The following is a 288358-nucleotide window of genomic DNA, read 5'->3' on the forward strand; positions in this document are numbered from 1 at the left end:
TTTTCCTTCGCTCTCTCCCTCCTCCAATCACAGGCTCTCTCTCCCTGTCGCCTCAATGTCTCTCATCCAATCCCCGAGTCCTTCTCATCAGACAGACTGGCCAAAAAGGCTGGTTGCTGGGCAGATTATACCTAACCCTGTTACTAGGCAGATTAACCTATAGTTAACCATTTCAAGCCCTGGGTAAATGTTTGAACTACCCTAATATAGCGATAGCTCTGTGTAGGACCCTTCTGGGTCACTTCTCATCCATCTGCATGAGCCAATGGCCACATTTCTTGTGATCATTTATCGTTGCCTCCATTGTATTGTTTTTTTAATGTTGCGATGATATTATTTTGTGATCTTTTATTCTGAACATTGCATGTGACGGCTTTAATCAGCCTGTTTACTGTTCTTCCAGGTTTTATTTCCGTTATGTAATAAATAATCTAATGTTCTTTTGACCCTGGGCTTTCCCCCCAGCGGGGCTTCGTTACCACACATGGAGCCTTGCAGAGCTTGTACTGGCCACAAGCTGTGAACAAATGCATCAAAGCGATCCTGCGGACCAGCCGCTCTTGTTGAGGAGGAAATATCCTCGTGACATTGTGTGCCTAGGAAAAGCACAAAACTCGCTTCCGAAGTTATGCTTTTGGCACAGCAGCAGCAAAGTTTTATTGTGTAATGAGAATAATAGACTAAACCAGCGCCGAATCAGTCGTGGCGCTAAGATTAAGGCAGACATCAGTGTATATTAAAGTGCAACTTCCATTACATGAGGTTTTCCATGAAAGCAGCACCATAAACTATTTGGAATATAAACACTTGATAACCCTGTGGCGTTCTTTATTACAGATGTAAAAGTATTCACTGCACTTGCTGATACACATCAGCCCCCAAGTGGTGGCCACGGTCACTGCAGCACCACAAACTCTTCAACCATACACGTTTCTGCCACTGTAGTGGGGCACTATCCCTGCTGAAAGTTGCGGCACCGTTGTTATCTACACTGACCCCTAGATGGTGCTGCTGCACACGAGCGTAATTCACTGTGTGCTGCCCACATATGACAGTCATGCGGCATACAGCAATGACATTGCGTACTTGCTGCGGGCTGCCAATCGCCATGCACTATTTTGGCATGCATCCACACATATTTGCCAAGATAGAATATCCTGCAATCTTTATTGCGTGCCTATGTAGCGCAATATGTGGCAGATTGGTACAGAGTATTCCGTGCACAGAATAAGCTCTAGTAATACGTTAGTGTGAAGGAGCCCTAAGAGACTTTTCTGTAAAAAGACCAGCAGAGTAAAGAACAGGGGATGCCAGCCCCCTTAGATGACAAGCAGTGATATGGCTAGCTCCTCACTCACCCTTGGGGGCAGTAGCAGAAAAGAAGCCAACATATAAGCTGCGAATGGCGCAAGTGTCGGTGAAAGGAGCACGTGCCCATGTGAAAGGCAGCTTAGCCCTGCTGGTAGTTCCCTGGCAGAGCCCTGCTGCATAAGGGACCCCGAACAAAGTAAATTTTGTGACCAGCTCAGGGTCTGTTGAATCCACCCCTGAACAGTATATGGGATAGTGCACTTTGTTTTTTGGAAAGCGATTTTGGAAATGTTCCTAAAGATCGTAAAAGTGTTTCCTGCGCGTGCAATAGTGCGTGTATAAAGCTACAGATGTGGATTGTTTGGATGTTCTTTCCCTTTGTGTATTCCCAATTGCAATCAGTGGGGTAATCTACCATATACATATGCTGGAGCAGCAGTGGAAAGCATCTGAAAGAGAATGACTGTTGTTGGACCATGTCACTTGGCAGTTTGGTGCCCCTTTTCATGCACTTTTTTCTGCGTTTGAAATTGGATTTGCTGTGGATTTTGTGACAGATTTTGCCGCCATTCACAGAGCACAGGCAGCCGTTCCTAGATGAGCCGGGCAGATGCCGCTCCAGAGCAACGATCATTTTATGGTCTCCATGAAAGATCCGATCAGCAGTTTATCACTGCTCACTCTTTCATGCACAATAATTGTGTATACCGCTTGATGAAACCAGTGGTTTGCATGATAATCGTGCTGTATAAAAGGGATCTTAGTTTTATGGCTCCGCTTATCTTGATGATGCATCACTTCATGCACAGAGTCCGGATGTAATATGTCAATTATTGTGTGCTTCTCTCCGCTGATCATTTGCTACCTGCCTGATGATGGGGCCTCTGAGCGCTGAAAGTTTACAAATAACATTTTTCTGGTTAGCCGCACTATTTTTTTCTGTACAATAGAAATGTAAGAAATGGTGACATCTAGTGGTGAAATGTATCACAGCAGTATTCTGACCATCCCATACTACTCTATACTGCCCTACTGATATTCACCGAGACAGTGTATTTCTTTGATTGTATTAGAACTATTCACCAAAAAAAAATTAATTAAAGCGACTAACTTTATTGAATATCATTAAAAACCTAATTACTGGACAGACTGAAACATATATTTAAAGTGAGGAGGGGAATCGGTTAACAGATGGAAGCCAAATATTCTCACACCCCAAAACCCGTTTTCCGTGATCGTACTATCATCATGAGTACCACATATCAATCCAATCAATATAGGTATTGGTACAACACGTGGAGCAGCCCCTGACTGTAATTTTCAGTAGGATCACTAGATTGGGAAGGTAAATCCTTTTAGGTTTGTCTGAAAAATCCCACACCTATATTATACTCACGTTTGTGTGAATGTACAAGTGCTGGTTTTGTGGGGGTTTATACCATGACTTGTGCCACAAAAACTGCCACATTAGACCCAAAACATAATCCAGTATTTTGGGGTGCAAAAATTGGTAACCCCAAGTTGATGGGTTGTGCACAATATGGTCATACCACCAAATACTCTCTAATGGTGCATTCAGACGACCGCATATCGGCTGGGTTTTCACGCCCAGCCGATATACGGCATCTCTCTCTGTAGGGGGAGGAGGCTGGAAGAGCCGGGAGCAGTGTACTGAGCTCCCGCCCCCTCTCCACCCCCCTGCACTATTTTCAATGAAGAGAGGCAGAACAGGGGCGGAGCTAATTCCCCCCACTTAGCCTTGCCCCCACTCCGCCTCCTCTCATTACAAATAGTGCAGAGGGGCGGAGAGGGGGTGAAGAGGAGGCAGAGAGGGGCGGGAGCTCAGAGCACTGCTCCCGGCTCTTCCAGCCTCCTCCCCCCGGCGTAAATACCCGGCCGATAAACGGTCGTCTGAAGCCGCCCTAAAAAATAGAAAATGTAGCGATTTACAAAAGAAAGGATATATGAGGTATATATTGCCAGTCGTGATACACTGGAAACACTCTAAAGGATGAAATGGGCCCAACCCAGTCCTGGATACATGCAGATAAAATAAATATTAATCTACAGCCATAATATTACACCCACTGAAAAGTGTGGTAATGCAAAACACAGATAGCCTGCAGGGGGGCGAAGAACAGGCAGACTGACTGCAAATTACCTGGGACAGCTGTATGGGTGTGATTGGAGGCAGGGGCTTAACTATAGGGGATCTCTCCTCTCCATATAGCAGGCTTAGTTGGAGGCCCTGTTACAGTTTTTCGCACTGGGGCCCAGAAGTTTGAAGCTACGCTTCTGACTTAGGGCTGACACCCACTGGCGATACTTTCTTTCTTGCGCTGCGAAAGCATGTGAAAGCTCTCGCAGCGCAAGAAAGACGCCGAAATAAGACCGGCATATCGCCAGTGTTTTCAATGGAGAATGCCCTGGACTTCTGCCACAGCTGTCACAGCTGTGGCAGGAGTTTCCTTCATCCTCGTGGGGACCGTGGGGATGAAGGAAACCTCTGCCACAGCTGTGACAGCTGTGGCAGAAGTGCAACATGCTATCCCATTGCTTTCAATGGGATCGGCGCTGCTGCCGGTCTCATTGAAAGCAGTGGTTTGTAGCAACCCCTGCAGTATGATTTTCGCGGAAGGGCTCATGAATGAATAGCTAAGCACTATCTGTAATTGGCTGAGCGCTCAGCCAATAGCTAAGCACTAACTGCTCTTGGCTGAGCGCTCAGCCAATCAGCACAGCCCTTTCAGGAGGCAGGGTTTTTTAAATCCCTGCTGCTGAAAGTGCTGGACAGCAGTGTCGGGGAGCCAGCCGGAGGACGCGTCTGAGTGGCGGAGAGGTGAGTAAAGATTTTTTTTCTAAACAGTTAATGATGATTTTCAGGGAAGGGCTTATATTTCAAGCCCTTCCCAGATAATCATACTGCGGGGCTTGCCAGAAAGCACTGCTTTCAATGGGATCTTGAAAGCAATGGGATATTATTCTGCACTTCTGCCACAGCTGCTGCAGCTGGCCCCGTTGAAAACACTGGCGATGTTCCAGCGATTTACCAGCGTTTTTCTCGAACTGCGCTGCGAGACTTTTCACTTGCTCTCGCAGCGCAGTGGAGAAAAAAACACCAGTGGATGTCCACCCTTAAGGAGTTAAAACCTCCAGCCACACTGCTGTGGGGAGCTACTCCCTGAAAGTACAGAGAAGGAGGTGAGAGGGCTGCAACCCCGAGTTCAGTGCAGACCAAACAGTGAGAATATCATGAGTCTGACAGTGGAGGACGCCCCCTAGATTGACACCCTGGTTGGGTACGGTGTTTGGCCATTGCTATGTCATGTTGATATAGGTCTAAAAGCCTATGTGAGGCTAGCAGCCAAATGACGTGGATTCTGTTATGCAGTGCAAGTTTGTACTGGTGACTAACACAATAGTGCGAAGATTGTTACCTTTGTTATCTATTATTGCTGCCAAAATAAATGGACTACCTGAGTTTTACCACCAAATCTGGCATAGACCTGAGTTTCTGAGGTGTGGCCACCCATCTAGGTGGAGGAAAGATGGCGATCCTGAGTAGTGATTAATCCCCTATTGTCACACAAGTAAAGGAAATAACATTGATCATGGAAATGGCACCTGTTAAGCCGGCTGCACACGGCCTTGACGGGCTCCACCGCGGAATTCCGCGGCGGAGCCCGTCACGGCGCCCCCCAGAGACCCCCAAACTTACCTGCGGATCCGGTGTCCTCGCTTCCGCGTGACGCGCCGCAGCGACATGTGACACACTGGCCACGTCACATGACGCTCCGGCCGTAGGCGGGGAAGCGGTTTCACGCTATCTTCTGCTGTGCTACAGCGGAAGATAGCATGACGGACGGCTTCCATTGACTGCAATGGAAGCCGCCCGCGCGTACACCCGCAGCAAATAGAGCATGCCGCAGCTGAGGTCGGGTGATTTCACGGTGTGGCATTCCGCACCGTGAGCACTGAGCTATTAGGTTCAATAGAACCTAAAAGCTGTGGGCAACGCAGCGGATTTCCGCCGTGAATTATGCGGCGGAAATCCGTGCGTGGGAAGGAGCCCTTAGGGGGTGGGATATAGTAAGGACCAAGTACCTACAAGTTCCTGAAGTTGATGTGTTGGAAGCAGGAAAAATGGGTAAGGCTACATTCACATGGGTGGGTCCGATATAACACTTACCAACATACATCGTTCAAGGCAATGTGAACCATTTTTGATTCAAAAACGCCTTGCATCACACTTCTGTGAAATCATGATCCTCGGGAAAATAGGTAGTTTTGCCTATCTCGCCTTGCAAAAAATGGATAGAAAGTGATCAAAATGTTGCATGGATCAACAAATGATACTATTAAAAAGTGCAACTCCTCCTGCAAAAAAAAACCAACCCTTCACAGCACTGTTGACAAGAAAAGAAAAATGTTAGGGGTCTTGGAATGCAGCAATTAACAAAAAATACATTTTAAAAAAAAGTGTAACCCTCCCCTCCATTAATTTGGTATTTACATAATCATACTGATCTGCCTCTTTATACTGCATGGTGAATGCCATTAAAGATAAAAAAAAACACACAAGAATTGTAGTTTTCGTTCATCTTGCCTTTAGAAAACAACAGAATAAAAAGCAATCAAAATGTTGTGTTCTCCCAAAAAGTGGGTAAATGAAGACTAGAGCTTCTTCTGCAATAAAACAAGCCCTCATAGGAGCTCCGTGGATGGACAAATAAAAACGTTATGGCTCTTGGAATGCGGTCAAAGAGAAGCAACTCTTCAAAACAAATATTATATAGAGATGAGCGAACGTACTCGGTAAGGGCGATTTCGCAATCGAGCACCGCGATTTTCGAGTAGTTTACTACTCGGGTGAAAAGTACTCGGGTGCGCTGTGGGTGAGCGGGGGGTTGCAGAGGGGAGTGTGGGGGGGGGAGAGAGAGAGAGAGGGCTCCCCCCTGTTCCTCGCTGCTACCCCCCACTCCCCTCTGCAACCCCCCGCCCCACAGCGCATCCAAGTACTTTTCACCCGAGTAGTGAAGTACTCGAAAATCGCGGTGCTCGATTGCGAAATCGCCCTTACCGAGTACGTTCGCTCATCTCTAATATATGCACATATATATATATATATATATATATACACACACACACACACAAAAATAGTAAACTATAATAACCTGTGTAAGGCTGCATTCCCACGAACGTATGTCGGCTCGGTTTTCACACCGAGCCGATATACGTCGTCCTCATGAGAGGAGCTCCCGCCCCCTCTCTGCCTCCTCTCCGCCCCTCTGCACTATTTGCAATGAGGAGAGGCGGGACAGGGGCCGGGGCTAATTTGCAGCACTTAGCCCCACCCCCGCCCCGCCTCCTTTCATTGCAAATAGTGCAGAGGGGCGGAGAGGAGGCAGAGAGGGGGCGGGAGCTCAGTTCCTGCTCCTGGCTCTTCCATCCTCCCCCCCTCCAGAGAGATACAACGTATATCGGCTCGGCGTGAAAACCGAGCCAATATACGGTCGTCTGAATGCAGCCTAAACTTGATGTCGCTGGAATCGTGTAGAGAATAATATTATTTATTTTGCACACTATATGCTATAAAAATGAAATCCAAAAAACAAATGGCAGAGTTTTTCCACACCCCTGCCCCCCACTCTACCCCAAATCCCTCTTTAAAAAAAAATTATAAAAAAAATAAGTTATACATTATATGTACCCAAAAATAATGTCAATAAAAAAATACAACTTTTCCCGCAAAAAAAAAACCAAGCCCTCATACATCCGGCGGCCAAAAAATTAAAGTTACGGCTTCTGAAATAAGCCAATTAAATAAATTTAAAAATTAGTTGGTCATTAAGGCGCAAACACGCTTTGCTACTAAAGGGTTAAAATGACCTTCCCTGTATGTAAGATATAAATTGAGCAGCACAGCCAGCTTTCAAAAAAATTCCAGCTTTATTAATCCATAAAACAGCAGCCACGTTTCAGCCCCTTACGGAGTCTTTGTCAATTTCTATCTTACTTGCATGAACTTTATAGTCCTAGGAGTCAGGACTTTTCTGAGCTTTGCACATACCAGCCCCACCCCTCACCCCTATTGGTGGATTCCAGAGGAGGGCTGCTGCCTCTACCATTTGTTATTGGACCTTCCCTGCATTACCAGCCGCACACAGCTGTCCATCACTGCTAGGACCGCCCATTGTACTGTTCAGCCGTGGACTGCACAATTCCCACAACTGCTACTATTATGAGGACGGCGCCTCCTACAGACCTGTCTGATACATGTCTCTACAAACTACTGTCAGTACTGCCATATCTTAGGCTGCAGGGGAGGAATGTGACTTCCAGCCTTTCTGATAACGGCAGGCAGTTGCTACAGGGGTAACTTCGTAACACTACATGGTGGAAGCTCATGCACTCTGCAGGAGGAGGGCGCAGACTATTATAAGCGTTGGACCGCAGGCTGAGCTCAAACCGGAAGTGAAATGTCAGCTTCCGGCGCTCCACCGCGCACAAAACTACAGTTCCCGGCAGACATAGCGGCGCGGATTTCCACTTCCGGGGGGAAAGATGGCTGTGTTCTCAAGTAAGTGAGTCAAGGAGACTGATGTGATTGGTCGGTAATGGTCGTTGTAGTGCAGAGAGCAGGTACCGGCCGGGACTACTGTCTGTAGTAGGTCCCTCTGTCATGGTGCTGACACTAGGTGACATATATAGCATGTTCTGCACATGTATGGGTGTTTTTATGACTGTTGCAAGCTTAAAGGGGTATTCTAGGCATTTAACCCTTTGCAGCACTGATGACCTATGCTCGAGAGTCATCAGTACTCCAAGGGGTTAAGTGCCTATGATACTCCTTTAACCCTTAAAAGAGGGTCCAAGAAAATGTGAATTCTGCAGACCCCATATAGAAGAATAATATAAGTAAGGGTGCGTCATCGGCATCTAAACCACGTGCAGCTGAAACCGAACCTCCCTGCGGCCGATGGCTGGAGGATGGCCGGGAATATTGCCCTTTTACTAGCAAAATCCTCCAGCCAGTGAGTGGGGGTTATGGCTGCACACGGGTCATAGAGGGGGGTCCGTACCCGAGCGGTGGCCGAATAATTGTAACGTGATGATGTCCCAGCTTAGCACCCTAAGGCGGCTTGACGCGGGCGTAAACGTATTTGCGCATGCCCAAGTGCGTTTTTTTTGCACCCGCATCAGCATATTTTGCTGTACTTTTTGCCCCGCAAAACATATTCATTTGCGCAATAACATTTCTGCTAATATCGGCACCCATTTCTGCGTATTTTTTCTAATGGTAAATGCCCTCAGACTCTTTTCCATGTTTGTTGGCGACGTGCTGATATTCCACTAATATGCTGCCATCTTTGGCTCGGTGTCACTCCCAGAAGTCCCTGGAGGGAATTGTGTGCAAGCATAGCCACCGGGCCATTGATTTCTGTGGGGCAGGCATAGCTTGTGGATAGAAACATCCCTTAAGTTGTCCTTCGATATTTAAAGGGGTTTTCCTACATATTCGGTGGCAGTGGGGGATGCAGTGTATATATATAAGTAAACCCAGTACTCGCCCCGCAATGGTCCTGTGCCGCTGCTCGTGGTGCTGCGGTCTTCTGTTTACAAACCCTTCACGTCCTGTAAGCCTGCCGGGGTTTCTACATCGGAACCCCACGGGACATGCCGGAGTCTTCTCACCTGGTGATGCAGATGCCAGGCATTGGGTATATTTATTGTCTTTTTGGCGCAGGGGGAGGTCCTTGTTTTTCATGGCAGCAAATATGGGGAGTGTTTGCCGGTTTGTTGGTGAATCCCGTATAAGCCGGCGGCCTCATTGACAATTGCTGTAACGACTACTAATATTGCCGCAAATAGTCTTAATTGCCTCATCGTCTTATTTTCATCCTTTCTTGTTTACTACAGGAGTTGGTGCGTTCCTGAAAAATGCCTGGCAAAAAGAACCCGTCATAACGGCGTCTGCCGGCATTGGCATTCTGGGTAAGATTTCATGGTAACATAGCTGTGCTTTCTAGACCCTGCAGACGCTGACACCATCCAATCCCTACTGATCGTGTCAGACTGTCCAGGTGTCAATTTTTTTTCATACATTTCCAGGAGGAATAACAGAGGATTGGCACAATGTAGAATTAATGGGATATACAAGTATTTACTAAAGCAGACAAAGGGCCACTCCATAGAAAACATGTTTTTCCATCTCTGCCCGCCTCACCCGATTGCCTGTCATACTCTAAATGCCTCCTACTTATATTGCTGTCACTTCTGTGCAGCGCAGCCTCCTATCCCATGCTTATCTGACACCATTTTGATGTTTAGATTTCTTCCTATTTTCTCTTCCTCTGTGCTGTGCTTGATGCATCAGTACATCATTTCATGCAAGGTACAGCCTGTACCATCTCTGCCTGCTGGAAGGACGGTGGTGGTGTTCTTATTATTTTTATTATTACCATCTATATTCTCCTAAGTCCATAAGTATACAGTCAGGGAAGATGGTTATATAGCTGCAGGTATAGTAGCTGTACATGACTGATGGTAGCACAGCACGGGTAAGGTTATATAGGTAAAGTCCCCTAGTCAAGCACTGTGTCATGACTCACTCCTAGGGTGAGTGTTTTTGCAGGGTGGTTTGTCATTTTTTTTTACACATACCCCCCCCCCCCCCCAGCAAGCATACTCATGTTACTGATCTCGGAAGGCTGAGCCGGCTACATGAACCATGTGGGGATTGAACCTTCAGGTCATGAGCGAGAGCTTAGTACTGCTGCCTTAACCCTCTGCACCACACGAGGCCCACCATAGACACTTTGTTAGAATTGTCGCTCACTAAATGCTATTAGACAAATGTTTAATCTAAACTGTGTATCTTTGTTCTTTTTCTAGCGTTTTTAGTTCCTATTTTCAGCCCTTATACAAAATACACCTCCATGTACAATGAAGTTATTCCATACAACTACCCAGGTGAGCATGTTTGTACCGGCGCCAGTTCTGGGAACTGATGGGCAGTGTTAAAGGGACACTAAGGGCTCCTGTCCACAGGCAAATTTTCACTGCGTTGCTATGGAAGCGCAGCCCCCCGTCCACAGGTGGAGAATCATTGCGACTCTCCGCTCGCGGACGGCAATTCGCAGCATGCTGCGATCTGCCACGATTCTCCGCGGTGAGCCTATCTGTCAGATAGGCTCACCACGGAGATCCGTCTGCTGGCCGCTGTTCCCGGACGGTGGTTCTCGTGGCGGAGATTCACCACGGGACTTTGCAACGCCCGTGGACAGGCAGCCGAAGCCTACAATGAAAGTCTCGTACAAACCTGCCTGAAGCTCTGTAAATGTGTCGGCTGTATGCTGGAATCACTTATCTTAAGCTGCCACTAGGCTGTATTTACACAGGCCAGTGCGATATCTGCCCCAGAAACTCAGACTGATATCACACTTGTAGATCAAATTTTATTTTTTTTCCTCTTTTTCCTGCGATTGTGATAAGTTTTACTACACGTGCGATTTTATTTATTTTTTCTCGTGCATTAAAATCACATGTTGTTTTAATAGTAAAAATAGAAAAATCACATCTCACTCACATGAACTATGCGAGCGTGATTTTATTTTTATTTTTTTGCTCCCATGTGACTAATGGGCGATTCCTGAACGGAATTGCCCAAAAATAGGACATGCTGTGATTTTTCTATCTCTGGCTATCGGTCTGAGGGTGGACACCCAACTAGCGATATTTTATTCCTGCGATGCGACAGCGATGATTATAAAACCAATGATTTTTAATGGTTTCATACTCCTTTGCGATTTTTCAGTACAGCTTTGCATCGCAGAGAAGAAATCTGCTCAGTGTTTTCAATGGGGCCGGCAGCAGCAGCGCTAGCCCCTTTGAAAACACAGGGAGTATATCACAGACTTATGCCACAGCCAATGAATGGCTAAGTGCTGCCTGTAATTGGCTGAGCACTCAGCCAGTCAGCACAGCCCTTTCAGGAGGCAGGGATTTTTAAATCCCCGCCTGCTGAAAGAGCCTGACAGCAGTGCAGGGGAGCCAGCCAGAGGCAAAAGCTGTGGCAGAAGTCTGTGATATACTCCCTATGCTTTCAATGGGACTAGCGCTGCTGCTGCTGCCGGCCCCATTGAAAGCATTTCGCGATACCGCAGCATTTTTTCTGTGGGGCGAGTGTTTTCACTCGCCCTTGCAGCGCAAGAAAAAAAAACGCTAGTAGGTGTCCACCCTGAGAGAGAGATGGCTTATGTAACTACTCCTACTGAAATTAATGTGGTGTTTTCAGTTCCGGCCATATCACTATCGCACAGAACTCTCTCGTGAAATTCGCCCGTGTAAATACAGCTTCAAGGCAACATTCACATGTAACCATGAAATTCGCAACAGATTTCATGGTGAGGTTTGCTGCAGCTCTGTGTCAAAATCCATGCAATGATACAGATTTTGGTGTGTGTGTTTTAATCTCTATGGATTTTTCACTGTGGAAAATCCGCACCAATTCCACGACATGTGACTATATTATAAAGCAGCATTTTTATTTAAAAGAACTGCTGGGAAGTGCAAAAACTACATTTCCCACAATGCCCCATTGGCACTTACTGATGAGTGCACGTTCATGACTACAAACTGTGTCATCATTACAGAATTTTGCGGCACTGAACATGCCTGACCAGTAAAGCAATGGAGCATACAGGTCATAGCTACTAGAAACCAATGCAGAACTAATTAAAGGCGGAGAGGGAGGGGGGGGGGGGGCACAGGTGAAGGAACATTTCTGCAGCTTTGTAAAACAAATGATAACATGTCGTTTTTCAATATAATGTTTTCTTCTTATGAAGAATAAAACTTTAATTTTGAATCGCCGGAATACCCCTTAACGCTGCAGGGCATACATGTATGTCCTGCAGCTTTGGAGTATGTATGAAGGAAGATCGTAGGTGTTTCTTAAAGCTGGCACCTGCCTGCTGCAGCCCCGACAAGCCACACTGCTCAGCAGAGCTGTTAACCCTTTAAATGGCGCAGTCAATCCTAACAGTGGCATTTAAATGGTCCAACCTATGTTTGGGGGTCCCACTGCACCCCGCGATAAGATTGCAGGTTGCTGTGCGGTTGCCATGGCAGCCGGAATGCTTATGAAAGCCATGCCTGTCAGAAGCTATGGCATTGCATCATAGTGCCGGAGCAATCAAAGCATCCATCGCATGTTCTTGTTTCCTCTGGGGACTAAAAAAAAAAAAGTTAAAATAAGTTTTAAAAAGTTTTACTAATTATTAAAATAAGTTTTTTAAAAAACAAACCTTTTGCCATATTTATAATTTAAGAATCTAAATAATAAAACAAGAAACAAGACGCACCAAAAGATGGTGGAATTTCATTCCCCCCCCCCTCCCCTCCCCCCCCTTTCAGACCACTTAACATTTTTAAAAAGTTGTTTAGTACATTATATGGCACATTAAACGGTATTATTGAGAAATACAAAAAACAAGCTCCCAGGCATGTACGTCAATGGATAAATAAGAGTTACGATTTTTTAAAAGAGGGGGAAGTAAAAACTGAAAATGTGGGGTAGGGGTCGCCTCCCTAAGGGGTTAAAAGAAAACTCACTGCAAGAAAGCAGGATCCAGCAGTGGGGGGGTTTATGACATAGGTTCCATGGTGTTCCATAACAAGATTTTTAGACTAGAGGCATCGAGGATAAAGAGTCAAACACGCCACTTTCAGACACGTATATGTTTTGAGCTGTTTAATTGACAAATCTAAATGAATGTTTTTTTGCTATCAGTTCCAGTTCGAGATGATGGAAACATGCCGGATATCCCCAGCCATCCCGGTGATAAAGTTGGGCCAAACTTGGATTGGCTGAAGAAATTGTAACTAAAGCCCCACTGTCAGTTTGTGTCCTATCCTGTATGGACTGGTCAGGTGTTGTACTGCAGATGTAGGACTACATTATTCTTCTGGCAAGGTGATGGGAGAAGGATGGCTGTGATATAAGGTTCTTTCAGAACGACCTTGTGGTATCATCTTGTTGACAATAAAGTGTACTTTCCCTACACAATGGGCTCTTCATTTCTCTCCATTATGCGCTAGTTCTTGCAGTGTCACTTTCCTAAGTGCACGGATCGGCAGTTATGGGGGGAAGTAGCAGCCGCTGCAGGGAGAATGTAGCCTAATGCGCTGGTTATTTAAATAAATGGCCATCCATGTAATGCATGGATGTATCAAATCTGCCAGTAAGTGTGACCAACCCCTCAGACTTGGAAGAATGGCTGCTGAATATATTTGTACAAGATCACTGTTCGCGGTAAAAAGAGCCCGCCATGAGGAGACCATCTCCACCATGTCCTATCCTCATCATACGCCTTCATTTTAAAAACCGAGGCATCATATTACACATAGCATGTGAGATGAAAGATATCCTGGTAATTATTGGTAATAAATCTGGTGACTGGTCAGCCACCGAAGTGTGACAATGTTGTGGTGGCATTCCTGTGATATCCTTGTGTATGCAGCCAAACATTATCCTGATGGAAAATGCCATGAGGAACACATGTGGCTGCAGGATGTCCTGAACATATCGCTGAGCTGTCATTGTCCCCCGTACCACTAATAGGGGTGACCGACTGGTGTATGTGATAGCCCCCCAGACCATCACACCAACAGTAGGGGCAGTGTGCCATCCCACAGCAAAGGCAGGATTGAGGTGCTCACCCATAAGTCTGCAGGTATAAACACGGCTGTCATCCGTGTTCAAACAGAATCTGGATTCATCGCTGAAGACAGCCTGGTTCCACTCCGTAGTAGTCCGGTTAAATTGTTCACACCACTGCACACAGGCGGTGGCGGTGGTGCGTGGGTGTCAAAGACAGTACATGTAATGGATGCCATAAGACTAAATGTCCTTCAGCCAAGTGCCTGGAAATGGTTCAGACAGACACAATGGTGGCACCTGTCTCTGGATGATTAACAACAAAACAGTTGTTGCGGCTCGTGCTTGTTAGACTATCAGACGATCCTCTCTACTGGTGATCTGTCGAAGGTGTCCTGAGCCCGGCCAGCTTGTGTTTGTGCCCTCCTACAACCACTGGTCCGTCCCAACAGCTCCTAAAGGCCCTTTTAGACACGATTTTCGCTCAAAGCCATCTTTTAAGCGATAATCGTTGTGTCTAACTGCACTGACATCGTGCAGTTTTCGTTAAGCCGTTGCTGATCTTTCAGAATGTTGAAAGATCAGTTATCAGGAATCCACAGTGGAATACTATTGTTCCAGCTGTATGCTCCTCCCTGAAGACAGGCGGGTTATGAAGAACACAGCTGTGTTCTTCATCCCCTGCCCTGAGCGCTTGGTTGTATAAAAGCCAGGTGCTCCAAGCAGGGAACAGCTGGATGCAAAACACAAGTGGTCTTGCTTGTCTTCTGCATCCCCCCGCTCAGAGCGCAAGGTGATCGCTCAACGTTTGAGCGATCGCCTTGCGCAAAAAAGCACACAAAGATTATTGCTCAAAAATCGCTCAAGCGATAATAGTTTTTTCTAAACCAGCCTTAAAGGGGTTGTCCCGCGGCAGCAAGTGGGTCTATACACTTCTGTATGGCCATATTAATGCACTTTGTAATGTACATTGTGCATTAATTATGAGCCATACAGAAGTTATCAAAAGTTTTATACTTACCTGCTCCGTTGCTGGCGTCCTCGTCTCCATGGTGCCGACTTATTTTCGGCCTCCGATGGCCAAATTAGCCGCGCTTGCGCAGTCCGGGTCTTCTGCTGTCTTCTATGGGGCCGCTCGTGCAGAATGCCGGCTCCGTGTAGCTCCGCCCCGTCACGTGCTGATTCCAGCCAATCAGGAGGCTGGAATCAGCAATGGACCGCACAGAAGAGCTGCGGTCCACGGAGGGAGCGGACCCCGGCGGCCATCTTCAGCAGGTGAGTATGAAGACGCCGGACCGCCGGGATTCAGGTAAGCGCTGTGCGGTTTGTTTTTTTAACCCCTGCATCGGGGTTGTCTCGCGCCGAACGGGGGTGGGGGGGTTAAAAAAAAAAAAAAAACCCGTTTCGGCGCGGGACAACCCCTTTAACAGAGTCTGGTCAGAACAGCCCAGGTCGTAGGTAATTTGTCAATGCGACCTTAGAATGCTTCCCAATGGGTAAACGTCACACGCTGTGCAATACTGTGCCAGCCCCATTAAAAACAAAGGCCAATGTGAGGCAGTCCCAGCGAACGGCCAAAGATAGGACGTGCTGTAAGTTTTACCTGCGACACAGGCCAAAAAACCCAAAACATTCCTGTATATGTTATGTAGAAGAGACTTCTAGCATCTACCACTGCAATGGAAACTTTCTACAACAAATCTGTAGTAGTTTTGACTATCGCTGTGGATTCTTAATCCGGGGCATGCCTATTGATGCTGTAGCTTTCAACCCTTGAAATACAGAAGTTAAAATCTGCAGCAGGTCCACAACAAAAACCACGTCATGTTGGTGTGGATAGTCCCCCTCCGGAAAGCCTGAAGTGGATACAGTCCACATGAAGCCACCCTTAAGAAGACCTCTATGGGTGCAGACAACATTGTAAGAAAATCCTCAGCTATGCTCCCCTCGTAGATTCATGGGACTCCTTCAAACTTCAATGACAAAATAATAAGTAATATAACTTTGAAATGCTCTTCAAACAGAAACACCTATAGAACACACAGCAGCATTGCACAGTTACACAACAGTAAACCTTTTCAATATATTTTAAGCAAAACACCACGAGTATAAAATACGGACTTGTACTTCACTGGTATAACATAGAAATGAGGCCTGGACAGATAAAGGCTCCAAATAATAGGTAACCTCCCTGTATGAGGAGGGTGAAATGGTTTAGACTTGACAAGACCCTAAGTTATTGGGAATCACCAAAAACGCCTTATGTAAGGTAAGACTGATGTTACAATAGTGCTTCCTCTTATAGATATCTGGGCTGATGCATCGCCACGAGTTTCACGGAAGCCATTGATGTTTCTAGAAAGGAGTGTTATTTCATACACCACCATTATATTAGTCTATAAATTGGGAATGTCGATGGGCATAGCTGCAGTAATCGCATGTGCTTCATGTATCAATCAAAGTCAGGGCATGGTCCAGGGCTGGAGAACTTCGTGTACTGCAGAATCTTGTCGCGGGGGCTCAGAGGACGCCAACTAAGATTAAGTTCCTCATCTCCGTCACATAAATAATCCTCTTCGATCTTAACCTGCAATAAAGCAATATGTATATGAGCAATGTAGAAAGGATGTACAGACTCAAGGGGTTAGGCTAACTTCACACAGGTGAGTGCGATATAGAGCCGTGAATCCCCGCCATGTGAAGTCCCCAAGAATGCAAGGTAGTTTCATGTCAAAAAACAGCCACACACCACTTTGGGGATGAAGGGAATCCCCCTGCCAGAGCGGAGGATTGTGGTGTTTCTCCCATTGTTTTCAATGGGAGACCTCACATCGCATGCACCGATCACGTGGTGCGCTGCTGCTGCCAGCCCCACTGCTAAAAATGGGTGCTGCGATGCTAGATCACACAGCTAGATAGCATTGCGGTGCCATGCAGTAAAACATCGTCATGTATATGACCCTATTCAAAAGAATGGGGCTCATATTTGTGTGTCTCGCACAATTTTAATGCTCATGTGAAGGCAGCCTTAGACATGTTATATGTCAGATTAGCAGGTTGATACTAGAAGCTGCGGCTTCAGGATCCCAATAGGTGTATCACTATGTAATCAAGAGTTTGTCTAAAGAAGAGGTCAAACCAACCTTGAAATATGTGTCTCTTATCTACATTCCATAATCGGACATGACATTTACCTACGTCTATACCACATTCATCAATTTACTAGGTATTGGCAGTGCGCTTGAATACCCTGGCATGGTTTTTGCCTTCTACTTCACCGTAGCAGTGGATGCTCATGCAAAATGTCTTCATTGAGATAAATGGAAGCCATATCTCATCCCATGCAACCACATTGAAATGGAGATGGGACATAATGGTTTTGAGCCTGGGTGAAGGTTGCAGCTGCCAGAACTCTACCAATACATGTCAATTGACATAGGTTTTAAAAGGGGTTTTCCAGACTTTGACATTACATGGTGCATGATAAGGACAGGCCATAAATATCAAATTGGTGGGCTAGGGCACCTGGCACCTCCACTGATCAAATGAGGAGAACATGGCATCCCAGGAAGCATCAGATCCCCTTTAATTTGTGACAGGCACAGCTCTGAAAATTTTGCAGTGACTGTCTGGTACTGAAGCTCAGGCCCATTCACTTGAATAGAACCAAGCTGCAATCACAACATAATGTAGACAGCTGTGACTGCTAAACAATAAAGGGGAAGCAACACTCCTCGGAGCATCACTGCCCCTTCAGTCAGTGGAACTTTTGGATAGGCTATCAATATCAGATTGGAGAGCGTCAGACCCTTGGTACCCCAACTGATCTGATAAAGATAGACCATTAATATCAAAGTTCCAGAGAGACCCTTTAATTATTACAAAAGCTCTGTTTAGCTTATGGTGGCTGCATTGCCTTACCTGTGCTAGAAGTGGTTCTGATGGAAGAAGAGATGGGCTTATCTTTTTTCCATGGTCTTTCTCCTCTTTGAACTTTTTTCTCTTTTTGGCTGGTGGCCCTTCTACAAGAGATTGGCTTTCTGGACTAGAAGGGTCTAAGCCGAGGGCAGTTCCTGTTAGACACCTTGATATGTCCTCATTTTCTGGGGGTTCATTTTCAGAGTTTGCTGGGGTCGGTGTATTACATGCTTGGGTGCCTTCATCCTGTAAAAAATAAAATACAGTCAAACCTCTAGTTTCGTTGTCTTTTACTTTCCTCGGTTTCCAGTTTTGCCGACTTGACAAGTGCCCAGCAGCCTGCACGGAGGTCCGGGGAGCGGCCCCCGGGACACAGACTGCACCTGTAAGGTGAGTATTGATTTTATTTTTTATCTTAGATAGTGTAGCTAGGACATTTAGCATTGCCAAAAATGCAGTACTAAGTTGTGCTGCGTTTTCAGCAGCGCTGAAACTGCTGCCCATTCATTTCAGTGGGCAACACAGGGTTGAAAACAGCCAAAGATAGAACATGCATCGCTGTCGAAGCACAGCGTTGGAAATGCTGCGCTTTGATGCGTGTGTGAGCAGCCCCATTGAAATGAATGGGAGCGTTCTACAGCGTTTATCGTAGCGGTGAAAAAGCAGCGCTAAACGCTGTACAAAAATGGAAATAATTGCCTCGGGTTTCATTGGTTTCAAGTTTGGCCGATTGCTTTCGGATGGATTACCAACAAAACTAGAGGTTTGACTGTAATCTAATTTTAAAGAATGATATACATAAACGTTTTTGATTTTAATTAAATACAAATGGACACCTAATTATTCAAGTATTATTGAGAGGTCATATTAAACTTCATCCCTACATTCCACAAACTAAGCTGTCATAGGATAGGGAGCTAAGTAAAAGGTACCTCTGCATGCGACAAGTGCCCAACAGCCTTCCCAACGACTATTGGTCCTGTGCTTTCATGCAAATTATAGTCATTCAGTGAATGGAAGTGGTCTCTTCCAACCACCCACTTCCATTCATATGGAACAGGCAGTCAGTCAAAGACTGAAGGACCTCTGTTTACACTGAGCAGGAAGTCATTTCAACGAGCTGGCTTTGTGTACACAGTATGACTATTACTAAAAAACAAAAACACGCGGTTTCCAGCAATTATTTGAGCGATAATCGCCCCAAGTAAAAGGTCCCTAATGAGAAGATTGCTTAAAGGGGTTGTCCCGCGCCGAAACGGGGGGTTTTTTTTTTCAATAGCCCCCCCTGTTCGGCGCGAGACAAACCCGATGCAGGGGTTAAAAAAGAAAACCGGACAGTGCTTACCTGAATCCCCGCGCTCCGGTGACTTCTTACTTACCTGGTGAAGATGGCCGCTGGGATCTTCACCCTCGGTGGACCGCAGGGCTTCTGTGCGGTCCATTGCCGATTCCAGCCTCCTGATTGGCTGGAATCGGCACGTGACGGGGCGGAGCTACGAGGAGCCGCTCTCCGGCACGAGCGGCCCCATTCAGAAAAGAAGAAGACCGGACTGCGCAAGCGCGTCTAATCGGGCGATTAGACGCTGAAAATTAGACGGCACCATGGAGACGAGGATGCTAGCAACGGAACAGGTAAGTGAATAACTTCTGATAACTTCTGTATGGCTCATAATTAATGCACAATGTACATTACAAAGTGCATTAATATGGCCATACAGAAGTGCTTACCCCCACTTTGTTTCGCGGGACAACCCCTTTAAGGCCTGCTCCTGGAAAGCATCCGCTCCATCCATCTTTATCTTGTACAGGGCATCTATTGACATCAAGATCCCTCGCAAATTACAGCCAATCACTAGAGATCCTAGCGACCGACTTCCATCTGACCAGGGTATCATCAGGGGACTCCTTACAAAAAATAATTTGTCCAACAACCATAGGCCTCCTTCACACGACCCTATGCGTTTTTACATTGGCCTGTACGCACTGTATAAAGCGCATGAATGAAAATTTGACGCGATCGAGTCCCGATCTTCATTCACGTATTTCATGCTCCTCACACGGGGCGCTGCGTGAAAAAATAATATGCAAGCAACAAAGAAAATGCTCGGAATGACCAATAATGCTTCAATAGAGCTGGCGGTCTTCTTTTCCCAGCGTTGTACGCAGGGTAATTCCCTGCCCCTCCCTTTTTTTCTGCTGCCATAGCAGTCTATGGGAACTTGCTGCATATCATGTCAAAAGATAGGGCAAGACCTCTCTTTTCACACGTCATAAAACTGGCGACCGAAAACGATTGCGTAGGTGCTATTTTTTATTTTTCCCAGGGAGATTATTTCATGCGGTAAAAAAAAAAAAATTGTTCGCCTGAATGAACCCATTGGAATCCAATGCTTCGTATGGTCATGTTTTTGAGTGATTTTTTTATGTAGCGAAATCCCTGCATAAATATGGTCATCTGAATAAGCCATAAGGGGTCCCAAAAATCGAGTCTTTAATTCTTTTCTTTTTTTTTTAGACTAGATTTTACCTCCAGTAAGAAGGTTAGGTGGCTCTTTCTGTATTCATCTCCGTAAGAGTCCAAGATTTTCATCAGGCATCTAAAAGAAATAGTAGGCATTAGATAATCAGATGTGTGCAATCTGGTACTTCACCTACATGACCAAACGATCACATACTTGGTGTGTAATCACCACCACTTAAATGGGCAAAATGATCATGCCACTCTACAGTAGAAATACAGTAATTCAGCACCCTTGGGAAAAGTCTTATAGACCAATGGATGCCATGGAAAGACTAACCCAGGCCAACTGTGTGCCGGAAGTAAATCTCCATTGATTGCCATGTTACCCAACACTTTCCCAGTGCTCCTATGTTGGATCCGTCAGCCAATTTACATGCTAGTACGACTGTATTCTCGCCCATTACTGAATTATAGGGAATTTCAGACAGGACGACTGTTGGGCAAACGATGCCAGACACTCATCCCGCACATACTAGCTTCTGTGCTGCTGCACAGGAGCTAGTATCGTGCAGCACAGGAGCTAGTATCGTTAGCTCACAGTGGGGCAGCTGGAGGAGATTTCTCTCCTCTCGCTTCCCTGCCCCTCTCCATTGACTTAACATAGCGGCTGTTTAGTACTGAACGGCTGCAATTTACACGGAACGATCAGCTCATCGTCCATCGTTTACGCAGCATAAGCGATGGACAATGAGCTGATCGCTCATCATTCAGTGTAAATAGCGGCCGTTCAGTTCTGAACGGCCGCTATGTTAAGTCAATGGAGAGGGGCGGGAGAGCGCGAGGAGTGAAATCTCCTCTAGCCTTCCCGCCCCCCTGCTGGCCGCTCTGTGAGTGAGCCAGCACTACTAGCTCCCGTGCAGGAGCATGGGAGAGAGGACACACAGGGACGAGTGTCGAGGATAATTTGCCTGACATTTGTCCCACCTTAAAGGGCATCACATTAGAGGTATCTTACATTGTGCTCGGACAATTCATCACAGAGGAGGTAAGTTACCAACCTTCTTTCTTGTTTTAGCCTTCGAGTTATCTTTTGAACTTGGTGAAGTCTGTTTAGTATTCTCTCATTGACCTGAAAAGGAAAAAAAAAAAAAAAAAAAACTTGCATCTTACTATTGTTGGAGTACTTCTTTAAATTTAAAATCGGTAATAAGGCTACCAGGATCGGAGTTCTCTTCTGTCCAAATTAATTAATAATGATCACTGGAGAAAGAACAAGAGACATTAACTGTGTAAAGTGACCACTGTGCTCTTTCTAAGGAGCCTAGCCCATTGAGCTTTATTTATTATGTAAAGCAGAAGAAAGTACAGTGTCCATTCACAGTGGGCCAACACCCTAAGTTACATCTTATTGCTGTAAAGTAACAAATCCTACAAAAGTCTAAGGCCTCCTTCCCACGGACGGATTTCCGCTGCGTTGCCCGCAGCTATTAGGTTCTATTGAACCTAATAGCTCAATGCTTACGGTGCGGAATTCCACAGCGGAATTCCGCACCGTAAAATCTCCCGTCCTCACCCGCGGCATGCTCTATTTGCCGCGGGTGTACGCGCGGACGGCTTCCATTGAAGTCAATGGAAGCCGTCCGTTCACGCCATCTTCCGCTGTAGCACAGCGGAAGATAGCGTGAAATCGCCTCTCTGCCTACCGCCGGCGCGTCATATGACACGGCTGGCCACGTCATGCGACGCGGTGGGCGTGTCATGTGACGTGGCCGGCGTGTCACATGACGCTGCTGCGCGTCACGCCGAAGTGTCATGCAGGAGCGAGAATGCCGGATCCGCAGGTAAGTTTAGGGTCTCTGGGGGGGGCGCCATGACGGGCTCCGCCGCGGAATTCACGCGGCGGAGCCCGTCACGGCCGTGTGCAGCCGGCCTAACATTGCATTTTTTGCAGCGTTACCGCTGCATTTTCAGCACAGCGCTAAATGCTGTCAAACGCTACCACTCATTTTCAAGCGCTGTCTGTTCTATTTTTATGCGTTTTAAAACGCAATGCTTTGCGAAATGAAATGAATATGGCGCGTTTTCAGCGCTGCTGAATGTGGTTACCATGTTTTTTCAGTTCTGGCATTATCAGCTTGCTTGGCTGCGCTTATATCTGTGCTGAAGACGCTGAAGTTGTGTTAACCCATGGATGACAAGTGTAACAATCACCTTAATACTTTCACACTATCTAAACGGATGACTGTTTGGTCAATAGATACGAGAAGCTTTATCTACGAAATTCTAATACACTTATATAGTTCTACCCATGAGCTAGTGCCATGATTGCAACCATTGTGAATATACTAAAAGGGTTTTAATATTGATGGCCTATCCTTAGCAAAGGCCATCAATATAAGACTGGTGAGCAGCCAACAACCGGCACCCCCACCAATCAGCAGATGCAAGGAGCCAAGGCATCCAGCTGACCGCATTGCTTATCAGGCACAGCCACTACAAAATCTATGGATGGCATCTTCAATCAGCTAATCAACTGGGATGTCAGGAGACAGATGCCCACCAATCGCATGTTGCTGATGTACTCTATTCTATTCCTCAGAAGACCTCTGCATGCTATCAGTGAATGGAAATATTTCTTGCTGGCAGAAAACCAATCCTGAAAATCTAACGCTTACGCAGGTTTGGGAGCCAGATTGGATCAGAACTGTTTTTCAGATACCAGACTAAGGCAGTTTTCACACAGACGAGAAAATAGTGTGAGATTTGTGCGCTGCGAGTCATATGCATGAGCAATTTTTTTCCCCCACATTGCGATGTGGAAAACAAATTGCGGCATGTCCCATCATTGGGCACTCGCCTCATTGGGACACACAGATGATGGCAGCCATAGTCTCGCCATGTACAGACCTGTTCAATTTCTTTGCAGCGGCGATTCAAGGTTAGAAACTTTTTCTTGTTGAGTTCTCTCGTGCGCTGTTGAGCCTCCTCTTCCTCCTCATCTTGGATGTTATCGCCACTTAGGCCGCCGTCTACAAACTCAACCTCTGTTTCCAATTCACTTTCTAAAATGTTACCACCGAACAGAGGTGGAAGAGCGAGTTCAGATCCAGGCGGGACAGAGAACTCTTCAAAGTTTACAGCAGCCATGGGGGAACCTCTAGGACATAAAAAAGACATCTAAAAGTTATACAATATGAAGTCTCTTATGACCTACAAGCCAGCAGGGGGGTTACGTGGCTTTTAATAAAAACTGCCATCACCTAGATTTTTTTTACTAATTAAAACCAGATAGCGACACACATTCCATTTTTCTAATCTGTTTATATTTCCCGATTGTAGAATTTTTAAATTCTATTGCTTGTATATGACTATGGAGGCAGTTAACAGCATTTAGAATTTTGATTTACAGCAGTCTCATGGGTTGTACAAAGAGAGGGAGGAGATAAGCCGCGATTACCACCAGAGATGAGCGAGCACGCTCGGATAAGTCAGTTACTCAATCGAGCATCGCTCTTCTCGAGGAACTGCATTCTTGACCGAGCAGGCTCGAGGGGGGCGGCACAGGGAGAGAGAGACAGAGAGATAGAGAGAGATCGGACAAGAATGCAGTTACTCGAGAAGAGCGATGCTCGCTCGAGTAACTGACTTATCCGAGCGTGCTCGCTCATCTCTAATTACACCTATTGTGGATCCTGCGATAGAGATTATATTTTTTTTTTTTAAGTGTGAAAACTGCAGGATTTCAGAATTTTTTTAATCACCCCAAAAAAAAAAAAATCTTTAAAAATATATTTAACATCAAAACTTGATTTATGCAATAGGTCATTTTCTGATCACTCATTCCCTTAAGAGTAGACAAAGTTTAAAACAAATAGGATTCTGCGCGGATATACCTATATTATCAGAATAGCTTCCTTTATAAGCAGGACGACACGGGGGCCCCTAGCCTGTCATGGCTGTCACATATCAGGTGTCCGTTGCTGCAAGCTCCAGGGAATACAACTTCATCTCAGTCACTTTTCTTGGTTACTTTGTAGTGTTGGCCAAAACATGATTGTAGCGTGGGCAATACAGGGAATAATCACGTGGTCTCCAGCAGCTTCTATTATGGTGCCGGCATAGATAATCACAGTACAGCACTGGTGTAGGTCACTGTATGGCAGTATGTGGCTACTGTATGGAGTTGCTGTATTGCTTTTGGTTTGCGTTTAACCGCCATTTCGAGCGATGTTTTTGAACACATTGTACAGCAGTTTTTAACGCACCCCATAATTGTGATGGGTGATGAAGTCCATTAAAAAAACAAAAGCTCACAAAAGCTCTAAAATAGAGCAGATGGCCACATTCGAGCGCTAGTCTGTGAAGCCCCATTAAAATCAATGGAGGCGTTATGCCGCAATTAGTGAGGCGTTTGAAACGCCGCGGTAAGAAGCGGCCTGTGTGAGAGCGGCCTAAGGGTATGGTCAACGGTGGAAAATTGGCTGTATATTTGCTCTGGATTGTGCATCAAATCTGTGGCAAATCCACGAAGACTCCAGATAAAAAGCGGAAGTGATTTCCGGCCACGGATCCTGCATGCGGATTTGCTCAATGAAAAGGGGTACATCCAGATCTGGTGTAGGAAATGCGCAGCCCCAGTAGAAAGCCACTGTTCTTAGAGGAGGAATCTACATGGAAAAAACCAACGTGGACTCCGCCTGTCCAACATGGACTGTCTCAGGGCTCCTTCACATATCAGGATTTTGTAAGTCAAAACCAGGAGGGGAGCGTACAGAGCGAAGTATAACAGGAAGATCTGCTTTTCTTCTGTATTTTGGACCCGCTGCTGGTTTTGGCGTAGTGAATATGTAGCTACAGCTCGGAGTGGATTGCCAGAATACGATTTTAATTACTGGTTTCTATAGCACCTCCATGCTCTCAGCACTCTACAGAGGGACCACTGACTATTTGGGGTTCACAATCTAAATTGCAAACTCAAGTGCCCCTCTCTTTCCCGATACAACATTTGCCCCGGGCAGTAGAGTAATATTACCGACTGCCCTTCTTGTTCTTCTGCCACTTCTTTTGGCCGCTCTTCTGTCCTCCAAGATGGCTGCAGCGGCTCTCTGACCACCTGATGAACGCTGCGCACTGTAGTCGGAGACGCTTCCCGCTGCTTCTGGATTGGCCAGCGCTGGTCGATCAGAGAGCAGCATGTAGTGTCTGAAGGCCCATTTACATGTGACGATTGTCACTCAAACAAATGAAGCTGCATGGTAATTGTTACTTTTCGGTTGTCACTCAGTTTCAGCCTGCATAATTATCACCGCCGGCGCGCTCACTTCTCGTTACGTGTAAACGCTCCCCGCTCAGTGTGTAACGTAGAAGGTGAAGCACTGAATGAGAAGTGAGTGATTCTCAGGCCTCATGCACACGGGCGGATATTTGCTGTAGAATCCGGAGTGGGCGTTTCGCTCTGGATTTCGCAGCTATCAGCCTCCATAGCATGCCATGGTAAAACGATCCTTCATGTCCACGAGCGGAAACCAACTGCGGTTTCCATTCGCAGATATGAAATCGCAGCATGCTCAGTTTTGTTGCGGTTCCCGCACTTCAATGGCAGTCTTTTGGTCCGCGGCCCGTCCGCAAATTCCATGGGAAAGCAGGAGTTTGAAAGAAAAAAAAAAAAAAAGGTACTGCGCATGTGTGTCGGCCAGCACTTCCACAGTACAGAAAAACGAAGACCCGGACAGGTAAGTAGGGTCCTCGGAACCTGACCTGCCAGTAAACATGAAGCCGTAGTGATGACTGTCTGCCTAAACATTCCGCACAAACAGCTAGCGGTGCAGTCACCCGTTCGTGCGCTCGTTTAGACAAGAATCGTCCCATGTAAAGGGGGCATTGGACTACGGATGCACTACCAACGCATAGTGACCGTAGTCAGAGAAGCCCTGCCGCCATCTTGGGAGACTGAGAAGGGCTCTGGGAACTGTTTAGAGAACAAGGCAGGCAGCAGTCTTGGGGCAAGTTTCGTCCAGTCGCTTTAACCCTTTATGTTTTTAATTAAAGTGGTGTTCCAGGCATTTACTATGGACAACACACCCTAAGGATAGATCATCAATAGTTGATTGGTGAGGGTTGGTCGCTCGGGACCCCTGCTGATCGACGGATGGTCCGGCCGGGATCGGAGCCGGATGTCTGCAGTGGTGGTTAGGACAGAAGTGTAACAGTCACCCTCGCTCCCACTGATGCTTTGTCCTCTTCTGTTACATTATAACCCTAAGTGAAGCTGGAAGAGACCAGTATGGTCTCCATTACCACTAGATCTCCTGCATGGACACTTGCAGGCAGAGCTGCCAGTCAGGGGGCTGGGAAAGCTGGGTGATAACAGATCCCCTTGTCATTCTTTATAAGTCCCATTCATAGCTACAATACAGACCCGCCACATATCACACCCTGCATGATAGGGCAGCACATTCCTCCACACTAGCACAGACACTGCAAGCACATGCCGCCGTTGTCTCCGCACATACCTGATCACATTTCTCTCCCTGCATTCCCTGTACAACAGGATATAAACTCCACGGCGGCAGCCATATAAAGTTTTGTTATTCAAAAGAGAGAGGAGAAGAAAAAAAAAAGCACTGTACTATATTGGCCAATTAAAACCGTAAACGCCAGTGACGCACGTAGCTGCGGACCAATAGTAACGGTAGAAACTATTCCGGATATAGCGGCGGGACTTCCGGTGTTGACGTCATATCTCTGCGCCTCACGTTCAGTTTTGTATTAACTTGGCGGTGCGGTTAACTGGCAGACTTTTTCTTATTGGTGGGTTCCTATGAGGGGATGGGGTACAGTGTATGGCGGGGGACACGGAGCTGGTTGGTGGTCTTGTGTGTCTCTATGCAGGAGCCCTACGTATCTTATCATCTCCAGTTCTATTATGTCCCATGAATGTCTAGTGCAGCGTTTACATGAATGAGATCAGTGCCTTTAGGGAAAAGTTTATTTTCTGTGTTTACATCGGATAATGTAAGTTTTCTAATATTTTCCACAGAAATAAAGCATGTCTCTGGCGGATGAATTGCTGGCTGACCTGGAGGAGGCGGCGGAGGAAGAAGAGGACAACTTAATAGATGAGGATGACTTGGAGACCATAGAAGAAGTGCAGGAGGAGATGCAGGTGGACGTCAATGCGGAGTCCGTGAAAAGTATAGCGAAGCTATGGGACAGTAAGCAGGTGCGGACGGTAGAAGTATATAATACATGAGGCTCTGCTATTGACTATATGTAGCCCTGATCTCCTTCCTTCCATGAGGATCATGCCAGTGCAATGTGCTATTTCTCCCCTCTCCCAGTTGATTTCCGCTCATGGGCATGGAACAGCGTTTTGCATAGCATGTCTAGGGGCAGTATATGCTGTGGGATCCGGAGTGGAATGTCAGCTCCAGATCCCACAGTGCAAATACGCCCCTGTGCATTGGGCCTAAATGTATTTGCAGATGCTCTGTGGATCCTAAGCTCCCATAGAGATGAATGGAGCCACATCCACGATAAAATGGAGCATGCTGGGATTTATTATCCGCGCGTGGCATTCGCAAATCATTTATAATCAAATCTGCAGGTGTTAAATGAAGTGCAGATGCCCCATGCTTCTCTATGGGCGGTTTGAACTGCGGATCACCTGCATGGATTTTGCAAATCAAATCAGCCCGTGGACATTGGACCTAAAGCAGCACACTGAAAACTGTAATATCAGATATAAAAGCGAGTAGCAAATCTGTATATAAAAACCTCAGCACACCAATATCAATATAGACAAAGGATGATTAAGGTGGTTTCAAACCTGTGTTTGGAGTTCTGCTTTTCTGTTCCATTCAGGAAGGGGGAATCCCCATGGCTGAACGGTGGCGCTCTAAGATAAAACCAAACAGCGCCAAGTTCAACCCATTGACTATAATGCTTTCCGCACAGCTTTTAGCCCCACATGCATGCAGCGCTTTTTCTTCCGATATCTTGTGCTAGATCTGCGGCGGGACCTCTGGGCAGAGGTTCCAACGCAGATGTGAAACCGGTCTTACTAGAGCAAACTTTATTAAACATCTATGAATATATAAACACACATTGAGAAACGAGTTCAAACAACACTGGTCACAGCTCAGCACAATCACTATAATAAGCGATCTGTGCATCTCTATCACACCCCTAAAAAATGAAATAGAAATGGCAAAAATTACATAGGACAACATGCATATAATAAATGTGGTTAGGTAATAAGTCAACTGTGGAAAAACCCCTTTGAGGCTCATCACTTCCAGTTTAGTCACATTGTCTAGTAGGCTTTCAGATTTTTTTTCTTTACTATCTAACATTATTGCTTCTAGTGTGTAATAATTTTGAATGCTGATTTACAAACTGAATAATCCATTTTTTTTTTCTTTTAGTTTTCAGAAATTTTGGACAAGATTGATGAATATGTCAAAAAACAACCCAAATCATCTGAAGGTATTGTTGGTTTAGCCTGGGGGGTTGGGGGAATAAATGTGTTCTAGTATGTTAGCCCTAGGTTTTATTGCTATGCAGTAGAGAATGGAAGCTTATATGACCACTCTCTAAAATGTTGAGTATCATGTTTGATCACAAAAGTCAATCAAGATGTTCTAACCAGGCATTAAGACTGGGTTTCTACACCGCACTAACTGCATGTGTTCAAAATGCAGTGCCTTACAGTAATTATTTGTATCTCAGTATTAGATTCTAATATTGTAGTCATCCTTAAACTTATTTCTTTTCTGAATTGCAGTTATGGGACCCGTAGAAGCAGCTCCAGAGTATAAAGTTATAGTTGATGCAAACAACTTGACTGTGGAAATCGAAAATGAATTGAGTAAGTTTGTTAGGCTGAATGTAGATTGAAACTGTAAATTAAATCCTTTTTATTTAACTTTATGTATTGTGCCTAAGAAATGGTACTGTAAAGTCTCAGACGTGATGATACAGTGTGATGACAGGATGTAGGGTAATCTTTCTGATTAATGTACATCCTAAATTCATACCTTTAAAATATAATAAAGTAATTATTGGGGAGAGGGCACTCTGATTTCTTAATACATATTTATAGCAGTTGGAGCTCAATCTTTCTGCTACAGAGCTCCAAATCCCTTGTATAGACATGGGTTTAAAACCTAAGTCTGTGTGCTTAGGAGTTTACAGTGTATAGTTTATACATTGAACTCAATAATCAAACAGTGTGTAGTAGTAACCACTCAAAGTGTCCTTCTGGTTTCCAGATAAAATTCTGTCCCAGAACTGAAGGAAGTTATATTGCCTGCAGTTGTGTTGGTTTTTTTTTTTTTGGTTTTTTTTCTGCTGTCCCTCCCATTTGCCTGTTCCAGGTTCTGGTTTCAGCTTTTCAAGATGGCCATCACAATCTTCAGACTAATGAATTTCTACAGTGCATTGCTACTGTTAGACTACCAGTACAATCTACCTCTACTCTGATTGGCTGCTCATGTGATGTGTGCTGGCCAATCAGAGCAGTGCATTGTATTCATTAGGTAGTTAGAAAATTGCTGCAGCCATCTTTGACAGCCAGAAAATAGGAGCTGGCGGATCAGAGGGGTGGCAAAGAACAGCAACTGCAGGTAATATAACCAGGTAATAGGTACCTCCTGTACAGAACAGAATTTTGACCCAAAATTTTAGGGTTACTTTAAGATCCTTCTATTGGCAGCTGTAAGCATGTTGTTTATTGAAGACCTATTATGGAATTAATATGCACAGAACTTTAACCTGTGTGTTTTCTGTTTTATCATATTCAAGAGTTGACCTTTTACTTTAAAGGGAACTTATCACATTAAAATACAGCCCGATCTGTGAACAGCATGCTACAGAGCTGGAGGAGCGAAGCAGATTGGTTTTCTACAAATGTATACATCATTCAGTAGCACTTTAATTTTTTTTTCACTTTAACTGTTGCTCATTCTGAGCTTAGGAATCCAGTAGGTGATCTTGTCAGTGAGTAACAGCTACCTCTAGATGCACACTTGTCCCATGATGGGACCGCCCAGAAAGAGCAGGGACTGAAATGAAAAAAATGCTCAAGATATATAGGTTTGTGGAAAAAGATTCTATATATCAGTTTACATAGCTTCTCCAGCTCTTTAATATATTCAATGTTGCAGGCTCCCTTTACGGAGGAAAAGGAAAAACTGAGAATCTGTGAAGCTTTTTTTTTTTTTGTTTTTTTTTTTTGGGGGGGGGGGGATTATAGTCCAATAATATGCAAACATTACATGAGATTGCACAGATGAGAAGGTTGGCAAAACTCTGCATTTATAAATTGTAATCTGTTCTGATTTTCGTTTTTTTTAGATATAATTCACAAGTTTATTAGAGACAAGTATTCAAAGAGGTTCCCTGAGTTGGAGTCTCTGGTCCCAAATGCCTTGGACTACATAAGAACAGTGAAGGTAAGTAGGGAAGGGGGTATGAACTGTGTGAACTGAAGGAGCAAAATGTTACAAGTGTTACGGTTCATTCTTTCAGGTTTGATCCTCTACAATTTTAACCACTTAAGGACTGCCTGGATGTTTATAGCCTATTGAAAGTCCTGATCTATCCCTGCAAGGGCGTTTTTAAAACATCCTTGCAGAGAATCTCTCTAGAGTCCATCTGCTGTGTAGGAGCTCAGTGTCTGATGACAGCTGAGGTCGCAGTGCTTTGCCTAGGGACCACTTGGCATGGTCTCCAGTCATGTGGTGGCTGTGAAAAAATGTAAAAAAAATTGCTACAATATTTGTAAGCCATGTAATGTCCGGAAAAAATTGAAAAGGAAAGTTAAATGATGCCAACATAACGTAGACATATGGTAAATTACTAACTATTGTGTGGCACGACTATCTATATTGCAAGCAGAAATTGTCCAAATTTGTGAAATGCTAATTAGTCCAAATGTTCTCTAAATGTGGAATTTTTTTCAAATAAATGTGAAATATATCAACCAAAATTTGCCATGGATATAATGTAAAATGTGTCATGAAAAACAGTCTTGGAATCACTTAAATAAGTAATAGCATTCCAAAGTTATTACCGGATGAAATGAAACATGTCAGATTTGAAAAATTGGGCTTGATCACATGGGCCAAAACTGGCTTGAGGGGCAAGTGGTTAAATAATAAGAAAGCTCCATGTGTCCTGAAAATAAAGGAACAAATATTTTTGGGGTAGAGTAAAACTGGAAAAAAAATCTGCTTTTTAAAATAGAGCATTCAAAAAGATAAAATTTAGCTCTGGGCACGGAAGCGCAAAACACCTGGTCATGAAGCAGTGAGCACTTTCCAATCCACTGTCTGACATCTAAAGATATTATGATTTAAGGCTGTACAGTTCCGATGTTGGAAGACGTCCGCCGGGGTTCTCTTACTGTATATTGCGAGCCTCTCTGCTGTCGGGGCCTATCCAACGTGTAACCTCATGCAGTACTGGCTTTAGCCAGCAGATAGCACCGTTGTATAACGGGAGGAAAAGAGTAAGCCCCCTGGTAAAACCAGGATACAAATTGGATTGGAAAGGGTTAAACTTACAGTAATGCTGTAAGGCTGCCTGCACCCAAACAGATTTGCATTGCGGATTCTGCAGTCGGCATCCGCAGCAAATACTGTTTGTTACATGCAATGGAAAAGGACTTCTTTCTGCGCACTCGCGGAACAGAGTTCTGATTTCTGCGAGTGGAGGAAAAATCGCAGCATGTTTCATTTTAGTGTGTATTCTGCACAGACGGCTTTCATTGAAGTCAATCGAAGCCATCCAACCCAAGACTCCCGCATGTGGAATCCGACCCGTTCATGTGCCGGGGGCCTAATATAATTTATAGCTTCCTTAATGAAATAATAGTTCTTGCTACTTTTGTCAGTGGGATACAGGCAGCCTTTTGTACTGCCTATGGCACAGCAGGTGTAGGCTCTAGTAAAATAGTTTGCTGAAAACCTGCCAGCATGCCCTTGGGAATTTGCATTCATTTATTATCAATTGTCATATTTTATTTTCTGAAATTTCTGCTTATACTAACAAAGGTTGACTTGCACTTAAAAATAAATAAAGTATCATAAAGATGGTCTTCATAGAAGCAAGGTGAGATGAAGGCGGGGGTTACACGTGTTACATGGGAATTTTTTGTTTGTCAGAAGGGTGAAGGAAGGAAAGAATCCAATTTCCAGTTACTACTGTTTAAAATAATAGATGCTTGTTACTGAATGGAATCAATTTATATTTAACCTTTATTGTCAATATTCAAGGCAATGTATGGAAGCTGATAGTCTGAACAGGTGATTGTCATGTGACAAACTTATTAAAATATGACTTTGCAGGAGTTGGGAAACAATCTGGATAAATGTAAGAATAATGAGAATCTCCAGCAAATTCTGACCAATGCCACCATCATGGTTGTCAGTGTAACGGCTTCTACTACACAGGGGTAAGCCATACTAGTACAGTGCTATTCATATAATTTAGCCTTATGCAATGCTTTCTTTATCTTTCCTAATCAATGCTCTATTTGTGGTTTACATACAGACAGCAGTTGACTAGTGAGGAATTGGAACGCATTGAGGAAGCATGTGACATGGCGTTGGAATTGAACCAGTCCAAACACAGAATCTATGAGTATGTGGAGTCTCGCATGTCATTCATTGCTCCCAATCTCTCTATTATTGTCGGAGCTTCAACTGCAGCCAAAATAATGGGTAATGTGTGCTTGTGATTCATGTTTCTGTGCTATAAAATGATCATCCTTGTACAGATATTTGGTACTGGTGCATCGTGTCTCCACCGAAAGTAAGGGTGGAGACGTGGGTTAGCCGGGTATAGTAGTAGGGAAGGGCCAGGCTGAAAGCTGTACATGCCCCTCTGGCATGTACGCTCCCCGCCGGATTGCAATCTGTGATCCTAGCGCCTGTTTCACAGCTCCCGTCTGCGGCATTCCATCTCTGCTCCTGCCGACCCTGTCATTCTCTCCCGCTGGGGTGCCATCTCCGCTTACCACCTCCGTCACATTTTCTGGTGGTCTGCCAATGTTCCTTTGCCACCTGCAACTCTCCCCGGAGGTCTCCCTTCTCCCCTGTTGTGTCCGGTGCTGTTACTCTCCCTGGCGACCTCCCATCTGTAACACCGTCCTCTGTACCTGCTGAAGCCGTCCCCCCTCTCACATGGCTGGATGGATGGAGGCGCCCACACACCCCTCTCCCCAGTATGTTTGCATTAGTAAAGGAGGGTGCTATGGGCCATCCAGTAGAAGTTGTGGATGTGCAGTTTGTCTCCACCTATTCTACTGGTGGAGACAAGATGCACCAGTACCCAGATATTTGAGAGCTGTATGCTAACTGGTCCACATAGACTTAGTATGCAGCACTTTATTGTCATAGGTTGCATATAGTCACTAACTTTGTTTTCTTCAGGTATTGCTGGTGGTCTTACCAACCTCTCAAAGATGCCTGCCTGCAATGTCATGCTCCTTGGAGCTCAGAGGAAAACCTTATCTGGCTTCTCTAGCACTTCTGTCCTTCCTCATACAGGATACATCTATCATAGTGACATTGTCCAGTTACTACCTTCGGTAAGCTATGAAACTGTCTGTCTGTTATAGCTGTTACTGCCGATGTTTTACCTATCTGACTTTATACCATCTTAGGATTTGCATCGAAAGGCAGCACGATTGGTGGCTGCAAAATGCACCTTGGCGGCACGAGTAGATGGCTTTCATGAGAATCCTGAGGGAAAGGTCAGTGAAAGAGTCTTATTTGAAATGGTATAAAACTGTGAATTATTAATTTTTAATTTAGCTGTTGTGGGTTTTTTGTTGTCTGTCCTTGAATACATCCATGCGAACATAGGTTGAAAGATTGGCTGTTCACCTTTTTTTGTGCAGCATCTATTTATTTTTCTCCTATTACTACATGCTTGTGTTTTGTTTTGTTGTTTTTTTTGTGCAATTTGACCACTTAGATTTTTCACCTTCCAGGTTGGCTATGACCTGAAAGAAGAGATTGAAAGGAAGTTTGATAAATGGCAAGAACCTCCTCCAGTTAAGCAGGTGAAACCTCTGCCAGCACCTCTTGATGGACAGAGAAAGAAACGTGGTGGCCGCAGGTGAGGTTATCTTTTACTTTGGTACTAAAAAGGGTTTTGGTTTTTTTTTTTTCAAACTTGAGATTTAATTTTGATTTCTCTTTTCCCTAGATACCGCAAAATGAAAGAACGGCTTGGACTGACAGAAATCCGCAGACATGCTAATAGGATGAGTTTTGGAGAGGTATGAACTTCCTCCAAACCCTTTTTCTTTTTGCCTCTTCTATTTTGGTGCCTATATACATAAGGAAGGCTGGGTTCTTATCACATTTTCTGAGTGCTAGGGAAAGCTTTTGATGTACATGCTAAATGTGTAAGGTTATATTGGCCCAACGGGAACTCAAAAAGTGTCCTGTTAGCCTGTATCTGGCAGATATGTCCATATACCACAAAAAAGGGGAGGAACATGAGGTAATACCACTGTCCTTGTAAGAGAAGTGGGAGGTGGATCTAGGACTTGTAGTAGGAGGACAATGGCAAGAATATATGAAATATAAATGGATACAGGCCACACAAGGGAGAGTCCCACAGGCCAATTCTGTATAGAAATAATGGCAGTCTCTATACTCTTTGAAGCATAATATCTATTATAATATGGTTCATGGAGTGCCTTTATTTCTATACAGGATTGGCCTGTGGGATGCTCACTTGTGTGGCAAGTGCAAGACTCAAACTGTGTGTGAGTGTTTATATATATATATAATGGAGCTATCCACAGTTTGAGTGATTCTGGATAGATGTAGACTGAAATATATTCTGTTTTCTAGTATGCTAACGCCCTACGTATGTATCTTGGGACATGTAACTAACCTACCTGTTGCACGACCCATCAAACTAGAAATTGCATGTATGTTATCTTTGTATTATGAGCTTGCTAGCCATATATAGAGGAATCCGTGTAGACACAACAAGATTTGCTTGACCAAGTTAACTGGTGCATATTAATGGGAAAATATATATTTGAAATGTTGTACCATTCATAAATTTGGTCTCTTTGGTTGGATGTTTCGGGTCTTGCTCTGTTTGCTTTAATTAGAGAACAGGATCTCATGTTTGAGTGGTAAGGGGTCCTCATGTATCTCTTGATGTCTGACGCATGAGTGTATGCAGGTCTGGAGGACATTGTAGCACACACATCTTGGTACTCTGATATACTGTAAATTAATGTGAGCACTTTCCTATTTTACATATGTTAAATTTTTTTATTGTATATGTATTTTTTTTTTTTTTTCTTTACATTGGAGCCCTATAGGCAATGGATGACACTATATGCCATCTTTTTAATGTATGTTTCCTGGCATAGATGTCCAACAGAGGCCATGAGTGTTAATGTTATCAGAGCCACAATGTGTCTCCCAAACGGCATTTAAGTTGATGGTAGGAGAGTAGTCTGCTTCCTTAGGCACCCATTTGACAATGGAAGGCACTTGGCGTTCCAAGAGTACATAGGCAAACTAGTGGGATTTAGTGAATAAATTAGAAATATAGCCAATACATGCACACAGTGGATGTGGTTGTCAGTCTCTCCTGCCTGAGATAAGTATAAGAAAATACAATCTTAGTACCCGAGTCACGTGCATGCATACATACCTGCACCCCGTCCTGGCTGCGTCAAATACAGTATCATGCAAGTTAGTCTGTTAGTTACAAGACACTAGTAAGATCACTGTCTGAGAACAATATGGCTGATGTGGTCAAGTCTGATTCTTTACAACTGGTATTCCCATGGCAGCCATCTTTGACTGTGATGGGAATATCCCCTTTGAGATCAGTTTTCATAAATAACTCGTTGCATTGTTATAACCATGATATAGTTTTGCCTTGCGTTGGGGGGGGATGAGAAAATGGCAAAACATAATTTTATTTCTTTTTTTTTTAGATTGAAGAAGATGCATATCAGGAAGACTTGGGCTTCAGCTTGGGCCACCTTGGGAAGTCTGGAAGTGGAAGAGTACGGCAAGCACAAGTAAATGAAGCTACTAAGGCCAGGATCTCCAAAACATTGCAGGTAAACTAAAATGCCAGAATTATGGTTTAATTATGTATTAGCTAATCATCCATATGGGTCATCCAGCTTCATAGACTTGAGTATTTTAGATATGAGACTTTAACCCCTCAAATATAAGGTCAGTTTTAAAATAAAATATGGCAATCTTCGCAAACCATTTTATTTTTAATTGTTGCATTACATCTAAAATTACAAATTATGTAATTTTGCAATTGGTCTTAATTAAAAATGTTATTATTTTGAGGCTACAGCTCCATGCATCTCCATTGTAAGACAACAATCCAACCCTGTATAGTCTGATCCTGCAGTCATACTTTTTCCTATGACTGGGTTCACACGGGGCGGAATTGCTGTGAAATTTCCATGCAGACGTTCCGCAAGCATTTTTAAACCTGAGACTAAGCAGCAGAGTGAATGAGATTTGCAAAAAGTTCGTTTACATGCTGCCGACAGTCCGCTGTGGACACGCCGCGCGGAATTAAAATCTGCAACATCAATTGGATCACAGTTTCCACTGCAGGCTCTCTTCTCTCTATGGGGGAGAGATTTCCACAGCAGAATACAGGCAGAAAAGCCGCTTTAAACCTGCTCTGGTTTTGAAGCGGCTCTTCCGCTGACGAAATCTTGCTGAATTTTCGTGTGGTTTCGCTAGGAACATTCCATGAGATTTCCATCCCATGGGACCCCAGCATATATGTTCCTAACTTTTTGTTAACTTACATTCAGCACACTAGATATCCAAAAAGTGGGGGACTGTTGGAAGCAAATATTCCTGTAGGATCAGAGTATACAGGATTTGTTTGTTGCCATGGAGATGCATCCATTTTTCTCTATTTTACAGGCTTTGAATTAATAAATTTTATTGCAACGGTGTACATAGCCTTTAAGTTAAATAGCTTCTAGACCTAATATGAAACTGTCATTTGGTGATAATCATTACATAATACTACCTATATGCATGTTGGGATGTGGTGGTTTATACCTGCCCTCTTGCATCAGTATATCAGTAAGTATATGGCTGCTTTTTGTTTTTTTTCAGTCTGTTTATATTTTCCTCTTTCTGTGATTTAATTACATGGACCCAAATGATGCTCACCTGCAGGTCAGCTGTAATAGAAGTTCCTTTTGCTGCATTTATCAAACCGTTCTAGTACTTTCACATGTCTGCATTTTATGGCTTGGAACAGTATGCTTTATTCATTTCTGTATTACTGGAAATGAACTGGCATTTACCAGTGGATTTTGCTTATGAAATTGCACTCTTGCTTGTTGTCTTTAACAGCGTACCCTACAGAAGCAGAGTATGGTTTATGGAGGAAAGTCAACAATAAGAGATAGATCTTCGGGTACTGCATCCAGTGTTGCCTTTACTCCCCTTCAGGTAAGTGCCGTTGCATAGAACATTTAACATTAACTGCATCATGGCTGGCTTTATACCATACAATTCTAGAGTTGGAAGGGACCTCCAGGGTCATCGAGTCCAACCCCCTGCTCAGTGCAGGATTCGCTAAATCATCCCAGACAGATGTCTGTCCAGCCCTTGTTTAAAGATTTCCATTGAAGGAGAACTCGCCACCTCCCGTGGTAACCTGTTCCACCCTCGCTGTCAGTTTTTGTTTTTTTTCTAATATATCTGTGTCTCCTCGCTTTTCAGTTTCATCCCATTGCTTCTAGTCTTTCCTTGTGCAAATAAAAATAGGGCTGATCCCTCTGCACTGTGACAGCCCTTCAGATATTTGTAGACCGTTTTTTTTAGTCTCCTCTCAGCAGAGGCGTAACTTAAAGCTACTGGGCCCTAATGTGAAACTTGTAACAGGGCTCCCACCTATAATGCTTTATTCATAGTGCTAAGCTCTCTATATGGAGAAGAGAGGCTTTATGGGCCCCCTAAGGCACCTGGGCCTGGGAGCAACCGCATCCTCTGCATCCCCTATAGTTACGCCCCTGCCTTTCAGCCTTTTTTCCAAGCGAAGTACTCCCTGATCCTTTAACCGTTCCTCATAGGGCATGGTTTGCAGACCGCTCACCATTCTGTTAGCTCTTCTCTACTCCTTTTAAAAAGGACAGACAAATTGGAATGAGTTCCGAGAAGTAATTACTTCAGGTGTTCTAGACTCTATGCTTCTCTTAATACATCCCAGAATTGTGTTTTGCATTTTGCTGCTGCATCACATTGTTGACTCCTGTTCAGTCTATGATCTATTAGTATGCCCAAGTCTTTTTCACATGTGCTGCTACTTAGCCCAATTCCTCCCATTCTGTATGTGCTTTTTTTTCATCGATCACTCAACCAGTTGTGAATTTACCTAACGGTTGCCTCGGCGATTTTCATATGTGCTAATTTTTTTTTTTATAAGTATGGTATGAGATACTTTGTCAAATGCTTTACTGAAGTCAAGATATACTATATCTACCACGTTTGCCTCATCAACCCAGTTGGTGATTGTATCGTAGAAGGAAATTGGATTAGTCTGGCATGACTTGGTTTACTATAAACCCATGCCGGCTGTGGTTAATTACTTCATTCTTGCCCAAATACTTACATGCATGCTGTTTTCATGCTTTTTTTTTTTTTCTCAAGGATCTTTCTCAGTATAGAAGTCAGGCTCATTTTATATTTTGTATTGCTACTAATTTATGTACAATAAGGGTGGATGCAAGCCTGTAGGGATCAGAAAAGTGTAAAACTATATATCCACCCCTTGCTTTGGCTGAGGGGGGAAAAAAACTTCTGTGCAACCTCATGTAACATCCTGCGCTGTTATACCTAACATGCTAATAGATGGATATATCTGGTGTTTTTGGCTGGTCAAATATTCAGGAATTTCTTTTATTTTTTTTTTAACATTGTACATTATATTCCTGCAGGGTTTGGAGATTGTTAACCCACAAGCTGCAGAGAAGAAGGTGGCCGAGGCAAATCAGAAATATTTTTCCAGCATGGCAGAATTTCTAAAAGTAAAGCATGAAAAAAATGGTACAATGACACAGTGATGTCGGCTTCATGTGTTATATATTCATTGGGAACTTGAATCATGCACTCATCTCTGGGCTATACCCTATACCAGCACAGGGTACTGCAGGTCATTCATTACACTCTTCACACTTCTGAAGTCACAGGCAACTAAACCATTATCGTCTGAGGATGTGCCCCTCGTTATAGCACTACTTTTCATCTTCATCCGGATGGCAGAGCTGGTTCTAGAGATGTTTGAGCATGTCATTCAGCGTGACCAGAATCTCATTTTTATATTTTAAGTTAAAGACTTTTTTCCTTTTGATCAGTTGGATGTTGTGTCTATGGGAACTTGCATATCTGTAATATAAAATAAATGCTATTGTTTCACTTTTATTATACATGGTACCCATCTAATACTGTCCTACAGGCTGCCACACAACATGGTGGGATCTCAGACTGGTTTCTTAAAGGGAATATGTCATCAGAAAAATGACTATTTGTGTAAATCAAGTTTTTATGCTAAACTTAAAATTTTCTTCTGATGCCACTAGATATTTTTTTAAATCCTAATATTCTGAAGTTTGCACACTGACCACTAAGCCCAATTATTGGCTAACACACCCTGTTCTAAAGAAAATCTTTCAGCGAACATTTTACCCCGGGTCAATTACAATAAAGGGTAAAGTGTCTTTTGAGCGATTAATCATTGTGTCTAAATGCACGGCCATTATGCAATTTTTGTTAATGCTATGCTCCTCTTAGTATTTCAGGTAGCTGAAGACAACGATGAGTCTTATCAGGACCGCGCTCAGTTCTCAGCGGGATACCGCTGATACTATTGTTTCAGCTGGTATCCCACTTGGAGAACACAGCAGGAATATGCAGAAGACAAGCGGTCCAGCTGTGTTCTGCATACCCCGCTCGGAGCACTCAGCTAGCGCGTTGTCTTCTGTATACAGCTGCTGTGTTCTTGGAGCGCTCAGCTATCTCCTGTATACAACGGGAGCCTTCATGTACACACTAATAAGCTCTTCTGCAAAGTGAACGCTCAAAACTGTCACTCAAACTACCGTTTCAGCGATCATCTTGCCGTGTAAATGCACACAACGATTATCGCTCAAGATTGCCTTTTGAGCGATTTTTAGGCCAATGTAGACAACGATTTAACGCCTATAATATTCTTTGTGATGGTTATAGCTCACCTCCTACTCTCTCCTCCCTGCACAATTACCTCTGCACAGGTCACAGAGCATGCCTAGAACAGTCTCTCATAAATGTCAGTGGGTCCCCCTCCTGTCCAATGTTCCTGTGCCTCATTAGGTTGTTGCATTGGATTTTAATGCATCAGATCACACAGGCATATTCCAGTGGTGTAAAAAAGCGCCCAGTCGGCCAATACAGGGCAGGAAAGATAGTCCTGGAACTATCTTTCTGCCCAGAGTACATCGGCCACTGCATGGGCTTCTATAGGAGCCATTGACAGCGGCTGGTGAAGAGAGGTAGGAGGGTGTTTAGCAGCGTGACTGCTAAACTCTCCTCACCTCCGGCGGTTTGCAATAGGGAGGAAAGGGGGATGACTGCTTAACAGAGCTAAACTGTCTCCACACTCCAAACACCTTTTGCCAATTAAATCAATAACACAGAGGTTCACTTAGTTTTTCTCCTTTACAGTACAACTGTTTGTGTGTTGCATACAGGAAGTGCAGAACTGATACAACGTACACTAGAACAAGTCCTCTTCAAAATGCTATTAGAGGTGCAAAAGTCTTCATTAATCTTCTGAGCTGGAAAGCTCAGACTCCATGTTCCCAGTATCGAAGATAAACCTTCCTTCAAATAAAAAGCAATACATTGCATCAGGCAGATGAGTCTTTCAAGTCATAAGAGAAGGTGATGCCCTTGAGTGTCTGCACATCCATCTTAATAGTCTCTTCAGTTCAAAAGAAACCTATCTTCATATTCTGCAACTCCAGGAAGAATTCCATATAAAAAGGTGCATTAGAACCATTTTCATCTTGTCTCAAAAGCCGCCGTTTACTCCTGTGTGTTCCCATTTCCCAAACCAGGGGCACTATAAGCTTCATTTTGCACCTGCAAAAGTGTTTACAAAGAGAAAATTCAAGATGGATACCTGGAGATCTGGCACATGCGGTCCTCTAAAAGGGATCTTAATGGTGTTTCTCATCAACATATATCTGCATATATCCATAAATCCATCCTACAAAAAGTATCCAGAAGTCACTAAATTTTTTTTTTTTAGCAAGGTGGTATACATCATCTATGAATTTTGAGCCCTTCCCTTAGGCTTGTTTTCAGTCCAATGGGCCTCTGAAGAGGTAGCTGCTCTGAAGAATTCATGTGGTACCGCACTTGGCTGGTGATGGCCCCACCAGTAGAAATTCTCCTGCTTTTCTAACTCTTTACCATCAGAAAACATCAAATGACATTTAAAAATTGCAGGCCCAAGTGACTGTTGACTGTCTTAAATACCTTGAAATTTTGCCTTAAAGGATGTTACCTGGGCTCATATTCACTTCCGAGATCTCCAGCCTAGTATGTTAGGCTGCAAAAAGACAGTTCAGATGATTTTCCAATGTTAAATTAGAAGAATGCAAAAAAAAAAATAACAATGGGGTAGAAGCCAATTTTATCCATTTAAGGGAAAAATTCTTTCCCAATTACAATCTGGTAATCGGAATAATCCCTGGATCAACAACCCTTCTGAAGTAATTTGTGACTATAACCTGTATTACAACACTACAGGCCCGTCCTGAACTCTTTTACTGAGTTTGCCATCACCACGTCCTCATGCAGAGGAATTCCATAGTCTCACTGCTCTTACAGTAGAGAACCTTCTATGTTGGTGTACAAACCTTCTTTCCTCTAGATCCAGAGAGCACCCCCTTGTCATAGTCCTGGGTATCAATAGATGATGGGAGAGATCTCTGTATTGATCCCCTGATATATTTATACATAGTTATTAGTTCACCCCTCAGACATCTTTTTTTTCTAAACTAAATAACCCCAATTTTGATAACCTCTCTGGGTATTGTAGTCCACTCATTCCATTTATTAGTTTAGTTGCCCACCTCTGTACCCGCTCAAGCTCTGATATGTCCTTTTTAAGTACGGGTGCCCAAAACTATATACAATGTTCCATGTGTGGTCTTACCAGTAACTTATAACGAGGAACAACAATGTGCTCATGTGCCCTATGACATCATGCGCATAGATCCTTTGTTCTCCACAGGGAAACTATGCTATCTGCACTCCCCGCGGAGAACTACTGATAAAAGTGAATGACGATTTTTAGGTTAGCTTGATTTTTAACGATCAGCTAACAGTGCCCGAAAAGCGGACGATGGGCGCACATTTACAAGCACTGATTATCACTAAACCGATCGCCGATTAGCTTTTTTTTACACGATCATCTTTTTGTCAGATGATCAACAGTGGCTTCCTTACTATCCGCTTAATGAAGTAGCTCATAAATTGGATTAAATCGATAAGGAAGCTGGACAGATGTCTATACCCTTTCCGCTTGACATTATTATTTGGTAACTGCCTCAGGTAAAGAAGGGAAATCTCAGATATCCTGTATGGAGCAGGGCAAATGGGAGCGGAGAGATACTAAGGCATTGGAGGCTCAGGGATTTAAATGTCCTGAGCCTTAGTATTTCTCAGATCCCATTAGCCCTGCTCCATACAGGATATCTGGGATTCCCCTTGACATTAGGGACTCTGTCATGCTTAAGTCTTTAATTGTCTGTATATTATAATCAGCCGAACTGGTGAAGGGGTGTGATTCTCCAAATTCCTCTCAGATTAGGTTTTCAAATAAAGCAATTTAGAAAATTCAAAGGATCAAAAAGGGGCAAGCTTATCATATGAGGTGACTTTAACGTCATCCCAGATAAACACTTAAAGCCCATTTTCACAAAACGATCACTCAAAAAAAAATCGCTCAAAAGATTGCTTGCGTCTAAACACACATTCGTCGCGCACTTTTCGTGCACTGCTAGTTGATCGTTAAATTTAAGCCAGCCTTAAAAATACTAGGAATTTGTTAAATAACTTCCACTGTTTCTCTCAATGCGTTGGAATTCAGGAAAATTCATATAAATTGCTCACCCGATGGTATAAAACACCAGTCTCATTGTGTAAAATTAACCCTTCACAGACAGACACATGCTGGAGATGTGAATCAGCTAGGGTTAGCCTGCTACACATATGGTGGATCTGCCCTAGCATCAATACCGATTGGCAATATATAACGGAACAAATAAACATGATTTGTGGTTCCTTTTTTTCATTCTCCCCTGAGGAGGTGTTACTATAGAAGTCCTCCAAAAAATGCCTTCCTACTATCCTAATAGCGGCAGCAAAACTTCTTATCCCTCAATTGTGACATTGTCGGTTTTAGTTTATCCCTCCAAAAAACTGGGATAAGGTATCACAAATATATAGATTTGAGGAAATGGCTGCATGGGAGTCTAACTCGAGATCCTCTTTCCTTAAAATCTGGTCACCATGGACGACATATATACAGGAACAAACCATATAATTGAACCCATAACACCCTCATCACAGAAATGTTTCAATTGATTCACTGATAAATACCCCCCCCTTCCCCTTCCAGATGACCACTTTGTTGACCCAGTTCTAATTGTTTTCAATCAAGTTCTTCATAAGTTTAGATCTCCCAGCTAAAAGTTTTGGTGGGATGTTATATCAATACCTGACAACTTTTGACACCTGAAAAGTGAAGACCAAAAGAGTCACAACAAGCTTTACACAACTTGGAAACCAGTCACTGACCCCTTCACACCTCATCAACCTAGCAGGGTACTCAGCTCAGTAAAATAGAAACATTCTTCATAGAAAGCCCAGATGGGTTGAGACACTGCCCCAGCTAGAAGCTTGGAGAAGTTTAAATGTATTGCCCAACCCTATTTCCCAAGGGAATAATTATTTAAATTATTAGCATGTTTAAGAAAGGCCCACTCCTCACGCACTGGCGCAGTGCCCACTTCCTTTCAAGAGAAGTTGAAGTATTAGCCTGTACTGCCTCGGGCGCTTGAGGGCTGGGATCCGGGAGCCCAAATTACCAGGCCAGTGGCGACCAAAGTATCAACTTGGCAAGGAGCATCATGCTTTATGCTACACTCAACATACTAAATAAAATAGATGGTTCAAGAAAAGCGCTCTTATGAAGAGATCTAGAATCACAATCAAATTGCAGGATGTAAGATTATTCATTTTATCTGTTTCAAACTCCTGAGATCGCAGTTATGTTAGCTAACGAGGCTACTACAGAAGGACCCTGCGAGGTCTGATATGTTCACTAGCTAATTATCTGTATCCACACCCTAGGCCTCACCAATGCATAGAACTTGCACTTCACTCAAATTATGCATGTGTTTTTTTTCTCATAATCATTTCATCTCATAAATACAATATTAAGCAGCGGACAACAATTGTTCAAAATGTTGATGCTAGACATTGTCAGGTGTCGATTTGTTTTGTTTTTTCTGTACATATAACCTCTGTACACTGTATTCTAACTTGTTGTCAATCGAATAAAAAGAGATTGTTCAAAAAATTAAGCCAGCCTAAAAAAAAAAAAATTGGCCTGTGGACTTATCAGGACTGAACGCTGAGTTCTCCACGGGTAGTGCTGATAGCATTGTTACCCGTCGGAGAACAAAGGAGCTGAATGCAGATAAGAGCCCACCAGCTATTAACCGCATTCAGCTAAAGGCTTCATTTGTAGCTGAGTAGCTACTTAATAGTTTATGCAAATTGATCGCTCAAAACTGTCACTAAAACTGTCGTTTGAGCAATTATCGCTCCGTGTAAATGGACCTTTAGACTTTACAGCTCACACTCAGAACCTACCCTACTCTCACGCCCTGGATTCATAAAGTAGCACTTTATATTCTTTAGAAGATAAGTTTTAAAAACTTATCATAAATATTACTTCGTATCATAGATCCTTCTCCAGTATTGACTTATTTTTGTTTTTTTCAGCTATTAGATATTCCCAGATAGGGACCTGATCAGACCACATGGCACTACCTATCCTATTGACCTGCTCTTTGAATTCTTCTACGAACCACATCTTGGAGAAATATTATGTTCCTGATGAAATTTCCTCATTATAGAAACATTATTTCAATCTCTGGAGGAATATTTCTCTTTTAATACAACCCCTGAAGCAAATATATTCTCCACATGGAATAAGATGTTTATTAGTAGTGTTCTTATTAAATTAAGCTCACATATGTATAGAAGAAGAAACTTATCTAGCATTAACGAGCTTCTCTCACAAATTACTAATATGGAATTATTACTTCCTTCTTCCCCCTCAGACTACCTCCATAAAGAACTATTTGAACTAAAACAGTAGTTAAAGCTTACATTTCTAGAGGACTATGAAAAAGGTCTAAAGTTTTCTCATATGACGTTTTACTACTCATTTAACAAACCTACAAGATTAATGGCCAATTTAGTTAAAAAATGTCAACCTAAAGCAAAACTTCCATCCATAATATATCTGATGGCCCAAATATCAAAATTGTTCACCCTAAAAATATAGCTGACAAATTTAGCTCCTTTTATTCTTGTGTATACAACTTAAAAGAGGACATGTCGACTCCTCCACCCACTCTTTCAGGGATTTGATAAATTTCCTTCAGGGAATTAATCTCCCGTTATCTCAGTCACAACTCAATGCGTTTAGAGGGGTTTTGTCATTAGAAAAAAAAAATTCAATGCTTACCTATTCCTCCCCAGACAGCCTTGTTACCGCATCTTCCCACCCATCTTCTCCTCCAGTCCCTCAGGTCACGCCACTTCCAGGTGGCCGGATCCTCTTCTTGTTGTGATGTAGCGTCCATTCTCTACAGTTCACTTCCTCCAGGGCAGTGAACGCTATGTCGCTATAAGTTTATTGCCTAGCAGGGAATTCTGAATCCTCAGCAGCCGGCTTTAGCACACAGATGCGGTGTCTTGCCGCTAGTGTTAATATAGTATCTGAACACTTGCGTTGAGACATCAGCATGCACAATCGCGACAATAGCCTGCGCTCTAAAGCAGGCTGCCGAGCATTGTGAACACCGAGAATGTGTGATACATCACACCAAATAGTAGAAGAATTGGCCGACTGGAGGTGACATGACCCAGGGGACAGGAGGAGCCAGAAGATCAGGTAGAAGGTGCAGTAAGAAGACTGTCTAGGGAGGAATAGGTAAGTATACAATTTTTTTCTAATGACAGAACCCCTTTAACACTCCTGTTTCCCCATCTGAGGTTATTCAAGTAATTAATTCTCTTAAACCTCAAAAACTCTGGGCCCAGATGGATTTAATAGTGAATATAATTTTTTTGCTTCCATTCTTTCTCTCCACTTAACTAGGACATTTAACAAAGCAATTTCAAATTTTAATCTACTCTAAGATGCTTCAGGCCACAATTGTTACCATACCTAAACTAGGAAAGGCCCCCAGTACACTAACTAATTTTAGACTAATTTCTCTACTCAATTGCAACACTAAAATATACTCAAAACTCCTTGCCCAGAGACTTCTCACAGTTCTCCCCAATATTATTCATAATGACCAAGTTGGGTTTACGAAGGGAAGGCCAGCCCTTAATGGTACCGGGATATTGAATCTAATTGCAGGGGCTGGGCTCTCTCAGATACCTTCTTTGCTTGCTCTGGATGCATTTGACAGATTGAACTGGGATTATACATTTGCTACTCTTCAGAAGTTTGGATTCCAGGGCAATATCTTTAATGCGATACAGGCTTTATACAGCTGTCCCTCAGCCAAGGTTCTTGTTGATGGGGTGTTCTCTGAACCGTTTTCAATTACGAGTGGAATGCGTTATAGTTACCCTCTATCTCTGCCGCTTTTTACTTTAGTGATTGAACCTCTTACAGAACTTATCAGGACACACCCTAATAGCAAGGGTATTTCAGCGGGCTGCATCAGCGCAAAAATTGGACTTTTTGCTTAGGACATTAGTCTAAGGTCTCCTTCACACAGGCGAAAAAGTTGTGCGATTTTCACGCGTTGCGAAAATGCTACAAATCGCATGTATGTGAAGCTCATGCTTTTCTATGGGTTCCTTCACATTTGCGGGGTTTTGTAGCATGCAACATTGTGAGTCAAAAACGGTTTCGCGATATGTATGCGACTTGCGAGGTTTTGTATCCCATGTTTTCCTATGGAGCCTTCCTCTCTGTTGCATCGCATGAAAATGCGATTTTCGTGCGGTGCAATTTTGACAGTAGGAAATCCTACTGTTAAAGCCCTAAACTAAACCATAGCTGCAGAAAAACAAAAAAAAAATCAAATAAATCACCTAAGAGGCCCTACTATCTCTGGCACAGTTCTCGCATGAAGCTTTCCAACACTTGTTTGAAGTCTTCTGCCAACCCTTCCTGGATTGAAGGATGAAAACCCGCGCCTCCAGGAAGGGCTGGCTGTGATTGATTGATGAGCTCCATGGCTCAGCCAATCAGAGCCAGTGCTCGTTGAACCAATTACAGCCATTTAATGAATAAATGGCTGTGATTGGTTCATCGAGTGTAGGCAATGATTGGCTTAGCCAGGGCGCTCATGAAGCAATCACAGCCAGCCCTTCCTGGAGGTGGGGATTTTGATCATCCAATCCAGAAAGGGCTGGCAGAAGACTAAAGACAAGTGCGGAGGTGAAGGAGAGACTCGCGCCGGAGATGACAGCACTTCTTAGGCGATGTATTTTTTACTGTAGCTAAGGCTTATGTTCGGGTTAGGGCTTATATTTCAACCCCCTCCCCGCCACCTTAACCCAACCGAAAATCCTCGCAGGTGGTGCTATAAAGTTGCGAGACTTTGTAGCGCTATAAAATCATGGTATTGCTGTGAGAAAATGCAGCAATATCGCACGGGCCACTGATGCAATATTGCTGTAATTTTCTCGTGGTGAGATCATGTTACTCGTGTGAAGGAGGCCTAAAGATGCTTTTAAACAAAAAAAAGTGTTTAAATGAGCAAAAGGGAATATTAATAGTTCGGTCTAAATGTCAATGACTGAATGATGACAGAGTATCGTCCGCTTTTTATTAGTTCATTTTATGGAGGCATAAAAACAATCATTGGCTCATTTGCTTATCGCTCGGTTTAAACAGCAATCATTTAGTCCCTCTCATTCGCTTTTACAGGGATAGAACGATTCTAATTTGAACGAGCTATCGATGTATTTGCCGGCCTAAACAAGCTGCACGAGAGCAAATGAGTTAGTGGTGATGTCCCTTACTCGTTCAAATGAGAATCGGCTGGTCTAGAAGGACCTTGACAGTATCAGATCCAGTCCAGTCCTTAGGAGCAGATTATGATGTTTTAATTACGTTTGGCCAAGTGTTGTATTACAAACTGAATGTACGTAAATCACAAATCCTTGGGATTATTCTAAAAAAGAATACGCAAATACCACACAATGGGAAACTCACCAAATAAACTATCACATCCTCAGATGCTTCTTTATTATGTCCAAACAAGTGACGTTTCGGCCCACTGCAGGCCTTTCCGTGGACCGAAACATTGCTTCTTTGGACATCATAAAGATGCATCTGAGGATGTGATAGTTTATTTAGTGAGTTTCCCGTGTGCTGCTTGCATATTCTTCTAGTATGTACTTCTTGGAACCCTTTTTGAAGTCAGGACCCAGAGGCAAGCTGGCACTTCTGAAGCTTCCCCGCATTATTGGATGAAACGGTGGTGCTGCTGGATCAATCTTCTTCTCTTGGGATTAATGTTAATGTCCATCTGAGGGACTCCCTTCAAAAGGAGTTTCCTTTGCAGTGGCAACACAGCAGTATTCCCCATCTCGGAATAAAGCTTTTTTTTCCACTTTCGGACCTTGTATCCAAAAATTTCCTACATTTGCTTTCTGACCTTCAGTCGGTGTTAGACAATTTTTCTAAATAAGACCTTTCATGGGCTGGTCGCATTGATCTGTATAAAATACTGGTGTTGCCAAAAACTTTGTTTCTTCATGCCTTGTCTGTCCCTATTTAACTATTGCTACATTTCAAAGACTATGGTCAGATTTTGTTTGGGACTATAAAAAAAAACAAACTAGAGTTGCCTCTTATTTTATTTCTTCATCTTAAGCAAGTAGGTTTAGGGGGTGCCAAATCTATGGTCTTTCTGACATTCTATTATTCTCAATCAAACATGAACTTGGATTACTTGCTCCTCAAACTTTAGCTGGCTGGCTATAAAATTCCAACTTAATGAGTCCAGGTCCTTAGGCCTTGTTCACACGGCCTACAAAATCACCACTATGTTTTGTAGCCTGAAAGAACCCATTGGAAACCATGGGCTTTAGAGGCTGCATCCACACGGGCTACAAAATCTTGCTACAAAACATTGCTCGTGTGAAAGAACCTATTGGAAACCATGGGCTTCACATTGTAGCTCTGATTTTGTAGGCTGTGGGGATGCAGCCTCACATTTATGCGTTTTGTAGCAAGATTTTGTAGCCCGTGTGAACGAGGCCTTAAGATTGCTTTTAATTGCCTCTGTTTTAGCCTCTCTTCACATTAATTCCCAGGCTGTATCTCCTCCAATGAATACTTCGCTTCTATCTTGGTTCTACTCCCAATCTATGAAAACATCGATTTAAAAAAAATTACTTGCTAAACTTCCTTTAGAGACTCTTTAATTCTTCATTCCAGATATACATCTAAAAGCATGGATTAAAAAAAGGCATTATTCATATCACAGATCTCATGATCAGAGGTTAATTTAAGACATTCTTTACTTTAGTAGAATAATTTGGAATCTTGAACACGCAGGTCTTCAAATATACTCTATTGTGTTTCTATATTAAGGCTTCTCATATTCATGAGGTCCCGATCACCTAGTATTGTTTGATGTTCAACCCTTCTCTAAATTCAACGGTTCGCATGTTTTATAATGCACTTTCAGAAGATCTGGGAGATTCCAAAAAAGCTCATGTTTTTAATTGGGTTAGTGACTAATGCTGGTTTTACACCAAATGAAAACCTCACGATTCTAGTTTGCCCAAGCGACAAATGACATCACCAGCTTGTTCTCGCTTGCTCGTGCAGTCTGTTTAGACAGGCAAATCATTGTTGGGAATCATCAACTTCTCGTTTGTTTCACATAGGAATATGAAACACTGAACGATCACCGTTAAATGCAACGAGAAGCCAAACGAGCCAATAATGATTTTTAGGTTGGCCGAAACTGAATGACGAACGAGAAGTGCACGATTCTCGTTGGTCGTTCAATCGTTGGTTTGTGTTTAAACTGAATTATCACTTTCGTTCATTTGAATTATTTTTGGAATAATTTCATCTAAATGCACCTTTAGGCTGCCTGCAGATGGTCGAGTCGCATCCCCCCACGGGATGCGGACCCATGCCCCTGCACAGTCCTGCAGCTCACCCGCTCCCAGCGTCTTCTCTCTGCACTATGTGCCGCTGCCCACACAGAAATAGAAATGCCGCGATTTGTTTTCCACGCGGATAATTTGCGTCCATCTGCATAGGATTGCATAATCTAATGCAATCCTATGGCAACGGGCACGGGTGGAAATTCTGTGGGAAATCCCACCGTGGAATTTCCGCCCGTGTTCAGGGGGCCATAGGCAACAGATTTTTCCTTGACCAATGTCTGCGACTTGAAATGGGTTAACCAATCCACGCTCTCTGCCACCCTATTTAAAGTTCACTATAAACTGTCAGTGGACCTGTGTTCATTTCAGGGACTCTGATTTCATTTCAGATCGGTACCTGTATTTCCTGCAGATGTGAAAAATTACTGTTACAATTAGGTATGTACTTGCCTATTAAGTATAAAAAAAAATTAAAAGGACAATTAAAAAGTGATACCAAAATGAAGTAGGCCTATGGTAAATGTTAATTACTAACCATTTTGTAGGGTATGACCATTTGTTTAATGTCCTATTTAGGTGGGAAGAAAGTCATCTGACTGCACGAGCACTGACTGCTCACACTGTGGTAAACCACTGCTTTATACATGTAGCGTTTTACCACACACTCGTGTGAGCCCGACCTTACAAGCAGAAAATTCAAAGTTTGCAAATTGTGAATTTTTCCAAATTTTCCATAAAGTTTTTTTGTTTTTTTTAATTAAGACAAAATACACCCATGCACACTATACCTTCACTGTGATAACCTGTGTATCATTCTGTGCTGTGATATCAGTGTGCATTATCCCACTACTGTGTCATCAGTTTGCATGATTTATGGGCTGTCGCAATATTACGCATGTGTCCATTCTACTTATACTGTGGCATCACCACAAGCATTATATCCATCAATCTTGTAAATATAATGGTTTAAATTGCAACCAAAACTATAGATCCTCAGCGGAGCAAGTGCTGACACCAAAGCCTGAGTCAAAAACTTCACCAGACCTGGGTTGTTACTTGTTGCAGTTTTATTGCTATACTATTAAAGGGCCACTCCCTGCATCCCTCACCTGATGGTTTGTCACACTTGGGATTCTTCTATGTATACTGCAGTCACTTCTATGCAGGGCAGCCTCCCATCTTGATGCTGAGATTTCGCCCTGCTTTCTCTTTCACTATTCTGTGCTATCACATACTGGATCAGCACATCAGATGAGCAGGTAAAGCCAGTACCATCTCTGTCTGCTGCGAGGACAATGCAATTATCACTACTCCATATATTATCCTAAATAAGCGACAGGCCATAATTATACAGACAGGAGGCTGAACTATCATCATTTTTAAGGGTGTAACAGAAGCCTCTAATCATCAGCAGTAACTGTGATAGGAGATTCTGTGCCCCCTCCAAAGAGATTACCTGGTAGGGTCCATCACACAGGAATTTTGCGGACTGAAAAACTGACTTTTAGAGAGCACATAAAGCCAAGCAAATCTCAGCTAATCAGAATGAGATCACATGACCCACCTGATAAGAAGGACTCCAGGAAGTTTCAGAAACAAATAAATAATTAAACAATGCTGCGGAATAAGTTGGCACTATACAAATAAAGATTATTATATATGCTGACATATACACTGGGGGGCTAGTTACATAATGAATGGAAAAAATATATATATTTCACCGGAGTGGCTCTTTTACTTTTGTTTGTATGATAAGCCATTTTTCTATACATTAAAAAGTGTGTCAGTATGTCAGTCTGAGGTTTTATTCGTGACTTAGGATTTTCTGGCCTATGAGTACAGGTTTAACTTTTGAAATACCTGCGCACCACCTGTTTTGGTTAGCAGATCCAACTATTGTAAGAGGTATGAGCGGTGCCCTGCTTCCACTCTGACAAGCAACCCAACTTCTGTGCTAAGTGCCGCCCCTCAATCCAGTGATGGGGCAGAGAAGAGGCAATGTGAGTGCCGGGTAGAGGCCCCCGCCCTTCTGCCAGTACAGCAGCATGGACAGTGGGAGAAACGCTTGCCAGCACTGGGTTTAGGAGGCTCCGACCCCCAGGTCATGTCAGTGGTGACAGCTGTGAAGACTGCCCCCACAGCAGGGAATAGTTCCCAGATGCAGATGACATTGCCACGAACCTGAAGGACATAGCTGCCAGACATGCGAGAGACAATGGCTGATCCCTGGAGACAGATGTGGACTAGGAAGGGAAAGGGGGGGGGGAGAGTAGCTCCCAAAGGGACTGTAGTAGAACAGGGATGGTAATGATCACATTTAATCAGGTAGCAGAGAGCGGAGGTATTAGTAAATGATGTTATGTGTAGGTATTGTATCGGGGTGACAAGGCACTCCATAGTAGTGGTGTTATGCGAGATGGAAGTGAGGAACTATATTACCGTGTTTCCCCAAAAATAAGACAGATTCTTATATTCATTTATGCTCCGAAATATTTAATTTTTACATGTATAGCTACCTGGGCACTATTTAAAAATCATGCTAGGGCTTATTTTTAGGGTAGATCTTATTTCAGAGAAACTGGGTATGTGCGGTCCTTTAGTTGCCCCTTTGAACCTACAGTGTGTGGAGTTGAAGGTTAGCAGCACAAATACTAACATCGCGGAGAGTATAGTAAGCAGAGTATGAAGTACGAAAGTGAAGTTTGAAGTGCCATGCTGTCCTGAAAGATGTATATTTATATATACTGTGAGTGTAAATGATTTGCTCTGAAACATTTAAGTTGCGCCCTCCTATGGATTGAAGTAAAGCCATGTTAGTAAAGTTTATTTGGTTTGAGAAACATTTTGCCTCAGTCTGCCAGCTGGTGCGCCATCACACTACCCGCGACCCATTTCACTGGAAAGGGTGCCTGAAGAACTACAAGCTTTCACATGACTTTCGGCTGAATAGTGGTCCTGTGGAACCACAAGCCCCAGAAACCTCTGTGTGGCTGAAGGTGGTGGGAAGATCGCTCCATCTCCACCCACCAAAATATACTATCCAGTGAAGAATCCCACTAGCGTTTTGCAGACAAAACATTGTATTCATTCCATGAACATGTCAGTCGTGCATACAGAATAGGCGATGTCCTGACCATGAAGCGGCCTTTATCAAGCCACTACTGTGATATCACCATCTGCATGATTCATGAGCTATAAAGAATTATCTTTGCACTGGGGACATTAAAACGTGGAGCACGTATGAAGAACAGACTAACTATAGAGCAGAAACATATTCTGAACTCACTTATTGCTGAAGGTGCTCATAGTAGAATCAGATGCCATTCCAAATTTTGCCATTAGACCCTATGATTAAATTTTTTCACTCCTGGTAACTAGTCATGGTCGCCATCACTGGTGGCCCTTGGGCAACTTAAAAAAGAAATACAAAAACAAATAAGGGAATGTAAAAATGTGTTTACAGAACTCGGTCCTGTAAGCTGTTAACTAGAAACTGTTGCAGTCCTAACTTCCCACTTTTAATGCAACCATAAGCAGAGGCCTGCTTGGGTGTAGGCAATCCTCAAACCTTTAGGCCGCCTGCAGACGAGCGGGTCGGATCCGGCAGCGAGAATTCTCGCCGCGCGATCCGACCCGAGCGCCTGCAGAGAGCAGCGTGTACTCACCCGCGCCTGGCGGCCCCGGCTCTTTCATGTGCCAGCTGCCGCGCAGCCGGCGCATGCGCAGACCGGAGCCGGCGGCCGGGTGAGTGCGTGCCCCGCAGAAAATTAGGACATGCCGCGGTTTGTTTGCCGCACGAGGTTTCGCGCGGCCAAACCGCGGCCGTCTGCATAGGAGTGCGTATTTTAATGCACTCCTATGCAAACTTTCAGCGGCGGAAATCCCGCGGCTCGTGTGCAGGAGGCCTTACTTATAGAAAAAGGAAAAGGGGGGTGGGGGGAGGATGGAACGATGGAGTGAAGCAACCCCTGTGTGGAAAAGTCTGAAGTGAGGAATCAGGGATGTGTAGCAGAGATAGAATGGAGACAACTTTTTTCTAAGGAAGGTGCAGCCCATTTACAAAATGTTCTGCCCATAAGGTGAACGTGTGGAATCGCAAACTAAGAATCAAAAACAAAAAAAAGGTTTAATTTTTTTGGAGGGGTGACTATGGCGCATCCTTCATTTGAAGATGACCATCATATGTATTTGCCAAAATAAGTAGAAGTTTATGAACTCTTTGCAATCCAATTTTGGATTCGGGGCTTCCTAGGGGGCTTTCTCTTTCTGCCAGTATACAATGGCACCATCTGCTGGCCAGAGCCAGTATTGCGGTATGGGACATTCTGAAGAGGCCCCCGACAACAGAGCGGCCAGTAATCTACAGTAAGAATACCCTGCCGGACGTCTTCCGACATCGGAGCTGTACAGCCTTCAATCAGAATGTCTTCAGACGTCAGACAGTGGATTGGAAAGGGTTAATAAGACCAGCTTGTAAATGCGTTTGAAGGTATGTGAACCTCTTCCTCAGTACGTGCTGGGGATACACGTCCCTGACAGTATATATTAGATAAGATTCTTTCAACCCCTTCACTTGGGATGTCTTATATCCAATGGAATAGTAGAAGGACTTGGAAACAGAGTATCTATACAGGACCTACTAAACCCTACTAACTAAAAGTGGCCATTAGAGATGAGCGAGCACCCAAATGCTCGGGTCCGCGTCATTCGAGTTGAGCTTTTCGTAAAATTTGAGAGCTCTACTCGAGTGATGAAACCTATTGACTACAATGGGAGACTTGAGCATTTTTGTATGTGGGACACCGGGTCCCGAGCTTTTTTTTTTTTCCTTGGTTCGTTCTCTCTCTCTGCCTTCCAGCCAAAAAATTTGCCATTGACGCGCGGGCTGCGGCAGGGAAGGGCCAAAACTGACACATCACAGCAGGGAGGAGCCAAAAACTGGGGCGGGGTCGAACACGGCGTGATGCTCGTTCGAGTAATGAGCACCATCGAGTACGCTAATACTCAAACGAGCATCAAGCTTGGCAGAGTACATTTGCTCAACTCTAGTGGCCATGCACCTTCAACAACTGTCGAATGAACAAATCATTTATCCAACAACTGGGCATTTAACAACCTTTATTGGCAGGTTTAGCTGACTTATGTCTTATGTGTCGGGCCTTAATTCAAACCATTAACTGGTCTGCCTAGAAAGTGGCAATATTGCCTTGAAAATCATTCCAAAGACAAAAACGTTTTCTCCTTATTGGTTCATCATGCTACTGAAGTTAGAGCTAATAACCAGTAAATCCTGTTGATAATCAAGGTATAGCCTTACTGCACTCGGTAAAGGGGTTAAGTCTCATTCGCATCACTGTATTTTGTGCATTATTTTACAGCAGTATTTGCAGGTCAAAGCTACACATTTGATAGAATTTTATCGCCCGACCCCATCATATATGGGTAGCCTTATTACTCTAGTAGTGACCTACATGGATTAGGTTTTTTTTTTACCTGATCTCCTCTGAATTCCCTGTGTTATCTGACAGACCCAGATAGTAAATTATTTATTGAGCCTGGTTTTCTATACATGATCCTTTCTATTTAGATAGCTTGTCTTTTTATGCTCTATCCTTCACAAGTTCACTTCCTTGGGCTCCCCTTACACATACCCAGCAGCTGTCTCACCAGAGCATCATGTGTTCTATCTACAGAAGGGAGAAAGTCACTACAAAAGCAGCTTCTCTCCCCAAGAGCAAAAAGATAGAGTAGTTGAAATCCAACAGCTGGATTATCTCCCCCAACGTCTGCTGTTGGGTGAGTATCTGCGGGCCATCATACGCATTAGAGGATTGTCAAGACCCACTGAAATCAGAAGGTTTAGACTATTGTGTATGGGCAGCCTTATTCCTCTAGCAGTGAGCTACAGGGTGGTGCAGAAGTAGTTCTATCTCTTTAATGCAATGCAAATACAAAACCTGTTCAATAACAAATGGAAATTAAAAATTCAAGAAGCTGGATGATGGATAGTTACTTGGATCTTCTTTACTACACGGTTTATCCGATCATCCAGGATTGACATATTTTCAACAACATGGGGTGGCAGCAGAACAAGGCCCCAGCTCATGATTCACTCTGTATTCACGACTGGCTAGACAAGACAGTTCCAGAGTGTTGGGTAGGTAAACATGGACCAGTGGACTGGCCGTCTCGCTTCCCAGATCTTACCCCACCTGACTTTTTCCCTTAGGGGCATCCCATTTCAGCAGTTGACAAATTGAAGGTTGCATCACTAAGGATTTCAATAACATTCCAGTTCAAATGTGTAGGCATTAGAGATGAGCGAGCCTCGCTCTTCCTAAGTAACTGCATTCTCATCCGAGCGTGCTCGGGGGGTAGAAGAGCGAGGCTCACTCGAGTAACTGACTTATCCGAGCGTGCTCGCTCATCTCTAGTAGGCATGCATGCGAACACGACTTATCGTTTTCAAGCGTGCATCAACATTGAGGGTGCAATGGTTGATCATTATGTCGAAAACAGACAGATGTACTTTCTGAATGTTTAATTTTCATTTCCATTTGTTACAATTTATTTAGTTGAACCGCATTGTTTTGTACCTGCATTGCAGTAAAAATGATATAACTACTTCTGCCCCACCCTGTACATTGTTTAATTATCAGTTCCATTGATATGCGCGGCTATTTCCTTTGTCATTTGGTTTCCTCCCTCTTCATCTCATAATCAATGTATATGTTCTATAGCATCACAGAAACATCCCCCCATTGGTTTTGGTGAGTGATCAAATCGTTCTGGCACTTGCATTAGACGGAGGTGAAGTAGGCCATCTATCCTCTGTCTGTCCTGCTTGGGTCAGAGAGGTGCAAGAAACAAGTGAGATCATGCTAGGTTGATATCCTGCAACCATTACATAGCGAATTCATTTATTGCGCATTCCTTGATCATCGATACGACATGCTCATTATTCTTGTATCCACCTATGGTATCGGGATGAACCTTTAGCGGTAAACCTATTGAGATGTGAAGATTAGGGTTTTATAAGGAGTGTAGTGTTTAGGATCTCCCTAGTTTTCATGCAGCTAGGATGACAGGACTGTATAACATGTATGTATAAAGCCAAATATACAAGGCCGGGTCGGATTCCAACTGCAAAATCTTGCAGCAGAATCAGACCCTGTGCCCCGGATTGACCCTGCGTACCAGTCATCTTGTCTCCTTTCCGCTCTGTGGATGTGACAGCTGACGCGCCGCATGTGCACAGTGCAGGGAGTCGCGCTGGCGATGACGCAGATCCGCTGTGACTTGCCGAGGGACGGTGGCTTCCATTGACTGCAGTGGAAGCGGTCGGTGCAAGGCTCGCACTTGAATAGGACATGCTGCGATTTTTCCCTGCGAGTTGCAAAAAGCTGCATTTCTAAGTCCAGGCTTATGTGCACCGTGGTTTAACTAGAACATTAAGGCTTATCACTTGTACTTTACAGTATTCCTGCAGGCAGCCTCTCATACCTGACCTCACCTGTCTCCAAAAGCAGCGAGGACTCATGCTAGGAGAAATCCTGTGGCAGAAGTGCTGGTGGAGCATTAAGGAGGTGTTCCCTCATTTTAGTGACCGAGAAAACCTGGCGCCCTGTCCCGTCCACCTGTCAGAAAGAGCCGAGTGCCATTACGCAGCTCTCATTGAAGTGAATGGGAGCTTCAGATATATTGTAATGCACTTTACAACACCGTTTCTGTAGCTCCCATTCACTTCAATGAGAGCTACAAGAAACCCTCAGCTCCTTCCGTTAGCTCTGGCCGGGTGGCTGGGAACTATTGCACTGGTTTCCCCATCTATGAAAAACCAAGATGGGAAGACCCTTTTAATCATGCGTGTCTACAAGATCTTCTGCAGTGACTTAGGACGATGGCCGCCATAGGGACATAGACTCACCGGTCACCTTCTGATAGATAACAGCCAAAATGTATGCGGCTTGCCTGGCCAGACCGGTGGCTTCAATCCCTCCAACAAATAGTTTCCACAGATGGTCCAAATATACATCAATAGTGATGTTTACACTAAGGCAGCGTTCACACCAGCATTACCTAGGAGGGCGTTCAACAACAGAAATACCAGAAGTGCCGAATCCAGCATATGCCGGACTGTGCATGATGGACCCTACCGACTAGAATGGGGTTTGTCCGGCCTCCGTCACATTACCTGAAATCTCTCTGCACGATATAGCACAGCATGCTGCACCGCATCGTCTGGGATGTTATACCAAATGTAACCTCCGGCGTGGATGTGTCAAGAGATTTATTATGGCTCCTGTAATAATGGACATCATGGGCCTCTGTTGGCAGTGCTGTCAGAAGCATTAAGTATACGGCTCTATTCATACAGTCAAGACAAGGGAAACCATGATGAACCCAATGTCCCAATGCAACGCAGTCGTGCTCATCCACGTCACGATGTTCTGTCCTCAACAGGAACATGTTTAACCCCTTAAGAACATCCCCCCAATTTTCGTTTTTTCCTCCCCCTTTAAAAAAAAAAAAAAAAATCATAACTCCTTTATTTATGCATCAACGTCGCTGTATGAGGGCTTGTTTTTTGCGGGACAAGTTGTATGTTTCAAGGGTGCTATTTACTGTACCATATAATGTACTGAAAACTTTTACAAAATTCTAAGTGGAGTAAAATGAAAAAAAAAACCAAAACACGAAATTCCACTTTCTTTTGGTGCGTCTTCGTTCTACAGTGCATAAACTGCAACGAAAATGACATAACTTTTTCTATGGGTCAGTACGATTGCTATGATACTAAACTTATATTGGTTTTTTTTTGCTGTGCTACTTTTATTTTTTTCAAAGATATTTAATTTTTTTAAATTATTTTCTGCCGCCATCTTCTGTGCGCAGTAGCTTTTTTATTTTTCAATCGATGTAGCTGTATGAGGGCTCATTTATTGTGGAACGTCCTGTAGTTTGTGTTGGTACTATTTTGGAATACATATGACTTTTGACCTCTTTTTATTGCATCTTTTCTTGGAGACAGAATGACCAAAAAAAAAAAAAAAAAAGCGCATTTCAGGAAGTCTTTTTTTTTTCTCAACATGCGGGGTACATAATGCATTACCTTGATAGATCAGACTTTTAAGGATGCAGCGATACCAAAATATGCATTTTTGTTTTATTTAATGTTTTTTTTTGTTTTTTTTTTAAATATGGCAAAAGGGAGGGAGGATTAAATTTTTATTTTTTTAACTAGCGATGCTTTGATCGCTCCAGCAGTATGATGTAATGCCATAGCATTACATCATACTGCTATCGGGCAGGCAGTCTATCAAGCCACCCCACGGGCATGACTTGATAGGCATTATGCCAAGACAGCCCTGGGGTCTTTCAGAAGGCTCCCACGGCTGCCATGACACCCGCAAGGCTCCCTGCGATCTCATTGCGTGCGCAGGGGTGGGGGAAGGGGCGGCGTACAGGACCACTGCACATTGAACGGGGGATTTAAAGGGTTAACAGCTCTAATGAACTGTGCGACTTATCAGAGCTGTTGCCGTCGGGTCTCAGCTGTAAGAAACAGCTGGTGCCCGTGTTGTATGGAGGGAGATCACTCCTCGATCTCCCTTCACAAATACCCGGATACTGCAGGACATCAATTACGTCCTATAGCGATAAGGGGTTACATTAGCGGATTCCTCGTTGAAATGATGTCAGGGTTCAATCTTGCAGCCTGTTTATACAGGCAGATACATCATTCGCTCTTCTACTTGCTAAATCGCTCACATTCGCTGTATAAGTGAATGAGAAGGTCTGATCGATCGGTATTTAAACTGAATGATTAGTGAATGAGCCAACGATGATTTTTAGTTCTACATAAAATAAATAGAAAATGAAGGATTTACAGTTTGTCGCTGGCTGCGTTTACACTAAATGATTATCTTCGCTTTCGCTCATTTGAACCATAATCGTTCCGTGCTCAAAGCCATAATAAACGTCACCGCAGTGCAGATGACAGCAGAGCCGGAGGCCGCTCATCTTGGGCACCTTCCAGTACATGTGCGCCTGCTGATGGCTCCCCCACCGCAGAGGATTTGTTTCAGGCCCGATGTGCGCATTTACGAGACACAGCTGTCGCCAACCCCCTCTCATGTGTACGGGTGGCTTTAGAAGGGTCACCAATGACGACCCGTCTCATAAGGACTACACAGCTACACTGCGGGGTGATCAGGGGTAACTGTTGCGCCGCCTGCACATGGTCAGATTTGAATTGCGTAATGTGCAATTGGCATCCCCGCAGACGATCTACTGTTTCAGTCGCCCATGCGAATGAATGAGCGCCCACATCTCCGGATTTAAAACGCGGATTCCGCAAGCAGAAAATAAATCGCAGCATGCTCCATTTTAGCGCGGGCAGGCTCTATTTATTTCTATAGAAACGTTTGATCCGCAAATACATTGTAGATTTGTAGGCGGATACTTCTCATTTTGCTTGGAGACCAGCAGGGAGGTGCGGGAAGCCACCATTGGGCTTGTGATTTTTTTTTTCTGTGCTGACGATCTGCTATGCATCCGCACAGAAAAACGATTGAATCCGCAATCGTCCGCAAGCATTTTAAATTCATTTCCGTGATGAGTCGCAGGTCTTCTGCGGTGGAAATCTGCCTAGTCTGTAGGTCAAAAAAGGTCTAAAAATGTTGCATTGTACTTCCAGAAATAAACTTGCCAAATTTAGTCATGCAGCAGCGACGTCACATGAAGCTGCACTCAGGTACAACTTGGCCGCCATCCAGCGTGGCAACTACATCAAGCAAGAGCATCTTGAAGGGCATTACTGCTGCCGACGCATCTGTCCAGCTCCACCACGGTCATAGCATTCTACACCAGACATCCTCTTAAAAAACTACAACTCCCAGAATGCCATGCCAGCTGCAAGGCATGCTGGGAGTCGCGGCTTATAAACCCGGGTGCAGACCACTAGCCTGCATATCACTGCAGTTTACTGTTTCATTCCCCTTATCAAGGAAGAACAAAACACCTAAAGCTTTGATTTGTCCAATGCGATCGCACTGCGTCGCGTCCCGCCGATCCGATCGATCGGCATTCCCGCCTTTGGTTTCATACTATACGGTTGTAGTCTCTCCGGTTTGCCCGGTCTGCCAAGTGCAGCTCCGTCCAATCAGACTCCTCTTCCTTTTCTCGCTGCCTACGATTGACATACGTGTCGTCGAACCACCGACGCTTCCTGTCCGTCCCCGCATAGACTGACATCCCCTCCTCCCAATGCCCAATCAATCTGTCCCTCCAAGACCCCGCCCACCGGCCAGCTCTTTAAGAGCGTCAGCGTGATGGACAGCTGAACGTCCAATAGAATCCTAATGACCGCCTCCTTCGCTCGCCGTCTCTTCCAATAAAAGCCAAGAACAGGGCGGGCGGCCTTGAGCGACAATAAAGTCCTCCAATAAAAACGCCCCATTCCATTGACTGACAGTCGACTTGTCCAATAGCGTCTCAAAACACGTGTGGAGGGGGCGTGCCTTGGTTCCACCGCTGAGGAGAGTGAAAGACAGGGAAAGAGAGCAAACGAGCGAGAGAAGGGGGGAGGCCGAGCCCGTCGCCGCCATTTTGGGTCCCACCGAGCTGTGGACGGAGAGCGAAAGAGGCAATAAATAAGCTTCCGAAGCCTATGCGACGAAAATAAGCCGAGTTCTCTTCCCGCCTTCGGGAGACGGGCTCCTCGTTCGTTGAATAGAATTGGTACAAAACCAGTAACGTTGGAAAAATAGACCCAAAACAACCCTCAAACCGGAAGCGGCTTCCCCCACCTTTCTGCATCCTCCTGGGGGCGGTGAGAGCTTCTCTTGTACACTTTGTGTTGTCTCCTCAGGTGTCCTGTCAGAGTGCTGGCGGCGCCCTCCATAGGCCCGGCCTGTAAGCTGCAGTGTGCTCCAGCTGTGCCAGGAGTGCCAGGTAACTGCACCAGTGTGCCCATCACTCCCCAGGCTGTGGGCAGCAGACAAAGGGAAAGCAGCGTTTCCTAGGGCTTCCCCTAGAACATGTCTCACCTGGGTGACTGCAGATGTGCTCTACACAATACTGCCACCTGCTGGAGTGGTTTCTAGGAAAAAACACCTGTGTGAGCGCGATCTAGTGCTGGGGCCGGGGGGCGCTGCTGTGTGATGGGCAGGTAAAGGGGGGCTGTTGTCTGGTCATGTGATCTGTACTTTATCTGCTGCTAAGTAATGTGTGGCGGGGGAGGGGGGGCAGTATGCCAGTGATGGTGCATGGCAGGGAGGTTGGCACAGGGGATCGGACGTACAGAGATGTAATAGTTGGCATCACCCAGTGTTATAACGAGATTACAGCTGTATGGTACCCATGTGCCCACGCTCATCTCCTCGGCCATGTGGGCCGCCCGAGGTTGTAGATGAAGCATCTTGCTGGCATCACCCAACAAGGCCGTCACAGTAGAGGCTATGGCGGCTTGTGGGCAGGGGTGCAGACGTCTGAGGAAAGATCAGACTGATGGGAAGCCTGAGGATGGGCAGAGGCCCAACCAGGTGAGGGGTATAGGGCCTACATGGGGGCAGTGTGTGTATGTATGTATATATATATATCACGCACCCGGCTGGAGTAGTGAGCAGTTTGTCATCATCTTATTGTTACGGCTTTGTTAAGTTGATGCAACAAATGGAAAGTGTTCTCCCCCGAGGACCGAGTCTTTATTGTCAGCCAATTAATAGTCTACCAAGGGCTGCACCGCTCGGTGTTAACTAGACGGACTCTGGCTGACAGTGCCATCTCGTCCGGTCCTCGCCCCAGCAGGTCGGCTCTTCAGGACATCCTGGGGCAGGTTAGGAGACTGACATCACCTGAGATAGGCTGGGGATCCTGGAAGCAGGAGCTGCTGGGAAACGCTGCTCTAGACACGTCATACAGGGCAGTTACATCGCGGTCGGACCAGGGACTACTAGGCCGGAATCAGGACCGGTTTCAACCAAAAACAGCGAGCCGTATCGGGGGCGTCTCCTAGTGGGAGTTTATTTATTCTTTTACATGATTGGAGGTTTTAGGCGGGAGACTATGATGGAAGTGCCGGATGTGACTTAGTGGTGTCTGTCATATATAGTCCGCTTTAACATTTTAGATAGTTATGTCATGTTATATAATCACGGTCAGTTTCTGTTTTCTTCTTGCGCTGGACGCCCCTGCACAGAACGGCGCGGACCCCCACACTACCCCATGCAGGTGTTATGAACCAAGCCACCTGAACAGAGACTAGATTGGCTCCACAAGGTGGGTCTAGGAAGCCACTTGCATCGTGCGCCCAGAGCCCTCCTGGCACAGTCTGTAAACCTCCACCACTGACAGTGTGACGGAAGCCTTAGGCCTCATGTCCACTAGAAAAATACAATCCGTGCAGAATCTGCAGCAGATTCCGCGCAGATTTGCTTTAAATGGTTTTTTTTTTTTCATGCGGATATCCGCACCCATTGCTAGCAATGTGGCCGATCCGCGCGGAATCCGCAGTAAAATGGAGCATGCCGCGTTTTTTCTCCCACACAGAAAAAACGCAAATCTATTAAAATGCCATCCACGGGTGCAAAATTCAATTTAATTGACCGTGGATGGCCAATGATTCCCTAGGGGGAAAATTGAATGCAGATTCCGCAGCGGAATCCGCAATTAAATTGTGCTAGAGGACATGAAGCCTTAGACATGGAGGATGGGCTTTCTGCTGATCTAGACGTTGCTAGGGTTTCAGGTTGTGCAGTTCTGACTCCCATGCAGTGCGGCTTTACCTCTTCCGGAGCCCAAAAAACATCTGGGGGTCCTCGGGTGTTCCAGGGGGTTTCTCTTCTTGACCAGAATAATAGTCTTGTATGTGTTCTTGGCATTGGCCGCCGTAGCCACGTACTGACGATGGAAAGCCATGGGGCTACTGACAGAAACCATTTTATCCCTGTCTAACCCCGCCCACAAGGCAGGCTGGTAGCAGATTAACTCCTTCCAAGCCAATATCATTGACTATGTAATTGGTTTGAGAAAACTTTTTCCCTCGGCAGCAGATACCATTCGGGCTGTTGTACCCCATGGTGGTGTTATTGGTTAGACTGTATGTCTGGGGACTTGTAGGAATTGTTAAGACATGCTATACCGTGACATCACTGGTTTACAACAGTATTTGATGTTTTCTTTAAGGGACCCTCCAATCCCGGAGAAACAAAAATGGCCGCACCGCTTCTCTGACTACCTGATGGGCACTGTGTATTAGCAGACATCATTAGTATAAGACACTACATCTGCTCTGATTGGACAGTGCTGTCCATGTGACTAGTGCTGGCCAATCAGTGCAGCATGTAGAGTCTTAGACTACTAATGTACACTAATGCACAGCGTACATCAGGTTGTCGGAGAAGCGGTGCAGCCATCTTTGTTTCTCCAGGACCGCAGGGTCACTTTAATATACAATGTGACCGGAATTACTGATTCTCCCAGTTTTGTAACCCACCAAAACCCTCCATCAATGACTTTCAGTGTGAAGTGCGAAGTGACAGACTAGACTGATGAAGGTGGTTTGGTGACTTACTAATATATGTCTGACTAAAGGTGATGGTTTTATTTGCAGTATTACACTTCATCAGAATATTGTTGGTCCTTCCTTTCCATAAATTCCAATGCAAGAGCGTCGCCGGCCGTGAGATGCAAATTAGGCAAATACCTTAGTCCTAAACGGCGGTAATGTCCCATCCATGTAAGCAGTAGCACAACGTCTGCACTTTATATAAGCAAACCTGTAGTTAGAACTACCGGTCTGCATTACTGATTGTGGAATCGATGGAGGTCGGTGTAGTACTTGGATAAAAGCTCCAAGTCCACTGAAACTTGTACCTGAAGGTGGGGTTGGAGTCGCCCCTCTTCTCCCTGTCACATTAAGGTGGGCATAGATAGTACAATTCATCTGTGATCAGATTTTTTTTTTCCACTATTGAGGCATTGGTCATTAAAGGGGTATTCTGGTAGCTCATTGTTTGTTTTTTTTTTTGTTTTTTTCAACCTTTCACCCAACCACTGGATAGGTGAAAAATGATAGATTCGTTGGGGTTTGACCACTGAGACCCCAACAGCTCATCAGAATTGGGGCCTCAGACTTCCTCGAATGAATGGAGAGGGGTATCATTGCATTGGGACTGCCAGTTATAGCAGAGTTCAAGCCTTCAGCTATCTCCGTCAGCCTTATTGAAATGCACAATGCAGTGATGTGCATGTGTGAGCCCCCTCCATTTATTTGGGGAATTTCGGGACCCCCATTCTTGCATTTGGTGAGGGCCTCAGCAGTCGAACACCACCAATCTATTGTTCACCTATCCAGCGGCATGTACTCTTGCAGTTATGTGTTACTATACAGGCATTTTCCAATATGATGGCTAATATTGTGAGCTATGATCAACTCAAGTCTTAGAAGAGAAGTGGGAGTTGTCTATTGGTGGGGTCCTCACAGCTGTCTGTGATCAGGAGCAAGAAAGGTCCATTACTGATAGTTTAATGCTACAAAGTTAATTATTATTTTCTTAAGGCCGCCTGCAGATGGGCGGAAATTCCACGGCGGGATTTTCCGCGGAATTTCCGCCCCTGGAAGCTGCCATAGGATTGCGTTAACAAACGCAATCCCAGGCAGATGGCCGCACGAAATCTCGCGCGGCAAACAAACCATGGCATGCTCTATTTCTGTGCGGGGCTCGCAGAGCCCCGCACAGAAACGTCACTCACCGGCCGCCGGCTCCGCTCTGCGCATGCGTCGGCTGACTAGCAGCCGATACATCAAAGAGCCGGAGCTGCGGGAGCAGGTGAGTGATGCGCTGCTCTCTGCAGACACTCGGGTCAGGTCCCGCTGCAAGAAGTCTCGCAGCCGAATCCGACCCGGACGTCTACAGGCTGCCTAAATCACACAGCATTTGGCCCGGCTCCCACCAGCCTGCTGGTACAGCGTATTCCAAGCATGGAATGCGACGTACCAATCTGCCGTAGGCGGCCTTGTTGCCACTCACAGGACTTGCGTGAAATACATGCACAAGAAAAATTGCAGCATGTTCTATCTTGGCGCATATTGCGTATGTATTCGCACCAAAATAGTACATGGCGATGAGTGGCATGTAGCCAGTACACAATGACAGTGTGCCGCGCATATATGTCACAGCCCACATGCTGCCAGATACGCTCATGTGAGCCCGGCCTTATTGTTAGAAATTTACAGATGACCATTAATGTTCCTCCATGTCACATGCAGACACTGGGACAGCTGGATAATCCAACCAAACAACCCATTTCTCATCTTTCTTGACCCCTGGCGAGGATTAAGGTGTTGGCATTAACAGAAGTTGGAGATTAATTTGGATTTTTACTATCAGTCTGGTTTATTAACCCTACATGTGGTGTTAGCATTGAGTTGTTTGAAGGGGTAATTCAGTGAAAAACATGTTTATTTAAATAACACACTCGATTCTAGACATTTTCAGCTTCCTTCCTATGGACAGTATAGATAGAAAGCTGCCTATTGCAAGGCAGTAGGAATGACTTTCCTCTCTGCTTGAGGCTACCTACACACGGATGAGCGCGATCTCTGGCCAAGAAATTTCGCCTATATCGCGCTCACTAACGTGTGGTTTTTTTTTTTTTTTAACAGTCGTGAGGCATTTTATGGCAACAACACTTCCCATCGCTTCAGTAAAGTAGCGATCCTCCGGCCCGGCTTCCACTGGGAAACCTCGTATTCACGCCGTGCGATGTGTTTAACTGTCCCATTGAAAACAATAGGTGATGAGAACTGCAAACAGATAGGACATGCTACACTGCAGGGAAACATCGCTCATGTATATGACTCCATTGAAAAGAATGGGGTTCATATTTGTGCGCCTCGCAACATACAAAACTTGTACGAGTTTGTTGGCCATGTGAAACCGGCCTGAGAGTGAAGGAGCAGAGCCTCTAAGTAACTTACAGCGCAGGAGATTCCTGCAAGGGAAGAAAGAGGATATGAAGTCCAATAAGGCCGCTCTTACCTGTATGGATGTTAAAAACCCATCATTGTAATGATGGTGGAGGTGGAAGTCTACTGAGCATCTGCTACAATAACCCTTATGGGCTACCACCCTAGAACGAGGGGCAGACAGCCCTAGGAATATCCTAATGCTAGATTACAGATGCAACAATCCACTTCATCAGTCAGTATGCAAAATGGGGAGAATGTTAACAAAATCTGCTACAGTAACCAGAGAAAAGTATGCCTGTAGCGATGCAAAGATCTCCTTGCCAGTTACTTGAAAGCATTTATTAACAATCTCTCAGACTTTTGGTTTAGCAATGACAAGCCGTGTGATGCTGAGCCATTTACCAGGTTGTCCCGCTAATACAATCCTAGCTAATTCCTTAGCTTCCTCGAATCTCTAACAGTCTCTTATTTCTATATATTTTTGAAAATGCCTAATTTCTAATATTCTTCACCTAGCAGTGCTCCAGCAGCCAGGAGTCTCTAGATGTTCACATGTGTGCAGATGTTACTGTCTCTCCCTGCGGAACAGATCTTTCATGCTTTGGGCACCACACTTTCCCAGCACTCATAAGTAGAAGCAGTGTGTGCATCCGCTGGCTGTTCCACGCTGCGGCACGGAGGGCTGCATTACTGCACTGCCCGTCCATGTTTTTAGAAGAAAGCCTTGAAGTAGAATCATAGAATGGTAGAGTTGGAAGGTACCCCCAGGGTCATCAGGTCCAACCCCCTGCTCAGGGCAGGATTCACTAAATCATCCCAGACAGGTATTTGTCCAGCCTGTTTGAACACTTCCATTGAAGGAGAACTCACCACCTCCTGTGATAACCTGTTCCACTCATTGATTACCCTCACTGTCAGAAAGTTTTTCTAATATCTAATTTGTCTTTCCTCCCTTTCAGTTTCATGCCATTGCTTCTAGTCTTTCTTTGTGCAGATGAGAATAGGGCTGATCCCTCTGCACTGTGACAGCCCTTCAGATATTTGTAGACAGCTATTAAGTCTCCTCTCAGCCTTCTTTTTATAAGCTAAACATTCCCAGATCCTTTAACTGTTCCTCATAGGACATGATTTGCAGACCGCTCACCATCTTGGTAACTCTTCTCTGAACTCGCTCCAGTTTGTCTATCTCTTTTTTTAAAGTGGGGTGCCCAGAACAGTATTCCAGATGATGTCTGACTAAGGAATAGTAGAGGGGGATAATGACCTCACGTGATCTAGACTATTTGCTTCTCTTAATACATCCCAGAATTGTGTTTGCCTTTTTGGCTGCTGCATCACATTGTTGACTCGTGTTCAGTCTATGATCTATTAGTATACCCAGGCTGTTGTTTTTTTCTTATAGGAAACTCTAATACAAATTGCCTGAAATAATAGGTCATACGTAGAGAATTCTGCAATGGCACTTCCTGAAAAAATGCACAAAAAATGAGAAAACTGCACTGTTTGTAGTGTTTCAAATCTCCCAATCGCCTCAGGGCTCATGTCCACGGGCGTTTTTACTGCGTATTACACATGCAATGCAAAGCCACGTAGTATGTGGTGAATGGAGTCAATGAAAGTAAATGCACTTTAATTGATCCACGCACATGAGCGTCTGTAGATACAGTGCGTAGGTATGCGTGAGAAACAATCGCAGCATGTTCTATTTTTCTGCGTGCTATAAGTTACACTGAGCATGAGATACGTGGACATGCACAGCGCACTGGCTGCCCATACATGGTCTCTGCTGGCAGAGTCGGCATCACAAACACCAGTAGGACACTGCAGGGACACCCACTGCAGGGGCACGGCGCTGCTGTTGGGGCCGGATTCTGTTGCGGGATACCGCATGTGGAATCTGACCCGCCCGTGTGCAGGCGGCCCAAGAAAACAATGTGGGAAGGTTCCTTAAAGGAAGTCTAGACCGTTTATTTTCTACCAGCAAATTAATTTTGGAAAGGGGCAGGGGGTGCAGGATTAAAGGGTATCATTTTCAACCGCTTAGGCCTCATACCTATGGCTGGGTCAGATTCCACCTGCGAGATCTGGCAGTGAAATCAGATCCGGCACCCTCCAGAAAACCCTATACTCTCCTATCCGGATCCGCCGCGAGTGTCTCGCCCGGTGAGCCGCAGCGCATGACGTGCCTGTGCTGGGCTGTGACGCAGATTCTCATGGTACTTCTGCAGTGCTCACTGCGAAACTATCGCAGTTTGGACGACTTCCATTGACTGCAATGGATGATTTCCCACGCAGAATAGAACATGCTGCGATTCTCCCCTGCGAGTGGAAAATCACAGTTGATTTGGGCAAGGAGAATCGTTTTCCACAGCATGTCTATGGACGGACATTGCTGTGGAATTCATGGCGGGTGTCTGACCGCGAATTCCGCAGCGATAATCCGTCCGTGGGCATTCGGCCTTATTTGGTGGCCACACACAATAAATATACAGTCTATGAAAGGATCCAGCTGAAAATGATAGAAGTGGAGTGGAGAGAGGCGATACGATGTGCTGATTCGGGCAGGCATGTACTTGTGTCTTCCCGTTCTCCCCCTTCTTCGGCCGCTCTCACACACAGCCCACTTTTTACACCGCATAGTGCAGCTTTTAAAATGCCGCGCTAAACGCTGTAAATGCCTCTTTGATTTCAATTGGGTCTCACAGACTAGTGTTCTAACATCGCAATTTGCGAGCGAGGTCTATGCTATTTTCGGCGTTTAAGCGTTTTCAAATGCGATGCGTCACCCATTGAATTCAACGCTGTCAAAAATGAGGTAGAACGCGGTGTACATTCTTTTACTTTTGAACGCAGCTTTCTGTGTCACCTGGAGGGAAAGTAAAATTGGTGACGTCATCCTCCTTCTTTGCCAGCATTGTAAGGCCGCTCTCACACATGGCTTTGGTTTACCGTGATTCTGATCAGCATTTTCGAATGCGTGTTACTGCGCTTGACAGCAGATTCTAATGTCCTCATTGTGATGGGTGATGAGGTGTGTTAAAAAGCACAAAAATAGAGCGGACGGCACTCGAAAATCGCGTGTTTGAATGCTAGTCTGCGAGACAAATACTCAGTGAACACTGCACGAAGCCGCTCTGCCCGGGTACTAGCGCCGAGTGGCACCATACATGGCTAGGACACGTCTCACAGGTGGTTTATCTTCATGTACAGTTGGTTCAGTATCCCACTTTCCCACAAATGCCTGTCTCTAGTCTGATGAGATGGCTATGGGCGAGCTGGATGAGGTAAAGAAATAACCTGATGTTACTCACTCCCACTACCCAGGTGATGGGTAGATAAACATCTTGGGGTGGAGTTGTCCTTAAACCACACACACATTATCACACGGCAATACTAAATTACTGATGTTAGTACCAGGAACATGGCAGCAACATGTCATTAACACTTGAAAAAGAGCATTTATCACTATATAAATGATAAGGATCGCTCCCTATGGTGCTCTGAACACCTCCATTTGTCATATGTCTGCCTGTGTGAGTGGCTGCAGCTAGTACAGGGCAGCAGGGAGCTGTCAGAGTGGGTACAGCACCTCCCTGCTTACCTGTACATGCTGCAGTTTGACACTTGAACCCCATTAAAATATGCTGGAACAACACTGCTATTGTGATGGAGGGAAGAAATAAAATAATGCAGGATCAGTGATAAGTCTGATCAGTGGGGGGCTCATCAGAGACCCCAGAGATTCAGAGAATGGAAGACTCGTGTCCCCCTCTTATCACCGCAGTGTCGTGGAGATTGAATGGCGTGCTGGTCGCGTATGCACAGTGTCGCTCCATTTATTTTTATCGGGCTGACAGAAGTGGCCAAGTGCAAGCGCTCGGCTACTATGAGTGGAGCGACACACACGTGTGACCGCCACTCCATGTAACCTCCTGCAGTGAGGTGAAGAGGGGGACACGGGTCTCCCATTCGGTGACATCCCCACCGATTAGATTTCCAGCAGCTATCTTATGGCTAGGTGAGAAGTCTTATTTTGGTACGACCCCTGTGTGTGATGTTTGGATTTTCCTCGCTTTTCTAACTTCTTTTCTATGTTCCTGTAGTGGACTTGAACATGCAATCCCATACAACCCGTGTATTATCTGTCTTTGACAGTACTAGCTATGGCAGGCTTGAAGGCCACTGTTAGGCTTCCAGTTGCCACGGCAACCGCTGCCCAACTGCATTGCAGGACAGTCTGGCTGCCTGCAAACACCTATTTTAAATCCCATGTGACCGTAGACGCCACCACCAGAATTGGCTGAATGTCGGAAGAACAATGTGCAGGAATCTTAAAGGGCCACTCCCGTGATTTTTGTTTGTTTGTTTGTTTTTTATTTATTTATTTATTCATTCATTATGCAGCTCTCCTATCAGTGTATGTATAGGGGAGCTAGTGCTTCCTTGGTTAGTTATTTCTTTTTGTCTGAATCTCCCAGGCTTTCTCCTCAGATGGTCATGTGATCGCAGATCTACTTGGGAGTTATGGATTCATTTTCTCAGTGATGCTGTTGTGGATCTACCACTGAATTTGCCTATAGGGGGATACAGGCACTCCTAGCACAGTTACTGATGATGATCACACAGCTCCGGTCACACAGTTATAATAGAGGAGATCACAACTCCTCCTCCTGATAATGGGCTGTAGCATAATTAAGTGAATATACGGTAAAAGATAATGCTATTTAAACTGTCCCCCTGCAGGTAAAAATGGTATAGCCTTAACTAATGCTGGTGTGATGCATCATACAATTGATTGAAAGGGAAAGTTAAAGGAAAAAAAAATTCTCATCATCAAGATGATGTCTGCTAAGCATCAGACAGAGGGCTGCACTGCAGGAAAGTGACTGCATTACACAGAGGAGACCCCCAGAGTGTGACAGGCAATCAGGTGGGGGTGGGGGGTCGGCATAGAGAACAATGTGTTTTTGCCGGAGTGGCCCTTTAAAGCTGTATGTAGATGATAGAATGACAGTATTTGGAGTGATACCATTATTTTGTGTAGCAACAAAACTGTCACCTTTCAATAAACCTTCTCTGTTCCATTGGGTCAGTAGGTCAACTATGTAGGTAATTTCTTTCACTGCGTAAATTTAATTTTATGGTGGAAGGAAAACCTGAATCTCTTCTTACTGATGTAGCGATGCCCTGTAATGAGCCTGGCACGGTGCAGTGGTTTGCCCTCAGACGCCTGTGCCATGTACTAGTTTTCTAGCTTGCCTTGCTGTAGGACACTTGTATTATGGTGTGACAGCTGGATGTCATCTGACCCCTCGGCCGTTCATCCAGCTGTGGCTTCTATAGTTGTGGGATTGCTTCGTATGGAGGCCTGGCTTGCTGAAATTTGTCATGCATGATGATTGACATTGACAGATTGCGTTAATATCTTCGTAGACTTTGTGTATCGTACATGGCCGTACATATAGCCAGCATTTCACTTCATTTGCCCTCCTTTTATACTACGGATAGGTCACCTGCAGGAACTGATGGGGGAGCTACATCAGAGAGGGGGGTGTCCGTGCGGGACAACCCTATAAGCATCATTTATTACGTAGCTTTACCTGAACAGTCCAGCTTTATTTACTACCATACAGTGTGCAGTACTATATATTATACAGAATTGCAGTAAAAACTAAGTTTTCTATGGGTATTCGCACCGTGGGAATCCTATTTCAGTGTGTTCTAAATCCCAGGACAGTGCATTCCCCCATAAGATGGTTATTTCCAAAATGCTTCATTCTCCAGATATGGATTCCTTTGCTCTCTGGTTGCTTACTGCATGGTGTCACCAGGGACCCGACCACCTCTTCTGTGGAGTTTGAGGCCAGCGCTTGCACACTTCTTACTCCTTTCTGTAATTTTAAATCTGAGGGCTCGGGAGCGCCTACGTGTGGCCTGGCCACCAGCGGTGCTGGATCTCCATAGAAGGGATGGTTGATTTCCTTGTCAGAGAGCAGTAACAAAGTAGTTTGGAAATAAACATCTCCTGATCCAGGACAGGTATAAGCACTGCGGTGCTTCAAAATAAACAAACTTTGAAGTTTGACTCAGAATGGCTCTCCGGCCTCTCCCCACCCTAATGATCTCTTCCTATACACAAGCCAGGAGAGGAGCTGTTTCTATAGATGATTGGGGCAGGGAAAGGCCGGCGCGGCACTGCCCTCGTGGCTTAGGGTGGTATTTCGAGTCTTGCCAAGGTGCTTCACAAACACAGGAGCAGTGTACATACATGTCCTGCCTCCATGTTGTCTGTGGTTATAAATATGCATTTGGCTGTGTTGCATTTAAAGGGTGAAATAATCAGAATACGTATTTCCCACATCAAAGTGTATACTATAGACTATAATCTCTTCTGGACAGCGACCTCTTCACATAATTTGTCTTAACTTAATACACTGTGCGGAGCTGCTAAAGGTGTTGGCAAGTTGTAAACGATTGATTGCCTATTCTCCTGGGTTGGTCATCAATGGCAAATCAGCAGTCTGCCGTCTGGAATCCCCACCAATCATCTATTCACTAAGCCTGGGCACTGATCTGATTTTCGTAGGAAGCACACAGCTCTGTCCCCACTGTAATGGCCAGGCTTCATATTATAGGCAAAGTTCCAAATGAAGAGAATGAGAAATTTATTTGCAATACCAAGCCTGGCCACTGTAATGGGAACGGAACTGTGTGCTTCCTGCAGAAATCAGTTCAACACGTGACCACACTGGCCCAGCAAACACATGGCAGCTGGGATCTTGTTCAACAGACCACTGCCAATCTAATGTTGATGGTCTATCTTGAGACTAGGCCATCAGTAGTTTGCAACCGCTTTAGCTTCGTGTAATATTTCCTTCAAGGGTGCCAAGAGGTCCCCTGGGTTGTGTGCCGTAAAGGGTATCTCAGCACTGTACACTGACTCGGAGGGTCACACGACGGCACCTCGCCTTCTGTCCGCTCACTCCTGCTTTTTGGAAGCAAGTTCCCATGCAGTGGAATTTTTCCGCTGTAAAATCCATATGCGTGACATACGCTCAAACATTCCCCTTCTAGAGGTGATGGACGTCCTTTTAAGGCTGCTGAGAGGAAAAATAACGTTTTTATAGAAATCTTTTTTTCCTTTCAGTCATTTTCTAGTTTTTGAAATGCAACCAACAACATAAAAACTGTATGTTTTCATTGTAGTTGTGGTGTCTGTATCCAGGGATCTAGATCTGACTATTAGAGCGGGTTCTCTTAGCTTCTTTATTATAGTCCTTGTAAATCAATTTCTTGCTTTGTTAAGCTTCAATAATATTCCGTAGTCTGTAATGTACTTGGTGTATTCGTACGTGTGTACTGTGAATAGGATATATACATTTTTCGCATGGATCGGTGGTCTGTGTGGGGGGAAATAAAAATGGCTGCATGTAGTTTTCCCGTCCATTTTAACGGACAGGATTCGGACTTGTAATGTGCATTGTCTGTGCAGACCGGGCACGCGGATGGATGTCCGATGTGCATTGTCTGTGCAGACCGGACACGCGGATGGACGTCCGATGTGCATTGTCTGTGCAGACCGGACATGGGGATGGACGTCCGATGTGCATTGTCTGTGCAGACCGGACATGCGGATGGACGTCCGATGTGCATTGTCTGTGCAGACCGGACATGCGGATGGACGTCCGATGTGCATTGTCTGTGCAGACCGGGCACGCGGATGGACGTCCGATGTGCATTGTCTGTGCAGACCGGACATGCGGATGGACGTCCGATGTGCATTGTCTGTGCAGACCGGACATGCGGATGGACGTCCGATGTGCATTGTCTGTGCAGACCGGACATGCGGATGGACGTCCGATGTGCATTGTCTGTGCAGACCGGACACGCGGATGGACGTCCGATGTGCATTGTCTGTGCAGACCGGACACGCGGATGGACGCCCGATGGGCATTGTCTGTGCAGACCGGGCACGCGGATGGACGTCCGATGGGCATTGTCTGTGCAGACCGGGCACGCGGATGGACGTCCGATGGGCATTGTCTGTGCAGACCGGGCACGCGGATGGACGTCCGATGTGCATTGTCTGTGCAGACCGGACACGCGGATGGACGTCCGATGTGCATTGTCTGTGCAGACCGGACACGCGGATGGACGTCCGATGTGCATTGTCTGTGCAGACCGGACACGCGGGTGGACGTCCGATGTGCATTGTCTGTGCAGACCGGGCACGAGGGTGGACGTCCGATGTGCATTGTCTGTGCAGACCGGGCACGCGGGTGGATGTCCGATGTGCATTGTCTGTGCAGACGGGGCACGCGGGTGGATGTCCGATGTGCATTGTCTGTGCAGACCGGGCACGCGGATGGATGTCCGATGTGCATTGTCTGTGCAGACCGGGCACGCGGATGGATGTCCGATGTGCATTGTCTGTGCAGACCGGACATGCGGATGGACGTCCGATGTGCATTGTCTGTGCAGACCGGGCACGCGGATGGACGTCCGATGGGCATTGTCTGTGCAGACGGGGCACGCGGATGGACGTCCGATGGGCATTGTCTGTGCAGACGGGGCACGCGGATGGACGTCCGATGGGCATTGTCTGTGCAGACGGGGCACGCGGATGGACGTCCGATGGGCATTGTCTGTGCAGACGGGGCACGCGGATGGATGTCCGACGGGCATTGTCTGTGCAGACGGGGCACGCGGATGGATGTCCGACGGGCATTGTCTGTGCAGACGGGGCACGCGGATGGATGTCCGACGGGCATTGTCTGTGCAGACGGGGCACGCGGATGGATGTCCGATGGGCATTGTCTGTGCAGACCGGGCACGCGGATGGATGTCCGATGGGCATTATCTGTGCAGACCGGACATGCGGATGGATGTCCGATGGGCATTGTCTGTGCAGACCGGGCACGCGGATGGATGTCCGATGGGCATTGTCTGTGCAGACGGGGCACGCGGATGGATCTCCGGGCTGCCTGATGACTGGAGAAGCCCTTATGTATATTGCAGGTTACAATTGGAAAATGAAGCACACAATAGAATGAGAGTTTGTCATTACAATGTTACTACTTCTTTACGATTCCTAGCGCGTTCCTTGGATTAGACCCCTTGTGTACAGCACTGTTATATGATGCTTCATAAATAAAGTATAATGAGCATGCCATTTCTTTCTCCAGGCAGGTGGTGTACCAATGCACTTGGGCGAACTGTTGTCCGTGAGCCTACAGTCACAACAAAAGGTGGGTTCGTGGTAACAATATCTTAATCTGTTTAGTTTGGAAAAATGATAACTGTGATTTTGTTTTAATAAGCGGAAGGACATTAAAACTACTGAGAATGTAGGAACCATGTAAGTTGCTATAAACAGCGCATCTTGTGGAAAATTGAGATTTGCACGGCTCCAATTTACTACTCCGGCTTTGAATCATAGTGGTTTTAAAAGTTGTAGGCTACCAGTTAAAGTACAATTCTACACTTTTTGATGAAGTTTCGCCTTGTGTCCCTCTGCTTTCCACATTCTAGGTATTATCCTTTCCATGTAACCCCACCATTCATAATCTGTAGCAGGATAGTGACAGTGGTTTTTCTACATATTTTGGGCATATTGACTAATGCTACCGTGGCTGTTAATCACATCGGTTGATGTTTAAATGGGTTAGCCTACAATCAACATTTATCACCTATCCACAGAGTAGGTATGATAGCTGTCAGTCTTACTGCTGGGACACATACTGATAATGAAAATTGGGAACTCAGACTACCGCTTCATTCACACGAGATACTCTAGATCCCTTTTCCCATGACTGGTGGGGTCCCAGTGGTCAGATCCGCACCAATCATACATGTAACACCTATCTACTGGATAAATGAGGAATGTTGTTTGTGGATCAGCCTTTTTAACAAAATGATTGAGCATGTGCAGCACCTCTCCACTATGATCGGGGCACCACAAATCAATCACTGGGTCTTCTAGTGTCTCTCAGATATAAAGTAGTGGCAGACAGTACAGTTCTGAGAGGAAGATTTGTTCTTATCAAATTTTGTAGCCTTTCCTTACTATTATACCCACAATCCTATTAATTTAAAGCTCATGGACACCTGTGCACTGAGATTTTTTTTTGTTTGTTTGCTTCTAAATACAAAATTGAGGGATTTTCTCTGACTGAAATATATTGATGACCTATCTTCAGGATGGGTAATCAACATCGGATTGGTGGGGGTCCTCTGATCAGCTGTCGAAGAGGTCTTGGGACTTTAGTGAACACTACGGCCTCTACTTGGGCCAGGGACATCCCTTTCATTCATCACATGGCAAGTGAATGGGATTGAGCTGCTATACCTGACACTGCTTCCTCTTTAAACAGCTGATCGGCAGGGGTCCTGAGTGGCACATCTCCACCAATATGTTATTGATCTGCTAAGGCCGCCTGTCCACGGAATATCGCAAATGATTTTTCGCCGCAGGGGGAACACTAAAGGCCACCGCGATGAACCTATTAATGATAGGTTTCTAGCGGAGAATCGCGGAATGCCACGATTTTTAGAAGCGAGTGAAAAATCGCTATGGATTTCCCATTCGTGTACATCGGGCTGTGCTTTCCATTGTTATCCTATGAAAAGCATTTCAAGCGTCACCCACATGCGATTTATCGCCGCAGATCACGCTATGAATTATCGCCCATGGACAGCCAGCCTAAGTCTCAGAAAACTCCTTTAAGCAATTTTTCTTAATACACTTCATTAAAAATTTAGCTAGCATTTTGTTACAGTCTGTAACTTCGTCATCTAGCTGGGCTGCCCTGTTATTTTGCTCCTGGCTGTGTATGCATTCTCTGCTCTTCACCTTCTCTCTTAGGCCTCCAGCACAATGGCATTTTTTTTTTGTCCATGTGTAGTCCATTTTAAAGTATGTTATGATATTTAAAATCTGTTGTGTATTTGTAGTCGAATCCAAAGTAGAAAACAGAGTCTGAGCCTTGAATTTCTGCACTACTGATAATCCATGGCCTTTTTTTTTTTCACAGCATGGATTTCAAATCCATGCCATATGAACTATAGTGTTGATCTCGGTGCAAAAAGCACGAGATTCCCGCCGGGAGAACCGCCACGGTTTAAGCCGCGGTGGCTTTGAAGCGACCCGGCCGCTCGCTTTTCCGTTGCAGCCGGCGCTCCATAGAGGCGCGACGAAAATAAACAAAAAAGAAAAGTAAACAGACATGCTGCATCTTCTGACACCGCGGCAGCCGCGGTTTCAGCCGGACTTACCGCAGCGGATTGGCCGTCCCGTGTGGACGAGATTTCTCAGAAATCTCGTCCACATGGCTGGCTAATCCCGAGATTAGCGGCCCTGTGTGAACTCAGCCTTATACTATTAAGACCATTTCTCCACACTGCGTATAGCAGCATTCCTGGTGGTGGGGCTACAGTTCTGCTGCCAGGTTTCTGTTGGTAGCTTATATATAAATATGAAAGCTGTCTAGATGCAGAGTGTTCTGGTTTGTGGAGCTAAGGTGGCCTTTATGTCAGAAAGCAGCTTGTCAGTAGTATGACATTTTTATTGAGCTTTAAGGAAAAAAACGCCTGAAAAAATGTCAGTTTGCCACAAAAAATGCTTATACAACAAAACACGATTTAGACAACTCTACTAAAAACAACGCAGAAGAATCGCTGCAGGCAGTTTAAAACTAGGTTGTATTCACATGCTACAGATTTCTTCCAGAAATTGCTGCAACTGTCCCCTTCATCTTCATGGAGTTTGCTGAATCCATGCCTATACATACTATACTCACAAAACCATTTGCTACATTTTCATTGACTGTTTTGTATTTTTTTTCTGTAACAAAATGTCACTTTAAAGTTTATAGCAAATTGTTGACAAGTACACGGCGTTTAGTTTGTTTTTTCTTTTGTTCTTTTTTTAAACGTAGCATGAACTGAATGTTGCAGGTTATTTTTTACTTGCGCTTTCCCCATAGGATTTGAAAAACTGCAGAAAAAATGCATTTTTAGGGTGCATTTAGACAACCGTATATAGGCCGGGTTTTCACGCCCAGCCGATATACGGCGTCTCTCTCTGCACGGGGAGGAGGCTGGAAGAGCCGGGGGCAGTGCTCTGAGCTCCCGCCCCCTCTCTGCCTCCTCTCCACCCCCCCCCCCCCCCCGCACTATTTTCAATAAGGAGAGGCGGGATGGGGGTGGAGCTAACTCCCGAAACTTAGCCCTGCCCCATTTCACCTCCTCTCATTGCAAATAGTGCAGAGGGGCGGGGAGGGGGTGGAGAGGAGGCAGAGAGGGGGCGGGAGCTCAGAGCACTGCCCCCGGCTCTTCCAGCCTCCTCCCCCTGCAGAGAGAGACGCCGTATATCGGCTGGGCGTGAAAACCCAGCCGATATATGGTCGTCTGAATGCAACCTAAGTGTAACAAAATGAAGAAAAACTCTATAATGCTTATTTAAATGTCTGAAACGCATGACATTTTTGCACAATTTTTTTAATGGGGTTTTGACTGCATGGTCAAAATTATTTGGGTAAATGCACCTTTAGGGTATGTTCGCACATGGCAGAAATGGTGCGGATTTTGACAGGGATCCACAGCAAACTTCACCCCTTCAATTGAAACAATGACATATGCTGTAGATCAACAAGAAAAATCATGTGAAAACCGGCATCCAGTTTTGATCTGGATTTCGCGCCGTGGAAAATCCACCCCATTTCTGATTTGTGTGAATATACCCTTTCGTCTGGCTTCACAAGGGCACATTTCTCTGCGCAGTATGTAGTAAATAGAACTCATTGATTTTCAATGAGTTCGTTCACATAAACGTATTTTTCCTGCACATTTTGGTTGTGCAAAAAAAAGTGCAACATTCCCCGTCTTCCTGCTCATTTGCAACAAAAGGCGCCATAGTAGTCAATAGGGATGTGCAAATGCACACACAATACGCTAGGATATGCATGAAACACTGCACAATTGCGCAGGGAAAAAACATCTTAAACGCATTAGACTAATTAGACATTTCAATGCCTAGGAGCACCAGCGTTCAATCAGCAACTACGCGGTGCTCATGCATGTGCAAAACCGGCCTTAAGCTGGAATCACACCTGTAGTTCTTTTAGACTAAATACAGGAGTTTGTGCAGAAGAGAAATGTTCCTGTTTTTTCTCTTTGGATCCATTCCTTGCTTTGGCTCTAAATCTGCCTCACAAACTGCTTTTGAAATCTACATGTGTGATTTTTAGCCCATTTCTTCTCTCTTTGGGATCCTGTTTGCTTGCATGCTGCAACTGTGTTGTGAGGGGTTTCTCAAGTAGTATTTTTTTCCCCCAAAAAGAATACTCCCGGCAACCCGCAAAAGCAATAAAACAGCATTTGCTCACCAGTTGCAGTCCTCCACAACTCCAGTGTAGCATCTCCTGTTCTCCCCAATGCTCCTGTTTACATCCTGTGAATGGTGATGTTTTGTATGCAGCTTGACTGCTGCAGCCAATCACTGTGCATCACTGAGGCCTGTGATTGGCTGCAGTGGTCAGCCTGTAGATGGATGTAAAGAGAGCCACTGGGAGATGCAGCGCTAGAGCGTCGGGCCTGGTGCTGGTGACTAGACGCTCTTATTGTTTTTCAGGCTTGTCACCTGATTAAAAAAAACTTAAGAAAACTCCGCTTTAAGTGAAAAAATAGCATACAGCATAATCTAATAAGAGTGAATTATAGGTTTTGCCTTCACCCTCTGCTTTTTTTCCCAAGTCCTACACTAAAAGCTGCATCAAAACTGCACTGTATAAACAAGACCATAAGCTAGTCTGTCGTTCTCAGGCTATGTTCACGCGGATAAGTGTGATATCGCGCTTGTTAACATGCGTTTTACCTGCAGTGAGTTCAATGCGAAACCTCACATCACACCGCATGCAATGTTCGGCTGCCCCATTCAAAACAGTGGGCGATGCATTCCGAGGGGTTGCGAAAAAGAACATGCAAAGATTTATTTTTTTTACCTTGTAGCATCGCAGTGAGGGAAAATATTGCTCATGTGTATGACTCCATTCAACTGAATGGAGTTCCTATTCGTGTGAGTTTCGCATTCCTGTGAATGTAGCCTCAGACTAAAATTCTTCTAGTATGTTCCTCATTTTACTCGAGTCTTATGTTAATATTTGAAGTGGTTTTTTTTAGTTTTAATTTTTCGTCTGCTGAACATTTAACTAGTTGACCTAATAGGTTTACGTACATCTCTTCTATAGCAATAGCATCATTACCAGTTAACCAGTACTTTGCCAGAACCTAGTAACCAGAAATGTCCTCAGCTGATAGCTATTTTCTCTTGCTTGCAGCTTCAAGTTTAGGATCCTGCCTGCTAAGTAGGTAGGTATATCTCAGCAGGTGCTCCTACTCCCCAGTTCATGCCCAGTGAAGAGTATCCAGTTATGAAAGGAAAGCTAAGTAGGATCCTTGTCTCTCTCTTTTTGTTAGGCTGTCATCGGGTATCTCTCAGGTCTGTGTGATCAAGTCACTCGGCTTCTGCTGAGCAAGTGGAAAGGTAAAAGCAGAGAGGCCAAGAATGAGCCATTGTTCAGAGCTGGACACTTGGCACTTGTCATTTGCAAAATGAATAATTTTTCAAGCGGAGAATTACAGCCATGCTGTGAACATCAGAATGAATGTCAGCATTTCAATTAGTGGCCCATAAGTGCTCTATATATAAAAAGCATAGAAATTGGTGCTGAACACCTAGTGTAAGTGTATTCATGACCTGCGTATTTGCAGTAATGTGTTGTAACGATGTTATCTTCTATTCCACAGCATCCTGCCTTTATAAAGTATGAAGAAAACCCATCTCTAGTGAAGGAAATATGGCGGATAAGAGAAAACTACAGGGTAAGTCACTCGGTTTTATACATTAATTTCTTCTGTCGTTCTTTAGCCTGGACAAGATTTATCTTGTACACTGTTATGCACTGCTACTGTATATCACACCGTGCTGTATTCTAGCTGAGATAGTTGTAGAAGGCCAGAGGGTATTCAACTGAGTATATATGATTATCATAAAGACTCCCAACACTGTTGATTTTTGTGCAGACACGTGTCATTACTAGAGATGAGCGTACGTGCTCGTTAAGAGCAATTACTCGATCGAGCATCGCTTTTTTTCAAGTAACTGCCTAATCAGGCGAAAAGATTCAGGGGGTGCGGTGGGGAGTGGGGGGGGGGGGGGGGAGAGAGAGAGCTCCTCCCGCTCCACCCCGGCGCCCCCCGAATCTTTTCGCCCGAGTAGGCAGTTACTCGAAAAAAGCGATGCTCGATCGAGTAATTGTCCTAAATGAGCACGTTCGCTCATCTCTAGTCATTACATGTACACAAGGGATCCATAGGAATCTATTACATGCAGTGTCACAGCAGTTAAACACTTGAAGGGGTTTTTTAAATTATTTTTTTAATTCGCTGGCTAATTCCATGTCAGATCAGGAGTGCAGGGGAAAAAAGTAAGGCATTGAATCCTCAAATCAATCCCAAGAGCTGCTCTGAGAGACCCGGCTTTTTTTTTTTTACATTAAACAGATGGCCACTTAACTGATTGGCTACTGGATAATGCTATATTTCTGCTGCAGGGAAAATATAAATATGGCTGCAAGTGGCTTCTTCTATGATAACAGCTGATCAAGAGAGGTTCGAGAAGATAGTGCTTCTTGGGACATTTTTGGGCTGTAAGCAATCCAGTGTTCAGAATGTTTGCCATTGATGGCATTACATTTCTACGCTTTGGGCTAACATCCAAGTTCTTGTGTTACATAGAAGCAATATATAATTGAGCGGTATTCTCATCTTAAAAACTAATGGTGTATTGCTAGGATATACCATCACTTTATGATTGTGGAGGTCTGACATCTAGGACCCTTGCAGATCCTGAGAATTAAGGCCTCCCTCACACTGGCATATTTGTACAGCGTTTAGCTCTGCCTTTTCAGTGTTGCGCTAAACCCTGTACAACGCTCCCATTCATTTTAATGGGGCTGCTCACACAAGCGTCAAAATGAGCATCTTTAACGCTGCGCTTTGACAGCGATGCATCTTTGGCCGTTTTCAGCTGTGCGTCGCCTATTGAAATGAATGGGCAGCGGTTTCAGCACTGCTGAAAATGTGGCACAACTTTGTACCACATTTTTGACAGTGCTAAATGCAAGCACTAGCTACACTACCTAAAAAAAAATAAAATCAATATTCACCTAGCTGGCGCCATTAAGGGCCCCTGCCGCTGCGCTCCGGAGCTCCAGACAGGCTTCCGGGCACTTGTCATCGCCGACAGAGCATCTTTTGCTAGTGATGGAGTTTGAAGACCCTGCCTCCAGCAAGAGATTGCTCTGATTGGCTGAGCCCGCGACCAAGGAACCAATGACAGCTATTCAATGAATGGCTGTGATTGGTTCATCCAGCACTGGCTGTGATTGGCTGAGCCCACGAGCTCAGCCAATCAGAGCAATCTGTCGGTGGAGGTGGGGTCTTTAAAACCCATCACTAGCAAAAGATGCTCTGTCGGCAGTGACAGGTGCCCGAAAGCCTGTCTGGAGCTCTGGGGAGCAGCGGCAGGTACCCAGATGGTGCCTGCTAGGTGAGTAATAATGTTGCATTTCTGCAAATACCTGTGTGAGGGAGGCCTAAGCCCTGCAGCCCCTTGCAGCTTGTTCCTGCTCCCTGGCCACCCACAGTGCAAGGATAAATCAGAAGGGGATGCAGAGCTGTGTGGCACTTTCATTCTTAGGATTGGTAGGGGTGATAGATCAACACTTAACACTGAATAGCCTCTTTATTAGAGACACCTGTCCTTTTTACTTAATGGAAATCAGACACGTGGCCTCGGAGTGCAAAATAAAATCAAGTTTTTCGTGGATCACTTTCAGCGTGAATCCACATTAGAATGGGGAAAACAAGCTATTTGAGCGACTTCCAATTTGGCCTGGTCATCATCAAAAAGCCAACCTTGTGGGGTTTTCCTGTGTAACAGTGTCTATAGTATACTGCCAATGGTCTGATCAAGGTAAAACATCCAGCAAAAGGCAATCTTGTGGACAAAAACTACTCCAATAGGAGGGTCAGAGGAGAATATCAAGAATTGTTGTGCAGTCAAGCAAATTGCAGCCAAATATAACTGCTGCTCCAGCTGACATGTCTGAACATATAGCCAAAGTATCCGGTGGGCAAAAATTGGATCACAGAGTAGTGGAAAAACATTGATTGGTCAAATGAATCCAGATTTCTGTTGCTGATGGAAGGTCAGAATTCGGTGCATGCAATCTGCATCAGTGATCTCTTCCGATCAGCTGTCCAGAGCATGTCAGTACCTCGATCTAATTTGCAGCATCTGCCAGATGCTTTCTGCCCACATGGGCCAGCATTCATGCAGAATGACTTCCCACACCTAATGAAATCTACACCATGACTATTTGCTGTGGTTCTCCAGACCAAATGAGCTTCAACACTCTACTATATGGGTGTCTCTAATAAAGTGGCATTTCAGTGTATAAGATTGTAATATCCCCTTTATGGATATTTTAGTAACATTTAATTGTTCAATTCCAGTGTTCTTGCCAAAAACTTTCTCATATTGCACTACTTTCAGGCGAGATTGATCGGTGTTTGAAAAAGGTGTCTGAAGGGGTGGAGCAGTTTGAAGATATTTGGCAAAAGGTAAAATACTGTGGATGTTTTATTATTTTATATGTAACTTGGCACATGAACAGTTAACTGTATTTTGTGTTGCCGTTTTTTCCCACAGGTGTCAGTATTATATAGATTGTTTGCATTACAAAGCTGTAAAAGATGTATAGTCTGACTGTTCCTATCGACCTTCTAGAGCGCAGCAGTTCATTAAAGGGGTCTTCTGAGTGATTGGTGACAGTGGAGGGATGTACATAAAAAAGAAGTAAAATGTGATGTAGCGCTTCTAGCTGCGCTACAGTCTTTTATTTACCCATGTGACCACAGCAGCCAACGGGGACATTACCTAGTCTTCTTGCTAGGTGATGTCGCCGTTGTTGCGGCTTTGGAGCACTGAAGTGGCGGTCCGGTGACTAGGTGGGCATATTTGTTTTATAAAGTTTTGGGCATGGGGGGCGTAAAACTAGATAAACTAACCCTATAAAAGTATGTGCACAAAATCTGCTGCGGATCCACAGAATACGTATGTGTTATATGCGGCTTTAGCTGCAGATTTCACCCCTCTACATTGAAATGGATGAAATCTGTGGTGAAAGTCACAGCAACATAAACCAGCTGTCCGGAACAATAAACTACAATATATGGATGAGGTTTGTTCAGATCTCATCCACATGGATGGTACAGTACCTCGCTGCGGATTTTCCATGTGCAAAGTCACATGGAATATCTTTACGATTTCCTCCTCGTCTGCACCTGCCTTTCGGAAGATGTGTTGGGGTTTTATCAATCTATGCAGCCAGTGCTGCGGCAGTACAGTAGGGGATTAGGCAGCAATAAGAGCATTCAGCTTGTCACCGGCAGGCTCTGCTGCTTGTTGCTAGGCAACAGCATAACTATATTTCTAACAAAAGGAGCACTTGCAAAAATATTTAATTAAGAGAGTCTAATAATTAAAATAGGAAGTAGTTTTTTTTTTACTGCAATTTCATATTAACCCATTTTCACATTTACGCATATTGATCTATGCACACTTACGAGGCAATAGCACATGATACAGGCACATTGTCACAAAGTCTGCTGTCCTCCCATATTGTAGATATTCCATATATCAGGCTGTCAATACACACGAAGAAAGAGTAGCATATTATCAAAAATCTGGTAAATAAAGTTCATTAGAATCCGTTAAAAAACAAATGTATTTACACTTAAAGGTGTCAAGGACAGTTAGTTACACAATTTGAACAATTCTGTATACTTCCCAACCAACATTCTCTTCGGTATTTTAACCTTTAGGGACTGCCCATTTGTTTTTCATTTTTATTTTTGTTTTTTCCTCCCCACTTTCAAAAAATCGTAACTCTTGTTTTATCCATCAGCGTAGCTGTCTGAAGGCTTGTATTTTGCGGTACAAGTTGTATCTTGCAATGGTACTATGTAATGTACCGTAGCATTTAAAAATTTTTTTATTACATTGTAAATGGAGTGAAATGGGGAAAAAAGTGCAATTTCGCCATCTTTTGGGGGTCTTGTTTCTATGGTGTACACACTACAGCAAAAATGACGTGATAACTTTATTCTATGGGTTAGTACGATTACTGTGATACCAAATTGATATAGCTGCCCCCCCCAAAGATATTTTATTTTCTGGCCTCCATCCTCTACAGCCGCAGCTTTTTAAAAAAATTTTCATCAAAATAGTTATGTGAGGGGCCGTGTTTTTTTTTTTTTTGTTTGTTTTTTTAAAGGATATTCTGTAATTTTCTATTAGTACCATTTTGGAGTATATTTGAATTTTTGATCGCTTTTTATTACATTTTTTTTTTTTTTTTTTTAGATTTTGTGACCAAAAACTCAATTCTGACAAGTACTCTTTTTCTTTCTGATAAAGTTCACTGTGTGGGGTTAATAGTGCATTACTTTGATAGATCTGACTTTTATGGTCATAGATACCAAATATGTTTTTTCTCTTTTATTTAGATTTTTCTAATTCTAAATATGGTAAGGGGGGGGGGGGGGGGAACTTTTATTACCTTTCATTTTTTTTAATAAAACTTTTTAAAACTAATTTCAATTTTTTTTTTTAAGTCCCCATATCTATCAAGCCACTGCACAGGCATGGCTTGATGGGCAATCTGCAATGGCAGCCCTGGTAGTCTTCAGAAGGTCCCTGGCTGCCGTGGCATTCAAAAAGCATCCCGTAATCTCATCATGGGGGGCCATTTGGGAACCCTAACCTTCGATAAAGGCATTTAAACGAGTGCTGATTGCAGCTGTTGCCGTTGGGTGTCAGCTGTAAGAAACACCCGCACCCACATTGTATGGAGTGGGATTGGCCCCCGATCACCATCCATGCACACCCTAAACCTGCGGGATGTAACTGTATGTCCTGTGTCGTTATGGGGTTAAACCTATATGGGGACTGAGATATAAAAATTATAGCAGTTTGGACTGTAATGGGGTAAGAATAAAGAAAACAATTTATTCAGCCCTTTTTCTTTTTCCATTTTTGTTTTTTCCTCTCCCCTTCAAAAAAATCGTAACTCCTTTACTATCGGTGTCGCTGTATGAGGGCTTGTTTTTTGCGGGACGAGTTGTATTTTTCACTAGTGCTATTTAATGTACCACATAATGAACTGAAAAACGTAAAAAAATTCTAAGTGGAGTAAAATGAAAAAAAAAAATGAAATTCTGCCATTTTTCAGTGCGTCTTGTTTCTACGGCGCACACACTGCAACAAACGTGACATGATAACTTTATTCTATGGGTCAGTACGATTACTACCATACCAAACTTGTGTATATTTTTTTTACTATACCACTCTTTTTTTTTTTCCAAAGACATTTAATTTTTTTCAATTATTTTTTTGCCGCCATCTTCTGCGCGTAATAACTTTATTTTTCCGTCAACGCAGTTGTTTGCGGGCTCATTTTTTGCGGGATGACCTGTAGTTTACAAAAGTACCAATCTGGAATACATACGACTTTTTGATCGCTTTTTATTGTGTTATTTCTGGGAGACAGGGTGACTAGAAAAGTGCATTTCTGGCATTCTTTATTTTTCAGACTACGTTCACCATGCAGAGTAAATAATGTGCTACTTTGATAGATAAGACTTTTACGGACGCGGCGATACCAAATATGTATTTTTATTTTATGATTTAGACTTTTTAATAGTAGATATGGCAAAAGGGGGGGATTTGAACTTTTATAACTTAATAATAAAATAATAAAACTTTATTGATCTCTTTTTTACTTTCTTTTAAGCCCCCCTGGGGAACTACAACATGTGACACTTTGATCTCTCCTGCAGTATGACGTAATGCTATAGCATTACGCCATACTGCAATTTGATAGGCAGTCTATCAAGCCGCCCCACGGGGATGGCTTGATAGGCAGTCTCCTAAGGTAGCCCTGGGGCCTTTCAGGTCCTGGCTGCCATGACACCTGCACGGCTCCCCCGATCTTACCGATGTTCGGGGGATTTAAATGCCGCTGTCAGAATTGACAGCGGCATTTAAAGGGTTAATAGCCGATTGCAGCTATTGCCCGCGGGTGTCAGCTGTAATAAACAGCACGTATGAAGAGAGGTCGCCCCGCGACCTCTCTTCATACATACCCTGACACTCCAGGACGTACCCTTACGTTAAGCGGGTAATATCTGTAATACTGGTGGTTGTTGTTTTTTGGGGGGTTTTTTAAAGATTTTTTTTTCCCCTTTATTATAGTTACACAACGCTGCAAATGCCAACCAGAAAGAAAAATATGAAGCTGACTTGAAGAAGGAGATTAAGAAGTTACAGGTTGGTTCACTGTACTCAGTAGATTGAAGCATTTGTCCCATCACTTACAAAGTATGCACACACCTGTATTGTTGATTTATCTTTGCAGAGATTCAGATGTACCCTGTGGTGTTTCACTGATGTCACTAACATCAGATGAATGTTGTGGAGCAGATTGTAGCGTTACTACTTGCATACTTTCAATGTCATCTTCTGAACAATTCTGTGCTTCTAAACCTATTACAGAGATTGCGGGACCAAATAAAGACATGGGTTGCATCCAATGAGATCAAAGACAAGAGGCAGCTTATTGAAAATCGAAAACTAATAGAAACGGTAAAGAAAAGTGATGGTGTAAATCAAGCTGTCTAGTGGGTTGTGTCTTTCTTTTTCTTAAAGAACCTTAATTATTCATGCAGTATTGAGATTGAGGAGGGGCGGTACGTCAAGTAAATAGTCAGGGCTTTAGACGGGCAAAGCACCTGATATTGCACCATATAATATGTCTATTCAGTTGTGTTTTAGATATCTGTAAAGACAGCAGGTTTGGAGTCTGGAATCCTTGACAGCTGGCTGTTATTGCTGGTGAAAATTGCTGCTAGCCGTAGATACAGTCTTTCCTTTACTGAGTTGGGAAAGCCCCTTTATGGGATGTCCATGTAGACAGGGGTTGCCTTGATAAAGACCGTACATTGGGTGGAATTCATCAAGGGTTTTGAATCACCTTTTTGGTATTTAAAATAAAATTATTGTGAATCTCAGCACATTTCATACTGTCCACGGGCGTAGCGATATCCCACAGCAGAGATCCGCCGCAGGAGCCGCTGCTGGGGAGCAGGTGAGAGCTGACTGTTCTCCGCGCTAAGCCTATCTGACAGATAGGCTCACCGCGGAGCATCACGGCAGATCCCAGCATGCTGCGATTTAAAACTGATGAGCAGAGAATCGCTAGGATTCACGACTTGTGGACAGCAGGGCTGCACTTTCCATAGTAGTCGCTGGAAACGCAGTGAAGAATCGCCAGTGGACAGGAGGCCTTAGTCAAACATTTGTGAATTTTAAGCCTCTTGATACTTTTCAAAAGTGGATACAAAAGGGAGCAGTGTTCTGTAAAAAAGGGCTGGAGGGAGAGGGGCCTCTGTGGCACAACAAAGTTAATATAACTTGAGCTAGACATTGGCGCAAATTATAGCACATATGAACGCCTACTCATGGCAGACGTAGATTTCAATTTCAGGTGCAGTGACAGCCAAAGATGCACCAAATCTATTAATGGGCATACACCTCTTAATAGATTTCAGTAGAAGGAGAGGGTATGATTGGTAAGGTTAATTGTTCGGATGTAGTCCAGCTCACAAAGACATTTGCACGTTGCGTTTCATTTGTAGTTTGCAGTACAGGTCAATAACTTGGCCTTCAGCATAGTCTGATAGTCTGAAGCAGGGTTTGACACCTTCACACTTTTACCTACTGTAAAAAATTTTTTTTTACTTCATCCTAGTAAAGTACCCTTGCAATACACACCATAGTCACATGTAGTGGTGTACTGGCAGGGCACACCTGACACATTAGCTGTTTGCATATCTAAGTCATGATGTGTATTTCCTTTGGCTCTGATATATTGCTGTGGCAAACAATTATCTGCATTTTTTTTTTTGCCGCGCCTGTCAATCCTCTTGGAAATGTATGAAATTGACAATTATGTGTTGCCATTCCCAACTGGTAGCACCGACTTGTCAATTTATTCATACATTTTTAGGAGAAATAATGGGAACAGCATGTAGAGTTCTAAGATGATATGATCCAGAATTGTTAATTCATGGGGAATGCAAGTATTTACTATAAAAGACTTGTCAGGAGAGGTGACTGGTCCTCTTTTTAATATCAGACTTTTATTCCAACCATATTGTTGGTGATTAGACATATTTTCTGTTACCTCCTAAGCTGAATGATCTGTGGCTTAAATTCTTCAGTATTTTGTTTTACTGCTGCTGTAAGCTTTCTCCTTTCTTACAGCAAATGGAAAGGTTCAAAGTGGTGGAACGTGAAACAAAGACTAAAGCGTACTCTAAGGAAGGTCTTGGTCTTGCCCAGAAGGTTGACCCAGCGCAGAAGGAGAAGGAAGAGGTTGGACAGTGGTTAACGGTAAGAATCCATAGTAATGAAACTAAGGGCTCATTCACGGAGCTTCTGTGGCACCACCCAAATCTGCCATGGCTCTGTATCCTAGAAATATAGGCACTATGTGTGGAAGCTATGATGTCTTCTCACAATACCATATTCCACATAGCCCTGTAATGCGGCAGGCTCTTCCTGAGCCAATCAGTCTTGTAATGTTTTTCACTGTAACGATATTGATCAATAAAGGGGCTGAATATTTTAATTTATCTTCAATTTTAGGAATGATTCTTTTTCTATTATATAAAATTCGGACTATTGTGAATATGGTTTGTCTATTGCTGGGCTTTTTATCTTAATGGTACCTGATTAAAAGTTGTAATTTTAGCATGTAATCTATATTGATTGAAAAAAATCATTTAAGGCATGTCCTCATTCAACAATTTTCCATTGGTTGAAACCGTAACATAAACTTATTGTTTCTCTTCTGACTCTTGTTAACAATTACTATTATATGTACAAAACTAGGACTCCCTAGCATGGCCTGATAGTGTGTGGCATGCTTGGAGTTGGAGGCGCTGCTGTGTGATTTATCATCTTCTATATCTCAAGGGTTAGGGCTCACTCAAATGAGCGTATTTTGGCTACATAATACGCTGTACGCAGCAAATACGCGTGTGACATGCATATTGACTGTGTATTTTATACACCTATAGATTATACTGGTGCGTATCCCGCTACAAAATGGGGCGTGCCGCATCTTTTAATTTTTTTTCCCCTTATACACATAATATGCGAGTGTGAAAAACACAGGCCTGAATGGCCCAATGTAAATCAATAGGGTTTTAGCTCTGCGTATTACAAAGCCAAAATACACTCATGTGAGTGAGCCCTAAAGGACTAAAGTAGAGTTTTTATCTCTCCTTCACAGAACACAATTGACACCTTGAACATGGGTGTGGATCAGTTCGAAAGTGAGGTGGAGTCTTTGTCGGTACAAACGCGGAAAAAGAAAGGAGACAAAGATGTAAGTTCACTTGATAGAATAAACTAAAAAGATGAGCTAAGATAAAAGCTGCTTTACAGCGAACAGTGAAATATTTTACAATAGAACGATGAACATTACTTTCTTGGCCATTTCATTGGGAAATCAAAAACCATGAGTATAGGCTGCAGCCGCTTGGAGGATTGACACGAAGAAAAAAAGATGACTCTTCCGTGCAGCGCATTTAAACTAAAAGTCTTGCTGCCGGCTTGCAGGCTTCTCATCCACTTCACCTCCCATGGGAAGCGCTGAGCGAGGAGTATTTACACAGGATGAGAAGCCAGCAAACAGAGTATGTTTTAAACTAACTGAAAAGTCGGCTTAAACAACTGCAAACGACAAGTGAGCAATTTTTTTTTTTTCCCCCTCTTTCCGCATTCACACTGAACAATTATCACTCAAATGTGTTCTTTTGAACGAATTGTGAGCAATAATCATTACGTGTAAATGGGCCTTTACTCCTGGGTGTTGCTGGCAGCTCCTAATGGAGTACGCAGCTTTGCTGCCTAGTCCCTGGCGCTGCTGGCAGGCAACTCCTAATCAGACCCTGGCTTCATGGCTTGTTCCCTGCTGCTGAGGATTGGCTCCCTCCTGTTTCTTAATCTTGCGATGTATCTTCTACCTCCAGAGTGCACTCTTTAATGTGCTTACCTCCGGGATGAAGTCCAAACTTAGGCCCTGTCTTTTGCAGCGTAGTTCCAGAACTAGATTGCAACTACCACAGTACACTCCTTGACTCTGCCACGGGGAAGGGGGGACATCATCTTTCTCTTGAGAAGCAGCTTCTTTTGCCTGCAATCGTTCTCTTAGCACTGCCCCCTCTCCTTATAGTCGGTGGGCAATCTTTTTTACAGCACTAGGCCATCAGGGGTCTTCCTCCTTTACAGCCCTATGCCATCCCACAACAGTCCCTGGCCTTCCGCTGCACCCACCAATATAGTCCCTAGAACATGGAAGTAATCTCTGCATGTTCCTATTACGATTGCACCTGTAGCTGCAGGAAGTGATGTCTCTGTCCTCGTTGGCTTCATCAGCTCAGTGACACACTCGTGTACTCCACCGGGCGCATCACGGGCAGCTGCACCAATACTTCTGTACTGAGCATAGAAGCGACGCTACTAAGAGTGCAGTTTACCCACCTCCATAGGAGGAGTAATTCTACTATGAGACTGCAGCTAACGCCCCTTTTAACGCCCCTAGCCAACTAAAAGAACATGGCCGTCCGCAATATCCAGCAGCCTCTTAATGACTGTGACTCGCGTTCCATCATCCTGACCTTCTGTGTTTGAGAGCGGATAGGAGAAGGGCTGATGCTCAACCATTCTGTCCATTAGCACAGTCCAACTGGAAGGTCATGGTCAACATTGATTCATCAATACTCTTCCCTCAATCTATTCCTAGGTCCCTTCAGGTAGCGGTCTTCCCCAAGTGGAGTATGTCCTTTTCTTTCCTCTCTGGAGCAAATGGCCTAGCCTGCTCTCCAAACCAGTTTGTCAGTTTCTGCATAGTGGGTCCACTTTCCTTTTGATCCTTCGGGGTCGTTCCTCCCTTTCATCTCTGTAGTGCTGTTCAACCTCACTGCACAGCAAAATTGTTGCAAGGGATGTAGCTTGTATCCACCGCTGGTCAGAATGCCTTGCCTCAGCAATATCTGCTTCTAAATTTCTGGAATAGACATCAGATCACTGGCTCCTCGGGTTGAGAACAACTGTCAGAGAGATGGCTCACCATATAGTTGTTCTTGCTCATTTCTGAAAGTATTGGGCACCACAGATATGCATTTTTGGTCTCTCAGCAATACCACAAGTTACCTTGGCTTGTCACTGGGACCTGCGGCCTATTATCAGTTGTGACGGTCCCTCTGTTAATCTCAGGAGTGGATGCTCAGGAAGATCAAAGCATGACAATATCTTGTTACAATGTCCCAGGATTGACTGACATGCTCATAGATGCTGTGACTCTTGTTGTAGTCGATCCCTGGCACCACCTAACTCGTCCAGATTTGTTCCTTTAAGGTTCTCCTGTGTTTTTTTTTTTTCTTTTTTTTTAACTTTATAGAGAGCTAGAAGTTATTTGGTCTAGGTGAGCCAGACTACAGTATAGGTGGAGAATATAGCGTCTTCACCACATATGCAGTTTCTTCTGTGACTGGAAGATCTATGTCTGGGGTGAGGACCCCAGCAGAACTGCCCCATGGTCTCTCCTTCTGTAGCCTGGAGCTTGCTGAAGGGTCTGGTCCTCATCCTGCCCATTTTCTAGGTCACATGTCTAATCCCTTGTCCAAAGGGTTGCATCCTTGGTTCCTCTTTGCAGGCCTCCATTGATCCCTTCTGGACCTGGACCTGTTTCTTAGGTTGCTCTCCAGCCTTCCTGGTTTCTCACCATCCTGTGAGTTAGTGTGTGACGGCTCTCTCTCCTTTTTTTTTTCCTCTGTGTTTCCTTCTCAAGATATTTGGGTGTGTGCCTGGTGCCTTTTATTTCTTACACAGGCCTCCTCCACCTTTCACTTCCACATCAGATGTGTTGCCCCCTCTGTCTATTATTACTCTCATCCTATGGAGTGTCACTCCCGCAACTTGGATTTCAGGTGGACTATCACTTTTGTCACCTCTTTGCCTTCGGGCGCTGGCCCATCATTGTCCTAAAGGGATGGTATAGGTGGGTGCTGGCTTTACAAGCAACCATATCCTGCTGATCAGCTGTTTTTTACAAGGCATTCTGCATGAAGGAATGGGATCCCCCTTCCTGGATGGTGGTGGATGACCCAGGTAGTGGTCATCACTCTGGCCTCTTGGGGGCTCAGAAATACTATCTGGTTTGTTCATCTCAACCTCTCCACATTACACAGGGTGTACATTTTTGCATTAGTAGATGCGGGCTTGAATCACCAAGTGCATTTAACAGTGGTGGTTCAGACATCCTTTTTGTCTTCTTTCCACCCCAGGGACAGTTTTAGGACTCCCCATGGTTTGTGTCCCCCCAATGAAATGACTTAAGAAAAGTGGATTTTTGTACTTGCTGTAAAATCTTTCTCGTAGTCGTCATTGCGGGACACAGTACCCACCCATTGTTCTGGGTTATGTTGCCTCTTGGCAGTGTTTCTCATATTTTTCTGGTTATCCTGCTTCTATTACTTCCTCCTTCTACTGCTAAAATACAAACAGATTAGCTCAGTGTCTGTAGGCCTGAGGATAGCTAGAACTCCTCCCCCCCGCTGTCCTGCCTCCTAGTGGCAGCAGTCTATACATGGTTTCTGTGTTCCCCAATGAAGAATACAAAAGAGATTTTTCGTTAAGTACACAAATCCTCCTTTTCTTGTCTTCCCATGTGGACAGCAGCAAATTGTTCGTTCTTTTTGATGTCTTTTGGAACTTGTATCATGAATGGCTTTTGAGATGACATGAACACTAGAGGAAGGGTATTTACGTTTGTTGTGTGCGTTCTTTTCTTTCTGCCGCACGCTTCGTGTCTAATATTAGCAGAAGCAGGACCGGATCGAGGGACTGAAGAAGCACATAGAGAAGCATCGGTACCACATACGAATGCTGGAAACCATACTGCGGATGTTGGACAATGATTCGATCAACGTAGATGCAATCAGGAAGATTAAAGACGATGTAGAATACTATGTGGACTCTTCACAAGACCCAGACTTTGAAGAGAACGAGTTTTTGTATGATGACCTTGATTTAGAAGACATTCGTAAGTGGCTTCACAAGATAACGTGGCGATTTGTCCTCATGCCTAATTCATACTGTTTGTTTTATATATCTAAAATAATGGCAGCACAAATGACAAATCAACATATCGCACATTAGGGGTGCTTTCACATGGGATGAACTTCTGGCGTTCTTTTCCGTAGATTTTAGGTGCAGAATTACATCTTTTGTGTGTTAGGTATTTTTTTTTCCCCCATCGACATGGATATATAAGGGCTTGTTTTTTGTGTCATAAACTGTCGTTTTTATTGGTACAATTTTTAAGGTACATATAATGTATTGTAAAACTTTTTTTTTTTTGAAGAGCAGAGAAAAGACAGTCTGCCATTGTTTTTTTTTTTTTCCCGTTACTGTTACAAAAAAAAACGTTAAAAAAAAACCTTTTCTTTTGGGAATTTTTTTATTTTCCTTGACGGAGCTCTCTGAGGGCTTGATTTTTGAGTGATAAGCTGCAGCTTTTTTTGGTACCGTTTTGCGGTACTTAAATCTTTTGATCACATTTACTGCATTGTTTGGGAGGCAAAATGAATAAAATAAGCATTTTGCCTTCATTTTCTTTATTTGCAGTATAAATAGTGGGTTCAATTTATTGTACAGGTCATTACGGTTATGATACCAAATATGTGGAATTTTTTAAATCTCTTATTTTTTTTTTATATATAAGGAAAAGTACACTACTTTTATTTATTTTTTACATTTTTTTTTATGTCTCTGTAGAGGACTTGAACCATAATAGCTATGATTGCTATAATAATGCATTGCAGTACTTCCGTACTGCAATGCCTTATTGCTCAGAATAGCGATCATAGGACATGGCAGGCCCCGATACGATGACGTTACAGAGAGGGTGCGCTCCTTATGTAAACCCTTTGAGCTCCTCATGCTCCAAAAGTCCTGCAGAATAAGTTGGCGCTATACAAATAAAGATTATTATTACATATACATTGATTGTGGCATGTAGAAGGTTAACAGAGGGGATTGCTTATCTATGCCTGCTGTTGCTATCTGCAGGATGGTGCGGGTTCACTTCTGAGCCCGCGCCACCCACAGGACATACGTTTACATCTTGTTGCGTTAAGTACCACCCTGCCAAGACATAAACTTAAGTCCTGTTGCGTTAGCGTGTTAACCCCTTAATGCTATAGCACGTACAGTTACTTTCCTGCAGATACGGGGTATGTGTGAAGGGGTATCGTGGGGCGATCCAGCACTATACATCGCTGTTCCTCGCTGTTTCTTACAGCCGACACCCTCCTGCAACAGCTACGATAAGCAGCGCCGCTCATTGGAGCCGTTAAACCTTTAAATGCCGTCGTCAATTCTGAAAGTGGCATTTAAATGCACCGACCGATGTTCGCGGGTCCCGCACTGCCTCCTGCAATAAAATAGCAGGTTGCCATGGCAGCCGTGGGCCTTCTGAAAGGCCCCAGGGCTGTCATTGCAAATTGCCTATCAAGCCCATGCCTGTGGCATGGCTTGATAAATTGCCTGTCAGATCGCGGTATAAAGCATAGCAGGTTCTCATTTCCTATGGGGACTAAAAAGTTAAGTTTTTTTTTTTTTTTACATTGCCATATTTATAATAAAATCTAAATAATAAAGTACAGATTTTCTATCACTGCGTCCGTAAAAGTCTGATCTGTCAAAGTAACGCATTATTTACCCCGCACAGTGAACGGTGAAACCTCATTCAATAGCATCCTCTGCATTAACCCCTTGAGTGGCAGGTTTCCTACCACCCTGTCGTGCCCACCAGGGCAGGTTTTTTAAAATGGTCTAATCATTGAATTTCAACTAGTTTTGCAGTTGCGTCTCAAGAGCCATAACTTTTTCATTTTTCCATTGACATGGCCATATAAGGGCTTGTTTTTTGCGGGACAAGTTGTGATTTTTTAAACAGGGGGGAGGAAAAAAAGAAATGGGGAAAAAAGAAAAAAAGGGGCCATGTCATTAAGGGGTTAAATAATGTATTAACTTCCTTCTCTGGGTCATTACGACGCACATGGATACCATGTGTGATTGTATTTTTGATTTTTTACAAAGTAAAGGGAGACAAGTGTTTTTTTTTATTTTTTTAATAATTTTTTAACTTTTTTTTTTTTACATTTTTTTTAAAATTTTTTATTTTTTTTTGTCCCTTTAGGGGACTTCCACAGGGACCCATCAGGACCCCTGATCACATTCCAGGGGTCCGATGGTGACAGCCCTTTACATGCTGCAGTCACATAGACTGCAGCATGTAAAGGGTTAACACAGCAGAGATCGGAGGTTTTCTCTGATCTCTGCTGTAAGAGCTAGTACCTAGCTGTCCTCTGACAGCCAAGCACTAGCTCTCCCTGCCACAGAGACCATCGGCTTGCTTCTGACAAGCCGATGGTCTCTATGGCAACCTGTAAACAAAGCAGGAGGTTGCCGACATGTCGGCAATGTCTTCTGCTGGTTTTTCAAAGCCCTTGCTTTGTTCTCTGTGGGATTGTGCTGGCAGAGCACACTGCCACAGCTTGTGGCATTGTGCTCTGCAGCTCCCATAGTGATACATAGCCCGGAAATCTTCCGGGCTATGTTGCTATGAGCAGTGGAGCTCGTCACGGAACTTTTCCGGGCGTGCCACTCAAGGGGTTAAACCAGTTGGGGGGGCTTCATCCATTGCCACCCATGGGGGCTTTCAAAGAGTTATCATTGTAGCCAGGGTTTGAGTGAAGGCCCACAAGTCTACCGTGTTAGTATGTCGGAGGCAATGTAGAAGTATTGCAGTGAATTGTATAAGAGATTGCAAGTTCAAGTACGACTAGTGGACTTTAAAGCTAAAGTATTAAAAAAAAACCTTTTTCCCATTTATTATGCAAGAGCAAAACTAAGCAGTAAAAGACTAAACATAATTGGGTGTGCCGCATCCTTAGGCCATGTTCACATGGGGTGGATTTGCTTCAGATTTTCTGTGTGGACTCTTCACAGGGAAAATCTGTGGCATTTACAATAGCAGGAAAGCGGATGAGATTTTCAACATCTCATTCACACACTGCGAAAAAATCTGCACAAAATCCATGCGGAAACTGACACGTGGTTTGGAATTTAGGTCTGCAGCTTGTCCATCTTAGCACTGGATACACTGCAGAATCCACCTTGTGTCAAAGTGGTTTTCAGCCCCGTGACTTTTACAGATAAGGCACATCGATTTTTTTTTTTTGTTTTACGTTTTTCACTTGTAAAGAGAAAAAAAAACAGTTGTCTGAAAATCACCTTGGCAAGCCATGTAAAACCCATGCAGAATTCACACTGCGTTTTTCCAGCAGTTAAAATGCACATCGAAAAATGCTGTACAACTGCGGTTCCCCATGCCGGTTTCACAAGTCTTTTATAGAAAACGTCAAAGACTAATTTGGTATCTAATTGGGTACTAAACTAACTTGAATTGTAGAGTTGCCACAGCTGTGTGGACACAAGTCAGCAAGTTGGCTCGGTTTTCACGCTGAGCCAATATACGTCGTCCTCATCTGCAGGGGGGGGGGGGGGGGGGTGGAAGAGCCAGGAGCAGGAACTGAGCTCCTGCCTCCTCTCCGCCCCTCTGCACTATTTGCAATGAAAGGAGGTGGGATGGGGTGGGGCTAAGTTCTGAGAATTAGCCCTGCCCCCTTTCCGCCTCTCCCCATTGCAAATAGTGCAGAGGGGCGGAGAGGAGGCAGAGGGGGCGGGAGCTCAGTTCCTGCTCCTGGCTCGAACGATCTACGTGGGGGGGTCGTAACTGTCGACGACGCACGCATGCGTGCCCTTTATCGTAGCATAAATGTACTATGCCTATAATCTTCCCAGGAGTGTACTCAACAACTTCCCAAAGTTTCATGGCGATCGGATGAATGGTGTAGTAGCGCATAAAGGACAAACAGACACGCAGACAGACACGCATACATTCAATTTTATATATATAGACTAGCTTACCCGTCGCGCGTTGCTGCGAAGAAAGACAGGCATACATACATTCGTTTTTATATATCTAGATAACAACCAATCACAGCGCAGGGTTTTTATGTTACCTCAGTGGTATAATGTATAACAACCAATCGCAGCGCAGCTTACATGTTACCTCAGCTTTATAATATATAACACCCAATCACAGTGCAGCTTTCATGTTACCTCAGCAGTAAGAGAAATAACAACCAATCACAGCGCAACTTTTATTCTGCCTCAGCAATATAAAAAATAGCAACCAATCACAGCGCAGCATTCATTTTACCTCAGTGGTATAATATATAGCAACCAATCACAGCACAGCTTTCATGTTGCCTCAGCAGTATAAGAAATGGCAACCAATCACAGCGCAGCTTTTATTTTACCTCAGCATTCTCAATATGCAGCAATTGTCTTGCGAAACGTTCGGCGGATGCATCATTTTCTGGTTGAACACTCTTCCCGTTGCTCGTAATGCCTTTTGTTTTTGTGCTTGAGATGGAAATCAAATGATATTTGTCTGGGAGGCATAACTGTCGACGACGCTCGCACGCGCGCCACCTATCGTAGGATAGTTGTACTATGCCTATAATCTTCCCAGGAGTGTACTCAACAACTTCCCAAAGTTTCATGGCGATTGGATGAATGGTGTAGTAGCGCATAAAGGACAGACAGACATTCATTTTTATATATATAGATGACATCAGGAAGTGAGAGAATTAGATTCCGTACGTAAAATTTGGACGCTAATTCTTTGGCGCTTAGAATTGAATAATGGAGTTGGGACCCATTAGCTTTTCCTATTTATGATATAATCAATGCTCGTGCCAAATTACATCGGGAAGTGAGAGAATTAGATTCCGTATGTAAAATTTGGACGCTAATTCTTTTGCGCTTAAAATTGAATAATCGAGTTGGGACCCATTAACTTTTCCTATTTATGACATAATCAATGCTCGTGCCAAATTTCAAGTTTCTATGACATTGGGAAGTGAGAAAATTAGTGGCAATGATGGAAATCGAACGATCTACGTGGGGGGGGGGGCGCGTAACTGTTGACGACGCTCGCACGCGCGCCATTTATCATAGCATAAATGTACTATGCCTATAATGTTCCCAGGAGTGTACTCAACAACTTCCCAAAGTTTCATGGCGATCAGATGAATGGTGTAGTAGCGCATAAAGGACAGACAGACACGCAGACAGACACGCATACATTCAATTTTATATATATAGATTATGTGCATGGAGGCTGGCGTTTCCAGGCAGGTCTGAGTCCAGTAGACATCTAGGGTTTACTCACAGTACTTATTTTTATTTTCTTGATTCATCTGTTTGATATTGTTATGTGGCCTGCTTTTATCCTCTTCCAGCACAGGCGCTGGCAGCTACTTCCCCACCAAGCCACAGTCACATGGAGGATGAAATCTTCAACCAGTCTAGCAGCACTCCCACGTCCACAACATCAAGCTCTCCTATTCCACCAAGTCCTGCTAATTGCACCACAGTAAGTTTCTTTATCTGTTCACTTTTAACCATTAAATGCAGATCACATCCTGAGGCCTCTTTCACACGAGCGCAGTTTTAGCACATTAGAGGCACGTAAAAAGATTGCATCTATTTGAAACAATGGTTTCCTATAAAAGCGTTCACATAAAGGAATTTTAGATGCGCAAAATACTTGCACCTAACAAAGATGGGACATGCGACTGTAATGCTGTCATCTAAGGTCCGTAGTCTGTGATAAGATAGAACCTGACCTATCTTTGGTGTGTGATGTGTGGGAGTCTCCATAGACTCCTATGGGATAACACATCATGCAGCTCCCGATCATGTGAACGGGCGACTTTTACAGCTAATTAAGCTTGAGACTTAATAGCTGGACATCGCCCATTCACGCGATCTTTAGTTTAGTATAGCCGCGATCTTTTCACATGCCTACACTGCGCTAAAACCACGCTCGTCTGAACAAGCCTAGAATTACACATTTTGTAGCTCTATTACTTAATTCTTCTAATTGTTTGAATTTTGTAGGAAAACTCTGAAGATGACAAGAAAATCAGAGGCAGGTCTACGGACAGTGAAGTCAGTCAGGTGAATTGGATAGTCACATTACTGGTCATTTCATGTCCATATAATGTCTTGGGTCCAGTTTATTCTTTGCATTTTGGTTAAGACCTAATTTACACTTGTATACTTTATATCAGTATTTGGATGCCAAAACCTGGAGTGGAACATAAAATTTATGGAAATACAACGGAAAGATTTATGCATTTGCTGGACCCACTGCTGGTTCTGGCTTACACTTCTGGCAAAAATACACAAGTGTGCATTAGGGTGGCCCTTATTTTTTAACTTTCTAAAAATGTAGCCTTCTGTCTCCTGTCCAGCGGAATATGCGCGACACGCGCATGCGCCATCCTCACTTTTTTTTAATATCCTGCTCTCCCGTGGATCCGTAGCACATCCACAATGACCGCTGTGGCTGTGCCGTGGATATGACGGCTTCCATTGACTTCAATGGAAGCCATCGCTGCGGGATCCGCAGAAAAATGAAGCATGCTGAAATTTCTTTCCGCACGTGCAGTCCGCACGCCAGGAAAAAAAAAATCGCATCCGCATTCATTAATGCATCCCTATGGGCTTCTAGATCAGTGGATCTTCCGCACGGGAGACGCGCGTATTTTATATATAAAATCTGCTGTGAACATTGGGCCTAAGAAGAAAAAAAGAAAATGGTCGAGATAGGGAAGAGTATACTGCATTTGAACAGAATTAATCATTGCGTAATACGTATTACTATGTTCCAACTTCAAGGCGTTTGAGGGTCGCCTAGCAGTTATCCGATTTGAGCTGAAGTTTTGTACAGCTTGTTTTTTTGTTTTTTTTTTGTTGATTGGAAAAGAATTAGGGGGTGGGAGCAGCAAAAGTTTGACTTTCGGAAAATGACCTATAGCTAAGGGCCAACCTAGTGTGCATGCAAGACTCATAAAGCATTGCATTATAGTTTTCCTTCCTGTACGCCTTTGTCTAGAATATTGTGCAGAAAAACTGCACCAAAACTGCAATGTGTGAGCTGGACTTTAACGCCATCCTTTTTATACGAATTTCTTTCACTATTTGGCACAATACTGGGACACTAAGCGTTTAGGAATAAGCTTTTTTTTTCTGAAGGTATGTTTTCTCGAGTAGTTTCAGTCAGGAATTCCCAACAGTTTTTCTTTTTTTCCTTTCCCCTACACATTATGTAAAATTACTGACTTTTTTTTACACAATGTCAAAAAGGCATGGACCACTCCAATAAACATCCCCAAAGTATGTAGTGAGACAAATAATATTTTTAAGCAATTTTAAGTGTGCTGCAGCTTGCCTTACGTAGCATGTATTTCCATAGGACAGCATTTATGGCAATCTACCTGGTTGCCTCTTTTTACTTTTCATATACCGGTAGTTTAGCTAAAAGTATCAGAGTAAAGATGGCTCAATTTTCAGCAGAACATTTCGTCTGAGAACTGGTGCCCTCATATCACTAACATTTCTAGTTGTGTATTTGCACACGCCATGCAAGTTGTGTGTTTTGGTTTTTTTTCTTTTTTATATAAAATGTAGCTAAAGAAATGGTTCCATATTTTTTATACTACAGAGATAAGCACAGAAATCTTTAAGTTTCAATGTACAAAAAAAGCAACCTCCATTTATGTGTCAATCTTATTGTAGAGGGGTATTTCCACCTGGGACACTTATGTCCTATCTACAGAATATGGCTGTCAGATGCAGTTGCCACCTCCTGAAGCACGCACCCCTACGGAGAATGGTGGTTCCCTGACCCGAATGGTAAGGTTGTCTCCAGACATTGCTTCCTGGTGGAGAACGAAGAGTGACTTTTGTGGTAGTTTTGGAAAAAACTGAACAGTTAGCCATCTCTCCATTCTCCACCTGGATGTGGCAGCTATTTCACTGAAGGTCGGAGGGCCCTCATTCTTCACATAGATGCAGCTCCCACCTTTTGAAAGTGGCACCTATAAGATATTTATCCTGTGAATGCACTAGAAATGTCTAAAGTGGGAATGCCTATTTAATATTTCTATATGACTCATACAAAGGCTACAATAGAAATAAATAGTATAGAGTATAAGTTGTGTATAAACACACTTTCAACACTTGAAGGATATATAGCCAAAATTGTTAGTGCCATGTTTGCTGGCAGACCTTAGCTGAAATGATTTTCATATCTGTGGAGCCTGTGTATAGTTTTGCTGCTTAGAATGAATATCCAGTCCTGGACAAAAGATGGCTGCATCGCTTCTCTGACTACCTGATACTGCATTTGCTTTAGTATGCATCATAAGTCTAGGACATTACACGATATATTATTTTCCCAGTGCTGCCCATATGGCCTCATGCCCACGGCCAGGTCGTATTCCACCTGCGAAAAATATCACAGTGGAATCGGACCCCCCCCCCCCCTTCCCCCAAGAGACCCTATGCTCACCTCTCCAGATCTGCCACGAGTGTCTCGCCCGGCAAGCCAGCGCGCTGGGCTGTGGGGAGGATTCTCACGGTACTTCTGCATAGCTCACAGTGGAAGTATCGCAGGACGGACGGCTTCCATTGACTACAATGGAAGCCATCCGCGCGATTTTCTGCACAGAATAGAACATGCTGCGGTTCTCCCATGAGCGGAAAATCACAGTTTATTTCTTCTCATGGACATGGGAGAACCGTTTACCACAGCATGTCTATGGACTGACCTTGCTGCGAATTCTGCAGCGATAACAGTCCATAGGCATTAGTCCTATGAGCAGCACTGGCCAGTCAAAGCAGCATGCAGTGTCTTAGACTACCGATGCATATTAATACACAGTGTGCATCAAGTAGTCAAAGAAGCGATGTGACCATCTTTGTTTGTCCATGACTGGAGGATCGCTTTAAACTAATTGTAAAAGTTACTCCCAGGATCCTTTCCTCCACTGTAAGGTGTATTGTGCCACTAGGTCTATATTCTTTGTGGTTTTTTTTCTTTTGCAGAACTGCATTTCAGTTCATGCAGGGAATTTTGTCCTACTCCTAGCATTGCAGAGTATATGTATGTTTCCTTAAAGTGTAGCAGGGTTTTTCCTTTTTTAGTCACCAGCAAAGAACGGTTCTAAAAGTATCCATAACAACCATCATCCGCAGTCCCCTGCAGTGACGCCAAGTTACCAAATAGGAAGCAGTTCCAGCACGTCATCTCTCGGAAATGGGCCGGGTACAAACAGTAATGGAGCGGTATCAAACAGCAGCAGTACGAGCAGTAACAGCAGCATCAACAGCAAAAACAACCCATCGAGTGGACACACGTCTGGTACACCTACGCCTTATGCACAGGCAGTGGCTCCTCCTCCATCTAGTACAAATACATCACAGCCGAGGCCTCCCAGTGCCCAGCAAAATACAAGCAAACAAAATGGAGCAACAAGTAAGTCGAGCTCATTCTGTTTATTTTCAGTGTAGATTTGCCACCCTGGCATTAAATATGTGATATGTCAGCATGTATTATTGGATAGCGGCACCAGCATAAATACATTTGTATGGTTTTGGTTTTAGAAATATTTGCTATTCATGTTTTGTCTCCCAGGATTTGCAGCTTGCATTCAAGTCCATGCAGTTTTTTCATTACCAACCTTTTAATGCAATTTTGTAAAACTTGATTTACATTCATTATATCCTTGTACCTCTGGTGTGGAATCTGCACTAAAAGTACAAAGTTGCGTGTAGAAAAGGCAATGTGGCTACTCATATGACTAGCAAGTCAACACTGGAAAATCTTGAGCAGCAAAAAATGCACCAAATGCTCTGTTTTTTGTTTTAGAAATGCTGCAGATTTGCAGCAGACTTCAACCTTTGCATTGCAAAGAATAAAATCCACAACATAAATACACATGCTGCAGATTTAAAATCCGCACTGAATGTGTTTCCTTATGGATTTTTTTTCTTTTGCCCCCATAGCATGCGGAAAAGATTTATTTACATCTGATCCACTTCGCTGCTCTGATTAATGCTGCAGGATTTTCCCTCTGGACATGACCTTAAGTGACATGCCGCTTCTTCACATGGAAACACTGGTTTCCACATTGGGATTCCACACACTGAATTTTGCCCATCAACTGTGCTAAATTCACGCATGGATCCACAGAAAAAGATGCCGATTTTGCTGTGGATTTTGAGGCGCAATTCACATGGAAAGCTCTCATACAGGCACTTTTTACTGCGATTAGTGTGCTAATCGCAGTACGACTCTCCCATTGATTTCAATGGATCCTCGCAGACCTGCGCTTGAATGTGGCGTTGTTAACGTCAAGATTTTCAAGCACTGTCTGCTCTATCTTTGTACATTTTTTTAACGCAAGCCATCATCGCTGTGGAAAATGCCAATTAGAATTGCGGTAAAACGCAGCTTAAAACAGTTTGAAACGCAGCGTTTTACCAACGCCATGTGATAGAGCGGCCTTAGGGTATGTTCACACGTAGTGGAAGTGCTGTGGATCAGGAGCATAGCTAAAGGCTTAGGGGCCTGGTGGAAAAGTTCAGCTTGTCCCCATCCCAGACATGTACCGGTACCTATACCTAAACTGTGCTGCATACAGCTGCAAAATGAATTTGCATACATGATCTAGTCCCTTGGCATAAGCTTTCCAATATGACTCCTTTCCTAGACTACATGAAACATACCTTTTTACGCCTTCAAGGTATGTTCACATGCAACATAAAATCTGCAGCGTTTACAGTGAAAGCCATGTGGATGAGATTTTAGCAAGAAACTGGGTGGAATTAACATGCAACAGACTTTAAATCTGCAGCGTTTCTCTTAGTTTCCTCTGGAATTCACTCCCTTCAATATCAGTAGGGTGACTGCTGTAAATTTGCATCACCACCTGCAGCGGATTTGTCCTGAATGTGTATCAAAATCCGCTGAGGACGATACACCATGTGTTGACATACCATTAAGGTCGCCTGTCCACGGGGGAGGTGGGTGGAGCACTGTCAGGACTCCGCAATGAGCCTATCTAATTGATGGGCTCACCGCGATTTTAATCACGCTAGCGTGGAATCGCTATAATTCTCGTGGGCGTCTGGCTGCGCTTTCCATGATTATCCTATGGAAAGCGTGTCATTTATTGCTGCTATGACATTTCGTCCATGGACAGGCAGCCTAGAGGGGTTTTCCAGGATCTATCTTTATCTATCTTTATCTATCTTTATCTATCTATCCATCTATCCCTTATTTTTTTTACCTTTTTCAAAATCCAGTTCCATGTACAGCCCCAACTTAATAAATAAATGCACCTGCCTTCCCCATTGCTCATCTTGTTGGCACCCAGTCCCTGCTCTCCTAGGTGCAGATTAATGGCATCCTAACACCAGGTTATGTGACTGCTGCAGCAATCACATGGTCCTGCTGTAAGTGACTACCTCACTGGCTCGCTGCACCTGGAAGTGGGAATCTGGCATCTTCAGAATGGGGAAGGAAAATATCTCCTATGATATTGAAGACTGAGCTAACTTTTTGGAGAAAATGTCCCCAGATGACCCCTTTTGAGGTATTTTGAGGCAGCACTCATATGGCTTGTGTTTTTTTGGTTTTGTCATGACCACCATCAAACTTCTGCCAAATCAAACCAAACCACAGAATTTTTGCTGAGGTTTAGTCATACAAAAAATGGTCTGACCGCACAATCTGAATAAACTCTGCAAAGTGCAGCCTGATATTTGCTTTGAGTTTATAATGAATTTTAAATCATGCTTACCGTATGCCACATTCTTCTTTGGATTTCCTTTGTGCCAAAAGGAAAAAATAAAAATAAATTCGCTTGCATTGTACTGTACTTTATTGTGGAATTTCAGTGCACATTCTGCAGCCAAAATTCTGCAACAATTTTGTGATGTGAACTCTCCAGTCGGCTGCACACGAATGGGTCCAAATGTGGAATTCGACCCTGTGCCCAGCCGGTGATCCCGCGTACCTGTCCTTTTCTGTGTTGCGTATGGTCCAGACGACTTGCCGTCAGACATGCACTGTACAGATTTTTCGCTAGGCGACCTTTCTGCAATGTCCATTGAGGAAGGGCTGCGGTTCGGACAGCTTCCATTGACTTCAATGGAAGCCATCTGCGTGGAATCCACTCAAAAATGCTGCATTTTGGTTTTTGTTTTCCGCTCGTGTAGGAAAAAACGCTCTTCCATGCTATGGAAGATATTTGCAGCGGAACCCAGAGGCAGACGCCTGCTCTGGATTCCGCAATTTAAATCCGGGTGTGGGCAGCCGGCCTCCATAAGTCAAAAATAAACTAGTACATGCGCTGCATTTTTTTTCTTTTTTTTTTTTTAAATTTTAGCGCTTTTCCTCACTTTTCAGTGCGTTTTGAACATTTTATGTTTCAGATAGATAGAAAGCCACTAACCAAAAAGATGCACAAAATGAACGCTACTAAAAGCAATGTTTCTCGTGCATGTAAGGGCTGTTTCAGACGACCGTATATTGGCCAGGTATTCACGCCGGCCAATATACAGCATCTCTGTCTGCAGGGGGAGGAGGCTGGAAGAGCCGGGAGCAGTGCTCTGAGCTCCTGCCCCCTCTCTGCCTCCTCTCCAGCCCCTCTCCGCCCCTCTGCACGATTTGCAATGAGGAGGCGGGATGGGGCCAAGTTTCTGGAAATTAGCTCCGCCCCGTCCAGCCTCCCCCATTGAAAATAGTGCAGAGGGGCAGAGAGGGGGCGGGAGCTCAGAGCACTGCTCCCAGCTCTTCCAACCTCCTTCCCCTGCAGACAGAGACGCCGTATAACGGTCGGCGTGAATACCTGGCCAATATACGGTTGTCTAAAACAGCCCTAAGGCTGGGTTCACACAGGGCGGATTTGCCGCGGTTTGCTGTTGCATATCCACACTGCGGCAAAACTGCTGCGTTTGCAGTGCAATGCAGCACAAATGAGTTTTGGTAAAAAGCTGTTCTCACAGGGCAGATTTTTTTCACACAGCCGCAGTGCGGAAATGCAACTGCAGCGCGGTTTTCAAAGATTCAGCATGTCCATTCTACTGTCTTTTCCGCAGCGCTTTTTTGTCCATAGACCTCTATGGACGCAGCAAAATCCGCACCAAAATACGCTGCAAAAAGTAAAAAACGCTTGGCGGCCTGTAGTGAGCGCCACATTGCTGGTCAGGTGATGTGGAAGTGCTATTACCTGATCAACAGTGCTCACAGGCCACTGGGATGCGCTGACGGCATGAAGACTTTGGAGGTGAGGAGGAGCGTTGTACCTTCTCAAAATGGCTGCAAATACGTAGCTTATATCGAGTCGAAATCCGCAGCATTCGCATCCCGTGGGAAACGTGCACATGGGCTGAATTCACACAGACGTATTTGTGCACTCTTCTATCCCCCCCTCCCCCCCCACTGCAGACCAGGACACCGCATATCGGCTCGGCGTGAAAACCGAGCCGACATACGGTCGTCTAAATAAGCCCTTAGGCTGGGTTCACGTGGGGCGGATTCCTGACAGAAATCCCCCGGTTTGGCCGCAGCAAAAACCGCGAGATTTCCGCCGGGAGAACCGCTGTTTCAAAACCCGTGGCGGTTTTGAAGCTGCCCGGCCGCTTGCTCTTCCGCTGCGCCGGGCGCTCCCATAGAGGAGAGCGCGGCCGCAGCGGGAAAAAAAATTAAATGAACATGCTGCGGTCGGCAAATCCACGCAACAGCGGCGGCTTCTGCCGGCTTAGCCACAGCGTATTTGCCGTCCCGTGTGGACGAGATTTCTGAGAAATCTCGTCCACATGGCTGGCTAATCCCAGGCTTAGCGGCTGCATGCGGATTTGCCGCGGCGAAATTCCGCACGGAATTTCCGCGGCAAATCCGCCCCGTGTGAACCCAGCCTTATTTAAAAGCTGCAGTGTCTGCATGCTGAAGCAGTTTTCGACTAATTGGGCATATATGATTAGAGGACACACCCTTCAAGCACAGGTTGAAATGGTCAGCTTAATGAGCAGAGGTGTCTCTTAAACTGTCAGTGTTCATGGCTCAGTACTTGGCTGTCCTAACTGCAGGAGGGAGAATGTAACCTACATGTGTAACAAGTGGAAGAGGATGGAATCTTGCCACTTACAATGTATCCTGTTTGTCTGATTCTTCTTCTCCAGGTTATAGCTCTGTCGTAGCAGAAAATTCAGCGGATACTGCACTTAGTAACAGCAGTCAATCACAATCAAGCCAGTCTGTGATTCACAACCCACCAACCAGCACTGCGTGAGTACCACAAAAAGGCAGAAACTGTAACATAGGCTTTCTAGTTAGTGCAGAATCATTGTATCTGTATGTTGTAATGCTTGCTATCTATGGGCAATTGCATGCATTCTTTGCTGTTGCCTGTAAGGGTATGTTCATACTGGCCGTATTCATCTGCAGATAATCCACACTTGGGGCTCTGTCACACAGGCGCTGTCCCCGCACTGGATGGGAGCGCACAGAAAGCGCCTCTAGCTCTGTGGTGCACGCAAAGATAGGACCTGTCCCATCTTTGCTGCATGCTTTCCGTACACTCCTATGGGAGCTGGAAAGAATGCAGCCTGCACCTCGGATTGTGTGAACGGGCTACTTCAAGTAGCTTGAATTAGCCCGTTCACACGCTCTTTAGAGTAGTATAGTATAGCAGCGAGCTATGCACGCAGCTACACAGCGGGCAGACAGCACCTAAGAGCCCTTAAGGCGAGTTTTAGATAAGCGATTTGTAATACAAGCGTGTTAAATGTGACATTATGACTGTGTGTGTGTGTGTGTGTTTTCCCCCTTTTCTTTCTTGGAGGTGGGAGGGAGTATAGTCTTCAATAACACCTTCAATACTTTCACTGACTGTCCCTTGTGTTTTTATTTTCTTGTTATAGGAAAGAAACGAACAGTGTATCCCAACCAGCCAGCAGCAATAGTATCAGCACTGGGCCCAGCTTACTATTACCCTTAAATGTAAATCCTCCTAGTTCGCCGACACCCAGCTTCAGTGACCCTAAACCCAGCCAGCCACTACTAAACGGGCCGCCTCAGTTCAGCTCCGCACCGGAGATCAAGGTAAATAACTCTGCAACCTGCCCAATTTTCTATGGTTATCTGCATCCACTCAAATGTTGTAAAGTCTGCTGATCTGGTGGGTTGGACCTTGTGCAGCTAATTCTACAAATTAATGAAAAGCAACGGGGTTCTCTGGTAGTGAGAGCTAAGTTATGAGTCTACCATATTCACAAATCATTGCACACAATCCGCCACTCTAATACTTCACTGCCTCTGTACTAGCCTGTGTAGAAATGATGCTGCCACCACGTACATTTTAGTATTTTATTTTAAAAAGGCTGCATATTTATCTGCAGATGTATTTTAGTGAACCTATAATATGCTACTAAGGCCCAATGTCCACGGGCGGAGTCGAATTGTGGATGATCCACAGTTCAAGCCACCCATAGATAATCATGGGCACCTGCAGCTGAATTTAAGGATGCAGATTTGATTTGCTGACCTTTTTGGTCTGGAAAACAAATCGCAGCATGCTACATCTTGCTGCGGGTTCTTCAAGGACGGCTTCTATTGAAGTCAACGGAAGCCGTCCGATCCATGGCCCGCCCACAGCTGACACAGCAGAAGGGCCGCGGATCCCTCAGGAAGCAGGAGATTTTAAAATAAGACCCTGCATATGTGTGGCGGCGCTCCCTTTTTCATTCGCAGTGGAGAAGATGGAAGACCCGCACAGCCACGCAGAGGATCTTGACGGTTAAGTAATGTCCTCTTGCCGAGGGCAGGGTGGGATTCCGCTGCGGGCTCCTGCATGCAGAATCCGACCTGCCCTGGACATGAAACCTAAGAGTGCCTCCACACAGACGCTAAAATGCTGCATTTTTTTTGCTCTATGCGAGAGCGAGTAAAGAAGCAGATTTGTCTTTCAATGTTTTCATTTACATCTGCAATGTGTTCTCTGTCGTGATGCTGCGATAGAACATGCCACAATTTTTTGCCGTTTTAAACACTTGTGTCCATATGAAGCCATCATTTTGTTCGATTTGGGTAAAAAAAAAAACAGCGACGCACTTAAGACACGCTGCGTTTTTTGCCCGCCCAAAAATGCAAACGCCGTGTGGAGGCACCCTTAGGTAGTATAGTAACCCCCTAATGTCTTGTCAATCTTGGGCCCTAACGACCAACCCATTTTAGTGTCTGTTTTTTTTTTTTTTTTTTTTAACATTTTGAAGAGCCATGGCTTTTTAAAAAATTTAGGGAGGAGGAAAAAACAAATGACACAGTTTTTTTTTTTTTTTCCTCTTTTCATTTTCTTTTACTCTTTGCTGTATAAATAACATTCTTTTCTGGTTCAGCACAATTGCTAGGATACCAATTTTATACTCTTCCACCCCCACCCTCCCCTTTTCATAATAGTCCGACTACTCTCTAAATTGCAGTTAAATCAGTTGTTTAGTAACCTTAGTTGAAGTATAATACAATTAAGAACAACATGAAGCTGTTAAAGAAATCTGTGTAAAAGAAAATGTTTTTAAAAAAATTATACCAACTCCTGTAGACATGTAACTTCATAATCGTGCAACTATCAGCTGACCTATCAAAGTAGACCAACTAGCAACACCCAATAAAAGGCTTATTCAAAACTTTCCTGTACCCCTTTATGTAGAATGACTGACTGACTTCTTCTAATTGAAAAAGACAAAAAAGAAGAACCTGTGCAGTACACCCCAGAAGGGGAACTTACTGCAGGGGTTGTACACTAACTTGCTTTGTACTGAAGGATGTGATGAGACAGATTTGGAAAAGGTGTTGCTGTCCTAGTACATTGGTGGATTAATGGTCAGGTTAGTGGTGGATGTTGTAGAGGGCGGAGTCCGTGTTGTTGATTAAAAGGCTATATGCTGTATTTCTTGGCCTTGTCATTGAAGGACACAACAAAGACCTCGGCTAGAACTCCTGCCACTAGGTGGCAGAAACTGAGCAAAATAAGTTAGCTCCTCCTACCAGATATAATCCTCCAGCAGTCATTAAGCTAAACCAGTTTTAGCTTGGTGTCCACGGGAGGCTGACCTTCCACATCTTGAGTTCTTTGGCCCTTTTAGGGTTCACAGGGTGACAGAATCTCCCTACTAGTCTACTGAGAAAAGACATCAGGTTTGCTCTAACTCGCCTGCTGATTCCCTACCTCCCGAGGGCAAGGTGGCACGGAAGTTATAACTTTTCTGTAACCCGCCAGTGAAAATCCACTCTTAAATTCCCTGGGCTCCTCTTTCCCACAAAAGGGAGGTGAGGAATGACGGATTATGTTGGACATCAAGGCCACGGCATATGGCGCTTTCCCCTCCAGGGAAAGTAAGTATACCTGGCTAGCCTCTTTCTTCCCCCGCCTTTTCCTCCTTCCTCGGCTTACTGACAATGTTTGCACTGCCCCGCAGTCTGATCCAACCCAGTTAATGGGACTGCGTGTTGCTGCCTGTTCGGGGGTTGACCTCCCATAGATGGGTGGACTTATCTGGGCCACGTCACATTCCCAGGTAATTGCAACCACTTAGTCCCTGTGGTCTTTTCAGATGGTAGCGTCCATGTGATGAAGATTTGGGTGGGGCAGCTCACATTTCTGCATCCTTTTGTTCGTCATCCCTTCCATCCTGCCCTCATTACGTCACAGGGGAAGATGCTGTTCCATTCACATTTGCTCTAGAAAGGTGCTCGCCGATGATAAGTGATCACCTGCGGCCGTCACACTATTGGCTGCGGCTATTTCCAGGGTTGAGGCTTCCGTTACTGACTCGGACCTGACTCTGCTTTTTCATGCCTCTTCCACATCCGTGACACCATTTTTATTTGTGCCTTCTCTGCTACACAGCTCGGGTGGGCCTCCTGGACCCCAGTAAGACCTGCCCCATTCAGCTTTTCGCCACCCTAGCCCAGCTGTAGCTTCTCTGCCTGCCTCTGCCACAGTAGGCATATGTTGTAGTTAGGCATTTTCCCTTTCGACTCATGCAACTACAAAGTCTGATTCTAGGGGAGAATCCAGTTAGTCGTTGACGTGCTTTACACGAACCCGTTATCGCACCAAATTTTCGTGCAGTCAGCAGGAGCCATTGTGGAGATGCTGGTCAGGTCAGCCAGAGCCCAACTGAAGGGTCTGATTCTGAGGAATCGTTCCTACCAGAACGTATGCATGGCAAAACCAAGAAACCACTACGGTCTCCAAGGTTATACTCAGTTGCCTCCTTCCTCTACCCACTGCATCCCGCTCTGCAGTTCTTTCTAGGAATAGCTCCTGCTCCAAAGGCGAAATATCGAATTCTGACTCTTACTTTGATGAGGACCAGTCATGCAAAATCGCTGCCATGGTGGACAATCTCGGAGGCAGTTAAAGAGATATTCCACATGAAAGACCAAGAGTCGTCTTCAACTGCAGACATTCCCTACTTATGTGAAATTTGAGGATGGTTTGTTAGAGTGGTCTCTTTCGTCTAAGCATTTTCTCACCCCTAAACCTCTGAGGAATTGATTTAAAAAGTCAACCTCCCATGTCTCTCCTTTCCAAACTCGCTACTCTTGCCTAACCAGATACATAGTCTTCCAAGGACCAGCATGATAAGACTGGAATACTTTGCTGAATAATTCTCCTGCCGTATCCTGGGTTAGTAGGGCCTCATCTAAATGGGCGAAACAACTGCGTTGAGGCATCTTATCCAGTGCTCCCCAGGAGAAGTTGTCTGAACTTACTCTTGTGCTTGCCTGCCTGAGAGCTTAATTGTGAAGCCCCCTTGGATGCCGCCAGGCTCGTGCCTCTACGCTTTTCATGGCAATGTGTCGCATGTACCTGTCTCCTTCAGGTACACCATAAAATTTCTTTCTGAACCATATTCAATTTGTTGACTTCCCGTTCATCCTAGCGGCAGCTCCTAAAATGTTCACAAAGGTTCTGTCAGCTCCTTGTGGCGATCTCATATCTGGATGACCTAATGATCAAGGCACCACCCATCCAGGACCAATGTGGAGAGCCTCGAGATGGCGTTGGACACTCTCGGTTGCTTCGGGTGTATTATCACTTATTCAGAATCCAACCTGGCCCTATCACATCAGTTCACCTCGTTCTCAGCCTGTTCTTCGACATGGTTCAGGCGAAAGTGCAGCTTCCAAGGAACAAACTTTCACTTCTCCAGCAATAGGTCTGCTTTCTGCAGTCACAAACTCCCCTTTCCATTTAAGTGCCTTTCAGAAAATAGACTTTTTTTTTTCTTTTTTTTAATCGTCTAGGTTTTTTTTGTACAAGTCAAAAGTATACAAGGCATTCATGACAGAAAAAGGGATGTGTGTGATGGAGATATAATTTTTTTTTTTTCCCCTTAGGCACCAGAGCCTTTAAGTACACTGAAATCCATGGCAGAACGTGCAGCTATTGTACCCACCTTAGAAGACCCAGTTCCTGCTATTCATCTGGCTGAGCGAGGTAATTCACTACTAAAATCTTGCACCTGGATTTATTTATATTTTATTTTGGCAACATTTCGTTATGCTTTTCTAAATCTTCTATTTGTGGTCTAAATGGCATCTCTTGTCTTATTAAGCTTTGTAGCTGTGATAATGGATATAGCAAGAAAATGCTGCAATACTTTTTTTTTTTGTTTTGTTGTGTTTTTGTGTATATAAAAAAAAAAAACACAGAAACCATGAGGGAAAAGTTCTGTTACAATTCATATTTTTACTTTTGGATTGTCTTGTTTGTGTATTTACTTTTGTAGACCTTCTTATCACTACAACCACAACGCAGCCTCCCGCCAGTCAGCCCTCCACTCAGCTTTCAGAAGTGAACATCCCTCTCTCATTGGGTGTGTGTCCTTTGGGTCCTGTTCCCCTTACAACAGATCAGCTTTACCAGCAAGCAATGGAAGATGCAGCATGGCATCATATGCCTCACCCCTCCGATTCAGAAAGGATACGGTGTGTCTTACTGTTCGTACGAAAAAATGTTTTCCCTTTTTAAGCAATAAGCATATCCTGTATATTTTAAACTTGGAGTATGTTTGTTTGGTGGCACTTCTATCAAACATAGATGTGCAGTAATGACTACATTTCTTACTTTTAGTGGCTTATTTGTATAGGCATGTCTTAGAACTTTGTGTATGCTAATCTTTAAAAGGCAATATCTCCCGCGGAATCCTTGCCCGACACCCCAGTATCATCATCAGATGCCCCCGCCTCACTCGGACACAGTAGAATTCTACCAGCGACTTTCCACAGAGACACTCTTCTTTATCTTTTACTATCTGGAGGTATGATACAACTGTTGTCCACTTGCTTTTATTATCAGATGCTACTACACAATAGTAGCAATATGTCCAAGCACAACTCTGCTTTCTCTAGCCTTGTACTTGGACAATGGAGGCTGAAAAAAATAGCCTTCATTACACCCTAAACTATATTGCTTGTCACCTTTGAATTAGACTCCCAGAAACTGATGTCAAAACTGTCACTTTTAGTGATGAGCAACTCTTATTCTGTCCGTACGTTCTATCAGTTTCTAAGATGCTAGTTTCAAACTGACAACCAACATGGCCACATTTCAGATTAGCTGATGCATAAAGGAGGTATTGCTAATATGAACCTCAATTATGCAACGTAAAACCAAATCTGCCCTCCAGTGCAATATGATTCTAATGTTCATGTTTCACACTTACCAGGGCACTAAAGCACAGTATTTAGCTGCTAAAGCATTGAAAAAGCAGTCCTGGAGGTTTCACACCAAATACATGATGTGGTTCCAGAGGCATGAGGAGCCCAAGACGATAACAGATGAGTTTGAGCAGGTTGGTGATTTATCCTTTATTTTTCTGTCTTGCAGTTTCTGTACCTTAATCCCTTAAGGAAAATAAATGATCGTTTGTGGGGTTTTCCAGAGCACTAGAAATTGAGGGTAAATCCAGATATGGCAGGTTTACAATGCAGATTCCATATAGCAAATCCAACAATTTACAATAAAAATGGCTGGGGGTTTCACCACTGAATTCGCACTTCCCATTGCTTTGCAGTGCAGTAGGGTGAAACCCACAGAAAATCAAAATTGGTCTTAGTCATGTGGTGATGGACACATGGAAAATTGACAGCAGAAAAAGACCACTTGGTCCAACTGGTTATCCCATATATTTATTTTTCTTAGGCCTCCCGCATACAGGCATATTTGAGGAGCACACAGCTCCATTATAGGACTGTGGCATATCCTGTTCTCGTCCTTTTCATGGGCAAAAAAATAGGACATGACTATGCATGTCAGTGTGCTGCGTCTGTGTACATCAGGCAGCTCACGGATCTGATGTGAGATGTGCGCAGGTGTCTTGAACACATCACACACTGGCGTAACTATAGAGGATGCGGTTGCACCCGGGCCCAGGAGCCTTAGGGGGCCCATAAGGCCTCTCTTCTCCATATAGAGAGGCCAGTACTCTATATGGAGAAGAGAAGGGCTGTCAGAAATCAGAATGTATTATGTCTCCCCAAGTGCTTTATTTGACATTTGGAAATATTGGATGATCACAACAGGTGGATGACCGTGATGTAATGAGCAATGCACCTGTGCGAGCATCACATGGCCAGGACAGGTTACTTACAGTAACTGAATGGGAGTCTGTTTATAGACAATAGAGATCATCAAATTCTTAGAACTGTTACGTTGCAGATGCACAGAAATAGAAAAGAAATGAGTGCTTCACTATAAAGCAGCTTTTTTTTCCTTCTTTGTTTTTAATCAGACTTGAGAACCTGATTTACCTGTAAAAACGATGCGGATCTGTGGCAATTTACAGTTAACATGCAGTTTTTACCACAGCACATTCGTTACTACATGTGACCTCACCCTGGATCATACCATGAATAAGCTTTTTGATTAAACAATGGCCTTGGCTGAATTCACATGTTGCAGATTTTCAGCGACAATGTGTCTAATTCATCTCTATTTGGCTTTAAGAAATCAGTGTTCTTGCTGCAGAAAGAGCTCTATGGAGTAGTTGTTCAGTTACAGAAATGTATGTAACAGAAGTATCGGCTGTGATTGAATATACCCTAAGGAGGAGATCACATGGGGTGGGTTGTGGTGTAGATCTGCACCAAAATTCACAGTATATTTTGCAGTGCAGATCCGTGTCAAAATCTACAGTGTTTGCTGTGCATTGTGACACTGATACACAGCAGATTTCACCCTTTTCAGTTGAAGGGATGAAGTCTGCTGCGGATCTGCAGAATACCCACACAAATCGACTACCTATGTGTGCACTCTAAGGCTACATTCACATGGATGAGCGTGATATCAGGTGGCCGAAACTCTGCCGATATTGCACTTGTCAATGTACGTTTTACCCACCGATGCGAGGCACTTTTCATGCAAAACCACCTTGCAAAACTTCTTGGAAATTGCAATTACTTTTTTTTTCTCTTATGCACATCAGAGGATCCTTTTGATTTCAATGGGAAACAATACATCGCATGGCATGCATAGTGTTTGACTGTCCCATTGAAAACATTGGGTGGATGCATTCCGAAGATCACAAAAAATGGGACTTTTTTTTGGGAGGGGGGGGGGGGGAGGAGTTTCAGCTACCAGTGCATTTTATACCAGGAGAAGACCTTCACCGCAGTGCTGACTGTAGAAATATATTTATTTTCTCTTAGTCTCTTGTCCTTATTTCTCTTTTGCAGGGGACATATATTTACTTTGACTATGAAAAATGGGGCCAGAGGAAGAAAGAAGGGTTCACATTTGAATACCGTTACCTGGAGGATCGTGACTTACAGTGACCTCTTCAACACGCTCAGCCTTCCAATTTTACATGGGCAAAACACAACCGGGAAAAAGAGGGGAGGGGCAGAAGACGACTTCAGTCTCATTCCCAAGAAGTGTTGGGAGGAGGGGAAATTCGGACAAACACTTTAATGCATGCAGTTACAAAAAAAAGTCTATTAAAAATGGAATTAGATTGTGTGTGGTGGCGGAGAGGATGAGAACATGATCAACAGCCAACATCTCGCAACACCATCTTGACTCTTCAGATATAAAGGACAAGGAGCTGAGTAAATTTTAATGTATCTGGTTAAAATTTAAAAGAAGAACAAAATGCATAAAAGTCTTTACAAGAGGAAGGAAAAGCTATTCTTCCCCTCCTGGATATTGCTGCAGGTGGGAAGTTCTCGTTTCTCTACCCAGACGGGTTTCTACTGGCTGCCATTTGTTTTCGTTTTCCTCTTTAAACAAACAAGAAAAACTTTGTTTTCTATCATTTGTCCTTTTTGGCAGATACTGGATCTTTTGTTTTGATAACAAGTGCATCAAAGTTTAAAGTGTTTTATTTTTTTTCTCCCTCCCTTTGCCACTTACCCCTCCCCTTCCCATCCTCGATACACGTATCTGTACCGATGGAATTAATGGTATGGAAAGCTGGTTTAAAATATTTTTCGTAACCTATTTTCATTTTGGAAAATATTTATGAATAAATAGTTTTATATGATGTCTTCTCATGCAAGAATATTAATGTGGCTGGAGTTCTTTCTCCATTTTATTCGCACGTGCTGTACAATAGGAAAAGGTATTTAACGTGTGTCCACGAGAACTTCACAAAAGGGGAAAAAAAACACACCATTTTAAATGTAATCTGTGACACTGCAGATGCTGCAGCTGATTTTTGAAATGAAGAGTATTGGGTCTACTAGAGCTGAACTACTTTTGGGCATTATGGTTCAAATATTCCTGATAAAAGGCCTCACGGGACGGAGTGTATAAGCAGCGGATGACACGTACAATAGGTAAAAAGCAATTCTGCAGCAGGGAGGAGGTACAAACGGGCACAACCTCCTATAGTGAATAGGAGTCCAGCCAAGAGCTAGATAAAAGACCTTTACCAAATGTATAACAAGCACTGTCCGGTGCTTTGTTTGTTGTCTGCCAAATGCAGCTCATAGATAAAAGTTGAAGAGCTTTTGGCAGAAAAAGAAACAAAAAAAATGATTTGCCTTCATAAAAAAAAACATTTCCCGCATGAAAACATATCTGCAAGACCCTTGAGTCCTTAAGTGATTTTTACATATTTATGCCCCGTTCAAGTCCTTCATGTTGCCCTTTATACCCTTACGGTCATGTCTTTTTCATATGTGAACTATTGAACTACAAACGGGACTCAAGCACACATGACACAACGCCTGACAAACACTCACCTAACATACCGGCACACAGAAACAGATGGAGTTATAACGGTACAAGGAATTGGCTTGTATTTTGGCCAATCTACTTAAGGGCTTATTCAGACCACCGTATATCGGACGCGTATTCACGCCGGCCGATATACAGCGGCTCTCTCTGCAGGGGGAGGAGGCTGCATGAGCTGGGAGCAGTGCTCTGAGCTCCTGCCCCTCTATGCCTCCTCTCCACTATTTGCAATGAGAGGAGGCCAGATGGGGGCAGAGCTAATTCCCCAGAAGTCAGCCCTGCCCCATTCCACCTCCTCTCATTGCAAATCTCATCTAGATTACTTTGAGATTGCTTGAAATCAAATCTACAAGGTAAATTGACTTGCGGTGTTTTAAGTACACAGCATGTCCATTTATGCTGCAGCCTTTCAGCACGGATTTTGCCTCTTTGCCCCAGTGTCAAGGATTTTGGCTGAAGTGACAGTAAGATATTTAGTGGTTAAATGAGATCTAATCCTGTCAGTGGGAGGCAAGTAAGCCTTTCTGCTAAAAAGCCTTTGCAGCTTAATACAATAGAAACCAGCAATCAGCAGAGCCTGTAGATGATGGATTGTTCTTGATTCAGCAGCAGCACAGGGGCCTCTTAGGCAGAGCAATGGCACTTACTGGTTTACCTAGACCAGACCCCACTGTAGTGTATGCGGGGTGGATTTTTTTTTTTTTTTCTGCATCTGAATTTCCAATCTACAGTTGGAAGTAAAAGACGTGACTCGCTGCTTCCTAATGTGAATCCTGCGCTGGAAAAAATGCCTAGATTTTCCCATGGACTATGCTAAAGCGCAAGTAGCTCTGCAGCTCTAAAAAAAAGAAAATCCATGTCAAACATCTGGCAACCATACAGATTTCTGATGTGGATTTTCATTTAAATTCACCCCCTGTGAACAACCTATGGGCTTATTCTGACGTGCGTATAGCGGTAGGGTTTTCACGCCCAGCTGATATATGCTGTCCCTCTCTGCAGGGGGAGGAGGCGGGCCGGGCCGTGAGCAGTGCACTATGCTTCTGCCCCTCGCCACTACTTGCAATAGGAGGGCAGGATGGGGGCAGAGCTAACTGTCCCATTGCAAACAGTGAAGAGGGACCGTGAGCTCAGTGCACTATTCCCGGCCAGGCCGGCCTCATTCCCTTGCAGAGTGACAGCGTATATCGGACAGGTGTGAAAACCCGACCGATATACGCGTGTCTGAATAAGCCCTAAACCCTACATCACACGGCCGAGCGCGATATCGCCATGAGAAAATCTGATGCAGCCTGCGGTTTTCTCGTGCGATAGACTATATAACAGGAGAGAGTTGCTAATGTTAGATGTATCACACATACATCGCCAGTGCAAGTGCTGCAATAAATCCAGAGGCTCCATAGGGAAACCTGGATGAAAAAAAATGGCAAAATGCAGAAAGCTAGGGCATGGAGAATCTTGCAACATCATATGACATGAAACATTTCACATGGAAAAGTCATTGAAATAATGGGTTTCATAACTCCGTGTTTTCTCACATCGCTCAAAAATTGTGCTATTTTATTGCCCGTGTGCAGCCAGCCTAAGGGAGCTAGCAATACAGCGGAAAATTACATAGTGCTGCTAGCACCGATGAAACAGTTCCGCACAGGCGCCCCGAACTGAATTTCTGCACCAGGATCCATGAGCCTGTAGCCACACTGTAGGGGAGGGCCAAAATGCATGCTTACCCCCCACACCCCCAGGTGCAGGAAAAACTTTCTACACCTCGGCCCTGGTCTCCTGGAAGTGTGGGACTAGAGAAGCTGATGATGCGCAGGTTATACTGTGCTTCACAACACTAACTGCTTCTATACAATCACTTCTACTATTTAGTTAGCAGGTGACTGTATAGTGGAGGGTTACATTTTTAATAATTTAACTAGAAACAAATTACATTTATATGGGTACATTCACAAATTGTGGATTTTTCAAATCTGTTTCCAAAATAAGGTAAACAAGTAGAAATACAGAGTTGAGTGGCATTATGACCACCAGTTAATATCCAGAGTAACCATCGTATCCCGCACGAACAGCAGCTAGACAGGCTGGGAGTGACTCAATAAGGCCGCTTTCACACGCCTGAGATTAGTGTGTTGCAAAACGTACAAATCTTTCCAAATATGAAGCCCATTCTTTTGAGTGTAGTCGTATACATGAGCGATGTGTCCCCACATCACAGTGGAGGGGGGGGAGCTATTCACTGCATGTCCTACCTTTTCACATCCTTTGACATACATCACACGTTGTTTTCAATGGAACAGTAGAACACATCCCATGGGGGGTGATGCATGGTCAATTTCTCTACCGGGGCTAAAAGCCACGCCGGAGGATCGCGAGTTCACAGAAGTGATAGGTGGCGTTCGATAGAAAAACAGCATGAAAATGCATGCTGGCGAGCGCAATATTGCACAGCTGCTGGAGGGTGAGGATCCATAGAGCGAACATCGCAATCAATGTCGTCCCACAGATGCTCAATTGGGTTCAAGTCTGGGGAATTAGGGGCCAGGGAAGCACTTCGAAGTCTGGGTTGTGCTCTTCCAACTACTATCGGACATTTCTGTACAGTGTAACATGCGCAGTCTTGCTGCCCCAGGGAAGACAAACAGCATGTATGTATGTATGTATGTGTGTGCGTGATCTGCAAGGATGGGTTCATAAGCAGGTGGGTTCACAGCGCCTTCCACATGGATGAGCAGACCAGAGAATGCCATGGAAAAATTCCCCAGCCCAGAACGCTGCTGCCACCAGCTGGTATTCTTCCAGCAATGCAGGGAGTTTGTTCTCAGTTTCTCACCTGACATGCCAACGTCCATCTGTTTGATGAAGCAAAAACCGTGACTCATTGGAGAAGGCAACACTTTGCCAATCACCAGTGGTCCAATTCCGATACTGCCATGCAAATTGGTCCAATGCACCTTTGTTAGCATAGGTGCAGTGACCATCCCATCTGCTTCGGGGCCCCATCTGCAGTAGGGTTTGCTGAACAGCCACTTTTGGCTCCAAAGAAAATAATCATCCCTTTCTGCAACTTTTGAGAAATCGTTCCTTATACCCATGATGACAAATAGTGATATGTGAACAGACAGCCTATCGCACACCTTATATACCCAACACGTCAGCCCACGACACGTCACGTCCTTCATGGGCTACACGCTGCCAAAGTCAAAAGTAGGAGGTGGTCAAAATAATGTGACTGGACTGTGTGTGTGTGTGTGTGTATATATATATATATATAATGATAAATAGTACAATATATGTGACATACTGCACTTGAAAATATGAAGAAAAAAAGACAAGTTTTCCTTAATTTTGGCGTTTTTAATAAATATTCACAAATCGCATTGGTCAGTACAATATGTGACGAAAAAATGTCAGGATTATTTGGATGTGTACAACCTTTATAGAGTTATTCTCAGTTAAAGTCACACTCTGGCCGCCAAAGGAAAACAATGGCTGATACTGGCATGGATATCACACAACTGAAACAAGCAGTGCTAAAGTGAAAAACACGGAGGAAGCTCGCCCACGGCTAACAACAGCAACAAAGTCTAACATGCCGGATTTCCGAAATTTTGCCTGGTCATAAAGGCCTAAACAGGCTGGGCCTTTAAGGGGTTAATATAGACAACATGTTTCAACTCAACTCGCTTCCCAGTTTAGCACTCCATCCTGGTTTCTATCTTCTATGCTGAAAACTGCATAGGAACAGAGACGTGAGGGAACCACAGAGGTCAAGATGTAAAGTGGAGATTTCTTTGGTCTCCGTTTCACATAGTTCCTGCCAGTCCTGGGTTGCCGGCTGTCACCACTGTTCTTCCCGTACTTTGGGCTTTCGTGCCAACTGAGGGTTGAATTGAGAGTTGTATCGCCGCTTTCTGTCATCCATCTCCTGTTCCTGAGTAGGCTGGTTCTTTCTGCCAGACAGCAGAGCTTCGGCACGAGCCCTCTCCGCAGCTTCTCTCTTCAGCCGCTCTCGTCTCAGCTGTTCTATGGATGGCTTGGGGGGCCTGCGAGGAAGAAGACCGCAAAATCAACAATCATTATCCCTCACAGATCTGCAAAGGTTAGAGGTCGTCAATCACATTACTTCTATCGGGTTATTTTCATAAAAGAAAACTTGTGGCAGACAAATGGGCATCACCAAGCCCTTACCCAGCGGATGAGCCGGATTTACAACATGCTATTCACATAGTGCATCAGGAAAAGCCTAGCGTGACTTGTTGTAAGGCGTACCTACTGGTTTATAAACCTGAACACTAGAGATGAGCGAGTATACTCGCTAAGGGCAATTGCTCGATCGAGCATTGGGTCAACAGCGTTGTGCCGTTCGGTTCTGATTGGAGAAGAGGCGGGGGTTTAGTGATGTACGGAATTGTATGCCTTCTATGGATCTATACACGGCCAGGTGTATAGAAGAGGTGCAGCCACTTTCATAAAGCTATTAAGGACTTATGAGCCCTCATCAGGACAAGACACAGAAGCCACAGCTCTATGGAGTAATGGTATATCCACGCGGACATTTTTTTTCTTTTTATTTGGCCCTGGAAAAAAAAATTAGTTTTTTAATGATTTTCATCGGTTTGAGATTTTTTTTTTCTGCAGATTTTTGTCTATTTTTCATTTTAAACGGATCTCACTTACATCATGCAAGTGCATTTTTAAATGGGCAATTTTCATACAAGAATCGCATCAAAATAGTACATGCCGCAATTTTTTTCTCTTCTCCTGACTATTCGACCAAATTAAAAAAAAGCCTATGTGAATACACCCACCTAATGACCACACTCCACATCAAACTGATTTGTATGGTCCGAAAATCAGACAGAAAAATCGTGTGTGTTCATATACCCCGAGACTTGAAGAGCAGAGAGACACTCAACCCACTCCTGAGCACCAAGCCGAGATACATGCCTGAATATGGTGGCGCTACTGAAGTTCTGGCTCAATCAACCGCTTGTTCTCATGACCGCGGAGACAAAACTTAGCGAGTTACATGACTCCATGGTCATGAAAACAAGTGGTAGATCAATACAGAACTGTGGGGGCTTTTTGGCCAGCTTCATAAATCCCCCAAACCAAGGGCCAGTTGCTCGTTTTAGAAGTAGTTAACCCTTTGCTTTGGGGATTGGTGAAGCCAGCCAATAAGAAGTGGTATATTATATGCACATTTACAAGGTGCACCTCACGTACCTGTTCTTATCGTTTCCTTTCTCCTTCACTTTCTTCTGCTCTTTTTTATCTGAGTGCCTCTTTTTCTGCCCTGGTTTCTGGTGAAGGTATTTCTCCATCTCCCCCATAGGATCCAGCTTCCGTTTCAGCTTGTCATCCTTTGTGGTTTCATCCTTTTCCTTCTGGCAACGGGCAGGAACTTCTTGGTACCAGGGGCGACATGTCTGGGCTTCTGCTGAACTTTGGCCCAAGTACGTCAGAATTCCTAAAGCTTTTTCTTGACGTTCCTAAGAGAAGCAATAAAATTAATACGTTTTCTTCCCATAATTAATAAATTGTCCAATAGAGCAGCAGAAATTACTTTCTCTTTGCGCTTCTCTTCTTCATATTCCTTGTTTCCGCAGGTGCTCCCTTTGCCCTCCTCCACACCTTGGAAAAAATTGATATGGCCAGACTCTTGGTGAAGCTCCACCACCGCGGACCCATCAGTAGACGCCTCCGGGAGGGACAGGCGGGACTTTTTCCGCAGAAAGTCAGTGCGAGCCTGAAATATTAAATGAATTTACATTACGTCCCATCCATCACATATACATAAATATCCGATAGGTGGGATGTGCTACTATAACCAGACCCATCCCAGATCACCTCTCTGGACGGAATTCTGGAAACAATGTAGCGCAGCCAGTTCACCCGTTTCCATAACTCCCATTCGCACAGCAGGGACGCCTCTTTCTGTAATCCCAGCTCCCGGTTGGCTGAGGTATTGGGAAGGGAATACTTCTTTAAAGGGGTGGTAACAAAATTAACTTTCATCCCCTAACCATAGGATAAGTGATAAAAGTCTGTGGTAGGTTTCATCTTAAGAAAATCCATCTTAAAGTGGTTGTGTTAAGATGCTCAACCCTCTCTGCACCCTGGAAGTCAGCTGATCTACGGGGGCTCACCTCTTAGGATCTTCAGCCATCAGCTGATTGGCTGGCCCGCTGCACTAACAGCACAATCAGGTGAGAGGCCGGAGCGTTAGCGGGCGGTACTCCCACTGAAATGACAGCTGCCTCCTATTACACGTCCGTGTCGGACCCCGGTGACAGTGGCAGAATAGAAGGCATCACTCCCTTTGACTGCATTGGAGTGAAGCCCTCCGACCTCCATCACAACATCCAGCCCTGCTGCACAGATCACTAGCTGGCCAATCAGATGATTGCCCGAGAGCCCATGCAGTGGATCCCTGGTGATCAGCTACTGACGACCTGATCCTGCACAAGTTATCAGTAGGATACTAGATACTTGAATAAGGTTCCAAAAAGAATCCTGCAGGTACAGGGTGCGGCGCCCACCTCCTGCTCTGCTAGCTCCGCCCTCTTCCTGCGCTGTCGCTCCTCCTCCGCGGCCTGGGCTTCATCTTTCCGCACCCGCGCAACGTTGTCCTTATTGCGCACATGCCAGCTCTTTTTAGGCAGGATATTCATCCCCAGCACAGGCGGTCAGTATTCTCTCGGTGATGAGTTCCGCCCCTTCTCGGCGATCTGACCTTCCCGGCCGCCGTAAACCCAAGTCCGTAGAAGTATCCTGCAGGAAGTCCGACTACTATTTCTTATTTACACGCTCTTTACTTCCGTGCCTGGAAACTTTTGATGACGAGCTAAAACGTCATAGAAATGCGCCACGAGTCTATTGGCAAGTAGGTAAAGTCATGTGACCCTCCTGGTATCACGTGGGTGGAAGTCGCCACTTGGATTTCCTGTGTCGGCCATCTTTGTTTTGGGAACGTCAGTGGGAAAGCTCTGCTTTGCCCGACTTAGCTGCATGTCCGTCATTTGCCATCAGTCAGCGAGCTGCACGCAGTTGGTGCTGCTTCCAAATTCACACAAACGTGGTAGTTTTAATGTGTTTTGTAATTGTTATCAGCAACAAATGTAAATATAGTGATAAATAGGAGAATGTTCTGCAGGAAATATCCAATCAGCCTGGCATAGGGGCATCAGCCCGAGGGTGACAACCGGCACCTTAAAGGGTTAAACATGCTTAACAACTTTTGTGAAGGTTCATGAAGGAGATATTAAAAAGCAGCGCTGCGGCACATGAAGCGCTCTTAGACCTTACTTACACGACCGTATTTACGCAGGTATTTAGCCACGTAGAAAAAAAATTGCACAAAAATCGCGACCATGAGAATCATTGGATTACAATGTATTCAGATGAACAGTTTTGCGCACGTAAAAAAAATTGCGCCGGGAAAAAAAAGCACATATGTGACTGTTTTTCGTCGCTGCTTTTATACGCGGCATGAAAAGATAGGCCTTGCCCTATCTTTTGCCAAAATACACAGCAAGCTCCCATAGACTTCAATGGAAGCAGGAAAAAAGGAGGGGGAGGGAGTTAATCTGCGTACAATGCTGGGAAAAATGACAGCTGGCCTGCGTTAATCATTATTGGTCATTCCTAGCATCTTACAGCAATCAATGATTTTCCGTGCTTCTGCATATCTTTTTAGCTAATGTGTGAATGGCATGAAATATACTAATTAAGATCGGGACTTGACCGCAGCAATTGTTCACGCGATTATACGGGCGGATATATAGACGCATGCGGTCGTGTTAAGGAGGCCATAGCGTGACGTGTAGAATCTTTTATGTCATATCCCAGTCATATAGAACAAGGTGTGGTCCAAGGGACAAAATACATGTCTTGCCCGCTTCACAGATGAGAAGTAAGTCCATACTGGTACTGGTGCATTATGTTTCCATCGGAATTATGGGTGGAGACATGGGTTGTCTGGGGTGAGTTATAGGGAACGCCCACAGCTGGTGATTGGCTACCTTGCTGGTGGCTGAAGACAGCGTCTGACACCGGGCTGGAGGAGCAGGGCCGCTACCTTGCCGGTGGCTGCAGGCCGCTGACACCCGGGGCCACCTTCAACGGTGGCGAGTGCATTCATCCATCCATCCACGTGGCGGGGACAGGAGCAGAGGTGAGCTGGCGTTGACGGCGATCCATCCATCTATATGACAGCAGGGCCAGCTTCAGTGCTGGCACCTCCATCCATCCGTCCATGTGAGAACGGGCCTGGTTTCAGTGGCTGCAGAGGACAAGAGCAGAGATGGGAGGCCGCCAGGAAGAGTGACAGCAGGTTCGGGAGAGGAGATGGTTGGCTGCCGGGGAGAGTGACAGTGGAGGCAAGCTGGGAGACCCCGGAGAGTGTGACAGGAGATGGGAGGGGAGATGGGAGGCCATCGGGGAGTGACAGCGGGGCCAGGACTGAAGATGGGAGGCCGTTGGGGACAGTGACAGTGGGGCTGGGAGCATTGATGGCAGAAGGCCGGGCAGATGTGTGAGTTGTGAGCAGGGATGGCCAGTACATGTGTGTCTGGGGAGGTGTGTGCATCAGCCAATCCACAGCTGTGGACGTCACGTACCCTTCCCTATAACTCAAGCCGGCCAACCCATGTCTCCACCCATACTTCCGGTGGAGACATAATGCACTAGTACCGTCCATACTAATTAGAATGTGCTGTATGATGGGAGTTTCACCCGACCCCTGGGCACAGCTCTCAGTCACAGATAGTGCACACCTGACCTAAGTTAGAGTATTTGTTCCAATATATGTGATACACAAGGGATATGGTAGCCTTATCAATCAGGTATGCCTAATTATTATTCAATGCATGAGAGAAGAGCACAATGAGAAGCACTCAAGTGATGTTTCCAAGCTCTTCTGAAGCCCTTTCACAGTGTTGACAATTTAAAATAATTTTTACTGATCTCAATAGTTAAAAACACCTACCATTTATTCAGGGGAGAGGCTGCTTAGCATTATACGTGCACATAGATAAAGCATACAAAGGGTGCTAGACCAACTGATACATGTGGTGCACTATGCAGGCTTACAACCTATTAATGATGCCACAGACCAGCCAAGCGGGTTGCCCTGCACCTCAAAGTGAACCACACTGGGCCATCACCCCGGGCTCCCCCAGCATCTAAAACCAAACTGCTTAATGCAATAAACGATAAATACGAAGTATTAATATATATATTTGGCCAAAATATGTAAGCTCGCTTTGTATGGCTTATCTATGTGCAAGCAGCCATTCCCCCAATATATAGTACCACTGCCCCAATATATGGTAGGTGTGTGAGTGGGTTGTTTTTCAGTACCTTGCACTTGTGCAGTACTTCTCTGTATAGTAATCTACCCATCTGCATGCTATTGGGAAGTGGTTTCTGTACTTTTCCTTGTATATCTTTGTACTACCGGTAATATGTTCATGAGAGATACCAGCTGATCATTGCTGGGAATACCCCGAAGCCAGAAACTTAAATGTAAGACAGCCTGCAAACCAAGTATGAGGCTTTCTAAATGCATGAAAAGGAAAACTCAATGCAAAAAGTGATAAGTGCATCATCTTTTTCCTGCAGGGATTTAGTAAGATATGTGTGTATTGATTTTTTATGCCAAAAGGTTTACATAACGTTTAAATAGTAATTCAGATATAGACCCGTGTATATGCATTCTTTTGTAGGCTCACTGCAGCCTAACTAATAGTGCATGTTGTCATGCAGCAAGATTCTACTGAGATCAATAAACTTTATTGCTTTACTTTGTTTTTTAAAATACTGTATAATTATCACAATCAAAAATACAGTGTCAAGTACAACCTATATCAAGTTACAAAAAATAATGCTATAAAGGATAATTACATTGTTTGGGACATACTGTTAATATTTAAGTGAAGTTTCGCCTATCTTCTCATCTGTCATTTAAATAATAATGGAAGGGCTCACATGCTGTGACGCACCCACTAAGTGCTAGAAGCAAGAGTCCGAACCTTTAGATTGGTCTAGGGAGTTCCATGTCCAGGAGCTTGGCTGATAATCCCACCCCATGTACAGCCCAATTCCTTTCAGTGAAGGTGAATAATGGAAAAAGTAGATGTATCCTTCAGTGCAACACAATGAAGATTATTGTTAGCTTAAGGCCCATTTAGAAACAACGATTAATGCTCAAAAGATGTCTTTTGAGCGATGATCATGTCATTTACAGCTCAAATGTATTCTGCATCCGGCTGTTCCCCACTCGGAGTGCCCGGCTGTTATACAACCGAGCACTACCCCGCTTGTCTTCTGCATCCAGCACGCTGACAGACAACGCTGAGCGACTGCTTAACGAAAACTGCACGATGTCAGTGCAGTTACACACGATTATCGCTCAAAAGACGGCTTTTGAGCGAATTTTGGGCACTAATCAATGTGTCTAAATGGGCCTTAAAGGGGTTGTCCCGCGGCAGCAAGTGGGTCTATACACTTCTGTATGGCCATATTAATGCACTTTGTAATGTACATTGTGCATTAATTATGAGCCATACAGAAGTTATAAAAAGTTTTATACTTACCTGCTCCGTTGCTGGCGTCCTCGTTCCCATGGAGCCGACTAATTTTCGCCCTCCGATGGCCAAATTAGCCGTGCTTGCGCAGTCCGGGTCTTCTGCTCTCTTCAATGGAGCCGCTCGTGCAGAATGCCGGCTCCGTGTAGCTCCGCCCCGTCACGTGCCGATTCCAGCCAATCAGGAGGCTGGAATCGGCAATGGACCGCACAGAAGAGCTGCGGTCCACGGAGAAAGAGGATCCCGGCGGCCATCTTCACCGGTAAGTATAGAAGTCACCGGAACGCGGGGATTCAGGTAAGCGCTCCGGTAAGCTTTCTTTAGGTCCCTGCATCGGGGTTGTCTCGCGCCGAACGGGGGGGGGGGGGGGGGGTTGAAAAAAAAAAAAACCCGTTTCGGCGCGGGACAACCCCTTTAAGGAATTTCAGATAGGTACCACTCAATTGTCATTTCGATCAGGAATTGTAGGTTAACCCCTTCCCGCCTTATGACGTAAGGGTACGTCATGGCAGGCTGGTACTTCCCATAAAATGACGTACCCTTACGTCATCGGGATAGCGCGAGATCATGACTGATCTCGCGCTATCCCGCAGCGGGAGCCGGCTGTCAGTGATAGCCGGCCTCCCGCTGCAACAGCGGAGGGGCATCAGAGATGCGCCCCCCCCCCCACTGTTAACCCCTTCCCTCTTTCCCTGCTGCGATCTAGGTAGATCGCGGCAGGGAAAGAGTTCACAGAGGGAGCGCGCTCCCTCTGTGCCTCCAGCCGGCTCTTGCGATAACATCACTGGCGTCCTGTAGTGCCAATGCCTGTGATCGCTGTATAAGCGATAAGGCATGGCAGGGCAGTAGCCCTGCCATGCCTTATCACAGCGATCATAAGTGCTGTGCTGCAAGTCCCTCGGAGGGACTCAAATTGTGTAAAAAAAAAAAAGAAAAGAAAAATGTAAAAAAAAATTAAAATGTAAAAAAACCCCCTTTTTTTGTGCTTTTTCTAATATCAGCATAAAAAAAGGTAAAAAAAATTAAAATGGCACATATTTGGTATTGACGCGTCCGTAATGATGTGTACAAAAAGTTGAACATGCTTTTTATTTTGTACGGCAAAAAGCGTAAAAAAAATGCAATAAAAGTGATCAAAAAAGCTGTACATTCCCCAAAATGGTACCAATAAAAACTACAGCTTGTCTCACAAAAAATAAACACTCATAGGGCTTCGTACATAGAAAAATAAAAAAGTTACAGGGACTTTGAATGCAGCGATAGAGAAAAAAGATGTCCAAATAAAGGGGTTTTTATTGCAAAAAAGTGGAAAAACCTAAAAAATATATAAGAATTTTGGTATCGTTGTAATCGTACCGACCTGCAGAAAAAATGTATTGTGTCATTTATGCTGCATGATTAACACTGTACAAAAAAAAATCTATGGCAGAATTGATGCGTTTTCTCTCCCTGCTATCATAAAAAAAATAATAAAAGTTTTACAATATAGTTAATGTACCCAAAAGTGGCACCGATAAAAACTACAGCTCGCCACGCAAAAAACAAGCCCTTACACAGCTGCGGTGACGGAAAAATAAAAAAGTTATGGCTTTTGAAAAATGGAGATGAAAATCCACCAAAAACCGTTGCGTCCTTAAGCCCAAAATGGGCCATGTCATTAAGGGGTTAATGTCCTAGATTCAGGGTTGGCTTCAAGTTTACAGTATGTGTGCTAATAGGCTATAGGCTCACCCCACATATAGCCTATTATACCCCTAAACCTATACCCCACCTTCTATTTCACAAGCTCAGTGCCCATGTGTGTCTGGTACACATGTGGACTCCACTTAGATCGATGCTTGATGGTAGCGATAAAAGTGATTAATTTGACTTCAGGATAAATTAATGTGCCAAGAGGTTCGATCTCACCTCCTGGGGTTGTACAGGACCCTTTCAGATATTTATTATGTTCTACTGGCCAACACAGAACCAGATGATTTTCATCTCAGATATATAAACATACTAGTTTTTGAGAATGAGGATAAAAATTACAGAGATATTGTTGATAAGTTTCCTTTCAGTGCAAATATGCAAATTCACGGGTTTCTGAAGATACAATATAACTTGTGTAAAAAAAAAAATGCAGGCCCAATTGATGTCATTATTTTTTTAACCACAATCTCCTGCCAACATGCATAAAAACGCAGTGAATACTCATTCAACGAAACAGCAACAGTATATGTGCTGCGGTCTTACATGATCCCATAGACTTTAATGATATTGACCAAAATAGAGCATCCTGCGATTTTTTTTTTTTTTTTTTTTTTTTTAATGCACATAATAAATGTAAATGTTAATATGGACCAAAACTATGCCCATGTGAATAAGTCCCAATGCAGACTTGGTGCCTCCTATGAGGCAGGACCACCACCGCTTTATAACTGCAGTCTTATGGGCTGTGCGCTAAAACATTGCAGTTATTCTAATGTCAAACATGTGATTTCTATTCATGTTCTGTTCAATATTTGAAGGCTTGCTGGAAAATGACATCCACTTCAGACTGTTGGAACCTGTAAATATCCGGACTGATGTTCTGGAATCTGTGATTACTGATACGCCTGACTCAGAAGTATCTTTCTACTTCTTTCCTAGAAGCAAAAAGCAAAAGAGTAAATCTATGAATTCATACACCACTAACCTACCTCTCCAAGGGGCACAGTGCTCAGCTGAAAGCATCTACCCCTTCATTTCAGCAGTCAGTGGCGGTCTCAGCACTGTCCCCATACAATATCAAAGGTTTTCTGTAACTACAATTAAACTTTAATTTCAGGACTATTTTAAACCATAAAAGGGGTTGGGCCACATTATTAAGTTATTCTTTATCCACAAGACAGGGAATAACTTTATGACCACTGGGACCCCCATCGATCCCGAGAGTGGGAGTTTGGTGAGTCCCCAAGTGAATATAGCAGAGGTCTCTCAAGCTTGCTGTTCAATTCAATGACCGTCCCGGAGATTACCAAAGCACTTGAACTTGATTATTTCTGGCACTGTCATTGAAATGAATGGAACGGTGGTGGGCCTGCGTGACCTCCACTCCAATCACTCTGGCACCAATCGAATACGTGTTCTTAGGTTCAGCGAGGGTCCAAGCATTGGAGCCCCCATGATCATAAAGTTTTTCCCTATCCTGTGGAAAGGGAATATCTTTAGAACTTGGCACAAACGCTTTAAGTTACTCCCCCTTTACCAATCCCTAGAACGGAGCTCTGTGTGTCTTCAAGCATGAGCAGTGGCGGTTGCACATGTACATCATCGCCCCATTCATTACACTAGAGATAGCTGAGAGCTTGGTCACTTCGAAAAGAATTGTTTAGAGGTACTCATGTGAATTGGAGTCCCATTTTTAAGGATCAATGGAGGTTCCAGAGGTTGGATTCCGCCTCCATTCATACAGCTCCCCTGAATTTAGCAGGTCATGCCTGTTCTCTCCAAGCCGGGTCAGATGGCACCTGTTTGGACAGCTTTGGTGCACCAAATTCAAATGCATGTTGATAACAGAGAAGCTGTGAGAACACAGGCACACTATAGTATCGAAGACAGGACAACGGCAAGACGATGCGGGTGGTGAGTACCAGAGTCCGGTGTACAAATATCCTTGCTGTATATGAATTTATTACGTCTCATACATGAATGTCGTACTGTCCTCTGTTAACTCCAAATAGACAACTTGTTTAAGTCTATCAGAACTCTCTTGTAACAAGCTGAGCAACAGCGTCAAAGTGCTACACAAGACAAGCGGCTAAGGGATTGTCAGTCACCATAAACCCTACTGCCCTTCTCCCCACCACACTGTGCCACAGATTGTCTAGAGAATTAACCCTTTCCAATCCAATTTGTATCCTGGAGGCTTACTCTTTTTCTTCCGTTATACAACAGCGCTATCTGCTGGCGAAAGCCAGTACTGCATGAGGTGGCACGTTGGATAGGCTCTGACAGCAGACAGGCTGGCAATATACAGTAAGAGAACCCCGAGGGACATCTTCCAACATCGGAGCTGTACAGCCTTATATCACAATGTCTTCAGACATCAGACAGTGGATTGGAAAGGGTTAGCCTGGTAATCAGTATATAAAGTAAGTAAATAAGCAGCAATAAGTCATCAGTGTGTTCACCCCTAGCTCTGGTCATTGTGGACTTCAGATAGTGATCTCTTATTGACAGCTTAGTAATCCTATATAATTTGTCTTTCAACTTACCATTTGCAGTTGGTCTTTCAGTGTGTTCACTAGTTTCCCATAGGAACTTCCAAGTGCCATGAGGTAGAACAGGAAAATGCTATAAAAGAGAAATTTATTAGATACAGCAGGTCTGGAAAGTCTTCAGACCCTTTCACTTTTTTAAATTTTGTTAGGTTGTAACCTTGTGCAAATTGAGTTTCTCCCCATCATTCTGCAATCAGTACTCCATAATAACATAGTGATAACAGAAAGTTAGACATCTTTGTAATATTTTTTGAAATGAAAAAAAATGGATTATACCTACCTGATAATCAGGTTTCCAGTAGTCTCCACGACAGCACCAATTGAGATTGCCTCCTCCTGATAGGACAGGAACAAACTGAGAGGTTAAAAGCTCCCCCCCTTCCCCACTTTCCTCAGTGGATTCTAACGAATTGCCGGGGTAGGAGCTCAACTTAAAAAATTTTTTTTTATTTTTTATTTATTTATTTATTTTTTATTTGTTTAATAAAATTATATTATATATATATGTTTCTTTATATTATATAGTTTCTTTTCTATCAATTTAGGGAGGGAAGGTACGGGTGCTGTCGTGGAGACTACTGGAAACCTGATTATCAGGTAGGTATAATCCATTTTTTCCCCCAGTCGTCTCCACGACAGCACCAATTGAGACGTACCAACTAAAGTTTTCCTAGGGTGGGATTGCTGCCGAGAGGACTTTGCGGCCGAAGGCCCTGTCCTCGTCCTGCTGCACTTTTACCCTATAGTGTTTAACAAACATGTGGGGTTTCTTCCAGGCTGCGGCTTTGCGTATCTGCTCGACCAAAGCTGAGCTATGTTCGGCCCATGAGGATGCTACTGCCCTTGTAGAATGGGCTTTCAGAGCTAAAGCGATTTCCTTCCCGAGGGCCTTATAGGACTCTGATGGCCAGGTGGATCCACCTGGCTATGGAGCTTTTTGCTGCTTTGCTCCCTTTATTTGGGCCACTGAACTGGATGAACAAGTTGTCGTCCCGCTTCCAGTGGCTTGTCGCCTCTATGTAGCCTAGGACTGCTCTCCTAACGTCCAGGCAGTTGAGGGTTTTTTCTTCCTCGTTTTTAGGTTTACTAAAATTTGAGGGGATTATTATGTCCTGGGACCTATGAAAATGTGATCCTACTTTTGGCATAAACGCCGGGTCCGTTTTAAGTACTAATTCGGTGGCCGAGATTTTCAGGAACGGGTGGCGAATGGACAAGGCCTACAGCTCGCTAGCCCGTCTTGCGGAGGTGATGGCTACTAAGAAAATGGTCTTAATAGTAAGCATTTTTATGGGTAGTGCTTCGATCGGCTCGAATGGTACCGTTGTCATGGCCCCTAGGGCCCAGTTAAAGTTCCAGTCTGGAAAAAGATTTATGGGCCCAGGCCGTAATCTAGTTGCTGCTGCTAGGAACCTGTTGACCCATCTGTTGTCTGAGAACTTTGTGTCACATATGGCGCTAAGGGCTGTGACCTGGAACTTCAGGGTGCTTGGAGAGAGGCCCGTCTCTAGGCCCCTCTGCAAGAACTCTAAGATTAGAGGGATGTCCGGGATAGAATCCCCGCGATCCCTTCCCTGTCTCCATGAGGAGACCCTTCTCCAACTTTCTGGTAGATAAGGTGGGTAGTCTTTTTTCTGCTGGACATTAACGTTTCTACTCCTCTCTCTGAGAATCCCTTCTCTTTTGGTGAGGATTCCTCAAGAGCCATGCTGTTAAGTGGAGCCTGTCTAGGCTCAGATGGCTCAGTGGGCCCTGCGATAGAAGACCTGTCCAGGTAGGGAAGATGACTGGGTCCTGGACGCTCAGTTGCTACAAGACCGAACCAGCTTCTTTTGGCCCAGAAGGGGGTCACCAGGATTAGTGTGCATACCGGGGTTCTGAAATATTGTAAGACTCTGGGGATTAACGGTATAGGGGGGAAGGCGTACACCAGCCCTTCTCCCCAGTCTTGGCCTAGGGCGTCTACTGCTGTCGGACGATCTCCTGGCCGGAGGGAGAAGAAATTGCTTACTTTGGCATTTTTCCCTGGTTGCGAACAGGTCCAATTGTGGGGTCCCCCACTGATTGATCAGGATTCTGAATGCTTTCAGGGAGAGAGACCATTCTCCTGGGTCTATTTGCCTCCTGCTGAGAAAGGCCGCTTTTGGTTTAGCGTCCCCTTCAAATGGGTTGCCGTGATCGAGAGGATCCGGCCCTCTGCCCAGTGGAAATTTTTCTGTGCAATGTTTTGCAGAGCGGGAGATCTTGTGCCCCCTTAGTGTCGTATATGGGCGACCGCGGTGATATTGTCTGACAATATCTTTATATGCTGGTCCCGTAGCGAGTTCCCTAACTGCTGTAGGATCTGCCATACGGCCTGTAGTTCCCTGTGATTTGAGGACTGTTCTTTTGTTCTTTGAGGTCATGGGTCCTGAAAGAACTGGTTCCCCACGTGTGCTCCCCATCCCCAGGCGCTTGCATCCATTGTGATGCGAGTGGCTGGGTTTTGTGGCCAATGAACCCCTCTCCGCAGGTTCTCTGGGGATGCCCACCAACGCAGGCATGTTTTCACCGCGCTTGGAATGTACATTCTTGTCCCTAGAGAGGACCGCTTTTTGTCCCACGTGGATAGGACTGAGGCTTGCAGGACTCTGGTGTGAGCCTGGGCCCATGCCGCTCCTGGAATGCCTGAAATCAAGCTTCCCAGGAGAGACCTGGCTTCCCGAATTGTGCATAATTGTCTCCGTAAAAAGGTTTTGACTAGCAGTCGGATTTTTTGTATTCTCTCCTCGGTTAGGCAGGAGCATTGCGATTCTGAGTCGAGCGTTATACCCAGAAACGTTTTCTGTTTGTCGGGATCTAGGCTGGATTTTTCCCAGTTTATGATCCGTCCCAAGGATTGGAGAAGTTCTAGCACTATCCTCAGGTGTTTTCATTAGGAGTTCTCTGGACTCTGCTATTATTTGGACCGACTTCTTCCTCAGGTAGGCGGCTACCTCCGCCATAATTTTGGTGAAGATTCTGGGTGCTGAGGAGATCCCGAAGGGCAGGCATCTGAATTGATGGTGCTCTATTCCTTTGCCCATATCCACTGCGAGCCTTAGGTATTTCCGGGACCCCTCGTGGATCGGTACGTGGAAATAAGCATCCTTTAAATCGATGGATGCCCTGTAGGCTCCTTTGGGAATCAACTTTATCGTTGAGGAGATGGACTCCATCTTGAATTTTCTGTATCTGATGCAGGTGTTCAGAGGTTTCAGGTTCACTATCATCCGCTGTTTCCCACAGGGTTTCCTTGCTAGGAAGAGCCTGGAATAATGGCCCTGGGTCTCCTCGTTTTGCGGTACGGGGGATATTGCATTTAGTTGTTGCAGGTCCCCAACGGTTTGCCTTAGTAGGTGTAACTGTTTGGAGCCTCCCGTGATAATGAATTTTCTTCTGGGGAGGGACACCAGTTCTATCCGGTATTCCTGCTGTAAGATCTTTGGGATCCATGGGCCTTCGGAAATCGTGGCCCCTTGATCCACAAAGCCCTCCAGCCTTGCCCCTACGGGGATGGCGTCAGGGTCTCTGATTTGGCTCCCCCTGGTGGGGGTAAAAGAGGATATTCCTTCCTCTGCCCCCCTTGGGGTAACTCCAGCGGCCTGTCTTGCCCCTGCCTCGGTAGGTCTCTGGCTGTTGCCTTGGGGCCCGGAAGAAGGTCTTCCCTCTCTGTGGCTTTTCTTCCGGGGTTTTTGGGGCGCATAGCTTATTTTTGACCACGATTTCAGCCATAACACTCTTCTGGCTGAGTTAGACCGGGCTGTAGCTGTCGCCGAGAGTTTGACAGTTTCGGCCGCGGCGTCCGCTAGGAAATTTGTTGCCATACGCAGGATCGAAAGGGAATTTAGGATCTGTTCCCTCGGCGGTTAGGTGTAGCTGTAGCTGTTCTAGCCGTACCCCCAGAGTTCACGCCACACAAGTGGCTGCGATCCCTGGCCTAAGTCTGTTTGCCGCTGCCTCCCATGATTTCTTTAGAAGGCCCTTAGCTTTGCGATCCATGGGATCTTTTAACTGTGCGGCGTCCTCCACTCTTTTTGGATTATTTTGGTGATATTCTTGTGGACAGGGAAGGTATGCTTGCGCCTCTCCCCTAGTCCCCCAAATATCTCATCTTGTAGGGTACGTGGTTCTCTGGGCTCTTCCATTTTTAGTGTAGCCCTGACTGACTTAATCAATTCCATTAAGTCGTCCTGATGGAATAAGTATTTTTTGTAGTCCTCCTAATCTGAGGACTCCTCGGCCGCCTGTTCCTCTTGCTCCGACCGATGGAACTCTCTGAGTCGGAAGGCTCGTCAGGAACATATGCCCTTTTCTGGCGTTTCGCTGGCGGCGCCAGCTGTGACGTTAGGGCTGATCTACCTCTTCTTTCACCAGCTTCCTAACGTCCTCCTGATTCCTCTTTAACTAGCCTAGCTACGCATGCCTTGCATAGAGGCCTCTGGTACGTAGCTGGCAGTTTTATCCCGCAATCCGCGCATTTTCTGAGTTTTGTTCTGGGGGTGATATCTTTTTATATCTCCCTGACAAATAAAGCATTTTTTGTGGGTAAATATGCAATTTTCCATACACAATACACTGGATATTTGCATTGTATTTTTGCGGGTACATATGCAATTTTCCATACACAATACACTGGATATTTGCATTGTATTTTTTGCGGGTAAATATGCAATTTTCCATACACAATACACTGGATAATTGCATTGTATTTTTTGCCGCACTGGCTACTTACGGCCGCTGAGGCTGAGGTTTCAGCTGTCTCTGGGGCTGGAGCACTCATTACTATACCGGTGCTGCAGACACCCTGCGACCTGTAGTGCTGGTTTGTTCTGGCTTCTCTCAGGTTCCTATTTTTTTTTTAATTGTTGCGCTCCTGCGCTAAGCCCCGCCCCCTCCGCTCCTGATGCAGATGCGATGACGTCATCGCGCTGGACACGTGACGCGGCGCCCCGCCCCCCGCCGTCGGAGGGCTTCCTGGAGCGCCGCGCTGTAACTTCTGCAGGGAGGACGAGGGGGACTGAGGCTCCCGCTTTGTACCCCCCATGGGCCGCCGCGGGAGGAACCTGGCCCGGGGGTTACCACCCCATGTGGCGTCCCGGGAGTCGTCTGGCTGGGAAGGGAGGACAGGGTGAGCCACTGCCTTCCGATCCGCCTGTAAGTAATCCTGGCTGGTTTCTCCACCGGCTCCTCTCAGAGATCCTGCCTCCTGGCAGGACAGGAAGACACTGAGGAAAGTGGGGAAGGGGGGGAGCTTTTAACCTCTCAGTTTGTTCCTGTCCTATCAGGAGGAGGCAATCTCAATTGGTGCTGTCGTGGAGACGACTGGGGGAAACTAACAATTTGCACTGACATGAGTATTCACTCCCTGTACTCAGTCCTTAGTTGAAGCACCTCTGGCAGCGATTGCAGCCTCCAGTCTTCTTGGGTACAAGGTTTGCACACCTGGATTTGGGGATTTTCTGCCATTCTTCTCTGCAAGTCATTTCAAGCTCTGTCAGGTTGGATGGGGGCCGTCTGTGGACAGACATTTTCAAGTCTCTCCAGAGATGTTCAATTGGGTTCAAGCCAGGGCTCTGGCTGGGCCACTCAGTCACAGAGTTGTCCCTAAGACTCTCCGATGCTGTATTGGCTGTGTGCTTGGGGTCAGCAGCTTGTTGGAAGGTGAACCTTCTGCCAAGTAGGAGATCTCTTGCGCTTTCGATTAGTTTTTCATTAACAATATCTCTGTACTTTGATCCATTCAGCTTTCCATTAACCCTTATCAGCTTCCCTCTGCCAGCCGCTAAAAAAACCCCACAACATCATGCTGCTACCAACATGCTTCTCTGTAGGGATGGTATCGGGCAGGTGATGAGCTGTGCCTGGTTTCTTCCAGAATTGGTGCTAAAAAGTTTAATCTTGGTTTGATAAGACCAGGAAATCTTGCTTCTCACCGTCGGAGAGACCTTTATGTGCATTTTGGCAAGCTCCAGATGGGCTGTCGTGTGTCTTTTACTGAGGAGAGGCTTCTTTCTTGCAACTCTGCCATAAAGCCCAGATTGTTGGACTGCTGCAGTGATAGTTGACAATCTGAAAGTTTCTGCCATCTGCACTTAGGATCTTTCGAGCTTAGCTAGAGTGATGATTTGGTCACCTCTCTTACCAAGGCTCTTCCTTGGTTACTTAGTTTGGTAGGTCAGCTCTAGAAAGAGTTCTGGTTGTTCTAGACTTCTCCCATTTAAGAATTATGGAGGTCGCTGTGCTCTTAGGAACTTTCAGTGCAGCAGAATTTTTTTTCTTGCCTTCTCCAGATTTGTGGCTCCACAAAATTCGGTCTCTACAGGCAGTTCTTTCCTCCTCATGGCTTAGTTTGGGCTCTGATCTGCATTGTGAGCTGTGAGGTCTTATATAGACAGGGGGGTGTCTTTTAAAATTTTGTCCAATCAAGTGAATTTACCACAGATGACTCTAATCAAGGTGTAGAAACATCTCAAAAATGATCAAGAGAAATGGGAGGTTTCTACAGCTAAATTGCAAGTGTCATACCCAAGGATCTGAGTACTTAAGTCAATGCAAAATGTTATTTTTGCATTTTTAAAAAGTTACAAAGATTTCTAACATTCAGTTTTCACTTTGTCAATATGGGGTATTGAGTGCAGAATGATGGGGAGAAACTTGATTTTTTTTTCTAATTTGCACAAGGCCACAACATAAAATGTTAAAAAGTGAAGGGGTCTGAAGACTTTCTAGATCCACTGTATAAGAACAGAAACATCTGCTTGACTATTCATCTCACCATGAAAGCAGGAACAATGGTATTGCGAACGCCGGTGAACCAATGAACTCCAAGAACTCCCTGGCGACTGTTGGTAGTCCCTCAACTGATGTGGAGATGGTATCCCAAATGGACACCTGGTCTCTAAAGGGGCCGCAGGCTTTTGATGGAGTCATACTGGAAAGAGAAAGGCACGGCATAGAGTGCTTACAGTCAGAACAAGGCTGGCATTTTGCAGAGTGGATCAGGACTACATTATACATCACTTGTCCTCAAATCAGATATTTTTCATAAACTTCATTTCACCGAGTTTAACATATAAAAATATGGGACAGAATTACAAAAGGTTGCACAGAAAGAGGAAGCCACGCCACGAACATGTAAAATCTCTGCCAACACTGGTAAAAGATGGATCGGTGAAAAACATTTATGCTACTGTATTGCCAGGTGGAAATTTGGGACTCCGCCCACCTACTGGAATTTTGGCTACGGAAAAAGGATCTGAAAATCCCCATTGCATCCGCAGGTGAAACGTAGGTGGCCAAACGATATCGGGCCTAGTTTCACGGCTGATATAGATAGCCTCAAGAAGAGAGATATCTGCAATCACACCTAACTATGGCATTATAAACTATTTATTCTTTTTATACTTACCCAAATATGCTATACAGGACCGGCACCCAAGATATGGCGAGACCAAGGAGCAAGACCAACAGGAAAAAGAAGTTTGCACTGGATGCTCGAAATGTGCGATCGGCTGGTCGGCAGTTGCTGAATAGCGTTAACTATAAAGACATAAAGGCTGTTTGTATATGTAATTAGTAGATCCCCGTCACGATACCTCTGATCACTTCCTGCACTTCTATACATGCTTACAGTAGAAGAGTAACTCTCTTACCCGTTTCATGTAGAATATAATGAAGTATTTTATTGTGTTGAGGAGAGGAAGCAAAGGACAGAAAAAGGTTCCAATCCAGCATACAGTCTGCCCATAGATAATGTCCAGCACAAACTGGGGGACCACAAATTCCTGCTGCCCCCACAGCTGGACGAGCTTACACGAACAGTGGTCAACAATCACCCTGAAATAACACATAAGAAGATGACATATTTAAATATGAATGGAAAGGATGACCAAAAAATATTACAAATTGTAGATATGACATCACAGTAGGGTTTTGTCAGGGCTTTTAGGGCTTTTCCATTGCAGACGAAACCCCTTTCAAAACCTGAAAGTTCAAGTTTGAAAGCAGTCAACGCGTGATTTTTTTGGAGAGGGGGGAGTCAAGCTGTGATGACCGATCTTTCACTTCCCTGCAGGTCCTTTGAATCAAATATTGATAATCTATCACTTTTCTGGGGGTCAAATATTGATGGCCTATCTGTCTTTCATTCTACCGTGGATGAAACATTTATGTCCTGTTTTTCACTTCTCCATGAATCTAATATTGGTGGTCTAGCTTTCACTTCACTGTGGGTCAAACACTTTTGGCCAATTCTTCACTTCTATAGGGATCAAATATTGAGCTATCTATCACTTTCCCCGGGGTCAAGCTTTTCATGGCAATGTTGGATTGCCAGGGATGTGAATGGGACTGAGCTGCAGTACTCAGCACAGCAATCCATATAGAAGTCAATGTAACCCTCGGGGGCCATGGTTAATTCCTTCTACAGATTGGCCAAATTCTCATGGTCAACTTCTTTAATTTAAGTATCCCTTTTCCTTCTAATGTCATACTCTGATTAGTGCAGGAAGCTAGGGCGTGAGAGAGGTCTGCTGGGATCCTTCTATTGAGAGAACTATTTAGCAGTCCCCTATACCTGTGAATGTGACAATAGGGATATGATATTGGGCTTAATTGCTGGTAATTCTGCTTTTTTTTAACTTCAGTTAGGCTCTGTTCGCATGAGTGTTATGGCTTCCAATATGAATGGAGCAATGACAACTATGGCAAATCAATTAGCAAGTGAAGCCCAACAAAGCCAGTTTACTAGATTGCTTCATTTTATGTCAAGAATAGCTCTGCAGACTATGAAATTCTTGCCAGTGAAAAAGGTAACCCAATGGAATGGAAAACAGTAACATTCATCCTAAAATAAGTCCTACTCCATCAAATAGGAAAAAATATAAATATCACTTAAATATTATATTACAAGCACTAACCCTCCTTTCCCTTCCCCTCCTAATCCCCAATTTAGGTGTCCATGTTGCAGTAAACCATTTAATTAAAATCTTAAAAATCTAATAAACCATTTTGGAAAAAGAGAAATTACACATAAAATGTAAAAAATAAATGCTACATGAGCAGACAGTGTGTACTGTACGAGTATGTGGAAAAGTATGGTTATTCTTACTTCCTAGGGAAGTCCACCAGTAGTATCATCACCAAGATAGTGAGGAAATCGAAGATCAGCAGTTTATACATCTCCTGGCCAACCCGTGTCTCCCAGCACTGCAAACACAAGATATTAATAAAGAAGTGGTTACTTAACCCCTTAACTCCCTATGCCCTAATAGCACATTGCAGGTTCTATGCTTTTAGTGAAAGCACAGTGATGACATTGTGTTGTATTAAACAGCTGACACACTGGACTAATAGGTGAGACTGGCGATAGCTCTGATCCTAACCATTCGACTCCAATGCCACAGTCAATGTTGACCACGGCATCTAAGTGGTTAACAGAGGAAGGTTCTCCCACCGGTCTCACCATCACACCTTGCAATGCAATCACACAGTGCTGATCAAATTTGATGTGATCCAATGATAGTGAGCAGTAGAAACTGTCCACTTGACAGATGCAAAACAACAGGACCCGAATCAAGTAGAATTTGGTATGCGGGAAAGGTGGGGAATAGAAAGAAACAAAAACCTGCAATGAAGCAGGGCTGGCTGCATAGCTGTGCGGGACATGGCAGGTCCTGGTAGCAGAAATCCCAACAGATTATAAAGTAGCACTCACATACTCAGCTACATTAACTATGTAGGTGTGGAGGTATCTAAGCAGGGTGTACCCAAGGAAATTCAACCCTCGTGAGCCTTGTGTGGTGCAGAGTGTTAAGGCAGCAGAAATGCAGTCCTATGCTCTCGCTCACGACCTAAAGGTTGGACTTCAATTCCCGCATGGTTCAGGTAACCGGCTCAAGGTTGACTCAGCCTTCCATCCTTCAGAGGTCAGTAAAATGAGGACCCAGTAAATAAATTACTTGAAAGTACTTGGCGCTATACAAATAACAAGATTTATTTTATTTTGTTGAACCCTTTTAACCTTCTTTAGGATTAATCCACTTTTTTGAGCTACAAAACTGTTTTTTTTTTTAATTAGCATTCTGGAATTAATAACTTATTTAATCTGATTCTTGTCATTGACATAGTTACTGTATAAAAGGTCTTGAGGGTTTTTTTGTTGGAAAAGTTGTACATTTTGTATGTAACATTTAGCAGAACATTATTATCTTTAGGCCAGATTCACACGCGTGAGTGCGATATCCGGGCGAGAAACCCGTGATCCTCATGCAAGGGTTAGGATCACAAGTTTTTTCCATTGACTTCAGTGGGAAACATCACATCGCACTTGAATACACATTGCATGGCATGCAAGTGCCATGCAATGGCTTTTAAGGTCCCACTGAAAACAATGGGCAAGGCGTTCCGAGGGAATGCCCAAAGATAGAACATGCTGCAATTTTTTTCTTACTCGCAGCAAAAATATGGATTTCATATTCACACTAGTTTTGTGTGATAATATCACTCGTGTGAATAAGCCCTTACTCTTTATTCATTCACTTTTTCTTCTAAAAAAATCATATTTTTTCTTTTTTGGCTGTCTTACAATAAGTATAAATATTAATAGTACATGTTACAATTATGGTGGGGGGTGGAGGGGCGGCTACCAAATATGTGGAACTCCATTCCATCCTATCACATTTGTGACATATATTGTGCTTTTTGTCCTTAGAACTTACTTTGTTGTCCTCATAATTGTAGCCGCACGTCTTACATGGTGTTTCATCTGTTCTGCCTCCACAAGTGATATTGTTCCATAGAGAGTATAACAACATTCCCAGACTGGCCAGCCGTAGAAATACACACCTGTGAAGAAAGATTAGAAGGGGGGGTTCACACAATAAAATCTGCACATGACTTGTTGCAGATTTTGAAAAAAGATTTCATTGAGGATTTCACCCATTGCATTGCAAAGAATGTAGTATGCAGTGAAAATCTGCCGCTTTTCTGCAATAGTTAGAACATGTTCTAGAATTGAAAATTTGCATCATGTCTAGATTAAGTTTTTTGCCCGGTGGAGGATAGTACTAGTGAAGTCAAATACAGATGCAATACTGGTGACTAGAGATGAGCGAACGTACTCGTTTCGAGTAATTACTCGATCGAGCACCGCGATTTTCGAGTACTTCAGTACTCGGGTGAAAAGATTCGGGGGGGGCGGGGGAGGCGTGGCAGAGCGGGGGGTAGCAGCGGGGAACAGGGGGGAGCCCTCTCCCCCCCCCCCCACTCCGCGCTGCAACCCCCCACTCACCCACAGCGCCCCCTGAATCTTTTCGCCCGAATACGGAAGTACTCGAAAATTGCGGTACTCGGGCGAAAAAGGGGCGTGGCCGAGTACGCTCGCTCATCTCTACTGGTGACATAACAATGCATCCTTATATAATCACTCTCCATAGACTTCAATGGACATATTGCTGCATTTTTCAAATACGTATATATTTTATATTCTCATGTAAATAGATCATAAGCTCCGTATCACAGTCCGCAAAACAAGGATTAAATAACAATTGCTGGGTTGTTAGGCCCTGTTTCTCTGGCTAATCACCATCATTGCAGCCGCTCCCCTGCTTATGTTAAGATGTAAAGTTATCCGCAGGACAGGAGATAACTTGATGATCGTTGGTGGTCTATGTGCTGGGACCCCCACCAAGAACGGGGATCCCGAAAGTCCCCACATAAATGGAGCAGAGATTGCCACTACTATATTCATTTCAATTGCAAAGCCAGAAATTGCCGAGTTCAAGCGCTTGGCTATCTCTGGTGCTCCCTTTTAAAATGGAACGACAACACGCATGCATGACCAGCACTCTGTTCACATGGGGGTCTTTGAGACCCCTGTTCTTGGGATCAGTAGGGGTCCCATCATTTAAACCTTAAAGTTATCTTTGTTCCGTGATGCGGATTAACTTTCTATCTTGGCCCCTTCAGCATGTTCTAAGACTGAATCAAAATAACACCAGGTGGCGCCATAATAAGTATGTCCCAATATTATCTAGACACAGGAGCAATTTTTTGCCTTCCTCTGGATCTATATTGGGGGGTAATAGGCTGAACTGGATGGATATATGTCTTTTTTTAGTGTTGCATACTATGTTACTATGATTCCAGTTGAGAAAGTCTAGAGGGAAAACCACATGTCAAAATGAAAATCTAAGTTTTCCACTAATGTGTTTTCCAGCCCCTTCTTCACATAAATGCTTCATTCAGGAAGCACTTTTGTACACTTTTGACTATTTATTTTTAACGTACTACTTCCACTATTCAGAACTATGGACAGTTATGGCACGGCAGGTATTTATCTCTGCACAGACCTAATTAGTGTCAGCCTAATTTCCATGCTGAGGATGTACTTCTCCCACTTGATGCTGATATTGAATAACAATGGTAGAAGGAAGTTGGCGGCAGTGATGACGATTGAAGGCAGATAACCGGTCAGCAGTTCCAGGATGAAGTTACCCTTCACGGATTCCTGTAAAATACACACAATTTTAGCCAACTACTTCTTATCACATTTCTACATATTCTTTCTGAAACGGGAACTAGGTTTTTTTTATACAAACACCTTAAGATAAATATTTTGGGCGCAAAACATTGGAGGTACATTTTTCAACAGTGTCAACAGTTTACGAAGGAAAAACTAAATATTTCATTTGTGCACAATGCTACAGTGAGAACGGAGCAACTATCATCATGGCAGGAACAGAAGTTGGAGACCAACAACTGGGGGTCCACCTCCTCTATAAAAGGAGCCTTTTTGGGTAAAGCGCAATTAGGCTCTGTTCACATTATGCCTAGCGCCATATGTGCCAAAATGTAAAGACCCAACAACGTTTACCACTATATACCATACAGTAGTATGCTATCCATAGGCCCCTATTACAAAAAGAAAAAAAAGTATACCACATGAAATACTTTTTTATGGTGGTCACTTACCTATATATAAGTAAACGTATACTGATGTATACCTGCCTGGTAGATACTTGAAGGTCTACCGGAGTCTATGAAACCTTTCGGTATATGCCTTGGGCCTCATGTCCACGGGCATAATTGAATTGCGGAATCCATGTGGGTCTCCCGCGTGGATAATCCGCAGTTCAATATGCCCATAGACAATCATTCGGCATCCACAAGTATTTAAATACCTGTGGAGGTCATTTTTTTTCTCAGCATGTAGATCGCACGCGGGGAAAAAACGCAGCCGGCTCTATTTTTCTGCGGATCCTGCAGGGACGGCTTACATTGAAGTCAATGGAAGCCATCCAGTCCACGGCACGCCCGCAGCTGACACTGCAGACGTGCCACAGATCCGTGGGAAAGTAGGAGATTTAAAAAATAAATTAGGCATGGCGCATGCGTGCGGCACGCCAGCTGGTGTGCCGAGCACATCCGCCATGCGGAAGAAAGATTATCCGGCTATGACGGAGGAGTCCAGTAGAAAATAACAGCAATGACAGTAAATACAGAGGCATATATTAAACACTCATGACATACGGTTGTAACATATTAGATTTTAGTTCTCACATGTTCAAGCAGCCTCTGTGATTCTTCAGTAGAGCGGTAGATGCAATAGAAGGCGCCACATATGAGGCCAATCACAATGACATTGAGGAGGATTCGGACAGAGTAAATCCCAATTCTTTGATTCAGGGTACGCTGGGCATGGAGGCGCTTTATTTTCTCCTCTTCAAGGTCAACCTGGATTAATCACAGCAATTGTTAATGAATAAAGAGACAGCGTGGCACCATAGAGGGTCCCTTTGAGGTGCACATCACAAATTAAAGAAATAGTGGGAAGAGCGGCTTCACACGTAGCATTATTGCTGTGGGGTTTCTGCACTGGAACACCCACTGCAAATATGCTGCTAAACTGAGGTTAAAACCACGCCTAAAAGACGCAGGTTCGGCTGCAGGGGCTGAAATCCGTAACATAAATCTGCAGCATAAGTAGCGTTTTTTAAAAATGCTGCAGTTTCATTGCAGAAAAATTTTAGAAATCTCCACGTGGCTTGTTCTGTAAATGCTGTGGGATTTCTGCCGTGAAAATTCCACAGCATTTCCGCCATATGTGAAAATAGCCTTAGGACTTATTCACATGGATATACATTGGCCGGGTTTTCACGCCCGGCCGATATACGCTGCCCCTCTCTGCAAGGGAAGGAGACAGGATGGGAGCTAGTGTGCTGAGCTGCTGCCCCCTGCCACTGTTTGCAATGTGAGGGGCGGAGCTAAGCTCCACCCTGTCCTACCCCTCCCTTTGCAAACAGTGGTGAAGGGCAGAGAGGGGGCGAGAGCTCAGCACACTAGCTCCCGCCCTGTCCCGCCTCCTCCCCTTGGAGAGCTCAGCACACTAGCTCCCGCCCTGTCCCGCCTCCTCCCCTTGCAGAGAGGGGCAGCGTATATCGGAAGGGCGTGAAAACCTGGCCGATATATGTCCATGTGAATATGCCCTCAAGGGCTTATTTATACGTGCATATATCGACCGACATTTTCACGGCGGAAATGCGCTACCATCTGAGCTGTCTTCCCCTTCCCTCCCCCTCGCTGACTCACCTCCTCTCTCCTCCCCTCCGGCTGTTTGCAATGGGAGCTAAGCTCTGCCCTGTCCCGCCACCTCCTATTGCTTGCTACAGACAAGGGGAGCGGGCGGGAGCTTAGCTCCGCACCCGCCAATCGCAAACAGCCGAAGGGGAGGAGAGGAGAGGTGAGCAGGAGAGGGGGAGGGAAGGGAAAGATAACTCAGATGGTAGTGTACATCAGCCAGCTGTGAAAACGGCAACCAATATACGCTCGTGTAAATAAGCCCTTAGAGCTCTGTTTTCATTGTACCCGAGAACATAGTAAATATATATCAGAAGCTGGTCTTAAAGGGGTTGCCAGAGGTCCAGCTTCAGAGACCTATTTGATAGCATCTTCTGCAGTGAATATGTAGTATTACATGGTTGGCCATTCATCGACAAGCTGGGCCCAGGAGAGTAGGCGTTACTGTTACTTACCCCAATCTCCACTTGGGTTCGTAGAGAGTGGTCTAGAGTAGGGCACTCCCTATGATTTCCACATACCCTAATAGGACATATGAAAAGGTGTTGTTTTGAGGAGACGTTCAACAATGTACAGTACTGTGCAATAGTTTTAGGCAGGCGTAGAAAAAATGCTTTGGCGCAAGAATGCTTTCAAAAATAGAAGGGTTAATAGTTTATTTTCATTAAAGGGGTTGTCCCGCGCCGAAACGGGTTTTTTTTTTATTCAATAGGCCCCACGTTCGGCGCAAGACAAACCCAATGCATGTGTTAAAAAAAACAAACCGTTTAGTACTTACCCGAATCCCCGCGCTGCGGCGACTTCTTCCTTACCTTAGCAAGATGGCCGCCGGGATCTTCACCCACGATGCACCGAGGGTCTTCTCCCATGGTGCACCGTGGGCTCTGTGCGGTCCATTGCGGATTCCAGCCTCCTGATTGGCTGGAATCGGCACACGTGACGGGGTGGAGCTACGCGATGATGCGTAGAAGGGGCGGAGCCAGAACTCTGCTCGTGCCGAGACCCAAGAGAAGGGAGAAGACCCTTCTGCGCAAGCGCGTCTAATCGGGAGATTAGACGTTGAAATTAGACGGCACCATGGAGACGGGGACGCCAGCAACGGAGCAGGTAAGTGAATAACTTCTGTATGGCTCATATTTAATGCACGATGTATATTACAAAGTGCACTAATATGGCCATACAGAAGTGCTTACCCCCACTTGCTTTCTCGGGACAACCCCTTTAAGTAACAAAATGCAAAGTGAATGAATAAAAGAGAAATCTAAATCAAATCCATATTTGGCATGACCACCCTTTACCTTCAAAACAACATCAATTCTACTAGGTACACTTGCATAAAGTCAGGGATTTTGTAGCAGTATAGCCAGGTGTATGATTAACCAATGGCAATTATCCCAAACAGGTGATTTACAATACAGGTTGAAACACAGTAATTAACTGGAACTGAAATAGGTGTGCAGGAGGCTTAATGCTGGGTGAGAAACAGCCAAGCTCTGCTACATAGGTGAGGTTGTGGAAGACACTTTCATCTCACAGATCATACAGAATGGCAAGACTGAGCACAGCAACAAGACACAAGGTAGTTACACTGCATCAGCAAGGTCTCTCCCAAGCAAAGTTTTCAAAGCAAACTGGGGTCTCATGATGTGCCGTTCAAGCTATTTTGAAGAAGCACAAAGAAACAGGTAACGTTGAGGACTGTAAACACAATGGTTGGCTAAGGAAACCTAGTGCAGCAAATGAAGGACACATCTTGCTTACTTCACTTTGAAATCAGAAGATGCTCAGAAATATCAAACCAGTGGGACCCAGTTATACCCATCTACTGTTTGGAGAAATCTGGCCACCAATGGTCTTCATGGAAAAATTGCAACCAAATCAAATGCTATACCTTCAACCAAGATTAAAGGCCAAGAGACTCAACTATGCATGAAAACATAGAAATTGGAGTACAGAAAAATGGCTGCAGCTGCTCTGGACTAATAAGTCAGTATGTGATATATTTGGCTGTAACAGAAGGCAGTTTGTTCGCCGAAGGGCTGCAGAACAGTACAATAATGAGTGTCTGCAGGCAACAGTAAAGCATGTTGGAGGTTCCAAGTCTGGGGCTGCAATTCAACAAATGGAGTTGTGGCGATTTGGCCAAGTTCCTACAAAAACTATGTAAGGGTACCTAGAAGAATTGATTTTGACTGTTTTGAATGCAAAGGCTGGTCATGCCAAATATTGATTTGATTTAGATTTCACTTTTGTTCATTTACTTTGCATTTTGTTAATTGACAAAATTAAACTATTAACGCTTCAACTTTTGAAGGTATTCTTACGTAGCATTTTTCCACACTTGCCTGAAATGTTTGCACAATACTGTATGTGCAGCCTTAGTTTTCTGATAGATATGAATAGCAGTGCCTCTAGGAATATCTAACGAAGAGTATATGCAAGTGAACATTAAGGGGTGAGTCCACTTTAAACATCAATAGTCAGAAGATCTAGCACCGCTCGCTGAACATTACTATGAAGCAGCGCTGAATGAGCCCTGTGGGATTAGACATAGGGAATAATGTAACTGCCAATTACAACAGAGAACTATGATTACGGAGCAGCCCTTTCAGGAGTCACCAAGGAGTTTGTATAAAATACTCCAAATGCAACTACTTGTGATCACAGTATTGGGGTACATTTAGCAATAAACTGGCAACTAAAAGTAAAAATTGTTGCATGCCATATTTGCTGCAAAATCTGAGACTTTTAGGCCTTTTTGCACCCCTTCAGCATCTTTCTAAAAGTCAGTGGAACTTGGCAAAAGAGGACAGGGCTTTGATGGCCCAACAAGAAAATTTTAGCCAAAACCTCCACCAGTCCATAGCTGGCATAGATTTCAGTGTGGTGCACAGGACTGGGCAGACAGAGGCCAAGTTTATTAAGAAGTCTACAATCTCCAACACAAGCAGTCAACAGTCTACAGCTGGGAAGAAGGAGAACATGTATAAAAGCACAGGAGAAGGTGTCACGTCATTTTGCAAATGGAATTAGACTTAATGGAATTGGCATAGAATAAGATTCAATTAAATCTGAGGAGGTGACACACCTAATAAAACAAATTCTCTTGGATACAACCAATGGCATAAACACCATAGGAAGGCCTTGCTCATTCATGTACCCTGCAGGATGATGCCTACTGGCCACTGACATAAGGTTCTAGGATTTTCTGTTGCTTCTGCTCCAACCCTGATAGAAGATGTTGATAATGACCACGTTGAGAGACGCACCAATCACAGACTAATATGGGGCAGCACAGAACAGTCACAGGAGAGTCAATAAGAAGGGCTGACCTTTAATTCATATCGAATACTTCTCTGCTTCAGCTTTATGATCTTCTCATCCTTAATGCAGAAATCCCAGCCTGCAAACACTTTGTTTGTGTAATTAGTCATGGTTGAATCTTCTGTTATCAAACTCTGCTTGAGACCTTGAACTGATCTGAAGAAAGAGGTGTATTAGACATGGTGCTTAGTATTACTGCCAGGGCTCATGCCCTTGGTATTGCAATGTTTAGCGACCCTCTATGGATGCCCTTTGGGTCTATATTATTGACCTGTAGACACTGAGGCACATTTTTCTAAGACCGGTTTGAGATAGAGTAAGGCTTACCTACACTTGGGCGAGCGCAATATCGGGCTGAGAACCTTGGTAAAATATCATGCTCACCAACATGAGTTTTCACGAAGGTGCAAGGCGTTTTTATGGCAAAAATGCCTCCCATCACTTCTGGAAAGTAGCGATCCTCCTTTCGGCCATGTTAGAGAATTGGCAAGTGTTTTCAATTGTTTTCAATGGGAAACCTTACATCGCACGTTGTGCGATGTGTTTTACTGTCCCAATAAAAAAAATAATGGGCGATGCTTTCTGAGGAACATGAAAAGATTGGACATGCAACACATTGCTTCTGTATATGAAAAGAATAGGGTTCGTATTAATGCGAAATTTGTGAGTCTCACAATGCACAAATCTTGCACAATTTTCTCAGCTGTGTGAAATCGGCCTTAGAAAAAAAGAAGTCTGATTTTTATCCAGACACGGTGCCAAGCTTGTGCATTAGTAGTGCCGGGTGTTGCAGCTTAGTGCCATTCAATTGAATGGTCTTTAATTAAATGTGTTCTTGTGTGGACGTGTCTTTTCTTACCTGAATGTGATTGTTCTCAGCAAGAGAAACCACGTAATCTTGTAGATATGATACCTTTTAATGGCTAACAAAAATACATGATGTAATAATAGCGAGCTTCCGAACCAACGCAGGGTTCTTCTTCAGGCTTATGGATTGGATCTGAAGAGGCATGGATATTTATATACACTTATAACATACATACTTATGACAAGGCACACATATGGATGTGATTGGCTCGCACTTAAAAGGAATTCTGCAACAGCAAACAAACTTTTTTTGTCTAGGCACTGATAGCGGAGTGAAAGTTTTATGGTCCCTAAATTACTGTGGGGGGGGGGAGGTCGGCAGGCTAGAATTGCTACAAGAGGGACACAAGCATTTTTAGCTAAACACTAATAAGGGAGTGAAAGTTTATGGTCCCTGAATTACTGTTGATGGGGGTCTTATCTGTATAATGTCTCACACTTCCCATTCACGCATAAATCCTGGGGAATAATTTAACCAAAGAAACTCCACCATACCCTGCACAAGGATGACCGTCTGAAAACCATATTCCCGGACCCTCCGCTTCTGTGTTACAGGCAACCTCCTAACTTGAGGAACTTTATAATCAGAAGTGCATTACCCTCTGACACACAAAAAGGAACTTATCCCTGTAATGTAAGGAGCTGCAAGACCTGCTCACATGTACTGACTGCGGACAGGATACGGATCCCCAACACACAGCAGGACTATAAGATCCCAGGGACATTCACATGTTCCACCTCCAATGTTGTGTACCTGATCCTGTGCAGTAAATGTCCTGTTGGGGGTTTTTATGTTGGAGAAACAGGACAGAAACTGAAAGCCAGGATGAGATCTCATCGCCACACGATTGAACACAGAAAAAGAGAATTGCCTGTGGCCGAGCACTTCTCTAACCATGGACATAACATAGGAGATATGAGAGTTTTGATATTGAAGGGTGGTTTTAAGTCACAAAACCAGAGAAGAATTTGGGAATATAAATTGACAACAACCTTTGACACGCTGAATACTGGGTTAAATTATTCCCCAGGATTTATGCGTGAATGGGAAGTATGAGACATTTTACAGATAAGATCCTCATCAACAGTAATTCAGGGACCATAAACTTTCACTCCCTTATCAGTGTTTAGCTAAAAATGTTTGCGTACCTCTTGTAGCATTTCTAGCCTGCCGACCTTCCCCCCCCCCAACAGTAATTTAGGGACCATAAAACTTGCACTCCGCTATCAGTGCCTAGACAAAAAAAGTTTGTTTGCTGTTGCAGAATTCCTTTTAAGTGCAAACCAATCACATCCATATCTGTGCCTTGTCATAAGTATGTATGTTATAAGTGTGTATAAATATTCATGCCTCTTCAGATCCAATCCATAAGCCTGAAGAAGAACCCTGCGTTGGTTCGCAAGCTCGCTATTATTACATCATGTCTTTTTGTTAGCCATTAAAAGGTATCATATCTACAAGATTACTTGGTTTCTCTTGCTGAGAACAATCACATTTTGCTCTACTGGCTAACACCGTACCAGATCTTTCTTTTCAGTTTTTCTTACCTGATCACTATCCACAACAGACTGAGAAGAAAGTAAACCAGAGTTGTTACAAGATATGCCTGAGGAATATTATAGGAAAAAGCAGCCAAGTTCACAGAGGTTTTCTTGTAGAATCCATAAAACATATAAGTGAGCTCCATAAATCCCTGGAGTAAAGAAGAGCATTGTGTATTAAAGGTGACTAGTGAAAATGATCAAGGAAAACATCTGCAGGACACACATTATTAGAAATATATATATAAAATCCACATTTATTTATGATATTATTATCAGCTGTGTGCCAACTCAATCTGACGTGGCATGACCATGGCAGCAGGTTGTGATGGTTCTCCTCTGGTTATGAAGCATGACTTTAGCCACAGGACTTGCGGCTGTGCATGACGCCACTTTTCCTAATTCGTTTGTTCACAAGTAACAGATTTTGGTGCTGATGTTGAAGCGGTTTTTAATGCGATTTTAATGTGATTTCACCCTTTCAATTGTAAGGTGCAGTTTTTCCGCTGTGGGTGTGTTGAAGTACCCTTAAAGGAAAATCCCTCCAGTGTCTCATTACTTGGATAACGGCCTCTGTGTTGAGTTTCCCGGCTATTTTTGTGTTGGCATTTTCCGATTCCTAGTGTTTTCCGGGCTTGCTAAACTTTGCGTGACCTGACCTTTCCATTTACCGACCTTGGCCTCACCTTGTCTTTTGATTTTGGAACTGACATCTGTTACAGAGCCAGATCTATGTTGACTATGCCATCTACTGTCCAACTTGCTATTGGGAACTAATCTGGGGACAGCAACCTTGGTGTCCCACTTGTAAAGTCCACACCTCCATGGTGATACTTTAGACTTCACACCTCAGGCTCACTGTTTGCTGCCAAGCTGTCTACAAGTTTCTCTTGCTCCTTGCTGTGCTACTCTAAACCCCTGTCTTGAGATCATACCAGTTCACAAATCTGTCCTCAGAAACTGACATCCAGCTATGTCACTCGTATGGACCATAGATTGTATATTTTTCTGTTTTGTTCTTTATTTTGCTTACTAACTGCAGATCAGATTAGTAGTGTACCATTCTATATTAAGCCCTGCCCCTGAGCTGCCTGGCCCCACCCATGAATACTGATATTTCCATTGAGCTCCACTCTCTTCTTACAAATCCATTTTCTTCAGGCTTAAAAATCAGGTTAGTCTTATAGAAAATGAGCATTTATTTGCAATTGCATTTTTGCAGTTAATTTTAGACTAGCCTCACATCTAATTCGGTATGTACGCCTGGCATATTCTCAGAGCAAAACACCCAATATGTATGTCACATACATCTATAACCTATAGCTGGATTGATGTTGCCAAAAGATTGTACTTTTGGTGTATGTCTTTTCAGTATGAATAACTTCTTTTCAACTGTATTGGAAAGTGTAGTTGTCTACACTTTCGAGTTCATGGGCGCCCACGAAATGGTATACATGTATGTTCACAGCCTTTCTTTCATTTTGTTCATTTTTTGAACTGCAATATTTTTGCAACTTAAAGAGATTGTAGAAGATTGGAAAACATGGCTTCTTTCTTCTTGATATAGCTGCAGGTATGTCCATCAGTTGTGTCTAGTATGATAGCCTAATCCCATTCAAGTAGATCAGGCTGAGCTGACCAGACAGAGACCATGGACAAGAGTGCGCTGTTTCTGAAAGAAAGCAGCCATGTTTTTTTCAATTTCATACACACCTTTTAAACCCTGAGACACGGGAAGTATACCAAACATTCAAAACAATTACGCTGTGCAATACAATTTTTGTAACAGATAAGCAGATAGGCGGCTTATAGCAACTTTAATGCACTGAATTCAAATATGATATTCGGTTTTTTTCTGCCACGTAAGGTTTTGCAATTATGGTGAATTATGTAATCCAATTGCCGTTGTATTGCATTTTTTGGAAATATGCCTATACAATAAATCCAGTCGGCTCGCCATTAACTTTGCTTAATAAAAAGAACAAACTGTTTCGCAATCGCTGTTACACACCGTGCGCTGACTTAACACTATCAGGGTAGGTTTATGTAACATATAGGGTATGTTTCCATGTGGCGTAAACACTGTGGATCATCCACCAGTAAGTTGTAATGTTACCATGCCGTGGTTGCTGGTCCTCCTGGGGCGGCGATGTGCAGGGTGCGGGGCGGCGGTGTTCAGGGTGCGGGGCGGCTGCCGGGGGCGCGGGTGCCTGGCCAGCATGGTGCTGGTGGCATGTGGCACCGTGTGCGCGCGCACTTGTGAGTGCAGCTACCATACACGAGCTCCCTTTTATTATGTTCTGTTGGGAGTTGGCTGTCTTCCTCTCTCTGCCCCTGGGTGGAGGCTTTTGTTTAAAGGTCGGGCAGAAAAAAAAATTAAGAACGCCAGAAAAGCGCTTTTTGGTCATTCTGTCTCCAAGAAAAAAATGCAATCAAAAAGTTATATGTATTCCAAAATGGTACTAATGTAACCTACAGGACGTCCCAGAAGAAATGAGCCCTCGCACAACTACATGGCTGGAAAAATAAAAAAGTTATTGGGTGCAGAAGATGCAGCAGAAAATAATTTTAAAAAATTTAATGTCTTTGAAAGAAAATAAAAGTAGTACAGCAAGAAAAAAAACTACATAAGTTTGGTATTGTAGTAATCGCACTGACCCATAGAATTAAGTTATCATGTCATTTTTGTTGCAGTTTGTGGGCTGTAGAAACAAGACGCACCGAAAGTAACAGAATTTTGTGTTTGTTTTTTTTTCTTTCATTTTACTCCACTTAGAACTTTTTAAAAGTTTTTCAGTACATTATATGGTAAAGTAAATAGTACCATTAAAAATACAATTCGTCCCGCAAAAAACAAGTCCTCATACAGCGACGTTGATCGATAAATAAAGGAGTTACGATTTTTTTAAAAAGAAAAAAAAGTTTGGTCACTAAGGGGTTAAATAGCTTGAAAATAAGACGTGCCGCTATTATTCAGTTATACCAGTGGAATCAGCAGGTTTTGATTTTACAGAAACATTAATTACTTTATGTAAAATCTTAATTATTTCTGTAATTATTTTTTTAATTTATTGCACAGTGTTATTAATTATCTGTTATGCTCACTGTTCCCATCAGGATGTCCATGATGAAGACGTAAAATCTCACTAGTCCTTGTGGATATGGGTTGTACTGGAAACAAACACCTATAAAGAAAAGATATTAATCTGTAAATTAATCTGTAGACATTTGGAGGTAAAATTTATGTGCTATGTTATGCCTTTTGCAGGGCCTATGGGGGTGGTATATGACACAAGGATCCTCTCTTTGTCCTTTAAATCTCTGTATTATGCACCACCCCTTCATCATAATCAGTTTTGGGCAGGGCATTTCATTGGTATCAACAAATGTTGACATTAGAGATTACAAATTGTTTACCATGGTAAATTATAGCTTAGTCTGACTATATGATGGGAAACCGCTTTGCATTATACTGTATCTTCTTTGCCAGGAATACATGGCTTAGTTCCTGGATACAGTTTGATTTTTTTGTGTTAGTGCCAGTAGCTATGTGCAAGCCTTAATTCAACTGCACTATCATAGATTCAGGTCAAATAGTACTAAAGCTGTAAGGGCTGCTGTCAGCAAGGGCGGATTAGGAAGCCAAAGTGGCCCTAGACAAGTGGCCTGATGCTACAGGTGGGCCCAAACCTTCTGCAAGTGGGGCAAATACAAGTAGGTAGGTGTCAGAAACTGCCAGCTATAGCCACATTAGTGGTAGTAGGAGAAACGCCTATGCAGCATGTATAGCTCGCCGTAACACATTTTCTACAAAGCACAGAACATGTTAGAACTACAGGTATACATTAAGGTGCCACCTAATTTTAACCCATTAGGCCTCCATGACATAGACTGGCTTTTCTGAAGCCTTTATGATGGACATTTATGTCATGAGTCCTTCGCCCACATGATCACCACAAGAGTCTTGTGTTGCCTGACAGCCAGGCTCTCCTTGCAGTGCCATGATCAGAGAAAACTACAATCCCGGTCATTGAACTCCCTAGATGCCATGGTCAATAACGACCATGGCATCTAGGTGGTTAGATTGCATGCCGAAGGGTAGCCAGGGCAGCAAGAGGCATAGGAGAGACCTCCCTCCAGGCATGCTACAGCTGTATGCTTATTAGGGTGCATTCCCACGAACGTATATCGGCTCGGTTTTCATGCCGAGCCGATATACGTCATCCTCATGTGCAGGAAGGGGAGGATGGAAGAGCCAGGAGCAGGAACTGAGCTCCCGCTCCCTCTCTGCCTCCTCTCCACCCCTCTGCACTATTTGCAATGGGGATAGGTGGGCCAGGGGTGGGGCTAATTATCGGAACTTAGCCCCGCCCCCGGCCCACCTCTCCCATTGCAAATAGTGCAGAGGGGCGGAGAGGAGGCAGAGAGGGGGCGGGAGCTCAGTTCCTGCTTCTGGCTCTTCCATCCTCCCCCCGTGCAGATGAGGACGACGTATATCGGCTCGGCGTGAAAACCGAGCCGATATACGTTCGTCTGAATACAGCCCCAGGGTGAGCCCTCAGCACAGACTAATAAATTGCTTTGCAGTTTGAGAAGCATATGGAATAATTCTTGGCTATTCTGACTAAACCAAAGAATTATAAGAGCATTCAAACGATCACACTGTGATGTCCCTGGTGGGACTAAATATATAACGGAATACATTTTAATAAAGTTTATTTATAAAATTACACAGATAAAACAAAACCTGGTTTTATTTTTGATTTTCTAAAAGGAAAAAACCTACACAGTATCGCTGCAATCATCATAACTGATATAATAACCGCCTACTATCACTTAACAAAACCCACTATAACAAAACCAACAAGTTATACCGCCACACTATGATCACATATTACCACCACATAGTCATTACTACCACAATACTGTTACTAACGAAGGACCACTCTAAAAATCAATATTACCAATATTACCACTATATGAGGGCCGAATAATACCCCCAGATTATGATCACATGATACTACCATACTGTTACTGAAAAAAAAAACATGCAAAGACCAATATTACCCCATACAGTGACCATTTTACAATAGACACCAGTTCTACACAGATTCTCTGCAGATCGTATAAGTGATTACAGTACCATTATATCCAGTGATCACAGGTGACTTCCCTTCTAAGTTGTTAACTCTTTTCTTCTCCACCTGGGTCAGACTGCCATGATGGCTTCACTTAATCACATTTTTTCTCTGCAGAATTTGACACACAGACGTCTTTGACTCTTCAATTTCTAAGCCAACTGGCTTTGTATTCCGAACATCTATACAATCGCCCCACCCATGGTATTCCAGATAGTATTAATGCCACCCAACATAGCTTCAATTAATATGTAATGCCTTTATGACCAAGATAAGTAATAAATAATGCCCCTCATGACTCCATTTAGTAGTAATGACCCTCATGTCCCCTTGAAGTTTTAAATTTAAATTCCCCTCCTGGCCATCATAATTAATAAATAATGCCCCTCATGGCACAGTGCAGCAACTATTATTATTATATATAATAAAATAAAAAAACGGTTATACTCACCTCTGTCCTTTCTCTTACGCCCGGCTTCTGCAGTACACGCCGTGCTGGTACCCGACTGACTTTCGAGCAGTGTGTTCACCAGGACTGGCCATTTCCATCATGTGTTTGGCATTTGATCGCTTTACCCAGAAGTCAGTTGGGATCCAGTGCACCGTATACTGTAGAAGCCAGGAGTGGGAGAAGTGGTAGGGGTGAGTATAGGTGTTTTATTTTTCAGTTTAGAACACTTCCACTCGACTGGCCCACCAGGATTTTTCCCAATGCGTTCAATGGCCAGTCTGCCCCTGGGTGTCAGGGTGGTACACGGTCAAATAAGAAACCTGTGTGCTGCACAACACCTACCACTATTGTAATAAATGACAAAATTCATTCTGCCTACAGAGTAAACAGACCTTAATTGCTGTAGACCGCCACAAATTAACCACTTCCCCAAATCAAACGTATCTAAACTTTCAGATGATTTCAGAATAAATAGTCATGAATGTATACATGAAAAGAAATACTATATCTGACCCAGAGTCGTAACTTGAAGCTCCTGGGCCCCAATGCAAAACCTGTAACAGGGCCCCCAACTATAATGCTTTACTCATAGTACTGGGCTCCCTATATGGAGAAGAGAGGCCTTATGGGCCCTCTAAGGCTCCTAGGCCCGGGTGCAACCGCATCCCCTGCATCCCCTATAGTTACGCCAGTGATCTGACCATTACATGTCTTTTATCCTGCATTTATCAGCAGTTTTCTTTCTCTTAAGGCATCATCTTTAATTGTCAGTTTTCCCTGAGTTTAGATCCAGGAGGAGTGGAGAAGTATTTATCGGAGAAGAGAATGGAGTAGTTTTGTGTAGGGGTGCAGTGGTTTACGCTTTCTCTGATAATTTTCTTTCAAAATCTGTTTATTGATTTTCCACTCTGCATATCACATCTATATATACTAAGCATAAACAAGTGCAGAACATATTTTTATGTAAAACAATAAGAATAGCCGACTCGGCAGGAACATTGATCCCAGTAAGAAAAGAGAAAGAGAGGAGGGGAAGGGAAACAGGGGGGGAATGAGCTTTCACCTGTGTCTGAACAAGGGGTTGCTAGTTGGGGCGAAGTAGGCTAGGTTGACGGGTTTCAGCCCCTCGTGGCTCTCGTCCTGTTTCTTCGTCGCTTTCTACACGGATCCGTCGACGAGCCACCGAAGAAGTGATGGTGAGCTCCGGAAGTCCACCCAGGGCGCCCATGTGTCCCTTGTGCCCCGGTTAGGCTCGGTCTCGGAACTCCGAAGGTATTTAATGTGATCTACTGCCTCCACCCATTTCGTCCTTGGGATTGCCCCCCTCTGTCTCCAGTGCTGTGAAATGATATGGCGCATAGCCATGAGGAAGTGTCTGAGAAGCCCTTTTTTGACTTTAGAGATGGGGCCGGGCACCATGGAGAGGAGGGCGATCTCGGGAGTCTTTCTCTGATAATTTTGATAATTCTTAACTTAAAGTAGAATTGTCATGAAAAAATTTTTTATGTACAGAACTGGCAATTCTAAGCATTTTTGCAACAGGTTTTATTAGCCTATTCAGTTAGGTGTCTCTATCTCTCTCCTCCCCCTCTCTCTCTCTCCTCCCCCCCTCCCCACCTGTCAGCCAAAAATTTGCCAATGGCACACGCTGCGTTGCGGCAGGGAGGGGCCAAAACAGGCACGTCACAGCGGGGAAGAGCCAAAAAACTGGGGCGGGGTCAAACAAGTCTTGATGCTCATTCGAGTAACGAGCACCATCGAGTACGCTAATACTCGAACGAGCATCAAGCTTGGCAGAGTATGTTCGCTCAACTCTAATAATCACCAAACTACATAGCAGAAGAGGATGCTCCAGCTGTGCCTGCACCGTTCTGTCTAGTGCAGGGACTTCTGTTCCCATATACTAGGGTATTAATAAATGTCTCCATTATTCTAGATTTAATTTATTTTCAGTGTTCCTGTGCCCCCAATGTATCTGCTGTTTTTATTGATGTCCTGCCTTGAAGACTCCATCTCCAGTTCTGTGCTGCACCTTTTGTGTAGCACACATCAGTAGGCTTATTAGCTTTGGGAGTGGTCATATCCAGATGTATTACCATTTCCAGAAATCATAGCTTTGACATACGAAATGGCTTCTAAACTTAAAGGGGTTGTCTCACGCCGAAACGGGGTTTTTTTTTTATTCAATAGGCCCCCCGTTCGGCGCGAGACAAACCCAAGGGATGGGTTAAAAAAAAAAAAAAAAAAGTTTATAACTTACCCGAATCCCCGCGCTGCGGCGACTTCTTTTTTCCTTTACCAAGATGGCCGCCGGGATCTTCACCCACGATGCACCGCGGGCCTTCTCCCATGGTGCACCGTGGGCTCTGTGCAGTCCATTGCCGATTCCAGCCTCCTGATTGGCTGGAATCGGCACACGTGACGGGGCAGAGCTACGAGGACCAGCTCTCCGGCACGAGTGGCCCCATTCACCAGGGAGAAGACCGGACTGCGCAAGCGCGTCTAAAAACGCCAGAAGACAGCGAATTTAGACGGATCCATGGCGACGGGGACGCTAGCAACGGAGCAGGTAAGTGAATAACATCTGTATGGCTCATAATTAATGCACGATGTATATTACAAAGTGCATTAATATGGCCATACAGAAGTGCTGAACCCCACTTGATTTCACGAGACAACCCCTTTAAATGCATAGCATACTATATAATTAAGGACATTTATTTATATTCATTTTACAAATTGATTTTACACATTTTACAGAAACTCACCAGTTGTATTAGAAATGGTAAGATTCTGTTGTAAACCTAGTTCATTAAATACAATGTAGGGAATCACAATGAACCCGGCAATTAGGAGGAAGGTTGCAAAGTTCATTAGCACCAAGAACCTTAAGAAACTGAAGTATGATTGTATTCCGGTACCAAATTGACCTGTAGAAGATAGAAAAAACTTAATGATAGACTAAAATAGTTTGTTAATTTATAGAATTCTATACAGGGACATAGCATAGGTAGCAGTCATATCCGGACCTGGTGCCAGAAGGGGAGTGAAAAGCCCCTCTGCCACATAAGAGAAGATCAGCATTCTAATCGCATATGGTAGATGTGCGGTCTTCTTACTGATCTTGTATTGGAGGCCAAAGACCTTTCATTAAATATTAGTAGATGTTACATTGATAAATCAATTTACAAGGATCCAGGGGGGCTTACTGCACTATATATGCAACCTGTTCAACTCTACACAGGGCGAATGCGTTAGGGGCCACGATGCCACCTTCTGACTGTCTTATTACATTGTATGCAAGGGACTGAGCTAATGAATTATCAGATAATTTACTTATAGCTGTACTTGGGAATCAGCCAGCATTGGGAATACTCTGTCCAAGGATCTTGGTGCCACTTTTATATTTTAGGGTAAATTAAAATGTTATTACAATTGTTATCCAAAAAATAGTATCAGCTGTATTCAGGTTACTACAGTTTTTCTTAGTTTTCTTTGCAATATCTCATCCAGTAGCACCTGGATACATTAGGTACTATGTAAGGCATTGCACATAAACATATACATTTAAAATCCACTAGAAGTAGTCTTACTTCCTCTCTCTCATTATAGGGGCTGTAACACATTTACAAGTTATCCGCAATACACAGGATAGGGGATGACTTGCTGATTGGTGGGAGTTTCACTGCCAAGAACCCTCTGATCTTGAGAATGGGAATCCCTCTAAGGGGTTACTTAGTGTGGCGCAGAGCCTTAAAGGGGTTGTCCCGCGCCGAAACGGGTTTTTATTTTTTTTTAACCCCCCCCCCCCCCGTTCGGCGCGAGACAACCCCGATGCAGGGGTTAAAAAAACAAACCGGAGAGTGCTTACCTGAATCCCGGCGGTCCGGCGTCTTCATACTCACCTGCTGAAGATGGCCGCCGGGGTCTGCTCCCTCCGTGGACCGCAGCTCTTCTGTGCGGTCCATTGCCGATTCCAGCCTCCTGATTGGCTGGAATCGGCACGTGACGGGGCGGAGCTACACGGAGCCGGCATTCTGCACGAGCGGCCCCATTGAAGACAGCAGAAGACCCGGACTGCGCAAGCGCGGCTAATTTGGCCATCGGAGGCCGAAAATTAGTCGGCACCATGGAGACGAGGACGCCAGCAACGGAGCAGGTAAGTATAAAACTTTTGATAACTTCTGTATGGCTCATAATTAATGCACAATGTACATTACAAAGTGCATTAATATGGCCATACAGAAGTGTATAGACCCAGTTGCTGCCGCGGGACAACCCCTTTAAGGCAGCAGTATGCAGTCCTAAGCTCTCGCTCACGGCCTGAAGGTTGCAGGCTCAATCCTCGAATGGTTCAGGTAGCCGGTGGTTGACTCAGCCTTCCATCCTTTCGAGATTGGTAAAATGAGTACCCAGCTTGCTGGGGGTTAATAAATAAATTACCTGAAAGCGCTGCGGAATAAGTTGGCGCTAAACAAATAACAAGTCCCTTTCCCCCTTCCCCTAACCTCCTGTATTGCGGAGGAGACTGAATGGAGCATTGATCCAGCACTAGCGCTCTATTCACTGAGAAGATAACCGAGCAGCGCACACTTGGGTATTTCCATCAGCCCAATTGGACTGAATGAGTACAGGAGCCAAGAACACAATGATCAGTGCCCAGCCTCATTGCTGACTGTGTTTAGATGTGCTGTTTTGCAAGCTAACAATAGAGTCATTACTATGAGCTCCCCGGTCCGACAGATGCTAAAAATGTCTGCCACAATGGAATCTGCTGTGTGTATGTTATTTCTTATATTTCAAGGGTTGAATTTTGCAATTCTGCAGCATAGACAGACATGTTTCGGAATCGGAATCCGCAGTGTTTTTTTTTTTAATCCCCTGGATGGGATGGCTTGTACTGTAAACGCTGCAGACGTCATGCAATGATTCGGCTAGTAGAAATTCTGCAGCGTGTCCTGCCCACATGAAAGTGGCCCGAGAAAAGATGCTCCAGAATTGTTATCTCATGCAATTATTTAAAGGGGTTGTCTCGTGGCAGCAAGTGGGGTTATACACTTCTGTATGGCCATATTAATGCACTTTGTAATATACATCGTGCATTAAATATGAGCCATACAGAAGTTATTCACTTACCTTCCCTGCGCTGGCGTCCCCGTCTCCATGGCTCCGTCTAATTTCCGCGTCTAATCTCCTGATTAGACGCGCTTGCGCAGAAGGGTCTTCTCCCATCTGTTCGGTCCGGCACGAGCGGCATTCTGGCTCCGCCCCTTCTACACGTCATCACGTAGCTCCGCCCCATCATGTGTGCCGATTCCAGCCAATCAGGAGGCTGGAATCGGCACACGTGATGGGGGCGGAGCTACGCGATGATGTGTAGAAGGGGGCGGATCCAGAATGTCGCTCGTGCCGGACCGAACAGATGGGAGAAGACCCTTCTGCGCAAGCGCGTCTAATCAGGAGATTAGACGCTGAAATTAGACGGAGCCATGGAGACGGGGACGCCAGCGCAGGGAAGGTAAGTGAATAACTTCTGTATGGCTCATATTTAATGCACGATGTATATTACAAAGTGCATTAATATGGCCATACAGAAGTGTATAACCCCACTTGCTTTCGCGAGACAACCCCTTTAATAAAACAGACACGTGAGGAGAGGTGACAGTTCCTCCGCAGGACCGCTAGGGCACCTAAATATTTGTCCAGTTTGTTTTGACTTTACAATATTAATCATTATATACTGTATTTAGGTCCTATTATAACATTTTCTGACTAATTATTTGGGTTACTTGTATCCTTATGTTGCTCACATACCTCCAATAGTTTGCAGAGTGCCTTTCCATAGAACTAGGTATTGTAGAACATCCGATGTTAAATTCTTAAACTTTCTCCAAGATCTTGCATTTTCCTCCTTCCAGGACTCCAACCCCGTCTTCCTTGCAATTTTTCTCTCCTGTTTTTTCCTTCATAAGAAGAATGTGTTCATTCAAGGGGAGAAAAGAATCCTGCCTAGAGATGAGCGAGTATACTCGCTAAGGCACATTATTCGAGCGAGTAGTGCCTTAGCCGAGTATCTCCTCGCTCGTCTCTAAAGATTTGGGGGCCGGCGCGGGTGGCAGGTGAGTTGCGGCGGTGAGCAGGGGGGAGCGGGAGAGAGAGATCTCCCCTCCGTTCCTCCCCACTCTCCCCCGCCGCTCCCCCGAATCTTTAGAGATGAGCGGGGAGATACTCGGCTAAGGCACTACTCGCTCGAGTAATGTGCCTTAGCGAGTATACTCGCTCATCTCTAATCCTGTCCTACACATCTTATGTAGTAAAATGATGCCTTTATTTCATTGCTTGCTGTATTATTCTATATGTGTATCTATTACATGAGCGTCTTGTTCTCATGGGTAGTTTTAGGTACCTGTAGTTTATAATAACTTATTATTGTTATAGTGGAAATTAGCTTTAGGTTCAGTGGTTTCCTAGTGAGCTTTTGATTGGCTTGTGCTTATAGACAGCTGCCACCCTAATAAGCAGAGCTGCAGCGGGGTCTAAATAGAGCAGACTACCACAGTTCCATTAGACCAAGAATCTAAGGTACGGTCACTAATCATAATAGTGCAACAATAGTAAAAGCTGCCAACTCCGAAGAAAAAAAAGTACAGAAGGTTAGCCCATAGCAGAAGTCAGACAGAAGGGATAGCAGGATCAGACTACAAGAGTGTGGTTGTAGTCTGTAACCATGGAGACACATTGATCTGTATAGGAGCTGTAGACACAAAACAGTAAATTGTTTTAGGCCTATTTGCAAAGTTATATCTATATATATATATAAAATTGAATGTATGTCTGTCTGCATGTATGCGTGTCTGTGTGTCCTTTATGCGCTACTAAACCATTCATCCGATCGCCATGAAACTTTGGGAAGGTGTTGAGTACACTCCTGGGAAGATTGTAGGCATAGTACATTTATGCTATGATAAATGGCGCGCGTGCGAGCGTCGAAAGTTACGCCCCACCCACATAGATCGTTTGATTTCCATCATTGCCACTAATTCTCTCACTTCCCGATGTCGTAGAAGCATGAAATTTGGCACAGGCATTGATTATGTCATAAATAGGAAAAGTTAATAGGTCCTAACTCGATTACTCAATTCTAAGCGCAAAAGAATTAGCGTCCAAATTTTACGTACAGAATCTAATTTTCTCACTTCCCAATGTCATAGAAACTTGAAATTTGGCACGAGCATTGATTATGTCATAAATAGGAAAACTTAATGGGTCCCAATTCGATTATTCAATTCTAAGCGCCAAAGAATTAGCGTCCAAATTTTACGTATGGAATCTAATTCTCTCACTTTCCAATGTCGTAGAAACATGAAATTTGGCATGAGCATTGATTATGTCATATATAGGAAAAGTTAATAGGTCCCAACTCGATTATTCAATTCTAAGCGCCAAAGAATTAGCGTCCAAATTTTACGTACGGAATCTAATTCTCTCACTTCCCAATGTAATAGAAACTTGAAATTTGGCACTAGCATTGATTATGTCAAAATTAGGAAAAGTTAATGGGTCCCAACTCGATTATTCAATTCTAAGCGCAAAAGAATTAGCGTCCAAATTTTACGTACGGAATCTAATTCTCTCACTTCCTGATGTCATCTATATATATAAAAAGGAATGTATGTATGTCTGTCTGTTCTTTTTGCGCTACTACACCATTCATCTAATCGCCATGAAACTTTGGCAAGTTGTTGAGTACACTCCTGGGAAGATTACTCGCATAGTACATCTATCCTACGATAGGTGGCGTGCATGCGAGCATCGTCGACAGTTATGCCCCCCAGACAAAGATCGTTTGATTTCCATCTCAAGCACGAAAGCAAAAGGCATTACGAGCAACGGGATGTGTGTTCAACTACAAAATGATGCACCGCCGAACGTTTCGCAAGACAATTGCTGGATATTGAGAATGCTGAGGTAAAATGAAAGCTGTGCTGTGATTGGTTGCTATTTCTTATACTGCTGAGGTAACATGAAAGCTGTGGTGCTGTGATTGGTTGTTATATATTATACCGCTGAGGTAACTTGAAAGCTGCGCTGTGATTGGTTGTTATCTAGATATATAAAAACGAATGTATGTATATATGTCTGTCTGTCTCCGCAGCAACGCGCGACGGGTAAGCTAGTGTTTATATAAAAGAGATAGCAAATTTACCTTCTTTCTCTTTTCTTCTGCATAGAACAGTAAAAGTCTTTTATAGGCCTGTCTTCATCTTCTAGCCACATATCTACCCACTTGTCTTCCAGAACATTTTCCCTTGTTGGTGGGGAACTTTCAGCAAATGTCTGCTCTTCATGACCCCGAAAACGTAGTAATGAATCGGGCGACTCCTTTGTTTGCCACTCTACAGCTGCCAATTATATAAATGTATTTGTGGTTTATGTTTTTTCACTTTCAAGAATTACTGCATAATCATGACCAGCATTTACTAAAGTGCAGAACATATGCACTGTAAGGCCTCACTCAGACGAGCAGGTTTTTTTGTGCGCCTATGCACGTCCATTAGAACCATTGGTTTCCTATGAAGTGTTTACGTCGTTTTTTAGAGGAATAAAATACCCGCACCTGCAAAAGATAGAACATGCGAGTGCCAATGCACCTGTTCGCGTGCATTTTGCACTTCCGTGGACCACATTTTCTTTTTACGCACATAGGCCCGGGAAAAAAGCACGCTCATCTGAATGAGGCCTAAGGGTGGACAGCGATATCGCTGTGTTTTTTTTAATGCAATTGTCAATGGGACTTTCTAATGTTAAAAACGCATCGCACAAAAATCACAAAGCACCAACTTGCGATGTGTTTTTAACATTAGAAAGTCCCATTGACAATCGTGTGAAAAAAACGCAGCGATATCGCGTAAAAAAAAAAAACACAAGAAAAACACAAGTGGGCGTTCACTCTAATGCAGCAATAATACAAGTCACCAAGGGTAAAAAATGACTGACAAATCAGAAGAGGAACAGCGGGGCTCTGAAAACCAGGAGCAGGTAAATATATGGGTGTTGTGTGTGTGTGGGGGGTTATTAGTACTCTAGCTGCCTTGAGGGTCACTATTACTGGGGTCGATATAGGGGACACTATTGTAATAGTATTACTACTGAGGCCACTGTGGGGGTCACTATTACTACTGGGGCCAATATTGGGGTCACTATTACTACTGGGGCTAAAATAAGGGGTCACTATTACTACTGGGGCCGATATAGGGGACACTATTATTAATAACGTCCCCTATATTAGCCACAGTAGTAATATTACTACTGAGGCCACTGTGAGGGTCACTATTACTACAGGGGCTATTATAGGGGGTCACTTACTATTAAGGCCAATATAGGGGTCACTATTACTACTGGGCCTAATATAGGGGTCACTATTACTACGGTGGCTACTATGGGGGAGTGGCACTATTACTACTTGGATGAATATAGGGGACACTATTACTACTGAAGCCACTGTTGGGGTCACTCTTACTACTAAGGCCACTGTGGGGGTCACTATTACTATTGGAGCTGATATAGGGGACACTATTACTACTAAAGCCATTCTGCACGTGGTAGCATATCTCAAGCTGACTTAGGGTATGTTTACATGTGGCATAAATTTCCGTAACAAATTCAGCAGCATTTTCGCATACAAAAACAGTCCAAATTCATACTACTGGTGCTGATTTTCACTGGAAATCAGCCGCGTATCCGCAGCTTATTTCATACTATGCAGCGCTCCTACTTACCTTCTCCAAAGGCTTTACGCCATCAGCACTCCTCAACTTGCAGTTCCCAGCGGCTTGGTCAGGTGGCGCCACAGCAGGCCAGTGGCAATGCCGCATAGTATGAAATAAGCTGGCTGATTTCCAGTCAAAATCCACACAAATGGTACACATTTTGACAGTTTTTTGGATGCAAAAATGCTGCAGAATTTGGTCCCTGCCTTTTTTTTTTTTTGAACGGCCCTGTACATTTTATAACGCCAGAGGTAAAAATCGTACGTTGTGGTAAGCCCCGCCCCTTGACCACACCCCTATGTCCTGCTTTGACCCTGGAAAATCTGGTCACCTTATATACTAAAGGACCTTTCACATGTGTGGAATATTGCTACAAGACGCACCTAAAGATGCAGCTTAATTTGTGCTTCAGATTTCTGTTCCTTAACGCACATTTGTACTTGTGGCTGTTGGTACAGAATTTTCTGCAACTTGTAGAAATATTTCGCACGTGAGAAAGGTCCCTAAAGCTGTATTTCCACATAGCAAAAACCACGTGTGGCTGAAACTCTGTCCAGACATAGCTGCAACTTTTGATATACTTCAATTCCTCATGGTTTTCAAGATCTCTGCTTGCAGTCTGTTAATAGAAACCTGCATTATATATACTCCCCGAAGATTAGAATGTCTCTTGGTTATGTGATGACACAAGTCCACGACTTATTATAGTACAGTTATCAGACTTCTCTCAATCACATCAGAAAGTGGTTAGTGCATCATAAGTGCGAAAATATGCATTTAATTCCAAATTACATAATATGGTCTTAAATAAAAGACCCCTAAAAGTAATTAAGCATAGGTGCTGCTGGTAATGGCTAACATTTCTTGCCTTCATGGAGATGAAATTCTGCCACCATCTGCATTTTATGGATTGTGCACACTAAGGTAAATTAGTTCTCACTTTTTTTAGGAAGTTTGTTTAGAGGAGGATGTGGGCACAAAGAGTGATATTATCCAGATAGGCTAAGTTCACATGTGTCTTGGAGGGGCTGTGGAGACTATCACAGCTCAAGTCACTGTCCAGTCAATTGCCAGATGCCATAAAGGAAACCTAATGACCTTCATTATAATCAATGGGATCAGTTGGGCACTATTGGTATCCATCATCACTGCTGCCATTTTCTTTGCTCTGAACTACGATGGAGCAGAACAGGGGATAACAAACCCAGTTGTGAGAGCAGACGGTAGCTTCAGTTACCACTCGATCAAAAGAGTGGTACAGAGTTCCTAGAGCAACAATAAGCCTAATCCTAGCCTAAGCAAGTCTTTTACATGACTTGACCCATTCATCCAACCATTCACCAGTGTGACCATCTGATTGACAGTCAATGTCAGTTGGCTCGAGCCTATGGCTCTCTACCTTTTGTAAAACCACAGCATTGGAGATTGGGTATACTGGAAGTTGTAGACGGACTCTAATGTCCGGGATAGTTGAACTCTGTACTGTTTTGGCAAGTAAATTATAAGTGTCACCTACCTGTCCCAAATGGATGTGCATTGTAATCAGGAATCTCATCTTCTATATAATGCATCTTGCAAGGAGAAATGTCCAGTGGTGGTCAGTAAGGTCAGAAGATATTAAGGGAATGTCCCCAGTTTCTTGTGCAGTTCAATAACATGACAAACAAGGAAGCTGTGGCTGGGGAAATTTAATGCCACCAATTGATAGTGCAGCTGGTTAATGATTTGTTGCTGGTATTTATATGGCTTGGAAACCAGGAGTGGCCCCTGAGTGACATCAGCTTTACGATGTAGCACCAAAGACGACTGAGTGACAGTTATTGGAGGAGATGTAAAGAAAGCTGTCAGGCAAGAATCAGGAAGGCGTGATCCAATGTAAATGTACCATATCGCCAACCAGTGACCTAGAGACCAAGTCAAACACAACCAACTGCACAAACGGGTCTCTTAAGTCATGTTGTTGTAAAATGATAACATTTTCTATTCAGCCACAGCTATTCCTGCTCCCGGGTGAAAACCAGTATGACCAACATTAGATTTGAAAAGAAAAGGCGGCACAGTTCTGTTGCAAATTATATGTTAGGGGACCTGCTATGCACCCGGGCTCTCTTAGACTCCTATGCCATAACCCTGGCCGCATGGTACTGGGAGAGAAAGACTCATATGTTGACAGGTGCCACGCTTTATCTATATCTAACACACACGGGAAGCCCGATGCTTATCACAGCACTGCTCACCGGAAAGTAGCCGGGACTTGCCTGCCACCCATCACACTAAAGCTAGTTGGGCCTTCCCTGCCACTCGACAGTCATGTCCGCAGTCAGTGGCATGCCTTCTCCAGTACCTGAGGGACCACTGGAAGGCCCACCTGCACTCTTGCGTGGCCTCAACAATCGTAACTCTGCCATCTATAGCAGTACTGCTCGCTCTGTGAGTTGGTCTGGTAGTTTTTACCCAAGAGGTAGTGCCCTTCTGGGAGAGGCACCATTCGACTCCTGCTCTGTCATTGACAACAGTACCACTAGGACTCCTGAATCTTTCTGGTAGACTCGTCCCAGGTAAAGTGCACAATTCCGCCAACTCGCTTACCACACAATAGTTCTGCGAAGATGAGCAAGACCCCATTTACACTGACAAATGATAGCTCAAAAGTCGCTCAAACGACAGTTTGAGTAACAGTTTTGAGTGATCATCTTTGCATAGTCTACAGTAACTAAGTAGCTACTTAAGAGCTATGCAGGCGGAGCAGGACACCACTATCACTTGGCGAACAATACAGCTGTTCTGCATAAGCAAACAGCTGTATTGTTCTCTGCGATTACCGGGTGGCCCCGGTAGTAATGGCGACCCCCTATGTTGGCGGCCCCGGAAGTAATGGCGACCCCTTATGTTGGCGGCCCCGGAAGTAATGGCGACCCCTTATGTTGGCGGCCCCGGTAGTAATGGCGACCCCTTATGTTGGCGGCCCCGGTAGTAATGGCGACCCCTTATGTTGGCGGCCCCGGTAGTAATGGCGACCCCTTATGTTGGCGGCCCCGGTAGTAATGGCGACCCCTTATGTTGGCGGCCCTGGTAGTAATGGCGACCGCCTATGTTGGTGGCCCTGGTAATAATGGCGACCCCTTATGTTGGCGGCCCTGGTAGTAATGGCGACCCCCTATGTTGGTGGCCCTGGTAGTAATGGCGACCCCTTATGTTGGCGACCCCCTATGTTGGTGGCCCTGGTAGTAATGGCGACCCCTTATGTTGGTGGCCTCTGCAGTAGTTGGTGGCCCCGATAGTAACGGCGACCCCTTATGTTGGTGGCCCCGGGAGTAATTATTGCAGCCCCGGCCATAATAGGTGGCCCCTATTGCGGCCCCGGCCATAATAGCGTCCCCTTGATATTTCATAGATAATAACTAGGTTTATGATGCAATGTAAAGTACATAGGCACATCGCCTGTATAGACGGGTGGACTCTAGAATCTTTCCTTTTGTGGGCCCAAGGAGCCCAGTCCAATATGGTTAGAATTTGGCAACACTTCCCTCCAGCGCTCTAGCTCGACATATTTCCAGTTATGATCATTCCCTATAGTAGGAACACAAGGACAGATCTCTCGTCTAGAGACTGAAAACAATGTAAAATAGAAACCATCTTTATTATAACAAGACAGCAGCCTTTTCATTACTTATTCAAACTCTGAAGGATGAAAACATGAGAAACCACTCAACCAGCAAGTTGTATAGACAGGGTGGAAAACATGGCTTCTTTCTTCGCCTCAGCAAAAAACTCATAAAATAAAATATATCCATACAATGGCACTAAGAGCTCTTAACAGTGTATCTTCTCCTATATGGATAGGAATTATGTCACATGAGAGAAATGCTGAAAAAGAAAGAATACAAGTAACTCTGACAAACAGATACAAATACATACGTTTGCCACCTAAAAGACAGTGTAAACGCAGACTGTGGTACATTGCATAAGCAAAAACAGCAATACAACTTTTTGCCTAGGTTGGCCTGACTTTTTACTTACCAAGGTCCCATATTTAAATTAGCCTTTCCTGACATAATCAGTACCATTCCTGTTGCTATGATCTGCCCAATCATTTGTTTAATTAAATGCTTCTTCTGCTGAGTGATGTTAAGGTAGCCATACACCCTCAGGGGTACGTTCACACATCGGGGATATGCTCCGGATTTTACGACAAAGTTATGCAGTGTTGTACGGTACAATGTTATTGAATGGGGTTTTTAACAAACCCCATTTACTTAAAACGAAAAAAAAATCTGCAGCGGAAAATAGTCATGGAGTGGATTTTCAATACCCACATGGGTCAGGTAGCCGGCTCAAGGTTGACTCTGCCTTCCATACTTCCAAGGTCTGTAAAATGAGTACCCAGCTTGCTGGGGGGGGGGGGGGGGATAAATAAGTTACCTGAAAGCGCTGTGGAGTAAGTTGGTGCTATACAAATAAGATTTATATATATTTTTTTTTACCATGGAATTCATTCATCATAATGCAGTGAGTGAATGCCGCAGTCATACTCACAGAGAGATGAAGAGGAGCTGCCAGATCCTTCTTTCTTCCTGGCAGGGGAAGAGTCGTGACTTCTCCATACACATTACATGATCAGGCAGTCCTACTAAAATCAGTAAGTTCAGCCAACATGCCATATACAGTGTATGGCCACATGGACTTTAAAAAAAAAAAAAAAAAAAGGCCATGCATTTCACATGCAGATTTTGCTGTGGACTTGCCACAAAGTATACTCCTGCTATAATGAGGTGTGTAATCCACTGTAAAAGTCAGCAACAAAAATTGCTATATGCAGATTTTACAATTCCCGTCGTATGTCAATGTCCATGCAGAAGTCTTATGTATGGATGATATTTGGCCTGTAATTTGCTGACCTGTTGGTAAAATCCACAGCAATGCCAGTGCATGTAGACGTCCCCTTATAAAGAGCATTACCTTGTGCAGATGAATGGGCAGGTCCTGCAAATAGTATCCAGCCGTCATCCTCTAGTAGAATCAGACGTTGGTGGCATTATGGGACCTGAAGTCCATTTTGACAACTGGCGGGCTGCCATGTCCTGGCACAGTATTTCCGAGCTGTGGCCTCATTTGCAGCAGGAAACTTAGGACATTTTAGAAATGGAAACAGTTGGAGAAGATGTAAGTGCACCTGACTACACTCTACTATCCTCCTGGAAACCAGCAAAGGGCTGTAAGCCTTGTGAAAGGAGATTTAAGTGATCTCCACTTCGCACAATAAAGTTTATAGTTATTGCAACCAAACTACAATTATTTCCATTTTTGCTCTGAATACTGGCCACCTCATAGGAAGATATTCTTCCATAGGAACCATGTAATACTACAGTACCATATATGCTTCGTTGGCACAGGAGAACAGTGGATTGGCATGTGTTCCAACAACCATACCTGGTGACCGTACATTTTTTGGGAAGCAGGAGCCAAGGGCAAGTGTCTCTTTAGGTGAAGACACTTGTTGGGTTCAATGCTTGTATGGGCCAAACAGGGAATGCTGTGTGACATACGCAAGCCTGCTATTTAGAATGGAAGTCATGCTGCAATGATGGCGTTGGATGATTGACTCCAATGGTTGCCGAAAGACTTCATTGATTTATTAATGTCAATGGAAGGCATCAAGGTGAGTTATTGGTGGTGGTGACCTCCATTCATTGGAAAGCTGTCCTTACAAGGTCTAAGTAAAAAATATATATACTCTATAAACTTTTTTTGGAACTGCACCTGTAATAAGACATGCAGCCAGAAGTCTAAAAGTCAGCTACTTGTTCTTTCCAGCAATTCATGGCCCTGGCCATAAAGGGAAAACACAGACAAACACGGATGGCAATAAATGGCAATTTGCATACCGAAGACAAAACAACAACAGGAGGCACTGCCAAGTGTGACAGACATGTAGCCGAGTACAACTAATGTGGCTGAAATGTAAAGAAAAACAAAAATAATAAAAAAAGGCAGCAAACAAAATCATAGGTGCGACGTGTAATAACCTGTCGGTGGTCCATCAAGGAAGCACATAGGTCAGGTGATGACGAGGACACATAATACAGAGAGACAAGAACTCCCAGGAGGTACAGGTAATGTCTTTCACAGTCTGGTAACTAAAGCATAGAACTTGTTCAATAAGAAAATCCAGTTTAGCACAAGCACAGATACTCTATGGCTTGCAGGACATCCAGGCACAAGACACACTGGACATGGACTTGCATTCAATCATTTTTCCTTTTTAATCTCCTCTTTGCTTTTCCTTGGAGCAGTCATGGCCAACACCCTGCCAACAATCAAGAAGAAAAGAGCCACCACATGGATGGCAAAGTAAATGGAGCGCCAGTAGCGGACCGTGTCAGAGAAGGTGAGCAGGACGAACCCCATGCACATGTAGTCATATGCCCTCATTTTAAGGAACCAGTGCACCCAGTCAAACACCAGCTTTCCAGAATCAGACAGGCGACGTCTCAGGCCAACGTCCATAGCAACCTCAGATGCAAGACATAGGGGTATAGTCAAGAAACTCAGGTAATAGCCAGGATGAATTCCGTGCCAATAAGCGCTGATTAGCATGGTCCAGGCACTCCTGTCAATGGGATTAAAGAGAACATTAGCTATGGCTACATATGTCAAAATAGTTTATTAAAGTTACTTTTTAGTAAATAAAGCCATTACCCACAACATAGTAAACACTGTTGAAAATCTCTTTTAAAAATGACATTATAAATGAACAGACCCTAAGAAAAAAAAAATAAAAAATGGTGAATGGAGTTTAAAAATATTAATCTCGGCTGTGCCTCAACTTGCTTGTGGAAGGCCCTTACTAGAGAACACCAAGATGGACAAACAGTGAAACACTAATGGAAGAACCCCTCATGCGTACCAGCCCACACCTGAGCTCACTGGCCCATCTGAGCGCGTTTCCATGACCAACTTTTTATCTATTCAAGTGACTGTGAATGGCTATGGAGGATGTTCTATAGGTGTCCTTACTCTACTAATGTATAATTTGATAGTCAGACCTCATCTAGAACACTGTGTCCAGTTCTGGGCACCCCATTTTAAAAAGACAGACAAACTGGAGCAATTTCAGAGAAGAGTTACCAAGATGGTGAGCGGTCCGCAAATCATGTCCTATGAGGAACGGTTAAAGGATATAGGAATGTTTAGCTTACAGAAGAGAAGGCTGAGAGAAGACTTAATAGCGGTCTACAAATATCTGAAGGGCTGTCACAGTGCAGAGGGATCGGCCCTATTCTCATTTGTACAAGAGAAGACTAGAAGCAATGGGGTGAAACTGAAAGGGAGGAGATATAAATTAATTAGAAAAAAAAACAAAAAACTTTCTGACAGTGAGGGTGATCAATGAGTGGAACAGGTTGCCACGCGAGGTGGTGAGTAGAGATGAGCGAGCATGCTCGGTTAAGGCAATTACTCGAGCGAGTATCGGTCTTTTCGAGTAACTGCCTACTTGTCCGGCGGGGAGAGATCTCTCTCTTCCTTCCCCCTGCATCTTTTTGGACAAGTAGGCAGTTACTCGAAAAACCGATGCTCGCTCGAATAATTGTCTTAAACGAGCATGCTCGCTCATCTCTACTGACGAGTTCTCCTTCAATGGAAGTGTTCAAACAAAGGCTGAACAGACATCTACCTGGGATGATTTAGTGATCCTGCACTGAGCAGGGGCTTGGACCAGATGACCCTGGAGGTCCCTTCCAACTCTACAAATCTTTGTCAGACAGTGATTAGAACCACAGATACTGAGGCTACAACAAAGAGCAGTCATTGAATTTCCAGAGAAAGAGGGGTGTGCGCCCAAGGAAATCCATAATTGGCTGACATATGTTTATGGGGACACTGTAATAGACATTAGCAATGTGTGGCATTGGGTGAAGAAGTTTCAAGCAGGAGAAGAAGAAATTGCAGATAAGCCAAGGAGTGACAGTCTGTGAACATCAGTCACAGACGATGTGTGGGGGGGGGGGGGGGGGGGGGGGGGGAGGAACGCGCTAGGGGGGAGAGATCTCTCTCTCTCACTCTCTCCCCCCTACTCACTCCCGCAACTCACCGCTCTCCCCCGCCGGCATCCGAATCTTTAGAGACGAGCGGGCAGGTACTCGCATACGGCACTACTCGCTCGTAGTTTGCCTTAGCGAGTAGGCTCGCTCATCTCTATTCATAACTCAGGTGATTGCCAAAATAGGGTGGTCCATGATGCCTTAACCATCTTACAGCCCTGATTTAACCCCTTCTGATTCCTACCTGTCTGGGCCTATGATATGAAATTCAAAAATTTGGATGAAGTTAAATTGGATGTAAAGACATGGGTCAGGAAGCAAACGCCTCAATTTTTCCAAACTGGATTTCATGCTTGAGTCTAACAATGGCGTAAATTTATTGCATGTAATGGCAGCTATCTTGAATAATACTTTATGTACAGGAAAGTGCAGACTATAATTTGTATCACTTTCGCTTTGATCCGTTTATTAATAAAGTTGGGGTGACGGTGGAGACATTACTTTTGGTTCACCCTTGTATCATGAGGTGCCCTCTTGTGAAAAGTTGTTGAAAACTCTGCCCTGCCATTTTTAATCTTAAACACAAAACAGGCAATCTATTAGGAGTCATTGGTTTTAATGCAAGCGCACAGTCACCCTATGATCATATCGCACCTCTATCAAACGTCTTAGATGTCACTATTGATAGCAGCATCTAGGGGGTTTAACAGCCAGTACTGAAGTGGCCTCTGACTGCAGCCAAGTATCATGTATTACAGCTGGCACCCACTGCTGATTGCATGGGCTTAGCTCCTGTTCCATCCACTGGATATATGATTATATTCTGGTGTGGTAAGACCACCACAATTAATGTAATGGTACATCCATCTGTGGGAAGGGGTTAAACGTGAAGGATTGCAGATAAAGATTATTTTAGTCAGTAAACTAGCAAATAAAAAGGGAAACTTTACCCTAAACCGAGAGTTCAGTTGGCTCCTTCTCCTGCCAAAGTTGACAGCAAGACAATCCAGTGCAATTAACTCACCCAAACACGAAGGACTTGACAGGAGAATTCTTGTATATGTACTGCGCCAGCCACCACTGCACGCTCATGTTCCAGCAACGCATCCCGTCTTTCACTTTCACGCAGAAATCTGCTCCATAGCAGTCAATGTTCTTGACGGTCTCATAGTCATATTCAACGTTCACTTTTGACCCATCAGCGTCTCTACAAGAATATTATACAATGAGTTGTACATTCATAGCCCTGCAGCTTCTAGAGATCTGGAGTACAACCGGAGACTTACCTCTCTAGTAGTGCATATTCTACAGTTGGCCCCCCACCAGAACGAGATTTGGCTGCAACGGGGTAGGCACCAAAGGCGGCGGCGATACAACCACACTCAGCAAATATCCAAGCCACATAAAAGCGCATGCGGAACACGAAGAAGATGGGGACCATGTAGAAGAGGCGATACAAGAAGCTGCACTGGTAGAATTCATCTTTCTTCACGTATTCCAGAGGAAAGTAGTGTGAAACAATGAGAAAAAGAACGCCAAAAACAGGGGCCGGCTTCAACCGAGACAACATGGGTTTCCAGCTCGGAATATCTTGAGAACCAATTTGGTGCAGCCAGTCGTGGTAAGTCTTAAATCGGTAGAAAGGGCCTAAAGGCAACAGATAACAGTCTACTCACACCATGGACACTGCATTGTTAAAAGGACTTTAGGATTTGTTTTCTTAAGTTGATTCTTGGAATATCCTTTACCACCAATCCATTGGATAGGTGATAAAAGCCTGATCGCTGGGTGCCCTCCCGATCAAGAGAATTGTGGTCCCGTGTCCCCCTTCCCACCTCACTGCACCCCCTGCGGCCAAGTATGTGTGCTGCTTCATACATTTCAGTGGGAGTGCCATTGCTCAGACTTGTCACCTATCCTGTGCATAGATGCGAAAAGTAGATTTTGGGAATACACCTTTAAATCTCTTACATACTGCACCATCCATGCTAAGAAGGGGATGTTACAATATTGAGAATGTTGCATCCTAGTTTCTTTGCTGAACTGTCACTTGAGAGGAACACACCAACATCTTCAATGGGCAGCATAGTGGCTCAGTGGTTAGCACTACTGGATAGCAGCACTGGGGTTTTGGCTTTAAATCTGACCAAGCACAACAACTGCATGGAGTTTGTTTGTTGCACCCGTGTCTCTGTAGGCTTTTTCCCACATTGCAAAAAAATTCTGGCTGAACAATATATATTCATATGCCCCATTTATAGAGAATCTCAAAAACCTTTGCTTTGAGCTGAACAGTCCCAGTAAGAAGCCCCATTTTTCTATTTTTCCAACTAAAGGCACCATAAACCAAGTTAGGGTGCTTATAACTTAGGTGATGTGAAATCTGGGGAGCCCGTCCCCAGACTCCACGTCACCTTAACTAGAAGCATCCTAACTTAGACGAACAGAAGTCAACCTTTAATCAGCTTTTTACTTGGCACCATAATTATGGATGGGACCAAACACTACACTGCCCCTATGCTGCAGCATTTTAAGAGAGGTGTAGACACCCCGCTGACATTATGTAACTGACTACATCTGATCTATTCACGTCATCACTCACCAGTCATCAGCCCTATGTAGCAATAACTGTACAGGAACACTTCAGTCAGGCTTGGGATCTTCGGAATCATATTAACAGATGACTGGCTGGAAAATGATGCCACTTCTTGTTTCTTGAGTCGACTAAATTCTTGCACCTCATTTGCCAAGCTCACAAGCTGGAAATAAGAACATAAGCAAAAAAAGATGGAATATGAGCAAAAAACTATAAATTTAGGACATATTGTATATGTCATATTTGTGTTGTGCCACCACTAATACTCACTCACCTCATTATATGTAGAAGTGGAGCAACTGAATATTGTAATATAATAAGGGTATTCTTGTACTTACTTTTTGACAGAGTAACTAATTTGACATTGAATATAAAGCCACAAGAATTTAAAAAAGAGGTGTGGTGCAAACGATTGTCACTTTTACCATATACCCAATGTACCTCCAGTTATAGCCAACTAATATCTGATACATCTCCGTGAGATGGCTCCCGACTAACATACACACTGTCCTATCAGTGCCGACAGTATTATACAGTATAGGGGTCATATGTTCTGTCAATCGCATTGAAGTGAATGATCTGTGATCACACGTTTGTACTACCACTCCAGTCACAAAGGGGACCAGAGACCGCTGCTCTTATGGGAACGTTGCTAAACATTTAGGCCTCCTACACACGGGCGTATTTGCATTGTGGAGTCCGCGGTGGGCATCCACCTTCAGACTCCGCAGCAAATGCAGCCCATAGTATTCAATAGCAAAACGCCATTTAATCCCCACAAGCGGAAATAGATTGCTGCGATTTTGCCCGGGATATGCACAGCCGACTTCCACTGAAGTCAATGGAAGCCGTCCTTTTGTGGCACTTCCGCAGTGAGTACTGCGGAAGTATCGCGGGAGCCGTGTCACTCCAGTGTGCAGGAGGCCTTACTAAGGGCCCTTTTAAATGGGACAATAGTCATTCAGATTTCTGAGATCCACTGAGAATCTGAATGATTATCGTTCTGTGTAAATGCTGGCAGCGAATGAATAACAAACGGTAATTCATTCACTTATCATTCAGCATTCAGTTTCTGCAAATGTAAAAACTGACCAACGATTGGCCTGTATAAACAGGCAGTTCTTTATCTATGAACAATTGCCTGTTTACGTTGAATGGAGGCGGGTGGCCGAAACAATCTCTTGCCCATTCTATATCCATTCACTGAGCGATCATCACGCCACTGTAAAAGCAAAGGAGTAATTATCGATAGGATGACTGCTGGGCGCATCTCTGCCCGACAAGCATCTCATGTAAAAGCGCCCTAACAGAGCAGACACCGCGTCATGCTGACAGTGGCAAAAAACTGCAACGCTTTGCAACCCTGTACAACTGCTGTAATATTTGACAGGGAGACGCCTGTTAGGGGATAACTCCTACACAGGGCCCTAGCACCGATAGCTGAATACCCCAGCTCTTACACCTGCTTTTACTGTAGATTCTTAGATAAGAATTAGTAAATCCAGTACTAGATAAAGATTTCCCATTCTCTCTCCATCTAGCAGGCATTGGGATTAGGAAGATGAGGAAAAAGGCCACATGAAAATATCAAATTCCTTCTGTTTCTCAAGATGGTCAATAGTAACCCTATTATGATTGCATTTACCACTAATGACCCAAATAAACGATATCGCGATAACGATTCCAACCAACGAAACACATTTCCCCAAACAATTAATGTACTATATAGTGAACTTCACAATCATGTTATGTTACATCATATTATTTTCCATTTATAACTGTAGGTAGAATGTAACCCCTTAGTGACCAAGCCTGTTTGCGCCTTAATGAGCAAAACAAATTTTGGATATCTGACGTGTCACTTTAACATAGAATAACTATGTTAAGGTTTTGCATATCCAAGTGATTCTGACATGGTTTTTTGCCACATATTGTACTTCATTTAGGTGGTAAAAATAGACCAAATAGATTTCGTGTGTATTTTTTAAAAGCGCCAAAATTGGGAACATTTTGAAAAACAAATTATCATTTTTTCACATTTTCAATTGCAATATCTCAAATATGTGCAAACATACTGTATACATTTTTGCCAAGATATATATTTCCATCTGTTTACTTTATTCTGGACACACATTTGAAAAAACTTTAGATTTTTTTAACCATTTAGGAGACGTACAAATTTAACATTAATTATCAACAGTTTGAGGAACACTTTGTTTTCCTACACGAAGCAAAGATTGCAAAGACTCATAGGTGTCAGAATAATAGATACCCCCACAAATGACCCCATTTTAAAAACTACATCCCTTAATGTATTTACTGAGGGGGGTCGTGAGTATTTTGACCCCACGGTTTGTTTTGAGGAGTTATTGCAATTTAGAGAAGAAAAAATAAAATTTCATATTTTTACAAATGTGTCATTTTAAAGACAGGATTTTTTCTATAGTGCACATGAAAATGAGGATTTACACCCCAAAATGGATACCCCCGATTGTCCCGTGTTCATAAACATACCCATTGTGGCCCTAATCGTATGTCCATATGCACAACGGGGCCTAAAATGAAAGGAGTAGTCGGTGGCTTTCAGAACAGACATTTTGCTTGAAGGTGCTTTAGGTCCCATTGCCCACTTGTAGAGCCTTTGATTGGCCAAAATGATAGAGAACCCCGACAAATGACCCCCTTTTGAAAACTAGATCCCTTGACAAAATTCATCTAGGGGTGTACTGTGTATTTTTTGAATGAATCTAAGCAAAGCAGAAGGAAAATTTACGATTTTCATATTTTGGCAATTGCGTCATTTTAAAAACAGGGTTTTTTTTGTACAGCACACATATGAATGAAGACTTGCACCCCAAAATGGATACCCCTGTTTGTCTTGTATTTAGAAACATACCCATTGTAGCCCCAATTTGCCTACTGGACACATGGCTAGGCCTGGAATGGAGGGAACACACATTGGATTTCAGGACAGAACTGAATAAATTCCAGGCCCCATTGCTCACTTGTACAACCATTAAACTGCCAAAACAATAGAACGCCCCGACAAGTGACCCAATTTTGAAATCAAGACCCCTTAGCCCATGTATCTAGGCGTGTACTGAGCGTTCTGACTACACATTTTATTTTTTTTTACTTAACCCCTTAACGACCAGCCCATAGTGTTTTTACGTCCTCCCGAAGTGGGCTTTATTCTCTGAGGACGTAAAAACATGCTTCCTGCAGAGAATAATGCCCCTTGGGCTGTGGACGTGACAGCTCCATGCTGTTGGTGTCCGCAGGTAGCTGACAGCATGGAGCTGTCATCCCGGGCTGTTCGGAGCCCCCCCCGGCATTGCGATCGGCGCTATGCAATGGATAGCGCCGATCGCAAAAAAGTAAATAAAAGTGCCCAAAAAGTTAAAGATTCAGCTGCTCTGATGGATCGGATCCATTGGAGCATCTGAAATTACTCACCGATGTCCGCCGCACGACTCCCAGCTGTCCCGATGCTCCGGGCGCCGTAGCCGTCCTTCTGCGCATGCGCGCCAGGCGGCATTACGTCAGCCGCATGCGCAGAAGGCCCGGCGGCGCGGGAGACTTAAAATCTCCTGGCTCCCGGCTCCTGTAGGTAGCCGGGAGGTAGGAGATGTCAGCGGGGACTGCGGTGAGCGGTCCCCGGTACCGCGATCGTCTTTATCCAATGGATAAGGACGATCGCGGAAAAGTGAAAAAAAGTGTAAAAAAAGAAAAGTTTCACCTCCCCTCATGGATCGGATCCATGAGGGGAGGTGAAAATACTCACCTCAGGTCCGCCGATGTCCTCCGGCCGGTGTCGGGACCCCCCGCTGGCTTCTGCGATGTGCCGATGCGGCGCGCATGCGCAGAAGCCGGCGAGCCCGGCAAATTCAAAATCTCCCTGCACCCGGCTGTCACAGATAGCCGAGTGCAGGGGGATATGACTGGGGACCGCTGTATGCGGTTTCCAGTCATATGATCACAGTTATCCATCAGATAACGGTGATCATATAAAGTTAAAAAGTAAAAAAAAAAAGTTAAAAGTAAAAAAAAGTTTAAAAAGTTAAAGTTTCATCTCCCCTTATGGATCGTATCCGTAAGGGGGGATGAAATTACGTACCCAAGGTCCCGGATTTGTTCCCTGGTGGGATGTTGATCCGCGGATCTTACCCCAGCTTCAGCGCATGCGCCCGTCAGCATGATGGCGGACGCATGCGCAAAAGTGAAATATTGCCCAAGATATATAAAATCTCCCTGCTGCTGGCTACAAAAGGTAGCCAAGAGCCTGGAGATGTCACGGGGAGCCGCGGTATGCGGTTACTGGTCACGTGATCACCGTTATCCAATGCATAATGGCGATCACGTAAAAGTTCTTTAAAAAGTGGCAGTTTCATTTCCCCTCACCGATGCGATCGGTGGGGGGGGGGAGATGAAACATCTTCTCGGAGGCTTCCGCATTTGAATCCAGATGCGATTATCCTCCATGGACCCTTCCGGCTGCTGCACATGCGCCCGCCGGCAAAATGCCGGACACATTCGCAGTAGCCGGGGAGCCCAGGAAATTTTAAATCTCCTTGCTCCCAGCGACTAACGGTCGCTGAGTGCTTGGAGCAGTGACCGGCGGCCTCGTTGAGCGGTCCCCGGTCACATGATAAAGTAGCGATCTAACATTAGGCCGGTCACACATGACCGGAGAGGAATTACAGGTTCTGCATGCGCTTGATCAGCGGTAATCCACGGATCAATCGCATGCATTGGATTACACAATTCCCCCCAATTAGCGGGTCGGAATTACGTAATCCACTCGCAGAAACAGAACACAGCATGCTATATTTTACCACGGATATCTGCGACCTAGAGCTCATTGTGCTCTATGACCGCGGATATACTCGCACCCCATATGCAAACACATTGTGTACGGGCTGCGGGTACCCGGGTCATCTCTAAGCGACGGCGCGGGAAATGCAAACAAAAAACCGCCTGTGTGAGTAGGCAGTTATGCGCAGTACATTACGCAACCGTACGCAGGGTCACAGCCGGGCTCACAGCTGGGATCCGCTGCGGGCCTCGGCAAGCGGATTCCGCCTACGGTTACGTGAGCACGGAGTTATTCAGACCGCTACCAGTAATCCGTAATTTACAAGAAGCCCCGGGAACGTTCATCTTCCTGCAGTTCCAGGAGCAGCTTGTTGAGCGCCTTCTCTGTGAGACTGCTGCACCGCAGCAAGATTACAAAGCCTCACAGCGCCACTTTCTACACCCCATCCCCGCCGCTGAGGTTACAAAATACCCCCCAAAATACATAAGAGGAGGGGGGATACCCGGTTTTCTTGCCCCATGTGCCCATCCCAACCAGCCTCCGTAATTACCCCTGTCTTCGGACATAAAACGCAGTTTATATTATTACCTTTATCTAATATTTAGGGAATGCCAAAAAATGGGGGTGGCGGGGGGTGAGGGGGGGGGGGATTATTTTTAGGAAGTCAAATTTTTTTCCGTATAAGTGGGCAATGGGGCCTGGAATTTATTCAGTTCTGCCCTGAAATCCAGCGGGCATTCCCTCCATTATGGGCCTAGCCATGTGTCCTGTAAGTAGATTAGGGCCACAATGGGTATGTTTCTGAACACGGGACAAACCGGGGTATCCATTTTGGGGTGAACGTCTTCATTCCTATGTACACTGTACAAAAAAAACAGTTTTTAAATTGACAAAATTGCCAAACAAATGAAAAATCGTAATTTTTTCCTTTTGCTTTGCTTAGATTCATTCAAATACTTTGGGGTCAAAATATGCAGTACTCCCCTAGATGAATTCGTTAGGGGGTCTAGTTTTTAAAATGGGGTCATTTGTGGGGGTTCTCTATCGTTTTGGACGCTCAATGGCTCTACATGTGGGCAATGGGGACTGGAATTTATTCCGTTGTACCCTGAAATCCAACGGGTGCTCCTTCCATTATAGGCCTAGCTATGTTTCCTTTAAGTAGATTAGGGCCACAATGGGTATGTCTCTGAACACGGGACAAATGGGGGTATCCATTTTGGGGCGAAAGACTTCATTCCTATGTACACTTTCCAAAAAAAATAGTTTTTAAATTGACACAATTGCCAAAAAAAATGAAAATCATAATTTTTTCCTTCTGCTTGGCTTAGATTCATTCAAAAACTGTGAAGTCAAAAAAGTCATCATACCCCTAGATAAATTCGTTAGGGGGTCTACTTTTCAAAATAGGGTCACTTGTGGGGGTTCTCCATCGTTTTGGTCACTCAATGGCTCTACAAGTGGGCAATGGGGACTAAATCTCCTTCAAGCAAAATTTCTGTTCCGAAAGCCACCGGTTGCTCCTTTCATTTTGGGTCCCATTGTGCATATAGACGTAATACTAGGGCCACAATGCGTATGTTTCTGAGCACAGGACAAACAGGGGTATCCATTTTGGGGTGCAAGTCTTCATTCATATATGTGCTGTACAAAAAAAACTGCTTTTGAAATGACAGAATTACCAAAAAAATGAAAATCGTATTTTTTTTCCTTCGGCTTGGCTTAGATTCATTCAAAAACTGTGAAGTCAAAAAAGTCATCGTACCCCTAGATAAATTCGTTAAGGGGTCTACTTTTCAAAATGGGGTCACTTGTGGGCGTTCTCCATCGTTTTGGTCACTCAAGGGCTCTACAAGTGGGCAATGGGGACTAAATCTCCTTCAAGCAAAATTTCTGTTCCGAAAGCCACCGGTTCCTCCTTTCATTTTGGGCCCCATTGTGCATCCAGACATATGATTAGGGCCACAATGGGTATGTTTCTGAGCACGGGACAAACAGGGATATCCATTTTGGGGTGCAAGTCTTCATTCATATATGTGCTGTACAAAAAAACTGCTTTTAAAATGACAGAATTACCAAAAAAATGAAAATTGTAATTTTTTTCCTTCGGCTTGGCTTAGATTCATTCAAAAACTGTGAAGTCAAAAAAGTCATCGTACCCCTAGATAAATTCGTTAAGGGGTCTACTTTTCAAAATGGGGTCACTTGTGGGCGTTCTCCATCGTTTTGGTCACTCAAGGGCTCCACAAGTGGGCAATGGGGCCTAAATCTCCTTCAAGCAAAATTTCTGTTCCGAAAGCCACCGATTGCTCCTTTCATTTTGGGCCCCATTGTGCATCCAAAACGTAAGATTAGGGCCACAATGGGTATGTTTCTGAGCAAGGGACAAACAGGGGTATCCATTCTGGGGTGCAAATCCTAATTTTCATGTGTACTATTGGAAAAAGTCCTGTCCTTAAAATGACATATTTGCAAAAATATGAAATTTTTGTTTTTCTCTTCTAAATTGCATTGACTCCTGAAAAAAAACTGTGGGGTGAAAATACTCATGACACCCCTCAGTGAATACGTTAAAGGGTGTAGTTTTTAAAATGGGGTCACTTGTGGGGGTATCTATCATTTTGACTCCTATGAGCCTTTCCAATCTTGGATTGGTGTAGGAAAACAAAGTGTTCCTCAAAATGCTGAAAAGTAATGTTACATTTGTACGTCTCCTAAATGGTTAAAAAAAAAACGAAAGTTTTTCCAATGTGCGCCCAAAATAAAGTAAACGGATGGAAATATAAATCTTAGCAAAAATTTCTATATTATGTTTGCACATATTTGAGATATTGCAGTTGGAAATGTGAAAAAATGACGATTTTTTCAAAATTTTCCCAATTTTGGCGCTTTTAATAAATAAACACAAATTCTATCGGTCTTTTTTTTCCACCTAAATGAAGTACAACATGTGGCGAAAAAACAATGTCAGAATCGCTTGGATATGCAAAACCTTTATGGTCTTTTTCCATGCTAAAGTGACACGTGTCAGATTTGCAAAATTTGGCCTGGTCATTAAGGCATAAACAGGCTTGGTCACTAAGGGGTTAATATAAAGCAAGTGAAAAATAAATACAATTTCATTTTTTTCACAAATTTGTCACTTTCATGACAGTTTTAAGCAGGGACAAATACGGCTGAAGCACCTGGTCCGATAGGTCTATGCCCCCCATAAATTTATTGTAATCTGTGACGCAGACAGATTTTGTTTTACAGCAAGCAGGGGGTGACTTACCAGCGGGTATGATGCCCCCCTTTCTACGTGCTTGGACACCAGGGGTTGTGGGAATCCCACCCTATTTTTGCATACTGTCCCACAGGCCCCTGTATTTGCATCATATATGGCCTTATAAAGTGGGAGACTAGTATAATAATTATCTGTATAGACGTGGTACCCCTCATGTAAAAATGGGTCCATCAGCTCCCAAATGATTTTTCCATTTGTGCCAATATTTTCAGTGATTTAGTTGGCGGTCCTTGCCTTCATAAGTTTAAAAAAAAACCAAAAAAACACATGTATAGCCAGTAGCACTCTCACAAACGTTGTACAACTTAATGCCATATCTAGCGAGCTCAGATGGTATGAACTGGCGGAATGATAGACGGCCCTTAAAACTCAGTGTTTTTACGGCCCAGGGGATTAAAGCCCAGCAGAGCAGGATGTAGAAAGTCTATGGGGTGGTTACTAAGGGGTTAATGTGTTATAAATAAGACCTGCATCCAATGTGTCCACTAAACCGTTTACGCATCAGCTTTGTCATTACCTGCAAGTGTACCACCAGGCATAATCTCCATATGGCCATGGCTATATCTATAACTATACATCAGTCGCTGTTCTAGCCCATTCTCAGAATGACATGTGAGCAGTATCAGTCTGCTCAATAAGAGAGGATGCCAGATAAAATGTACCCCAATGGTCGCCCATATTTGACAGCCGATAGGTAATCTCTCTATTCAGCAGGACTACGAATTTGGCGCCAGGCGTAGTCATTCACTGGCTGAATACACACAGCGCTGACAACACCAGTCACTTTAAATGATTTCTAAGACAAATCCTGGAAATGTATGCGGATGAGTAAAAGTCTAGTGCTTTACTATGCAGGGGATCCCTAGTACCATCCTGGATGAAGAAAGGTGTCACCGGTATCACTGGCAACATTCCTGCAGGGGTATTAGTAACAACTGATTGCTCTAATCTCCAGTTACCTTGTCTGATAGAAGAGACTTTGACCTGGCTCTCCTCCAGGCAGAGTTTAGTTACGTGTTCTCATGTATCCCATTTCCTTGTGGTTATACGTACAGTAAGACGCCGGTATCGTTCTCTGATAGGGATCATTTCGGAAATGATATCCCCTCTTCTGAACACTACAAAGATGCTTTACTCTACAACCCTGATGTAAATAATGGCTTGTTTGTTTCAGTCAGAAAAACACATTACTGGAAAGTTAGCAGCCATACAGCTTTGTGCTTCCTTTTACCGTCAGCTTTGTGCTTCCTTTTTCTTTGCATTTCCACGGACAGCAACACTTCAGAATATTATACATGTGCCTTTAATAACGCGGACACGTGCTCCTTCTATTCTTCAGGGGTGGCTGGATCAGTGCTGGCGCTCTACTAGGCATTTGGCAGCAAGCGTAATCACCCACCAGCTAAACACAGACAGCGATGGCAATTACACCCGTCTCCAAGAACTCTTCTCCAGCAGATTTTCTGGATAAGCTATACTTAAATCCAGAGCTGTAGGAGTGCCTTCACGCAGGCCGTATTTGCTGTGGGCCTTCCGCAGAGGAAGATCGACAACAAACACACAGCAAATCCGCAGCAGCAAAATCTGCCCTGAACTGTGTGGATTTAGGAGCGCATTTGCTGCAGGTTTCAACCTTTACAAACGGTTAAAATCTGCTGTCAAAATCCACAGAATAAATTTGGCATGCTGCCATGAAGTAGGATTAAATACTCACGTACCTCAGTGGCTGACCGCCCAGTGCTGCAGCCCCAATACCAGTCACACAGAACCCGGTCATGTGCCGTATATTGTGCAAGTGACGCTCACTCACAAGCTTCAGCAGCCATAGAAGAATCCCTCCTGAAACTTGTGAGTGGTCACATACACATTGAACAATACGTGTCCATCCGCAGCTTCTTCCGGGTTCCATGCAGCAGGGCAGCAGCGCTGGACAGGGAGCGCCCGGGATAGGTGGGTATTCAATTTTAGTTTATTTTAAGCCCTTTAACATTTTTTTATGTCCCAGAAAACCCCTTTAAAGTGTTGTCTGCAGGGGAAAATCCAATGCAACTGTAATCTGCTGAACTCCTTGCCGCAGCATTCCAATTCCTCCACACCGCAATCACAGAACAGTGAAGCATCAAACTGCAGCCACTGAAACGAACCAATCTACAATGACGTGTTCTAATAGGTCTATAATACAACTTCCCCAGAAATCAATTGCGGTGCGTCGGCTGTGTGATGTAATCTGGGGCTGTACACCTTTAATTGCTATTCGCCGGACACTTCTTCAGCTGACGACTATTCCTCTGACCACCCACTGTACAAGTGTGCTTTCTCAAAGGAAGAAGTGAAAAGCTGTTGTCAGACACCCCTAGCAGCAGTTATCTCCCGATACAAAGGATCAGACATGTTCAAATCCAACAAGACTGACCCTTCTTTACCCCAATATTTGCAGTCAAGGGAGTCTTTGCTATGTGCTCCCAGAATTTGGATGAAGGAAGCAATCGGAGTATTTCAGCACATAACAAAATAGTGGCTTTACATAGTCATAAAAGGGTTGCCTAGGGTTAGGCATGATTCAGTGGCTGAGATGCAATACCACATATAGCCCATGGAAAAGATTGCAGCTGTTTCGGTGAGAAAAAAAAAAAAAAAAAAGCTGATCTTTTTTTTTTACCAATTGCTGACAACCCCTTTAACTAGGCAGAGCCACTCTTCTGTTACCCTGGAAGCTTCACTGGTGACCACATTATTACAGTCATGTACATTTTGTAAACACAGGAACAGATAAAGCAGCTCTGCAAAGTGAGAATCTTGCGTAAGATAACTTAGATCTCAGCTTCTTTGGGTTGGTTTAAAACCACTGAGGAAATGGTTAATGTCTTAAAGGTTAGAGCATTTTGTAATCTATCACAGGTGAAGAAGAGCTTGGAATGAAGCAGACCTCTATACAGTTACTATTCCAAACATGACAGCTCTATTGTTACAGCATTGTCCATATACTGTGCGGTATTGGACGGCTATGAATACTATACGCTCCTTACATTGCTACTGTTATTTCTGTTATCACTAGTTGTGTGTAGTCTGGGGGGCAGCCATGTGAACTCACCTTCAAGGTTAAAAGTAACTGCACGGCATTCGTGAACGGGGTGGGTGATGGAAGGTCAAAATACGTCACTGTCCGGAAGAAGAACAGGTAGCTGAAGGTCCAGCCCAGAGCAAGGAAGTGGCAGGATCTGGCAATGAGAAAGAGTCAGAGATCTAAGTTTGTTACCATTCACAGGAAAATACTGAATTAATCATTATTTAGATTCAATTTCATTTTAATTCCCTGATCAGCGATGATATTTATGCTGGTTGAAAGTGATCAATAATGAAAAGTACATGATGTTTTTGCCTTTAGATGTACAGATTATCGCGCATTTTCAATCATTGGAACGATTTTCGCACAATAAACATCCCATATAAATGGCCCAAAAGTGTCTCTGCATACAATGGGAGAATTAGCTAATAATGTGATATAACATGTAACCCTTATACTAAGCTAATGATGTCATGTAATCTTAAAGGGGTTGTCCCGCGCAAGCAAGCACTTCTGTATGGCCATATTAATGCACTTTGTAATATACATCGTGCATTAAATATTGGCCATACAGAAGTTATACACTTACCCCCTCCAGTGTTGGCGTCCCCGTCTCCATGGCGCCGACCGAAGCCTTCTCCCTCGATTAGACGCGCTTGCGCAGTCTTCTCTTCTGTTCTGTTGAATGGGGCCGCATGCGCAGAAGACCTGTGCGGCGCGAGCACACCGGAGCGGCCCCATTCAACAGAACAGAAGAGAAGACTGCGCAAGCGCGTCTAATCGAGGGAGAAGGCGGCTTCGGTCGGCGCCATGGAGACGAGGACGCCAACACTGGAGGGGGTAAGTGTATAACTTCTGTATGGCTCATATTTAATGGACGATGTATATTACAAAGTGCATTAATATGGCCATACAGAAGAGCTTAACACCGCTTGCTTGCGCGGGACAACCCCTTTAATATTTGTATATGGATAATGAAGTGATGTTAATTGCGACCTTTATAATTTGTAAAGGCCCTTTTAGACACAACGATTTTTGCTTAAAAAAAAAAAAAAAAAGAAATCGCTCAAAGCCGTCTTTGAGAGATAATCGTTATGTCTAACTACACTGACATTGTGCAGTTTTCGTTAAGCCGTCGCTGATCACTGATCTTTCAGCATGCTGAAAGATCAGCAATCAGTTATCAGGAATTCACAGCAGGATACAGCGATACTATTGTTTCAGCTGTATCCCGCTCTCAGAGGACAGGCGGGGTATGAAGAACAGAGCGGTCCAGCTGTTTTCTGCATACCCCGCTCGGCTGTATAACAGCCAGGTGCTCCAAGCAGAGAACAGCTAGATGCAGAAGACAAGCAGCCCCGCTTGTCTTCTGCATCCTCCAATCGGAGCGCAAGGTAATCGCTCAACGTTTGAGCGATCACCTTGCGCTGTAAAAAGAACACAACGATAATCGCTCAAAAGATTTTTTGAGCGATAATCGTTGTGTCTAAACCAGGCAACCAATTCACAAAAGTAGGCCAATTAGTCATCGCTTTGCCTGATTATCACTCAAATTGAATAAATTATAAACCTTCCATATTGTCGTACTCTCTTTCAGGGCTCTTTCACACGGGGAGCTACACATGCAAAAATCACAAGCTTAAAAAACAAGTGGCTATTAGAAACAATGGTTTTCTATGGGAATGTTCAAATGTGTGCATGAGGCCTTAGAGAGACACTATTGTCAAGAAATATATGTTATGTAAAGAACAAAGTCCTGCTGGTGCATCAAATTACACTTTGTCTTCTTCCTGGAGACCCTCAATGGCATGGCCTCCTCCACATCTCAGATAAGGGAACTGTCCCATCTTTCCTATTAGCACATATGGAGGTCTATGCTACCCTATGGAAAACAAGTGGACACTTGAGCAAGAATCAAAAGTAGTATTTATTTACAAACGTCAATACTTAGTGGGGCTCCTTTGGCCCTAATGGCATCGGATACTCTTCATGGAATACTTTCTACTAACGTCTGATACACTTCAGCTATTTCCCTCCATTCATCCTACAAACGTCTAGTGAGTTCTGTCACAGAAGATGGACGCTGTTCATATTTTTCGTGTACATGGTTGCACAACCATCTGAATAGTAATAGCCATGTTAAACTACATTTTAGAGGAGAAAAGATTGCCTAAAGAGCTTCTACTGACAACAGCTGATCCCTACGTTGTTCGATAAGCCAGACACAGAGCCCACAGACCAAATATTCACATAGTCTCTACCTGGGTGAAAGTTTTGTGATGAACCATGTCCCAAGGATGGTAATAACGGAGTGCAGGATGTGAATATTACAAGTCACTAGAGTAAGCAACAATCCCGCTGCTGCGCCACCCCACTGCTTCACGCGTGGACCTGAAAACAGAAGAGCAGGTTTAATCCAATGTATTACTGAGATGTAGAAAGTCAACTCAACATCTCCACCAATTGTGATGGAAACTTCTCATCTTCTCGGAGTCATTAGGACCACGTGACAATTTTGTTCATCAACTGTGTATGTAGAGAATTCTGGAAGGTTCCTCTAGATTAGACAGGAAATTAGCTAAAAAACATCTAAACTTCTTGCATCCTCCTAAAAACCCAATGAGAAAACCTGTGCAAATGTTACAACAAGGTATTTTCACAGCATATGGCATTTAACTGGGTTATCCCAAGATTTACATTTTTCGCCAATTCACAGCATATGAGGTCTTTCACACAAGCGTATATCGGCCGCCGTTTTCACGGTCAGCCGATATACGCTACAATCTGATGCATTTGATTCCAATGCATCAGATCACATGGCCGTATTCCCACGGTGTGAATATGCCCAGCCAGGCCAATATAGCGCCAAGCGCTTTCATGGCGGCCCACAAAGATAGTCCTGGAACTATCTTTGGGGCCGGAATACGTCGGCAACTGTATGGGCTTCTATGGGAGCCACTGACAGCAGCCGGAGAAGGGAGGTGGAAGGGAGCTTAGCAGCGTGATTGCTAAACGCCCTCCCTCTTCTCTCCTCCCCTCCGGCTGTTTGCAGTGAGGGGAGGAGCTAATCTCCACCCATCCTGCCCCCTTCCATTGCTGGCTAAGGATGGACAAGGGGCTGGAGCTTAGCTCTGTCCCGCCCCCTCCCATTGCAAACAGCTGGATGGGAGCAGAGAGGTGGTGAGCCGGCGAGGGGGAGGGAGGTGAGGCCCAACGGCATTGCGCACTCGGCATGTATGCACCAGGACCCGTGCCATCTGAACGGGCGCACAAGCGTTAGATCTGCGCCCCTGTTCACACATTTTTATGGCGCCGGCAGGCACGTGTGAAAGAGCCCTAGGGGATACGTTTGTCTGCTCAGCGGGACACCCACTGATCAAGAAAATGGAGGTCACCTGCATGAATGTAGCAGCTATTGAGCATGCAATTCATTCACCGCTGTGAGATTGTGGATTACCAATTGCTTTGGCAGTCCCTGGAAATGCATGGAAGGACAGTGCAAATGCTCAGCCACTGCTACATTTATATGAGTGAGGGGGACATGTAAACCCCTCTATACGTTTGGTACCCTAAGGTACCTTTGATCGGCTCTTGTTTACACGGCCCAACAGTCGCTTGGCTCCTAGTTCTGCGACTCTGGCAGGTGAGTGATCTCTCGCTCTGTGCCCTGTCAGTGGCCATGTGTACACAAAATGATTATAACTTAAAGTCATCAGTGATAAATTGGGCGATAATGGCCCTGAGTAAAATGTACCCATGTACAGTATCTTGTGAACAGGGATAACTTCAATCTTGAGAAGACGCCTTTAGGATACACTTAGCCAAAAATGGGGTTGATTTTCCATAATGGAAAATCTGCATGAAAACCCACGTCACATTCCACACCGTTGGTGTATATTTGAGAGCCATTTTTGGTGCAGATCTTTCAAGAGATGGGGTGATCTGCGGATCCGCATCAAAAGCTGCCCCAACATCTGCCCCAGTGGTGTGGACTTTGATGTGGGTTTTGACATGGTTTGGGGAGCTGATTTTTGTGAGGATTTTCTGCTGCGTAAAATCTGCGCCATTTTTGCTATGTGTGAACGTACCCTTAAAGGGAACCTCTTAGTTCCCTTGTGCTGCCCTGGAACAGGCAGGCCACTATAGGTGACAGATACACTGATGTCAGCGGTCTGTCACTTTCATGGATCTGTTCAGCAGCTTTTAAAAACTTACATTGGCCAGTGTGCAGCGGGTGGGGAGTCTGATGATCTACATGCATGCTGCCCTCTCCCACCTTCCAGCTGCTGATTGACAGTAACCTGTATTACTCTGCATAGGGAGAGTCCTGTCAAGCAGCATCTGGATTAGTTCCCTTTTAATAATGCAATAAAATGAACGTCCTACAAGGTGCAGATCTTTGTGTTACCAGAGCCTTGCACAAGAACTTACTTGCATGCTTGAAGAGAAATCCGATTATTACAGAGAACAGCAGCACGGCAAGGTAGGTTATTTCATCAGGGGACATGTTCGCCCTCCTGCAAAGTACAGACAAGAGGGATGGTGAAGTTAGCTGCAGACACATGATGTCATCCCCAACTTATTGACAACTAGTACGAAGTAACCTCACAGAACTCTACTGGCGTGGGGTATTTAATACATGTAAATGATGGCAATACATGTAAATCTGCCCATCCAGGAGGAAACTTGTCTCCACCGGAAGTCAGGATCATAATAATGGGAATGTTCATGAGATCCTGAGCAATTTGCGTATTGTTTCAAGCCACCTTAATAGACTGATTGTAGGGAAGACATGCGGAGAAGATGTGTTGTATTACACCCCCAAGTCTAATGTTTTTTCTGTCCAATTTTTGATCCAAAAGTTAGACAAAAATAGGAGCCACTCTTTTGAATGAGTGTGTGCACACTGGCTGTTTTTTTTTTGCATAGTCCAAGTAAAAAATAAATGAATTGGGGGAGGAAATTTCCCTGGGGATTTCCGCCACTGAAAGTTTGCATAGGAGTACATTACAATACACACTCCTATGCAGACGGCCGCGGTTTGGCCGCGCGAAATCCCGCACAGCAAACAAACCGCGACATGTCCTATTTTTGTGCGGGGCACGCACTCACCAGGCCGCCGGCTCCGGTCTGCGCATGAAAGAGCTGGGGCCGCCAGGCACGGGAGAGTACGCGCTCGTCCCTGCAGGCTCTCGGGTCGGGTCCTGCGGCGAGAATTCTCGCTGCCGGATCCGACCCGCTCGTGTGCAGGCAGCCTTAAGAAACAAAAAAATTCTGCATCCAAGACTGCATGAGTACATTGTGGGCTATGAAGCAGAGATGACAGATTTCTGCTTAACACTTGAGGTTTTTGATAGATGAATGTAGTACCCGTGTCCTCCTACAAGAACCCTCCGCAGATGACAGGCTGCTGACTCATCAGTTGGTATGGAAACATAAATGCAAATTTCCAGCAATGCCAACATTGTGCAAGACATCAGGATGAGCGGCAGGTACTAGCGGGACTTTCCGGGAGTTCCATAGGGCAGTGTACAATGACCTCACGTCATACCACGGTGCGAGAGGAGGTGTAATATAGAGTTATCACATAGCATATAGCAGGGGAGTCAAACTCACTTGCCCCGAGGGCCACATTAGCCTCATGCCTAACAAAGAGCCGATTGTAATTGTCTAGTAAGGCTCCCTCACAGGGCGTATTTGCGCACTGTACTACACAGCATATACAACCCATTGACTTTAATGGGTTCATTCACATGAGTGTATTTTTTTCACGCAATATGCAATAACGTGATAATATACGCAGCGTGACCCATTTGGTGTGTATCATGCACTGCAGCAGACCATGGAATCAAATAGGCGGGTGCAAAGCTGCAAATTTGCGCACAAGTCTGTCTGCACTCTTTTTTGCGTATGCAAATACGCAGTGTATCTGTGCATAAAACATGCCAGAGCGCATTGTAGTCACACAAATAATAACCCCCATACTAGTCCCAGGGATGCAACCCCCTTATTAGCCTCTGGCCAGGCAGCATTCCTACAGGAATTCCACTGCAGTGCTGCAGAGTCCGGATTGCTGACCTTTCACCTGGGTGCAGAGGTCAGGGGTCACAGACTCTGCACTGTACTGCTGGACTGGAGTTGCAGGTGGGATGAGTAGAATTCTTTTAAAGGGGTTATCCAGGCGGCGGGATACCCCAGTGTCGGAGCGGACCCCTGTGTAGTGGTCAGCGCTCATCATTGCAGGCGCAACTCCCATTGATTTCAATAAGAGCTGCAACTATGAGTGTTGGCCACTACACAAGGGTCGGAGCTGCGCTTCTGCTCAGACTCCGGTGTACCCAGCGCTGCCTGGATAACCCCTGGGTTACCCCTGGCCATGTATTGAACCTAAAGCCCACGGGGCTTGTGTCTAACGTGCGGCAGATACACGTATTGGGCGCTACGTGAACTGCTCCATTTCTCCTTGGCATAGTCTTAGTCCGTGTTCCTTCTGGGTGCACAGTAATCTGGCCACACATACACCTTCTACAGGGTGGCCACGGAGAAGTAGCCCACCACCACACTCTTATAACAGCTGTCTACAAGAAATTCTGTGTTGCCCATAGCAACCAATCACAGCGCAGCTTTAATTTCTTATACTGCTACGGTAAAATTAAAGTGCTGATTGGTTGCTATGGGCAACACAGATTTTCTTATAGACCGCTTCCGTAAGAGTGTGGGGTACTTTCCCGTGACCCCCCTATATCAAAGTGAGCTGTTCCAACCAGCCAGTACTGCATCTCATTGGATTTTTCCCCACCTGCCGAAAACCTCCATCTATACATCCCATGCGGTCCTGCACCTCCGGGGTCCCTGCAGATGCCCCCCTCTAGGGCCCCGTGCACTTAGTGGCAGTTGTACAACTACATCCTCTGGGGCTGCAGCAGGACCACAAGGAACAACTCTGAGAACTCCAGAGAGCATTAAATAATACAACTATTGTAATGAGGGGGGCGGGGTCTCCTGTATCCCCACTACCGTACGTGCATTCACCTGTGACACTACTGCAGTGCGCCTGGCCGCACATGGAGGCGCCACCAGCCTGCTTACCGTCTAAGAGATGAAGCTCAGCAGCTGTGGCTCTGATTGTTTATCGGAGGAACCATTCATTACACAGGAAGATGGAACACTGTCACCGCCGCCACCCCCCTCAATACGTGGGACGAGCCGCTTCCTTGTGACGTCATCAACCCCACCTGGAATCCTCAGCACTGATTGGGTAACACTGGGGGGGGCGCTTTGTTAGGATTGGCTGACTGACCATCACTCAAACTGTAAGGGGCGGGAGGACTGATTTGTGCGTAACGCGTTCTATGTTTATTAACCCTTTCTGGACCGCAGCCCAGCCTACGGTAGTAACTACTGTGGGAAGAGCAAAGTACATGTGGTTCAGCTGAGCTGTCCCTCAGAGCCGCCTGCGGACTGTGTGAAGACAACATTTAGGGCGTACCCACACCAATACATTAGCGCGCTTAAGCAGTGAATAGGACCCATTGATTTCAATGGGTTCGGTCACATGCGCATATTTCGCGCACACATTTTGTTTAAGCAGGAGGCCTTATTTTTCCTGTTTAGGAAAGTAGCGCATATTGAAGTAGTTACACAAATTGACAGCCATGCTTTCACATTAGCGATGTTGCAAGAAAAAAAAAATTGTGGTATGCTCTATACTGCCGCAATTTGCTATATTTTGTAGTCTATGCTTCCCTATGGAGGAGCCTTAGGCCGCCTGCACACGGGTGGAAATCCCGCAGGATTTACGGCGCTCAAAGCCTGCATAGGATTGCGTTAAACGCAATCCTATGCAGACAGCCGCGGTTTGGCCACGCGATATCGCGCGGCAAACAAACCGCGGCATGTCCTATTTCAGTGCGGGGCTCGCAGAGCCCTGCAGAGAAACGTTACTCACCCGGCCGCCGGCTCTGGTCTGCGCATGCGCCGGGGCCGCCGGGCGCAGGGGAGTACGCGATCGTCCCTGCAGGCGCTCGGGTCGGGTCCCGCGGTGAGAATTCTCCCCGCTGGATCCGACCCGCTCGTCTGCAGGCGGCCTTATTTATCGCATCGTACAAACTAGCGAATTTAGTGAGATACGATGCGTTTCCCTACCCCTAAAATAAGCCCTAGCTGCATTGCCAGAAAAAAAAAGGAATACTTACCTAACAGGCGCGGTCCGGGTCCTCCTGCTGCTGTCTGGAGCCCCGCCGGGCTCTTGCAGTCCTCGTTCACCCACAAAAGTTAACTTCTTGGTTGCGGGATTCAAAAATCCCACCTACAGAAAGTGATGGCTTTGACTGGTTCATCCAGCGCTACTCAGCCAATCAGTGCAGCACTCGATGAACCAATATGAGGCCTGTTATTGGTTCATCCAGCTCTGCATTAATTGGCTGAGTAGAGTTTGAAGAACCAATCACCTTGTGGAGCGCAGATTTATGAATTGGCCAATCAATGCTGAGGCTCAGCTAATTCATAAATCCCGCTATTGCATATGTGCGGCGTGTATACTCACTTTTGCTAAGTGAAAGCCCAAAAAATGAAACCAGAAAGACTGCGCATGACAGCGTGCGTGAGATACACTGCAATGGACAATCCAAAGTCGCTGCCATATACAGCATAACACCGGCTCACACTGCAGAATATGTTGGCGCTATACAAATAAAGTTTATTATTATTATTATTATTATACACGCAGCGTTTTACGTATCCGCTTGTGTGAGCCGGCCCTCATTGAACATGTGTAGCATGATTTGCATAGCTACAGCCCACCTATCATCAATCTTTTTTTTAGAATTCTTTTAATAAATGGCGAGTGTATTTTCGGAAATGGCTGTTGTCCAAATTTCATCATATTTGGAGCAGCAGAACGCCCTCTGAGCTGGCGAAGTTTAATTTCGGCTGAGCCGTATATTAGGCTGCATTCCCACGACTGTATATCGGCTTGGTTTTCACGCCGAGCCGATATACGTCGTCCTCGTGTGCGGGGGGGGGGGGGGGGGGGAGGAGGATGGAAGAGCCAGGAGCAGGAACTGAGCTCCCGCCCCCTCTCCACCCCTGTGCACTATTTGCAATGAAAGGAGGTGGGATGGGGGTGGAGCTAAGTTTTGAGAATTAACCCCGCCCTACCTCTCCCCATTGCAAATAGTGCAGAGTAGTAGAGAGGGGGCAGGAGCTCAGTTCCTGCTCCTGGCTCTTCCATCCTCCCCCTCCTGCACACGAGGACAACGTATATTGGCTCGTCGTGAAAACCGAGCCGATATACGTTCGTGGGAATGCACCCTCAGGGACCACAAACACCAACAACAAAGCACTTGATCAACAGCTGTTTGTAGGCTACCACCCTGCAGCGACTAATTATGTTGACTATCCAAATGATGGTTGCCCATGTAAATCTAGCCAAAGGGCTCTTTCACAAGGGTATCAGCTTTTTCACTTTCGCTTGCCGGCGCCGTAAAAAACGCGTGAACGGGTGCATAAAGCTAACATTTGTGCGCCCATTCAGACGGTCCTGGCCCGGAGCATGTACACCGAACCCACAGTGCTGTTAGACGGGGAGAGACAATTTAGCTCTGATAAGCTGTTCTCCCACTTCCCTCCACTACGCTGGCTCTCTGCGGAGCTCCTTGTTAAGCTCCCGCCCCCTCTCTGCCCCTGTTAGCAGCCAGGAATGGAAGGGGGTGGGAGCTTAACAACGAGCTCCGCCCCCCTCCCATTGCAAACAGCCGGTAAGGGACAGGGAGGAGAGAAGGGGGAGGGAGTTTAGCAGTCATGCTCCTAAACTCCTTCCCAACTCCTCTCTCTGGTCACTGTCATTGGCTCCCATAGAAGTCTATGGCAGTGGTTGTATTCCAGCCGGAAGAGATAGTTCCAGGAATATCTTTCCCGCACGGCATAAAAGCGCCTCGCGCTATATTGGCCGGCCGGGCGCTTTTACGCCACAGGAATACACCCATGTGATCTGATGCATTGGAATCCAATCAGGGGCATAACTAAAGGCTCAGGGAGGCTTGATGCAAAACGTGAGCTGGGGCCCGCCCTCTATCTGTATCTGTACCCGTACCCATACCTAAACCATGCTGCACAGAGACATAACTTAAAGCTTCTGGGCCCCAATGCAAAACCTGTAACAGGGCCCCCAACTATAATGCTTTATTCCTAGTACTGGGCTCCCTATATGGAGAAGAGAGGCCTTATGGGCCCTAAGGCTCCTGGGCCCGGGTGCAACCGCATCCCCTGCACCCTCTATAGTTACGCCCCTGAATCCAATGCATCAGATGGTAGCGCATATCGGCCGGCCGCGATATGTGTGATTAAGCCCTAAGGCTTCATTCACACGAGCCCATAAACAGCAACGTTTTTACGGCCGACCGATATACGCGACCACCTGAGCCATTGGTTTCCAATGCATCCATTCACATAGGTGAATATGTGGCGAGTAAAAACATTGAACTGTGAAAAATGGAACATGTGCGACCGAAATACATGCCAATGCATATACACTGGGCATAAAGATAGTTCTGGAATTATCTTTTGCCTGATATACGGTGGCGGCTCCCATAGACTCTTATAGGAGCTGGACAAAGAAAGGGATGGGGAGGCATTTTAGCACCATCAAACGCTGCAAAATGCTTACAGTTGCCTCTATATAGGTATTGGAAGGCACCCTGAGGATTTGGGCAGAGTGAGGGTTTTCCGGGATGCAACATATTTTTTACTAAAAAAACGATGCTCACGCTCGTGTAAATGGCCGTGATCGCGGAAAAATGTCCATACATGACAATAAATGGCGTGGACTAGAAAACGTTGTAGAGGTGCACTACAGAGAATGGCTTGTAGGGGGCGACAGGCATTCTGGTGCCTGAGAAAAGGGAAAACGCCCATAGGTGTGGTCAGGAAGTTGGATATAAGAGTACATTCTTGCTACACCCAGGGAGATGTTGGCTGAGAGAGCCAGAGTGGACCAGTGCAGCAGCACTAAGCTGCTGGTGGTCTAGGACAGGCCAGAGTCCGACAGGGGTGACCACCCTGACCTTAACACCCAGGTGGGGTGTGTATGTGGACTTTTATGTTTTTGTTGAAGAACATTATATGGACTCTGTTTATGTTGGCTGTACTCTGAATAAAGACTGGCAGGAGCCAGGTTTAAAGGAAACCCGTGTCTCCAGAGAGTACTTCTATGTGGTCGGTGCCCATTCTGGTCTGAGAGTTGACGATCCGCAGACAAGTGCACCCCGCTTGCTACAACGTAAAACACCTACGCTCCTGTTAAAGAGTCTTTAAGCCGGGCTCACATGACCGTGTTGGTATAGCGTATTTCATGCACGAGGTTTGCGTGCAGCATACGCAAATTGAGCAAAATAGCCGTTTAAGATAAATCGCAGCATGTTCTATCTTGGTGCATATTACATGCACAACACAACAAGGTAGTATATGGTGATGGGCGGCACACAGCAAGTCCACAATGCCCCTCGCAGGCGACACGCTACAAATTATGGCTGTTTGAGCCCGGCCTTAGGCTGCCGAAACCCTTGCCATGTGTGTGAGTTGCGCTCGAGAGGTTCGGGTGCGACTCACATAGGACACCTAGTCATGTGCAGTCCGATATGCGTCTTGCCTGCACATTGACTACTAATTACTATTCCCTATCCATGATACAGACAAGAATAGGACAATTAGTGTGTGCTACCGTGGTGACTAATATGCATCCGTATGCTGTCCATGTATCATCCGTTTTTTTAACATACAACACATGGATGAAAGAAATGCTAGTGTGTCGAAGGCCTTCTTCAGACTGGCATATTACTTACTATCTGATATATCCGGCATCGCCAGAGTTAATTTGGTGCAGGCGTTTATCTATTGTTCGCACGGAAAATTTTCTGAAGTCATGGATACTTCAGAGGAACCTAGGAATAAAATGTGTATACACATAGGAGCATTAGATTCTCCTCAGGCTGCATGTACCGATGTCTCTCTGCAGAATGTGTCACCCCTCCCACTTTGCTCACTTTTTACCCTTGAAATTAACTCCCCTTTTATTCAAATTTACCCCCATGTTTTTCTGTTTGGCACTGCTTGTTTCAGTTGTGTGATATCCATGCCAGTATCAGCTTTGACAGTATCAAGCATGTACCCTTAAACCCTTTCCAATCCACTGTCTGACGTCTAAAGACATTCTGATCGAAGGCTGTACAGTTTCCGATGTCGGAAGACGTCCGGCAGGGTATTCTTACTGTATATTACTGGTTGCTCTGTTGTCGGGGGCCTCTCCAGCATGTCCAATACCGCAGTACTGGCTCTAGCCAGCAGATGGCGTCATTGTATAATGGCAGAAAGAGAAAGCCCCCTAGGAAACCCTGAATCCAAAATTGGATTGCAAAGGGTTAAGCCGGTTTCACACAGGCGACAAAATTGCGTGATTTTCTCACGCTGCTAGAAATCGCATGTATGTGAAGTCCATGCTTTCCTATAGGTTCCTTCACATTAGTGAAGTTTTGTAGCTTATGACTTTGCAAGAAGAAGAAGAAAAAAAAAATTGCAGGTTGCTAAATATTACAGCAATTTGCGATATTTTGTAGCCTATGTTTCCCTATGGACCATTTCTTACTGTTGCACTGCACCGCACAAAAACACAGTTTTCGTGTGGTGCGATGCAACTTTTACACTAGGAAATCCTACTGTTTAATGCCCTAAAATAAGCCCTACCTGCAGAGAAAAAAAACAAATATATCACCTAACAGCCGCTGTGCACTCTGCCGTGTCTTCACTGCAGGTCCCCGGCACTTGCTTGTAGTATTCTCTCAGCACTTCCTGGTCAGGGCTTCAAATTCCCTGCCTCCAGGAAGTGCTGGCTATGATTGGTTCTTGAGTGCAGCGGCTCAGCTAATCAGAGCCAGCGCTTGATGAACCAATCACAGCCATTCAATGAATGGCTGTGGTTGGTTCATCACATGAAATAACATAGCGTGTTCTCTTACAACTCCGTGTTGCTCTGTTCCTCTTTTATTCCTCCTTAAAGGGGTTGTCCCGCGGCAGCAAGTGGGTCTATACACTTCTGTATGGCCATAATAATGCACTTTGTAATGTACATTGTGCATTAATTATGAGCCATACAGAAGTTATCAAAAGTTTTATACTTACCTGCTCCGTTGCTGGCGTCCTCGTCTCCATGGTGCCGACTAATTTTCGCCCTCCGATGGCCAAATTAGCCGCGCTTGCGCAGTCCGGGTCTTCTGCAGTCTTCTATGGAGCCGCTCGTGCAGAATGCAGGCTCCGTGTAGCTCCGCCCCGTCACGTGCCGATTCCAGCCAATCAGGAGGCTGGAATCGGCAATGGACCGCACAGAAGAGCTGCGGTCCACGGAGACAGAGGATCCCGGCGGCCATCTTCAGCGGTAAGTATTGAAGTCACCGGAGCGCGGGGATTAAGGTAAGCGCTCCGGTAAGCTTTCTTTACCTCCCTGCATCGGGGTTGTCTCGCGCCGACCGGGGGGGGGGGGGTTGAAAAAAAAAAAAAAACGTTTCGGCGCGGGACAACCCCTTTAATATATATGAATAAACTGACTACCGGATCTTATGTTTTCCCTTGTCAATGGGTCGTGTCCATTGTGCATGGACAGTATTAGACTGGACCCCCGATGGCCAGCACCCTGTGGTCAGCTTAGTTACGGGTATTTATTTTAATTACTGTTGAAAAACTATGTATGGAAGGAGAGAATACAACACGGGTATAACCACCACCGTAGCGAGGTCCGTGGTGCGGCAACCTGGCCTGGCACACACAGAGGGCGCCTACCCACTAGCGATATGTTTTCTTGCGATGCGAGAGTGAGTGAAAACGCATGATAATAAAATCAATGGTTTCATAGTCCTTTTCGATGTCTTCACTCAAGGCTTGCAGTGCTAAGAAAAATCAGTGCTATCGCCCATTGCTGTCAATGGGGCCGGCGGCAGCAGCGCCAGCCCCATTGAAAACATAGGGAGTATATCGCGCTCCCCTGGCACAGCTATGGCAGGGGATTCCTCCATCCCCGTGGGGACAGCAGTGGCAAAGGTCCGTGAAGCTATACCATTGCTTTCAATGGGGCCGGCACTGCTGCGGCCCCATTGAAAGCAACAGATTGCAGGCAACCCACACAGCGATGATTTTCGGGGAAGGGCTTGAAATATAAGCCCTTCCCTGAAAATCATCCCTAGCTGTATAAAAAGGTTAAAAAAAACCAAAACATTTTACTCACCTAGAAGCGCTGTCCAGCTCTTCTCTCCGGCCCTGGCAGTCGTCTTCTGGAGGCCGGAAATTGAAAAATCCCCGCCTCCAGAAAGCACTGTTTCTGATTGGCTGAGCGATGTGACCAATCAGAGACCCGCCATGCTGAAGAAAGAAGATCCGTTCAGCACGGAGGAGATCCCTGATCGAGCTGGACTGGTAAGAAAATGTATTTTCCTGTTCATGTCTGTGGGCACGGCTGGATTCCGCTGCGGGATTCATCAGTGGAATCCGTGCGTCCAAGTGGACATTGGGCCAAAGGCCTCCCTCACACATAAATGCGACCGCAGCTTCTAGTACTCCTCATTGATGAAAAGCGCTAAACGCCCTAAAATAGAACAGACTCCGTTCGAAAAGGAGTCTGTTCCGCTGTGGGCTCCCACAGGGTGAGAAACCGTCCGGGTGAAGGGGGCCTCATAGATCAGAGTTTTGTCAGTTTCCAGCGTCGATAGAACTTGGATGCTAACATCATGAGTGTGAATAAGCCCCTCTGCAGCCAGTTGTCTTCTCCCGACCATTCATGGCCGTGTCCTGAGACCTACCAACTGGGGAGACTGGATAGCAGTTCTAATGTACGAGGCTGGATTATTTGGGCTTCCTGTCCATAGGCGTTGTGGTATCCCGCCACGGGAGCAGAGCCGGCAGATTTCCGCTGTCAGCCTATCTAACAGATAGGCTGTGAGCGGAGAATCGCGGCAATGCGCAGCATGCTGCGAATTGCCGGCTACGAGCGGAGAATCGCAATGACAGACAGCGTGATCCGCCAGCAATTTACCGCCAGCGGAATCACGCCCGTGGACAGGGGCCCTTAAAGGCGGCCCCATTGAAGTGCACGGAGCGCTTCAGCCATCACTACTTTATGCTGCCCACAATCAGTACAGTATATAGGGCTTCCCCCAGGCCGGGCTCACACAGGTGTAATATAATTGTGTATTATGCGTGCAGTGTACGTGTGCGTACTACGTGGTGAATGGAGTCAATGATAGTACATAGATTGTCATCGACTCACACTTGCGTATATATACTGCATATAATACACGCAAAAAAAACCACGGCATGTTCTATTTTATCACGTATTACACGTGATGGAGGCCTATTGTTCTCTATGGGCGTATAAACCCTGTACAAACACAACATTGCGTACGTGCAGGCGTTTATACGTCGCTAAGCGACAGAGCGGGGAATTAGAAGGAAATAAAAATAACCTGGAAGGCTGCACATGACCGTGCGTGAGACGCTGCCTTACACAGTCCAAAATGACTGCCATATGCAGCGAAACGCTGCTCACACAGCGGTAAAACCTACTGAGCAGAAGGCGCAAGCTGCGGATCATCTGCAGAAAATCCACAGCAGCAAACAAATGAATTGTTTGCAACTTGTGCCCAACCCCAGCCGTGATGCAACCTCAGCTGTCCTCTACAGGACTGAAATGTCACTTGTGGCTTTGCGCCTATTCCGCAGTTTTTGCTGTGGTCAACAGGTTGCTGCAAGTTTTCACTTTATCCCTCACAAACCCCTGAGAAGTCTCCCACTGACAGCGTCTACACTAGCGAATTCTCAATCTAACCATGAAAATGGCGGACATTCCCTTAGTTTAGCGACAGAACTCTCAGTGCAGGCATGAACGGACGCGTGACGATGACGGACAAAGGGGGCGTGGTTTACTTTAGCAATTTATAAATGATATCAGGGGGCGTGTACTTCCTTTTCCTCGCGGCGGCCCGGTAAGTGAGGACTGGCTGCGGGAGGGAGAGCAGACCGTGTTGTGTTTAAACGCCCGACCGCGTTATCATCCAATATACCTGCCCGAGCTGTCCGCGCAATGCGTCTAGCGCTCTTAAGTGTTTATTTTCTGGTTATGGTAGCCGGCCGTGTGCCTTTCCTACTAGGCCTCCACCGTGGAGTCTTGCCTTCGTGCGCCATGTGCCGTACATCGCGGCGAGCTCTTCTGTGGCTTTCTCATGCCAATGCAAGGACTAGTGTTACTGTCGAGCCGCTGAGCCTGCTTGCTGGCTGTCTCCTTCCTTGCAGTTTAGGGATTATGGTAGGCGAGCCTCCTACCCCTGGGTCACACGTGAGAACCATACTGGATTCCAGAGGCTTGAACTGCCGCACTCTTGAGATTGCAGATACCAGAGGGAAGCATTTAGCTTCAATGCATCATAGCTTATGCATTAGGGGATTTTAATGCATGTGGCTTTTAATTTATTTAAAGATCCCATCTTCAATAGGTGATTACGTGGAATCTCCCCAGAATAAGACGCAGTAATTTCCTTGATATTTTACGTCTTCACTTGCACGTTCCGTCCATATCGCAGTCTAACATGAACATTTGTCTGTGTGAATTCAGCCTTAGGCCTCATGTCCACGGGCAAAAGAAGAATTAAAATCTGCAGCGGATTTTAACTCTTCTCCTGCCTGCGGATTCGCACCCCATAGGGATGCATTGACCACCCACGGGTAGATAAATACCCGCGGATGGTCAATAAAAGTGATTTTAAAAAAATGGAGCATGAAAAAATCTGGACCATGCTCCATTTTCGTGCGGGTCTCCCGCGGGGACAGCTCCTGCAGGCTTCTATTGAGGTCTATGGAAGCCGTCCGGATCCACGGGAGACCAAAATTTGGAATTTACTCACCCGCTCCGGTTCTTCCCTTCGCCGCGGCTCCATGTTCTCTGTCGTGGCCGGATCTTCTTTCTTCGGCCCGGCGGGTGCACAGGGCACGTGCGCCGGCCCGAAGAAAAAAGATCCGGCCGCGACGCAGAGAACATGACGCCGTGGCGAAGGGAAGATCCGGAGCGGGCGAGAGGTAAGTTAATTCTTATTTTCAGCGCTCATGTCCGCGGGGCAGGAGGGACCCGCTACGGATTCTCCATGGAGAATCCGGAGCGGGCCTGATTTTCCCTGTTGACATGAGGCCTAAGGCCGTCGGCACACAAGCAGGTCAGATTCTGCATGTGGGAGCCCGCAGCGGAATCTGGTCCTGACCGCGGCTGGCGAACCTGCGTTCCTCTATTCTTCTGTATTGCAGATGGCCAATCGTGCGGCATACAGATTATTTAAAACAATAGACTATAACGCAGGTACCCACTGCCTATCCGGAATACCAATAGTGGATGCGCCACGGGTGAGGCTTCCATTAACTTCAATGGAAGCCACCCGTTTGAAGCATGCACAAAAATAGAGCGCTGTAATGATTTCCATCCCGCTCACTGGAACCGCAATTACTCTCCGTGAATGTAGGAAAGTGTTTTTTTTTTGGTCTAGCATGTTCTGAACGGTATGCTATGGATCCAAGGTGCACACGCCAACTGTGGATTCCACAATGCAAATCTGTTTGTGTACCCCCAGCCTAAGGCTGCCTGCAGACGGGTGGGTTGAATCCGGCGGCGAGAATTCTCGCCGCGGGACCCGACCCGAGCGCCTGCAGGGACCAGCGTGTACTCACCCGCGCCCTCCGGCTGTGTGATGTGCTGGGCAGCCGGCGCGTGCGTAGACCAAAGGCGGCGGGTGAGTGACATTTCTGCGCGGGGCTATGAGAGCCCCGCACAGAAATAGAGCATGCTGCGATTTGTTTCGCACGGCTGTCTGCATAGGATTGCGTTTAACACAATCCTATGCAGGCTTCCAGCAGCTGAAATTCCGCGGGAAATCCCGCTGCGGAATTTATGCTCGTGTGCAGGCGGCCTAAGGCAGCTCTTTACACGCTTGAGATCTGTGTGCAGTGCACAAATCCTGTGCGAATATGAAACGTATTCCTTTTGAATGGAGTCCTATAAATGAGCAGTGAAGTGCAGGGAAAAATTGCTGCACATCCTATCTCTTAGCGTTCCTTGAAAAGCATCAACCATTAATTCCAGTGGGACCTTTACTGCATTGCACACCATGCGCTGCGAGGTTTGCCATTGAAATCAATCGGGGAAGATGAGACTAGCGAATGTCCATGCTATTATCTGATTCTGGTCCCACAGAGCCAACAGTTTTGGGCCTTTTGTTTTTGCTTGTCCAAGATGGTAACCACACTTAAAACCCCATTTACACTGAAAGATGATCACTCAAACAGCTTGAGTGACTGTTTTGAGCGATCATCTCTGCATAGTCTATAGTAGCTAATTAGCTACTAAAGAGCTATGCAGGCGGAGCTGCTGCTATCTCTCAGCGAACAATAAAGCTGTTTTGCATAAGCAAACAGTTGCATTATTCTCTGCACTTACAGCCCACGCCCTGCTGTGAACTACCAGGGGGACATGGGCTGTAAGAATCTTATTAGCACTGCTGACTGCGAGAACAGCCTGCACCACTAAGAGTTCATTGCTCAATTCTAAGAAACTAGAATTGAGCGATGAACGAACAGTGCACGAAAACTGTATGATGTCCGTGTATTTAGACTCAACAGTTAAAATATTGTGGTGGGGTTTCATGTCTGCTGATTTTAGTGTTGTCTAATTAGTTTATGGTTTGTCTTTAACAGGCAAATAGCCCAAAATGCCCGTTGCCAGAAGTTGGGTGTGTCGTAAAACCTATGTCACCCCACGACGTCCATTTGAGAAGTCGCGGTTGGACCAGGAGTTGAAACTCATTGGTAAGCAGTATAAGCCACCCGTTCTTCAAGAACACTTGAAGGTTGAGCCTTTTGGTTAATGTGCTTTATTCTTCCATAGGTGAATATGGTCTTCGTAACAAGCGTGAGGTGTGGAGGGTGAAATTCACCCTCGCCAAGATCCGCAAAGCTGCCAGAGAGCTGCTGACTCTGGATGAGAAGGATCCCAAGCGTTTGTTTGAAGGTAGGTGTGAGGGGTCGCTATGAAAGACCCTACTGACCAAGGATATGTCGCCTGTGACATGTCAGTGACCTGTATCCATATTTTATATGGAGCATAATGCTTCAACCTTTCTGGTGTATCCCTATAAAGTTATGGAAAGATGTAAGGCTGTAGATGAACCCTTGCTTTCATATGAAATTCATGGTGCTTGAAAATCAGGCTAGCTCTGTATCTAACAATTTTTTTTCATTTTTTGCCCAATAGGTAATGCCCTCCTTAGGCGTCTGGTGCGTATTGGTGTGTTGGATGAGGGAAAGATGAAACTCGATTACATCTTGGGCTTGAAAATCGAGGATTTCTTGGAGAGACGTCTTCAGACCCAAGTGTTCAAGTTGGGTTTGGCCAAGTCCATTCATCATGCTCGTGTGCTGATCAGACAGAGGCACATCCGGTAATGCACTAGGCTCCAATGTTCCCTTTTTTTGGTTTCTTGTGGGATTTCTCATTAACCCAAATGCTCTTTAAAAAAATTCTGACTTTCTTTTAAAAATAATGCATGATCCTTTATTGACCATTATTTACACTCCATGTGTGCAAACCAGGCTGAGTCTAGTTTGGGTTATCTTTGTGCTGCTGCTCTGGTTAAGTCTGTATGGTTGGCCCCAATTTATCCTCACTTGAGTGGTGGTCTTCCAACCTTGGAGCATGTGGGCAGCACAGATGTTATCAGTCTGTTTTTGAGATGCTTGGCTCCTTCCATAGACTTCTGTGGGCACCACTTGCATCAGAGGAGTCCCTACAATATAACATGAGGCAGAGCATGTGCAGTAAGAGCACAGCTCGGTGAAGCAAAAATGTTACTGTGCATGCTCTGCCTTACTCTACCATCTATGGGCTCCATCGATGTCATCGGAGCATAAAGGAATCCATTGACGTGACTGAGCATGTGCAGGAAGGGCATATCTCTGTGTAAAAAGTACATTTAACGGTTTATGCTTGGCCTCCTATAATATTTGATGGGTTCCACTGATGTAAGTGAAGCGCATAAGTCTTTGGAAGGAGCTGATCATCTTGGAACACTGTTTTCCAAACATACACCAAGGCATGGAAAAAACTGCTCAAGTGAAGATAAGAGTTGGGCCAACTGTGCTACCAGGGAGGGCCTCATGAAGATTGGGCACTTCCTGGCTTGGACACATGGACTGCAGATAATTGCATTGTTCTTGCAGAAATCTTTTTAAAGTGTGAATGAGGGATATTATAGTATGTGCTTTTTTTTTTTTTTTTTTTTTTTCAAAGTACATTTGTTTAGGAGAAATTCCCTAAGTTTTTATACTGAATGGGAGCTGACAAACCATCGTTACTTTGTCATGGCTGTTTCCTTCTCTAGTGAGTGGTTGAATGCGGAATGTGTAAAACTTTTTGCGTTGTGTTCCTAGATTTGCAATGACTGCAGTTAATTGTCTGCCAGTACTTATGTCTAATGTTGTAACATCTGAACACTACATGAAGTATGCTTTTGGTCTTGCTTAGCCCATGGAACAGTCCTTGAAATGGAGCCTTGACTCGGCAAGGTCACTTTGGCTCTGCCATACACCTTGTGACCAGCTAGCACTTACGGTGGAGTTGAACTGGTTCCGTCACTCTAGGCATGAAGCAATGATGTCGGCAAGGTCACTTTGGCTCTGGCCTTACACCTTGTGAAGGGTCATTTTGAACTTGTATGCCCTGGGTTTATACAGGCATCTAATTCTTTATAGTACAGGTAATCCTCCAATTGGTATGAATAATTGCATGCGTGGACTTCATTTTTATATAAGTACACTGGATATATACGTATGATCTCATACATTCTCCAAACTTGGTCACTGCCAGGTAGCTATAGCAAGACATGAACCAAAAATACAAGTATGTGACTGTACAATGTTGCACAGATACATTGCTAAAACCACATACCATTGGGTGAAAGAACTGAAGTCACTAAATCTGACATGTTCTTGTAGCATCTATGACTGATGCCTTACTAAAGGAATTGTGCTGCGATAGACCTTCTCTATCCACAAGATTGCTGAGGGCCCACTGACCGTAGAGGGGTTTGGCACAGTGGTCAAGCATCTACACTGCTGCTTTGACTGGGATATACGGCCAAGTGCTGTTTTGGTGAGGAGTTGGAACTGGCTCAATCAATTACTGCACAGCAAATAAGGGGTTATTGTTTACAGCGCTATAGATGCTTGATGCATTCATGTAACTCATTGTATTTATTTTTCCTTCCTTCAGTGTCCGCAAGCAAGTGGTTAACATCCCATCATTCATTGTGCGCTTGGATTCCCAGAAGCACATTGACTTCTCTCTGCGCTCACCATACGGTGGTGGACGTCCTGGCCGTGTCAAGAGAAAGAATGCCAAGAAGGGGCAAGGTGGTGCCGGAGGTGGCGATGATGAAGAGGAAGATTAAACTAATTGAGGCGTCCTAATACTATCTCAGGAAGTGCCATCAGTTGTAAAAATAAACATTTAAACAGAACTTGGCTTGTGTTAATTTTTAGCTTTAAATAAGGAAGATGGAACAATACCTCTGCAGCGCCACCTATTGGCTAGCAGCATTCCTGCAAATCAAGGTCTGACCCTTTATACAGGTCTATAGAGCAATGATTGGGAACTGAAAACCAACCCAGATCCATATACAGACAGCTGTTTCAGGGCTTTTGCCCCTTATCAGTGTGCAGTAGGATCCTGGCTTGGCTAGTGAGGCCTGTAAACGTGGCTTTGTTACATGTGACCGAGGATCAAACTTGTCCTTCATGATCTAGTTATGGTACTTTTACACTATCGGATTACTTGTACTTAATGGAGGCGATTGGCACTACTGTATGTGTACAGGACAACCCTCTGCACAGGGTGATGTGCAGCTGACAGGTTTTATTTTTGTGCCATATATAATGAAATCGCAGACAAACTAGTTGCTGGTTGATCAGCTGACCTGCCGTCCCCTCACATGGGCAGTTTTGATTATCTGTGTAAAACAGAACAGCAAACAAGCCCCATTATAGCTTTTGAGACTAGACACCTTGCTGTCTTGCACACAAACTGGTCTAGCAGAATAATGGCCTGTCCTGTTCCTGTATGATTCATGAGTGGTCTGTATATTGGACGGGACACAGGCTGGTGTCCATGTGCTGCTTGTTGTAAGTCTCTGGGACGCAACTTGCAGTTGGGGCTTATTCAGACGACCGTATGCATAAAAGTGCTCACCGTGACTTATTTGCACGTGAACGAGTTTGGATGAAGTACACTTAACATGCATTTCTGAGCATACTGCTGTACTTTTTGCACACTCTGGACCAGTTTACGTGTGCACAACACACCTTCACAAATCCCTTTGTGTGTTTGCACACCTCCCACACACTTCAATGGAGGTCATTGCTGCACAATAATAGAGCAGGTACTATTTACGTGCTAAACACTCTTGAGAACACTCACTTAAATCAATGGGTTCTATTCTGTGTTTTGCATGCCCATGGATGGTTTCACATGGGTGATAAAATTGCACAATGCAAGGGTGAGTAAACGCAGAATTATGAAACCGTTTCCTTCACATTTGCGCGGTTTTCACTTGTGACTTTTTTGTCCAGGTTCCCCTATGGAGCTTTTTTTTTATTTTTTATAATGCAAGGCATGATCCTGGATTTTTCACTCGAATTGCAAGCAAGTGATTTTTGCGAGAAAGCAGTGATGCTCAAAAACCATGGGAACAGATGTGACTTTCTTGTGGCGATATTGCAAACGCCCATGTGATACTACCCTTGGAGTGCCTGTACACAGCCCATTGATTTTGCCCTTAAGTGTATGTGGATCACCATTGATGACCAGATGGCACCTGGACTTGACAGTTGCGACAGCAGGTCCACATGATGCCCAGCCGATGGTTGATTTGCAGGAGGATTGACCAGTGTAGACTCATGGGTTTTAGCTTTCTTCAGATCACTAGTGGCTGTCGCTTTTAGAACTGCACCCCACATGTACCACCTGCTCTTAAGCAGTTTGCACAGCATTGTTGGTGTAAAGATACATCCACATTGGACAGTTACTGCAGTTTTTCCATACTCGTGCAACCGAATTTGCATGTTACATGGGGATTTGAAGGGGAGAAAATCCACAGTATAAACTGACATGCTGCAGACTTATCTGCACTGTGGATTTTTTTTCCTTCGGAATGTGGATATTTCCTAACCCTTTCCAATCCAATTTGTATCCTGGATTTCCTAGGGAGCTTGCGCTTTCTGCCATTATACAACGGCGCTATATGCTGGCTAAGGCCAGTACTACATGAGGTCACGCGTTGCATAGGCTGACAGCAGAGAGGCTGGCAATATACAGCAAGAGAACCTTGACGGACGTCTTCCAACATCAGAGCTGTACAGCCTTAAATCCTAATGACTTCAGGTGTCAGACAGTGGATTGGAAAGGGTTAATGCGGGTCTGGCTGAGATTTTAATATGCTGCATGTATGAATAGAATTTTTCACATCTGTGGTAGAAAATACACAACCTGTAGCTACATGCGCACGAATTTGTGTTGTAAGATGCACAAAATTTGTGCTAATATGAACTCTTGAATGGCGTCCTACACATGAGGGAGGTCTTCCCTCACAGCAATGCTGCAAGGTACAAAAATGGCATGTTCTAATTTTTTTTTTTATTTCCCATGCTCTCAGATGTACATCACCCATTATTTTCAATGGAACAGTGAAAATCCACATGCTGTGCAATGCTTCTCATTGGAATCTGTGAAATTCTGATCTTTGATTAAAATTGCAGTCCTCTAGCTTCTGTTTCAATGAAATGATGCAAGGTGGTTTTGCATGAAAAACTCCTGACACCTGCAGATAAAATGTACATTGACATGTGCGATATCAGGCTGTGTTTTTTCTGCTTAATATCGTGCTCATGTGACTGTAGTCTAACTGCTTCCATAAGCCATACTAGCAGAAGGTGCATGTATCTCAAAAAAATAAGCTTGATATATAATGTTATGCAGAGGCTCTGTTCACACTTGGGCCAGGACTTCATAAAGGATGCAATGCTTTGATGGATCAGTAGCGGACTGATGTCCCTAGCAGCTGGCAGATACCATTGTCTCATAACTGGAACAGTTGATTTCATTCACAATTGCTGTCTTTGATAGAATTTGTGATATGAATAGAGTTGCAAATGTGAGCCCAGCCTTAGAGCAGGCTCACAAGCGTAATTTACCCATGTATTGCGTGCGCGCAATACACGGTGAATGGCGTTAATGAAAGCTCCATTCACCGCTTAGTCAGCGATGAGACTTATCAGCAGGATACCGCTGCTAGTATTTTTTTTTTTTCAGTTGATATCCTGCTCTGAGTTCTCAGCAGGATACCACTGACAGCGCCAAGAACCAAGCAGCTGTTTGCAGATAACAGCACTTCTGCATACAGCAGCAGCCTTCATTTACACACTAATAAACTCTTAAGTAGCTAATTAGCTACTCAAGAGTTTATACAAAGTAATCACTCAAAACTGTCACTGTTTGAGGGATCATCTTTCAGGGTAAATGGGCTTTTAAAGATATGCTCCTTCACACTTTGAGGATTTGCATATTAATTTAATATGTATTACTAGAAGATATCTGACAGGAATCTGAGACTACACTATCGTGCCTGTCAAAAAAAACCAAAAATGCAGGTCAGAGGCCAGACTTTTGAGGGTATGTTCACATGGTAGAAAGCATGGATGAGATCTCAGTGCCACACAATGAGAGAAAGACCGAATTACTTGTGGCGGAGCATTTTTCTAGTCACGGACACAACATGGAGCACATGAAAATCGCTATGTTAAAAGGCAGTTTCAAATCGCAAAGCCATAGAAGAATTTACAAGTTTTTAACCATCTATGACCCTTTCAACAGAGGCCTAAATTCATGCGTGACTGAGAATTATGAGAAATCTGTAGCAGAGATAACACTCTGGCTTGGTGACCCCTTAACACTAATTTAAAGACCATAAAACCTTCACATCTGTATCAGTGGACTACCGGTATTTAAGTATTTACTCCTCTATTCATTCTGTTCTGGTATTATTTTAAGTGCAAATTAATCACAGCAGATCTGTGCCTGCCATATGTATATAGAAATGCATATTTCTTCAGATCTATTCCATAAACCCGAATAGGAACCCTGCATATGGTCAAAAACTCGGTATAACATGTATTTTTCTTAGCCATTAAAAGGTATCGTATCTACAAGATTACTTGGTTTCTCTTACTAAGAACAATCACATTTTGCATAGTAGAATTCACAGAATTTCTCCAGTCGTCTCCACGACAGCACCATTTGAGATAGCTGCCTCCTGATAGGACAGGAACACACAGAGAGGTTAAAAGCTCCCCCCTCTCCCACCTTCCTCAGTGTTTCCTGTCCTGCCAGGAGGCAGGATCCCCGAGAGGTGCTGGTGGGGACGCCAGCACAAAGAGACTCACCGGCGGATCGGAGAGCACTGGGTCAGCCTGTCCTCCCTTCTCAATGATCGGCTCCCAGGATGCCACATGGGGTGGTTTCCCCGGGCCAGCTTCCTCCCACAGCGGCCCGTGGGGGCCTCAGCTCTCCTCCTCCCTCTGCGCAGACCTCTTCTCTGGCTGCCAGCATAGGGCACCACATCGGACATGGGGTGGGGCTTGGCGTGGAGGCACCAAATTTAGAATTATGGAACCTGAGAGAAGACCTACAGGAACAGGAAAGCCATTGCTATAAGGCTGGCTTGTATTGCTCCCGAGTGACTGCAGCACAGTTTGTTAGATGAGTGCTCCTGCACTGGACATCACTGGGTCATCAGCTACAGCGGGGGCCGTAAGTAGCCTGTGGGGCAAAAAGTTCATGCAAAAATCCATTGTATCGTGTTTGGAATATTGCATTCTTATCAGCATACACTTTGTTTTCCAGGGGGATAAAAAAAAAGCCCGTCCCAGAACAAAACTGAAAAAATGTGCAGAGTGCGGAACGAGGCTGCCGGCCACGTATGAGAGGCCCCTATGCAAGGCATGTGTAGCCAGGCTGGTTAAAGAGGAATCAGGGGGGTTCCTAGAAGATGTCAGAAAGCTGGTCAAGGAGGAGGTGCGGTCAGCTATGACGTCGCAAATAGCGCCGGCAGCAGAAGCTCGATCGGGACAGAGCTTGAAGAACCAGCGCCCGAAGAGTCCTCGGATGAAGAGGATTACAAAAAATATCTTTTTCATCAGGAGGATTTATCAGAGCTCATTAAATCGGTGAGGGCCACCCTCAAAATGGAGGAACCCAGAGAGCCGGGTACAATCCAGGACGAGAGTTTCAGGGGATTAGGGGAAAGGCGCAGACATACCTTCCCAGTTCACAGTAATATTTCCAAACTAATCCAGAAGGAATGGAAAAAACCCAATGCGGGATCCTTCTCCTCCAGGGGAGTTAAAAGGCGATACTCATTCGAGGAGGAGGTGTGCACAAGCTGGGAAGAGATACCCAGAGTTGATGTCTCGGTGGCCAAGGTGGTGAAAAGAACAATCCTGCCCTTTGAGGACGCCACGCAACTAAGAGATCCGATGGATCGGAAGGCTGAGGGCCTCCTGAGAAGATATTGGGAAGCAGCGGCTAGTACTCTCAAACGACGGGTTGCAGCCACATGTGTGGCCAGGACCCAAGGAGTATTGCTGGAGCAACTGGAGCTCCATATATCTAACAAGACACCAGGGGAGCAAATTATAAATTCTCTCCCGATTCTGAAGATGGCCACAAATGTTTTGGCAGACGCGTTAGCGGAGATGGTAAAGCTCTTAGCAAAGGCAACAGCCCTGTTCAATTCAGCCAAAAGGATTTTATGGCTAAAATCCTGGTCGAGCGATCTAGCCTCAAAGAACAAATTGTGCTCGCTCCCATTCTATGGCCAATTCCTCTTCGGCCCAGACCTCGACAAAATTCTCGAGAAGTCATCCGACGGGAAGAAGGGGTTTCCAGGGGAGAAACAACAGAAGAGGAAGACCTTTTTTCGGGCCCCAGCGCAGCAGTCCGAGTCATATAGGGGCAAGGGCAAGACGGGCCGATGGAGTTACCCCAAGGGAGGTAGAGGGAAGAATTTTCTCTTCAACCCCCATCAGGGGGACCCAACCAAACAAAAACCCTGATCGATGGGCCTCAATCTGCAAGGGCTCATGGATCCCAGAGGTCTTACAGCAGGGATACTAAATAGAACTGGTGTCACTCCCCAAAAGGAAATACGTAACCACAGGAGGCTCAGCACAACAACTGCGCCTACTCCAACAGAGCGTCTGGGCAGGTGGGGACCCCCACAACTAGATCTGTTGCAACCAAAGAGAACGCCAAGGTGAAGAACTTCTTCTCCCTCAGACCAGCGGACCAGCCAACAGCGGTAGACGCTCTGAGTCAGAATTGGGGTAGAAAGCTTCTTTATGCCTTTCCTCCAATACCATTGATTCCAAGAGTATTGCAATACTTCAGATCCCAGAAATGCACGTTGATTCTAGTGGCCCCCTTCTGTCCGAGGGGCTGGTTCAGTCTTCTAAGAACATTAAGTATTCAGGACCCAGTCATCTTCCTTGCCCAGGGGGATCTACTGACGCAGGGACCTCTGAGCTACCCGAACATAGACAAGCTCCACCTAACAGCATGGATCTTGAAGAATCCACACTGAGAGGAAGAGGGGTTTTCTGAGAAAGTAATCCAGACCCTAATGTCGAGTAGGAAGAGAACAACCAATATTATCTACCAAAAAGTCTGGAGGAAGTTTATCTCGTGGAGGCAGGAAAGAGAATCCCAGGGTTCTTTTCCGGATATCCCCTTAATCCTGGAGTTCTTGCAGGAGGGCCTGGATAGGGGCCTCTCCCCAAGCACCTTAAGAGTTTAGGTCGTGGCCCTTAGTGCTCTATTCGACACCAAGTTATCAGAGAGCAGGTGGATTGGCAGATTCCTGACAGCAGCAGATAGGTTACGACCCAGTCCCACAAATATATTTCCGGACTGGAATCTAAATTGGGTCCTGAAAGCTATGTAAGCAGAACCCTTCGAACCGATCGAAACGCTTTCAATAAGAATGCTTACGATCAAAACAGTCTTCCTGGTGGCCATTACCTCAGCAAGATGGGTTAGTGAACTACAGGCCCTATCTATCCGCCACCCGTTCCTTAAAATCACCGACACAAAGTTAGTGTTGAAATCAGACCCAGCCTTTATGCCAAAGGTGGTGTCACCCTTCCATAGAGCTCAGGATGTAGTGATCCCCTTGTTCTTCGATAAACCTAAGGATGAGAGGGAAAAAGCCCTAAATTGTTTGGATGTCAGGAGAGCAGTCCTGAGTTATATTAATATCACAAGTCATTGGAGACGAGACGACAATTTGTTCGTCCAGTTCTTTGGCCCAAATAAAGGGAACAAAGCAGCAAAAAGCTCCATAGCCAGATGGATTCGCCTGGCCATTACGGAATCCTACAGGGCCCTGGGGAAAGAAGTCCCCTCTGCTCTTAAAACCCACTCCACAAGGGCAGTAGCGTCTTCATGGGCCGAGCATAGTTCAACGTCTGTTGAACAAATATGCAAGGCCTCAGTTTGGAAGAAGTCGCACACTTTTGTTAAACATTATAGGGTAAAAGTGCAGCTGGACGAGGACATGGCCTTTGACATAAGGTCCTCCCGGCAGCAATCCCACCCTAAGAAATTAAGTTGGTACGTCCCAAGTGGTGCTGTCGTTGAGACGACTGGGAAAAGGTGATTATAGCTACCCGACAATAGAGTTTTCAGGAGTCTCCACTACAGCACCCGTACATCCCCCCCCCAAAAGAAAAAAGATATATATTTTAAGAAGTACTAGGAAAAATTTATGAAATTTAATTTCCATTAGGAAAAGAATAGGATAAAATACTAGTTAGGTAATGATTTAGGTTAAGCTCCTACCCCGGCAATTCATTAGAAACCACTGAGGAAGGTGGGAGAGGTGGGAGCTTTTTAACCTCTCGGTGTGTTCCTGTCCAACCAGGAGGAGGCTATCTCAGGTGGTGCTGTCGTGGAGACTCCTGAAAATCCGATTATCGGGTAGGTATAATCACCTTTTTAGCTGATCACCATGAAGAAATAGTTTTAATATATTCCAGCAGCTATTTGTAACAAAAATAATCTGGATACCTGCATTTTGGAAGCATCAAGTATTTTGGACAAATGACTTTATTGGTCTAAAGTGGCTGATATCTGTATTCAATGTTTTTAAAGGAATTTGTCGCGTAATCCTGTTTCTGTGATTTTTTTTCTTCTTGTAGTCCTGGATGTAACCTGTAGGTGTCACTGCTGCTATTTCTTCCACGGATGCTTTTGTCTAAGGCCCGATTCTTGGTAGTATTTGTGCAGCTGCACAGAGCGTAAAACAAGCCGGTTACATGACGTATGTTGAAAGTTTACAGTGGGAAGTTATGTGACTTTTTCCATTTGTAAGACACTGATAGAATTTAATAAAATGAAAAGTGTAATGTTAGGCTAGGTTCACACGGGGCAGTTATGCTGTGTTTTTTTTCCGCTTCAAAGGTTCTTTTTGGCTTTCGTATTTTGGACACTTTTTTGGCTCGGAAAATCCACAAGCTTTTTTTACCGCAGCGCTTTTTTACTTTTGTGGCGTGTTTAAGTGTGGACTTTGCTGCGTCCATTGACATGTTGCATATTCTAAAACCGTGCCGCAGCTGCATTTTCCGCACTGCGGCAGTGTGGAAAAATTCCGACATGTGAGAACAGCTTTTTGGCCAAACACATTTGCACTGCAAACGCAGCGGTTTTGCCACAGTGTAGATATGCAGCAGCAAATCCGCACCGTGTGAACCCATTTGTGGGGGTTTTCTGTCGTTTTGGACGTTTAGGGGCTCTACAAGTGTGCTATGGGGCCTAAATCACCTTCAAGCAAAATGTCTTAAAAAAGCCACTGGCTGCACCTTTCAGTTTGGGCCCCATTGTGCATACAGATATAATATTAGGACCACTATGGGTATGTTTCTGTACATAGGAGAAATAGGGGTATCCATTTTGGAGTGTAAATCCTCATTTTCATGTGCCATATAGAAGAAAAACTGCCTTTAAAAGGACTTATTTGCAAAAATATGACTTTTTTTTCTCATGTAGATTGCACTAATTCCTGAAAAAAAGACTGTGAGGTCAAAATTCTCCTGACCCCCCTCAGTGAATACATTAAGGAGTGTAGTTTTTAAAATGCCGTCATTTGTAAGGGCATCTATCATTCTGACACCTATAAGCCTTTGCAAACTTTGCTGGGTGTAGGAAACAAAGTGTTCCTCAAAATATTGAAAAGTAATGTTAAATTTGTATGTCTCCTAGATGGTTAAAAAAAAAAAAACGAAGGTTTTTCATATGTGCGTCCAGAATAAAGGATAAGTAGATGGAAATGTATATCAAAAAATTGTACAATATGTTTGCGCATATTTGAGATATTGCAATTGAAAGTGAAAAAATGATAATTCTTTGCAAAATTTTCCCAATTTTCGCACTTTTAATAAATATGCATAAATTCTAATTGTCTATTTTTACCACCTAAATGAAGTACAATATGTGGCGAAAAAAACAATGTCAGAATCACTTGGATATGCAAAACCTTTACGGAGTTGTTCTATGTTAAAGTGACATGTCAGATTTCCAAAATTTGGCTCCATCACTAAGCGGTTAATTTGCTGTCTGATTTCAAGTAGGCATATCTGTAACTAAAGACAGCAAGGCAAGAACAGGAAGCATAAGGCCTCGTTCACACACGCGTGGTTTTAGCGCAGTATGGGTGAGCGGAAAAAAATCACTCCTATACTACAATAAAAATCGCGTGACCAAGCAGCTGCATTTAAAAAAGCTCAGCTGCTCCAGGAGGAGAGAGAGAAGAATCCCTGCAGGATTTCACCATAGCAGGTAGAGAGAGGATGGGGCTATGGGGGGGGGGGGGGGGGAAGTCATGAGTTTATAGCGGGACATTTAAAATGTGCTTCTGGGCAGCATGTTTTAAATGTCCTGCTGTAAGCGGCGGGGAATTCTTTCCGTCAGTAGAAATCCTCCTAAAATGACTTGTAATCTTCTTTTCCTGCGCAGGACTTTTCATAGACTCCACAGGGACCAAAGGTAGGTCAGGTCCCATCTTTTCTCTCACCATGGACTTTAGATGTGAGCTTTGCAGTCGCATGTCCTATCTCTGATTGGTGCGAGTATTTAGCGCGTCTAAAATTCCTTGATGTGAATGGTTTCTATAGGAAACCACTTTTAGGGCTCCTTCACACTGGCGATCGCAATTTTGCCCCAAGAAAATCGTGGAAAAATCATGTCTTTTTCCCCACGATTTTTGAGTGTCAGCGCTTTTTATCGCTTAAACATCACTGCCGATCGCGATTTTCTCGCACGTTTTTATCGTGCGATTTTGCTGCAATTTTTGTTTTCTAGCACGAAAGTCAATTGGGGTTTCTAATGTTAAAAATGCATTGCAAGTTTGTGCTTTGTGATGCAATCAAAAGAAAGGTCTACAGGGAAACATGTAAGATTAAAAAAATCGTACATTGCAGAGAGAAAGAACATGCCGTGATTTTTTTTCTCTTGGTACATCGCATAAGTGAAAACATCGCAAATGTCAAGGTAACCATTGAAAATCATTGGTTTCATAACTCTGCGTCTTTACTCACTCTCGCATCGCACGAAAACTGTGTGATTTTCGTGCTAATGTGAAGGTGCCCTAAGAGAGAGGAGTCAGCCTGCTGATTAAAGTCTATGAGAGCAGAGCGGAAGGTGGAGGAGTAGGGAAACAGACGTACTGCTGTAGGTAATAAAGACTAACTATTTAGGCCGCCTGCAGACGGGCAGAAATTCCACGGCGGGACTTCCCGCAGAATTTTTGCCCGTGCAAGCTGCCATAGGATTGCGTTAGAAAACGCAATCTTATGCAGACGGCCGCGCTGAAAACAAATCGCGGCATGCTATATTTCTGTGCGGGGCTCGCAGAGGCCCGCACAGAAATGTTGCTCCGCTCCGCGCATGTGCCGGCTGGGTGGCAGCCGGCACATCACAGAGCCGAAGCCGTGGGAGCAGGTGAATGCCACGCTGGTCTCTCCACGGGCCCCGCTGCGAGAATTCTCGCAGTGGGATCCGACCCGGCCGTCTGCAGGCAGCCTTATGCACATCTACACTGCTCAGTAGCGGTGCACACTGTCCTAGATGGCGTGTGTATGTATATATATATATATATATATATATATATGTGTGTGTGTGTGTGTGCGTGTGGACAGAGACCAGAATTTGCAGTTCTTTGTATATAAGACAGCATAACAGGCTCTTCCCATCTGTACTGAGAGTCCTGAGAATCAGATATATAGGTGGCAGAGGGTAAAAATTGTACAAACACAGTATACAAGTCGTATAATGGCTAGAAATCATGTTATTCCTAATGTACTCACACAGCAGCTTGTTCCAAAAAGAGTACCTACACGTTAAATCTTTTTTTATTCTCTTATTTTGGAATTACATTTTAGAGCCAAATGCTAATTTTCCATAGCTTGATCTCAGGACTGGTCCATCAACTCTATCGGGCCTTTTTAGATAACTGCTATGCTCCTTTGGAACCAATAAATATCTAAATTTTCATAAAACGACTGTGGTGCTGTTCCATAGGCGCAAAAAAGTTGTGTGTAAATGCACTTCCGCTATCTGAAGCCAGCCTTAGCTGCTATTCGAATGATGCCCTAATATACTCTCATTGGGTTATTTGTTCAAGGATAACTGAAGCTGATGAGGGGGTTTTTATCGTAATCAACTTTTATTAGTGTACTGGTTTCTTATTAGCCAAGTTTTGTACGCCAGTCAGTATTATGCAACTGGTGCCAACAACTTGTGCCAAATCAGAAAAAAGGTGGCACCACCCAGTGCAATACCTCTAATCAGAACTTGTCTGCTTGGCTAATTCTCCGATTAGCTTACCTTTTTTCCCAAAACGATTAGCCTGAACCATGAGTGCCAGTGCTTGTGTTTTCCTGATAATTGCTAGGCTGAATTTGCAGGTGCATTCGGGCAATTACTTGTCATTTTACAAGAAGTGGACAATTGCTGTTGCATACACCAGAAGATGCAACTAGAAATCTTATGTATGCACCGCCGATTGTTCATTTCTTGCTTCTCCAACAGGAATATGAGCCAAGGGTTAGTATTATCACATCTTGCTCAATAGCTGATTCATAGACATAGGCCTTAGAATTTGTTTAAAATCTCTTACCAAATCATTGGCAATTTCCTAATTTTTCTCCACAACAGCCTTTTCAGGAAACAGACATGGTGAGCGGTTTAGACACTCATCTGTTCCCAGCATTACAGCTGCTTCATCCTGTATCACACATTGTGGGTATCAAAAAACCCCATGATCTTAGGATATCGCATATAATGTCAAACTAATAGAGTTAACTAGCTTATTAAACTGGAAGAGAGAAATGTATTCTTTCAAAGTGTTTGAAGTTTCTCTATTCTCTGCCTTTTTGCCTCTCCTAGAAAATGCCCTTGAAGGGAACTTGTCAGGTCCCCTAAGCTCCCCGGGTCGTGGGCAGCACAGTATAGTGACCAACAGGCTGATTTCAGTGGCTTGTCCCTTATACGGATTGTGGGCGTAAGACATGTTTGGTCACGCAAGTGCACAGCATATTTTTATGACCGAAATGCGCTAACTTCCATGTGAACGAGCCCTAGTAGTAACCCCCATGGTGGCCTCAGTAGTAACAGTGACCCTCATAGTGGCCCTAGTAGTTACAGTGACCCCCATTGTGTTCCTAGAGGTGTCAATGACCTCCATGGTGGCCCCAGTAGTAGTAGCGACCCCGATAGTAGTCCCAGGAATGCTGCCCAGCCAGAAGCCAATAGCAACCTCCGACTGGCGTCTGGCTGGGCAGCATCCCTACAGGCTTTACACTCACTCCACCTGCAGGCCTGGTCCGGCGGCGGCAGCCACTGGTGAGCCTGTGACCGCTGACCTCTCACCTCGGGCGCAGATGTCAATGGTCATAGACTGCACTGTGCCACCGGACCGAAAGTTCAGGTGGGCTGAGTAGAATTCCTTTAAAGGGCTTATCCAGGTAATGCCTGCCAGGATACATCAGAGTAGAAGCCACTGCTCCGACCCATGTATATCAGCCAATGCTCAGAATTGCAAGGCTAGTTCCACACGGGCGATCACGTTTCTGTCGCAAGAAAACTGTGGCAAAATCGCATCTTTTTTTCCCCCCGATGTGAGCGTCAATGTTGATTTTTCTCACAAAATCATCGCTACTGCTTGTGATTTTTGACATGCATTTTTATCGTGTGATTTTGCCATGATTTTTTTGTGAAAGTCAACACAAGTTGTGATAAAATGGAGGCTCCATAGAGAAACATGGGAAATGAAAATTTAAAAATCACCCATCCTAGAAAGATAGAGCATGCCACAAATTTTGTTCTTTCAACATCGCATCAGTAAAAACATCGCTGATGGGAAGGAAACCATTGTAAATCATTGGTTTAGTAATCTGCTTTTTTACTGACTCTCGCATCATATGAAAATCACACGATTTTCTTGCCTGTGTTGAACCTCCCTAAGTGCAGCTCTCATTGAAATTAATCAGACATAAGCCTGCAATTAGAAGCACAGCTCCCATTGATTTTAATGAGAGCTGCGCCCGCAATTACAAGGGCTGGCCACTACACACGGGTCGGAGCAGCAGCTTCCACTCCCATCCTGGTGTATCTTCCTGGATAACCCCTTTAAAGTTTAATACACGGTCGCTGGGCCTCATAAAATGAGATTGTGACTTTCATTCAGCCCGCCGGTCTTCTGTTTGATGCATACTGTAAGTCAGATACTGATATGAACTCATTACCAGCATTTACTATGAGCTGTAAAATGGTGTTAATTACAGTCCGAATAATCTGTTCAAGTATTGACCGCCTCAAAAAATTAGTCGACGCTTCTAATATTTTTGACAGACACTATATTTACAGATTGTCCAGGAAAGTCTGGACAGTTGGCAACCCTACTCTCCGACCCCCGGCCAGTGACTGACTGGTCCCTTCATTTGTACAGTAACCTGGAGGGACCTGGCAGTCAGCAGTGGGGGAAGCAGGAGAGAGCAATGAATATTAATTATCCACACACTTTCAAACCTAAGTATTCCAAAACTGCCGAAATCGGCATGCATGTCACTACACTGCAGTACCCATAGCTCGGGACAATTGGGGACCTGACAAGTTCCCTTTAAAGTCAACCTATTTTCTTAATGCCCTATTAGGGAAAATGATGGCATAGAGGAGGTGTATTGTTAAAGGGATAACATGGTTTGACAGAACTCCCCCTGTGATATCAACTGATGGTTGTGGGTTCACCAGATGATCACCGAGCCAACTAGATTTATATAGGGGTTGAGATTCGGATTTAATAACCTGTAGGCATAATGAAATCCCAACTCAAGGCCTCCTTCATAAGACCATATGCGTTTTTACGTTCACCCATACGTGCCGTATATATGCATGAACGAAGAATTGAAGTGATCGAGTCCCGATCTTCGTTAGCGTATTTCATGCCATTCACACAGGCCCCTGTTGCATATCGGCAAAAAAATACACAGAAGCGAGGAAAAGCATTGATCACTGTAAAATCCTTCGACTGACGAAAATGGTTAATTAGGGACAGCTGTCTTTTTTTTTTTTCCTGTGTTGTACGCAGGAAAACTCCCTCCCCTTCCTGTTTCTCAGCTTTCATAGAAATCTATTGGAGCCTCAAGCGTATTTCGGCAAAAGATAAGGCAAGACCTATCTTTTCACGCGGCGTATAAAATTGGCGACCGAAAATGGTCACCTATGTGCTATTTTTCCCGACGCAATTTTTTCACACTTCAAAAGAATAATTTATTAAAGTGCACATCAGCTCTCAGTATTGGTATACATATATACTCATTGTAAGGGTGGATTCAGACGAATGTATATCGGCTGGGTTTTCATGCCCAGCCGATACATGTCGTCTCTCTCTGCAGGGGGAGGAGGCTGGAAGAGCCAGGAGCAGTGCTCTGAGCTCCCGCCTCCTCTCTGCCTCCTCTCCGCCCCTCTGCACTATGTGCAATGGGGAGAGGTGGGACAGGGGCGGGGCTAATTCTCGCAACTTAGCCCCTCCCCCGCCCTACCTCTTTTCATTGCAAATAGTGCAGAGGAGGCAGAGAGGGGGGGACCTCAGTTCCTGCTCCTGGCTCTTCCATCCCCCCCCCCTGCAGATGAGGACACCGTATATCGGCTCGGCGTGAAAACTGAGTCGATATACGGTCGCCTGAATCCAGCCTAAGTTCCAGAGACTCTGATTGGTTGATCACATGAATATGTTAAAGATAACGCTACAAAAAATAAAGTGTTTATGAATGATAATAAAGATAACTGCATATAATTCAAACAGTAGCAAAGCCCTATGCAAGGAGAGTACCACCAATGGAACCTGGAGACCCCCCACGGCGTGTCTTGTTTTCTTTCTCAAGGAGTGACAAACGCACACTCCCACACCTCCTGATCTACCCACGCAAATGATCATGTGGCAGGAAAATGGCGCTGGAGACAGAACGGCGAATGCGCAAAAATTTGTGAGTGAAAAGACGCCCGTCACTCAGCGATCAGAGCGCGAGGGCAGACCAAAAAGACTTATACGCGCACACCGAGCGACAAGTGAGGCCGGTCAGTGAAGTTACAGTGTATCCCTGCCAAAAGTGTTGGAAATATACATATAAACTGCAGTTACTTAATGCACAAAGACAGACATGCCGCATTTTTTTATACGACCGAAATATGCAGCGAAAATACGTAAATGTGAACAAACCCATTGAAATCAATAGGCTCCATTCACAGGAATTACGCACGCAAGTATGTGTAACTACACGGCATATATGCACTCATGTGAATGAGCCCATAAAGGGATCGTTTGGCTTTTTTGTGTTTATATCAGACATGATCAACATTTTTTATCCGAATTTTCGGTATAGAATTTTTGCGTAATATTCATTTCCTCAGGACATGACAGGTATTCTGTTTTCTGTGAACACAACCTTTAGCTGAATGCCCCTTCTTTCCATTTTTTTCTATTAATCCACAATTATAGCATTCGACTTTCAAAACACAAGTTAATTGACGGCTTTCAGCGGAGATATTCCCAGAAAAATGCGCAATGTTTTGGAAGAGATTTTATAATTAAAAACTTGGAGTAGAAAGTTGGCTTCAGTTTTGCTCTTTATACAGTCGTTTATAGAATTGCATATTTTTTGCCGCAGCAGATGAACTGCTGGAGTTTTTTTCTTTGAGTTTGTAACTTTAAGGTTTCCTGTGCATTTATTGTATATCTACGAGAGCCAAAGGAAATAACCCCTTTGAAGCCTTCCTGCCCAACTCTGCAACTTGCAAATAAGACAGATGTTGTATCAGAGAAGGCCGAGCCCTTTTCCCCACCCCCTTCAACATCAAGTACAAAAGGTTTGGCAACAATTCAAGAGTTCCCAGCAGTTGTCTGACTTCCCAGCAGGTCAGTTCAGGACTTAACCCCCTGTGTGCTGACACTGCCTTATACTACTTCATATGTAACTTATTTCTCTCAAAGTGCCTCTTTTTCTTAGGGTAATATGAGAGGCGCTCCGCAGTCCAGCCTACACCATTTCTCGCAATTCACCACCACTGCTTGGTATGTGAAGAACTCCCCCTCCTTGATCCCTGTATCTCATGGTCAAGCACATTAGTGCTCCCTTCTCACACTAAACATGGTTGCGGAGAATATTAATATGTGTATGAAGTGTCATGGGATATGCTGGCAGCCGGCCATCGGAGTTGTAAACCGTTTACTTAGTTGCCAAGTTTAGTGGCCTTGTAAAAGTACATAAGCAGTGTGTTTACCAATAGGGAAGACTAAGTAACTAAAAATAAGGGCATGTAAACTGCCATAAGAAACTTTGTAGCTGTGCTGGAACTACAACTCTCAGCATGATCTGCCAGTCCTATAACAGCTGGAATGTTGCATATCACGTACCTGTACTTTAAATAACATGTCCCTCCTATATGGTCCCATTTAGGCCTCATGTCCACGGGCAAATTCGGATTTAAAATCCGCAGCGTTTTTCCTGCACGCTGATCTGCGTCCCATAGGGATGCATTAGACACCCGCAGGTAGTTAAATACCTGCGGATGTCATTTTTCTCTGCAGACGCGGGTCCCGCGTGCAGGAAAAAATCCGGACATGCTCCATTTAGGTGCGGGTCTCCCGCGCGGACGGCTCCTGCAGGCTTCTATTGAAGCCTATGGAAGCTGTCCGGATCCGCAGGAGACCCGTGCCTGAATTAGACATACCTGCTGCAGGCCATGCGTGTCTTCCTTCCTTCCCGGCCGGATCTTCTTTTTTCGACCCGGTGGATGTGCCCGGGGCATGCGCGCGGCATGCAGCCGTCGTGCCGCGAAGAAGGGAAGACACGCACGGCCAGCAGCAGGTGAGTTTATTCTGATTTTCAGCCCTCATGTCCGCGGGGCAGGAGGGACCCGCTGCGGATTCTCCATGGAGAATCCGTAGCGGGCCTGATTTTCCCCGTGGACATGAGGCCTTAACTAGAACAAGAGGGGCAGCTAATGGCCGAATGCAGACAGCTGTGTCAGATTCCGACTGCGAGATGCGACCCTGTGCCCCTGCAGTGACCCCTGGCTTACCTGTTCGGCGCCTTCTCCCTGCTCCTGCGGATGTGCCGGCTGGCGCACAGCCGCGCAGTGCAGGGCCGATGCATCAGTGATGACATGGTCGTGCGAGCCTGTGTGAGGCTCGCACTGAAATAAGACATGCCACAATTTCCACCCTGCAAGCGGAATATCGCAGTTGATTTCCACTCGTGAGCATGGAAATGTATTTTTCAATGCATGTCCTATGCACTCTATTTGCTGTGGGACCGGAGCTACGGGTCCTGCAGTGCAAATACGCCTGTGTGCATTGGGCCATAAAGGGGGATAAAGATAAATCAAAATGGTTGCTACTATTCAATGATGAATTTTAAATATTTTAAATTGTTTAACCATGATATTTTCTCTATAAGTCATTATAACGCAGTAGGAAAAAAATGGATCCTTCATATCCGACATAAACAGTGTAAATAGAGACTGTTGGGGACCTGGGAAACATTGACATGGGAGCTGCATGGGATTCGTAAGGTGAGTATTACATCTTATGTTATTTTATACTATTGTCAACTGTTAGTGAAAAAAAATGATCAGGATGGAAAAGCCCTTTAAGCTTACAGTGTTGGTATAATTAGGCTTGTCTGTCTTCTAAGACAGTGTTCCCCAACTCCAGTCCTCAGGGACCGCTAACAGGTCATGTTTTCAGGATTTCTTCAGTGTTACACAGGTGATGTAATTATTGTCGGTCCTCAGACATTGCCACAGGTGTTCTTACTATAGGATATCCTGAAAACATGACCTGTTGGTGGTCCCTGAGGACTGGAGTTGGGGGACCCCTGTTCTAAGACATGAGAACCCTTGATGAGGATTGTGAGCTTGCCTATTTTGGCCAAAATATCAACCAATACCTCATATTTATTTGCAAAAGCAGTTTAGTCCTTAGATTCTGGGAGAGCCTAAGGTGTCAGTGCTTTGGGTGGTATACTTTGATATTGTGGGGCTATAATCCTGTATAGTGTATTACACGTACCTGTGGTACTGACACCCTATACAATCCTTATCTGTGTGCACATATAATGCTAAGCAGCCACCTCCCTGCTCCCAATGTTTTGTGGGTGTGTGAGTGGTTTGTAAATCAGTACTTTCACCCATATAGCATTTTCCTTCTGCATGCTGCTGGGTGGGAGCTAGTGTTTTTACCTGCCCTTATACCTTTTTATCTCTGTAAGTATGGCCTACCTCAAGCGAAGGTATCGCCTGAAAATGGTGTCTGATCCTAAGAAATTGCTGTTTTCTCTTCGGCAGCAGTGAAAAAATTGCAGTGGTCATTTTGTTCTTCCTGATCTTGACACCTGATCTTTTACCAAATTGCTAGGTAGGTTTTTGTGTTCTGTGATTGTTATATTCAGAACAGGCCTTATTCACCGTGCCTGAACAGAGGTAATATAACTACAGCTGAAGGGAAGGCTAAAGAATACACACACGATCCGACACTGTTCACACCAAACATAAGCAAGCAATGAAGGGAAAACGGGCATATCTGACTCTACACCACACCGGATGGCCAAATATTTACCAGTCTACCAACACAACAAGACAGATGGACATATCAATTAGTATGAGGTATTGGTTCAAAATTCTCAAGCTCACAAGCCCACATCAAGGGTCCTTACACTAACAAGATAACTAAACCCAGAAAAGGGAACCCTGCCTACAAGTGGAGCAATCATCCCAATAAGGATGGCTTCACAGTGGAACCTAGAGACCACCTGTCTCACCCTAGATAGGAATAGGCAGGTCAATTGTCCAAATAAGGACGGCCCCATGCTGTGACCTAGGAACACCTGTCTCATACTAGACAGGAATAGGCAGATACACATAGGACATAATACACAACAGGTGACTGCACACCTACAGACAGAGGGATCAACCACACAGCATAAAGTTCATACATACACTCACTGAAACACTCACACATGCAAGGAGCAGAGCATCAGACATCATCCCTCTGAGAGGGAAGGGACTATGGTGTCAAAAATCACCCATCTGAGGCGTAAAGGACATCTGGAACCACACCTGACAGAGGGGTAAGTGCATGGTCTGGGGGCCCTTCTCAAACAGGGGAATCAGGTGTTCACACCATCTTAAGGGACTGTGTGGGAGAATGACTCAAACTAGTCTTGACACAAACCACATACAAAGTTCCAGACGGGATGCATGACTTCAATTACCAGATCTGAGAAGGAAGGATGAGAAATGGATAATGACCAGTACCCTATAGCAAGAGCGTCTGGTATTTATGTACACAGACCGGTGGTGATTGGCTAGCTGGAGAACTCCACACCATCAGCCAGCAAAACCACCCACATGTGCAACTGTGTGTGCCTGGAAGTACATAGTACTATAGGTCCCAGGAACACAACATCACAGTGATAAGTTGGAAATGGATCTTGGTCTAGTGTATTTATTTGTCAGTGTGAATTGAGCACAAGAGTTCTACAAAGTAAGGGCTCAAACTCACAGCGGTAAAACATCACCTCCTAGTTGTGTACAGATATGATTTGACGCCCATATTGTACCTACAGATTCTTCTAAATACATAACGAGGCACACAGAGGATTTTTCTTTACAATTGGCTTTTGTACAATCTACTAGAAGAATAATTGTGGCATGCTCCAAGCACTGGCAAGCATTATTTGTAGGGGAGAAGATCTCCATACATACATCAGCCTACAGAGCCTGTATGGCAGTATATATGGAGGCTGTGTGGCTCCCTACACTGTTGTATATGCTCCATACTACCTCGGCTGTGTGTATGAGCTCCAACCCTTAAGAAGATCAGTCACATGGAAATATTGGCAATAGAACCAGAACCCTGGCCATGTAGATCCCAAAATAAGCATTATGCCCAAGAATGGGTCGACTGATATTGGGCATCCTTGTAAACGCCATCTGCAGATGAGCAGTGTCTGGTATGGTGTGTAGTCATATTCCGACTTCAGTGCCTGGTGTACACGTGTTTCCGAAATTAGACAGTGATTCTGGTGCCTCCAGTTTCCTCTTACATGGTGGGCTGATTTCAGTGTCTGCACTTGTATTAGTTTTACTTTAAAGGGCTTGGTGTATAAAAAAACATGCAGAAAATTAAATTCTGCGGTTGCCCATACCAACCAGTCATGTCTTTGATTTAATATTTTGCACTGGAATAATGAAAGCTGGAATCTTGCAATTGCTATAATTCTTTCATACATGAAAATCTATGTCTCACTTATTAACCCTTTCAGGCTGCAGCCCTTTTTCATTTTCTCATTTTCATTTTTTGCTCCCCCCTTTCAAAAAATCATAGAGCTTTTATTTTTTTGATGACATAGCTACATGAGGGCTTGTTTTTTGCAGGATGAAATGGAAAAATTGCGCCATTTTGGGAGAGATTTTGATTTTTTTCATGGTACAATAAAAATGTCATGCTCTATTTATTCTTTGTGTAGGTATGATTGGAGCTATACCGAATTTATATAGTTTTTTTTAATATATTGCTACTTACAAAAATAAAAAAACCTTCCTTTTTTTTAGATTTCTTTCTGTCACCATCTTTTAACCTTTACAACTTTTTTTATTTTTCTGTTGATGGGGTTGTGTGAGGGCTCGTTTTTTTGCAAGGTGACTTGTAGTTTTTATTTATACGGTTTTGGGATGTTTGATATTTTTTTTATTGAATTTTTTTTCTTGGAGTCGATCTGACCAAAGAAAATGCAATTTTGCCACTGCATGCTGTTTTTTTTACAGTGTTCACCGTGCAGCATTAATAGTGTGATATTTTAATGAATTGGACTTTTATGGACGTGCAGATACTATTTTTTGATTTAATGACTATGAAAGGTTTTTTTTTTCTCTTAACTTTTAGTATTTGTATTTTGCTACAGTAATTAAAAAAAAACTTTATTTTACAATTTTTAACTTTTTCTTTTAGTCCCAATAGGAGACTTGAACTTGTGATCACCTGATCCCTCATACAGTATACGGCCTTATTTACACACGCGTATATCGACCGGCGTTTTCACGGCCGCTCGATATACGCTTCTATCTGAGCAGTTCCCGCCTTCCCTTCCCTCCCCCTCATTGGCTCTCTGCCTCTCTCCTCCACTCTGGCGTTTGCAATGGAAGTGGGCGGGATGGGGCGGAGCTAATCTCAGCTCTATCCCGCCCATTCCTATTGCTGGCTGCGAACAAGGGGTGGGAAAACATCCGGAGGGGGAGGAGAGAGGCAGAGAGTCGGTGAGGGGGAGGGAAGGGGGGGACTGCTCAGATGGAAGCGTATATCGGCCGGCCGTGAAAACGCCGGCCGATATACACTCGTGTAATCAAGTCCTACTGTAGTATTTAGTATACTAAATACTTACAGGGCATAGACTGCCATAGCACCTGGATGGTACCTCACAATCTCATTATGAGGCAGACATTTGGCACCCCTGTAGCCAATTGGGGTTATTAAATGCCACTGTCAAAATTAACAACAGCATTTAAGGGGTTAACAACCACAATTAGCTCTGATCGCTGCTGGTGTTGGCTGACAACCGACGTAGATGGAACTCCTTAGCCCACTCCATACACAGACACCCAACGTGCATCACACAGGTACGGCACATGTCCGGAAATGGTTAAAGGGGTTGAACCAAAACCACAGGATAGAGGATAACCTTGATTGCCAGGGGCCCACAGCTGGGATCTCCATCAATCCTGAGAATGGCTCGACAACCCCTACATGAATGGAGCAGAGGACACACATGTCAATTGGATAGGGAATAACCTAAAACTTTAGTAAACCTCTTTAAAACTATCTAAAAAATAGTTGCTGTAGGATTCCAGAGGCATCAGGGAAGCGACTGAAAACTTTTTTTCCAAGGAGCAGGAAGCAGTGGTGTCTGCTGAGAAGACCCCCTTCTGCAGGGAAGTGCGAAGAGACTTTACTGTCAGTAGCCTGAGGGGGAAGGAGACTGATTTTGTCCAGAGTCTGCTCTCAGCAGCACAAACTATCATCAGCGCCAAGGACGTCACATGGAAGCAAAAAATGATGGAAAATGTGTTTTTTTTTAATGCTAGAAACAATGTAAATTATTTTTAAATGGTTAACAGGATTTCAGGACTTTTGGTACTAAAATGCTTAAAGGGGTTGTCCCGCGCCGAAACGGGTTTTCTTTTTTTTCAATAGCCCCCCCGTTCGGCGCGAGACAAAACCGATGCAGGGGTTTAAAAAAAAACAAAACGGATAGTACTTACCCGAATCCCCGCGCTCCGGTGACTTCTTACTTACCTTGCGAAGATGGCCGCCGGGATCTTCACCCTCGGTGGACCGCAGGTCTTCTGTGCGGTCCATTGCCGATTCCAGCCTCCTGATTGGCTGGAATTGGTACACGTGACGGGGCGGAGCTACGAGGAGCAGCTCTCCAGCACGAGCGGCCCCATTCAGAAGGGAGAAGACCGGACTGCGCAAGCGCGTCTAATCGGGCGATTAGATGCTGAAAATTAGACGGCACCATGGAGACGAGGACGCCAGCAACGGAACAGGTAAGTGAATAACTTCTGTATGGCTCATAATTAATGCACGATGTATATTACAAAGTGCATTAATATGGCCATACAGAAGTGTATACCCCAACTTTGTTTCGCGGGACAACCCCTTTAATGGAACATTGACCAAACCTACAATGAGTAAAGAGGCCTTAGGGACGGGTACATGGAGCCTGTATGGTTGTGTACAGAGGCCATACTGCCTCCATTATGTCCCTAGCAGAGCTCCAGCTGTTGCTTATGTATAGAAATATTCTCCCATGCATACCTGATGGAACATCTTATGTATTTTTCTGTCAGATTCATAAGTAATCTGACTGAGGCTCATACACTTACGTTTATGTGCATCAACCTGTGTGTTCAAATAAGGGAGATGGAACAATACCTCTGCAGTGCCACCTATTGGAAGGCAACATTGACTTACAGGAATGGTGCCTTCCAAAAGGTGGCACTGCAAAGGTATTGTTCCATCTCCCTTATTTGCATATTACCCAGAGGAGCATGAATGGCCTTATAAGTCTTTTCACTCACTCACTTTCTAGGTGTTCTCCCTAAGGAGAAAATATAGCATTCTGACCCTTTGTGGCCATATAGTGCAGCAAAGAAATGCAATATAACCTTGTCACATACACACTTTCCCAACATATGATGTGGATGAGGCTGCAAAGGGGTTAATCTATTTTTACTCCCTCAATCTTGTGCCCCCCTTCCATTCAGGCTGTAAGTTGAGCATGAATCACAACCCAACACAGTCCATACACCCCCAGATACACACTTATGGTCCAGGAGTCCCACATACACTCAAATACTGGTTTCTGTTAGTCAAAGGATTAACACAATCAAACGCTATAAGTTCAGAACAACAAGGATGAGGTTTAAAGTTTTAAGCTTTAATAATAAAAAAAGATGAAGTGCTTACAAAAATTAAAAAAAGCAGACCAAATAAAATTATACAAATACAAGCAAGCAGTAAAAATCTAAAAAACAGACAACGCAGAAAATCTAAAACCTACAATCCATAATTTTTATTTCTTACAATGTAGGTAAAGAAGGGAACACACCTTAGACGTGACTGATACTCAAAATGTGAACCTTGTTCTTTTGTCCAAAATGTTTTATACTTCCAGTCTTTGACTCAGGTTTCAGTACTGTCCGTTACTTCAAAAGGATAGGAGCAGAGGTGTTACTTGAAGCTCCTGGGCCCCAATGCAAAACCTGTAACAGGGCCCCCAACTATAATGCTTTATTCATAGTACTGGGCTCCCTATATGGAGAAGAGGGGCCTTATGAGCCAGGGTGCAACCGCATCCCCTGCATCCCTTATAGTTACGCCAGTGGATAGCAGATAACTATCTGATCAATGGGGATCCAACTACTGAAACAGCACAAGAAGGGAAGTCCTGAGAGTCTCTGAATGGAGTGGTGGTCAAACGTGAGCAACACCACTCCATTCATCTCAGGCAGTACCACTGAAATTAATGGAACATCAGTGCGTATGTTTAATCAACACTCCAGTCATTTGGAGACCCTCATTCCCATGATTGGTGGGGGTTCTAGCAATCAGAGTCTCACTGATCAGATTGTTTTCCCCTATCCTGTAGATAGAGGATAACTTCATTTCATGAGACAACCCCTTTAAGCTTTGTACCTCCTGTGGACTAAAATTTATAAAGTTTATTGCTGCCTAAGGGTGGACACTCACTGGCGTTTTATTCTCTCTTGCGCTGCGAGAGCAAGTGAAAACACTTGCCTCGCAGCGCAAGAAAAACGCTGGAATATCGCCAGTGCCCTCAATGGGGCCAGCAGCGCTAGCCCCATTGAAAGCATAGGGAGGATACAGCAGACTTCTGTCACAGCTGTGACAGGAGTTTCCTTCATTCCCATGGGGACCGCGGGGATGAATGAATCCTCTGCCACAGCTGTCACAGCTGTCACAGCTGTGGCAGAAGTGCAGCATGCTATCCCATTGCTTTCAATGGGGTCGGCGCTGCTGCCAGCCCCATTGAAAGCAGTGGTTTGTGGCAACCCCCGCAGTGTGGGATCGGTCACATGTCCGCTTTTTATGCGGATGTCCGATAAATTATAGGACACGAGGAATTGCAGATCGCGCCTATCTGCGTTCTGCGATTCCTTGTGTTCTATATATGCGCTCAATGGGGCCGGCGGCAGCAGCGCCGACCTCATTGAGAACATATACTATAAAGATCATTCTCCTCTGCCACAGCTGTAACAGCTGTGGCAGAGAAGAAGGATGTTCGCCCATTGAATTCAATGGAGCCGGCAATACAGCCGGCTCCACTGAAAGCAATGGGCTGCCAGCGAGTGCGGGATGAATTTTCGGTAAGGGCTTAAAAATATAAGCCCTTCCCTGAAAATCATCCTAAAATGTGTAAAAAAAAAAAAATGTATACTCACCTTTTCCCAGCAGCCGGAGTTCAACCGCGTCTGGCTGGCAGTTCTCCTGAACTGCTCTGTGTAGTATTCAGCAGCCGGGGATTTAAAAAATCCCCGCCTGCTGAATGGGCTTCCTCTGATTGGTCACAGCCCTCACCAATCAGAGGCAGCTCTCACTCACCCATTCATGAATTCATGAATGGGGACTATTGAATGACAGCTGAGAGCTGCCTCTGATTGGTCCCTGTGCTCAGCCAATCAGAGGCAGCACTCACTCACCCATTCATGAATTCATGAATGGGTGAGTGAGAGCTGCCTCTGATTGGTGAGTGCTGTGACCAATCAGAGGCAGCTCATTCAGCAGGCGGGGATTTTTAAATCCCCGGCTGCTGAATACTACACAGAGCAGTTCAGGAGAACTGCCGGCCGGCCGCGGCTGAACTCCGGCTGCAGGGACAAGGTGAGTATATATATATATATATATATATATTTTTTTTTTTTATTTTTTTTTACACATTTTTGGATGTTTTTCAGGGAAGGGCTTATATTTTTAAGCCCTTCCCGAAAATTCATGCCGCACTCGCCAGCAGCCCATTGCTTTCAATGGTGCTGGCTGTATTGCCGACTCCATTGAATTTCATTGGGTTGGACAGCGCTCCTTTGATCGGGCCCATTTCGCCGAAAACGCTGCTAGCTGCAGATTTTTCGGCGAATCGTCGGCCCGGTCACGCGATTTGCGGACGCGCATCTGTCATGCGATCCGCAAATCGCGGCAAAAAACGATCGTCTGACCGAGGCCTCAAGCAGGGGCAGTTAGTCACACAGTTCCTTTAAGGCTGGTCTGTTCCACTTTTAGACATACCGCTTGTTGAGTTATTTGTGTACAAATTTGAAAGAAGAACCCCAGAGAAGTAAGGCCTTCACATGAGTGTATGTGTATTTGCACGTGCCTGAGTGCTGCAGATTTGTGAAATGAACAATGCTTTTTTGCGCACACCACAGCATGTTTTACAGTACTTTTTGCACTTGCAAGGCATGTTCATTTGTGCGTGGCACCAATTGACATGGGTAATTGGACTAAGGGCTCTCTCACACACGCTTTTTTTTGCAGTGCAATGAATTGCGTACTTGCTGCGTGCTGACAATGTCCATACACTATCTTGACGTGTATGCGCATGTAATAGGTGCCAAAATAGTGCTTGCTGCAATCTTTTTTGCACACGCATTTCATGCACTGTGCGTAAGCGGCACCATTGAAGATTGGTACTTGGGTGCGTAATACACAGTAGCGTACGCTTATGTGAGAGAGCCCTAAAGAGTTCCTGTTGTACTCTTTTTCCTGTGCAGTTGCACAGTGTTTCATCTCCTAGCATATTTTGCGCTATATTTGCACATCCTCATTGACTTCCATGGGGACTTTGGGTGCACAAATACACAGAATTTTTTTTGCAACCTCTTTTTTGAGTGACTGAAATCCGCAGCAAAAATACCTGTATGTGAACGAATCCATTAAAATCTACAGGTTCTATTCTCTGCGTATTGAGTGTGCAAACACGCTTGTTAGAAGGGGACTTAAGGCCTCATGTCCACAGGGAAAATCAGGTCTGCCGCGGATTCTTCATGTAGAATCCGTAGCGGGTTCCTCCTGCCCCGCGGACATGAGGCCTAAAAATCTGAATAAACTCACCTGCTCTGGACGATGCGGATATTCCTTCCTTTGCAGCAGGATCTTCTTTCTTCGGCCCAGCGGATGTGCTGGGTACGCCGCCGGCGTGCTGCGCGCATGCTTCAGGCACATCCGCCGGGCCGAAGAAAGAATATCCGGCCGCGAAGAAGGGAAGAACCGCATCGTCCGGAGCAGGTGAGTTTAATTCTGGTACGGGTCTCCCGCAGATCCGGACGGCTTACATAGGCTTCAAAAGAAGCCTGCGGGAGCCGTCCCCGCGGGAGACCCGCACGAAAATGGAGCATGTCCATTTTTTTCCCGCACGCGGATCCGCGCCTGACGGGAAAAATGACATCCGCAGTTATTTAACTACCTGCGGGTGTCAAATGCATCACTATGGGCTGCGGATCTGCGTGCGGGAGAAACGCTGCGGATTTTAAGCCCGTGGACATGAGGCCTAAATGTAATAATTTGTTTTTTACGTAGAAACAAAATTTTAAGGTAACATACCCACAACAGTGTATACTGAACGGACCCAAATGTAAAAACGTAAGTGGAAAAAATAGAAAGAACAAAGTCTTATTGATATTAATCAAAATAACTGCGTCACCTGTAGAAAACATTACATCTTTTATGACCAACAGTAAAGCAAGTCACTTAAGATCACACTTCTACTCGCTATAAAAGCCTTGCCCACCCACCTACCAGACACTTCATTTGACAGGATTTTATATGTGTGATGTCTATAAACTCCAGTCCAACATTCCATAAGGAACGTTGTTGGCAGAGCGCACGCTGGCCTGTAGTAGAGAGAGTTATTATTACCACTCGCTGAAACAATAACGTCTGCAAAACTACTCCTGTCATCAACATTAACAGGCGAGGCACTTTACATAAAGAGACGCTTATAAAATTTACAAATATATATGTAAAGTTACAAAAAAAATGATATAAGTGCAGCATCCGAGGAGCGGGCCCCAGCCTAGGAGACAGCAGGGTAAAGTTTGGGCCTTGTCACGGTGGCTGTACCGTCTCCCTCCCGGAGGGTAACCGGTGACACGTCCAACGGACGAGGGCAGGTTATTAAACAGGGGAACCCAATGATGGATCACCTTACTGCCAATGTCACGCATGACGCCACCGTTTCTTCTGTTGCGGGGGATTCCTAGCTGGTGGAGACCACCCTCTCGCGCAGCTTCCATGGGGGAATTCCTAGTTGGAGGAGTAAATCCACACACACACACAGGTACTTTTTAAAGGGGTTGTCCCGCGGCCAAAACAAAAAAATGTTCACACCCCAGTCCCCCATGTTAAGCAAGCATCACAAACTACCCCTGTAAATCGTTTTTTTAGAGCGTTTCTACTCACCATGAAGCTGTTTCATGAAGTTATAAAAATCTTCTTCCAAGATGGCCGCCGTCATTTCCCAAGGTGCACCGCTGGTCTTCTCCCATGGTGCACTGCGGGTCTTCTCCCATGGTGCACCGTGGATGTTCTTCTCCAGTCTGAGCTCCACTGCCGATTACAGCCACCTCATTGGCTGATCGGCACCACGTGACGGGGGCGGAGCTACGCGATGACGCTGAGAAGGGGGAGGAGCCAGGATGCAGCTCGTGAGCCCGGACCATCCAGAAGAGGCATCTTCAGTGCGCAAGCACGACTGTTCGTGCGACCAGAGCAGAAGTTTAGTCGTCGCCATGGAGACGGGGACGCCATCACCGGAGGGGGTAAGTGTATAACTTCTGTATGGCCAATATTTAATGCACGATGTATATTACAAAGTGCATTAATATGGCCATACAGAAGTGTTTAACCCCACTTGCTGTCGCGGGAAAACCCCTTTAAGACACAGCCTCCAGAAGCGGAAGGACGACTGGTCGTTTTACTGGACTATTGGTTAACAGAACTCTTTATATCTGACAGCATATATCAGTACATATCGTCATATCCATGATTTACCTGTTGTTTTGGTTCTAATTTTTGTATCTTATTAAATTGGAAACAGTAAAATTATTGAAAACAGATAAAACTAAAAAGGGGAGAACTTTTATTTAACATGTATTGTTTAATTAGAGAATATTCAGTGGGTTGTAGAGGCAAACTTATCTACAGAAACATAAGTCCAGTGGCTGGATGTAGGACACCGTTCAAGTCTAATGTGAGTAAAAGAAATGAAAAAGGAGGGTGGAGCAAGACCCAGTGAGGGTAGTGGAATATTTATGGAGTACACAGAGTTTTCAATGATTGAGTATTTTGAATGGTGGAGGTGCTGCCAACCAGATGACGCCCCACCAGTGTGGGCGTAAGTGTAGCAAAAAGGATGTGAAAAGAACTGGTATGGAGGCGCAACACTCTAAGCTACTAGAAGATGTAGATCAAAGTCCAATGTGTGATGGTGAAAGCGCTTTTTTCTCCCCTGTCCTCCTGCACACAGGACCTCCGACACATCCTATATATCTTTGGAATCGTGTCACCCCTAGGCATCCTGTTGTCCTATCCAGCCGAACTGACGAAGGGGTTCTTCCCCGAAACGCGTATTCCATTGCTGGTTTTTAATTTCTGAAAAAATAATAAAAAAGAAGTGCTTTCACCATCACACATTGGACTTTGATCTACATCTTCTAGTAGCTTAGAGTGTTGCGCCTCCATACCAGTTCTTTTCACATCCTTTTTGCTACCGTTCAAGTCTAAGGGACACTTTGAGCTGCTCTGTTCTTCTGTCTAGTAGAACACATATTCGGTATTCTTGTATCTTGTCACCACCAGGCTGATGGGTGGAGACGGGCTGAAGTGAAGGGAACGCCCAGAGCTTCTTATTGGCAGCCACATACACACCCTCACTGTTGTTCCCAGACCTCTGTGCTAGCTGCTGGTCGGCTGTTTTTATACACACGTTCAGCCACCTTCAGTGAGCTGCAGAAACAGCAGCTTGGTGAAGAGGCTTCACAGAGGGAGGATTGGAAAGGCTTCACAGAGGGAGGGAGCTCCCTCTGTGTCGCTGGGTTGTCATGGCAACAGGACGCCAGATACAGGGGAGCGCAGTGAACGCTTTCCATAGACTACTATGGAAAGCACAGCTCCGCTGTCCACGGGCGGAGATTCATAGCGATTCTAAGCTCGCAGGATTTAAATTGCAGCATGCTGCGATTTGCCGCGATTCTCCGCAGTGAGCCTGTATGTTAGATAGGCTCAGCGGAGAGTTGTCAGACTCTCCCCTGCTCCTGATATCGCTATGTCCGTGGACAGGAACCCTAAATCTGTGGCAGAATAACGCTTGTGGGCACTAAGCTGTTAGGTTCAATAGAACCCAATAGCAGCGTTTTTCCGCTGCAGATTTATGCCGTACTAGCTGATATACCCGGCTTCGCCCGAGTTAATTTGGTACTGGTGTTTATCTGGTGTTCACACAGAAATCTTGGTTACTTTAGAGATACCGGAAAAACACATGTTCACCATTTTGCATAGTTCTCTGTGTTACCCAGGAAACACCGCGGGAGGTAACCATGCGACGTTTCCTTTATATAAAATGACATCAGGAAGTGAGAGAATTAGATTCCATACGTAAAATGTGGACGCTAATTCTTTTGCGCTTAGAATTGAACAATCGAGGTGGGACCGATTAGCTTTTCCTATTTATGACATAATCAATGCTCGTGCCAAATTTCACGTTTCTATCACACCGTAAAGTAAGAAAATTACATTCCGTACGTAAAATTTTGACACTAATTCTTTTGCGCATAGAATTGAATAATCGAGTTGGGACCCATTAGCTTTTCCTATTTATGACATAATCAATGCACGTGCCAAATTTCACGTTTCTATGACACTGAAAAGTGAGAAAAATACATTCCATACGTAAAATTTTGACGCTAAGTCTTTTGCGCATAGAATTGAATAATCGAGTTGGGACCCATTAGCTTTTCCTATTTATGACATAATCAATGCCCGTGCCAAATTTTAAGTTTCTATGTGAAAAAATTACATTCCGTACGTAAAATTTGGACGCTAATTCTTTTGCGCATAGAATTGAATAATGGAGTTGGGACCCATAAGCTTTTCCTATTTATGACATAATCAATGCACGTGCCAAATTTCACGTTTCTATGACACTGGAAAGTGAGAAAAATGCATTCCATACGTAAAATTTTGACGCTAATTCTTGCGCATAGAATTGAATAATCGAGTTGGGACCCATTAGCTTTTCCTATTTATGACATAATCAATGCCCGTGACAAATTTTAAGTTTCTATGTGAAAAAATTACATTCCGTACGTAAAATTTGGACGCTAATTCTTTTGCACATAGAATTGAATAATGGAGTTGGGACCCATAAGGTTTTCCTATTTATGACATAATCAATGCTCGTGCCAAATTTCACGTTTCTATGACACTGGAAAGTGAGAAAAATACATTCAGTACGTAAAATCTTGACGCTAATTCTTTTGCGCATAGAATTGAATAATCGAGTTGGGACCCATTAGCTTTTCCTAATTATGACATAATCAATGCCCGTGCCAAATTTTGAGTTTCTATGACACCGGGAAGTGAAAGAATTAGATTCCGTACGTAAAATTTGGACGCTAATTCTTTTGCGCATAGAATTGAATAATCGAGTTTGGACCCATTAGCTTTTCCTATTTATGACATAATCAATGCCTGTGCCAAGTTTTAAGTTTCTATGACATTGGGAAGTGAGAGATTTAGATTATGTACGTTAAATTTCGACGCCAATTCTTTTGCGCTAGAATTGAATAATCGAGTTGGGACCCAATTACTTTTCCTATTTTGGAGATAATCTATGCTCGTGCCAAAATTCATGTTTCTGCGACATCGGGAAGTTGGAGAACTTTTGACGAGTCAGTCAGTCAGTCAGTGAGTCAGTGAGTCAGTCAGTGAGTCAGTGAGGGCTTTCAGCTTTATATATATAGATGAACCGCGGCAGGAAACCAGCTTTGGGCATTAGCCCTTAAGAAGCTCCTGTCCACAGGTGATATGTCACTGCATTATCCGCAACAATAATCTGACAGCGGGTAACGCAGTGACCGCTTTCCATTTACTTAACATAGTGATTCTCCGCTCGTGGGATTCACATCGCCGCATGCTGCAATTTGTCGTGATTCTCCGAGGAGAGCCTATCTATCAGATAGTTGTCCAGGAGTGGTTGGAGATGTCTTCACTAAAAGATGTTTTTTCACCAGGATGCAGATATTATCGTATCGGCCTACAGCTTTGAGTTCGGCAAGCGTGCTGCTATAAATCTGTCGGTCTTCATTGATGCGCATCATTTTTGCGCCCACTACTTTGATGTACAATAAACAGCGGTCCCAGAAGGTTTTCTTGGAGCTCCCCACCAGGAATGGTGTTACTGGGTAATGAAGCGCATCGCCGATGTAGCAGGAGATGTAGAAGCATATGAAGAGGGACGCTTGCAGTTCTTCCATGCTGTCTACCTCTGGAGGGAGGAGATCCCGGTAGAGCATATAGAGGAACACCACACTGCCTGAGTTCAGGAAAGTTGCGCCTTGGTAGACGTAAGTCAGGCAGTAGTTATTAGAGATGAGCGAACGTACTCGTCCGAGCTTGATACTCGTTCGAGTATTAGCATGTTCGGGATGCTTGTTACTCGTAACGAGTACCACGCGATGTTCGGGTTACTTTCACTTTCATCTCTGAGACGTTAGCGCGTTTTTCTGGCCAATAGAAAGACAGGGAAGGCATTACAACTTCCCCCTGCGACGTTCAAGCCCTATACCACCCCCTACAGTGAGTGGCTGGCGAGATCAGGTGTCACCCGAGTATAAAAATCGGCCCCTCCCGTGGCTCGCCGCAGATGCGTTCTGACATAGAGGAGGGAAAGTGCTGTCTTGGTGGAGCTGCTATAGGGAGAGCGTTAGGAGTATTTTAGGCTTCAAGAACCCCAACGGTCCTTCTTAGGGCCACATCTAATCGTGTGCAGTACTGTGGAGGCTGCTTTTTGCAGTGTTGCACATTTTTTTTTTTGTATATCGGCCGTGCAGAGCATTGTGCCCTGCAGTAATTAGACATAGTGCAGGGCCAGTAGTGGTGAGGCAGGGACAGAAGACATATATTGTGAGGCAGGGACAGAAGACATATATTGTGAGGCAGGGACAGAAGACATATTGATTGAATATAGGCAGTGGGCCTTTGCAAAAACATTTGGGGGAAAAAAATCTATTTGGGCTGCCTGTGACTGTCCTCAGTGTTCTGGGTCTCTGCTGGGTGTAGTAGTCCTCCTAATTCATACGCAGCCAGCTAAGTGTTACAGCAGGCTTGCGCAAAATTATTTCCTGGCTCTGTGTTGGCTGTTAAATCACGGCTGCATTCCAGTCCACAGTGCAACACTCTGCAGTTATTTGACATACTCCAGGGCCAGTAGCGGTGACGCAGAGAGAGAAGAGATATATTTATTGAATATAGGCAGTGGGCCTTTGCAAAAACATTTGGGGAAAAAAATCTATTTGGGCTGCCTGTGACTGTCCTCAGTGTTCTGGGTCTCTGCTGGGTGTAGTAGTCCTCCTAATTCATACGCAGCCAGCTAAGTGTTACAGCAGGCTTGCGCAAAATTATTTCCTGGCCTTCCGTAAGCGAAGTCAGCCTCCAACCACAGGCCAATAAGCGGCACATTTAATTACAGCGTTCTGTTTATGCACTACTGGTAATACACCATGCTGAGGGGTAGGGGTAGGCCTATAGGACGTGAACGCGGGCGAGGACGCGGAGGCCCAAGTCAGGGTGTGGGCACAGGCCGAGCCAGTGCGGTGGCCAGGGGTAGAGGCAGGGCCAGACCGAATAATCCACCAAATGTTTCCCAAAGCGCCCCCTCGCGCCATGCCACCCTGCAGAGGTCAATGTGCTCAACGGTGTGGCAGTTTTTCACAGAGACGCCTGACGACCGACGAACAGTGGTGTGCAACCTTTGTCGCGCCAAGATCAGCTGGGGAGCCACCACCACCAGCATGCGCAGGCATATGATGGCCAAGCACCCCACAAGGTGGGGCGAAGGCCGTTCACCGCCTCCGGTTTGCACCACTGCCTCTCCCCCTGTGCCCCAACCTGCCACTGAGATCCAACCCCCCTCTGAGGACACAGGCACTACCGTCTCCTGGCCTGCACCCACACCCTCACCTCCGCTGTCCTCGGCCCCATCCAGCAATGTCTCTCAGCGCAGCGTCCAGACTTCGCTAGCGCCACTGTTTGAGCGCAAGCGCAAGTACGCCGCCACACACCCGCACGCTCAAGCATTAAACGTGCACATTGCCAAATTGATCAGCCTGGAGATGCTGCCGTATAGGCCTGTGTAAACGGAGGCTTTCAAAAGCATGATGGCGGCGGCGGCCCCGCGCTACTCGATTCCCAGTCGCCACTACTTTTCCCGATGTGCCGTCCCAGGCCTGCACGACCACGTCTCCCGCAACATTGTACGCGCCCTCACCAACGCGGTTACTGCCAAGGTCCACTTAACAACAGACACGTGGACAAGCACAGGCGGGCAGGGCCACTATATCTCCCTGACTGAATTTAGTGCAGGCTGGGACCGAGTCAGAGCCTGGGACCGCTCACGTCCTACCCACCCCCAGAATTGCGTGCCCCAGCTCGGTGGTGGTATCTGCGGCGGTGTATGCTTCCTCCACTAAACCACCCTCCTCCTCCTCCTACGCAACCTCTGTCTCGCAATCAAGATGTGTCAGCAGCAGCACGTCGCCAGCAGTCGGTGTCGCGCGGCATGGCAGCACAGCGGTGGGCAAGTGTCAGCAGGCCGTGCTGAAACTACTCAGCTTAGGAGAGAAGAGTCAGACGGCCCACGAACTGCTGCAGGGTCTGACAGAGCAGACCGACCGCTGGCTTGCGCCGCTGAGCCTCCAACCGGGCATGGTCGTGTGTGACAACGGCCGTAACCTGGTGGCGGCTCTGCAGCTCGGCAGCCTCACGCACGTGCCATGCCTGGCCCATGTCTATAATTTGGTGGTTCAGCGCTTTCTGAAAAGCTACCCACACTTGTCATACCTGCTCGGAAAGGTGCGCCAGCTCTGCGCACATTTCCGCAACTCCAAGACGGACGCTGCCACCCTGCGGACCCTGCAACATCAGTTTCATCTGCCAGTGCACCGATTGCTGCGCGACGTGCCAACACAGTGGAACTCTACGCTCCACATGTTGGCCAGGCTCTATGAGCAGCGTAGAGCTATAGTGGAATACCAACTCCAACATGGGCGGCGTAGTGGGAGTCAGCCTCCTCAATTATTTACAGAAGAGTGGGCCTGGTTGGCAGCCATCTGCCAGGTCCTTGGAAACTTTGAGGAGTCTACCCAGATGCTGAGCGGGGATGCTGCAATCATTAGCGTCACCATTCCTCTGCTATGCCTCTTGAGAAGTTCCCTGCAAAGCATAAAGGCAGACGCTTTGCAATCGGAAACGGAGGCGGGGGAAGACAGTATGTCGCTGGATAGTCAGAGCACCCTCATGTCTATATCTCAGCGCGTTGAGGAGGAGGGGGAGGAGCATAAGGAGGAGGGGGAAGAGACAGCTTGGCCCACTGCTGAGGGTACACATGCTACTTGCCTGTCATCCTTTCAGCGTGTATGGCCAGAGGACGAGGAGGAGGAGGAGGGGGAGGAGCATGAGGAGGAGGGGGAAGAGACAGCTTGGCCCACTGCTGAGGGTACAGATGCTGCTTGCCTGTCATCCTTTCAGCGTGTATGGCCAGAGGAGGAGGAGGAGGAGGAGGAGGAGGAGGAGGAGGAGGAGGAGGAGGATCCTGAAAGTGATCTTCCGAGTGAGGACAGCCATGTGTTGCGTACAGGTACCCTGGCACACATGGCTGACTTCATGTTAGGATGCCTTTCTCGTGACCCTCGCGTTTCACGCATTCTGGCCGCTACGGATTACTGGGTGTACACACTGCTCGACCCACGGTATAAGGAGAGCCTTTCCACTCTCATTCCCGAAGAGGAAAGGGGTTCGAGAATGATGCTATACCACAGGGCGCTGGTGGACAAACTGATGGTAAACTTCCCATCCGACAGCGCTAGTGGCCGAAGGCGCATTTCCGCGGCCCAGGTAGCAGGGGAGGCGCAGAGATCAGGCAGCATGTACAGCGCAGGCAGGGGAACATTATCCAAGGCCTTTGCCAGCTTTATGGCTCCTCAGCAAGACTGTGTCACCGGTCCCCAGTCAAGGCTGAGTTGGCGGGAGCACTGTAAAAGGATGGTGAGGGAGTACGTAGCCGATCGCACGAACGTCCTCGGTGACGCCTCTGCCCCCTACAACTACTGGGTGTCGAAGCTGGACACGTGGCCTGAACTCGCGCTGTATGCCCTGGAGGTGCTTGCTTGTCCTGCGGCTAGCGTCTTGTCAGAGAGTGTGTTTAGTGTGGCTGGGGGAATCATCACGGATAAGTGTACCCACCTGTCAACCGACAGTGCTGACAGGCTTACACTCATCAAGATGAACAAAGCCTGGATTTCCCCAGACTTCTCTTCTCCACCAGCGGACAGCAGCGATACCTAAACAATACGTAGGCTGCACCCGCGGATGGAAGCATCATTCTCTATCACCATCCAAAACGGGGACCTTTTTGCTTCATCAATCTGTGTATAATATTCCTCCTCCTCCGCCTGCTCCTCCTCCTGAAACCTCACATAATCACGCCGAACGGGCAATTTTTCTTAGGCCCACAAGGCTCAGTCATATAATTTTTCTAAACAATTTTTCTACGTTTCAATGCTCATTAAAGCGTTGAAACTTTCACCTGAACCAATTTTTCGTTAAACTGGGCTGCCTCCAGGCCTAGTTACCAATTAAGCCACATTAACCAAAGCGATTAATGGGTTTCACCTGCCCTCTTGGTTGGGCATGGGCAATTTTTCTGACGTACATTAGTACTGTTGGTACACCAATTTTTTGGGGCCCTCGCCTAGAGTGTAATCCAATTAATTTTTTGCCCACCTGCATTAAAGCTGATGTTACATCAGCTGTGTTGGGCACTGCAATGGGATATATTTATGTACCGCCGGTGGGTTCCAGGGAGCCACCCATGCTGTGGGTCCACAGGGAGTTGTAACTGCATGTGTCCACTTCTAAAGAACCCCAGTCTGACTGGGGCATGCAGTGTGGGCCGAAGCCCACCTGCATTAAACATGACATTATTACCTCAGCTGTGATGGGCAATGCAATGGGATATATTTATGTACCGCCGGTGGGTTCCAGGGAGCCACCCATGCTGTGGGTCCACAGGGAGTTGTAACTGCATCTGTCCACTTCTAAAGAACTCCAGTCTGACTGGGGCATGCAGTGTGGGCCAAAGCCCACCTGCATTAAACATGACATTATTACCTCAGCTGTGATGGGCAATGCAATGGGATATATTTATGTACCGCCGGTGGCTTCCTGGCACCCACCCATGCTGTCGGTCCACAGGGACTTCACAATAGGGAGTTGTACCTGCCTGTGTCTATGAATTAAAAACCCTGGTCCGGTTGGGGCATGCAGTGTGGGCCGAAGCCCACCTGCATTTAATCGGACGTTACCTCAGCTGTGATGGGCACTGCAATGGGATACATTTATGTACAGCCGGTGGGTTCCAGGGAGCCACCCATGCTGTGGGTGCACACGAAATTCCCATTGCGGAGTTGTACCTGCCTGTGACTATTTATAAAAAACCGCGGTCTGACTGGGGCATGCAGACACCTTGACAGAATGAATAGTGTGTGGCACATAGGTTCCCCATTGCTATGCCCACGTGTGCAGCTCCAGATGGAGGTGGCACAGGATTGGATTTGTCATTGCTTATGTACAGCATTGTGGACTATCGCCCCGCCCCTTTTAAAGAGGGTCGCTGCCTAGCCGTGCCAACCCTCTGCAGTGTGTGCCTGCGGTTCCTCTGGCAGATGCACTTATAAATAGACATGAGGGTGGCGTGGCATGAGGGCAGCTGAAGGCTGGGCAGGGACAGTTTGGTGTGCGCTGTGGACACTGGGTCATGGGGGGGGGGGTTGGGCAGCATGTTACCCAGGAGAATTGGCAGCGGAGTGTCATGCAGGCAGTGATTGTGCTTTGTTGGAGGTAGTGTGGTGCTTAGCTAAGGTATGCATTGCTAATGAGGGCTTTTCAGAAGTAAAAGTTGTTGGGGGGGGGGCCCACTCTTGCCGCTATTGTGGCTTAATAGTGGGACCTGGGAACTTGAGATGCAGCCCAACATGTAGCCCCTCGCCTGCCCTATCCGTTGCTGTGTCGTTCCCAGCAGTTTCTTGAATTGCCCAGATTTTCACAAACGAAAACCTTAGCGAGTATCGGCGATATACAAAAATGCTCGGGTCGCCCATTGACTTCAATGGGGTTTGTTATTCGAAACGAACCCTCGAGCATCGCGAAAAGTTTGTCTCGAGTAACGAGCACCCGAGCATTTTGGTGCTCGCTTATCTCTAGTTCTTATGTCTACGACAAGGTTGGGCTCGAAGACCAGGAATTTTCAGACTTTTCACTAATGACAAAGATGAAAAACAAGTTGTGGAAGCAAATCGCAAGACTGTTCCAACACACATTACCAAGGGGTCTGCTGTCCAGTCCTTAAGCAATGACTGACTAGTATTTGTGTCGTAATTTTGACTATTTTCATATATTTGGAGGTTTGTTTGTTTTTTAAACATCTTTTTATTGGCATTTAGTTATAACATAACAATGAGAATAATAGTACATTGCATTACATTATGAAAACCACATGATCTTGTAAATAAACATGTAAGATTCTAGTGGTTACAGTTTCCAGTTACCTATATTCGATTGTCAGAACATACATTTGAAATAAAATGACAAGACATGAAATAGAGGAAGGACAAAGAGAAAGAAAATAAATAAATTTAAAAAATATCGGGATGTATTTTGGAGGTATTTTTGTAGGAACAGCACAAATATGTAGATTGTCAGGGCAATGCCATTGTCAATACTTAATGTTTTAAAGTTTAGTGGTTCTTTAGCAAAATCAAATTGTTAATATTAATGCTTTCCAATCCACTGTCTGACGTCTTCCAACATTCTGATTGAAGCCTGTACAGCTCCGATGTAGAAAGACATCCGGCAGGGTATTCTTACTGTATATTACTGGCCGCTCTGTTGTCGGGGGCCTTTCCGGCATGTCACATACTGCAGTACTGGCTCTATCCAGCAGATGTCGCAATTGTAAAATGGCAAAAAGAGAAAGCCCCCTGGGAAACCCTGAATTCAAAATTGGATTGCAAAGGGCTAATGCTGTAGCTTGTGTAATTGGAAATCTTGCGCATAAGCGCCAGTTCTCATAATATACATCACTTTTGAGCCCCATCTTGCAGTTGGTATTTAAAGCTAAAATGTTACCCTAACATTACTATTAGCAGATGTAACAAATTAGAAAGGTGTCTTGTTGTATAGCTGCCACTTTATTTTTTGCCATATCTCTATGGGCCACACTAATGGACGTGTTTAGTGAAAGAAAGTGGAGAGAGCTCGGATTAGTTCGTGAGATGAGCCGTCCCTCGGAAGGTTTACCAGCAATTTATATATCACCTAGGAAGTGCAGAGAAGAAGATATTTAAGGTTGATAGGATCTGCTGAACAATATAAAGGTACAGTTACAGACAGTTTCATCATTCTCCCATATGATAGGATTAGTTTATACTGCTAGAATCAGGTGATAGACTTCTTTTAAAGGGGTTGCCGTGCGGTAAATTAACAAAAAGAGCTATACCCTTCCTTAACCATGGTGATTGAGCCCTTTAATCCTGCTGCTCTCCCAGTGTTTGTTGCGGAAGATGATGTCACAGGAAGTCACCTGACCTAACAGCCAATCAGAGATTGTAGTGTCAGCTTTCTGAACTTCTGGCGTCATGGAGCGCTGCTGATGCTAGGAGAATGGGCGGTGATGCTTCAGCCTCTTTTTGGCTGCAGCAGTCTTGTGACTTCCTGTGACATCATCACCATAACAAATACTGGGAGGATGGCAGAGCTACAGCGCTTGATTCCCGCAGCAGAGGAGGGGTAAGTACTGTTCTTTTGTTATTTTAATACAGTTAGTGGTATAGGGGCAATGTTGTCCAGTAACCAGACAACCCCTCTAATCAATATATAAATGATAGGTTCTTAAACTTTCTAATAACTTTGTTGTTCAATTCTTCAGCATTGATTACTAGTAGATGGCCATTTAAATTTTGGGAGGAAATCCTCTTTGAAAATGATCCAACTTAGCTTATTATACAGTATTTGCTGAACATAATTGATCAGAATAATAAAGAATGTGTCAGACGAGAGCTTTTATCTACTATCATAACTACCTTATCTACCGTATTTTTCACTTTATAAGACGCACTTTTTCCCCCTCCAAAGCGGGGGGGAAAAGTTGCTGCGTCTTATAGAGCGAATGTGCCAAAAAATTTGTTCCGATCGCCATTTTAGCGCGATTGCGAATTTAACGCGCAAACGCAATTTAGTTAGCGTGATTGCGTGTTAAACTCGCAATCGCATGAACAAATGTGTGACCAGTCTCTTCCCTACTGCCGCCCATACATACCTCTGATTGGTGGTGAGCGCCGGCGGGTACTACTGCTGCTCCCCGCCTCCACCAAACGGCTCCCTTCCTTCCAATCCTGCTGCACACAAGCGCCGCTGTGATATGGAGCGCCGTTTTTTCAGACTTCTGCTGCTCCCTCTGCTCCGTCACCCGGCACTAACCCTGTGCTGTCCCTGGATGAGTTCAAATTTTTCCCCCCTATTTTCCCGCTCTAAAACGGGGGTGCGTCCTATAGACTGGTGCGTCTAATAGAACAAAAAATACGGTAAGTAGTTTAACAGAAGGAGATGGCTCTCTTTTTCACCCCATCTGCCAACTCATGGTGATATTGTGGGGTGCCAATGGATTGTCATGGCTGTTGGGGCCTTAATAATGGCAGCATGTAATTAGCTGCCTGTCAGCGTTAGGCCCAATGCACGTCTGAATTTACTTTGTCGAATCCGGAGCAGGCGGCCGCTTTCAGATTTCGCAACAAATACCTCTCATAGCATGCAATGTAAAAGTTGGTTTTCATGCCCACGAGTGGAAATCAATTGCTATTTTCCGCTCGTGGAGGGTAGGGTGGAAATTGCAGCATGCTCTATTTTGAGCCAGATTCAATGCAGACGGCTTCCATTGAAGTCCATGTAAGCCGTCCGACCCGCGGCCCTTCCGCAATCATCATTGTAACAAAAATAAAATACAGCAAAGATAATTTTTTTAGGCCTGGAAAAAAATTGGGCTATACAACCACCATATGGGTAAAACCGCTAAAAAGTGTCCTTTAGGATCGAAACATGCTGGTCTGTAAGGGTTTAAGGATTACTGAACTTACTGATGTTCTATAGAATATTAGAAGCTCCATTGGAGTTCCTTGACCTATATAAATGCACTTGTCATTTGGCTTCATCTTTTGCATGGCCATGGGACTCCGGAGTGACTTCTAATATTCTTACAATTTACAGTAGAGGGAATATTAACTCCCTTCCCCTTCTCTTTTTTTCCAGCTTCCATAGAAGTCTGTGGGAGCTTGCTGTGTATAACGTCAAAAGATAGGGCAAGACCTATCTTTTCACGCTGCGTATAAAACCGGCGATCGAAGACTGTCGTGTTTGAATGAACTCATTGAAATCCAATGCTTCGCATGGTCACGTTTTTTGGGTGATTTTATGAAGCGCAGAAATACCTATATAAATACAGTCATCTGAATAAGCTCTAAGGTCATGATGGAGAATGATAAACTGAAAAAAACATTCTGAATTGAGTTGCTACAACAGAATCCCCTTTCTATTTTACTAGCACTGCCTCAGTTATACTTCCGAGAAGAAGAAAAATAGGCAAGCTGATTCATGACATTAAACCTACGTTATTTGCAAGGGGAACTTAAAATAGAACACCCTACGCTACATAGCCAGATAGAGCATGAGCATCAGTAACATCACCATGCCATCTGCATCCCCTGGTAGTATTATACTAGTTACACCAACAGCTCTGTAGACAGTGTGATCATTCCGTATAAATATAGACGCAAGTGCCATGCCGTAAAGAGTCTGTATTTATTCATTTCCCGTTACTTATGTAACACCCACTTATTCTTCAGTGCTCTGCAGAAATTCTCACCATGCTCATCAGTCCTAAATGGAGCTCACAATTTTATTTCCCTATTTCTGACCCACACCAGAGCCAATTTCTTAGAAAGCTAATTAGGAGATTTTTCATTTTTTTCATCCCCGCCTTCCAAGAGCTATGCTTTTCTAATGTTTCCATTAACATAGCCGTATGAGGGCTTGTTTTTTGTGGGATGAGTTTTATTTTTTAATTGTACCATTTAAATATACCATATAATGCATGGAAAAATTTAAGTGGAGAAAAGTTAATATACAAAAAAACCACAATTGCTCCATTTTCAGCGGGTGGGGGAAAGTTTTTAGAGTGTTCATAGTGCAGTGAAAATGACATTAACTTTGTTCTATGGGTCAGTATGATAAAAGTGATAACAAATTTATATAGTTTTTACTGTTTTTCTATTTTTCAAAAGTACATCATTTTTTGCTTTCTGTTCCCATATCCTGAGACTCGTAACGTTGATTGGGCTTTCTCAGGGCGCATTTTTTTGCACAATGAGCTGTAGTTTTTTATTATTACCATTTTTGGAAACATACGTCTTTATGATCATTTTTTGTTCACATTTTTTGTGCGCCAAGTTAAAAAAAAATAGCAATCCTAGCATTCTGTTTTTTTTTACGGCTTTCACCATGCAGGATATTAAATTGAAGTAATTTAATATATGGACTTTAACAAACACCACAATACAAAATATGTAGTGTTTTTTGATTGCTTGGATTTTTTAATTGGAAAAACAGGAAAAGGTTTTTTTAAAAACTTTTAATATTTTTATATATTTTTTTATACTTTTATTTAGTCCCCACGGAGGGATGTCAACTATATGGCTGCAATATTTCAGTATTGCAGTATATAGTGATTTTTAGTGTTGCCTATGAAGCCCTCCCATGGGCAGGGCTTAATAGGCATCTATGTATGGCAGCCCTTAGATCTTTCAATAGGCTCCAGGTGCCATGCGGGCCCATCGGCACCCTCCTTGATCGCGTTGCAGAGGGTGCTGATTTGGCACGGGAAGGGGCCCACCCTTCTGGCTGACAGTTGGGGCGTGCTGTCAGCTTTAACCGAGGCATATAAATAACTTACTGCTGCGATCAGAGCTAACTCTGAGCTTGGCAGATACCGACGGCTGTCAGCAAAAGCTGATAGCCGCTGGGTATGGAGTGGGCTCAGCTGCCAAACCTTGTCCATACACCCTTCATGACTGCATGATGAAAATTTACATTATGTGGTCGTGAACTGGTTGAACTATCAGTATGTTTTGGAGTATGGTACTTTGATGTAGCTATAGGGGTCACAGTCCTCCTTAACACACTGACTCTTCTCTTAATGATTGGGCAGTGCACTCCTAAATCGCTCTGCCCAATCAGAAAATGAATTATGTGACTGTACAGTTTATTGTTCCAAAAATCGGTCAAACTAACAAAAGTGAACGATAACTGTTCAGTCTAAACACAAGCCAACGACTGAACGATGAACAAGAATCGTTCGGTTCTCGTTCGTCATTTAGTTTCTGCAGGACTAAAAATCATCATTGGCTCGTTCACGTGTCGTTCCGTTTAAACAGCACTAATTCAGTGTGTAACATAGGAAGGTGAAGCACTGAACGAGAAGTGAACGATCTTCAACGATGATCTGCCTGTCTAAACAGGCTGCACCAGCGCAAACAAGTTGATGATGTCATCACCAGCTCATTCACTCGTACAAACGAGAATTGTGCAGTTCTCGTTCAGTGTAAAAGGAGCATTACAGCTGCACATCAGTATTCAGCCTCTTGTTGCAGCCAGGACAACACTGGATCCTGGAGAGGTTAGTAACCCATAGGACTCCAGGTGTGCAGTATTAAGCCTTCCACTGACCTCGAGCACCAGGGATCTAAAAATTAAGCATTTGCCCACTATAAACCATCACGGATCCCTAAATTAGCACCTTCACTGCCATAGATAATCCGGTATACTAACATTAACCCCTAGAGCAGGAAGGATCTTTGCATGAGCTGATTCACTGCCCTAGACCACCAAGGATTCTGGCAATAACCCCTTCACTGCTCTAGTCCACCATATGTTTTCCTTTATACCTTGCTGCTTTATAGAAAACTTTTAGGGCATTGCACATTAATATTCTATATTGCCTAGCTGAGAGGGAACAGTACTCAGGTCTTTAAATGTCCCACTAACTCGCTAGAAAAGCTTTGGAGAGAAAATTGCCTGCAATGCAAGTGAAAGCCATAGGCGAACAATCCACAGCTTTGGCTGTGAAGAGAAGTTGTGCAGTGAGAGGACAAGCTAAACTTTTGTCCCAGGGCCCATGACCCTTTAGGCACACCCCTGGCATTGTAGAAAACCGGAGAACCCAGATGAAACCCATACAAACATAGAGAACATGCAAATTATTTTGTAGATATCAACCTTGGTCGAATTCAAATCCAGGACCCCAGTGCTGCATGGCAACAGTGCTAACCAATAAGCCAAAGTTCAGCATTCCTATGTACATAGAATGGGCTATATAATTCTTGTGCAGCACACAGTATATTAGTATACAGTATGAATTGCATGACTCTGTTGCTTTAGGTAGACTCAAACCATGCAGTTTTAGTTGAGTGACTTTGCTTGTCTGTTCAATTGTTCATCCTATTGATAGATTATAATATATGTATGATCTATGTGAAACTCAGTATCAATGATGGATCCAAAAAGGAGAATAGAAGACTTTTTACATGGCCCGAAGTTTGGGCAAGAATGTCAATAGGAATGTTCGCTCACACAATCATTGGGCTGTGTGAAGGTATCGTTGATCACCTGACGAACGAGCAAATAGCAGTTCATCCAAAGGCTACATCTGTTATGTGGTGCAAAAAAAGTCATAGTTGTCTGTGGCAACCCTGTGTGAACAGGGGATGTTCTGCCGACAATGATGGAAGTCTATGGGGGACAATCATGTGAGCAACCATTTGTCTGAATCGGCCTATGTAAAGGCCTAGTAGACGAGTGCTCAGAATCAGCAGCAAATTGCTTGGTGTAAAAGGACCTAAGTGTTTAGAGAACATTTTCCACTCCTTATCAGTTCAGCACTACTTAGTCTATGTTCACACATTCTAGATTTGACATGGATTTTGGAGTGAATTGCGCACTAAAATGTGTATAAAATCAAATGATGATCTGCTTCTAATACAAACAAATGGAGTTTCTGCAAACCCATTCACATGCATTGGAAATTTTCATTGTGGATTTCAATTTATGTTGCAAATTAAGTAATAAGTGACTTTTGGCTGCAAAAACCTCATGCAAAAGCCAAGGATTAGCCTTATTTATAATGATGGGGCTAATCCTCATGCAGATCTGCTGTGCATCTTTGCCACAACTGTGGTACATCCTCACTATAAAATGCATGTGTTAGGCCCGGCTCACATAAGTGTATTTGGTACAGCATATTCCACACTCAGGCCTTGGAATTCTGCTGTGACTTCTTTGAAAAAAACGTGTTCAATTTGCCTATGGCCTTAGATCACTCTCACACATGCGTTCAGAAAATGCTGCGTTTTCAAAAACATGGTACAGCATTTGACAACGTTTTTTAACGCACTACATCATTGTTATGGGTCTTAGGGCGCCCACCCACTGGCGATTTTTTTTTCTTTGCGTTTTGCGTTTTTCCTGCAGAGCAATTAGAATTGAATGTACTCCTGTCCACTGGCGTTTTGCGTTGCATTGCGTTTTTTAACATAGGAACTGTCAGTTGCATATGTGTCCTTATTTTTCTCCTAATGCACCCATGAAAGTCAATGGAAATTAATGGAAAAGCCGCGAAAACGCGGCGAAAACGCGGCGTTTTTCACGCACGAAAATCGCAAACGCCAGTGGGTGGGCGCCCTTAAAGTGCATTAAAAAGCGCAAAAATGAGTGAAAATAGAGCAGACAGCGCTGGTCTGCAAAACCCCATTGAAATCAATGGAGACATTGTACCCCGGTTAGCGGGTTGTGTCAGAGTAGACTTAAGGCCCATTTATGCACAACGACTATCACTCAAAATTCACTCAAAAGCCATAGTTTGAGTGATAATCGTTGTTTGTAAATACTCTCATCTTTCACTCTTCGGCTGAACGATGATTTTTAGGTGAGCATAAAATCCATCGCTCAGCCAGAGAGAAGTTAACACAGCAAGCTGTGTTTGCTGTCCAGGGTGCTGTATTCTCCACTGGAGCGCTGATTACATTGTATTCAGCTTTAAGCCCCTTGGCAGACCACATTTTGTTCTCTGCACACAGGTCCAGGAGGCTCATTTACATGCAAATGAAGGTGATAAGCTGCTAATGGACATTAGTGTCCATTAGCAGTTTATGCAAAACAATTGTTCAAAACCAATCTCTTGAACAATTATCTTTGAGTGTAAATGGGCCTGTATAGAAGCACTGTAGTAGGGCTTATGAACATGTCTATAATATAGCCCCAAGAATGAGCCATGACTTATGGATGAGCCATGAATTTAGTGACAAAGACTAGATCAGACCTATTCCTATGCGATCGCAAGCTATGGAAAAATCTTTTCTAACTTAACTGAACAAATTCTGATCCCATCCTTGGCTCTAAATATTGGTCTTATACATGAAGCTATGATATGGCCATATATAAGGAGCCTTATGTGTCAGAGGTACCTGTGCTAGGGTTCAACTGCTACCTCAGCACCTCCTATAACTGCATACCTGAACTTGCCTATTACCGTATTTTTCATTCTATTAGACGCACCGGTCTATAGGACGCACCCCTGTTTTAGAGCGGGAAAATAGGGGAAAAAAAATTTGAACTCACCCAGGGACAGTGCAGGGTTAGTGCCGGGTGACTGAGCAGATGAGCAGCAGAGATCTGAAAAAACGGCGCTCCATGTCACAGCGGCGCTTGTGTGCAGCAGGAGGAAGGAAGGAAGTAGTTTGGTGGAGGCAGGGAGCAGCAGTAGTACCCGCCGGTGCTCACGACCAATCAGAGGTATGTATGGGCGGCAGTGGGGAGGAGAGAAATCTTCTGACTAATCGCACTAAATCGCGTTAGCGCGTTAAATTCGCGATTGCGTTAAAAATGGCGATCGGAACAAATTTTTGGCACATTCGCGCTATAAGACGCAGCAACTTCCCCCCCCCGCTTTGGAGGGGGAAAAAGTGCGTCTTATAAAGCGAAAAATACGGTATTTACATTTTATTAAATTAAATATGGGGAAATGTTTTGCTGTATGAGTATAAATATAAATGACCCCAGCAGTGTGGAATCCAGCACTAACTTCCCAGCGGGAGATCTGGCATGAATATGGTATGTAAAGCTGAGGCTCTTCGCATACTTATGGCACAAATCCAAAAGCTACTTATGTGGATGATATGGTGACTGTTCCAAATGTTATTTTGAGTGATATAACATATAAGATAAACCTCTTTACTGTAAAGATCTTTGTTGCCATTTAAAAATAAATATGATAATAGGAAGAGAATACCAAATAAGCACCTACTGTTATGATTGCCCATGCCTCTTCGTGTATTAGGTGGATTCCCGGCATCTCATGAAAATTGACCGATATGTACGCCTGCTCCTAACCAGGCGTACATTTCTGGCATAATTTACACCAACTTCTAGCAAAAATTGTACATAAACTAGCTTGTGACCAGTGACTTTGTCCACGTGGAGTTTGTATTTTTTTAATCTAATCTGTGTTTTGATGTATAGCTCTGAGGGATGTGTGACGGTCAGCATCTAGGGTTTGGCGGACCTGACATTGCTCCAATGTCTCTGTAGCTTTGAGAGACGCGTGACGGTCAGCATCTAGGGTTTAGCGGACCTGACATTGCTCCAATGTCTCTGTAGCCCTGAGAGACACGTGACGGTCAGCATCTAGGGCTCGTCAGACCTGAGATTGCTCCAATATCTCTGTAGCTCTGAGCGATGTGTGATGGCCAGCATGTAGGGTTCGACGGACCTGACATTGCTCCAATGTCTCTGTAGCTCTGAGAGACGCGTGACGGCCAGCATGTAGGGTTCGGCGGACCTGACATTGCTCCAATGTCTCTGTAGCTCTGAGAGACGCGTGACGGCCAGCATGTAGGGTTCGGCGGACCTGACATTGCTCCATTGTCTTTGTAGCTCTGAGAGATGTTTGACGGTCATAATCTAATGTCTGATGGGCCTGAAACTGCTTTGGGGTCTCTACAGCTATAAGAGACATGTTTCGCTGATAATCTAAAGTCTGACGGGCCTGAGACTATTCTCGGGTCTCTGCTGATCTAAGAGCCTCTTGTCTTTCAGCTTGTTGATGCCTTTTTGCCTCAGCGTGGTCATCAGATTCTTGGGTTCTAGTAATCTTCTCAGCTCGAGTTCTGCTAGAGCTATGTGCTAGATCTGCCTTGCGCGGCATATTAAGAGAAGACCAAAGAATGGATAGGAAATACGATTATCAAAAGGAAACCATTTCTTACACAGCTGAGGTAAAATAAAAGCGCTGTGATTGGTTGCTATGGGCAACACAGATTTTCTTTGAAATCTCAATCCATGTTAATGTGTCTTTCGTTTAAATTTTAATCCCGGTTATCCCTGCTAGCTTAATAATCGCATACGTGCGGCAACGACATCTGTCCTCACGTGTCTTCCCGTTTGGGGAGGCCTAGTTAATGATGTGCACCCCCTTCCCCTCCGCTCCGCCACACTTAATAATCGCATAGGTGTGGCAACAGCATCTGCCCTCACATGTCTGCCCGTTTGTGTAGGCCCTGCTTAGGATGTGCACTCCCTTCCACTCCGCCTTGCCCCACGACGCAGCAGCGTCTTGTCGCGCTCCCTAGAGGACTCTATAAATTTTTGGGATAAAACCTAGCCTATGTCCTTCCTTAGGATGCAAGCTATCTCCCTGGCAAATTTCATCAAAATCGCTTCAGTGGTTTAGCCGTGAAAAGGTAACAAACAGACAGACAGAGTTACTTTCGCATTTATATTAGTATAGATTTATTGGTCTAGGGTGGCCTCGTCCCCTCCCAGAAAGCCCGGACCACTTTCTCCAAAAGGCTGAAAAGTCACAAAATTTTTGCACAAATGCCCTTGTGCCAAATTGTGTGACTTTTTTATTACATCAGAAAACTGGTGTAAAGTTTTTTTAAATGTCAACTTTAAAAACTGACTGTCTACTTGGTACCTAATATATCCCACCTCTTAACAGATGCCATTGTCACAAGATAATCAAAGTTATTAATTTGTCAGTGCTTTTAAAGTTTTGGACGATTAGTGTATATTCATTTGAGAAGAAGCATAATTTTAAGAAAACATAAAGTAAAAGTTTACAGAAAAAAATCAAGATCCCTACTTAAGTGGTATTAATTATATTGAGCTGCCCAGACATCTGCGTTGGAAATAGTCCCTCTGCTGAAACATATGTTTATCAGAATCAGTAATTCCTGTGCAGATGACCCAAAAAGGTGAAATGAATGCTTTTCATTAGGGTTCATGTGCATGGCCATATTGCAGATAATTGTTATATGGGTCAGTAATATAACCTCTATAGAATGATGTGCGTCCATACTATACCTCCATGTGCATGCTCTCATTCACTTTTACCACAGCATTACCTTTAGGGGACAATGTGATGCTTCATGGAGGGCATATAAAGACTAGCACACAGAAGCACTTATTTACGAATATTGGTGTATATTGCATCAATTGTTTTTTAGAACTTAACAGTCCTAAATTGTGCCAAATTTACAAAGGTGGCGCACGGTCCTGTAAATTTGAAACAATTTGCTCTGCACCAAAAATAAGAAAAGTGCACCAATGTGACAATTTTTGCATAGCAGTGGTGCAAGTGCCAAAAATGCATCAATTTGTATTCTGATGTATGTTTTGCAACACAAATTAAACTCTGCTTTATGTACGAATATACAAAGTATTAGCAGCCTAATTACTGTTTTTAACACATATAATGGTGGCAAAAACATGAAAAAGCACCCTATCCATGTTGTCAAAATTGCATTTGGAAATAAGTTTAGTGCCAAAATTTTTATTCTGCATCATTTACAATTAGAAAATAATTATTAAACAGTCAAAACAATGATAATAAAACAAGAAATTGGAGCAAAATTAAAAAAATACCCTATCCATGTAGTTGAATTTGTGCCAAATACCACTCCATTTACACCAACTTTCATTAGATTTTATTAGGGCCAACTTTTACCAAGATTTCTTGTAGTAATGCTTTATAAATGTATTGGAAAGATAAACAAAAGCGTGCCACGCGCACTGTTTGGGGAAAAAAATTGACGACCTTGTTGGCACTTTTTCTTCTTTTTGTGCCCTAATTCTGGCTCAGTTTTAGACACTTTATTTTTCGATCGATATAGCTATGTGCGGGCTTATTTTTTGTGAGTTGGCATGTGGTTTCTATTGGTACTATTTTGGAGTGCATACAACCTTCTTATCTCCTTGTATTACATTTTTTTCCTAGAGTGTGATCAAAAAAGCGTAATTCTGGTCCTGTGTAATTATTTTCAGACACTGGTCCCCATGCAGGATAAATAATGCATTATTTTGGAAGTTCAAACTTTTCCGGGATTGATTCTAAATAGAGATGAGCGAACACGTTCGGCCCCGCCCCTTTTTCGCCCGAACACCGAACTTTGCGAACACCTCGGTGTTCGGGCGAAAAAGTTCGGGGGCCGCCGTGGCAGCGCGGGGGGGTGCGGCGGGGAGTGGGGGGGAGAGGGAGAGAGAGAGGGCTCCCCCCTGTTCCCCGCTACTGCCGCCCGCGCCGCCGCGCATCTCCCCGCCCCCCGGCGGCACCCGGACACTTACGCGCGAACACTGCAGTGTTCGCTAAAGCCGGTGTCCGGGTGCGGATGTGTCCGTAACGGACACGTTCGCTCATCTCTAATTCTAAATATATTTTATTTTTTCTGTTTTGATTTTTTAAATAGAGAAAGAGTTTTTTCTAAACTATTAATATTTTTTATTTTTTTACAATAATAGAAAAACTTTTTTTCTCTCATTTTTCCTTTTTTTCAGTCCATTAAGGGGACTTGAACTTTTGATTGTTTGATTGCTTATGCCATGTACTGCAATACTTCAGTATTGTAGTATATAGTATTTCTGCAGGCAATGTATTAAGAGATGTTGCAGGCCGTAATTACACAATATTGACAAAAGTCGTGGGAAATTCACAAATCCTGTGCTTTCAGATGAAGGGGATATGCAAATCAGATGTGAGAAAATTAGGTATAAAGTAAAGTATCACACAGGCATACTCTAGTACAGAAACCATCAGAATGCCACGAGATGTAGAGTTGACAGACTTCCAATGGAGTATGTTAGTGGGATGTGCCCTGAGCAACCAATCAATACAGGACATCACAATGCTTTTGAACCTTCCAAAGGCCACTGTTGGCAGTTATTTGGAAATAGTGCAGCCACGTACAGGGAGACCTCATAAACTAACAGAAAATGGACAATGAAGCCTTGTACAAGCTGTGAATGCATCACACACATCATCTGCTGAAACACTCCCTCAAGAGATCTAAGGCCATTGGAACATCAATCAGCACCAGAACCATCCATAGAATATTGCATGTGAAGGGTTACCATAGATGAGCGGCTGCACATAGGCCCAACATCACAGCATTGAATGAACTGAGGCACCTGCGATGGTGGTTAGAGTGTCATTTTTGGACTGAAAATGAGTAGAAGCAAGTGTTGTCTACAGCTAAATCATGGTACACAATCTTCTGATTTGATAACCATACTTGGGTGTGGTGAATACTTGGAGAGCAGTTTCTACGCAACTGCATCATGTCAGCAGTGAAGTTTGGAGATAGTTCTGTTTTTGTGTGGGGATGTTTCTGCTAGGAAGGACTAGGGCCATTGGTTATAGTGAAGTCAATTTATTACCCCAATAGGTACAAAGACATTTTGGACAATGAGGCATTACCTACCCTATGCCAATACTTTGGTACAGCTCTGTGTCTCTACCAACATGACAGAGCACCATGTCTTACAGCACGCAGTGTTGAGGCTTGGTTTGAGGAGCAGAACATCTGCAAACTTCATTAGCCAGACTAAAGTCTGGATTTCAATCCCATAAAGAATCTTTAGGATACACTAGAACACTGTATTCTTGCATGCTCAACACGCCCATGATCCCCCGCATCACTATTGAAGCTGTCCTAAATGAATGGAGGCAAATCCCTGCAGACATCTACTGGAACTTAGTGGAAAGCATGCCTAGGAGGGTTACTGCAGTCTTTGAGGCCAAAGGGGGCCCCAACATCGTATTGAAAAATGTAAATAAACTTGAATTTTCTCACATTTTCTGCGTGTCAACATAGTGTACGTCTTAACAGGCAGAAATACATGGCAGCCCTGGGGGTCTTCAGAAGGCCTCGGCTGCCATGACACCCAGATTCCACCACGATCTCATCGCAGGGAAGTCTTTTGGGACCTCTGATCACTGATTCAGACATTTAAATGCTGCTATCAGAATGCCATATTAACCCAGCACACATACAAAATATATGTATGTTCTATAGTGCGAAGGAGTTAAACTTTAGTCTTCTTTGGAAGCATAAAGCAGTATTTTTGAAAATGTTAGATGAATCATGAAATCTAACAATATACTGTCATGCTCAGCTCAACATTTTCTGAAGTAGAGATGAACAAAAAATCTAGTTCTTCAGTATTACCTTTTTATTGATTTCTCTTTCACTTTGTGATTAGGCAAATGATCCCACACAAGATAGCATATCATGAATGGATATTAAACCACTAGCATGTAAATACTCATGGAAAGGGATAGATTTACAATATGCTGTGTAGTGCTCATGTATAGTAATAGAAATGAATTGTAAACTATGTATTGTATGAAAAGGAGAGTGCACCAGAGAACTCTTGAGCATGGGCATAGCTATAGAGGATGCAAGGGATGCGGTTGCACTCGGGCCCATGACCCTTAGAGGCCCATAAGGCCTATCTTCTCCATATAGGGAGCCTAGTAGTATGAATAAACCATTATAGTTGGGAGGCCCTGTTATAGATTTTGCATTGGGGCCCCCAAATCTTCAAGTTACTCTTCTGGGTATAAGTACAGATGGAGGAGGGGGGGGGGGGGGGACCCCAGCTGAACTTTTGCACCCGGGCCCCTGAGTCTTTAGTTACGCCCCTGCTCTTGAGTCTAAGCTATCATAATAAAATGACCTACAGAGGAATATACTGTACTGTAGATACTGCTGAACAAGAAAATCCCATAATGTTGCCAGTTTTTGAAATATTGACCCCAGCTTCTCTAGCGGTGATGACCAGGCTTTGTACGCAGTTTCTCGGATCACTTGATTTTCCCATTCTATTGTGAATTCATATTGAAACTGATCGAAGAAAAACTTGCTCATTTGGCTCCAGGGAAAACTTGCTCATTTGGCTTTATGTTGGATTCCGGGATCACATATCTAATTTCCATGAAGGGCAGCTGTCTCTATTAATAAAGTGGCTGTTCAGTATACTGTACATTGTGTGGGCAACATGGCAGCCCAGTGGCTTGTGTGTTTGCATTGCATCCCTGAAGCCCTGGGTATGGATGTGAGCAGTGATAACAACAATAAAGGATATATGCTTTTCCTGTGCTCGTCTAGGTTTTCTCTGATACTCTGGTTTGTCATCACAAACTAAATGATTATTATGTCCCACTAGTGACTGGACTGTCGTGATTACAATTTGTGGATAGTTCTGCTGGTTATGTTGGCACCATACAATGGGAAATCCACTAAAGTTTACCAAACACATTAGATAAAAGTTGTACAATCTTGGTAGGCCTTCCAATGATGTAGTGTGAGCGGTAGTCCAACTGTCAGGTTTTCAAAATGCCCAATCATTTGTTCTCTAAGGAAATAAGGACTATGTATAAATGGCCTTGTTTGATAGTAATGATTAGTTCAGATTGGTGAAAGATTAAAATGGTGCAAGGAAGATGACCTATGTTTAAAGGGGTTGTCCCACGCCGAAATGGTTATTTTTTTTTTTCATAGACCCCCCGTTCAGCGCGGGACAAACCCAAGGGACGTGATAAAAAATTTAAAAAAATTTTTTACGAATCCCGTCTCTGCAGCTTCTTTCTTCTTTGCAGCCAAGATGGCCGCCGGGATCTTCACCCACGATGCAACGCGGGTCTTCTCCCATGGTGCACCGTGGGCTCTGTGCGGTCCATTGCCGATTCCAGCCTCCTGATTGGCTGGAATCGGCACACGTGATGGGGCGGAGCTACGCGATGACGCGTAGAAGGGGCGGAGCCAGAACGCCGCTCGTGCCCAGACCGAAGAGAAGGGAGAAGACCCTTCTGCGCAAGTGTATCTAATCGGGAGATTAGACGCTGAAATTAGACGGCACCATGGCGACGGGGACGCCAGCAACGGAGCAGGTAAGTGAATAACTTCTGTATGGCACATATTTAATGCACGATGTATATTACAAAGTGCATTAATATGGCCATACAGAAGTGTATAACCCCACTTGCTATCGTGGGACAACCCCTTTAATCTGTGCCAAGTTTAAAGTGACTGTCCACCCTCGAATATAATTTTATACTAAATAAATGGAAAATTCTCCACTGATTAATTTTTTAATATATCAGACACCAGAGGCAGAGGCAGAACCAGGAGCGGGGGGCAGAAGGGGATACCGGCGCGGAGCAGGAGCCAGTACCGGCGCTCGGAGGCCACTAGGAGTCTGAGGGAGCGCATCTGGGGGATTGCCCGCTGAAGATCCAGCAGGCAGAAGCGAAGCAGCAGGTCTCGGAGCGAAGTGGCAGCGGCAGGAGGGCAGAGAGCGTGGCCGCCGGGAGAGCAGGTGACGTCACCAGAGCTGCGGAGGAGCCGATAAGTATATTCTGTGTATCTTCTGTGTATCTAGTGTGTGTATGTGTGATTCTAAATGAGTGTCTTCTGTGTATCTAGTGTGTGTGTGTGATTCTAAATGAGTGTCTTCTGTGTATCTAGTGTGTGTGTGTGAATCTAAGTGTGTGTCCCAGGGTGTGTGTGCCTGTGGGTCTAAGTGTGTGTCTGTGACTAAGTGAGGTGTATTAGACTGTATTAGAGTGTGAGTGTGTAAGTGTCTGTGTGTTAGGCCGCCTGCAGACGAGCGGAAATCCCGCGGGATTTCCCGCGGGATTTCCGCCGCTGAAAGTCTGCATAGGAGTGCATTACAATACGCACTCCTATGCAGACGGCCGCGGTTTGGCCGCGCGAAATCTCGCGCGGCAAACAAACCGCGGCATGTTCTAATTTTCTGCGGGGCACGCACTCACCTGGCCGCCGGCTCCGGTCTGCGCATGCGCCGGCTGCGCGGCAGCCGGCACATCAAAGAGCCGGGGCCGCCAGGCGCGGGTGAGTACGCGCTCGTCCCTGCAGGCTCTGGGGTCGGATCGCGCGGCGAGATTTCTCGCTGCCGGATCCGACCCGCTCGTCTGCAGGCGGCCTAAGGGAAGCAGGATTGGGTGATTGAGTGAGGGGGAAAAAAAAGTGTGTGAGCGGTTGCGCATAGGCGGCAGCGTGTGAACGGAGTGTGAGCAAGTGTATCTTCACTACTTCCACAAGTAAATTGTAGATCTGCATTAGGATGAGCTCCATGCCTGCCAATGTCATCCAGTGTGCTACTTGTGCAATGTATACATTCCTTGATCAGCCGACTGAGGGTGCATACTGTTGCGCAAGATGCGTGCATGTCGCACATTTAGAAGCCCAAATCCTGGATCTAAATGAGCAACTGGCAACACTGAGAGCCATTGACAACATGGAAAGGAGTTTGCTGATCACTGAGCAGGCACTCGCTGGGGTAGAGGCGGGGGCGGATGCTAGTACGGAAGTGAAGGGGGAGCAGGCAGCTAGCTGGGTGACAGATAGAAGGAGGCGTAGAGGGAAGAGCACCAGGAAGGCTAGTCCTGAACTGGCACAACCCAACAAGGCTGCAACGTTGGCAGATGAGGGGGATGCCATTACAGAGCCAGCAGCGCTGCAGGGGGGACAGATAGGGCAAGGGGCACTTGGGGAACAGTGACCACAATATAATCAACTTCCAGCTGTCATTCAATAAGAAGCCTTATCAGGGAGCGACAAATAAACTAAACTTTAGTAAAGCAAAATTTGATCAGCTTAGAACTACTATTGGTAACATTAATTGGGACAACATCCTCAAAAATATCAGTACAGAGGACAAATGGGAAAAGTTTAAAAGGATCCTAATCACCTCATGTGAGCAGTTCATTCCCTTTAAAAATAAAAGAACTTCAAGTAAAAGGAAACCAATGTGGCTCGACAAGACAGTAAGGGGGGGCAATAAGTGAAAAAAAGAAAGCGTTCAAACTACTAAAGCAAGAAGGCAGTGAAGAAGAACTAAAATCGTACAGGGAAAAAAAACTAAATATGCAAAGATAAGATCAAAATTGCTAAGGAGGAGGCAGAAAGACTAATCGCCAAAGAGAGCAAAAACAACCCGCAATGATTTTTCAACTATATTAACAGCAAAAGGATTTGCACCGAGAACACTGGCCCTTTAACAAATAATGCAGGAGAAATCATAGAAGATGATGGAGGGAAGGCAAATCTATTAAATAGTTTCTTTTCAAGCATATTCACAAATGAAAAGGAAATGCCACACAAGATGCAGGGGAATAAAATGAACCCCTCACAGAATATCTCATATCTAACGCAGGAGGAAGTGCGGAACTGGTTAAGGAAGATTAAAATTGATAAATCGCCAGGCCCAGATGGAATACACCCAAGGGTACTAATGCAACTAAGTGATGAGATAGCTAGGCCGCTGTATCTAATATTTGTGGATACTATCAAGACCGGGGTTGTACCATTGGATTGGCGCATTGCCAACGTGGCTCCAATTTACAAAAAGGGGACCAAAAGTGAGCCTGGTAACTACAGGCCGGTAAGTCTCACTTCAGTAACGGGAAAAATATTTGAGGGGTTTCTGAGAGACGCCATCGAAGAGTACCTCAAGGAGAACAACGGAATAACTCCTCACCAGCATGGGTTCATGATGGGTCGATCGTGTCAGACCAATCTGATCAGCTTGTACGATGAAGTAAGCTCTAGGCTGGACCTGGGAGAGTCTATTGATCTTGTATATCTGCACTTCTCTAAAGCATTTGACACTGTGCCGCATAATAGGTTAATATATAAAACTAGCTGATATACCCGGCTTCGCCCAAGTTAATTTGGTACTGGTGTTTATCTGGTGTTCACACGGAAAATCTTATGAAGTCGTGGTTACTTTAGAGATACTGAGGAAAAACATATGTTCACCATTTTGCATAGTTCTCTGCGTTACCCAGGAAATACCACGGGGAGGCAACCATGCGACGTTTCCTTTATATAAAATGACATCAGGAAGTGAGAGAATTAGATTACGTACATAAAATTTGGACACTAATTCTTTTGCGCATAGAATTGAATAATGGAGTTGGGCCCATTAGCGTTTCCTATTTATGACATAATCAATGCTCGTGCCAATTTTCCCGTTTCTATGACACCGGAAAGTGAGAAAATTACATTCCGCGCGTAAAATTTCGACGCCAATTCTTTTGCGCTAGAATTGAATAATCGAGTTGGGACCCATTTGCTTTTCCTATTTATGACATAATCAATGCTCATGCCAAATTTCCCGTTTCTATGACACCGGCAAGTGAGAAAATTACATTCCGCACGTAAAATTTGGACGCTAATTCTTTTGCGCATAGAATTGAATAATCGAGTTGGGACCCATTAGCTTTTCCTATTTATGACATAATCAATGCCCGTGCCAAATTTCCCGTTTCTATGACACCGGAATGTGAGAAAATAAGATTCCGTACGTAAAATTTGGACGCTAATTCTTTTGCGCATAGAATTGAATAATTGAGTTGGGACCCATTCGCTTTTCCTATTTATGACATAATTAATGCTCATGCCAAATTTCCCGTTTCTATGACATCGGCAAGTGAGAAAATTACATTCCGCACGTAAAATTTGGATGCTAATTCTTTTGCGCATAGAATTGAATAATTGAGTTGGGACCCATTCGCTTTTCCTATTTATGACATAATTAATGCTCATGCCAAATTTCCCGTTTCTATGACATCGGCAAGTGAGAAAATTACATTCCGCACGTAAAATTTGGATGCTAATTCTTTTGCGCATAGAATTGAATAATCGAGTTGGGACCCATTAGTTTTTCCTATTTATGACATAATCAATGCCCGTGCCAAATTTCCCGTTTCTATGACACCGGAATGTGAGAAAATTAGATTCCGTACGTAAAATTTGGACGCTAATTCTTTTGCGCATTGAATTGAATAATCGAGTCGGGACCCATTAGCTTTTCCTATTTATGACATAATCAATGCTCGGGCCAAATTTCCCGTTTCTATGACACCGGAATGTGAGAAAATTAGATTCCGTACGTAAAATTTGGACGCTAATTCTTTTGCGCATAGAATTGAATAATGGAGTTGGGACCCATTCGCTTTTCCTATTTATGACATAATCAATGCTCATGCCAAATTTCCCGTTTCTATGACATCGGCAAGTAAGAAAATTACATTCCGCACGTAAAATTTGGACGCTAATTATTTTGCGCATAGAATTGAATAATCGAGTTGGGACCCATTAGCTTTTCCTTTTTATGACATAATCAATGCCCATGCCAAATTTCCCGTTTCTATGACACCGGAATGTGAGAAAATTAGATTCCGTACGTAAAATTTGGACGCTAATTCTTTTGCGCATAGAATTGAATAATCGAGTTGGGACCCATTAGCTTTTCCTATTTATGACATAATCAATGCCCGTGCCAAATTTCCCGTTTCTATGACACCGGAATGTGAGAAAATTAGATTCCGTACGTAAAATTTGGACGCTAATTCTTTTGTGCATAGAATTGAATAATCGAGTCGGGACCCATTAGCTTTTCCTATTTATGACATAATCAATGCTCGGGCCAAATTTCCTGTTTCTATGACACTGGAAAGTAAAGAAATTACATTCCGCACGTAAAATTTCGACGCCAATTCTTTTGCGCTAGAATTGAATAATCGAGTTGGAACCCATTAGCTTTTCCTTTTTATGACATAATCAATGCTCGTGCCAAATTTCCCGTTTCTATGATATTGGGAAGTGAGTGATTTAGATTATGTACGTTAAATTTCGACGCTAATTCTTTTGCGCTAGAATTGAATAATCAAGTTGGGACCCAATTTATTTTCCTATTTTGGAGATAATCTATGCTTGCGCCAAATTTCATGTTTCTACGACATCGGGAAGTTGGAGAACTTTTGGCGAGTCAGTCAGTGAGTCAGTCAGTCAGTCAGTGAGTCAGTGAGGACTTTCAGCTTTATATATATAGATGAGACAGCTCGGATTGGGTGAAAACGTGTGTATCTGGGTAAGGAATTGGCTCAATGATAGAAAGCAGAGGGTGGTATTAAATGGTTCGTACTCTGATTGGGCCACCGTCGCTAGCAGGGTGCCACAGGGTTCAGTATTAGGCCCCATTCTGTTGCAGATGACACAAAATTATACAATATAATCAATGCAATGGAGGACAATGTGCGGCTACAAACGGACCTGGATAAGCTAGGGGCTTGGGGAGAAAAATGGCACATGAGATTCAATGTTGAAAAATGTAAGGTTATGCACATGGGCAGGAGAAACGGATGTCACCCATATACACTAAATGAGGTACTGCTAGGGAAAAGTGATATGGAAAAGGACCTGGGGGTACTAGTGGATTGTAGACTAAACTGGAGTAACCAATGCCAGTCAGCTGCTGCAAAAGCTTATAAAGTCTTGGGGTGCATTAAAAGAGGTATAGGAGCGAAGGACAAGAACATTATCCTCCCACTATATAAGGCACTTGTCAGGCCTCACATGGAATACTGCGCACAGTTCTGGTCACCGGTGCTCAGGAAAGATGTCACAGTGCTTGAGGGGGTCCAAAGAAGGGCAACTAAACTAATACATCGAATGAAGGGACTGGCATACCCAGAGAGGCTATCCAAATTGGGATTATTTACTCTAGAAAAAAGACGGCGAATAAGTGACCAAATAACTATGTATAAATCCATGAGGGGACAATACAAGGATCTCTCCCATGATCTGTTTATACCCAGGACTGCGACGGTAACAAGAGGGCATCTGCTACGTCTAGAGGAAAGCAGGTTTCATCACCAACACAGAAAGGGGTTCTTCACTGTAAGAGCAGTTAGACTGTGGAACTCTCTGCCTGAGGACGTGGTGATGGCAAAATCTATAGAGGAGTGTTAAAAGGGACTTGATGTCTTTCTGGAGCGGAAGGATATTACAGGATATAAATCTTAGGTTAACTGTTAATCTGAGTACACAGCAGGTGGGAAATATTAGGAGTTGATCCAGGGAACAGTCTGATTGTCATTAGGAAGTCGGGAAGGAATTTTTCCCCCAAAAGGGCTAATTGGCTTTTGCTCTTGGGGTTTTTTGCCTTCCTCTGGATCAACAACACATGAGGATAAACAATGTGATGGACACAACAACTAGATGGACATTGTCTTCACTAGGCCTTACAAACTATGTTACTATCATAGCAGATGGAACTCCACTTTTTTCATACAGAGCTCCAAATCTGATGCATAGACATATAGTTAGATAATAAATTTGTGTTCACTACTAGGGGAAGTATACGAACTCTGAACCCTACCAATCCTTCATGAACCAGCAAACCATGCTTTGAATTTGGTTTAGTGAAGCCTGCATCCAATATTGTCTACTATATATTTTTTATATAACTATTACCAAAACTGAAAAATGCATTGACATTTCTATTTGTGTTTCCATCTCACTCAATCGTCTGCCCTTGTCAAAATGGCGTCTCTCGGATGAACATTAGATGTAGGTTGGGTAATAAAACCATATGCATTCAATGTACTTGGTATAGTGAAAATAATAATAAGCATTACACAATTCCATCAGTTTAAAATTACTGACTGAAGCATCAACCATTATGTCCACTCTGCATGTTCTTGGATCAATGGACTCCTCTTCCTGTGCGTTGGATTAGCCGCTCTTATTATGTGAAAGGAAGGGGAGCACAAGCTATTTAGAGGATGTAAAGGCTTCATTGATGCTTAGCAATATATTGCAACTAATAACTTGCACTGCTTGCCTGGTGCCCTTTGAACCCATTTAAACATCAATATTTCTCAAGGTTAGAGGGCAGCTGGGATAGATACCAAACAAATTTAACATTTCAGTTATGTGTCTCAAGGGAATACGCTAAACTACTCTAGATCACCTCAAAGTTGAAGGCGCTTTCAATATTACCAGAGTGTGGAATCACTTTCCATCTTCTACCTGGGAGTGTATCTATCACACAGGTTTATATGCAGAGGATTATTATTGATTGCATTTCATTTCAGTTGTATGATTCTCTACAGAGATCACATGAATTTGGAAGTAAGACTGTTCTTCCAAGCCTTCTGTTCTCTTTATGTCACCTGTTCCCCTGGTGATCAGGGCAACCCCACAGTGGGTAAAACACCCGAAACAGTTACTAACAGCCTGATTGGTTCAGGATGACGTCATCACTGGCAAACAATCACAGCGCTGGCTGAGAAGGTTTCTATACTACAGAATTTCCTGGCATGTCAGTGCTGCATCAACTTTACCCTGTTTCTCCTCTGCTCTCCTGTCAGTGTGAGGTCAGAGGAGAGATAAGGAGAACACAGTGTGCAAAACTCCTTCTACACAGTAACCCGTTCCGTTACAATCATCTATACTATTTAGTTATTATAGGTGATTATATAGTATAAGGTTAATTTTAACAATTATTCTAGAAATAAATTACATTTTTAAGTGTACGTTCACATGTAGCAGATTTTGCGCTGTTGATTTTAATGCAAATCCACACCAAAATCTGCATCAAAATCCACACTGTATGATGTGGATTTTGAGGTGGATCAACAGCTGATTTCACTTTTTTACATGTAAAGGCGCATTTACACGGAGCGATGATCGCTCAAAGATCGCTCAAACGACAGTTTGAGTGACAGCTTTGAGCGATCATTTTGCATAAATTATTAAGTAGATACTCAGCTACCGGTACTTAATAGCTATTTAGTGTGCAAATGAAGCCTTAGCTGAATGCAGTTAATAGCCTCAGGGTTCTTATCTGCTTTCAGTGCCTTTGTTCTATGACAGGAAACAATGCTATCAGCACTACCCATGGAGAATTGCTGATAAGACCAGACAACGATTTTTAGGTTGACCTGAATTTAACGATCAGCTAGCAGAGCATGAAAAGTGCACGATGGCCGCACGTTTAGACGCAACAATGATGACTCAAACAATCGCTTTTTAGCGATTTTTTTAAAATTTATTTATTTATTTATTTTAGCCATCATTGCTTCATGTAAATGGGCCTTAAGGGTGAAGTCTGTTGCAGATCCACATGAAAACCTGTGTAAAAATCCACACCAGTGGTGTAATGCGGAATTTGACTCAAATTTTCCACACCAATTCTGCTACATGTGAATATAAATTAGTTATTACATCAACCAGCAAATACCATGTGTATACATTAAAAATGAAAATTAAAAAATATACGTTAAAATTAAAAAAATTAATGTTAAATTAGTAATTTTAAATTGCTCAGAAACATGCAAAATTTTTCAAATGTGCTTCCAAGATAGAGTAAACACGGGGAAATATATATCTGATAAAATGAGTACCGTATATATGTACATATTTGACATACTGCAATTGAAAAAACCAACTTTAAAAATGTTTTCACAATTTTGGTGCTTTTGATAAATATATGCTAGTAGACAATCAGGGCTGGCGGCCACGCTACTTGCTCTTTCTATCTCCTCTATTATATAGCCTAGTGCGGGATTGCACCCTATGTTAGGAGATTGGATCCTGGGATAGAGGCAGCCATAGGGTTCCTGTACATTGTAGGGATCCAGGGTGATTGCAGCTTGATACTGGAGATCCCTTCCAACTATACCATTCTATGGTTTTATGGTGCCTCCTCATTAAGTCTGGTGGATCTATCCCCGTGCATTAGGGAATCCTTAAACCAGATTTTAATGTTTAATATTCTTTTGTTTGGTTTCCATAGAATCAGTTTAATCTTGCTCTTACTAGAAAACTATATGTAGGCCAGCTCTAGTAGGGCCAATCTAACAAATGGGCGAAATTTAGATAGTTATTGCCCAAGGTTTCACCTGGGCTTTGAGAAGAGTTTGTATTATAGCTCTTCTCCACATCATTGATTTCACCTAGGTGTGGGGGACTGTGAGTGGGTACTACTGTGTATAAGTGACCGGGACTACATCTTGGTTAACCTTATACACTTTGACCGTCAATACCCACGAATTATCCAGAGGTATATAACTTACACTCCATAAATCCTGAATGTTTTTTCCTTAAAGGGGTTGTCTCGCGCCAAAACGTTTTTTTTTTTTCCCATAGGCCCCCCGTTCGGCGCAGGACAACCCCAAGGGATGTGTTAAAAAAAAATTTTTTATTACTTACCCGAATCCCCGCTCTGCGACGTCTTCCTTCTTCTTACTTCTTCCTTCACCAAGATGGCCGCCGGGATCTTCACCCACGATGCACCGCGGGTCTTCTCCCATGGTGCACCGTGGGCTCTGTGTGGTCCATTGCCGATTCCAGCCTCCTGATTGGCTGGAATCGGCCCATGTGACGGGGCGGAGCTACGCGATGACGCGTAGAAGGGGGTGGAGCCAGAACGCCGCTCGTGCCTGGACCGAGCAGAAGGGGAGAAGACTGCACAGCGCAAGCGCGTCTAAAAAAGCAAGAAGACATCAGAATTAGACGGATCCATGGTGACGGGGACGCCAGCAACGGAGCAGGTAAGTGAATAACTTCTGTATGGCTCATATTTAATGCATGATGTACATTACAAAGTGCATTAATATGGCCATACAGAAGTGTATACCCCCACTTGCTGCCGCGAGACAACCCCTTTAAACTTTGAAAAAAAATAAAGTATAAACTCACCTGGGTACACAATTGTGATATCCCCCTTTTTGTCTGTTTGTTCATCTTGTTAGTCCACAGCCCAGAGTTTTTAGTATTTATATTAATAAAGAATTAATTATTTTAGGGTACTTCTTCTTTGAATGGGTAATAAATATATGCAAACCATATTGGTCTACTTTTACCACCTAAATAAACTACATGTGATAAAAAAAATAATGTCAGGATTACTTGGATGTGTAAAACCTTTATAGATTTTTCCGCGCGTTTTTCGCGGCGTTTTCGCGGCTTTTCCATTAATTTCCATTGACTTTCATGGGTGCATTAGGAGAAAAATAAGGACACATATGCAACTGACAGTTCCTATGTTAAAAACGCAAACGCAACGCAAAAAAAACGCCAGTGGACAGGAACACATGTTATCTCTATGCCTGTGCAGGAAAAACGCAAAACGCAAAACGCAGGTAAAAAAACGCCAGTGGGTGGGCGCCCTTAAACTGACACATACCAGGTTTCCTAAATTTGGCCTGGTCATTAATGCACAAACAGGCTTGGTTTTGAAGGAGTTAAAATACAACTCCCGCCATGATAAAGAATCTGAGCATGCTAGGACATTGGTACCACATAGCATCAGATACAAGAACAGAAAATGCAGGACGAGTCAAGGGAAGCATCAAGCCCTAGACCAGGCCTCTAAATTAATTCATTGCCCAGATCAGACCCAAAAAAATTAATTCCGACCCTAAATGAAACTCCTAAATTATTTAAAACTCAAGACCACACCCCTATTAATTCAGTCCTAAAGGGGGGTTCCAGGACTTTAAAACATGTTTACAGGCTTCAAATGACATAAAATAAAGATAAAATTTATAGTCATTTGCTCCAGTGGCTCTCTGTCCAGTACTGGAAGCCCGGTCCCAGACTCTTGGAACCCGGAAGAAGCTGATCGGCAGTAACATGCCATAAATTGTACACAACCATTCACAGGTTTCAGCAGCCATGGAAGAATCACCACTGAAGCCTGTGATTGGCTGAACGTCTATGCGCACAATGAACGGCATTTTACCACCCACCAGCTTCTTCTGGATTCTGAACCGCAGGAACTGACACTCCAGTGCGAGACGGGGAACCGCTGGAGTAGGTGAGTATGCATTTTTTAAGCCTGTAAAACATTTTTGGGTCCCAAAAAAACCCTTAAATGAAATTTAGAAAGCAAACGTACTAAACTAATTCTGATCTCAAACCAAACCGCAAAATTAATTCAGACTCCAGGTCAGACCCCTAAATAAATTCTGACCAGACTCCTTAAACCAGGGTGTACAACTTGAAGCCTGGGACTACATGCAATGCCAGTGAGTGAGTTCTAGTTTTATTGCTGATTTTCAGAAGATAGTCCCGGAGTGTTAGGGGGATGATTAGAATGGTAGGGAGCAGGTAATCTGTGATAGAGTGGATATTTTATGTGGGGTGATATCTGGGAATTTGAGAAAAAAAATTGTGACAGAGCATAATTGGCTAGGCCTTTGAAGATCATGCCATGTCATCCCCAACTATTTTCTAAACAATACACTAATTAGGATGTTAACTATAGGGCACACTAATTATAATATGTATGAATGCTGCCAACATTGTTGAAATACAATCAGCTCAGTTTTAGCACTTTGGAGCCCCAGAAAATAGGAACCCATAAGATGTTGGCCCCACCTACAGTGATCCCAGGTGGACCAGCTACTAGGGGTACACTGTAAACCCACCAGCCAGACCCTGAAATGTTGTGGTATCTGATAACGACCTGATAATTTGGCATGGGACTATTACTGTCCTGTATTGGAGTACCAGAAATTCTTGACTTTCAAGTATAGGTAAAAATGTCCATAAAAATGGAAGCCAATCCAGAGATACAGCTATAATGTTTGTAGAGGTTGCAGTTGCACCTGGACCTCGGTATCTGAAAAAGCTCAAAGGACCCTCTGCTACATAAGAAGACACTGGTATTATAAATGGCACATGCTACGTGGGGCGCCATGTTACAGACTGTGCATTGGGCACAGGAGCTTCAAGATACACCTCATATAACAGTTGATATTTCTAGGTAATTTTTTGATCGTAGAGAGAAAAGCTCTGTAATTTTACACTTGGAAAGTGAGGAAAATATATAGTAGATGAACTACTAGCTGAAAGAATTAATTTAACATTAAAGAAGCAGCAATTTATTTGCACAGATTTTAATGTTCGTCCTTTTCCAATTTAGCCCATCAGTAGATTTAATAAAATTTATTATGTGATCAAAATTCATAATGTTCCTATAACATAAATGTTCAGTATTTATGGAGCTTGTAGATTCTAGTGCATAAAATGTGTCTAAAAACGATGAAACGTTAAATTGCTTGTATTTTTACAGTACATATTTGAATTAGAATATATCCAGTATGATCGTTTCTTGCGCAATCCACAATGCAGTAAATTCTTGTCCAGTTAATTTATCAAATGCTGAGACTGGCTTCTTCAGATTCTGGGGTGATGTTAGGCCGATGACATATGTTCCAGGTGTTTTGCAGCCGAAAATCTTCATTTTCAATAGTTACAAAATTCCCCATAGGAAATGACTAGAGATGAGCGAGCACCAAAATGCTCGGGTGCTCGTTACTCGGGACGAAATTATCGCGATGCTCGAGGGTTCGTTTCGAGTAACGAACCCCATTGAAGTCAATGGGCGACCCGAGCATTTTTGTATTTCGCCGATGCTCGCTAAGGTTTTCATGTGTGAAAATCTGGGCAATTCAAGAAAGTGATGGGAACGACACAGCAACGGATAGGGCAGGCGAGGGGCTACATGTTGGGCTGCATCTCAAGTTCACAGGTCCCACTATTAAGCCACAATACCGGCAAGACTGGGCCCCCTCCCAACAACTTTTACTTCTGAAAAGCCCTCATTAGCATGGCATACCTTAGCTAAGCACGACACTACCTACAACAAAGCACAATCACTGCCTGCATGACACTCTGCTGCCACTTCTCCTGCGTTACATGCTGCCCAACCCCCCTCCCCCCTGCACGACACAGTGTCCACAGCGCACACCAAACTGTCCCTGCGCAGCCTTCAGCTGCCCTCATGCCACACCACCCTCATGTCTATTTATAAGTGCGTCTGCCATGAGGAGGAACTGCAGGCACACACTGCAGAGGGTTGGCACGGCTAGACAGCGACCCTCTTTAAAAGTGGTGGGGCGATAGCCCACAATGCTGTACAGAAGCAATGAGAAATATAATCCTGTGCCACCGCCATCAGGAGCTGCACATGTGGGCATAGCAATGGGGAACCTATGTGCCACACACTATTCATTCTGTCAAGGTGTCTGCATGCCCCAGTCAGACTGGTAATATGTACCTTAACAGTAACCGCGTTGGTGGTAATGTGGTGGTGACTGTGGACCTAGTAGCGCGGTTTTATTTTGTTGGTTTTTGGAATGTGGCCAGGATTAAGTTGGCCGTGGCGGGGGATGTTTTTGAGGCACTACGTGTCCTCTCCACGTGTCCGTGGTTATATGCACCTTAACAGTAACCGCGTTGGTGGTAATGTGGTGGTGACTGCGGACCTAGTAGCGCGGTTTTATTTTGTTGGTTTTCGGAATGGGGCCAGGATTAAGTGGGCCGTGGCGGGGGGATGGTGGGGGGGCTCTCTTGTTGTGTCGGTAAAGGTGAAATTCTTGGACTGCCACCAGACGAACCAATGCAAAGGCATTTGCCAAGAATGTTTTCATTGTTGGAGGAGGAGGGGGATGTTTTTGAGGCACTATGTGTCCTCTCCACGTGTCCGTGGTTATATGCACCTTAACAGTAACCGCGTTGGTGGGAAATGGCCTCGCCGCCATCATGTCTTTGGGAAGCCTCTGTTTCCACACCCCAGAGACATACCATTAGCAGCGGTATAGGCAGAGCCCATAATTCGTAACATTTCAGCCGTAGCATTAGGACAGGCCCCACTAACATATCACTAGCAGCATTATAGGGGGAGCACAGTATTAGTTCCATTTCAGTAATAGTAGCACTCAAGACAGGCCCCAGTAACAATTCCGAAGCAGCAGTATAGTGGGAGCGCAGTCTTCGTTCCATTTCAGTAATAGTAGCACTCAAGACAGGCACCAGTAACAATTCCGAAGCAGCAGTATAGTGGGAGCGCAGTCTTCGTTCCATTTCAGTAATAGTAGCACTCAAGACAGGCCCCAGTAACAATTCCGAAGCAGCAGTATAGGAGGAGCATAGTCTAAGTTCCATTTAAGTAATAGTAGCAGCCTACACAGGCCCCAGGAACAATTCCGAAGCAGCAGTATAGTGGGAGCGCAGTCTTAGTTCCATTTCAGTAGCTGCAGTATAGCCAAGGCCCAAGTTACATTTATGTAGCTAAAGTGTAGGCCAACCCCACACACCTTTCTGTACCATGAGTGCAGGCGAAGAACATAGAAATTGCTATGATTACACTGTAGGTGAGGGTCCAAAAAAATTGGTGTACCAACAGTACTAATGTACCTCAGTAAAAATTGGCCATGCCCAACCAAGATGGCAGGTGAAACCCATTAATCGCTTTGGTTAATGTGGCTTAAGTGGTAACTAGGCCTGGAGGCAGCCCAGTTTAACGAAAAATTGTTTCAAGTTAAAGTTCCAACGCTTTTAAGAGCATTGAAACGTATAAAAAATTTTTAGAAAAATTATATGAGTGAGCCTTGTGGCCCTAAGAAAAATTGCCCGTTCAGCGTGATTACGTGAGGTTTCAGGAGGAGGAGCAGGAGGAGGAGGAGGAATATTATACACAGATTGATGAAGCAGAAATGTTCCCGTTTTGGATGGTGAGAGAGAACGATGCTTCCATCCGCAGGTGCAGCCTACGTATTGCTTAGGTATCGCTGCTGTCCGCTGGTGGAGAAGAGAAGTCTGGGGAAATCCAGGCTTTGTTCATCTTGATGAGTGTTAGCCTGTCGGCACTGTCGGTTGACAGGCGGGTACGCTTATCTGTGATGATTCCCCCAGCCGCACTAAACACCCTCTCCGACAAGACGCTAGCCGCAGGACAAGCAAGCACCTCCAGGGCATACAGCGCTAGTTCAGGCCACGTGTCCAGCTTCGACACCCAGGAGTTGTAGGTGGCAGAGGCGTCACGGAGGACGGTCGTGCGATCGGCTATGTACTCCCTCACCATCCTTTTACAGTGCTCCCGCCGACTCAGCCTTGACTGGGGAGCGGTGACACAGTCTTGGTGGGGAGCCATAAAGCTGTCCAGGCCCTTAAAGACTGTTGCACTGCCTGTGCTGTACATGCTGCTCGATCTCCGCACCTCCCCTGCTACCTGGCCCTCGGAACTGCGCCTTCTGCCACTAGCGCTGTCGGATGGGAATTTTACCATCAGCTTGTCCGCCAGGGTCCTGTGGTATAGCAACACTCTCGAACCCCTTTCCTCTTCGGGAATGAGAGTGGGAAGGTTCTCCTTATAGCGTGGGTCGAGCAGTGTGTACACCCAGTAATCCGTAGTGGCCAGAATGCGTGTAACGCGAGGGTCACGAGAAAGGCATCCTAACATGAAGTCAGCCATGTGTGCCAGGGTACCTGTACGCAACACATGGCTGTCTTCACTAGGAAGATCACTTTCAGGATCCTCCTCCTCCTCCTCCTCAGGCCATACACGCTGAAAGGATGACAGGCAAGCAGCAGGGGTACCGTCAGCAGTGGGCCAAGCTGTCTCTTCCCCCTCCTCCTCATCCTCCTCATGCTCCTCCTCCTCCTCCTGAATGCGCTGAGATATAGACAGGAGGGGGCTCTGACTATCCAGCGACATACTGTCTTCCCCCGCCTCCGTTTCCGAGCGCAAAGCATCTGTCTTTATGCTTTGCAGGGAACTTCTCAAGATGCATAGCAGAGGAATGGTGACGCTAATGATTGCAGCATCGCCGCTCACCACCTGGGTAGACTGCTCAAAGTTTCCAAGGACCTGGCAGATGGCTGCCAACCAGGCCCACTCTTCAGAAAATAATTGAGGAGGCTGACTCCCACTGCGCCGCCCATGTTGGAGTTGGTATTCCACTATAGCTCTACGCTGCTCATAGAGCCTGGCCAACATGTGGAGCGTAGAGTTCCACCGTGTGGGCACGTCGCACAGCAGTCGGTGCACTGGCAGATTAAAGCGATGTTGCAGGGTGCGCAGGGTGGCAGCGTCCGTGTGGGACTTGCGGAAATGTGCGCAGAGCCGGCGCACCTTTACGAGCAGGTCTGACAAGCGTGGGTAGCTTTTCAGAAAGCGCTGAACCACCAAATTAAAGACGTGGGCCAGGCATGGCACGTGCGTGAGGCTGCCGAGCTGCAGAGCCGCCACCAGGTTACGGCCGTTGTCACACACGACCATGCCCGGTTGGAGGCTCAGCGGCGCAAGCCAGCGGTCGGTCTGCTCTGTCAGACCCTGCAGCAGTTCGTGGGCCGTGTGCCTCTTATCTCCTAAGCTGAGTAGTTTCAGCACGGCCTGCTGACGCTTGCCCACCGCTGTGCTGCCACGCCGCGCGACACCGACTGCTGGCGACGTGCTGCTGCTGCTGACACATCTTGATTGCGAGACAGAGGTTGCAGAGGAGGAGGAGGAGGAGGGTGCTTTAGTGGAGGAAGCATACACCGCCGCAGATACCAGCACCGAGCTGGGGCCCGCAATTCTGGGGGTGGGTAGGACGTGAGCGGTCCCAGGCTCTGACTCTGTCCCAGCCTCCACTAAATTCACCCAATGTGCCGTCAGGGAGATATAGTGGCCCTGGCCGCCTGTGCTTGTCCACGTGTCCGTTGTTAAGTGGACCTTGGCAGTAACCGCGTTGGTGAGGGCGCGTACAATGTTGCGGGAGACGTGGTCGTGCAGGGCTGGGACGGCACATCGGGAAAAGTAGTGGCGACTGGGAACTGAGTAGCGCGGGGCCGCCGCCTCTATCATACTTTTGAAGGACTCCGTTTCCACATCCCTATACGGCAGCATCTCAAGGCTGATAAATTTGGCTATGTGGACGGTTAACGCTTGAGCGTGCGGGTGCGTGGCGGCGTACTTGCGCTTGCGCTCCAACAGTTGCGCTAGCGACGGCTGGACGGTGCGCTGACAGACACTGGTGGATGGGGCCGAGGACAGCGGAGGTGAGGGTGTGGGTGCAGGCCATGAGACGGTAGTGCCTGTGTCCTGAGAGGGGGGTTGTTTCTCAGTGGCACACACGTACCCAGAGCCCTTAGGACTGACAGAGGCAGGCCAAATATAATTTTTTCACTTTTTTTAAAAAAGGATAGGCCCACTGCGTCTATTCAATGAATAATAACTGTGTTGTGCCCCTGCAAATGTGTCACAGAACTTTAGTGTTGCAGAGTTATTAACTAGAGCAGAGCAAGGAATTTCACAGGCAGGAAAGAAAGTGGCGCAAGCCTGCTGAAAAAAGGAAGCTGGCTGCGTCTGATTTTTTTACGTTCTCCGCGCAGCACACACGTACCCAGAGCCCTGAGGAGTGTCAGAGGCAGGCCAAATATACTTTTTTCCCTTTTTTTTAAAAGGAAAGGCCCACTGCGTCTATTCAATGAATAATAAGTTTAATAACTGTGTTGTGCCCCTGCAAATGTGTCACAGAACTTTAGTGTTGCAGAGTTATTAACTAGAGCAGAGCAAGGAATTTCACAGGCAGGAAAGAAAGTGGCGCAAGCCTGCTGTAAAACGTAGCTGGCTGCGTCTGATTTTTTTACGTTCTCCGCGCAGCACACACGTACCCAGAGCCCTGAGGAGTGTCAGAGGCAGGCCAAATATACTTTTTTCCCTTTTTTTTAAAAGGAAAGGCCCACTGCGTCTATTCAATGAATAATAAGTTTAATAACTGTGTTGTGCCCCTGCAAATGTGTCACAGAACTTTAGTGTTGCAGAGTTATTAACTAGAGCAGAGCAAGGAATTTCACAGGCAGGAAAGAAAGTGGCGCAAGCCTGCTGTAAAACGTAGCTGGCTGCGTCTGATTTTTTTACGTTCTCCGCGCAGCACACACGTACCCAGAGCCCTGAGGAGTGTCAGAGGCAGGCCAAATATACTTTTTTCCCTTTTTTTTAAAAGGAAAGGCCCACTGCGTCTATTCAATGAATAATAAGTTTAATAACTGTGTTGTGCCCCTGCAAATGTGTCACAGAACTTTAGTGTTGCAGAGTTATTAACTAGAGCAGAGCAAGGAATTTCACAGGCAGGAAAGAAAGTGGCGCAAGCCTGCTGTAAAATGTAGCCGGCTGCGTCTGATTTTTTTACGTTCTCCGCGCAGCACACATGTACCCAGAGCCCTGAGGAGTGTCAGAGGCAGGCCAAATATACTTTTTTCACTTTTTTTTAAAAGGAAAGGCCCACTGCGTCTATTCAATGAATAATAAGTTTAATAACTGTGTTGTGCCCCTGCAAATGTGTCACAGATAGAGATGAGCGAACGTACTTGTCCGAGCTTGATATTTGTGCGAATATTAGGGTGTTCGGGATGCTCATTACTCGTAACGAGTACCACGCGGTGTTCCGGTTACTTTCAGTTTCCTCTCTGAGACGTTAGCGCGCTTTTCTGGCCAATTGAAAGACAGGGAAGGCATTACAACTTCCCCCTGTGACGTTCAAGCCCTATACCACCCCCCTGCTGTGAGTGGCTGGGGCGATCAGATGTCACCCGAGTATAAAAGTCGGCCCCTCCCGCGGCTCGCCTCAGATGTCTTGTGAGTTAGCTGAGGGAAAGTGCTGCTGCTGGTGCTGCTGTAGGGAGAGTGTTAGGAGTGAGTGTAGGCTTCAAGAACCCCAACGGTCCTTCTCAGGGCCACATCTATCCGTGTGCAGTACTGTGGAGGGTGCTGTTAGCAGTGTTGCACAAATTTTTTTTTTTTCAAAATCGGCAGTCTGCAGAGCATTGCGCCTTGCAGTAATAGTCCAGGGATAGAAGTGGTGGTTAGGCAGGGAGAGTGTTAGTGAGTGTAGGCTTCAAGAACCCCAACGGTCCTTCTTAGGGCCACATCTATCCGTGTGCAGTACTGTGCAGGCTGCTGTTAGCAGTGTTGCATATTTTTTTTTTTTCAAAATCGGCAGTCTGCAGAGCATTGCGCCTTGCAGTAATAGTCCAGGGATAGAAGTGGTGGTTAGGCAGGGAGAGTGTTAGTGAGTGTAGGCTTCAAGAACCCCAACGGTCCTTCTTAGACTCTATGAGCAGCGTAGAGCTATAGTGAAATACCAACTCCAACTTGCGCGGCGCAGTGGGAGTCAGCCTCCTCAATTATTTACAGAAGAGTGGGCCTGGTTGGCAGCCATCTGCCAGGTCCTTGGAAAATTTGAGGAGTCTACCCAGGTGGTGAGCGGCGATGCTGCAATCATTAGCGTCACCATTCCTCTGCTATGCATCTTGAGAAGTTCCCTGCAAAGCATAAAGGCAGACGCTTTGCGCTCGGAAACAGAGCCGGGGGAAGACAGTATGTCGCTGGATAGTCAGAGCACCCTCCTGTCTATATCTCAGCGTGTTGAGGAGGAGGAGCATGAGGATGATGAGGAGGAGGGGGAAGAGACAGCTTGGCCCACTGCTGACGGTACCCATGCTGCTTGCCTGTCATCCTTTCAGCGTGTATGGCCTGAGGAGGAGGAAGAGGAGGAGGAGGAGGAGGATCCTGAAAGTGATCTTCCTAGTGAAGACAGCCATGTGTTGCGTACAGGTACCCTGGCACACATGGCTGACTTCATGTTAGGATGCCTTTCTCGTGACCCTCGCGTTACACGCATTCTGGCCACTACGGATTACTGGGTGTACACACTGCTCGATCCACGGTATAAGGAGAGCCTTTGCACTCTCATTCCCGAAGAGGAAAGGGGTTCGAGAATGATGCTATACCACAGGGCGCTGGTGGACAAACTGATGGTAAACTTCCCATCCGACAGCGCTAGTGGCAGAAGGCGCAGTTCCGAGGGCCAGGTAGCAGGGGAGGCGCGGAGATCAGGCAGCATGTACAGCGCAGGCAGGGGAACATTCTCCAAGGCCTTTGCCAGCTTTATGGCTCCCCAGCAAGACTGTGTCACCGCTCCCCAGTCAAGGCTGAGTCGGCGGGAGCACTGTAAAAGGGTGGTGAGGGAGTACGTAGCCGATC

At 44.7% G+C, this 288358-nt stretch overlaps 8 protein-coding genes across 16 annotated transcripts; 4 read left to right on the forward strand and 4 right to left on the reverse strand.

Annotated features, from left to right (window-relative positions):
- Positions 1-7775: 7775 nt before the first annotated feature.
- NDUFA3 (NADH:ubiquinone oxidoreductase subunit A3) lies at positions 7776-13381 on the forward strand. 3 transcript variants are annotated; one of them, XM_066607769.1, is made up of 4 exons: positions 7776-7891; positions 9232-9306; positions 10207-10284; positions 13106-13381. In XM_066607769.1, the coding sequence occupies exons 1-4, from the start codon at positions 7876-7878 to the stop codon at positions 13195-13197; spliced, it is 261 nt and encodes an 86-aa protein (XP_066463866.1). In that variant the 5' UTR covers positions 7776-7875; the 3' UTR covers positions 13198-13381. The 3 variants fall into 3 exon arrangements, with proteins under 3 accessions (XP_066463866.1, XP_066463865.1, XP_066463867.1); XM_066607768.1 differs by having other exon boundaries at positions 7887-7953; XM_066607770.1 differs by lacking the exon at positions 7776-7891 and adding an exon at positions 7979-8009.
- A 2649-nt stretch (positions 13382-16030) lies between these two features.
- Positions 16031-26952, reverse strand: TFPT (TCF3 fusion partner). The gene is made up of 6 exons (XM_066607771.1): positions 26864-26952; positions 23259-23508; positions 21410-21480; positions 20418-20487; positions 17894-18136; positions 16031-16559 (listed from the first exon to the last, which is right to left on the reverse strand). The coding sequence occupies exons 2-6, from the start codon at positions 23496-23498 to the stop codon at positions 16425-16427; spliced, it is 759 nt and encodes a 252-aa protein (XP_066463868.1). The 5' UTR covers positions 23499-23508; positions 26864-26952; the 3' UTR covers positions 16031-16424.
- A 110-nt stretch (positions 26953-27062) lies between these two features.
- PRPF31 (pre-mRNA processing factor 31) lies at positions 27063-39817 on the forward strand. Its single transcript, XM_066607772.1, has 14 exons — positions 27063-27161; positions 27391-27573; positions 28778-28838; positions 29137-29220; positions 30708-30805; positions 32702-32808; positions 32907-33076; positions 33788-33945; positions 34021-34110; positions 34351-34478; positions 34569-34641; positions 36337-36465; positions 37748-37846; positions 39334-39817. Exons 2-14 carry the CDS (start codon positions 27400-27402, stop codon positions 39457-39459), a joined length of 1497 nt encoding a protein of 498 aa, XP_066463869.1. The 5' UTR covers positions 27063-27161; positions 27391-27399; the 3' UTR covers positions 39460-39817.
- Positions 39818-62409: 22592 nt separating this feature from the next.
- CNOT3 (CCR4-NOT transcription complex subunit 3) lies at positions 62410-119613 on the forward strand. 7 transcript variants are annotated; one of them, XM_066607775.1, is made up of 22 exons: positions 62410-62794; positions 77000-77062; positions 82151-82181; positions 82290-82356; positions 82620-82694; positions 85432-85499; positions 89194-89268; positions 89494-89583; positions 91264-91392; positions 92297-92392; positions 95890-96112; positions 101448-101581; positions 102109-102168; positions 103792-103908; positions 105202-105532; positions 110245-110350; positions 110986-111166; positions 115469-115568; positions 115861-116059; positions 116259-116391; positions 116800-116925; positions 118808-119613. In XM_066607775.1, exons 5-22 carry the CDS (start codon positions 82670-82672, stop codon positions 118904-118906), a joined length of 2292 nt encoding a protein of 763 aa, XP_066463872.1. In that variant the 5' UTR covers positions 62410-62794; positions 77000-77062; positions 82151-82181; positions 82290-82356; positions 82620-82669; the 3' UTR covers positions 118907-119613. The 7 variants fall into 7 exon arrangements, with proteins under 7 accessions (XP_066463872.1, XP_066463871.1, XP_066463875.1 ...); XM_066607774.1 differs by having other exon boundaries at positions 62410-62672; XM_066607778.1 differs by having other exon boundaries at positions 62410-62672; positions 105253-105532.
- A 4034-nt stretch (positions 119614-123647) lies between these two features.
- LENG1 (leukocyte receptor cluster member 1) lies at positions 123648-127147 on the reverse strand. Its single transcript, XM_066607781.1, has 4 exons — positions 126857-127147; positions 125881-126063; positions 125541-125806; positions 123648-124357 (listed from the first exon to the last, which is right to left on the reverse strand). Exons 1-4 carry the CDS (start codon positions 126986-126988, stop codon positions 124153-124155), a joined length of 786 nt encoding a protein of 261 aa, XP_066463878.1. The 5' UTR covers positions 126989-127147; the 3' UTR covers positions 123648-124152.
- A 6057-nt stretch (positions 127148-133204) lies between these two features.
- On the reverse strand, positions 133205-172526 carry TMC4 (transmembrane channel like 4). Its single transcript, XM_066607783.1, has 16 exons — positions 172354-172526; positions 169274-169469; positions 166882-167030; positions 163836-163997; positions 158584-158663; positions 155485-155630; positions 153078-153225; positions 148729-148902; positions 147519-147676; positions 145887-146013; positions 144278-144375; positions 142821-143004; positions 142577-142707; positions 141944-142099; positions 135142-135220; positions 133205-133530 (listed from the first exon to the last, which is right to left on the reverse strand). Exons 1-16 carry the CDS (start codon positions 172406-172408, stop codon positions 133489-133491), a joined length of 2085 nt encoding a protein of 694 aa, XP_066463880.1. The 5' UTR covers positions 172409-172526; the 3' UTR covers positions 133205-133488.
- Positions 172527-174458: 1932 nt separating this feature from the next.
- Positions 174459-199862, reverse strand: MBOAT7 (membrane bound O-acyltransferase domain containing 7). Its single transcript, XM_066607784.1, has 8 exons — positions 199731-199862; positions 197073-197158; positions 194903-195032; positions 192669-192795; positions 181482-181638; positions 180166-180526; positions 179904-180086; positions 174459-177447 (listed from the first exon to the last, which is right to left on the reverse strand). Exons 2-8 carry the CDS (start codon positions 197146-197148, stop codon positions 177087-177089), a joined length of 1395 nt encoding a protein of 464 aa, XP_066463881.1. The 5' UTR covers positions 197149-197158; positions 199731-199862; the 3' UTR covers positions 174459-177086.
- An 11509-nt stretch (positions 199863-211371) lies between these two features.
- RPS9 (ribosomal protein S9) lies at positions 211372-214231 on the forward strand. The gene is made up of 4 exons (XM_066607785.1): positions 211372-211523; positions 211603-211725; positions 211969-212155; positions 213985-214231. The coding sequence occupies exons 1-4, from the start codon at positions 211427-211429 to the stop codon at positions 214160-214162; spliced, it is 585 nt and encodes a 194-aa protein (XP_066463882.1). The 5' UTR covers positions 211372-211426; the 3' UTR covers positions 214163-214231.
- The last annotated feature ends 74127 nt before the right edge of the window (positions 214232-288358 follow it).

This window comes from Eleutherodactylus coqui, chromosome 6 (genome assembly GCF_035609145.1).
Source record: "Eleutherodactylus coqui strain aEleCoq1 chromosome 6, aEleCoq1.hap1, whole genome shotgun sequence".
Taxonomy (NCBI): Eukaryota; Metazoa; Chordata; class Amphibia; order Anura; family Eleutherodactylidae; genus Eleutherodactylus; species Eleutherodactylus coqui.

Coding starts and splice junctions, on each gene's coding strand:
- NDUFA3 (XM_066607768.1), top strand. CDS start 7,929: ATGGTCGTTGTAGTGCAGAGAGCAG. Junction 7,954..9,231: donor CGTTGTAGTGCAGAGAGCAG/GTACCGGCCGGG, acceptor TGTTTACTACAG/GAGTTGGTGCGTTCCTGAAA. Junction 9,307..10,206: donor TGCCGGCATTGGCATTCTGG/GTAAGATTTCAT, acceptor TTCTTTTTCTAG/CGTTTTTAGTTCCTATTTTC.
- TFPT (XM_066607771.1), bottom strand. CDS start 23,498: ATGGCTGCTGTAAACTTTGAAGAGTTCTCTGTCCCGCCTGGATCTGAA. Junction 21,481..23,258: donor GCTGCAAAGAAATTGAACAG/GTCTGTACATGG, acceptor TTTCCTTTTCAG/GTCAATGAGAGAATACTAAA. Junction 20,488..21,409: donor AGGCTAAAACAAGAAAGAAG/GTTGGTAACTTA, acceptor TATTTCTTTTAG/ATGCCTGATGAAAATCTTGG.
- PRPF31 (XM_066607772.1), top strand. CDS start 27,400: ATGTCTCTGGCGGATGAATTGCTGGCTGACCTGGAGGAGGCGGCGGAG. Junction 29,221..30,707: donor GGAAATCGAAAATGAATTGA/GTAAGTTTGTTA, acceptor CGTTTTTTTTAG/ATATAATTCACAAGTTTATT. Junction 33,077..33,787: donor AACTGCAGCCAAAATAATGG/GTAATGTGTGCT, acceptor TGTTTTCTTCAG/GTATTGCTGGTGGTCTTACC.
- CNOT3 (XM_066607775.1), top strand. CDS start 82,670: ATGGCGGATAAGAGAAAACTACAGG. Junction 92,393..95,889: donor AAAAGAAAGGAGACAAAGAT/GTAAGTTCACTT, acceptor GTCTAATATTAG/CAGAAGCAGGACCGGATCGA. Junction 102,169..103,791: donor CGGACAGTGAAGTCAGTCAG/GTGAATTGGATA, acceptor ATCTTATTGTAG/AGGGGTATTTCCACCTGGGA.
- LENG1 (XM_066607781.1), bottom strand. CDS start 126,988: ATGAATATCCTGCCTAAAAAGAGCTGGCATGTGCGCAATAAGGACAAC. Junction 125,807..125,880: donor AAGAGAAGCGCAAAGAGAAA/GTAATTTCTGCT, acceptor TGCTTCTCTTAG/GAACGTCAAGAAAAAGCTTT. Junction 124,358..125,540: donor AAAGGAAACGATAAGAACAG/GTACGTGAGGTG, acceptor TCTTCCTCGCAG/GCCCCCCAAGCCATCCATAG.
- TMC4 (XM_066607783.1), bottom strand. CDS start 172,408: ATGCATTATATAGAAGATGAGATTCCTGATTACAATGCACATCCATTT. Junction 148,903..153,077: donor GTATTCGATATGAATTAAAG/GTCAGCCCTTCT, acceptor TGATTAATCCAG/GTTGACCTTGAAGAGGAGAA. Junction 142,100..142,576: donor GTCCTGTATAGCATATTTGG/GTAAGTATAAAA, acceptor TTCTCTTTCCAG/TATGACTCCATCAAAAGCCT.
- MBOAT7 (XM_066607784.1), bottom strand. CDS start 197,148: ATGTCCCCTGATGAAATAACCTACCTTGCCGTGCTGCTGTTCTCTGTA. Junction 181,639..192,668: donor AGTTACTTTTAACCTTGAAG/GTGAGTTCACAT, acceptor TCTTATTTCCAG/CTTGTGAGCTTGGCAAATGA. Junction 180,527..181,481: donor CTACATAGGGCTGATGACTG/GTGAGTGATGAC, acceptor TGTTGCCTTTAG/GCCCTTTCTACCGATTTAAG.
- RPS9 (XM_066607785.1), top strand. CDS start 211,427: ATGCCCGTTGCCAGAAGTTGGGTGTGTCGTAAAACCTATGTCACCCCA. Junction 211,726..211,968: donor TCCCAAGCGTTTGTTTGAAG/GTAGGTGTGAGG, acceptor TTTGCCCAATAG/GTAATGCCCTCCTTAGGCGT. Junction 212,156..213,984: donor ATCAGACAGAGGCACATCCG/GTAATGCACTAG, acceptor TCCTTCCTTCAG/TGTCCGCAAGCAAGTGGTTA.